This window comes from Misgurnus anguillicaudatus, chromosome 18 (assembly GCF_027580225.2).
Source record: "Misgurnus anguillicaudatus chromosome 18, ASM2758022v2, whole genome shotgun sequence".
Taxonomy (NCBI): domain Eukaryota; kingdom Metazoa; phylum Chordata; class Actinopteri; order Cypriniformes; family Cobitidae; genus Misgurnus; species Misgurnus anguillicaudatus.
In genome coordinates, this window is record NC_073354.2 from 20783246 (window position 1) to 21050529 (window position 267284).

At 38.0% G+C, this 267284-nt stretch overlaps 7 protein-coding genes and 1 long non-coding RNA gene across 19 annotated transcripts; 4 read left to right on the forward strand and 4 right to left on the reverse strand.

Annotated features, from left to right (window-relative positions):
* Positions 1–34470: 34470 nt before the first annotated feature.
* On the reverse strand, positions 34471–47416 carry asb2a.1 (ankyrin repeat and SOCS box containing 2a, tandem duplicate 1). 3 transcript variants are annotated; one of them, XM_055186117.2, is made up of 11 exons: positions 45210–47416; positions 42993–43269; positions 41930–42032; positions 40206–40375; positions 39968–40123; positions 39596–39841; positions 39283–39474; positions 39095–39145; positions 36813–37369; positions 36206–36359; positions 34471–36124 (listed from the first exon to the last, which is right to left on the reverse strand). In XM_055186117.2, the coding sequence occupies exons 2-11, from the start codon at positions 43174–43176 to the stop codon at positions 35982–35984; spliced, it is 1956 nt and encodes a 651-aa protein (XP_055042092.2). In that variant the 5' UTR covers positions 43177–43269; positions 45210–47416; the 3' UTR covers positions 34471–35981. The 3 variants fall into 3 exon arrangements, with proteins under 3 accessions (XP_055042092.2, XP_055042091.2, XP_055042090.2); XM_055186116.2 differs by having other exon boundaries at positions 36813–37374; positions 39303–39474; positions 41910–42032; XM_055186115.2 differs by having other exon boundaries at positions 41910–42032.
* Positions 47417–47558: 142 nt separating this feature from the next.
* Positions 47559–57428, reverse strand: asb2a.2 (ankyrin repeat and SOCS box containing 2a, tandem duplicate 2). Its single transcript, XM_055186118.2, has 10 exons — positions 57274–57428; positions 55327–55596; positions 55105–55227; positions 54831–55000; positions 54584–54739; positions 51753–51998; positions 50177–50348; positions 49515–50085; positions 49282–49435; positions 47559–49194 (listed from the first exon to the last, which is right to left on the reverse strand). The coding sequence occupies exons 2-10, from the start codon at positions 55587–55589 to the stop codon at positions 49040–49042; spliced, it is 2010 nt and encodes a 669-aa protein (XP_055042093.1). The 5' UTR covers positions 55590–55596; positions 57274–57428; the 3' UTR covers positions 47559–49039.
* Positions 57429–59901: 2473 nt separating this feature from the next.
* On the forward strand, positions 59902–93899 carry ppp4r4 (protein phosphatase 4, regulatory subunit 4). The gene is made up of 25 exons (XM_073856057.1): positions 59902–60420; positions 61856–61929; positions 73182–73284; positions 73401–73548; positions 74115–74188; positions 74302–74408; positions 76140–76247; positions 76800–76921; positions 77343–77465; positions 77570–77733; positions 79795–79914; positions 80448–80525; positions 86621–86704; positions 87896–88078; positions 88172–88277; positions 88355–88502; positions 89779–89920; positions 90012–90050; positions 90146–90217; positions 90372–90435; positions 91056–91136; positions 91360–91450; positions 91574–91635; positions 91725–91881; positions 93370–93899. Exons 1-25 carry the CDS (start codon positions 60316–60318, stop codon positions 93413–93415), a joined length of 2601 nt encoding a protein of 866 aa, XP_073712158.1. The 5' UTR covers positions 59902–60315; the 3' UTR covers positions 93416–93899.
* A 606-nt stretch (positions 93900–94505) lies between these two features.
* On the reverse strand, positions 94506–99758 carry serpina10a (serpin peptidase inhibitor, clade A (alpha-1 antiproteinase, antitrypsin), member 10a). Its single transcript, XM_055186008.2, has 5 exons — positions 99579–99758; positions 98284–98864; positions 97689–97962; positions 95500–95647; positions 94506–94970 (listed from the first exon to the last, which is right to left on the reverse strand). Exons 2-5 carry the CDS (start codon positions 98840–98842, stop codon positions 94782–94784), a joined length of 1170 nt encoding a protein of 389 aa, XP_055041983.2. The 5' UTR covers positions 98843–98864; positions 99579–99758; the 3' UTR covers positions 94506–94781.
* A 1554-nt stretch (positions 99759–101312) lies between these two features.
* Positions 101313–105015, reverse strand: prph2lb (peripherin 2-like b). 2 transcript variants are annotated; one of them, XM_055187262.2, is made up of 4 exons: positions 104884–105015; positions 103508–104285; positions 101958–102204; positions 101313–101854 (listed from the first exon to the last, which is right to left on the reverse strand). In XM_055187262.2, the coding sequence occupies exons 2-4, from the start codon at positions 104083–104085 to the stop codon at positions 101600–101602; spliced, it is 1080 nt and encodes a 359-aa protein (XP_055043237.2). In that variant the 5' UTR covers positions 104086–104285; positions 104884–105015; the 3' UTR covers positions 101313–101599. The 2 variants fall into 2 exon arrangements, with proteins under 2 accessions (XP_055043237.2, XP_073712156.1); XM_073856055.1 differs by lacking the exon at positions 104884–105015 and having other exon boundaries at positions 103508–104408.
* Positions 105016–106669: 1654 nt separating this feature from the next.
* Positions 106670–108405, forward strand: tmem179aa (transmembrane protein 179a, genome duplicate A). Its single transcript, XM_055186269.2, has 4 exons — positions 106670–107020; positions 107414–107551; positions 107630–107708; positions 107883–108405. The coding sequence occupies exons 1-4, from the start codon at positions 106719–106721 to the stop codon at positions 108057–108059; spliced, it is 696 nt and encodes a 231-aa protein (XP_055042244.2). The 5' UTR covers positions 106670–106718; the 3' UTR covers positions 108060–108405.
* A 6465-nt stretch (positions 108406–114870) lies between these two features.
* On the forward strand, positions 114871–213396 carry kif26aa (kinesin family member 26Aa). 3 transcript variants are annotated; one of them, XM_055186346.2, is made up of 15 exons: positions 114871–115246; positions 117613–117867; positions 142716–143195; positions 158270–158427; positions 181530–181719; positions 189420–189611; positions 192246–192339; positions 196092–196354; positions 197918–198101; positions 199959–200118; positions 200698–200860; positions 201485–204494; positions 205093–205283; positions 207951–208101; positions 211844–213396. In XM_055186346.2, exons 1-15 carry the CDS (start codon positions 115112–115114, stop codon positions 212023–212025), a joined length of 5808 nt encoding a protein of 1935 aa, XP_055042321.2. In that variant the 5' UTR covers positions 114871–115111; the 3' UTR covers positions 212026–213396. The 3 variants fall into 3 exon arrangements, with proteins under 3 accessions (XP_055042321.2, XP_055042324.2, XP_055042325.2); XM_055186349.2 differs by lacking the exon at positions 114871–115246 and adding an exon at positions 116657–116909; XM_055186350.2 differs by lacking the exons at positions 114871–115246; positions 117613–117867; positions 142716–143195; positions 158270–158427 and adding an exon at positions 176090–176898.
* Positions 213397–242686: 29290 nt separating this feature from the next.
* LOC141350331 (uncharacterized) lies at positions 242687–244815 on the forward strand. Of its 7 annotated transcripts, none has more exons than XR_012358428.1 (6): positions 242687–243245; positions 243505–243595; positions 243762–243885; positions 244039–244195; positions 244347–244401; positions 244491–244815. It is a non-coding gene; the product is annotated as an uncharacterized lncRNA (long non-coding RNA). The 7 variants fall into 7 exon arrangements; XR_012358430.1 differs by having other exon boundaries at positions 242701–242799; positions 243713–243885; XR_012358431.1 differs by having other exon boundaries at positions 242702–242799; positions 243780–243885.
* Positions 244816–267284: the final 22469 nt, after the last annotated feature.

Here is a 267284-nt window from a genome sequence, read left to right on the forward strand (position 1 = left end):
TGTGCTCACTTAATCATATGTGTAATCAGAGCGTCACGCACGTATTTTGAAATGACACGCGATGCACATAGGTTCCCATGACGCATATTTTGTTTTTGCACCGGCCGCCACTGCCGGAACTAATTGTTTTTATCATTAAAATTAACGCATATTTTGACATGACAAGCCACATACGATAATTTGTTTTTTTTCGAAGTGGCACCGCGGCCACCACTGCTGGAACTAATCGTTTTTATTATTGAGATCAAATAATTGATATATCTGGTTTGAATCTGAAATAAAACTTGATTCTGTCCAAAGAGATATTACATAATCAGGGGTTTTATGTGTGATGCCCTGTACGTTATCATTTCACTTCAGAACCAAGACAACCTCTGCTCAAAACACCAAATGAAAATCTAATCATAGAAGGTGGATACTGTATATGTTAATTTGCCTGTCAAGGGCTGAAAACTAGCGATGCACATGGCATCACTAATGTGCATATTTATTTGTTTATTTGACAAATTACTGCTAGTGTCTTATTTGTCAAGTGGAATATGATTGATGGTTTAGTCTTCTACCAAAGTGCAGTGTATGGTGACAGCTTACAGTTTGCACTGAAACCCCCTCCTTCCTCAGATTTAATTAGACCAAGGCACCCCCTGATGTAATCATCCTAAATGAGGTTGCTCCACTAAATCACCAAAGCAATAAATTCTACCCAGAATAAATTGAATCTTAATTTATAGGTCTTGTTTTATGTACTAAGACAGAGCGTGCCAACAGCCAGACACTGTGTCTCCAATGTGTTGCTTGTGTGATCATTCAATCACAGTCATAGTTCATTAACTCTTAAAATAAACTGGCAGATATTTTGATTTATTCACTTGTACAACACCCAGTTAATTTTATTTTTGCGTAACCGGAGTTGAAACACAAATGTTATGAAATAATCTAAGATGCAGTTTCAATTAAAAGTATTATTTAGTTTAATTGACTAAACATTTGATAATATTACCATATCTCCTGGGTATATTTAAAAGTGATACACCAAAATCTGTGGAACACTATGAGAGCACCGTGCATACATTCTGAGTGCCGGACAAATGTAGTCAATATGAATCAAAGTGAGTGCTTGGTTTTAGTGATAGGCTGTAGTCCAAGTTAATGCCATTTCATTAGTACAGACATGGCGTGCTGCAGAGTAGATTAGAAATAGGATGAAGGGCAGCAAAAAAGGGAGGGGTATATTCAGACAATAGCTGATCCCACCGCTTGATGCCAGGAAGTCCTGCTTGGTCTGCAGCAGAGCTCTCCCCTGCCTGCTGACCAACCCTAAAGGGTGCTGTAATCTAGTTAAAAAAGAGATTGATGGCTCTGTGTACATTAAGGTAGATCTGTGTGATTGTTCATCCAATTGAGCCCGGGCCATTAGCCTCGCGTTCAATCAAGATGAGCTCACACTGCTTCTTTTCCTTCCTCTTTGTCTTTTTGATTTCTGTCCCTTATCTCCCTTGCCTTGAATTCTTTATTTATGCTTCCTCACTGATGGAGACCCTCTATCTGTTCGGGGATTTTTCTACTCAAGATGGAAGTGAATGTTATATCAAACTGACCCCAGTAGGCATTCTCTCTGACAGATTTAATATGGTTTCTGAGAACTTTACACCCTAAGGCCTTTGCAACCCCATACTGTAGGTCCGTCTCGGGTTGGCGCCAGCTTTATAGCAATAAAGAAGTTGCAGACCACCTGAAAGGTCTCTGTAGACAATACTGTATGTCAGTGTCTTGTAATAGAGATTAAAAACACTTCTGGGGGTTAAAAGTCAGGATATTTTATATTGTTTCAGGTGTACTTGAGAAAGATAATAACAGATAAACTTGGCTTAATCATTTGTCCTTTTTAGAAATCTCAATCACCCAGAAATGCGACCCAAAGTGAGCAAAGCATCATGTATTTAGTCCAGACTGATCTAATGGAAAGTCGTGTTATAGTCACGCAAAATTTGATTCATTTTTTTTTTTATAGAATTTTTTTCATGCCTTGAGCACAAATGTCTTTTTCTTGTTGTGTCACCCGCACAAATTTCTATAAATAGTTTTTTGTGTCCATTGCACGACTTTCTTTTTCGTTTCATTTTGTGTATTATTTTCTCATTGTTTTTCCTATTTACTTACCATGGTCGCTTGGGGTTGGGGTTAGAATCACTTTCTGTTATATTTTTAGACATCCTAACCCAAACCAACTCTAAGCCCAACTCCAGGCGAGATTAGTTTTAAAAGCGGATAAAAAACATGCAGAAACCAATACATAAAAGTACATCCTAACCCCAACCCCAAATCTAACCCCAACCCCAAGCGACAATGATTTAAAAATAGAAAAAGAAAAAACAATACATTTGTGCTCAAGGCACGAAAACACGCTGAATTTCGTGCCATGGACACGTAGCCCGGCTAACACCAGGCCAGTCTCATAGAGAATGAGTTGTGGTCTGGTAACTACATGCTAATTTTCTCATATTTGAGGCGTGGTTTACGAATGCCCAGAGCCGTTTATTGGGCACTATATACGTCTATCAAATGCGTCTGTAGGTAGCTCATAGCCAATCGTTTAAATTATACCAGATGATGTATGTAGAGCGACATAAATTTAAACGTAAACAACTTTTATGGGGTACGTGTGCACACAGCTGAAAGCTATGCAAATAAACCGGTAGCTGTATATTGATATTGAAAAGCAACACAACTTAGTGGTACTGTGACAACCACAATATATTAATAAATACCACTTACCATTTAGAAGCTAATTGTACTACGTTGATGCCGAATGCAGATGCCTAGCAGGTTGGTCCTATAAAACTCTGTGACTATCATGTCTTGCCATATCCAAACATCCTTCTTGGATACAGTATGAACTTGTTTAATGCCAAAAGTTGCTCTTTTTTTAAATAAACTTGCGTTCAAAAGTACTTCGAACACTATCTAAGGCTGCATTGAAAAGTAACTTTGTGTCTGCTGCCATGTTGGATAAACAAAACTGCTTCAGTGTGTCGCATAGAAGTTTGTCATTGTCTTGCTGCCCCCTCCCCGTTCTGGGATTGGTTCCCTATTTTAGGGGCAAAATTGGTCCATAGTTTCCATGCTAGACTTGCAGCATGAATAAATTTGCGTGCAAGGCAGCATGGGGAAACCCAGGCTAATGGACACGAATAAATTAATCTAATTTTGCATCACTATGACACAACTTTACACAAGATCATGTTGATTCGGTCAAATGCTCAGATTTTTATGGCATATACAGAACAAGTAGTTGTGTCAATATCTTAACATGCTTCATTTGTTTCTGTTTGTTTAATGGTCTGACTGGTGGCTAAAATGAACTCTGGAACAAATACCTCATTAAAAATAACTAATGTTTTGGTTTCCTAAATATAAGGGGAGACAGCGATCATGGATCACCCTTATGTGAAGGGAGGTTTGGGAGCCGGTTTGTAGTTAACATTGTACACATTATTTTACACAGCAACGTTAGCTCAGTGTCGTTTTTTTATACGCTTTAGCTATGAAACTACGATAATCTACTTTGTTGTTTATTTTGCTTGTTATCAGAAATAAACTACTCAAAAACAACTTTGTTGTTATTGATTCTTAGCGAAGTTTACCGGAAGTTACGTTTGTTCCACGAAAGCCTTTGTTTATGTTGTTACTGCTGAAACCGTCTATAAATAAATCACATTTTATAGAGGAAGGGCTTTTGCAATAAAAGTGATAAAGAGTTAAAGCCTTTATTTGTCAAAGAGAGACAAATGTTGCCTTACACCTTTAATTTCTAAGAAAAGATAACTTATTTTCTGAAAAGTAATTAAAATGACGACCATCTTGCAAAATATAGTCATTCATAATAAGTACATTTGCAATTATCTTCATTTCTTAATTGAATCGGTCACTCATGCGGAAATACTACATGCATTCTTATGACTTCCTTCAGTGAGAAATTAAGCAATTCAATGTGTGCTTAAAAACCCTGTAGATGATAAGCGTGCATGGTGATGTTCCTTCATCACTCATGCTGTGTGAATTTTAACATCATTTCTGCTCAGAATGGTATGAAAAGTCATCATGTTAGGAATAACTGGCTTTGTATGTCACAAATGATTTGCTGTAATTTCCTGTTTTGTATTCAGTATATCACCTCAATATACTTTTCCCGTGCAACTGTACACTAAATGAAATGCTGGCTTTGTCAACACATGATTGGGTCAATTGTGTAGGTTAATTTAACACAACGGTTGGGTTGGTTCATATATTACCCAAATAGAATTAATCTAATATATTTATATTGACAAGAACAGCTTGGGTTTCTATTTTCATGCAGTACCATTACCCAATCAATACAACAAATATAAGAATACTTAGCTTGGTTTACAACAAATCTTAACACATAATATCTCTTTTCCTTATCTTTAGGATAAGAATTCCCCTCCACTACATTCCGCAGTGTCAGCTTTAATAACATGTTTCAAAATATTTGTGCTTGCACAGTCACTCACCAGTCCATGATGTAATGCTCTATCAAAGCCTGCGGAGACCACATGGATGTAATGCAGACGAAGCGCAGTCCCCAACCTTGCTCGGTGGGGATGGGAGGCTGGACACGGATAGAGATTGAGGGAGCCGTAGTGATAGATGATGTTGTGACAGCCGTTCGTTTCTTGCTGAGTTTTTTCCGCCTCAGGTCAAGGAGTGGAGTCAGCACAGCTATGGGGCTGTGATTTAAGGCCTGCACCTCAACAGTAAATCGATCTGGAGAGTAGAAGTAGTATAGTGGCCAGTAGCAGATAAGCACATCCAGCAAGGTATCCCTACGCACCCGGGGAGCACGTTGCACAGTGTAACTGGATGGGCCTGAAGCTGGCAAAAACGTGCAAGTTTATTCAATCCCAGAGTTAAATCCGTGAAGAGCATGCTTACCCATAATTCTGTGCACTGAAACCAATTGTTTGCTTTTCTGCACTTGCAAAATTGTTGTTTTCTGCTCATGGTTGATTTATCTAACATGTATTTGAGATAAGTGACGCTTATGAGATCGAAATGTTTGGCACAAAGCACTACGAAAGCTTTTGACATTGAAGCTGCACTGTGGTGACAAGCCTCCCCGCACATCTAATGATCTGTAACGTGTTAATCCGAGTGCATTAGGAATTACAGTAGTTCTGCTTTTCACATTGGAGATGTATCAACCTTGTCAGACTAAGATGTATGACCTAAAATAATACTAAAACAATTAATAATAATTAATTTTCATATTTGGGTGAACGTTGTAAAAATAAAATGAACATGTATTCCGTATATAATTTAATGTAAATTCATCTCTCATTGACAAAAGACAGATACAATGCAGTTATGTTATGCATACAGTACCGTTTAAATCGAGGTTGAAAACAGCATTAAGTACCGTCGCTGAAGCACGCTTCACCCACTACAGCAAAAAAGAACTGATGGCACTTTACAGATAACAGGACAAAAGATCTGTGAGGGCTTTTAGCATTATCATAAAAACGTGTTGCGTTATTTTTACCACCTCTCTACCTTTAACTCTTCAATGGCATATGTTTCATTAAAGAGCCACACAGATCCAAAATTGAAACTGACCTGTATTGCAGTGTGTCATGTAGCTGTCTATCAATGTAAACAATGTGCAAAGTAGTTGAACCAAAAAGTGCGTGATTAATAAAGTTATTGGTTTTTAAAGTAGGGAGTCGACTCTGAATCGCTGAAACGAGTCGTTATATGGATTGGATCTCCTGCCTGACTTTTTCCACGTCACACAAACACTTCCACGTCACATGAGATACTAATCTCCGCCTACCGCCTTGCCCGCGGGAGAAACAAAAACTATGACCTGCCCACAGCTAGTTAGTGTGTAAACATCATATCACGCTGTGTTTTCAGTTTGTGTTGTTTTCACTATCAAAGGAGACTTTTTCAAGGAGTGATATACTAAATATTTGGCTGTGAAGAATCAGTGGTTAAAATGTATTTTTAATGGAGGGATTTACTAGACGTGGTTCAGTACCCACTTTATTTGGAACAACATGCGTCTCCTAACCACATCCTGTAAGTATGATTATAGCTACATACTTGCTTAACTGAGTTTAAAATGTCTATCGTCGTTTTTATTGCTTGGATTAAAGCAACACCAAAGAGGTTTTTTTACCTTAAAATAACGTTTCCAAAAAAGTTTCAGTGGTTCATCCACACAAAACAGGGTGAATGGCACTTTCACATTCGCTTTGCAGCCCTCTATCGGCCAAAACCGCACTAAAGAAGTTTCCAACCGTCGGGTAGCGGTCCTGTAGTTCGAGTGAAAACTACAAAAACTTGCTTTACGGCAGACCTACAATCCAATCAGAGCCAGCTATGCTGCAGTATTTACGACAGTGGTAATGAACAATTACGCTTCTAACCTGTAGGGGGAGCAAAGAGCCAGAGTTCTTTAGTGTTGCTTTAATGATGAATGATGTCGTTGTTTAAACTCTTAATTTACTGTCAGAGAGTCACGTTAGCAATCGGTTAACGCATGCTCACTTACGGTTTTGCTATGACCTGGTTAGTTTTCATAAATGCTTAAATGAGTGTAAAATGTTAGTTTCTATCGTTGTTTTACTGCTTGGATTAATGATGAATGATGTTGTTGTTTAAACTCTTAATATACTGTCAGCGAGTCACGTTAGCAAGCGGCTAGCACATGCTCACTTACGGTTTTTCTATGAACCAGTTAGCTTACATAAATGCTTAAATGAGTGTAAAATGTTAGTTTCTATCGTTGTTTTTATTGCTTGGTTTAATGATGAATGATGTGTATTGATGTCAATAATCTCTTCTCAGTAAATCATGTTAGCACTAGGTCAATACATGTTGCACTATTGTTGGTCTGTACCACTGATCTGTGGTCTGTGCAGAGACTCATTTTTTTTATTTCAAAATGTCCTTAATGTTATGTTCTTCACATTAAAACAGATGTGACAGCTCAGAATACCTTACACCCCATACCTTACACTCAGAATACCTTACACGTAAGGGATAATGTAGAGGCAGCCGGTAGTTATCGGGAAATAAGCCCCGACAGTGTGATCAGGACCCGACGCGAAGCGGAGGGTCTTGTATCACACTGAAGAGGCTTATTTACCCGATAACTACCGGCTGCCTTAACATTATCCCGCTTATTACACGGCTACTTGCCACATAAGAAAAAAACTGGACATGAATATTGATTTGAAACATTTTATTGGCATATTTGTTTTAAATTAACATTTTTATCCTTCCGCTAAACTTTGCACAGATGCATAAAATGATCGTAATACCTTATTAAGATCCTCTGCTTCATACTTGTCTGTCTCCATTTTTTTCTCTTTTAGCCAGTCTTTGAGAAGTTTTAATGCCCATTCTGTATTTTTTGTGTGTTGGCTACGTAGCTGTCATGCTCTATTTTGTAAAGTTCAGTCAGCTCTTTCCATTCTTAATTGTGGTTGTCCAGTGTTTGTCAGAAGATGGCGCCAAACAGTAATCTTTGTTGGCGCGGAGGGATTTAAAACATGCAAGTAGCACCGGCTATGCGTTATTATTTTGGAGCGGTTATTATTCGAAAAGAACGAACCTGCAAATGTCTCAACTGACCAATCAGAATCAAGCATTCCAGAGAGCCGTGTAATAAGCGAGGGGCAACCTTCCGATCTCTCTAATGAAGCCAACACGGAAGTGACTTAAACTGCAATTCATCGACTGGCCGCTTGAGGCTGGCTCCAAAAGGGAGTCAATTCCCATAGACTCCCATGTTAAAAATGGCCAACTTTACAGTAGAAAATAATATGTTTACAGCCTGGTACAAAAATTGTTTTTGGTTTATATAGCAAATTTTGCCCTTCGTGACAACTGTGAGGGGGGTGAAATTTGTTGTAACTCATCCGTTTAAATTATATTAAGCCTTAAACTTCTGCATAATTAAGGGCGTGGCCGCTTGAGTATCGGTTTAACAGCCACTGCTGTCACTAGACTCGCGCTAGGCGGGCGTGGTTTCACCTCAGCTTCACCCATGTCCCGCCTCTTTACCCATTTTCGGTTAATTTCGGAGTAATTCGCAGGGACGCGCGGCCAAGATGGCGACGGCAGGCAACGCCTACTTTAAGCTTCATTAGCGATCTTCACAAACCAATGGGTGACGTCACGGACACTACGTCCATATTTTTTTACGGTCTATGGTAATAAGCTATAATAACACCAATATACTACTGACTATTTATGGCTCACTGTCTGCCAAATCAAATTGTTACATAAAAAAATTATAAAGGTATTGGTATGGATATGCCTTTTAAAGAAATACTGTATCTGTCATATGTATTCTAAAAATGAAATGAAAATACACTTATTAGGAGATAGCATTTTTCTTCATTTATATCTTGTTTTGTTTTGTTCTATCCTGGACAATAGATATGCTGGAGTCTGGTCTGATGAATTGCTGATCTGACCTTTGTCCTTGCCATTCTGATGTATCATCGTCTGACTCGCCAGAGAACAAATGGAAAGAATAGATGGGTGTAAGGACGGGTGAGTTGTTAATAAAATGCAAGCGCAATACGTAATACAGTAAAATCACCAGTGTTAAATGTACAATGCCGGTGTATATATAGGTTTCATCAGGTCTGGTGGTACTTATATACTGTAAACATCAGCCGTGTATTTTTAACACCTGTGATTTTGCTGTGTATATGTCATAATTTACTAAGTTGGCATATTTGGTTTACACAATGCATTTTAAACTGTACAAACTATATATTCTATTTCCCTAACCTACCCCAGTCCCTAACCCAAACTCTCACAAAAAAACCTGTTGGCAGTCTTTAATCGATGAAAAAGTATAATTTAGTATGTTTTTTTAAGCCGTTCAGTTTATGGGGACACTTTCTGTAGACCATGTTTACAGCATAATAAACATGTCATTATACACTATTCATTCAATTATATTTATATAGCGTTTTTTACAATTGTTTAATTGTTTCAAAGCAGTTTTACATTAAAAGATGCAGGAAGAAACACCAGGGTTTCCACGGGTCCTTGAAATCCTTGAAAGGATTCAAGGCCCTGGGAAGTTTTTGAAAATGTACATACGTAGATACAGGTCATTGAAAGTGCTTGAATCTATTTTACGCAAGAAGTTTTCTGGAAAAAACTCCATATTATTTCCTGTGTAGTGTAGGATAATAATATCATAAAAATTCTAGACTTTTAAAGCACACGTGCTAAACGGTTTGCTTTAAATGCTAAAATATCTTCTGTATGCGAAAGTTGATTCAGACTAAAAATGCCTTTTTGCATAGTTGTGTTTGACACATGACTGTTGTTCCCTAAAAAGGGAACGAGATGCTGCGTCTCCCTTGCCATACTTCCTGTGTCCCTGTAACGCCGTCTTTGGTAATATTTCAGATAGCGATGTACTTCCTGGCTCCTGTGTCACCCTGTCTTTGTGTCGTTAAGCCCTTACCATTAGTTGAATTTGATATACACATTCGCACTTACCACTGGAAGCGTCCACAAAGTGTTAACGCAGTGACGCAGCACGAGTTCCCTCGAAAGGGAACTGTAACAATGTATCTTAAAAGGTAACACGATGTAACCTTGCTCTCACTTGAAATGTGTCCCCACTAGGGATGCACCGATATGGAAATTTTGGCTGATACTGCTAACCGATAACTCTTTATATTATGGGGCTGATAACCGATATATATATATATATATATATATATATATATATATATATATATATATATATATATATATATATATATATATATATATATATATATATATATATATAGGCCGATAAATATTCATATTAATTTCACAACGAAAAACTCCCAGACCGCAGACATCTTGTCTTTGCGCTAGACTAGCATACTCTTCTTAAGCCCGCAACATGTGTCATCTTCGTGCTATGTCACAGAAATCACCAATCAAAACTCCAAATGGCCAGCAATGAGCAAGTGAAGTGGTTCAACAAACCAAAATAATCCATCAGTTATCGGCTTTCATTTATCGGCCTAATTTTCCTATCAGACCGATAACCGATAATATTAATAATAAGCAGTTATCGGCCGATAACGATATGTCGGACTCGGCCGATATATCGTGCATCCCTAGTCCCCACACTTAGTCCTTGAACTTGGGTATTGGACCTGGAAAGTCCTTGAAAGATCCTTGAATTTGAAGTTAACCAAGGTGTGGGAACCCTGAAACACAAAAAAATTGATGGACAACATAAATTAAAATGTCCTAGCGAGCGTAGTAATTAATTAACGTATAGGGTGCTAAGTTAAGCCAATGTCAGCTGACTCCTTAGGGGTTGAAAAAACCCTATAGGAGAAAAAACCTCACAGTTTTTTTAGTCAGGAGGGAAAAAACTTGAGAGAGAGACAGACATAGCTGATCCTATAGAGGATATGGTATATTATAACATTTTATGGGAATTAAAACATTTAAAATAATATATATCTATCTATATCTATACATGAATAAGTAGATTAAATGGGGGCAGCCGGTGGTTGGTTCATGTCCCGTAAACCACATATACCAACCAACACATACTAACCTCATTTTTTTTCTTTTTTTACATCTGGCTTTTCCATTTAATACCACCAGGTCCTATGAAGTTAAAGATGCATATCGAAAAAAATATAACAATTCTTTAAACTTAGTCAAAGTTTTCAACTTTAAAAACCAATAATGTCACAGTATTAACGTCATGTCTAATGCTTCAAGACAGCTTTAGTCTAAATACTGTCCAGATGTGTGCGGTGCATGCTGCAGATAGGAGATGTAATTATTGTCTGTTCATCAGACATCAATAGCAGAAAATAAACATGATGTAATTTTCTGTGTTAATGTATGTTTTTGATGCATCAATTAGGGGCTGAGATATCATTTATTTGAGCTTTTGTTTTGTTTCATGGATTACAGGTAGGAGCTTTTGAAAAGATAGATGTATTGTCACATCAACCATTATTAACGCCTAGGCTCCAGCTTGGCCTGGAAGATGAAAGAGATCAAATTGAATGTAATGCTAATGGACATAGATTCACAGCTGTGAAACTGATGGACCGCTCTTTGTACCCGAGCTTCTATTTCAGTCGGAATTATTGAACTTCGATAGCCAAGAGCACCTTGGGTCACCTTTGTCTGATATTAGCAATGTTTTTGATCAGACTGGATGTGAAATTAAATTGCGTTTCAAGTTAAATTCCCCCACAAAAAGAAGTTCCAGCTTTTCAGAATAATCATTTTGTGAAAGACAATCTGAAATGAATGGCGTAGGCCTATTTGAACGGAAAAGGTTGAAACCTGAAATGATTCCCTGCTTTATATGTTATATATTCTACTGCACTGCAATAGAAAATCATACTGTAGTATACAGACATATCAAAAAGTACATTGAGGGTACATAATGTTATGAAAATATAATATTACTAATACTGTGTAATATTAGTTTCTTTAAGGATCAATACAATTAATTTTATTCCATACTACATGTAGAGCACACATTGTATATTACATATTGCAATAGCATAGTATTTCCCTTGAAATTGGTAAAGCATTATATGCTAGGGATATTGAAGGCACCATCTTAAAGCTGAAAAGTCACCTCGCACCCCACAGGATCATAGATTGTGGATCAGTGCCATTCATATTCACTGGAATAACTGTGTGAAAGAAGAGCCTTTGTTGGCTTTAGCATGCAGTAGAATGAAGGAGAAATCCTTTTATGAAGGTGTCTGCCAGAGTCAAAAGTAAAAAAAAATATGTCAAGAATCTGATCGCCATGTCTCCAGATACAGTGCAGTCTTTCTTCAATATGTCTGTGATATTTTTTCACACGTTTTCTAAGACCCATTGTGAAAAGTAAATGCTTTTCTCCGGGATGTGAGTTTCATGCATGCCAAAGTTTAATATTTAGTATGGTCAAGAGTTTTTGAAGTCATCTTCATGGCAGTGACCGCACTATAATCAGTTAGCAACAATTCTAATGTATGCTTCTTGACAGGAACTGCACAATCCCATTTAAAAAAAAAAAGATCAATATATTCAGACATTATGTGAGTTGCTCAGTAAGGACAGAAGGGGATAGTGATTATAGTATAAACAGCGGTCAGCGAGTGGGTTTCTACTGCCAGGTGCGTCTGGCAGGGTGAATGAAGTGACTGATTTATCTCATCAGAGCGGCACAGTTGGTCGTGCATTACTGGGTGTGAATCATGTTGAGATCTTCTGAGGGGGTTGCCACTTTGCTCGTGAACTTCCGTTCTTTGCATCCTCCTCTTGCAACAGCCTGGGGTCTTTTTGCATCTGCCTTTCCATGAAATGTCCCGTGCAAGTCTATTTAATCCATATACCATATGTGCAAGGGTAGTATACATAAACCTCTGGCTATTTTAAAGACCCTTAAAATGTGGAAAAATCAATACTGTACATTAAAAATTAACAGTGTAGATGAAACATTACAAAGGTCATATCTGGTGTGGTTATATTTCATCTATGCTGGTGTTCTATATGCTTGCAAGCTGTACACTTTATAATTAAATTAAAACATGCATTAAATAAGAGTACATTTGGGATTTATTCAATTGCAATTAAATAAACAAAATAAGTAATTATGTAAAAAAAATTTGCAGTGTCCATGCATTGGTCTTGGCTTTGTGAAGAAAAAAGCAGCATCTTTTCAAGTGACAGAGACTACACACAGAGTCAGTGAGTAGTGCAGATACCTGGCAGATATCACTGTAGATCTTTTCCTCTACTTTGTGCATGTTACAACAATGTATAGTAAATGTGTGTATGTGAGAAAAAGAGACCAAGACATAAAAAGTATTAAATCCCTTTATGTAATGTACAAATGAGGAGTTCTGACTTTCTTTCACTGCAAAACCCTCTAAGTGCATGCAAGCTTTTTTGGCAAATACATTCACTTTTAAGGGGTTAATGTGATGTCTTTGGAGTGTTAGAAGCTGTTTGTGCATATACTGTAGATTATCCATTAAGTCACTAAGTCTCAAAACTAAAGAGTTATTCTTTCTAAAAGTGAAGGCTTGCCTTCCTAAATGCCTCATTCAAACACGTCCCCACATATCTATTTCACTGTGTGGGAAGATTTGCATAACAGTGCCCGAATGTATATGCAAAGAAAGAAGGCATAACTTTTATTCTCACTGTTATATTGTTGCCATGTAGTGGAGACGCTGTACTGTGGGAGCTAATATTCCCAATATGGTAAGGGGCGTGGCATTTCAGGCACACTTAAAGTTGCAATCATATTCAGTAAAAAATGAACAAAAATCTGTAATTGAATGTAGGAAAAAAACTGTTTAAAATGATATCCTTACCTTGCCCCAATTCACAATGGTAAGCTTATAGCCTAATAATGATTTATAATTTGAGCAGTCGGGTCGGTTTCCCGGGAAAAAGTTTGAAAAACGTCATTCACGACGGTAATCAAAGAAGAGAAGGCGGAAGCTTTATTGCATGTGCTCCGGATGGGAGTGTGTAGCTTAAACGTGTCATCTAGATGGTGGGGTTTAAACTGTAAAGTTTCAAAAGACAATCATCTGGGGAAAGGCATGTACATTAAATATGTCAGTTTATTATGTTCTTACATCTATGGCATCATCTATAAAAACGGTGAAAGCTTAAACTGCGAGCTCGTGCTAAAACAAGAGCTAATATCAGCTGGGCTTTTCAACATCTGAAGGGATTTAATACTGGAGACACCTTCATCTCAAAGGGTAAGGCATCTGTTTAAACACTTGCGTTATCATTTAGTCAGAACAAACGCGACAGATATATTACTTCACTTCAATGTTTCCCACAGGCTTGCGGCACATCCGCTGGGTAGATGGGTAAAAATACACTGTAAAAAAAATCAGTAGAAATGGCAGCTGGGTTGCCGGTAATATACCGCAGATGAACATTTAACATTTAAAAGTCTTTGTCTTTACAGAGTAAAACTAAAAAAACAGTATCAATCAAAACATTCTGGGAAACAAAATCTGAAGAAAAAAACAGAAAAAGGTTGATGATGATTTCTGGTTCCCAGAATGCTTTGCATGAGGCTGTTATTGTATAGTTTTATTCTGTTAAGAGAAAGACTTGTTAATATTTAAAATTGATTTAAATTTGAACAAACTCTTGCAAGTAAATAACATAAATTTAAATCTACGGTAAATTACCGGCAACCCAGTAAACCCAGTTATCAATAACTGCATTAACATTGTAATTTCTACGGAAATTTTTTACAGTGTAAATAACTGTTTAGATTGGTCGGATGCAGATGTACTATGTACTTCAGTCATCATGTGTATGTATAATAACAGATCTGCTCTGATGCGGTGATCCACCCGCTTCGAATGTTATCACATCAAAGACATCAGAGCGGGGTAAAGTACAACGCACGCAGAGAACATTACTCTGCAAATAATTGCAATGTTATATTTTTATAGAGGCCAGAGTTACGAACTGCAGCTTTAAGGTATTTGGCCAATCACAGCGCACTAGATTGCTGGCAAATCAGAGCACACCACATTTTTCAGAGCGATGAGCTTTGTAAAAATCGAGGCGTTTCAGAAAGGCGGGGCATAGAGGAGCCACAATATTGTATGGTACGTGAAAAATAACATTTTTTGAACCCTAAACCTTAAATACACCCAAAAAATCTTTTATTTTTTACAAATGTCATTTAAAATCTTTAAAAACATCCACTTCTGTCTGAGCCGATGGTGTAGTGGACACCCGAGTTCGAATCTCGGCTCGAGGTCGTTTGCCGATCCCATACCTCTCTCCTCCCTCTACTTTCCTGTCGTCTCTCAAACTACTGTCTATCAATAAAAGGCAAAAATGGCCCAAAAAATTATTTAAAAAACATCCACTTCTTTGGACAAGGCATATTAAACAGTTGGAAAATCTAGAAGACTAGAAACATAGCAAAGAATGTAAAAATGAAGAAACTAAAACCAAAAATTAGGGGGTGCTTTGATCCATGTGACTGCCACATTCGGGTTCAGGTACAACCCTTACGAAAATTAACCATGGCTTTACTACAGTTAGCACCAAAAAACATGGTTACTGTAGTAAACCCATGGTTTTCAAAAACCATAGTTAAACCATGGTTAGTGTAGTAAAACCATGGTTTTGATGATAGTAATCAATACACAAAAAAAAACCATGGTTACTACACTTTTACCACAATAAAACGATGGTTAATTTTTGTAAGGAAAGTACTCAAATTGAACCCAAGTTTGAATGCGATTCCTCTAGGGAAAGACACATACAGTATATTAATTAAAAATTTAAACAGACACAGTGTAGGAAGTTAATGTTCCTGCGCTAAATCTGGCACTCAATTACAAGTTAATAAACAGTAGCTGTTTAAAATCTGAGCTTGTGTTAATGGGATGCTGCTAAGCCGAAAATCTTTACAACGGGATAATTAAACAAATCCTTGGATTATTCGTTTAATTACAAAACTGATCAGCTTTATAAATAAGTAAACATGCTGGTAAGCCACAATTTAATGCTGGCTTAATAAAATATTCTTGTAAATCTGTGTAATCTGACTCAAAGCCTAATTGAATCAGTTTCAAATCATAATGGTAGCAATCAGTTTGTCTATCTGAGCCTGCATGGCATATACATTAAAGAGCACTCTGACCTAGTACAGTAGTCATGTTTTTGTCCTGGTCTTACTCGTCCCCAGCTATCTCATTACATTACTGATCATCTACAGTTTACAGTCATCAATAGACGTTGCACACAAATGAGGTTGAAGGACGATATATTATACATAAGGTACATAAAATGTTATAAAGTGTAAATCATGTAGATTTTTATAGACATATTGTACATGTAATCCATGTGCAAAGTGCTATGAATTACAGCTTTTAACATACATTAAATAAATGCTCTTCTGTATTTTATATGCAGTATGTGTGACCCTGCCTGTGAAAACCCAGCTAAAATATTTTTTTGTAAATGACTGTTTTCTAAATAAATTCATCCTACATAATGAAAAGAACATTCTGTGAAATCATACCCTTGATATTTTTAATATTGAGTAAAATCAATAAGTGGAATCAAACTTTGATGCTCCTAATCTCATAAATAAATTATGAGACTTTAGCCTGGTTTTAACAGGCAAGGTCACATACCCTTTTCTATGTATAGAAAAGCCTTAAAGTCCATTTTCTTAATAAATAAATCCAGATAATTTACTCACCACCATGTCATCCAAAATGTTGATGTCTTTCTTTGTTCAGTCGAGAAGAAATTATGTTTTTTGAGGAAAACATTCCAGGATTTTTCTAATTTTAATGGACTTTAATGGACCCCAACACGTTACAGATTTAATTCAGTTTAAAATTGCCGTTTCAACAGCAGTTTCAAAGGACTCTAAAAAATCCCAAACAAGGCACAAGGGTCTTATCTAGCAAAGCGACTGTCACTCTTGACACGAAAAACCAAAAATATGCACCTTTAAACCACAACTTCCCGTCTATCTCCGCTCCTGTGTTGCGCCACCGCGACCTCACACATGCGGATGACGTTTGCAAAACTACGCCCCAGTGTTTACAAGTGTGGAGAAAGAGGACCGTTCTGTGACGTCGCTGTTGTATGTCGAATGATATTAATTAATGTCTTTGTGTCAGTTTATTGTTTAAAATGGACCGCAAATGTGTGTTTCATAACACGTGACCTTTCCACGGCATTACGTAATTACGTGAGGTACACAGGATCGGAGATAGACGAGAAGTTGTGGTGCAAAAGTGCACACTGTTTTTTATTTTTCCTGTCAAAAATGACAATCGTTTCACTAGGCAAGACCCTTATGCTTCGTTTGGAATCGTTTAGAGTCCTTTGAACTCTGCTGAAACTGCAATTTTGACTGCATTAAAACTGTTAGGCCTTGGGGTCCATTAAAGTCCACCAAAATGAGAAAAATCCTGGAATGCTTTCCCCAAAAAACACAACCTCCTCCCAACCGAACAAAGAAAGACACCAACACCCTGGGCGACATGGTGGTGAGCAAACCACCCGGATTTTTTTTAAGAAAATTGACTAATCCTTTAATAACCAAAATATCCACCTTCACTATAGACTATAGGTTTCATCGGACACACGTGCGCTGACGCGATACACGTCTGGATCCGAACTTTACTTCCGCTTTCAGTTTTTTAATGGTCTGACTAGTTGCTAAACTGAACTCTTGAACAAACGCCTCGTCGAAAATAACAAATGTTTTGGTTTTCTAGGTAATCTATGTGTTGTTTTTTTGCTTGTTATACAAATAAATTACGTTTAAAGAACTTTGTTGTTATTTACTTTTAGCGGAGTTTACCGGAAGTTACGTGCGGACCACGACAGCCGCTTGTTTATGTTGTTACTGCTGAAACCGTCTATATATATTTTTAGAGTGAGAGTAGCTTTTCTGTCATTCCAGTATATACAGGCTGTACACTTTGAAATGAAACAATGTTTTTCCTGGACCTATGTGCTATAGGACAACACAAGACACATACACACATAAAAATAAGAGTGATTCACGATGCCAGAACAACAATTTTTTTTTAGAAAGAAAAGGTTCTTTAAGAAAATATTACAAAAGGGTATGAGAAAGAAATCGTTCTGAATGGTTCTTGGTTACTGTAAAAAAATTGCTGTAATTATGCAGCTGGTTGCCAGTAACTTACTGTAGAAGATAAAGACTGAAAATCTTTTATGTTCATTTAACTTTGAACAAACTGTTGCCAGTAAATACCATAAATGTAAAATCTACAGTAAGTTACTGGCAGCTAGTTGCCAGTTATACCCACACTGTAAAAAATCCAATTAATGAAATGTTGGAAGGGCAAAAATATATAAGTTAAACCAATTTTCTTGTTTGGGCTTAGTTGAGTAGACATATTATTTTAAGTCTAGATAAATCTGTGTTTAAAACATTAAGTAAATGGTTATTTTCAAATTCAGTCAACATTCAGAATGGCTATGTTGACTGAACTAATTAAGACAAATCTGGTCAATATGTGGACTTATGACAGCTATGTTTCCTGACAACAAAATGCTCATAATATTACTGTTATTTGGTAACAAAATGTAATTTTAAGAGTTGTTCAGGCGTGAATGTATGTGCTTTAAGTTTAAATATGCGGTCGGTTAATATAGATAGCGTCTATTTAAAAATGTGCTCGGACACTTTCGGACGGAGATGAGCTCCAGAAGAGCTCCAGAAAATCACAGACACTTAAGCGCTCACACCCCGCCCAGCGCAGCCTCGCCTCGGCAAGCCCATCAGAAATCGACTGCTGGCTCTGATATCTCTGTGGCGTTTAAACATGCGATTTAATTCATTTTAATTTCTTATACTTAATAATAAAAGGTTTACCGGTATGTTTTAAATCATATTTTAGGATTGCACTTAAATGATATCGCTGTTGAATGATATTTCATATCTTTCACATTTGTTATAACTGGGCTGCGTACTGCCTGCGAATTTGAACTTCAGAGCTGAAGGTGCGAGTGGAGAAATAGTCCCAATATCATAACAATCTTAAATAAAACTTCTAAATATACCCGTGTGTGTAGTACCCGTGTGCGTGCGTGTGTGCGCGCGCGCGTCCTCGCGCGTGTGCATGTATGTATGTATGCATGGGCGTGCGTCTGTGTATTTTGAATTTAAAATGTTTTAACTCGGAAGGATCTGGATCACAGGTCATTTCATCTGAGATCAATCCGCACGCAACAGCTGGAATCACTTACTGGTTCACACAAGGAAGGACACAAGTCACCCGTTTCCTCAAGTTCACGTCAGGTAAGTGTTTGTAATTAAATGTTAATTTTAGAATATATTAATTGGCAAAGACGCAAATACTCGACGTTTTTGTAATTATATTTTTGTAAAGATATATTAGAAGTGTGTTATGTTATGTGACCGAAGTAAAGTGGAGCTATTTTAGTTAGGATAAAAAGCCTGGATATAGGGTTGGTTTACCGGACAGAGTTTAGAACTCGGTCTTTATTATAATTGGGACATTTTTACAAACAAACCTTATATAATACAATACTGGCGTGCATTTTGAGACAAAACAATAGCACTCATATGTTAAGAGATGTCAGTAAGTTATTTTAGTCAGTGAAAAGCCCTGTCCGAGAAAAGCGCCCAATAGTGTTTAATTACTGTATGTGTGATGTCTGGGGAAAATTTGGCCTAACATTAACGTTATTTAGGGAATAAAGTCTTTCACCGTCAAGCTTTATTATATTAAACATGTATTTATGTATGTTTGTGTGTTTATATTCCTCAGAGGGATACATGGCGAGACAGTCTCCGCTTGGACTGGCTGAGGAAAGTCTCCTAAATGGCCCTGGAGATGTTCTGACTGACTTTGGAGGCTTTTTGGACTGTTTTATGCCCTCTATTTAAAGACTTAATTCTGTATGTTCAGTCTGTATGATAAGTGAATAAGTGAATAAAAAGCTTTTGTTTTTATGTGACTGAAGTTAATTATTTTGTTTACAACACCAGCATAAATTATTTGATAAATAATTTAAAAATGTTATTAAAAAAATCCCAAATAATAAATATTAATTGAAGTAACACATAAAACATTGAGTGAATACTTAAATTTTAATTGACAGAGTCTTTGCTGTAAGTTTTTAAAGATTCAACTGATTAAAACATTTTAGTTGAATGAACTATAAAGCTAATTGAGCCAACATACTTTTTTATATTTGAGTCAAATTTGGGCCAACTAAAAAACATCAATCCAGGAAACACTTTGGAGACAGAAATTGAGTGAACGTAAAATTTCTGTGGAACTAGTTACTAAAAAGTAATTCATTGAGCCAACAATTTATTTTTTACAGTGCAGTAATACTGTAATTTCTACAGAATTTTTTTACAGTGTATGGCATTTCTCTGAAAAACCTTACAAGCACCTTATTTTTAAGAGTGTACCTGAATAACACAACACAAGACATAATTAAATTATCTTCAGTACACTAAAAAAGTAAATAAATAAAGTTGAATAGGAAATACAATGGGAATTAAGTATTAAACAAAGACTACACAAGACTGCATAAAGTTCAAACCTATCACAAGCTATTTCATGTTCCCAATACAATGTGAACAAAATGCATTAAATGCACCTCAAGCCACAAACCCCTGGAATATGTTAGGAATATAAATATGACTAAAATGTCAGATGATCCAACATGACAAGAAGATCCTGTCATCCTCTAATAAAACTGCACAATAACAAAGCCACAACCCCAGTTTCACCTATTCAGTCTCTCCTCATTTACTTATGCATGCAGAAATCTGACATTTCCAAACAGTAAAGAAACTGCGAATGCAGAAAATCCCCAGCTGTCTTTGATCTAATTAAGCTGAGTTTTTATTTCCTGTTTGTCATTTTGATAGCACCGCAGCCAGGCGCAGACATTGATTGAGCTGAGCCTTGAAATCCAAACATGACTGCACATATGTGAAAGCTGTGAGAACATATGCCCATCAGCAACACTGCATTATCATACCCTCTCGACTGTGGAGTATTCAGCCCTGCGTGAAAATTCTCTCAGGGCACCTAAACATTCGATAAGTGCTTTTGGCATTCTGTTTGCAACCACAAGAGGAATACAATAAAGGTAATGTTTCAAAATAGGATCGGCTTTTTATTTTAATAGGTTTTAATATCATTGCGCTGCGTTTAATAAAACCGCAGAGTCACACTCTGCAGTCTTGAATGTCTGGGGGGAGCAGTCAGCTCTGTAGTGTCAGAATATGATTGAGAGCCCTACAATGCTCCTGCCTCTTCTGCCAGCACTTTTATGAAAAATTTCTGGTCACTCAAGAGTTTGCACAAAACAAATAGCAATGCACCCTCATCCCCAAGGTCCTTCTGACAGTGAGGGGTATAATCAGTGTTCTCTGTTGACCTTTCTAAGGCCATTCATCTGCATAAATGTTACAATGGAAAAGCGATGGAGAAAAACAAAGACTGAAAGTCGTGATCACAAATTTGACTGATAGTGGACAATAGCAAAAAAAGGGAGGTTTCTGAGAAGGGAAAAGAGACAGAAAAATGTCCAGCAATCAGAATTAGAGGAATATAGAGAATACATCTGTATATACAGTACAAACAACCAGTGTTTCATAATTTAATGTTTAATTTTTAAACTTATATTTTGATCATTAACAAGAATCTTTACAAAGGTGTGTTTCTGCTATGAATGGGTTATGAACAAAAATTGCTTTTTATATAGACACTCTTGGTTTCTGATTTTATTAGCTATAGAGTTGCATTGCCACCCTGTGGTTATTTTATAAAATGTGACCTATTCTGTGACAACCTAAACTGTTAAAAAATTAAATCAAATCAACATATATTTTTATGTTACTTTAACTTATTAAAGTTGAACAATTTTAACTTGTTTTTATAAGTTATGTTAACTTATTACATGTCAAAACTTAAAATATAGGTTGAATTGACATAATTAAGTTGTTTTAAAGCAACACTATGTAGTTTTTTACCTTTAAATAATATCTTTAAAATTATTTCAGTGATAGAACAACTTTTAACTGGACAAATTGTACTCTTGCTGCAACCTGAGCAGCCTCCTAGCTGCTACAAGCACACACTGAAAGTGGCGGTGGAGGGTAGAGCACACAGCCCCGCTCCTCCCCCTGCCTGCAGAAGAGTGTCTGATACCAGGCACTGTTGCGCTTTTCAACCACATGGGGGAGCTGTAAGTCATTTTTACATGGAAACTACACAGTGTTGCTTTAACAACATGTTGCATTTGTTGTGTACAGTATACCCTGTAAAATAAAAAGTAAAATATATGTATATATTTTTTTATCAACTTGGATTTACAATTTATTTCAACTGTATTGACTAGTGAGTTGCTGTAACTAATAAAGTTGACATAACTAAAGCAAATTCAAATTGATTTAATAAGTTACAGCAACTCATCACTTGTCAAGACTTGTAAATCCAAGTGGATTTAACTTAAAAATAGCCTTAAAAATAGATTTTGTTTACTATTTTCAACATAAAACCACATAATGCAAAGAACATTATGTGAAAATATATCCTTGATACCTTTAATATTGACTGAGTAAGGCAATGGCAAAGATTGAAATCAATATAAAAATTAATGAATAAAAGCTAAATTTAATTTACATTATGAAACCAGGGTCATACAGTGCCGGCCCAAGGCATAAGCGAACTAAGCGGCTGCTTGGGGCCCTTGTGTGCTTTGACAATTTGCTTCGGCGAGCAACTGCGCGTCACTGTAATAATTGATAAGCCATGTCACAAAAAAGTATGTATCCATCTGGTGCTGAAAAGAGAAAGGAGGAGGAGAAAAAAAGAGCAAGATAAAGGTATGTTTGCATGATTATTTACAGTATGCTTAAGTTGTGCAGCAGGAGCTAGTGGTGTGACAGATCGCAGGTGATCCGTGATCGACCCACGGTTCGGCTGGCATGTGATTCGCGGATTAACATGCAAATTTAAATACTGAAAGTTTATCATTTGCACATGTTTCAAAGGCTTGCAAAGTGATTTTAAACAATTTAACCCGCAAAAAGGCGCTAAAGTAAGCAGCTTTCTGGACGCAGATGCGGTTAAATGTGTCTGGTCCAGCTCCAGTCAGACGTTATCCTCACTATGCCCTTCAGAGATCAGAACACCTGATGTTTAAACTTTAGAGAGAGTTACGCTACTGTGTGTCATACTGTAGTTCATTAACATACATTTGAGGAATAGAGCACTGAAAAACAACGTAACGTTATTATGTTTCACCGTTTGTAATTCGTCCTCTGTCTGTGTGTGTGTGCCCGTTTAAGTGCACTCAGTAGTGCACACATGGAGAGACGCGTTTCAGAAAGCAAGCGAACATAAAATCTTTCTGTTCTTGACAGGGCACATACAAACAAAATGATCTCCACAGTACTCTTTTTCCAATAAAAACATTTGTTTATGTCTTAGGTTTATGTATAGATTAGGCAGAAACCAGGTCCGTGCTTCTCTTAAAGAGACAGTAACCTCAATTTACCTACTTAAGTCTGTGTCATTAAAGTTAATCAAACAATCCAAGACAAAGAGGAAATCACGTCTGTAGCTCTATAAAATAATTATTATATTTAATTCAAACAATAAAAATAGTGTTATGATTAATTTGATTAGACCTTACTTAATGTGCAACTTTCTTCTTTTTATAAATGTTTGTAATTTCCTTATTTTTTAATTTAAAAAAATTGGTGGGAGGGGGTCCCCAAACAAATTCTGCTTAGGGCCCCCAAGAGGCTCGGGCGCACTGGGGTCACATATTATAGGGTCACAAGTGGGTCCTAAAAGAATAAGATTTTAGCAATATGCTAGCACAAATGAAATGTCATTTCTTATTTAGTGAAAAGATTGATGACTCAGACACCTTAATGAAGTTTCCTCTTGTCTGGTTTATGTATTTGTATCCGGTTACATTTGGTCTGAACACTTAGCAAGCCTCAAACAAAATATGTGGTTTATAGCTTAATGCAAGGCACAGTGCCCTAATGAAATGCAAATACATATGACACAAATAACGTCTCGGTTACGGATGTAACCCTCGTTCCCTGAAGGAGGGAACGGAGACGTCACGTCGTGACCGACGAATTGGGAACTCGCTTAGAGAGACCAATCTGCTTCGAATACTACAAAAAACGCCAATGAACTTGGCATTGAGATATTTGCATAATGCTGGCGCAGCCCCGCCAGGTGCGTATATAAGGCGCACGTGCAAATAAGGAAATCAGCTTCTGTTCGCTGAGAAAGCCGGAAGGTGACCGGCCTAAACAGCAGGTGGCAGCACCTGTGGCGACGGGACGTGACGTCTCCGTTCCCTCCTTCAGGGAACGAGGGTTACATCCGTAACCGAGACGTTCCCTTTCAGTCGGTCACTACGACGTCACGTCGTGACCGACGAATTGGGAATCCCTACCAAAACGCCACTAGGGGCTGACCTCTTCCAGTGTCTGCGTAAAGCCCTCCGGTTCCACTTAAGGATAAGGAGAATTAGGTTTTAAGGCAGAAGGCCGGGCACTAGATGTTCCTTTAACCCACAGTAGTGCCAGCGACTGGGAAGCGCCCTATCTGAGCGGTATAGGGACGCTGCGGAAGCCACCGCCCCGTTAAGGGCTATTGGTGGGCGAAAGTCAACCGTAGTTGAGGTCTAAATGACAGCCGTGGCTGTGTAAGCAAAGCAGTGCTCTGCTAAGGGAAACGTGGGCTAGTAGGATTAACCCCACGGAATAATACTCACAAAGGAACCCGTTGGGACGCAATGTGGGGCCCTGGCCAAACACGTAGGTTCGTAAGAATACAACTAGTGAAAGGCTGACAGCCAATGCTCCGCGACAAAGGCTGTCAAGGCAGTGGAGGGAGCAAATCAAACCATTACGCATTTTTGCTCTGTTAGCCTTCCATACTGAAAACTCAATTTGGAGCCTCAGTCGGAGGCTGCAAGCCGACTTGCGAGTCTGCTCTCCGTGCCCTCCCTGGTGAGGAAAGAACACGAGAGGATACAGGCTCGATACGAACATTGTAAAATCTAATGAACGTATTAGGTGTCGCCCAACCAGCAGCTCTACAGATGTCTGTTAGCGAGGAACCACGAGCTAAAGCCCAAGATGAGGCAACACTCCGTGTGGAATGCGCTCTCAAATTAAAGGGCAAGGAATGCCCTGCAAATTGTAAGCTAGGGCGATAGTATGAACTATCCAATGAGACATCCTCTGCTTAGTGACAGCTTTCCCTTTCTGCTGGCCACCATAACAAACAAAGAGCTGGTCTGAGGTCCTGAAGCTTTGCGTGCGGACCACGTAGAATCGCAGTGCGCGTACGGGGCACAACAAAGCCTCGGTTGGGTTTGCCTGCTCCAAAGGCAACGCTTGCAAGCTCACCACCTTATCTCTGAAGGGAGTGGTGGGAACTTTGGGCACGTAGCCTGGTCTGGGTCTTCAGTGAGACAGCAGGACCAAACTAAAGGCACGAATCGTCAACAGAGAATGCATGTAAATCTCCTACTCTCTTCATGGAGGCCAATGCTAGCAGGGTCAGAGTTTTCATTGATAAAAACTTCAGACTCGCAAACTGCAAAGGCTAAATCGGAGACCTGAAGGCATCAGCACCATGGACAGGTCTCAGGAAAAAAGATGGAGGGCGCGAGGGGTTTAGCCTGCGAGCGCCTCTTTAAAATGTAATAATTAAATCATGCTGGCCAACTGATCTGCCGTAGATAAGTGAGTGATGAGCAGAAATAGCGGCGATATCAACTTTAATGGCGGAGGGACAGCCTACCATCTAACCCATGTTAAAGATATAAAAGCATAATGTTAAAGGGCATTCTCTGGGTCCTCGCGTTGCGAAGAGCACCGGGTGACGAAAAGGTTTCATTAAGCGCGTAAGCCCGTCCTGTGGACGGTGCTCGAACCGCGTCGATGGTGTTAGATACCGCTTGCGATAAATCACCTAAACCTTGCGCGCGCTCAACGACCGTACATGGATATCCACAGGTCGGGGCGCGAGTGCCAAATGTGCCCCTTCCTAAGAAAGAAAGTCCTTTCTCAGGGGAATCCGCCAGGGAGGGCTGTCGCGAGGAGCATTAACTATGAAAACCAATTCTTGGTCGTCCAGTACGGACGATTAATAAAAGGCTCTCCTCGTCCTGCCTGACTTTGCACAGTGTCTGCGCAATAAAGCTCACTGGAAGGAATGCGTATTTACGCACCCCCCGCGGCCAGCTGTGTGCCAACGCATCCACGCAGAGGCTGCCCTCGTTAGTGAATAAAATAGGCGACAGTGGGTATCATCCGGCGACGCAAACAGATCTATCTACGCACAACCGAACTTCTTCCAAATTAGCTGGACCGTCTGGGGATGGAGTCGCCATTCGCCGGGGGCGCAGCTCGGGAAGCGCGTACCGCTGTATTGAGCGATCCCGGGATGTAAATGGCACGAAGGGACCTCAGATGCTTCTGACTCCAAAGGAGGAGATGACGAGCGAGATGTGACAGGTGACGAGAGCGCAAAACCGCCTTAACGGTAAATAACGCAACAGTCGCAAAGTTATCGGTGTCGACAAATACATCCTTCCCTCGCATCTCCATAGCGGAGCGTACAAGTCCCAGATATACAGCGCACCGCTCGCGGCAGTTGGGGTGCTATGCACACCCCAGACTGCAAGCCCGTCATACGTGGCTGAACATCCCGTGCTTAGGGCATCGTATGCTACAGAATGCCAGGAGACCCCTCAGAGGCATATCTTGCTATCAGAAATGCTGGGTCTACTACGGGGAAATATAAATGACACGCAGGTGCAGTGTTTACACAATGCATGCCGGTGCGCCACGCTCTCCTCGAGACTCGATCGTAAAGCCAACGCTGAAGCGGTCTCATATGACGCAGCTCGAGCAGCGTCACAGCTGCAGCATGCTGTCATATGTCCAGGGCTTCTGAAATTGTTTCAGAGGGACCGCGTACTTCCCTCGAATTAAACCGAGGCAAGACAGAACTGACTAGTTGCGCGCTCTTGTAAAACACGCCAATTAGTTGATCGAGTCTAATTCCATACTGAGAAAAAGGATCCTCTGCACGGGGCAAAGTTGCTCTTACCCAGTCGACCTGATGACTTAAACGAGCGAGATGCCGAAGCATTAACTCTCTGTGTTCGCGCACGTCTGCCAAGAACGGACTATTATAAGTCAACGTAAATAAAAGCAGAATGCAAACAACGCTCTCTCTCTGATATTTTAATGTCGTGACTAGCACTTTCATGGAGACACGGAGAGAGAGAGACAGCTCGAATGATGTACTTAATATTAATATGCCCACCCCACGACGCAGAGCGAAAAACGGTCTAAGGCGAGGGAGATGGACACAAAAAGTACACGTCTTACAGGTCTAAGGCTGCAAACCGATATGAATATTGAAATACGAGCCTCGGCGTTATCATCCAAAAAAGACCACCTTTGTGGAGCCGGTGCGTAAATCAAATCGATCGTAACCCACCGCGTATTTTGGGTACTATGAGATGAAGGCTGGAAAAACCCTATCATCATATCATCATCTCGGTAAGAGGGATCGGCTCGATAATCCTTCGCCAGCAGGACATCGACTTATGCACGCAGTACATGTGCATCGGACACTTTCACTATAGTGAAAACGAAAGCCCGAGAATTTTGGGGTTGGGCCGGTAATTGTACTTCGTAACCGAGGCGGATCGTGCGTAAAACCCAACGAACGGGCTGGGAACTGAAGCCAAGCACCCAGGCACCGTACGAGGAGAATTAACGACACTACCGAAGTACCCGCGGTGGGGCAGCGAAGCGAGACAGGTGAGACTGCCGGTGCGTCTGCTGTGACAGCATAAGCATCTACAGTATGTGTGTGTGTGTGTGTGACACACTGACCTGAGCCCGCTGAAGGTGACGGTCGTCTGGTCTCCTCTGCGGAGAGCACAGACTCCGATGAGGGTGATGGTTGTCCGGTCTCTTCAGTGGAGGGCTCGGACTCCTCAGAACACCCGCTGGCGATAGAGGAGAGGTAGGGTGAGCTGGTGTGTGCCCGCTCACGGCTCTCTCGATCCTCTGGAGACCTGGAGAGGGAAGAGGAATGCACTCTATGTGTGGTTAAGTGGGTACCGGCTAAACAGCCGGTGGAACATATGCAAACCAAGAATTTTCCACCCGACCCTCTATCGGGGGAAGGAGCGAATCACCGTCTCCTGAAGAGTGATCCTCTGCCAATCCGGGTCGCGCGCTTACTGGCCACTTAAACTCCCGATTTCACGGGAAGCGGCTAAGCGGGCGGGGCGAGCTGCTGACGACCGGTTCCACCGCGCTGCCGAGATGGGGTCCGAGGAGGGGACGAAGGTGGTCGCCGCAGCACGCCGACGGCGAGTGGCAGACTGAGGAGCCGGCGTGGTGGTTTTTACCAAGGGCAGCTCGCCGGGGCATGACCTAAGAGATCGCCTCAGTCTGCGCAGTGGAGCTGTACGACTCCACGGCCTCGCCGAAGAGGCCGGTCTGTGAGACAGGAGCATTCAAGAAGTTGTTCTCGCCTGCGTCCGTCAGCCAGACACAGCCAAAGGTGGCGATCTTGAACCACTGTGGTGAACATCGCACGACTGAAGGTCGCGGCTTCCCTCGTAAATCCTTGGTGAACCTGTAGCAACGTTATTGCGTGCAGGGCTGAAGCCGCCTCTCCGCATGCCTGACAGACAGCGCCCGTAACCGGACGACTGTCTACAAACACGGGAGGGAAGGGTTGGGTGGTCCCTCCAGGAACGCAGCTGCATCGCAACCCCCCGCTCCACTGAAGGGGTCCCCGCCCTTAGCGGCTCCCCTGGTGAGGGAGATGAGGGGTGAAAGCTGAAGCTGAACGACCGGATGGCCGCAAATCACGTCAGCTCTTCGTGCCGTCGGGAAGAAAGGCACAGGAGCAGAGGACTGAGAGGCCCGAGCAGCTCCGAAATACCAATCACGTGGGCAGTACGGTTCGGGCGGAGAGGGGTTAACCTCTCCAACTCTACCGTTTCCGCCGCTCGAGCGGGTACGGCCGCCATCTCCGGAACGACTCCACTTCGGAGGAAATTGGACACCCCTCTGATGCTGCAGAAGTGAACGGGACCAGAAGGAGGTCCAATGGATCGGCAGAAATCGTAGAACACGACTCTGCCGTCTCCACCGGAGCCTCAACCGGCTGAGGATGAAAGGCCGGTAGGTGGAGGACGTATCCTCCGTCCTACTCAGCGTAGTGATGCGAAGAGCGTCATGCGAGCGCTTGACAGCCGCACCATGGCGGTGTCAGCACTGCAAAGGCGCGGACAGCATTCCCGTAGAAACGTCAGTCGTCTCCGCAATCCAAGAGGGTTATGCTCTCACAGAAAGAACAAAAACTCCCCACGAGCGCAGCCTCAGAGTGCTTGATGCCCAAGCATGAAGACAGCGCTCGTGACCGAAACTGGAACCCTTATACCTCTCACATCCAAGATCGCACGGACGAAAAGCAATCCTGAAAAGGACGCCGATCTCCGAATATACGAGAGAGTGGCTGTCTTTAAAAAGACACAGAGCTCTCACGTATCACTCTTTAGGGAAATCACTCTTTAGGTGCTCAGCTGATGATGCGCACAGGGAAAGGCAACGCACACACTAAACTCAAAACAAAAAATATGCAGAGCAGTGGAATACTGCGAGCGTCCGCTGTGTTAGTACTGCTTGTCAATCAACTTCAGCAACCGTTCCCAGAAGAGCAGAGAGTAGCTTCTCAGTCAGATAAAGCCGGCTTTCGAAGCGAAAAAAGCTGATTTCCTTATTTGCACGTGCGCCTTATATACGCACCTGGCGGGGCGGCGCCAGCATTATGCAAATATCTCAATGCCAAGTTCATTGGCGTTTTTTGTAGTATTCGAAGCAGATTGGTCTCTCTAAGCGAGTTCCCAATTCGTCGGTCACGACGTGACGTCGTAGTGACCGACTGAAAGGGAACATCTATTGCCACATTTGCCTGAGGACGAAAACATGAGCTAGAACAAACAACATGAAAGAAGTCCCACAGAGCTTGTTTTTTCCAATACTACCCTCTTCTGGTGAAAACGCAGGCACACAACAGGCTATTAGAGTGAAGGTCCTTTCCTTACCAGCTGTTCATTGATGTGAATGTATTGTTCTCCAAAAGAAATCCTATAACCTGCTGAGCCGGGACATCCTCCAGGACTGCAAAATAAATGTGACCTTCTAAGCAACAGGGACAGGGCCTGGAAGAACTCCATGAAATGGAGAACAGTTTAGAGTGGCCTATTGTGAAAGACAGGATTACATTTACATTATGCATTTGATCCAAAGCAGGGGCGTCGATTTGGGAACACCGAATTGTTCCTAGCAATAATTTCATCCAAACAATTGGTCTTTATTTATAACAACTGATGCCCGATTCTTGTGTTTTTTAAATTATTTTATTTAACATTAATTTATTAAGGAATCATTGAAATTAGATTAGAACTTTTTTTACAATCGCGTTCTGAAAAAATTAATGTGGTACAGAGATATCGTTCTCTGCGACGAGTCCCGCCTCCATAACTTAAATCACTAATATGATTGGCTTTGCCTTTCTTGAGTCCCGCCTCTCTAACCTATATCGCTTTATGATTGGTTTTGTCTTTACTTGCTAAACGTGTGATGTTGTGCTAGGCTGAAGCGCCAAAACTCAGCGTGAACGAGACTCGAGGTACATGACAAGGTACAGGCAAGCTACCGGTGAGTGAGGACAGCATTCTTATATTAATTTTTATGCACAAAATACGGAACACGTTTTTCACATAATGATTCAGGGACACTAATTGTTTTCCACGACAATTCCATATTAACCTGAGGAGTTGCAAACTTATAACAGTGTATGGGCGCAGTCACACTAAAAGCGCTTTAAACGCTTGCAAACGCAAGGCGCGACGCACTGCCTTTTTTAAAAAAATAGCAGTGCGGCGCGGCTTTTCATGTTGCTAAGCAACCACCGAGTCAGCTGTCTTGTCAATCAAATATTGAAGCGTGAGCGCTCTTTTGCTGTTAACTGTCATATTAGCAGAAACTTTAAAAAGAGGACGCTTGCTCTGACCTTGTTTGAGGGTGAGAGATGCATAAACACGCAGGAGAGAGTGAGCGAGTGGAGTCCGGTTCTTCAAAGCAACTGTAAACTTCACTGACCACAACGTAAGGCCCGCCTCTCCCCTCATTCGATTGGACAATGGAAGACGCGAATGACGTCAGGCGCTTTCTCCGCTCTCAGCGCTCCTTCAACAACGCGTGCGCGACAGGCGGCAGAAAACCGCAAGGCGCTCGGCGCGCATAAACAGCGCGCAAACGCGCCCTGCCCATAGAATATCATTCAAAAAAGGCGCCTGCAACTGCCATAAACGCTTTTGGTGTGACTGCAGCCTATGCCGTTTAAACAGAACGCGAGAACGCTCAGAAAATAAAAAAGCACAAACAATAAAATATTTGCCAACTACAGTAGTTTTTTTTTGTGATGGCTGTTGAAAAAGTATAATGTGTTATATTTTTTCTGCTTTAACAGATTTGAAGGAAATCTGACAGTTCAGTATTTTACCTTTTTTCACTGACATCACAAAAAAAGTTAAACATGAAATACAAATAAAATGGGCCTATTTTATATCTGTTGTTTTTGACACGTGTAACCTTAATAAATGGGTCATTCTTCAGTTGGGGTGGCAAATGTGAGGCACAATTTGTAAAAGCCTTTTTGTTGGCTTTTTAATAAAATTTATTGGTATGCATTTCAAAATCGTTTAATATGCTATATTCATTAAAATTGAAGATTAATAAAAATTTTCATTTTAAATAACAAAAAATAAAAACACGTGTAAATCTTATAACATCATCACATACACTAATAAAGTGCAACACATGAAATTGTCAAAATTTTAGCTAACTGTAAGATAATTAATACGAAAGAAAGAATGCACTCACCATGCACCCCTCAGATCAACCAGCACCTGCAATGACCTTTACACACAGGATTTAATAAATAGATTTTAAATAGATTTAATAAAATTGTACATAATAAAGGGGACATATCATGAAAATCTGACTTTTTTCATGTTTAAGTGCTATAATTGGGTCCCCAGTGCTTCTATCAACCAAAATATGAAAAATAACAACCCAGTAACTTAGTTTTGGTAAACCATTCTCTGCAAGCATGTGAAAAAATAGGTCATTGAAATTTGGCTCCCCTTCTGATGTCAGAAGGGGATAATACCGCCCCTTAATCTGCACTATCCAACCACGGCACTGCCATTTAGTGCAGAGATCAACTCATTTGCATTTTAAAGGACACGTACACCTTTTTTTGCTCACACCTATAAGTGGCAATTTTAACATGCATTCTGAAAATATATTATCTGTGGGGTATTTTGAGCTAAAACTTCACATATGTACTTTAGGGACACCAAAGATGTATTTAACATTTTAAAAAAGACTTGTGAAATGTCTCCTTTAAATAAAATCTTAATTTGTGTTCAAATATGATATGTTGCAATTACAATCCATGATACCTCTCTGAGGTATGGCGGGAACATGCATATTTTGTTACAAAAGCAATCTCTCAATCTCGATTAAATATGTATATTAAAACAAAAAATGTAATTGCTAATAGTGCACGAATTGTGTTTATCTTACAGAGTACAAACATGGAAACATTTAATAATTTATTGGTATTTAAAGTTTATTTCAACTGTTGTAAAGTAGAGGGACACCACTTGCCACCACAAATAAAGAATGATCCTAATATGACACCTAAGATTAAAGGTGCAGTGTGTAAATTTTTGTGGCATCTAGTGGTGAGGTTGCGCATTGCAACCAACGGCTTAGTTCACTGCTCACCCCTTGCTTTTGAAACACATAGAGAAGCTACGTTAGCTGCCACCAGACAAACATGTCATCATCGGAGCAACTTAGTAAAAAAGTTTGTCTGTTAAGGGCTTCTGTAGAAACATGGCGGCACAAAATGGCGACTTCCATGTAAGGAGACCCTCGGTGTATGTAGATAAAAACATCTCATTCTAAGGTAATGAAAACATAACAGTTCATAAAGAAAGGTCTTTATACACCCTTGATCATATAGTTTTGTATATTATTTTGCATTTCTGTCAAGAGATCCTTTTTAAAATTACACACTGCACCTTTAATATAATGACATTACTTACGTCGCCGAAATCAAAACTACGCCCTTGATCAAAGGTGACTTAATGGGCATTCAACTATATTGTGTGTTCACTGGGAATCAAACCCATAACCTTGCACTGCCAACACAATGCTTAACTCTTCCGCTGAGCTACAGGAACAGTTCATGCCTGGTTAGCATTTCCATTTCAGTAACATGGTTATGTAAAAAAATGTCAAAACATAAGTGTCTTATGAGTCAAAGTTATGTGTTTTACTACAGTATCCCCTAGTAGATTAATGTATATATAACTTTTTGCCACAGACACATTTTTCTGTGTACAGTTATGTCGCTTTCATACATAAATCAGCAACTGACATTACAGCCATTGTCAGTGAGATCCATGAGGGAGGCACTGAAAGCAAAGTATGCCATTGGCTGGGAGATGAGTAGACATAGTGGGAATCTATGCAATGCCATCACATCAGCGTGCAAGCAGTCAGGCCATCTGGTCAGAGATATGTCTGGCTGCCACCTCCAGTGTGGAAGAACAGCAGACATTAACCTTAATATTGAATTTTGAGGTTAATGTTCCTTATTCTCAATATGCCTTAATATGGACTACTGGCTAAAATACAATACATTACAATACAATACAATACAATGCAATAATATGTCTCTTATTGTCTGATTATTCAGTCTTCCATTTAGAAACACCAGGTGGCGACAAACGAAAACAAATTGGTATTATTGAATGTTTATTTTGGATTAACACAATTTCACTATAAAACTATTATACTTTGTATGAATCTCATTCATACATTTCAGTACGATCTGCTTAATACGTCCAGTTTTTGTTTTAGTCGCTTCGTGCAAATTCATATCAGTTTAAAAAAAACCTGAAGCCTACTTGCTGCTGAACTTTTAAGTTGATTATGTTGTAATTGTTAAGCCAGACGTGCAAAAGAACAAGCTTGTGCGTGTGGCTACCTGTATATAAAATTTACAACGGACTTTAGGGCCTTGCTTATACTTACGTTTATCAGATCAATAATGAAATTTAAAATCTTCCTGTTTTTTCACAATCCACGTTTAAAGGGACTCTCCACCTTTTTTGAAAACATACTCATTTTAGTAGACTATTCCTTTAAAATGAGATATCTTTAAAGCATTAAAGTATGCCAGCTTTGCAGGTGATAATAAGACCACATCGGAAATAGTCTACTAAAAGGAAAAATTCTCTAAAAACTTTGGCTGGTGGGAACTTTTTACAGTATGTAATTTTATACATTGTGGATACTACCCAACTTGAAGACTTGAAGAATTTTGGTTGTATAATGCTTCAAAAGATTCATAAAAAGGTTGAACCACTTTGGGATTTTCGTCATTTTCAGAATAGTTGAGTTAATTTTCTTATTTTTTTTCATATTGTTGCTATATGAAAAAAGCAGTATACAGAAGGTTTGGATGAATGAAATATAATATATTTTTCATTTAGTGTAAATAATCGTATTCACATGTAGATGCAGCATTACTTAAAGTAAACAAAGGGGACCATAAACTATACAGATATTATTTAATTATTGTCACAAACGAATGATAAATGAGTGATAATCTGTTCTTGTGACAAATCTAAACCCACATATTGACTAAAGAATTATAAATGAAACTCAAGTACTTACAGTAGTTAACACTTTATTGGCAAATGTACAAGTCTTATTGGTGGGAAATGTAACATAAAGACTGTGTTTGTTTTCGATAAAGCCCTGACAAATTTAAGTGCTAATTAAATATTACACACAGATATCATTTTACAGTTCAATAATTTGATGTATTTGCTGAGTGTTGGCTTTTGTTGCTTCTAAATATTAAATAATGAATTAAAGGAACAGTATGTAGCATTGTGGCCAAAACTGATATTGCAATCACAAAACTTGTGGCTAAAACTGGTACTGCAATCACACAACTGGTGGCCAATACACAAAATGACAACATAAACATCAGTTGAGGGCTGCAACTCCACTTTTTAAATGACAATATCTTGGCCATAACACTGTTGTGAGTGATATTTGAAATGAAAATGATTTCTTAATGTCTAGTGACATATAAGGACCATTTTATGATTAATTGATATAAATTTCTTACATACTGTTCCTTTAAGCAAAATGAAATCTGATCAAACAAAACTGTACAAACACCTATTTAGTCATATCTATTACAAAATAAACAAGAAATAAATACATTTTACTAAATTACAAAAAGTTAAAACTACTTTTTGAAATGAATGCACATGAATGTCATTGAATAAATGTCACCACTTAAAAAACATACATACAGAAAAATACTATAATAAAGTGCTATGTAGCTACCCACTAAATATTAACATCTGTTACCCAAATTCAGATTATTGGTTAACATGAACTGACAATGAAAAATACTTCTACAGCATTTATTAAGGTTTCAGGTATAATTCATGTTAATTTCAGCATTTATTAATACATTTTTAAAAGCAAATGTGGTAAATGATAACATTAATTAATGCACAATGAATTAACTTAATTATGCTGGTATTAAATAACATTAGTAAATGCTGAAAAAGTAGTTAGCTAACACATTTACTAATGCATTCTGACTTATTTATACTGATAAAGAGTTGGATTCTTAGGCTAGCAAAGTTTAAAAAACTTTTTTTGCTGAATACTCTTCGTCAGGGTTCGTACAAGTTTTTTCGAGTGTTACATCACAATTCGCAGAAGTACAGAGAAAGTTCTTACAGTATATGGGCACTTCTCACCAAAAAGTGTAAAGTAAAACTGCATTAAATGTTTGTGTTTTGTTGGCAATCAGTGCATAAGAGCATATAATGTAAACAATACGAAAGTATTCATTAAAAGTTATCCAGAGATAATGCAATGATGTATTGCCCGTGACTATTTAAAATGAGTACAGCTTTTATAAATTTGACTACTAACTAAAGAATCTTTGGAGATATTAAGGATGCAATACTGCTCTATAGGTACCCAAGATTAACATGAGATGAATCTGTGTGTGTTATGTGACCTTTAACAAAATTCAACATTATTGTAAAGTGTTTACCAATTTTTATCCATTGTGTAACCAATTTTTCTTATATTTGTGCCATTTGAACCATACATTTAGCAAACAAATCAATGGTTTTCTTACATTTTTCTAATCTTGCTCTCGTTCTTGATGATTCAGGAATTTTATTAGCCTTGGAGCAACTGGAAGCTTGTGGATTTTCTTCAGTCTCTTAATCCCAAGCAGTTGCCGAATTTTCAGCCTGCAGAGCTGCAGCAGCGGTCGTGGAGGCACTGCAATCAGAACCAGCAAATCAGTACACACTTTACTGAAGTCAATACATTAGGTAAGGTGAACTGTTTGGGTACACATACTAGCTTTCTCTCTGATGCAGTTCCAGTCAGGATAACTGTCCAGATGATCCCTGAGCCTCGCACATAGTTTCACGTGTCCGACGTAGTCAAGAAGCACGTCTATGACTGGCCCAGCCCATCGGGAGTAGTTATCAGCGGAGATCACCTCACAGAACTAACAATGGAAATTGGTAAAATATAACTTGGTTCTATAGACGGTTTCATCGGACGCATCCGCATTGCTATGGATACTCGCCTGGCCCAAAGTTAACTTTCGGTCTGTGCTTGTTCACTGGTCTGGCTAGTGACTAAACTGACATAATAAAAAATAAAAACGTTTTGTCTCCAAAAAACACAGCTGTGCAGATTTGGTAGCCAGGCAAGAATTTAAGGATGTGTAGTTAACATTGTATACATTTATTTTACACAGTAACGTTAGCTCAGTGAAATGGTTTACATGCCTTATCTATGATTTAAACTAAGCTTGTTATACTTTTTATTAGAAATAATCTACTCTACAGAATTAGAAATAATCTACTCTGTTGTTTTTGATTTTATGTCGAAGTCTACCGGAAGTGAGGTTTGGGCCACAAAAGCCATTTGTTTATGTATGCTTCACACCACCCACCTGAACACAGGTCGGTTGCCTATCTTCATCATAGTCATCCACCCGATCACGTCTTGTCTTTATCGGTGGATGAGGATTGTTGCCGTAGACGCAATTAAAACACGACGTGGCGTCACAGCCGTGATCCATCAGATACTTCAGTAAAGTCAGGTACTTCATGCAGAACATAACAGTGGCTGGAAACGTTGTCGGATGGGTGGGTATGTAAGCGTTCACGTTAGCACCGTGTTCTACCAGCAGAGTCACCGTCTGTACGCAGCCCTGTCTCAAGGCTACCAAGAGCGGGTTGAACGTGTCCAGGTTTGGATTGGCACCAGCCTCCAGAAGCATAGTGGTGGCATCGATGTTGTTGTTGATGACGGAGAAATATAGAGCGGTGCTGCGTCGATCTTCGTACATTTTCATGCGATCCTCGGACAGCATGGCGTTGACGTCGAATCCGGCCTCGATCAGCAATTCGAGAACATCGTCTCTGTTGCGCTCCGCTGCTAAATGGAGGGGGCTGATACCGGACCGTCTCACTCTGGCTTTACTTGTGGCTGGGATCAGCATAGATACTATACTGAAAATGAGAGGTTTGTGAGTGATATCTGAAAATCTATTGTATGTTGGGTTATTTTCAACCCATTGTTGGGTCAAATTATGAACATTTAATTACTGTTTGCATGTGTTTCAAAGGCTTGCAAATGTTAACATTCAAGTGATTTTAAACCATTGAACCACAAAAAGGCGCTAAGTGAGCATCTTTCTGTACGCACAGACGCACATGCGGTTGAATGTGTTGGGTAACTCCAGTCAGACGTGAACTATGCCCTTCAAAGATCAGAACTCTAGATGTGTAAACTTTAGAAAGAGTTGCGCTACAGTGTCTCATACTGTGTAGTCGATTAAATACATTTGGAGAATAGAACAATGAAAAACAACGTAACGTTTTTATGTGGAGCGACGCGTTTAAGTGCACTTAAGAGTGCACCCACACACGGAGAGACGCTTTTCAAAAAGCAAGCGAAAAGAAAATCTTTCTGTTCCATACAAACAAAATTATCTTCACAGTATTCTTTTTTCAATAAAAACATTTGTTTATGTCTTAAGTGTATGTGCAGATTAAAGTCAGAAACCAGTCTGTGCTTATTTGGTCTTAAAGAGAAAGTAACCTCAATTAACCTACTTTATGTAATTAATGTTAATCAAACAACCCAAGACAAAAAGAAAATCACTTCTGTAGCTCTAAAAAATAATAATTCAATTTAATTTATACAATAAAACAGTGTTATTATTCATTGGATTCGATTTCTGTAGCTAATGCTAATTTTAGACCTTAACTCTTTCCCCGCCAGGGTTTTTAAAAAAAGTTGCCAGCCAGCGCCAGCATTTTTCATGATTTTCACAAAAGTTTAATGCCTTCCAGAAAATGTTCTTCTTTAAATATATAAACAAACAATATATCAATTGAAAGAACAGACCCTCTGCTTTCAAACAAAAAAAAACAGTTTCATCCTACCTTCATTAGTCCTCTCAAATATGGGTAGGTTTTTTCAAAAACACAAATTTTTGAGCAAAAAGCTGAGATAATTCCATTTTTGTGAAGGACTTTTGATAGAGATCAGATGCAGAGCGATCTTTAAAATATACACAGAGTTCTTTCTCTTTCACGTGAGGTGCTACTTCCGGGTTGTATAAGTTGCGGAATATCAATATCAATGGCGGCGAAAGAGTTAATGTGCAATTTTATTCTTTTTTATAAATGTTTGTAATTTCTTTATTTGTTATTAGATTTTTCCCACCCCTTTTTTTTGCTGATTCGAAAAATGATCCGATCCGTGCCTCAAAAATCGTAATGTGATCCGAACCGTGAGTTTTGTGATCCGTCACACCCCTAGTTTATGATAAAAGAGACGCTCATTTGCCAGATACTCGCTTAATCTCATGTGTTATCAGAGTTTACTGTTAAGGGAGTGTCTTGCGAGTATTTTGTGAACATGAGCGTCTCTTTTATCAAAAACCCTTTCGACGGATGTGCAGCAGGCACATACCTTGACAAGACGCATAATGCACACAGGTTCACATGACGCAACAAACACATATTTTAAATTCACGCCACTCTGAAGGGAAGTCACTGGCCACCACTGTGTATGTCAGAACAAATAAAATAGACACATCTGAAATAAATCAAACTGTTATTTGCTTCTTTTTAGATAACTGCAAAGTCAAGCTTGAGTTAAGGTTACAGGTTAGCACATTCTTGCCACAGCACAGTTTTAAAGCAGCCATTTGAGACTTACTTAGTTGCACTGACATGTTTGCGGGTACACCCATAAGTGAGGAGGTCTTTGCTGAAAATAATTGCAAAATCATAAAAGTATAAATGTATTAATCCTAAACTATCAATGGCCTCTGTAAATTAACTAATTTAGATTAACTTTGACCTGGGAGCATTGCTCCCAAAGTATATTTACTGTACTTTACTTACACATTAAGAAATTTGCATACCCGTCACTGCCGCGCTGGGCAGCGATATGAATTGGCAGCAGTCCTGTTTTGCCAGGCTTGTTAGCGTCTGCGTTTTGAGATAGAAGAAACTCAACGATCTCCTCATGACCATTCTTACAAGCTTCGTAGAGTGCCGTGGCTCCATCTGACGCCTGACTGTTGATATCGGCACCTGATAAAGCCATGAAACGTTTTTTTTTTTTTTTAGAAGGAGCCAGTAGATATTTGAATAGTTTGGAAAATGTCAAATCAAACGTCAAAGATGACCAAATGCTACGAAAATGAATAATTACCATTTTTTAGAAGGAACCGAAGTGTATCCACCTTTCCGCTTTGGGCTGCCACAAAGATAGGAGTAATTCCATACATGTTGGCTTTGCCGACCTTGGCTCCAGCTTTCACAAGCATCTCGCAGATTTCCACATTGTTCCTGCACACAGCCTCATGAAGAGCCGTCCAGCCTTGAATGCAGCTTTTATTCACTGACGCACTGTGATTCAGTAGCATGGCAACCATTGCTGGGTTCTCCTTTTCACAAGCTGCCGATGTATAGATTTCAGAGGATTATACTTAAGACAAATCGCTTTTCTTTGGTTTTGAAAAAAGCGTCTTTTAAATGCATAAATGACAGATGCTAGTTTATGTGAATGATAATACCATATTACCTTTGTACAGTGGAGTCTCCCTGTCATTATTGACAATATCTGGGTCAGCCCCTTTCTCGAGAAGATACTCTGCACATGCAAGATGATCCCTGGACACAGCTAACATCAAAGCAGTCTGATCCTTTAGAGTGCGCTGGTTAACCATCCCAGGTTGAGCTTTCAGGATCGTAAAGTAAAACCAATTGGTTAAAGCTGCACTAAAGTGCTAAGCCTTAAATGAATGGGAATAGCGCGCTACCTTTCAGGAGAATTTTTATGCATTCAGCTTGTCCATAATATGCCGCCTCATGCAGAGGAATCCATCCGTGTTTGTTTGCTGTAAGAAGGTTGCACCCAGATGTCTTAACCAATAGCCTTACTGTCCCAACATCACCTTCCCCAATGGCCTTTACAATAGGATCCATCTCCCTACAGAAGAAACCATGTAATTATAATACATCACTTGTTGCAGTTTAAAAGATGGTATGGTACACGTATCGAAAAGCGACACTAGCTTTTGCCAGATACTCGCATAATCTCATGCGTAATCAGAGTTTACTGTTAAGGGAGTGTCTTGCGTGTATTATGTGAACGTGAGCGTCTCTTTTATCATAAACGTTTTTGACGCGTGTGCAGCAGGCACTTATTTTGACAAAACACGTGATGCACATGGTTCACGTGACACAACAAACACATATTTTGAATTTGGGCCCCTCAGATGAGCCGCCACTGTTAGTCAACCAGGTTTATACGAAACACCATACTGGTTGATAAACATTTTAAGCTGATGAGCAGCTGCACTCTTCAAAATAAGGTTCCTATAAAGTTCTGTACACTGTTAGAAATATGGTCAAAATATGTACCCCAGCTGTCACTGGGCAGTACCTGTTCAAAAGGTCCTTTTAGGTACCATTCGGTGTAAATATGTATACATTTATACATCTGAGGTACTATCATGAACTCTTTAGGTAAAAAGGAGCACTTTTTAAAAAGGTGCTGCCCCAGTAACGCTAGGGTACATATTTTTTTGACAATTTTCACAGAAGGTTTCGGTTGCACAAAATATACTTTGTAGTGGAAAACTGTCTAGAGACATGTGTGTTTTAAGAACCTTTTAAAGAACAAGTTCGGCATTCCACATCCAAAGCACCGCCCTCAGATTGTTCAAGACGAAACAGAACGGCCCTGACTGAAATTTCGACATATGCGGCTGCCCCGAGAATTTTCGGGTGTTTTTTGTATCACCTCCCACCTCTATAATGGCTATATAGGTGCACTGGAACAATCCTTCCTAAAATGCATTAAACTTTCATTTACAAAGACGTGAAACTCACAGAGTGGTCAGGGGTGTTCACTAACACGCCCACCCAAAAATCGCTGCAAAAGATGCCCTCCAACAGCTGTTCTATCGTAGTTTTGTACAACTCCATTGACTTGTATTAGATGTGCTGTGAGGTACGGAATTACTCCGTGCCGTGAACTTTGTTTGTATTCTTGCAATTGGCAAAGGTGAATTATCGCCACCACCTGGGCTGGAGTGTCTATTATTCAAGCTCTCAACGGAAGAATATACGGGTGTGAGGCGTTTGGAAAAATAGGTCCACAAGTTTACAACGAATGCTAAAACACCTGTTGGAAAACATCCTTTGCAGCGATTCCCGTGCGAGCACATCAGTGAACACCCCCGACCATGTCGAAATTTCAGTCAAAACCATTCCACCTCATCACAAACAATCCGAAAACAGGGCTTTAAGTGTAAAATACCAAACTTGTCCTTTAAGGTTCTTTCAGGAACCAAAATTGTTGCTGTGAAGAAACCATCCTTGATAAAAGTGTGTGCCGGTCTACCATAAACTAGAAATTCACTAGAAGTAAACTGGAAAGTCATGCTTGTCTTTTCATCAGGAATGTAAATCATATAAAAAAGAGACTTTTATGTTAAATAAATTGGGGAATTACTAACTCTTCATGCTCTGGAATGACCTGAATAGAGCCGTCGTATCTTCGGTAGGCCACCATCCGCTTGCCATAACCGGTGGTAAAGTGGCTGATCGACAACACGGTATCTGGGTTTGTTTGTTCTCTTCTGAAGAAAAAAGAGTTGTGTTTAGGTTAGAAAGTCACTTTATTTGTGCTCAAAGAAGTCTGCACCATAAATGAAGTCACTGCTCCACCAAGAAATTTTATTGACACACAACCTATTGTTAAAACTGACATTTTTAAATAAACATTTAAATAAACATTAAACAAGCTTTATCCTTCTAAGACCCGAGCTTTTGGTTTGTCTATTTTGGGGTTAGGAAGAATCAATAAATATAATAACCAAATATTTTTCATTAAACATGAAGTAGTGTAATTTTCCATGTTTGTGTACAAAGGGTTCCAGTTACACATAATTAAGTTTTGTGGTGCAAACATGTGAACATCCAGGTCTTAGGAGGTTAAAGTATTTTTTTTTTACAAAAATGTTTCAATAAAGTTGCCATCAAACAATGCACGCAGCTATAAAAAAATAAATCGAGTAATCAAACTAACATTTAACTTTCAAATAAAACCAAAATAAAATCTTTCAATGACGGGTCCATCACATCACAGGAAAAAAGAGACATATCCAATGTCAGATTAAAGGGGAAAAGTGCACCATAGGGCACAGCAAAGGATAGCATCTCTATTTTTAACCATTATGGCATGTTTGATGTGGGCTGTTGCAATCGTGTGAAGAGAGATAGGTGTAAAGCAGCTGTAACAGCCATCAGACGGGAAGGCATCTGTAAGTGATATTTTGACCTTCGCTGTGACTGGATCTACAAAGCATGACTAGAAAATTCGAATGGCAAAACATTTAAAAACATGTTGTGATCCTCTTGTTTACAAATAGTAAAGCACTTCTCAGTATTCTAGATTAACTTGTGTTTATATGGGTTCTGTATACAATGAATAAAAACGTTGTTGCTGGAATAAACAATGGTATTTTATTTGACTTTAATATTAATATTTTGTAATTGAACCTCATTTTCAATTGAATGAAGCACATCAAATTTTGTACCTAGGTGGATTGGCAGGGCATGCAGGTGGTTCAGGCTGTTGCTGGGCAGGTCTTGATGGGGCAACTGGGCGTGATGATGCAGGTCTGTTTCGAGCAGTAGTGGTCTTTGTGCTGTCAGTCCCTGACCCGGAGCTATGAGCATCAGTGAGGCTGCGTTCAATTGCCAGCTGTAAGAGCTGATCATCAGACAGGTTACTATAGAGACTGTAGTCCGCAAAATCCATGGTGGTGACAGTGGAGCCTGACATGGACACACTGGCTGCTGCCATGATGGATGCTGAAAGAATCAAAACAATTCATTGTAAATAAAATACATCTGTTGCAGGGCAACATGATCTTACAAATTTTCATGGTATAGTCATGGAATACTTTGCTCATTTATCCGTGTCATTGTCACGGATTTCCGCATTTTTCTTCACTTTCTTTTACGTTTTAGTTTCATGCATTGGTTGCTCAAAACTGTAGCTTTTCCTATTTTTAAACCATTTTTGCCTGGGTTTGGGGTTACATTTGGGTTATTTGGGTATTTTGGGGATTTAGGATGTCACTTTAACTTTTGGTTTATACAATTCCGGACTTTTAAACAATTGTCACCTGACGTTAGGGTTAGAGTTGGGTTCGGATTAGGATGTCACTTTAACTATTGGTTTATGCAATTTTTTTCTGGACTTTTAAACAATTGTCACCTGACGTTAGGGTTAGAGTTGGGTTTGGGTTAGGATGTCACTTAACTATTGGTTTATACTACTTTTTTTGCGGACTTTTAAACAATTGTCGCTTGACGTTAGGGTTAGAGTTGGGTTTGGGTTAGGATGTCACTTTAACTATTGGTTTATACAAAAATTTTCCGGACTTTTAAACAATTGTTACCTGATGTTGTTAGAGTTGGGTTTGGGTTAGGATGTCACTTTAACTTTTGGTTTATACTATTTTTTTCCGGACTTTTAAACAATTGTCGCCTGACATTATGGTTAGAGTTGGGTTTGGATGTCACTTTAACTATTGGTTTATAAAAAAAAATTCAGGACTTTTAAACAATTCTCGCCTGACGTTAGGGTTAGAGTTGGGTTTGGGTTAGGATGTCACATTAACTATTGGTTTATACTATTTTTTTCCGGACTTTTAAACAATTCTCGCCTGACGTTAGGGTTAGAGTTAGGTTAGGGTTAGGATGTCACTTACAGAAAGTCTTTCTAACCCCAAACCCACGCGAAAATGGTAAGAAAATAGGAAAAACAATTGAGTGACCAATACGTGAAACTGACACGGAAAAGAAAGTCTGTGTTACAGACACGGAAAAATGCAGAGATCCCTGACAATGACACGGATAAATGAGCAAAATATTCTGTGACTACCTGTATAACACGGAAAAGTGTGAGATCAGGTTATGCAGCTTTACAACTGGGTTGTTTTAAGCCATGCTTGGGTATAATATGGACAAACCCAACTGTTGGTTTAAATTATGAAAATATCCACATTTAACCTAACCATTGGTTGAAACAACACAGCATTGTGTTAATGTTTTATTTGACTCCAAAGTGGGTTAAAACCATTCCAGTATAGCTTAAATTACAACAAAACAAGTTGGGTTTGTCCCTTTTTGACCCAGTGCTGGGTTAAAAATAACCTAGTATTTTTAGTGTACACTTCAAGATACTCCTTTAACAAGATACTTAGTTTTACAGCAAGTAAATCTAAACATAGTTAAAAAATTTATATTTTTGTCTTCCTTTGTCAATTTTTGTTTAATGCATTATGCCTACACTGTAAAAAAGAAATGCATGAATGAAACTAAACTTGGTTATGCAAGTCAATTCCACCTACTATTTTAAGTTTTGACTTGTGATAAGTTGACATACAGAACAAGTTGGAATTGTTTAACGTACTTTGTTAAGTTACACTACAATGTATGTACAACAGCATGTGATGCACTTTTAATAGTTATATAAATCTAATATATTTCTAAAAGCAAATTTCTTGCATTTAAACATTTTTGTTGTGGCTTACAAGATACATGTAAACAAATTTGATTAGTGTTTTGTATGGCTACATATCCATTGTTTAATTAAAAACACCTCACAGTTACAGTATATATCAATTAATGCCTAATGTCTATGTTTTAGTATAGAGAAATATTACTTAACATACACACAGTATACACAGTCCCACTAATATATTCTGCTGTACACTCCAACCAAACAAAAACTTGGTACTTACCCTCTTCACAATGTTTTTCTTTGTTTCTGAATTTTGTGATGTTTCCAAGCAAATAAAGTTAAAAGTTGTATCTCTTAAATGTCTTGTGTTGTATACTTGACACCTGCCTGCACTGAAATCTTTTTTTTAGCAGCCTGGAAGGAGAGGCCTTTAACTGTCACCCCACACCCGACTGCTAGAGTTTGTTTCTGGACCATACACGTGATATGCAGGGTGCAAAATATTTTAACCTCTTAGCGTGGTTGCTCTTGAAGTAGTAGACACAAGTTAAGGTCTGGGGAACAGAGCAGTAATGTAACGACCAACAGTCCTTCTGAGTATATATGCTTGTGGAAATGGCTTAATATTGTAGACTTTAAATATTGAATATTATAAACAAGTATTAAGCAAACACATTTTGAAATGCTGCTATCAGTAAATGGTTGGACTTCCCTTCCTACATGTAGTTTTGCTAAGTTTGTAATTAGGTTAAATAGTCAGCCTGTATTTGTTGTGTCAGGTTACAGATGTGCCAAGGCTACGAGACAAACAAGACATTGTGTGAATACCTGTTCTTTATTTATAGTCAAAGCTGTTATGTTTAGTTCAAGTGGTTGCACAATGAAGGTTATCAACTTTCATGCTTTCTGATTTGGCGGATATAAAAACTTGTTTTCACATGTCATTTCACAATAATTGATGAATAATAAAAAAATAAAAACATTATTTAATGAACAGGGTTGTTTTTAAGGTGTGAGATGAGAGACACCTTTTGCACAGACGCTGTAAACAAACTTGACTGACCTAAATTGTTTTGCTTGCATTAGCTGTTTTAAAAGTAATTCTTTATGTTTCTATTTAATGCTTTCATGAAAGACAGAAGTTCACATCAAAACAAAACAACAACATGGTGGCACAGGTTATATTTTCAGTGTATATTTATATGTCTTGTGAAAGCATTTAAATGATGGCCGGCTAATTATAGAGCTTACCACAGTTATAAACATGGGTAAGTAATGTGATCTTTAAAACTCAAATGATTTAAGTTCTCGTGAATGACAGTGTTTTCTTTTGCAAAAAGAATCAAAAAACCACAATATATACAGGAAAAATTTACAGTAATATTGACAAATCTCGGAGCTTAAAGCTGATTCATACACAAAGCTGTACAACAATTCTCTATTTACTGTACATTATAAATTTTATTCATCCTGCAGCCATCGTTGACTCCAAACTGAGGCTGTGTGGAATGGACGTCCAGAGTGTGCGCTTCAAACCTTGTTTTGTATCAGGATGCAGGCCACTCAGCCATCAAAACACAGAAAATACATCATTTTACAAATTTCCACAGGACAATGAACCTTCAGAAATCATAAATTGTTAAAATTACAAGGGACACTACCCGATTTAAGATGATAATAGTCTGTTGTGTACATAATATCTGTTTTGGATATTAGCCTGTTGGCCAATGCTAATTTCACATGTTGTAATACACCAATATAGTGCAACAATACAATATTTTACACTGTAAAAAAAATCTGTAGAAATTACAGTATTACTGGCAGCTGGTAACTTACTGTAGATTTTACATTTATGTTATTTACTGGCAACAGTTTGTTCAAAGTTAAATGAACATGAAACATTTACAGTCTTTATCTTTTACAGTAAGTTACTGGCAACAGCTGCATAATTACAGCTAATTTTTTTTACAGTGTATGAAAACAACTAAGAGTATGTCCCATGTATTTTCTCCGTTATGTTTTTTCAGCACATGAACATTGACTTAATAGCGTGTGATTGACTTGATAACAAGCTACACTGTAAAAAAATTCCCTAGAAATGACAGTGTTACTGGCAGCTGGTTGTCAGCCACTGTATTGTAAATTTAAATGTATGTTATTCACTGGCAAGAGTTTGGTCAAAGTTAAATAAACATTAAATATTTAACAAGTCTTTATCTTTACAGAATAAAACCATACAACAACAGCCTTATGCAGAGCATTCTGGGAACTAGAAACCATCATCAACCTTTTTCAGTTTTTTGCTTCAGATTTTGTTTCCCAGAATGCTTTGCTTGATGCTGTTATTTTAGTTTTACTCTGTAAAGACAAAGACGACTTAATGTGAAATGTTGATTTAACTTTTAACAAAATGTTGCCAGCAAATAACATACATTCAAATCCACGGCAAGCCACCGGCAACCAGCTGCAAGCAACACTGCAATTTCTACTAGAAATTAATCCTGTGGTTCTGGTCAATGTGCTTAAAAAACTTACCGAAGAAAAGTTTTTAACGTATTCATGCCTTGCGGTTTTTGTAATCTGTACAATTGGAGTTATGTACTTAGTTATAAGACTAGTGTTTTTAAAAAAAAGTAAGCATGCTTACAACATTAGAAATTAGTGATTAGGCAACAGGCTAATAACAAAACCATTGGCGGCCGGCGACTTCTTTATTCGAGGGTGCTTGATGCGAAGTTCGTCACAACATGTATGTGTGTGGCATATTTCAAAATATGTGTTCTGCCCATCGAGCGATACCATGTGCATCATAAGTGCCTGCTGCAGACCCGTCCAAAGGGTTTATGACAAAAGAGACGCTCGCGTTTGCCAGATACTTGCATAATCTCATGCGTAATCAGAGTTTACTGTTAAGGGAGTCTCTTACTTTTTTTTTTACGTGAGCGTCTCTTTTATCATAAACGGTTTTGACGTGTGTGCAGCAGGCACTTATTTTGACAAAACACATGATGCACATGGTTCACACGATGCAACAAACACATATTTTGAAAACACGACCAACACACATGACACTCCGAACACTTATTTTGAATTTGCTCCCCTCGTATAAGCAGTCACGGGCCGCCACTGAACAAAACGCTACTCCCATCTCAAAATCAGGTCATATGTCACTTCTTATTTTAACAATGCATTATTTCTGTGGAAATTTGTTAAATGATGCTGTAAAAAAGTAAAAAAATGCAGCTGTTTGGCAATTACTTACTATAGATTTAAATATATGTAATTTACTGGCAACACTTGGTTCCAAGTCAAACGAACACCAAACATCAACAAGTCTTTATCCTCACAGAACAAAACCATAAAATAACGGCCTCATGCAGAGCATTCTGGAAAACAGAAATCCTCATCAACCTTTTTCATTTTTGCCCCTTTAAATTTTGACTCCCAGAATGCTCTGCATAAGACCGCCACTTCAGTTTTATTCTGTAAAGATAAAGACTTTAATGTTTAATGTTTATTTAACTTTGAACAAACTGTTGCCAGTAAATAATTTAAATCTACAGTAAGTTACTAGCAAACAGCTGCCAGTAAATTTGTACAGAAATTTGTAACAGTGTGTATTTTCTGTGTTTTGATGGCCGAACGACCAGCATCCCAGTAGAAACAATACATTCAAAGCTCTGGACGTCCATTCCTCACAGCCCAGCCCCGGAACCAACATGACGGCAGGCTGAACAAAGCGTATTTAATGACTAATTTACATTAACATCACTCTGTACATCTTGATCATATTCAAGCAATCATTAAAGGGATGGTTCACCCAAAAATGAAAATTCATTTTTTGCTCACCCTCAAGTTCCAAACCTGTATACATTTATTTGTTTTGATGAACACAAGGAAGATATTAGTAATCAAGTAGGAAACAGGAGCACCATTGACTTGTATAGTAGGATAGTCAAATCCTATGGAAGTCAATGGTGCTCAAAAATGCTTTGGTTACAAACATTGCTCAAAATATCTTCCTTTGTGTTCAGCAGTACACAGAGCTCATACAGGTTTTGAACAACATGATCATTTTTGGGTGAACTATCCCTTTAAGAATGTAAACATTCAATACATGGCACCCTCAAATGATTCTCGTTCATAGATCAAAAACTTGATTATTCTCCTGGGGAGAGGAAGAGCCGGTATACGCCTCAGTCTGTGTACTCCCACTTGTTGCCGAATCTTCAGTCTGCTCAGGTGCATCAAGGTGCAAGGAGAAACTGAAATAGAGAACATGTAAACCTACGTACCTCAATAATCAAGCAAATCTTGCAAATTAACCAATAACAAATAAACAGTATTCTTACCAGTTTTATCTTTAATAAGTGCCCAATCTCTGTTGCTGTCTAGATGTTCAGCCACTCTAGAGCAAAGTTTTACATGGCCCACATAGTCAAGCAACATGTCAATGATGGGTCCTACGCAGTGGCTGATCAATGGAGCAGAAAGGATCTCACAAAACTGTTAATAAAATAAATAAAAATTAATTAATTCAAAAGTATAGGAAAATGGATTTAAATATGATAAAAAAATCCTCTACCTGTAAACAGTCATCAGATGGCTCATCATATAAATAATACAATGTTTCTCTTGTGTTTCGTCTTGTTTTTATTGGAGGATGAGGATTATTTCCATACTGACAACTAAAACATGCCACTGCATCACAGCCATTGTCCAGGACGTACTTCATCATTGCCAAATAGTTCACGCAAAAAACTAACACTGCCGGGAAGGTAGTGGGATGAGTTGGTAGTAAGGCGTTGACATTTGCACCATACTTAATCAGCAACATCACCATTTCTATGCATGCTTTCCTCGCTGCCACTAGAAGAGGATTGAAGATGTCCAGGTTTGGGTCAGCGCCCGCTTCTAACAGCATGCTGGCTGCCTCTAGGTTTCTGTTCACCACAGCCGAGTACAGAGCGGTGCTGCGGCGATCTTCATACATCTTCGACCAACTATCTGACAGTGTTGCGTTGACATCATACCCAGCTTCGATTAAAGTTTCTAGAACATCATCTCTGTTACGTTCTGCTGCAAAGTGGAGGGGACTAATGCCACACCATCCTACTTTGGCTCTACTGGTTTCAGGGATTAGCATGGCAACAATTCTGGGACAGAAGAGAAGTTGAGACAAATCAATCCATGGATATTTTAAGCCATAAAAGCTCAGGAACATGCCATAGGTATTATAGTACAAACCTGTTATGACCATTTTTTGCTGCGACATGAATAGGAAGCAATCCAGTCTTGTTGGCTTTGTTAACGTCAGCATTTTTCGACAAAAGGACCTTAACAATTTCAGTATGGCCATTCTTAGAAGCTTCAAACAGTGCAGTTGCACCATCATTCGCCTGGGTATTGACATTTTCATCTAAAGAACAAAAAAGTTAATGTTAGGCACAATATGTAATTTTTGCCACTAAAGGTCACTAAAATGATGAAGAAGTGAAAATGCTTGGAATGATGGGTGTCGTAGTCGTCGCTCTCACTGTTGACAGGAATCAATCCAACCGGACTCACAAATAATGTTCATGGATGACATAATAATGATGATAATGCATAGTACAACAATATATGAACAATCTATAAAACAATATATGAGGAGCTCAGATGCAAAAGCCGCTAAACGCCACCTCCGTCAAAATTAGAAAATGATGTTGACCAAATGTTCTTGGCATGTATTAAATATTCATCAAATACCTTCGCTTCAAATCCGCTTAATCCAGTTCAGAAATACTGTGTTGTTGTCCGCTAAACGTCACGTCGATTCGTTGTCAGAATCCGCTAAATGCCACGTCGGCTTTGTGCACTTGTCCCTAAGTCCACAAAAGATGAATTTGTTGAATGTTGACATGCAAAACGACCACGGATCACATTTAAACTTGAGTTTCTTGTGAGTACTTCCTGAATACAACCCGTCACGTGGACCACAACTCCCCTAATGTGTGGTTCAGTTTCTTAATTTGTACAATCTGACTTTCATCATTTGCAGTGTTTTTAGTTGCATCTTTGATTTTGACGAATCTTTACCAATAAGTTTTGCATGTGCTTAGAGGGTTTTGCAGCTAAAGACAGTCAAATTTGTTAATAAAAGTAATACTCCAGCGAATAAAGAAAATTACCCCATGATTTACTCACCCTCAAGCCATCCTCGATGTACATGATTATCTTTTTTTCTCAGATGAACACAATTAGAGTTATATACAAAAAATGTCCTTGATCCTCCAAGCTTTAAAACCGTAGTAAACAGGGACCAGGGTCTAACATCTGACTTTGAAGCCTGAAAAAGTGCATCCATCCTTCCCAGACGTGATCCACATGGCTCCAGGGGTTTAATAAAGGCATTCTGAGGTTAATCGATGCGATTTTGTAAGAAAAAAAATTCTAAAATATTTAGAAAGTATAATAGCTTCCGTTGGCGGCCAATGCACATGCCCAGAGTTTTAGCACAGGACGCAGCGTACGATGCGTAGTGGCGAACGCGCAGACACAGGGGAGATACCAAAGCAACGCCAGTCACGAATAAGAAGTCTAAAGGATTTAAAGAAAATAGCAAAGGATTTCAATATAAAGTGTATTGAGTAATCCCTCGCTGTAGCTAAAACAACTCGCAATGCACGGTTCTCGCGAGAGTCTGTTCTCAATGGATCTTACGCATTGTACGCTACGCATTGGCCGCTACCGGAAGCTAGTTATTATAGTTATTATAACTCCTCATATATAACACTGTGCTAGTGTTATTTTTAAAAAAAATATGTACAACAGTGATTCTTACCTTTTGAAAGTAGAAGGTTAAGCACATCGACAGCACCACACTGAGCGGCCGTAAACACAGAATCAATGCCATAAATATTTTTGGCTTTTGGATTTGCCCCTGCTTGTAGCAACATCTTACAAATCTCTAAGTTTATGTGCCCCACTGCTTCATGTAGTGGAGTTCCACCTTGAACACAGGCTTTGTTCGGTGAGGCTCCAAACTTCAAAAGAACCCTCACTATTGCTTCATTCCCTTTCTCACATGCTATAAGAAATCAGTTACACAGTTATTGATACATTAGCAATCCGTAACAGTTTTTTGAGTTCAATACAAACAAAAATCAGTTATTGAGTAAGGAGAAAAAATCTGCGTATTTTCTTACCTTACCACAATGGTAACCTTATAATAATGATTTATAATTTGAGTGGCCAGGTGGGTTTTCACTGGAAAAAGTTTGCAAAAGTCCTTAAAGGCTCAACCTGTAATGAGTCTCTAGTTGAAAATGGGAATGTGACGGAGCTCATGCTTAAAAAAGAGTTAATAGAGTGCTGCAGGGATGACGTATATTTGAAAAGTTTCGTTGCAAAATGAAATAACTAAGTTCAGAAATCAAATTTTTTGGTTGTGCATTCCAATTAATATCAATTTAACTGCAGGTGGATTGTTTTGATTTAAACCTTCATAACTTAAAAAATACAGCTAAGTAGCACCATAAAACAAAATAATAACATGATAACATAATAATAAACATGTTTTGACAAAAATGTTAAAAATGGATTTATCTCGTTTTGCAACGAAACTCTTCATTTGTAGGCCAATCCCAGGAATTCAGCGGGACACTGGTTCCCCTGCCAAAATCCCATTCATTTTTCTCTTAGACTTTTGGATTATCACAACAAATAAGCTCTGTGTTTAACAAAAGTTTATGACGTTCTTTTGTCTTCACAGACGAGACGAATACAAATTTTATTCATTTTAAAGTGTAAATGTGTTTACTAGAAATATAAAAAGCCAAATTTTGACTTCAAAATGTATAAAAGTTTTGTTCATCTGTAAACACTAACTTGTTGGACAAAACGTGTAAGTGTCATAAACTTTTGTTGAACTTTTTGTGATAGGAAAAATGAATAGGCTTTTTTGCCAGGGAACCAGTGTCCCACCAACGTCCGGGTTAGCCCACAAAAATACGTAATCCTCTATAACAGCAGGACTTTTTCTATAATCTGAAGTTAGAGATGTCTTTTTCCTCTAAACAGGGAAGGAATGTATGTTGAAAAATGTATTCCAAAACATTGACTTTGTCATTTAGTCAGAACAAATAGTCAAAAAATATATTACTTATTTAGATGACATTTTGGTAACACTTTCTTTGAAGGAACTTTAATAAGACACCTTTATAATCATGACATGACACGTGCCTTGAACGTGAAGGAGATTTTATTTACGTTTATGACAACTGTCATTAAGTGTCATTCATTCAATTATGTCATTTTTAATGCAAAGATGACATTGTTAGAAATGTCTTTGTTATGACAACTTAACCAATACATCATAACTTGTCATTACCAAGACAACATAACTGACCACTTTTTACCAGTGATACAAATTGAATTTGTCATTAAAATGTCATTAAGTGTTATATAGTTTTATAACAGCATCATTAATATTTTTCTTGACCTCAAGTACAGTGGTACAAATATAATTTGTCATTAAAATGTCATTAAGTGTTAATACTCTGTCAAATAGTTTTATAACAACGTCATGAATATTCTTCTATGTGTTTTCTATAATTCCTCTATGTGTTTAACAAATAAAATCAGTCATTCAATAATAATAATAATAACAAAATTAAAATAATAATTAAAATTGATAACATTTTATTTTATTGCATTTGAAGACCGATTCACCTAAAATTAAATGAAAATTGTACAATAATGGGTTAAGCCATGCAGGGTTGTGTCCATATTGCTGGAAAAACATAGCCTGGGTTTCCCCATGCTGCCTTGCGCGCAAATTTATTCACGCTGCAAGTCTAGCATGGAAACCATGGAACTATTTTTCCCCTGAAATAGGGAACCAATCACAGAACGGGGAGGGGGCAGCAAGATGATGATGACGACTATGCGACACCCCGAAGCAGTTTTGTTTATCCAACACGGCAGCAGATGCAAAGTTACTTTTCAATGCAGCCTTAGATAGTGTTCGAAGTAGTTTTGAACGCAAGTTTATTTAAAAAAAATTGTCATTATGCCTGTAGTCTACCTACTGTGGTTGTCACAGTGCCACTAAGTTGTGTTGCTTTTCAATATCAATATACAGCTACCAGTTTAGTTGCATAGCTTTCAGCTGTGTGCACACGTACCGATAAAAGTTGTTGACGCTTGAATTGATGTCGCTATACATACGTCATCTGGTATAATTGAAACGATTGGCTATAAGCTACGTACAGATGCATTTGATAGACATTCGTAGCGCCCAATAAACGGCTCTGGGCATTCGAAAACCATGCCTCATGGTGACATAAAAATGACATAATGAACAAATGACACTTAATGACAGTTGTCACAAATGGGCACAAAATCTTTCAAGTAAAGTGTCCAGATATATGACGTTTCGAATGTTTTTCTAACTGTCATGCGGATGTATAATGACAGATCAGCTTAAATCCGGTGACCACAAACATCAGATTCATAGTAGCAGGGCAAAACCCAACACACAAATAGAAAATGACACTGCAAGTAACTGCAATTTTATAGTTTAAACAGAGATGGCGATAGAGAGGCCAAAACTATGGATTGCAGCTTTAAGCTTGTCAGCGAAACACTAACTTTACAACTCAAAATATTTACCTTTAATCAGTGGTGTCTCCCACTGGCTATTTGCAAGGTTGGGATCGGCACCTTGTCTCAGGAGATAGTCGACACAAGAAAAATGTTTGCGACTCACAGCCACATAAAGCGCTGTCTGATTCTTATTCATTCGTTTGTTGATTGTATCCGGCCTGGCTGTAAAATTAATGTAGAACAAAAGCAACACTGTGATATTTGGGACTGATTTTTGAGCATCAAACAAATACTGAGTTGATTTATTTCTCACCATCAAGTAAAATCTTAAGACATTCAACATGACCATAGAATGCACATTCATGAAGTGGAATCGACCCTTCCTTATTGGGTTCATCAAGAATGTGAAGTCTTGAAGGAATCATCTCTTCTAAAGCCTTTGCATTACCTTTCCAAATCGCTGAGAGAAAAGGGTCTAAATCACTGAAAGTAAGCAAATATGTAATCAAGTTTTTAGATCTTGTTTATCATTCATTCATTACAGTTGGATTCCTGGCAATTAAATGATGAATTGAATCGACACTTACTCCACAGGCTCCACTGTTACCCGCAGGTGTCCATTGTACCTAGTCCAAGCAATCACCTTGTCTTCAGTCGTATTAAAGATATGATTTGAACTATCTCTGCTAATTTTTTGACAATGATTCTGACTGAAAGGAAGACATTTAACAAAGTTCCATTTTCCACGTTTTAATGAGACCTAGTGATCATTTTATTTAAATTATGTGGTAGTGCATGACAACAAAGACCTGGGAGGGTTAGCAGAGGCGGTCACATGGAGACTGCATGGGTTAGGGTTTCTTGGGGTCCTTTGCGTTGCCGAAGAAGTACTTGGCATCACGTGGGAATGAATTTGTTGATTCTGACGTGGGGTGAAGTTGCTATCCGCTAGACTTCGTTCAATAGCCAACTGCAACAGCTCTTCATCAGACATGTTCGCATAAGCACTGTAGTCGTCCTCATTTTCATTTCTTGTTCTTGAAGCAGCCATTGGCATTCGTGCTACAGCCATTTTGCACCTGCAATAGTAAAGTTGCAGAGATTAATGAAAAGGCCTATACAAGCCACTTGTCAGCAGTGCCTGTGGAGGAGACTTGGAGAGATAATAATGACTAGAAACTTTAATTACAATAATACAAAGAAGAATTTTCGATTAAAGTGACTTCAGGGGCCAAGGCAGTGCAGTTCACACCAGAAGCCAAGGTGGTGCAGTCCGCACTGGGAGCCACAGAAGTGCTGGGAGTTCAGGGAGCCAGAGAGGTTGCAGCCCAGACCCAGAGGATACTGACGGCTGCCGTGGCAATGCCAGGGAATCCCCTACCACAAAGTTTTTTTTTTTTGGGAGAGATTCCGGAAGTGTATGCTGCTCAAACACATCCGAATGCCAGTACCATTAAGGCCGGCACAACAAACTCTGGAGGCACCGCTGAAACTGACCACAAAGATGAGAGTGGGCTCGTGGGTGAGTTTGGGAAGAAGAGTGGGCTCGTGGCTGAGTTAAAGAGAGAGTGAGCACCTCGGGGAGTACAGGAGAGTCAAAGTGTACCTCACAGAGTTCAGGAGAGTTTTGGAATGAACTCTGGGGAGGAAGAAAAAGCCGGAGTTGGCAGAAGTTCCGCGCCACAGGTGGGATCAGTGCTGACGATCGCTGGTGCCAGGAGGAATGGGAATTAGAGTAAGGAATAGAGTCAGCGTTGTTATCTTCTTCAGACACTATGAAGAGTGAGCCACACAACCACAGCACAGTGTCCAGATTTTGAGCAAGGAAAAATGTGGTAGAACTCGTTGGTACCTTAGTCGTGTTTCATGGCACCAGCGGGCTTAACTTGAACACTCTAAATAGCACTAAAAGCTCATAATCATATAGGAACCATTTTTAGTGCTATATAGTAGATATGAAGCACTTATAAAGAACCATCCAGGGGTGATATGGCACCACTATAGCACCAGATATGGTTCTTTGTAGCACAATATGGTTCTATGCAGGTGCTATATGGCACTTAAAATGGTTCCCCTCGGATTACGAGCCAGTGAAGCACTTTTAGTGCTATTAAGCACCGTTTGTTTTTAGAGTGTACCACATACTTAGATGACTAAGAACTGACAGCAAAGAGAGAAACAAGAGCTTAAATAAAGTGGAGATGATGTTGCTGATCACTGGCATGTGAGGACTGAAGGATTGTAGACATGAAACAGGTGGGGGAGTGTAGGGGATTATGGGAAACGGACTCCAGAGGGAGGCAAACGGTGAATAAAAGGGGAACAGAACAGGAGGAGAGACAGGGAATAGGACACCACTGAGGCAACATTTGCTTTATAATTGATTCAAACATCAAGCAGTTTTCTTATTTAGGCAAAAGAGATTTTATGGTATTGAAAATAAATAAACAGCAGTTAGGTCTTAGCTTATTAAATTGCATAAAAGTACAACAAATTACAAAAAAATAATGTTAATTTAAAATCAAATAATGAAGGAGAATGTTTTTAAACTGCACTTTATTTTATTAGTTTATATTACTGAATAAAGTATATTACATTTAGGCATTTAGCAGACGCTTTTATCCAAAGCAACTTACAAAAGTGAGGATAAAGAGAAGTATTACTATATAATGTTTTGTAAATCCTAATATAATTTGTTTCCAACTAATTCAGCATCTTTTTTTTGCTTCATTTTTAGTAGTATGAAGAAGTCCTACCTTTATAAAGAATATCAGTAATGACAAGGTCACGAGGAGCATCTGTATTAATGTTGTCCTTTCAGATGTCCTATCTCTCTGCTGCAGTTTGACTTCTGTGGGGTGCTTTTATGAAGAGCCTTTTAAAGGTCTTGATTTCATGTGATGATGTAAACAAACTGGTTATATTATTAATATCTGCTTGGCTTGCATCTACCTCGTGAGTGCATGTCTGGTTTAAATGTGGCCAGATTTTCTTTACTTTGTTTTACTTAGTTTAGATTGTGTGACAAGATTTTTTCTTTAACTGTGTTACTCTGGAAAACAACACATATCCTTTAGTTTTCATAAATAAAATATAAATAACATAAAAAATCTTGCAGCACTAAAATCTATTCGATGATTAAATATGCAATATCAATATTATTTTAATGAAATTTGCAATCTAAAGTACAACAACTGTGATTCATGTGTGACACGTGATTAACATGCAAGTTTAATAACTTTTATTGCACATTGCATGCATATTTGTAAAACAAGACCTGTTTTTTTGCTTGAATGGAGCCTTATGCATTGTATAATACAAAGTGATACATTATATAAACTTATATAGTTTCCTACCCTGTCCTATAGTAATCATTATATCGTGGTACACAATGTGTTGCACAATACCATCCTTTATTTTCAAATTTGCATGTTACTTTTTTGACTATCCATACTCATAAGTCATTAGGTTGTGCAATGTTTGAGTGACCTTTTTAGGGTCAGCAGAACTGAACTTAACTGAACCATGTTCTAGAAACCTCTCTTTGACACTGTAAACATCTGACACAGAAGCTCCGATTCTCTTGACCCACTAAATATCACGACCTACTAAATTACTTAAGTATTTTCGTCTGTATCCCCTTGTGTTATGTTATGCAACATGTTACATGTCATGTTTGCATAACATGTGCAATAATTTTGTTTTTTCGTGCTTTGTGTTGCAACCTATACTCTTTATTCAAGAGTCATTTTTTTCTATTGTTAATTGCACACTGTATATTAATCTATATATGTCTATCTATCTGAAGATTTGGAGCTTTATAACTGTGCAGTTTAATGAAGTAGTGAATCTGTAGACGGATTAGCAAACATTTTTGATCATTTGTAAAAAAAAAATAAATTGCATTGATATGACCAAGATATAAACTGCATGTGTGAAGTCAGGATTTTTCTTTTGGAGCTACATTTGGGGTGAATTAATAATGATAATATTACATGTGAAATATCTTATTAGTCCTGCATGCAGGAAACATAGTACATTGGCGCCCTCATGTGTTGTAAAGTGGAGAGAGAGAAAATATCTGGAGTCCGGACATGTAGTTTCTGGATTTGAGTTATCTTTGATATGGTGTAGACACAGTATGTATTAGCTTTAAGGACTGTTGGGCAAATGTATTGCAATCTGGACAGTACTAGTTTACAACTAGTACAGTGTTGCTCTATAATAAAGGTTACATTCTGGTTCTTAACAAACCTGACTTAGTATCTATTTTTATGGATCAGTTTCATTGATATGGATTACGGATATGGATAAAACTGTAAAATTTTACTCACTTTCAATGGTCGAAAATAAGGCTTTGCATACTGCTGACACTGACAGATATTGAAGAGAAAAACAAACTGTCAAAACTATAAAAATAACTTTATTTACCGAAAACAGTAATGTCAATATATTGATTTTTTTATAGTAAAAAATATAGCTATTAAGAATAAGAAAAAATATGTTTGTTTAGGTGGTGCTATACTTTAATTTTGGATTTGGATTTCATTATTTAAAAAAATCAATACAATAAAAAAATAGGATTATTATTCAGGATTTGGTTTATTTATTTGACATTAAATACCTAAGCCTATTACAATTACACAAACATTAAAAACTGTAGAATTATTCATCTTTCTTACATATAGGCAAAAGCTTCGGTGATTGGTCTATTGATGAACCCCCTGGGCCTATAGCATTTTTCAAACGTCTAAATTTAAACTTTCTGTCTTTTCTTATCTATTTTATATTCTGTATTGTGTACTTAAATGCCTTAACTTGGATATATTGGTTTAGGTGTTTACACAATGAGCAAATAAACAGAGTTTATTTTGAGAAGCAGGTTTCCCGGAATTAACCATATTTAGATGTTTGTGCAAGTACATTCGCTCGCGTTGCGTTTCATGAGCTGACGAACTGACGCTCTGACGTTGCCGCCGCGCTCAACTGCTGTGGCATGCTGTCTCCATGGAAACCAGTTTAGTTGGTGCAGTGCGTTTGCGTGGTTTGTATATTCCTTGCTAGCACATACACACGGGGCTTTAAAATATCAAAGACGTAGGCTTGTGCGACGATCCGTTCGCCATTTGCGTTCGATTTACAGGTGTTTGCTTGACATAAGCATTAAATGGGCAAAATGCACGGCTCTGTCGAGAGGTGTCTTTTCGACAGTCCATTTTTTTCAACTTTGTTGTCGTGTTATTAGCGAGCTAACGCCAGACCAAGACAGGTGGACAGGTATGTGTGGCCAGGTTACAAATAGATGTTTAGCTAGCTTTACATCTTACATTTAACGGCCATCGGGAATATCTTGAAAGGGTGATCCAGCCAGCCATAACGTTTTACAGCGTGAAATAAACGAAGCAAGGATTTTTTGCACACCAACGTGCGCTGACCAAAAGCACTCGACAGCTACAGCTGCTCCAGTTGGAAACATACATTTAATTCGTATTTTCTTGGAAAGTTAAGAGCAGTTTCATCGCAGGATTCCCTTACTACGTGCTGCGTGGTTCGCAGCCGCCAGCGCATGCACGCATCTTCCCTGGACGCGTGTGTAGAACCCGCACAAACAACTGAATATCCACCATGCGAGTAAATTAGTGACAGATCAAACATCGCAACCGGTGGGACGCGTTTATCGTAGGAGGACTGTCCTCTTTCCTCATCAACGAAATCACACCAGTCATTCACTGTCAACGAGCCGCAATAATGACAGGACTTTGACTCTCGCGACAAAATTGAGACGAAACTTAGGACAGATGTTTGTCAGGAAAATGACGCCGAGTCAGTCCAGTTTGTATGGAGAGATTGATGATCTGCAAGACCTTACTTTTATCGAGAGACCTATACGCAGGAGTCTGAAGGTATGTATTAAGATGTATTTGATTATTTTCTTCCTATACATCATCATTATTGTGTTGATGAGACATTATTATGGTACAAAACTTATTATGGCTTTATTATTCATTTTGACAATGCGGATGATTGTGTAGGAAACGCTATTGACTAAAATGTAAAACATGAATATGCTTTGGCATTTCCTTTTATGTTGCTCTACATTATAGTTAAGATGGTGGTGTATTGTTTTTACATTAAGTAGTAGACCTAATAAAATCCTTTGGGAAGAACGGGGGTTACCCACTTCAGTCTGCTGAGTGACGCAGTTTTTGTCAGCTGTCCGCATCACCGCTTCGCCTCCTCGTTTTCGCGCCACACCACTGCGGAACAGAGGATTTCCAATTACAACCATATAATGTTTTAACAATAACCAATACTTCATTCCTCAACTACACTCCCAGCATTCACACACACATGTGTGATTCGTGTTCAGGAATCCTGTACACCTGTCAACGGTGAAGTTAAGCAAGGATGCTCTCATCCTTTATGAGTCTTATCACGTACGCGGGGGATAAAGCGACGCCTTCAGAGGGGGCGGGTGTTTTCTGTTCCTAATCTTTTTTTAATAGGGAGCTTCCAAAGAAAATCATCGTGGGTCTGACAGCCTTAAAGTAATAGACCAGGCACCCACATGACTCCCGTACCCCACGCCATCTCTTCCCACGCAGTCCCTCTTGCCTCGCATCCTGCCTCCTTTGCAGCCTCCTCACATATTTGGCTGAGTCATCTGTAAAGGAATCTTGCCACAAATTTTGTGAATTTAAGTCATTATTTTCTATAGGGATGCTAAACATTAAGGCAAATGGGTTTTATTGTAATAAAGCACTGTGGGCACCTCCAAAGTGCAGATAGCCTAGTGTTGGTTTTTACCGTTTACTCTTTACAAAAGGTGCTAGAAATGGTAAAAGAATCCCTTCTAACTTCCCAAATAACCTTTCAGTCTTACTTTTTTTTGTCTGTAACAGTGGTTCTCAAACTTTTTCTGCATGCGGCCCCCCTAGTGTAAGGTGCATCCTTTTGTGGCCCCCCATAAATTGACAAAGCATTCTTAAACAAAACTTAAAATTTGAATTAAACAAAACATATTAAATTATACAATGTAGTGCTGTTGGTTAGTAGCCCTATTTTTCCAAAGTTTAAATACACAAAATTTTGGATAAATTAATGTAATTTATAAAATTTCATAATACTGGGGCCCCCCTGGCACAATCACGCCCCACGCCCCCCAGTTTGAGAACCAATGGTCTATAAAACCAACCCTTTCCACTACAATGAACCTTTTGTACAACAATGATGATAAAGGATATTTATGGAACCATAAAGGCTGACAAAGAACCTTTAAGGACCCTTTATTTTAAAAGATGATGCCCCTCAAAATGTCTTTGTTGCCACCATTTGCAGAGTGCAGAAGAAATTGATAAGCTTACGGTGGATGAAGATCTGAATGACATAGAGCGAGCAGTCTACCTTCTCAGGTAAAAAAAAACCTTATTTGTACAGTCATAGTGCTGTAGGTATCATAAAGTTACAAGAATTTGCAAGTACCAAATTTTTGCTCGTCTTTGTGTTGAGAAAAGTTTGATTGATACCTTTACTGAAATGCTTTTGCCTTGTGGGGAATTTGTTTTGCACTCAAGGGGGCCAAACTGAAATCCAACAACATTGTAGACAGAAGATACAGAAAAGACAAAACATGAACAACAACAAACACAGCAATGGTGGTGACATACAATCACCAGTCCAATATCTAAGATGAATCCATAAATAATAAAAAAAATCTACGTGCCTGTGTCTGATCTATTCAGTAACTGAATTGTCCTCGGGACAAATGATGTAATGGCACGTTTAGTTTTTGTTGGGGGGATTCAAAGTCTACATCCAGATGAAAGGACGGAAACGTGGGTCATCCAGTATCCTCAGTGCCAGATTGAGGGTATACTAATCTGTGAGATTGGAGATGCTTTTGACATTTGTTAGTGTTAAAATTCCTACAATATGTGTTAGTTTAATCTCACTGAGTATGTTGTGTATGTGTAAATCAGTTTTTCTCAGTTGCTTCTTTGCACTTGTTTAAGAACATTGCTGGCTGTAGCTGTTTACCCAAATGTGTATCCGGAGTAAGCTGGCTACACAAAACTTCTCAAAGCTTGCCCACAACATTCAGCTCAGTGGGTCAAGGCAGGCTGTGTTGTCGCCGCTGTACGAGCCTGATGATCAATGTATCATTTAATGGTCTCTCATTGATATTTAGGCAGAACTATGTCTTGAAGGACCTTAGGGAGTCATCATTCTTAGGTTTCCATGTTGCTGTCATTCATTTAAAAGGATATAAAGTGATACAGCGCTATCTGATCATTAAAGTTGAATGGATCTGGTTCTGATTACTAAGTTAAAATTTCATTAGATTTTCTTAAAATCTACATGTATCATGAATTAATACATGTGTCCTCTGTGCTCTTTATTAGGATTTGAAGAAAGAATAAAGGGGCAAATTAAATCTTAGCTGAAGTTTAGTGGGAAAATACATACCGTAAAACTTCAAATAATAGCCCGGGCTTTTATTTTCCCAAACCTATCATCACATCAGGCGTCTAAAAGAAACAGGCGTCTATAAGAGACAGGCTTTTACTTTAATTGTTCCAGCATGACAGCAGGAGGTTACCACATATTACGTTTTATTTTTAATTTGAATGTGTTTAACAAATTAGTTCGTGTAATAACAACAGTCTTAAATTATTGGCAGTATAAATAAAGCAAACAATGATATGTTTTTTTATTGGTTGTTGCGTGAAATCTTACCCAGATACAACAGTGCTATTTTCTGATTGGCTATTGTGTAGCCTCTTTCTTTTTTTTGTATTGGCTCGCTCGACTAGAACTCTAGGGAAGACGTGCTTGATAGAGAGAGAGAGCAGTGCGGCCAGATACATTTTAGGCGCTGCAGCATATTAAATATGATAAATAGTGTTTCCGCGTGAGAAATACAATGTGTGGCGGGAGTGCATGCATGACAAAAGACTGAAAGCCCGGCTATTATCAGCGGCCCCAAAACACTACCGGCCCACCGGGAAAAGTCCTGACTCTCCCGATTGCCACTTCGCTACTGTCATCATCACCTCAATCCTGGCGACGAAGCTTGTTGTGTTGTCATAGTGATGAGTAAAGGAGCGACTGCGTCTGTCACGTGACATCTACCGGTAAGCAAAACAAACTTTAGCGTGTTCAATCTGCACCATAGAACTGTCTTAAACAGACTATCTGACGGGTTTTAGAAGATTAAATACAACCCGAAACTAAAAAACAGACCAGGCCTTTATTTGAGACAGGCGTTTATTTACCCAAACCTGTCGTCACACCAGGCGTCTAAAAGAGACAGGCGTCTATTAGGGACTCGGCTATTATTTGAAGTTTTACGGTATGTTCGGATTAGGGCTGTGAAAATAACGCATTAATTCGATTAATTAATCTGAGAAAAAATAACGCATTAAAAAAAATAACGCAGATTAATCCATTCCGTATTGAACCTGAATACATTCTAGCCACCATTTGACTGTAAAATAAAGGAGGTAGACGAGAATGCTCTGGCGGTGACTGGATCATTGACTGGAACATTTACTTATAAAAAACGGCCTGATGGAAGTGATAATAAAAATAAAGTATGCAACGTCTGCAGCAAAGAATTTGCATATCATAGAGTTCGTCCACTCTAAAGTACCACATCATACAAAGCACATGGATTAAAGTTCTCCGTCGTTACACGGATTTCCGTCAATTGCAAAATTATTAAATTAACTTTTCATAAATACGACGTGTATTCAGCTTTTTAAGTGGGATGTGATCAAAGCCTGGAGTGGAGCAAAATCACGTTCCTCTCTCCACTGTAAACTTTCTGTAATCACTACGCACCGGATCCACTCCGGGTTTTCTGGCTGTAGCGCGTAAGATGAGGTAAAACTTTATTTCAGCTAGCATGGACATACTTATAATGCCGGAAGGCTCCGAAGTTTTGGAGATCGATAAAGGTGTAAAAGACCAATGGAGATTGAATTGGCTTAGCGGAATGATGAAGATTGGGATCAGAAAACCAAATATAGCACAGTATAGGTGTCCTGTATTTTGTGTGTAAACGATTTCTCTCATACGTGATTACTCGCGTCCCGTTTTTGACTGCTACGTTGAACTAACCAGTGGCTGATAAAACGGGTTTGTTAAACTAGTGAGTACACTTTATGTGGCGCCACAAGAACCACTGCTTCCTAAATGCTCTCGCGGTACTTTGATGTCATCCCCGTGTCGGGTTCTTTATTTAAGGTTTATGTTCAATTGCACAAAAAAGCCCTGCAATTGATATTGCACTGTTAAACTTTTGGTAAATAATCTTCCTGAAGCACTTTATTTCCTTAGCATATTACTTTAGGTTATTTTTGTTGATTGTTATGGCCATTATTTGAACAGTGAAAATACTGCAATAATAAAAGAGTTTTTGAGCTTCATTGTCACTAATGCTGATTATTCACTGATTTATTTAAAAAGAAATATTTAATACTTTCACAGCAAAAATTATGTAGGCGAATAATTTAGATTAATTAATCACAGAGTATGTAATTAATTAGATTAAAAATTTTAATCGATTCACAGCCCTAGTTCGGATGCTTCCTATAGTCTACTTGGAGCACCATTGATTTTGACAGCATTTATGAAGTCAACTGAAAGTTTAAAGTCCATTTGTCTTTGTTTAGTCACGATAGCTTTCTTGTTACTAGAACAAGAGAGCAGCATTTCAATATAGCATACTAGAGTTTGTGCTTCTAAAATATGCAGAAATGGAAACACATACAGATAACTTCCTTATTTTGATGTTTTTTGACCCATTACCTGAGTACTTTAGACGTGGTTTTGTCCTTCTTTAACCTATAAAACTCTAAAACGCTCCTTGCCTGTGCTAATTAAGTGCCAGACTAAGTCCGAGGCCCGACTCCCTCGGGTGGCAAACTAGTTCCGAGAACAATTTAATTGCCCCTGTTCACTGTCATTTGGCACGTAAAAGCAGGCTGCCAGAGCATCTGTAAGATGATAGAAAAAAGTGTTAAGAAAGAGGTGAAATGAATAGAATGGTTAGAGACGGGTACTCCTAATGTGCAGACATAATTTGATTATGGTTAAGCAAATGTAATGCCTTTTAACATTTGCACACTTTTAAGAATATTCATTTATTCTGTTAAACAATATACATTGACATTTAGCCATATAGCAGATGCTTTTATCTAAAAATGAGGATAAACAATGGAGCGGTTCTTCTTAAGGAAAAAATATTTAGTGCTACAGACGGTTTCAATGGACGCACGTGATACACGTCTGGATCCGAACCTTACTTCCGGTTTCGTTTTTTTAATGGTCTAACTAGTTGCTAAACTGATCTCTTGAACAAATGCCTCGTCAAAAATAACAAATGTTTTGGTTTCCTATGTAATCTATGTGTTGTTGTTTTGCTTGTGTATATAAATAAACTACGTTTAAAGTACTTTGTTGCTATTTATTATTAGCGGAGTTTACCGGAAGTTACTGCGGGCCGCGACAGCCGCTTGTTTATGTTGTTACTGCTGAAACCGTCTATAGACCGTTTCATCGTATGCACATGTGGTGACGCGATACGCGTCTGATCCGACCATTACTTCCGGTTTCAGTTTTTTAATGGTCTGACTATTTGCTGAACTAAACTCTTGAACAAGTACCTCGTCGAAAATAACAAATGTTTTGGTTTCCTAGGTAACCTACGTGTTGTTGTTTTTGCTTGTTATATAAATAAACTATGTTTAAAGTACTTGTATTTATTCTTTTCGGAGTTTACAGGAAGTTACGTGTAGACCACGGACGCTGCTTGTTTATGTTGTTACTGCTGAAACCGTCTATACAAAGTAACTTTCAGTTTAGAGATATACTGAACATTATCTGTTTATCTTACATTAAAGTTGAAATTAAACATTAGTGTCAGCAAAGCAGTGTTGTTAAACCATGTTGAAGTTGTGTCGAGTTGTGTATGTTTCGTGGCAGTTTGTATGTTTTTAAATCCAAAGCTACAATGATCTTCACTTTGATACATTATTACTTTGTTCACACTCTCAGTTCATATCCGATTCTGGTGCATATGCAATTTGCCAGACTCACTGTCTATATTGTGTATCACAACTGTTCAGATCCGATCTGTGCCTCCTGTAGCGTTCTGCCATGTTCTGGATTATCTGAACTGTTTCTATGGCAACAACGTCGCGCTGGCATGACAATCTGCCTCAACGTCTGACGTTGTAGACTTTCCCAAACACCCCTATAATTTAGTCAAAATTGGACTGTTCAAAAGTTCACCCTGGGGTTGCATTTTTGTGACCAAAAAGCATCAGAACGGTCAGACTGAAATGGATTTACGGAAATGCGTTTCGAAACTGATTACAAACCACCTCTGGATGTAGCCTGAAACGGATTAGGAAAATTGGATTTCATGCGTTTACACGTTCTAAATATGATTGGAATCCAATCGGATATGCACCAAAATCGGATTTGGACTGACAGTGTGAACATGGTCTTATATCTTCATTCATCAGTAAATTACAAAAAAAAGACTTTAGCTGGGTTTTCACAGTCTGGGTCACATTTCCTTTTGTTAATTTTACAAAGTGAAGGCTAGTCTCAAATTACATTAGGGAAATGTTGCTACTGTTAAACAGAAGCATCAAAACATGTAATCTGCTGAGCTTGATGTTTTTTTTTTTTTCGAAATACCCAAATTAAATTTCCACCTCTGTCTTCTAATCTAATAGTCTAAGTAGTTGAAGTTTGTTTGAAGTCAAGTGAAAGGTTATATACTGTAGACACTACAGATCAATTAGTATAATCTGCAAATAAACACTTTCTGTCTCTAATAGAGAAATCAAGACTTGAAAAGTAGTTGTAAGTGCCCGACCAGGTTTATAGCACAGTTTAGTGTTTAGCTGAGGCTCAGTAATAGAGATTTGTTTCATCCTGTAGTGCAGATGTTAGGTGCAGCATTGGATGCGTCACTGATTTTGCTGCGAGTCATGCTAATGACGCTGCCGAGTTTTGAGAGATGCTTTTTGTGCTAACTGTATACAAAATTGTAGGTCCTTCTGTCATTTACCTGAGATTCGTGGCAGACCAAATTCCCCTGAGCTTTAACTGTTCTTGGGTACAAGCTAGGACAGGATTAGGACAGGAGGCCATGACATTGAATTGTAGTGTCATTTGGAGATTCATTGTCTACTATAAAGATATTTCCCATTTTGCTCTTAGACATTATTAGGAAGATTATTAGGTAGGTCTTTATCGATTTCTCTTCAAGAACATCATGGTGTGAAGCATGCACACAATTGAAAAAAAGCGTGTCACTTTGGAAAGTTTGAGAATGAACTGTCTGTTCACAGACAGACTGTAACAGCCTGTGCTCTTCACTTTCTCCTCAGCATTTGTGCCCATTGGGGATGGAGCGATTACAGAAGCTGCCAAATGAAAACTAATTGCTAAGTGGGCTTTGTTTAGGTTTCATTACAGTCTTGCTGGCTCAACAAACCAAATGCTGACCCACTTCCTTTAATGTTGGAGAAAGCAAACAGCATGTCACTTTTTCTTGACACTGTACATTGTCTTTCCTAACTGTTCCAACTTGGATGTTTAGACAGACTTACTGAGCACAGCTAAGCTCAGCAAGATGAGAAGTCTTAATATTGTACAAGTAGATTTGGGGCCCTATCTTGCACCCAGCGCAATTGACTTTGTCAGTGACGCATGTATCATTTCGTATTTTACACTGGCGCACAGCGGGTTTTTCCCTCCACAGACGCACGTCGGCAAACTAGGGAATGAACTTGCGCTCCCTGGGCGGTTCAGCGCAAAAAAGGAGGCGTGCTCCGGCGCAAACCATCTCTTATGCTATTTTGCAGTTTCAAAAAACAATTGCGCTACTAACCAAAAAAAACTAGTCTAAAGTCAGTGGCGCGTTGCGCGTGGTTCATTGTGCTATTTTAAGGGCGCATGCTTGACCATAATGTATAGCGTGCACAACGCACATTGCTTATCTAATCTACACAGATGCAACAGTTATTTTTGCAAATCATAAATTGTTACAATAAAAAATATAAGATAAGGGAAATCATTAAATCATAAATTGTTACAATAAAAAATATTAATACATGAGATAAGGGAATTCATTGTGGTGAGCATTGTGGTGATAGTTTTTATGTATTGTGTGGCAGCGTTAAACAATTATCATGCAAATAACGATTAAAATATTTTCATAAGTTTGTTGTGTGGCTGTATTACGTTTATTTTATCTAAATAATAATTAAAATGTTTTCATAAGAAACCTTCATGTATGTGAACTTGATTTGTAAGTGTACTTTGGGGTTGGACCTTGCTTGCGTTTCTTGTGTCCGATTTCAAAGCCCCCAAACCCTTTCAGCAGTGAGGGTGGACGCAGCGATGTCCTCCTGTGTGCCCGGCGTGCCCGATTTATGCTGGCAAGCTTGGGATCCCCCCGTCTCCTGACATCATTGTAGTGCTTGGCGCAGCTGATGAGACAGTTGCGGCTATTTCCTCTCACGCCTGTTGAACCGACGCTGATTTGGGCGGGTTTCTCCCATCCCCATACAAAACAACTTCTCTGTCTTTGACTGCTCTTACAAGAACGTGGGTCTCCTCGGCTGTGAACCGCTCCTGGCGTGCGCCTGTCAAATCCGTCATAATAATAGCAACCCGCCATGGAACTTGCGCCCTTGCGTTTAAAGGGAATGTTGGATAGTGTTCTGATTGGTTTATTTGACGTTACGCCCAAACCACACCTATGAATAATGAACCTACTTCAGACCAACCCCTTATTGATTTGCTCCCGGCGCAAGACTTATTTCTCCCGCCGGGAAAATAGCAACAGCCACAAAGTCACTTGCGCTTTGCTATTTTAACGTTTCAGATCGTTAAAATAGGGCCCTTGATGTGAACTCGTTATTTTTTCAGTTTCTATGCTAAATTCAATGTTAAATGTTTTGGTCTTTAATGAACATCTTGTCTTGTTGTGTAACCTTTTAATAACTTACTGATTTACCTAGTAAACAGTGGTATTAAATGGAGAGAAAGCTTACATTTTTTAGATGCTATGGACGTTGAAACCATTGTATTTGGGTGGGACAAGGCGTAACTACTTTTTAAGACCAATGATTTTGGTCCCATTCACTTTTACCATCTTTAATTTCGCGCATATCCCTGTTCACTTTGTCAGAGCATCGTCACTAATATCCATTCCACTAAGGAATGTCCTAATAAATTATAGTCTTTTCCATGTTTTAGCTACAGCTGCGACTTTCACATTGCTGCCTCCTTAAATTTATTCCATTTGGCTCATTTTGTGTCCATATAATGAAACTCCATTTTGTGTTTTCACTACTTTCGCGTCCTGCATTCCTGCAACACAGCAAGAGTAAACAAAGCTTTTAGGCTATAATTAAGGCACCACAATACAAGAAAATTTTCATTTTTCATGATTTTCAAAAAAGTTTAATGCCTTGCAGAAAATTTTCTACCAGAAAAATATTGGTAGGTTTCTTTTAAAACACCAAATTTTGAGCAAAAAGCTGAGATAATTCCATTTTTGTGAAGGACTTTTGTTAGAGATCAGATTCAAAGTGATCCTTAAAACATACACAGACATGCAGCTGCTTGCTCTAAGGCGATACTTCCGGGTTTTATAAGTTGCAGAATAATAGCGTTATTGCGGAAAGCTGGAAATACTCGTCATTGGCAGAAAACATTTTCTCTTAATTGATGAGATAACTCGTCAATGGCAGCAAAAGAGTTAAAATGTAATAACTTCATTATATATTTAAACATATTTAAATACTTTGATTCAGGAGCTCCAGTGAATACATTTAAAAAAGTCTGTTTTTGTGTTTTCGCCTAAATGTAAGAAACTTCAAGTTGGTAGAAACTAAACAAGAGGTCGACTATCTAGGGCAACTTTTATCTGGCCCGCAAAACAGTTTATAATTATATTAAACAGTGTTAAACAGTCCAGAATGACTGATTTAATGTAATACCATCAACGTCCAAAAGATGTTGCCGAAGGCGGCTGACTTGTTGATCGCTGCCTCATAAGGCAATGACTTCGGTGGCATGAAGGCAGCTCTGGGAAATGTCTTCAGACAGCCTTTATAGGCAGCGTTATGAAATTCTGTTTGAAATATAAACAGAGAGCCCCTTGGTGATAACTATTCCAATATTTTTAAACTGTCTGCAATACTAATTTCTTGCTAGAAATGCAATCAAAAGGTGTGAAAAGTAAAAAATATTACCTTATTTACACTAAATTTGTGATCCAGCCACTTTCTTGGCTGCCATTTTATTTTTTCGACCTCAATCACATCCTCGCAAACACATACGCAGAGAATTGTAGGACAATGAAGGTATCTCAGGAGTCTGGAAGTAAACCAAACAGTGAATTCGGAGGTGCCTTGATGGCTTTCTGCCTTGGAATGCCGCCTCCGAAGCCAGCATTTTAGAGCTTTCGGACGCAGCCAATGAATGTTGCATGTTTAAAACAGAATAGACAGCAAAATACCAAAATCAGACGAAAGCCGGTATGTGTTATTTGCCATGAAGTATTGCCATTTTTAAAGGGGACATTTCAAATGTGAAATAAATCTTTGGTGTCCCCAGAGTACGTATGTGAAGTTCTAGTTAAAAATACCATATAGATTATTTATTATAAATGTTTAAAATTGCCACTTTGTCAGTGTGAGCAAAAATTTGCAGTTTTTGGGTGTGTCATTTTAAATGCAAATGAGCTGATCTCTGCACTAAATGGCATGCAGTGCCGTGGTTGGATAGTGCAGATTGAGTGGTGTATTATCCCCTTCTGACATCACAGGGGGAGCCAAATTTCAATGAGCTATTTTTTACATGCTTGCAGAAGTTTACCAAAACTAAGTTACTGGGTTGATCTTTTTCACAATTTCCAGGTTTATAGAGGCACGGGTGACCCAGTTATAGCACTTAAACATGGAAAAAGTCAGATGTTCATGATTTGTTCCCTTTAAAGATCAAAATCAGCTTACCTCTGTTTTTAACATCTTGGTGATGTAATAGTTGTCTAGCAATGCACATGAAATGATTTGCCCCATTAAGCATTTTTTTGTTGCAACCACAAATTTACTACAGTATGGTCTCACACATGGTATTTTATTTGTAGTAAAACTGTGGTTATACAGCTAGCTATTAATCTGCTAAAAACATGGTTACTACACTAATAAAACCATGAATAATCTTTCTTATGATCATAACTTTTTTTTGAAAGTAGTAAAAACTGTTCATAAAAATAGGGTGAAGATGAACGTCTATTGTACAACACTGTATAGTATATTAACAATAAAAAAAACTAAGTTTTCGTTCATAGATGTGGCCCTTCATCTTTATTTTAAAACCTGATGTGGTAGTCTCGACTAAGAAAAGTTTGCCCATCCCCTGAATTAAACGTAACTGAAAATTAAATGTCTCTTGAGCTATAAAAAAGCAACCTCAAAGCATTAAAATGTTCTTTAGAGCTCAGCTCATTTCGTATCCCTTACTTATCAGCGAAATCTAATAACCAATGCAAGCGTAGCTCTTTTTACTTTCTGACCACATTCCAACTAAGACCTGGCTGTGGAAAACAGACACTTGAGGCTGACGCGAGTGGGATTGTGTTACCAAAACCCTTCAGCACCTGGTCTTTAGCTTATTATATCTTTCGTCTCTCTGTACCTGTAGATGCCAGCTGCTTTTCTCTTTGCATGGTACCTCTGTCATTTAGTGCACTAACACGGGCATTGCTAAGGTGCTGCACTTTGTTGACCATATTCAAAAAGTGCACAAAGCATGACCACATTACTTTCTTCTTAGACAAACTTGGCAGCATGTGAAGCGGTCTCTTGGTTATTAAATAACCATTTGCCAACAAAGAACACAGGAGGACATCCAGTCCCTGAAAAAGTAATGAATACCTGTTTATAGTTCATTATTTAGTACGACAGCACATCACATGAGAGACTGACAGACATAAGACTGTTGCAGAGAGATAAGGAAGCTGGTAGGTTCAACATCAAGTTCTTTAAGGCTGTAAACACAGCTGCAGTACTATGATCAAATAATTAAACTCTCTCTTTAAGGACATTTACAGACTATTTGTGTTTTTTTTTAAATAACTAAATGTTTATGCATTTGGCAGACACTTATCCAATGCAACCTATACAGTGCTACCCTTCGAGCTATATACTTTATTAGTATATACGTTTCCTGGGATACAAACCTATAAACTTGGCACACAGCTGACCTAATGCTATACCAACTGAGCTGCAGGAACACTGTAGGTGTTTGCTCCTAGGTGTTTCTTTTAACATTTTTCGTTTCATTTATGTGCCTTAATTGTTTAAAAGAGAATTAAGGTGCAATAAGAAATGCAATCTATACAGAAACCTAGTGCAAAAAAAAGCAACACAGAGGCCTGTATTAAACAGTTTAACATGCAGTTATTCAGTGCAAAACCCTGCTGATTCTTATTCAGTTAGCACCAGCAATTTATGCTATTTGATCTCAGCATTTCTCTCTTGTATGCTAGATTGTGGTAGTCTGCTCACATTGTTTTTTTTTTAAATCAAAAACTCACATCATGCTATTTATATAATCATACTTTCAGTTCTGGTGAGGATATTCAGCGAGCCAGTGTGATTATAAACCTGCCAAATCTGGTGCGTCAAAATCCAGCAGAGACCTTTCGCAGGGTGGTGCCAAAAGTCAGGGTAAGCCAAAAGATACTTCATTTATTTGCTTTTACGTTGGTGCAGAAATTACTTTGACTTCTTAATGCGAACTGGTTGTGAATGACTATGCAGGGTTCCTTTTTTGCCCCCAACAGGAGGTTCTCCACGTAGCTGGTGCCGATATGCAGCTTGCTGCAGCCGGATCTTTCATGACCATCCTCCAAGATGATATTGTCCTCATCCAAACACACACCCACTCAATCTTGCATATAGTTCTTCAAAATCTCGACCACAGGGACACAGGTTGCCACTGTTTGAAAAACCTACCAACATCCTATAGCAATGTGCATATGTTAAATTTACTTAAATTTTGAAATGAGTTGTACTTAAACCCTACAGTATGCTTTGTTTTTCACAAGATTGCAACCAGTTATCAGGGCAGATTATATCCTGCCAATCAACAGGGGCGGAAAAATGCATTACAACTCATACTGTGTGATTATTTTGAATTGGGTCACAATGATAACAAAATTGCAGTTTGTGCTCTCCTTACTTCTAGAATTTCATGACATAATTTGAAGCAAGGAGGAGTAAAAAGCAAAACTATCGGTAGATAGTGCAGTCAATTACAGGCGCATGCGCAGACAGAAACAATCCACAAGCTTACAAAAAAACTGGGGTTTTGAATTTGGCCTGACTACAGATTTTTTCCTACACCCTGTTACATTCAGTCTGGCTGCAGAATGAATCCTAATAATTTGCAGTCTTGTGATTGAAAGGCATAATATTTTGTGTCAGAATGAAATGCACGTTTTTGTCAAGGACACAATCTGCAACAGATGCTTTGCTCCTCTTACATATTTTAACAGTGGTCAGCAATGCTTGGTTGGAGACACTGATCTCAGCAATTGATGCTTTACCAAAAGAAACAATCAGGCAAGAGGTAACAACATCTGCAGTATGTTTTATGGCTATCATTTCACACAGTGTATGCCATAGGAATCAATTGTAGGTGTAAATTCAAAGTCGTTTTGCTGTGGTTGGTTATTTGTGCAGATTCTTAGCCCTCTGTTATCCAAACATCAGCTGTCTCAGTCTATCCCAGCACGTTTGGCCAGCTGTCGCATCCTGGGAAAGGTTGTTGGCAAATTTGAGTCATCGACGTAAGTTTGTTGGCACATTAAAAATAATATGTGACCCAGTTTGTGAAAACTTTTGATTTACTGTTTTCTATATAAAATCCTGCATAATGTAAAGAACATTCCGTGACAATATTAAGTGAACATTTCTAAGAAAATTAAGTGAAAATTTCTAAGTGGGCTATTGAAACAAAATTTCCACCAGATGTAGCCGTCAAGCCAAACATCAAAATCACACAAAGAAATCAGAACATTCAAGTACACAAGTTGAGTCATAATAAATAAAGTGAAATGACACAGGGAATAAGTATTGAACACACTTTATTGAAAGCTTTGTAGAAAAGCCTTTGTTGGTGATATCAGCTTCTAGGCGCCTCTTGTATGGAGAAACCAGTCGTCTGCATTGCTCATGAGTGATTCTGACCCATTCTTCCACACAAATGGTCTTTAAATCTTTAAGGTTCATTGGGCCTCTTTTATCAACTTTGATTTTCAGTTCACTCCATAGATTTTCTATGGGATTTAGCTCAGGTGATTGACTGGGCCATTCAAGCAACTTGATTTTCTTTCTTTGAAACAACTTCTTTGTTTCCTTGGCCTTGTGTTTGGGATCATTGTCTTGCTGAAATGTCCACCTTCTTTTCATTTTTGGCTTTCTGGTAGATGGCAGCAGATTTTTATCTAGAATATTCTGGTACATTTCTCCATTCATCCTGCCTTCAGTAATATGAAGTCTGCCAGTACCCCTTGCTGAAAAGCAGCCCCAAACCATGATGCTTCCACCCCCAAACTTAACTGTTGGTATGGTGTTCTGGGGGTGGTGAGCAGTGCCATTTCTTCTCCAAACATGGTGTGTAGAATGACTGCCAAAAAGTTCAATTTTGCTTTCATCTGACCATACTATAGTCTCCCAATAATCCACAGGCTTCTCCAAATGCTCTTTCGCAAACTTTTACCGAACCTCAACATGCTTTTTGTTCAGCAATGTATTGAGCGTGCATGTATGCCATGGCGGTTCAGTGCATTGTTTTTCTTGAAACAACAGTACCTGCTGATGCAAGTTCTTCCTGAAGTTCTGCTCGATAGTTCTTGGCTCTTGGAGAACTCTCCTAATGATTCTTTGGACTCCTCAGACAGGGATCTTACGTGGAGCCCCTGATTGTGGCTGGTTTATGGTGAAGTGATGCTCTTTCCATTTCTGGATAATGGCCCTCACAGTGCTCACAGGAACATTCAGCATTCGGGGAAATGCGCCTATAACCATTTCCATCATAATGCTTTTCAACGATAATATTACAAAGATCTTGAGAGAGTTCTTTGCTTTTACCCATCATGAAGTCTTTCCTGTGTGCCTTCTGAGTAATGAGAAGCCTTTATAGGCCATCAATTAGGACTAAAGCAGCTGATATCAATTAGTACTGATAGGGGACAGGTTTTCTCTCTCAATACTGACAGATTTCAGGTGATCTACTGGCTTTCTATGCCATTTTGCAACTTGTTCTCTTCATGTGTCCAATGCTTGTTCCCTGTCATTTCACTTTGTTTATTGTGACTCAGCCTGTGTACTTGGATGTTCTGATTTCTTTGAATGAGTTCGGTGTTTGCCTTCATGGCTGCATCTGGTGGAAATTGTGTGTCAATAGCCCACTTGGAAATCCCCTTACTGATAAAAATGCTGATGTGTCAAATACTTATTATCCCCGCTGTTAATAATATAAAATATGTGACATTGTCCATCACATCTTCTCTGTGCAGAGTAAAGAAGGATCTTCTTCCCATGGTCAGGTCATTGTGCCAGGACGTAGAGTATGAGGTGCGCGCCTGCATGTGCCGCCAGCTGGAGAACATCACCAGGGGAATTGGGTAAAAAGCTAAATATCAACGAGACATCTAAAATATATAAATATCTAATACTGTTCATGGTGATAAATCTAAATGGCTTACTGCGGTATAGAATAGTCCTAACCTTAAATTAAACAATTAATATAACTAATTAATATAAGCAATGCTAATTCTTCGTTTTCATTTCCAACAATGTCGAATAACATTTTGAGAAAAATTCTCTCTGAGAAAGAGACGGTCTCCATTAAGCTGCAGCTGAAGTCATATTACTCTTATGTAACAGATAAAAGGAAGATTTCCCTCATGGTGACTTTCACCAGGCAGACATTTTCTACTCTTCTATCTTGCAATGAAATGTATAGCTTTTTTAATCTCATTACTACTATGCGTAGGGTATAGCATAAACATTCATAATGTGACAGATTAATGTTTAAATTAGAAAATAATTACAAAGAGCTTACAAGGTAAGGTAGTACTATGCAAGCCACTAAGTCGTCACTATAAAGACTATTTGTTATGCTTGTTTTGTCAAATGTACAGTATCGCCATGTTTATCTGTGATCTTTATCTTAGGGTGGACCACACTAAGGTTGAAGTACTGCCTGAACTGGTTGAGCTGGCCCAAGATGAAGCCAGTACAGTGAGACTGGCAGCCTTTTACACCAACATCAACCTCTTAGAGATCTTTGACAGTGGTAAGCAATATCTCTGTGCTGTGCATCATACTGTAACATAAATTAGCTACAACAAAACTATTTTCAAGGGTAGATGTAAGATAACATTTGCCTATTTACTTTTTCTCAAATACAGAGAAAGTCAAAAGTGTCAGAAATGAGAGGAACTATTTGCACTTCCTGTTGTTTTCTTTATTACACCACAGAGTGCTGCATCAAACACATGCTGTGTACCTTATCATATAAACATAGACATCTTCTCTTTGTTCTCATATGTGACGTTTTTTAATGTACAGTAGACTGAAATGACAGATTTAGATGTTGGCAAGTTGCTGTTTGTGAAGAGATGCTTGCTGTGATTTGAAACTATTTTGAAAGCTTGCAACTCACTTTCCCTGTCAATTTCTCACCCTCATTTCCTTCCTGTCACCATCTTTTATAGATGACAGAAGCTGTGTGATTTTTCCCTTGGTAAAGGCATTCTGTGAAAAGTGTTTTAAAGGTGATGAGGCAGTGCTGGCTTCTCTGTCATTTCAGTATGGAAAGCTTTGTCACGGCCTCTCAGGTCAGCGTGTTTTCTTTTAACACCTAAAACATTTTCAATATGATTTTAAGATTGCACAATTATAATGTCATAAGTTTATCAGAGCTGTTTATTTGTTAAAACAGAGTCTTTTACTGATGAGCAGCACCTCTGGTTTCTGGAGTTTTATAAGAAGCTATGTTGCCTGGGTTTGCAGCATGAAAACGGGCATTGCGAGAGCCAGCCCTACCCACTTGAGCTGGAGAACAAATACGCCCTGGTGCGCAGGAACTGCGCCTACAATTTTCCTGTGAGTTTACATTTCAAAACACTTTATGTGTAAGATCTACTAAAGTAAATTGTGTGTTTGCAATGTTACTTTCTCCATATCCCAAAAAGTGTGCCAAGCTATTGGTCATTCGTGCTGGCAGACAGAATGGGCAAGTTTCAAAAATGATTAATGAAATTGTATTTGAACATTCTCTATTAAAAAAACCTTCAAAACTATTTATGAATTGTTGAAATCTGACAAAAAATGACAGATCTACACCTGTTTGATGTTGAAAGAGTCAGCAAAGTCAATTTAGAGAAAAATAGAGTTAACAATTTTTGAATGATTAAAAACAAAATCACTCCATCTATACCTTACAATTAACTTGTCAAAAACAATATCTATAGGAAAAATATTGTTCAACTTTTTTCTTTCTTTTATTGTTTGATTGACATTGAGACAAACAGCTTTAAGATCTACTGAAATGCAAGGATCTAATATAATGTTACACATCAGATATTTTTCCCCCAACATTAAGACATAACAGTGAATTCTTGTCAAAACAGATATTTTTAAAACTGTAATCCTGTGTATATGTGTATATATCTGGGTCGCAGGCTCGCGCATATGTGTGCATGCTTCAGATCTGTCAGTCAGCGCAAGGAAGATTGTTTAAGAGTCTTGTCGTTCTTAATAGTTTTTTTAACATCTAATTTCAAAGTCCTGCATGTTTTAAAGGGGACATTTTACAACACTTCTTAAAAATGTAAAATAAATATTTGGTCCCCAGAGCACATATGTAAAGTTCTAGTTTAAATACCCCATAATTTATTATAGCATGTTAAAATTCCCACTTTGTAGGTGTGAGCAAAAATGTGCCGTTTTGGGTGTGTCCTTTAATATGCAAATGAGCTGATCTCAGCTCTAAATGGCAGTATCGTGGTTGGATAGTGCAGATTAAGGGGCGGTATTATCTCCTTCTGACATCACGAAGGAGCCAAATTTCAATGAGCCATTTTTCACATGCTTGCAGAGAGTGGTTTACCAAAACTAAGTTACTGGGTTAATCTTTTTCACATTTTCTAGTTTGATAGAAGCACTGGGGACACAATTATAGCACTTAAACATGGAAAAAGTCCCCTTTAAGACGTGGATGCACAAATCTTTGTATTAGATTAAGCATTTAGGATAGTACACCTCTCAGAGAATGTACAAATAAAGATCATTTTAGATGTTTTATGACTATTTAGAGCATTGAGATCGCTAGACGAGGGATTAATGTACTTATTTTTACCTCGATTTCGACCAAAATCAATATTTTTATACTTTCTTTCGCCTGTAGCTCAAAATTAGACAGTGCACATTCCAAATCATTTTGCCAGCAGTGGGCACATTTTTATGAGGCAACATAAATAAACTGAAATATTATACAACATACTGTACTGCATTGTAAACAATGTTGGTTTAACATATGTAACATGAAAGTTTTACCTTCTTCATCTTTTTTTTTTTTTTTTTTTAGAATCAAACACACTATGCATGCACACTTTACCTTTAAAGTCCTTGCAACAGGAAAAATTCTAAAACATATCCAAAACCTAAAGATAATTAATTCTTAATTAATGCTTTTGTTTGTTTAAAAGGTTTCATGACACTTGCTTGTCTAAAGGTTTCAATTGCCTTTAGAGGATACTTTTATGACTAGAAGACATTTGAGCCAACCAGTAATTTAAATCAGACGTATCTATTTTTAACATTTGTCGGTGGAGACAAAGACTTCCAGAATAGCTCAACAGCTCATTTGAGGAAATTAGACCTCTGACTGCTCCATCATCAACCACTCAAGCTTTCCTTGTTGTTAGTCTGGCTATTTATAATGATAGTCACTCAAAATGCAGTTGGTTTTTGCAATGAACAGAACCATGATGAAGGTAATTGAAAGGCATGTTTTGACTAAAGTACATTCAAAGAGTTTGTAGAAGTTACTTTCTTGAATAATACATTATCATTTTGCTGTGTGACTGAAGTGGCTGTTTTTACCTTTTTTTTAAATGTCTATCTGGAATATTTATTTGATTTGTTCTGTATGTGTATTTGCAGGCCATAGTGTTTTTTGCCGATCCGAACCACTTCCTGTCTGAATTATACCGCACCTTCTCAAGCCTATGTCACGACCCTGAGATTTCAGTACGGAGGACGGCAGCCGGGGGTTTCCATGAGGTACAAACATCTATAAAAATACTATTAAACTATCAAGACTATAAAGAATAGATTTATTAAATACATGGTACATAGAAACAAGCCGAGTAAATGGATTTAGGAGCGCTAATTAAATGTAATTGACACACTTTAACATACTGGTAGTGCACAAAATGAGAATGTTATGCAACTTGGTAGACACGCATTTTATTTTAATTGATTACTTTTTGCTATTTCTAACTTGCACTGTGTCTTAACTAGGTAAATAGTCAATTAAAGTAATAAATGTTAACCTGAGATGATGTACTAATTAGGCGTGATCACTGTGACATCACTTTGAATAGCCCCACCCACTTTGAAATCTCATTGGTTTTCCTCCACTGTACATTAAAAATGATATATGGTTTGACTCTTCGTAAAGTAGTTTTACATTTAGTGTGGATTGACTAAATACCCGCGGCTGGAAACTTTATCGTGCCTTCTTACAACACTGTGGGAGTGAAGAAGCCTGTTTAGAACGCAACTAACAATCTTCTCTAATCCCTATGCATTAGGTGGTCAAATTACTGGGCCCAAATGTGCATTATGTACACAAAGAGCTAATCACTTTGCTGCAGGATGATTCATTAGAGGTAAGACCTGAAAGAAAAGGTTTGTGTGTGTGTTTGTTTATAGAAAAGCTTTCAGTTTTCTGTGGCAGCTTCAGTCAGCACAGTCATCTCCTTGACACACTGTGTTGTGTGAGACATGACAACTTTCTTCACAGAAAGCTGCCACCACTCTAAAGACCTTGTCCACATTCAGTGTCCATCTACGTATTCCTGAATTTGCATGGAGAAATTGTTGGCTGACCATTTAAACCCTCCTCTTCCTAGATTAAAGGAATGGTCTACTCATTTTCAATATTAAAATATGTTATTACCTTAACTAAGAATTGTTGATACATCCCTCTATCATCTGTGTGCGTGCATGTAAGCGCTGGAGCGCGCTCCGACGCTTCGATAGCATTTAGCTTAGCCCCATTCATTCAATGGTATCATTTGGAGATGGAGTTGGAGGTGGCCAGGCACATCAACGTTTTTCCTGTTTGGGACGAGTAGTTGTGCGAGCAAGTTTGGTGGTACAGGGTGAAGCGTGGCGCTTTTCTGGGCGGATTTGGAGGAGGAGCTACGTTTTGTGGCGTGGTAGCACTTTTGGGAGTACTTCGACTCGCCTGAAAAGTCCGCTCCCCTTCTCACTCTCATAATGGGAGAGGGAGGGTGTTACTGCGCCGAGTCGAAGTACTCCCAAAAGTGCTATTACGCCATAAAATGTAGCTCCTCTTTTAAATCCGCTTAGAAAAGCGCTACGTTTTATTTTGTACCACCAAACTTGCTCGTATAACTACTCGTCTTAAATAGGAAAAACGTTGATGTGTTTGGTCACTTCTAACTTTATCTCTAAATGATACCATTGAATGAATGGGGCCAAGCTAAATGCTATCGAAGCGTCGGAGCGCACTCCAGCGCTTAAGTGCACGCACACAGATGATAGAGGGATGTATCAACAATTCTTAATTAAGGTAATAACATATTTTAATATTGAAAATGAGTAGACTATTCCTTTAACCTGATTTTGACATAGTTTGTTGACCCTAAAGCAACATTTCTGTAGAAAAGACCTAAAGCTACCCCAAACCCTAACCATAACTTATCCCTGTGTAAACTTCACATAAACTGCAAACTTGATTGATTGTTTGGATTGTTGTCTCAGGAATGTTGAAACATCTCTAACTTGGCAAAATCAGAAAAAGTATCCACTTCCTATGGGCCACGGCCAACAAATCTTATGTAACCTTCATGTTTGGTTGGATGCCTACAAGAAACTCTCTTCTGGAGTGTTTGAAACAGAGTAAAAGTGACATTTATGTGTATTTTTGTTTTGTAACGAGTGCATCATCCAGGTACTTAAAGCTCACGTGACGTAACACGCTGTTTATGCATTTTTGATGTACCTGGAGTACCTATAGAGTAGTATGACATCCTTTATATCTCTGAAGAGTCTTTAGTTTAATCAGATTTATAAAAGAAAGTTTAACTTTACAGAATCTTTCCGATAACGTACGAAAAAATGAAGAAGGAGGAGTTACTACCCCGGGTGGAGCGAGTACGAGTCATGCAACACTATACAACTCTTATAACTTATGATTCACTACATGTTCGTGTCATTTATATAATATGCACGCGCCTATTTCCAACATAAGACAGAAGTCTTTCTGCATGACCCGGTTGGGAAAATCCAGTACATCAAACATACACGCAAAACTCCGCTGCTACCCCGGAAAATAAACTATATCCATTGTTTTCATAAGGCTGGCTTTCATCTCCTTACATCCAAAAACACATTTCTTTCGTGCCATTGTTGAGTTTTGAAATTAAACAAAGCTGTATGGCGTGATAAGATGTTTGCAGCGTCTTCCGCTGATTGGCGGTTTTCCAGGGGAGGTGCCCATATAAAGAAGTGATACGTATAGAAAACCCCTGAAACGTCAGTTGGACCTGTAATCGGAACAAACTTTCCGAAACTTGTACGAACCCTGGCGAAGTGCATTCGGCTTTGATACTTTGCCTACGTTTAGCATGAGGAAACAACTGTATAACCTTGTTAATAAGTCAGAATGCTTGAAATACCATTGAACCCCCCCTTTAAAGTCCACTTTCTTTTTTTTAATTTCCAACGTTAGCACACCTCTTACATTATTTATACTAGAAAGTTGCATAGAATAGTGCATAAGCATGGGATTTGGATTGCACCTCTTGTCTGCGATTGGTCAGCAAACATACAGACTATTGGTCAAACCAAGCGTGCCACAAAGCCCTGAAAAGTGAAGCCAAAATGGCTCGATCGCCCCCAAGTGACTGGTCCTAGTATAGGTCATAAACCCGCCTCCTCCATGTTATTCAATGGGACTTGAGACCAACTAAACAATTTAATTACACTTCAATTATTTTTTTTCCGAAGCTGATTTCTGTCATTTACTGTAGTTTTTATCACGCTGATGTAAATTCAAGTGTTTGTTTTTAAAATAAGTTTGTTTGTAGTTAGTTATTTAATGCTATAAAAACGTGTGACGTCATGATTGACAGCTGTGATATGCGCATTCTGCGAGGGCGGGGCCTTGATTTTGGCGGCTTTACTTCCTGCTCACTACTGCGCAGGACTGGTCCCGAAATCGCTACTGCGCAGACACAAGACCCAAGATGTCAGCGCCGTATCGGGACACTGGCGGCTTCACTTCTCACCAATGGAATAGAGCGAATGGGCGTCGTCAATTTTTTTTTCAGTCTATGGGTCAAACAAATAGCTCTTTCACACAGAGATTACGGAAAATACATGGAATATGCGTTCCAGGATCATTTGATTTTTGGTTGATTCACATTGCCAATGATTTTCTGGAATCTGTGCATTCACACAAATAAGATGCCGTAAAGACATAATTTTTCCAAAGTGTCTGAAGTTTGCTGATTATCTATAATTTCTCTCTCGAGAAATCACGTGCATGCATTTTAGACAAGATCATAAGGAGCGTGCGATGCGCTGTTCTATCATGCTGTTGAATGATCTCATCTTCAATGCGGATAGTGACAAGCTTCCTGATCTCTGCTTCAGTCCAGTTTGCCGACATTTCTTGACGTGAATGTAGTCTGTGTTTAAATCCCTGTGTCAGATAGCTGAACCATAACTTTTGGTTGCAATGACACGCACAACGTCACTATGGCATGCCCCTTACGGCATTGTTTCTGCGTCTTGTTCACACAAAATGCTTTCCGTATATATTATGGCAATGTTACTAGGTCCTCTTTACGGCAGGGCTCCAGACTAACTCTTTTCACTAGGAGCACAGTGGCCCCCAACTGAAAATTTTAGGGGCGCAACCAGAAAATTTAGGGGCACATACCGTAAATCAACATGCTAACCAAATATTCACATTTCTACCAGTGGCGGCTCGTGACTGCTCATCCGAGGAGGCGCTAATTCAAAATATGTGTCCTGCGTGTCGAGAGATCCTGTGTGCATCACTTGTTTTGTCAAAATAAGTGCCTGCTGCACACGCGTCAAACCGTTTATGATAAAAGAGACGCTCACGTTCCCAAAATACACGCTAGACACTTCCTTAACAGTAAACTCTGATTACACATGAGATTATGCGAGTATCTGGCAAACGCGGGCGTCTCTTTTATCATAATTCCTTTGGACGCGTCTGCGGCGGGCACTTGTTTTGACATGACACGTGGTGCACACACGATCTCTCAGGGTGCAGAACACATATTTTGAAATTACGAACCACAAACATAACAAGCTATACATGTTGTGATGATGCATCGTGCGCCCTCAAAAAAAAGGTCACCATCCGCCACTGCTTTCTACTGAATGTAAAATTCAGTGGCACAGTCTCAAATTTTGGTGGCAGTCTGGAGCCCTGCTTTACGGGAGTGATCCCGGAACATTTACCGGATCGTTTGTGTTCACACAGAAGCCTGTATGCCAATTTCACGTAAATTTTCTGGGACCAAATTGCTTGTGTGAATGGGGTTGAACAGGAAAACATTGTGAAAGCAGCACAGATCCACCTGGAATCAGTCTATGATGGTTTACTAGTAGCTGTCTGTGCACATTAAGCTGGGATGGGAGAATGTATTTTAATATAGAAAAAATTGCACACTTCACCTTTAACACAAAACTACCAAGCATTCATTATAGGTGCCAGACATGCCATGTCTACACTTGTGTGTGTTGGGGTGTGTGTGCGCAAGCATGCTAGCTTTGCGGAGGTTGCATGCAGGCTGCGTGGGATGAATGAATACAATGCTTCTCTCTTGCTGAGACTGAGAATGGTATTGTTTTTTTTCTGTCATGATCTCCTGAGAGGTGTTAGTCACATACTGCATTAGCATCCACTACAGTGATACGCAAAACTCCATGAACACCACTGGCACTCAAACCAAAAATCTGTTATAGTTACCACTATAGGACCTTGTGACGAAGATGTAATTTTACAGCATGTCTTTTGGAAGACCAGGGCCCATATTCATAAAGATTCCTCTCAGAAAACTCTTAATTTAGCTTAAAAACTTTTACGTAGGAGTCTTAGCTTAAGAGCTATTCGGGACTGATCTGAGAGCAACTCTGAGTAAGGAAAAGACAAAAACTTTTATCTTAGTGAGGAGGCGGGGTTGACCCCGTTGCTACGTGTGACACAATCTTTTGAAGACTGTGATTGGTTGGTTGTCCAAGAAGGAAGAAAAAGAGTGCTTTAAGTATAGGATCAAGACGATTTTTTGGAAAAATCTGCAGAATGATTTTAAATGTTTTTAGAAGATATTAGAGAATTAAAGCTATAAACATTACAAAATTGCATCTAAAATAATTACTTTTTAAAGGCTTACAATGAAAATGAATACACCAAACCAATGAGTTCTCTGAATTAAACTGGACCAACATGAACCAGATAATGTGCATGCCAAGATAGAATGATAGTTTGTATATAAAATGACATATTAAAGGCGGAGTCCACGATGTTTGAAAAACGCTTTGGAAAAGGAGACGGGCCGACTACCAAAACACACTTATAGCCAATCAGCAGTAAGGAGCGTGTCTACTAACCGACATCCTTGCCGGGTTTGCGTATGTGTGGGGTGGGTCTATCAACAGAAGGTCCAGATTCTATTGGGGTAGGGGCGTGTTTGTTTAGGTGATTTCAAATATCAACATTGGCTTTCAAACATCGTGGACTCCGCCTTTAATGTTTATAGTGTTATATTGCAGAATAAAATAGTTTGTGTTAATACACTCTCATTATGAATTAAGCACACATTTTTACAACCCAATGTAAACTTTATATTAAAAGAGCATTCGTCTTGTAAACGGATTTGAAATGATGAGTGCTGACTGTCGCGTCATAGACAAGAGACAAGATCTGCTTAACTCAAACTGTAAGTTTGTCAATCACGGCCATAAAATCCGCAGAATTCCACAGAGTTCTCCGCGGAAATCTGAAGGCGCGGATTCCGTTTAGCCCTGACCATCAATTTGAGTATATAGTATTAATATATATTTTTATGTACATGCTGTTAATTTCATACTTATTTGATAGGAAATAAACAGCGACACAATGATTCTGTACGTTTGTGTGATTACTTTGCTTATAGACGTCTGTAACAGACCTAAATCATCTCAGCTGCAAAGTTGCGTTTTTTCTAGTTACCGAATCTGTTACTGTAGTTAATGCAGTGATTACTTTTATTTCTGGCGTTATATTATATTATTATATCTCTAATAAGATCGGTCACAAACATGATTCCTGCACGATCTAATGTGTTGCATGTTATTAACTTACTGTCATGGATTGTGTGCAACATTTTTTGTCTCCCTCTTTGTGTTTTGTTCACTTTCCCAGTTGCTAAAAAAAACTCTTAAGCCTCTTAAAAGTCCTCGTCTGTGCTCCTAACAATTTTGACATTAAGACCTCTTTTAAGGGTTAAGATGCTTACTGAATTACTTTTTTCTTTACTAGGATTTTTTCTTTAATTTTAAGAGTAAACGCCCACATTTCTAAGAATTTTCTTAGAATTGCGTCACTAGGAGCTACTTTGCATTAAGATTCTTTATGAATACGGGCCCTGACCTTTTTTTGGACGGTCAATGTTCTTTTAAAACTTTTGATGAGAAATGTGTGTTGATTCTGCAGGTACTGGATGCTTTGTTGAACAATCTTCAGGAGACTTTAGAGCTGGCCACATCCAGAGGAGACGGAGCAGGACCCGAGAGCAAGGTAACAGCCAAACTTTACTTTTTTGACTGTTGGTTAATATATTGGCCTTTTGGTTGAGATATATAAGGACAACGACAACCTGAGAAATTTGAAAGGATTAGTCCATTTTCTTAAAAAAAATCCAGATAATTTACTCACCACCATGTCATCCAAAAAGTTGATGTCTTTCTTTGTTTATTCGAGAAGAAATTATGTTTTTTGAGGAAAACATTCCGACGTCATTACGCAATTACGTGAGGTCACGCTGGCGTGTCACAGGACCGGAGGAAGAAGAGAAGTTGTGGTTTAAAAGTGCATATTTTTTTTTTCTTGCCAAAAATGACAATCGTTTTGCTAGATAAGACTCTTATGCCTCGTTTGGGATCGTTTAGAGTCCTTTGAAACTGCAATTTTAAACTGCATTAAAACTGTTAAGTGTTGGGGTCAATTATGTTTTCCTCAAAAAACATAATTTCTTTTCTACTGAACAAAAAAAGAGGTCAACATTTTGGATGACATGGTGATGGGTCAATTTTCTGGATTTCTTTTAAGAAAATGGACTAATACTTTAAGGACCTATAATCACCCCATCAACACTCATTAATATTAAGTAGGTGACCTAGTTTGCCATTGCTGAAGCTGTGTTGTTTTGCATATTCATAATACCTCCAGGATTCAAAGAATGGCATAATATTTTACATATTGGTGATCTAAGCCATAAAACATTTCTATGTAATTTTGTACAGAAATAAGCCCTGACAGTGTGATTGACTTGTATCTTATTTCACAATAACAACCGACTGCCTATACATTATCCCGCTTATTACATGCTATTTACCTCATAAGTAAGGTAAGGAAAATTAAATATTGATTTGAAATATTTTATTAGCTCATTTTTAACAAATGCCGACCTTCTGCGACAAAAACCTGTTTATTTACATATCATTTTTATTTTTTGTAAATATAATGTCATATATGTTATTGAAAGCCATATTTAGATTTAATATCGTGTAGTATTAAACTGTACCTGTCAAAATGGTTTGCAAGAATCTGCGTTACCTTGTGTTTAGAGTTTTGATTGGTTGTTATCTGGCAGTAACAAACCTGCAAATGTTGCACTAGCCAATCAGAATCAAGCATTCCACTGCCGTGTTATAAAGCAAAATAACAAATAAGCCTTATAAAACAAGCATCTGTCATTCACTCTTGCAGCAGGTCAACGTTCCAGATCTAGTTTCTGCTTTGGTGACAGCAGAACAGAAAGCAGCGTCTTCACTACACTGGAGAGTTCACGAGAAGCTCCTGCAGTGCTACTCCTGTTTGCCTCGCGTCATCTCTGGAGACCAGATCTATTTCCGCTTCCTTCAGAGGATGTTCAGCATCATCACCAACAATGTAACATGCTCATTGCTTACACACATACAGTACACACTCATGCAGATCAAGTCTCAATTACGAACCATGTCTGTTCTCCTTATTCTGTTCTAGAACGTTCTGCCAGTCCAGCGGGAAGCCGTAAGAACGTTATGTGTGTTTTTACGATATAACCGCAAACAGGAACAGCGGCAAGAGATCATTAATAAAATAAAACAAGGTAAAAAGGAAGAATAGACTATTTTCATTTTTTTTGAGAGATATAGTTGTTCAAAACTGTTCTCTTCTGAATTTAAGAGCTTGCTCAAGGTAGAAGCTACTGGAACAGGCTGCGCTATCTGGACCTGTGCGACATCACAATAGACCTCTTCTCCAAATCATATTTTTGCAAGCATTTCCTTACTATGGCACTCGAGTTGGTCAGCGACCCCGTGGCCAACGTCAGGTGACAGCTTATGGTTCATTGTGTCCATAACCATGCACGTGATTCCAGACAAGCAATACTTGTGTTCAGATGTTTCTCATCTACAGTCTCCTCATTTACGTTTGATGTTTAATTCACATTAAGAGTGGGATCTTGGTTCAGTGAGTTTTCAATGTGGGCGGCAACCCTGTGCGACATGGCATAAATAGAAACAATATGACTGTCAAAATTAAGTGTTGCCTGTTGTCACTTAATGTGGAAAAGACAGCTTTTATTATCTGATGTGCTTAGCCTGGATATTAATAGTTTTTTCTTCAATCAGCTAAACTTTTAGCATAAATTAACTCTTTCCCTCCCAGCGCTTTTTAAAAAAGTTGCCAGCCAGCGCCAGCTTTTTTTATGATTTTCACAAAAATGTAATGCCTTCCAGAAAATGTTCTTCTTTAAATATATAAACATACAATATATCAAATGAAAGAACAGACCCTCTGCTTTCAAAAAAAGTTTCATTTTACCTTTGATTTTACTTTTTTATTCCCTCTCAAATATGGGTAGGTTTCTTCGAAAATACCAAATTTTGAACAAAAAGCTGAGATAATTGGATTTTTGTGAAGGACTTTTTATAGAGATCAGATTCAGAGCGATGATCAAAACATACACAGAGTTCTCACGGTACATTCACATGGGGCGTAATCGTTAAAGCTTGGCGGAAGGCTTGTGTAAAGCGTGGCCGACAGCCAATCACAGTGGCCGGTACACATGCTCCGGTCTTCCATAAACATAATTGGCTGGCTCTGCCTAGGTTATTTGCATAAGGCGATCTGATTTGCTGACGCACGCGTTGCCGCTTTAAAAGTTGAGAATTTCTGCAGCGAGCAACGACACTGACACGGCACCGACGGATCCACAATTCAGTTCGGCAACCCATGACATCATCCATTAAAAGTGAATGGGAAGCGTCACTCTTACGCCCCGTGTGAATGTACAGTTACTGTTTACCCTAATGGGTTGCTTCCGGGTTTTATAAGTTGGGTAAGAGCGCCATCTGGTGAATAAAAGGAAATACGGAATGCCGGAAAAACTCATCATTGGCGGGGAGGCGTTTCCTCTGTATTGACGAGGTGGCTCGTCGGTGGCGGGGAAAGAGTTAATAGAAGTTTATTTTAACTTAAGTATATTAATTAAAACATTTTTATTAACAGGGTGTGATTTTAAATAGATTTATACAAAATGCATTAATTTCAGAAGCCAATTTTGCTTCACTTTAACGTCATACAGTATTCTGTCATCCTGGCAGGTATAAGCTTTGTTATATGCTACCCAAACTGAGATCCACCATCAGACCGTCGGACAAACATCTGCTTCAACAGCTGGAGTTTTGTGTGCGAAAATTGTTGTGCCGTGAAAAGGACAAAGATGTAGTGGGTACTCTGCGCAAAGTGAGGCTCTCCATTAAACTTTAAAAGGATTTAAAATATAAAGCGGTGATATAACAATAAAAATGCTCAAATTGTTAAAATTTTTTCTCAGACAGTTTTGGAGCTGGACAAACTGGACATTACAGAGCCGGTATAAAAGATGTGTGACTTTTTTTACATACCTGAAGCTGAATACTGTGTAAGCTACTTGACTGTTAATATTAAAAGAACTGTTCACATTTACAGTATCATAAGAGGCATGAAAGAGAGCTCTTGGATCAGAAGAAAGAGAAGGAAGAGGCTCTTTTACTTGAAATGGTGAGAAATGTACTGTTTGGTTCACATTTACATGAATGAAAGTGGGGAATAGATACTGTATAATATGGTTGATCAAGTGATTTCAGAACCAGAAACCATCTTTATTTGTTTAAATAGCTGCTCCTTATATTGTGTTTGTGTTTTGGTTACATAGGAACTGTTGGAACGACAGCAAAGCGAAGCCAAACTAGGTGGAGAGAAACAAGCTGATAAGAAACGTGAGTCAGGTTTTTCTTTATCAAGCATAACCCTACAAACAATTTTGTGTTTAAAATACATCTAATAGCAGTCCGAACACGTCTAGGCTAAAACAAGCTGTAAGTGAAAATTTAATAGATGTCTAATCATAGCCAAAATGTTGCCTTGGCTTGCATGATGCAATATCATACATCTCACAAGGTTTTTTGGCAAAAACAACATCCAGGGTTACTTTGGCTAGAAGTGTGTTACTCATAGCCAGACTTTTTGAATTTATAGTTAACCTAGAAGGTGAAATGACAGCTGTTGCATGCTGGGAAGGTATTTCTATAACTTAAAAATGAAGAGTTTCATTGCAAAACGAGATAACCACCGTTTTTTTAATTGTTCAGAAATCTCGTTTTTTGGTTGTGCATTCCAATTAATATCAATTCAACTGCAGTTGGTTTGTTTTGATTTAAACCTTCATAACTTAAAAAATACAACTAAGTAGCGCCATAAACAAAATAATAACATGATAACATAATAATAAACATGTTTTGACAAAAATGTAAAAAAATGGATTTATCTCGTTTTGCAACGAAACTCTTCAAATATAAATGTATTCATTTTTTGGCTTTGTAATGTTATTGTTTGGCAGAGAGAGAAAGCAAGTCAAGCCTGTCTGGTAGTAAAGGAATGTCAGGATCCACATCAGGAGCATCATCAGCCAGTTCTACTGGTGAGCATCTGTTCCTGATGAATATAAATCTTCACTGATTTATGACAAAGTAAAAACAAAAGCTCGAAATAGAACATTTAATCAAATCACCATGGCAGGAAATATATTTTTCCAGTTATGAATACAGTATAAAGACATAATAAAATGGGATACAGTAAAGTCTAAAAGTTTACAATTAGTAGATACTGAAAAAAACGTTTCAATAGAGGCTTCAATGTTTTAGGGAAGGAGATGCGAAGAGCCAAACTAGCCCGAAGTCGTTCGCTCAGTGGCCATCCCACAACACCCAAGATGACCAGCTCAGACAAAACCTTGTAAGTTACAGACTCACTTTATTTCACTTGTGTTGCATTGCCGAGTCAGTAAAGCGTATGTTTGTCTTTGAATTGGTTGTCATGAGTTTCCTTTACTCTGTCATCTCAATTTTTTTCATTCAGAAAAGTAAAGGATTCAGGAAGTTGCCCTGGATCAGGAAAGAGCGCTATGCTACCAATAAATGGTAACTATTAGAATTTCAACTATTCGAATTTCAAGTTGACCTTGCCTCAAACATTTTACGGTTTCACACACTTGTATTTTATTTTTTAGACGATAACTTGCGACCCCACCACTTTAATGTCAGCTCTTCAATCTCCTCCACGCCATCCACATCGTCCATGCCTGTACTGATCCGCAGCAACACAAGCAGCTCTGTGGATCACCGGAGTAATGGGAATAAAGACACACAATCCAGAAAGCTCTCTGTGTATGTCTATCTGGATTAAAGTCTTGGATAGAGCACAAAAGTGGCCAAACATCTTTTAAGCGTCCCTTAAGTTCCTATTTATTTTCTCCATAAGAATTTCCAAATATCTAAACCATTAACCAAAACCAAACAGTTCCAAGATTATAAAACTTGAACGAATTATGTTGTCAAATATGAATTTATTGACTTTTTATGGGTACTTTTTTTTAACTGGAAAAGTTATTTCTTTAAAAGGTGCAAAGTGGGTTTTTTAGTGGCATCTAGTGGTGACACTGTGAATTGCAACCCCAGGGCTCAGTCCACAGCTAACCCCTCTTTTTCGAGACAAATGTACGCCTAGAGAAGCCACACCAGCCACCACAGGACAAACATCCCACCGTCCGAGAAAACGTAGTAAGAAAATGCACTCTGAAGAAGAGTTTGTCTGTTTTGGGCTACTGTAGAAACATGATGGCGACTTCCATGTAAGGGGACCCTTTGGTGTAAAAAATACGGCTCATTCGTAGGTAACAAAAACAATACTGTTCACCATGTAAGGCCCCCACACACCACTGATAATATATTGCATATTATACTGAATTTCTCTTAAAGGTACAGTGTGTAATTTTTAGAAGGATCTTTTGACAGAAATGCAAAATAATATACAAAACTATATTATCAGGGGAGTATAAAGACCTTACATAATGAACCGTTATGTGTTTATTACCTTAGATTGAGACCTTTTTATCTACATACACCCAGGGTCCCCCTAAATGGAAGCCGCCATTTTGTGCTGCCGTTTTTCCACAGAAGCCCTTAAAGGACAATTTTTTTACTAAGCTGTCCCCGACGACGACATGCCCGTCCAGTGGCGGCTACCGTAGCTTCTCTATGTGTTTCAAAAGCAAGGGGTGAGCCGTGGACTTAAGCCGTTGGTTGCAATTCGCAACCTCACCACCAGATGCCGGCAAAATTTACACACTGCACCTTTAAGAGATCCTCGAAAAGTCCCATATTGCACCTTTAATAAATTTGAGACTGATTTTTTTGTTTCTAAACTACATTAATGCATATGCTATTGCTCATAGGGGCGGTTTCCCGGACAGGGATTAGACTAGTCCTAGACTAAAACATTTTTAAGAGCTGTCCAAACTGACAACAACTTTCACTGACATATTTTTAATTACATCAGGGCTCTTCGTTTTACCTCAAAATGCACACAGGTAATGTTTTTAGTAAGGCATGTTTGTTAAAGCTAGTTATATTTCCTAATTAAACTAAGGCCTAGTCGTGGATTAAGCTAATCCCTGTCCAGGAAACCGCCCCTTAGAGTTAATCTGTATTAATCCAAAAAAAGATATATTTACTTGTGGAGAAAATGAAAAAGGTTTTTACTTCTGGAATCTAGCAGTTTTATACTGTTTATTAAAAATTTGGATACTTATGAACTGGAAGTTTTAGCCAGAGTGTTCGTAACTATCGGTCTGTTTTTCTGTTTTTGTCCAACAGACAACGGAAGTCAAATTCCTTTGGAATGCAGTCTGGGAGAGAGTGATAAAAACTTTGCCTTCTGACTTGTGAAACCTCTTTCTGAAAGACTTAGCATTCTGCAGCAGCAGTATCGGCCATTTCGATGTGTCCATTCCTCTCTCCTCTATACCAGAAACGGCTTAAGATGTACTGGGACATCAAAAATGGCCTGCATCGATCCATCTTTGCCTTATTTCACACAAAAACTCACATCAATTGTCATTAAATGAAACATTGAAAGAGTTGAGGAGTAATTGAATGTATTTAATTTACTGCCTCATTATTTTATTTCTTGTATTATAGCATGCTTTGCAAATTCTCTGTTTTATATTTTTGAAGTGGTTAAGAGAAAAAAAGAAGCACTATGTATTTTTATGATTGACCCGACTCCTTGAGGAGTTTCGAAACTCTCCATTCTATCCCACCAATGAGATTGTGCCTGGTGTTGTCTAGCACCTGACTGATTAACGCCAACATCCTAGTACCCAATGAATAAACGTTATGTTGAATATGATGTTTTTAATGAATTTAAGTTGAACGCCATGTTTAAGTGGTGATACTTACAGTACAAGACGACATATTTCTATAGGCAGCACAAAACAAACTAACATGTAACATTATACGGTGTAGGTAACACTCTCAATCACAACTAATAAACTTTAAATCAACAGTAAACATACATGTAGTTGTCCTAGCAGACAATTGCAAACAAAATGATTCTGCAAAATAATACATATTGTGTTGTGACTATATTATATTCTTAAAATTAATTCCACTGTTTGTGCAGATAAACATTACATTCAATTTAATCTGGTTATCCAAGCAAATGGTGAGGAATGGACATAGATCAGTGTTTCCCAACCAATCCAACACCAAACCAGAAATGTGCTTTCCTTAAAAACATACCATAAAATAAAAAATCTGGTAGTTACCCTTGTGTACTTTTAAACCATTATTACTTTCTTTCATAGAACACTAAGGGTTAATTTTTTTAGTAATGTTGACAGTTTTAGTTTTTCTATACAAAGAAAGTGAATGATGATTGAGACTGACTCACATAACACTCTGCCAAGTAACTCATTTTGTGTTTGACATATTATCATTGAGAATTATCATTAATTTTATTAAAATGAGCATGCTTAAAAGTTTTTTTTAAATAAATAACATTTAATACTGTTGATGAAAAGACTCTTTATGTAATAAGACACCTACTGTAAGCTTGTTGCTATTTGGGGTTTCAACAGTTCTGGGATCACAGAGAAGCTTTTGAATTAAATATTTTAGTTTTATATTTTTTTCCCCAAGTACCGCACTCTCCTAGTTGGGAACCACTGACATGAATAATTGTATAGATATAAATAAACATGCACAATTGGTTTCTATACACGTAGTTAGTTCTTTGTTGGGTCGACGACACGTCCCATGTAGAGAATGCATTTCGTGGCTTCATGGTAGACGACAAAAAGGAATGGTCGGTTGAATGTAAGCCTTGGAGGAAGAGGGTTCATGAAGGGATTATTGGAGGCATCGCTCACTGAGCCTCCTGTTTCATCCACCTCAAATGCAACACTCTGCACTACCTGAAAGCAATGTGGCATTGGTCAAAGTGTGCTAATATCAACATAATGTACTGTATATTTGCTCATCATGCAGAATAATTTAATGCGTAATGATATTTACATTTCACCTCATGATTATATATATATATATATATATATATAAAATGGACATATATCACACAAACTGATATATTTTAAATGTTTATTTCTTTTAATTTTGATGATTATAACTGACAACTAAGGAAAATCCCATGATATTCTAAATTATATGACCAGCACCTGTATATATATGTATGTGTGTGTGTGTGTACACATTACAGATTTTAAATTCATTTTCGCGAACTGTATATCTCTTAGCATAAAAACAACTCTAATCCATCAATGGCATCAGGCCATGCTCTCAATGACAATGCTTCAATTCAGTTGTGTAGTCAGGGGTAGACATGAAATACACATTAAGAATGACATGTAATGAAATATTCACATGCATATTCATTCAACACAGTGTACATTAGGTATCATAAACATCTCAGGGTTAAAGGTCTCATACCTCTGACAGTTTCAGGCCTGCTGCACTGCTTATTCCAGACAGATCTGCACTGCTCTCAAAGATCTCTTTAATGCCCAGGCTAGACAGACTCATCTTTAGTGAGGAAGACTGCTTCAATGAAAATCTGGGCAGCTGAACCTCCAACCTCCTAAAGAAAGACAAACATTGTTTGCAGACAACAAATACATGTGTTTTAAGGCAAAAATACAACATTCAGGTTGTTCCCTTTCAAGTTTTAAAGGAGTAGTTTCACGAGTTCACACTTACAAATAAGTTGGATAGATTAGTAAACGTATTTGGCGTGCTGTCCGGGGACAGGGCTCTGAGCTCGGAACTGGGCCCGAACGCAGAGTATCCCCCGGTTTAGGAATTTACCTGGTGAGTGAGAGGAGACGGGATGGTGAAGGGATTCTAAAGACTGCAGAGGATTTTAGGAGAGTTAAACTGTGACTTATATATGGCTTGCCTTTGTGCTGATTGGGTATATATGATGATTACTGATTGAGGACAGTGGTGGTACTAGAGTATTTGTTGATTACTGATTATAGACAGCTGGAAGTACTTAAGTGGTTTAATTGACGTGCTCCTCCCAAACTACGTTAATAAAACATCATTAAAGGAATAGTCCATTTTCTTAAAAGAAAAATCCAGATAATTTACTCACCACCATGTCATCCAAAATGTTGATGTCTTTCTTTGTTCAGTCGAGAAGAAATTATGTTTTTTGAGGAAAACATTGCAGGATTTTTCTCATTTTAATGGACTTTAATAGACACCAACAATTAATACTTAACATGTAACAGTTTTTTTCAACGGCGTTTCAAAGGACTATAAACAATCCCAAACGAGGCATAAGTGTCTAGCAAAACGATTGTCATTTTTGACAATAAAATAACAAATATCCACTTTTAAACCACAACTTCTCGTCCAGATCCGGTCCTGAAAGCGTCAGCGCGACCTCACACAATACTTCATGACGTCAAGAGGTCACAGAGGACGAGCGCGAAACTCCGCCCCAGTGTTTACAAGTGTGTTGAAAGAGGACCGTTCCGACGTTGTTGTATGTGGAATGATACTAATTAATGTCTTTGTGTCAGTATATTGTTTACAATGGTCCGCAAATGTGCGTTTTATATATGTAACACGTGACCTACCTACGTCACTACGCATTTACGTGAGGTCGTGCTGGACCAGATCTAGACAAGAAATTGTGGTTTAAAAGTGTATATTCGTTATTTTCATTGTCAAAAATGACAATCGTTTTGCTAGATAAGACCCTTATGCCTCGTTTGGGATTGTTTATAGTCCTTTGAAACTCCGTTGAAAAAAACTGTTATGTGTTGAGTTAAATGTTAATTGTTGGCGTCTATTAAAGTCCATTAAAATGAGAAAAATCCTGCAACGTTTTCCTCAAAAAACATAATTTCTTCTCGACTGAACAAAGAAAGACATCAACATTTTGGATGACATGTGGTGAGTAAATTATCTGGATTTTTTTTTAAGAAAATGGACTATTCCTTTAACCTTAAAATGAAATGCATTTTATTACAGTACTGTATATGATGTCATGGTGTTTGATGGTATTCTGCCATATTTGAGGATTAGAAGTAAATACTGACCTCAGTTTCTCTCGTATGGGTATAACATTTTTAGAATATAATGAATAACTTTTATGTACTATTTTAAAGGTGACTGTGTAACTTTTAGAAGGATCTTTTGACAGAAATGCAATATAATATACATAACGATCATATTAGTGGTGTTTAAAGAGCTTACATTCTACAGTAGCCCTTAATGGACACATCTAAAGAGTGCTTTTTGTCCCTTTGTTATCTCAGACGATGCCATGTTTGTTCTGTGGCAGCTACCTGGCTTCTCATTGCGTTTCAAAAATAAGGATGATTGCAATTCGCAATCTCACTGCTAGATGCCACTAAAATACTCATCCTGTACCTTTAGTGGTTTCAATGTTGTTTTGTTACTAAAACAACAATAAACACAGATTTGGAACAACATGAGGGTGAGTAAATAGACAACGAAACAGAAAAATAAATTTGGGGTGAACTATTCACTTTAAATTACTTCTTGATTCAACAGGCTATGTAACTATCTGACTTTGGTTTGATGCAGATATTTTGTTATTCAAAAAATAACATACCAAAAAAGGTAAAAGGCAGATAAAGACTTACGTCTTTTTCAGCTTTGTGACCCATCCGCGAAATACGTGACCAGATATGGCTTCTTCAATGTGGGTGTAATCCACATCTTCATCTGGAAGCAGGACAAGCATGGCGATGCCCTCTTCACAAGGCAGTCTCAGAATGCCAACCTTAAGTGTGGGATCGTAGGCCAGGTAATATTTGTCTGAGCGAAACATCATGGGCACTTGCACAATACTATACTTGTTGACATAGAAACGCTCCTCTTGGGTGTTGCTAACGTTGAAGGGTTGCTGCCACCGGCCTGTTAAAAGATCAAGAGAAGAAGTCATTTTTTGTGATTTCCTGCTACATCATCCTACATAATGTAAGGACATTAGGAGAAAATATAACCGTGATATCTTTAAGATTGACTGAGTAGGGTCATCAAAGTCAAAGATTGAAATTAAAGTGAAATCAAACTTTGATGCTACTTCATAAAAAGATTATGAGACAGACAGGGTCACATACTGTGGTCAAAGCATATATAGTGTAAGCTCATGTTTGAATCTCAATGGGTTATTTTCCAATATAGCAGTAACATCAACTTCAATGTGAAATAATATAAAGATCAAATGTATCTCACCTGTGAAGTAAGAAGCACTTATAAGCATGGCCATGGTTTGGGGGTCGACTGTCTTCACCATCTCACTGATTTTTGCCCCCGTTTTGCCTCTTACATAATCATTGATGCTTCCTTTGGCCATTTGCACATCAGCATAATTCACCTTTTGAACATCTGCATTATAAAACTTCTTAACCTGGCTGGTGAAGCTGGAATCTGCCTCAACTTGCTGGCTAGTGAAAAGGCCGGTGGCCTGGATCTGAGAGGTGGTCTCTCTAAGATTCTGGAGTAAGGTTTGAATCCTTTCTGGCTCTCCATCTTTCTCCATTGAGGCCACACCTATGCCCTGAAGCAGCTCATTGCGAGAGGTCCCACCAGCCCCTGCTGCTAATGTGGCTAAACCTAAAGTAGCCCCTAAAGTTGAAATCACTACATTGTCATCACTTGTACTGGATATCGTGCTGTACAGCCGAGTAGCAAAGTCTGCATTCTTGTTGGCAAGCTCTTCAATGTCTGCAGTTTGGCCGAAAACACACAGAGCAAGGATGGGTGCACAGATCAGGAGTTCGATGATACCCATCTTCACAGTTTCAATGGTGCTTCTGTGCATTCAGGAAAAATATTTAGACATCATGAGTATATAATATAGAAAAACACAGGATATTCCATCAATGTCTATCTTGCCATTGGATTGTAAAGACTGATATAATTTGATATAATTTTGTTTATCAATTCTACTGTCATATAAGCCTAAATAATCAAAGGTTTACTACAGTAACCAATAGTTTAGCTATGGTTACTGCTATGGTTACATAGTAACCATACATTTAAATTTAAAAATATGGTATCACTACAGTAACCATACGCCTTTAACTACGGCATACGCTAATACAAATGGTAATAAATCTACCAAAAACACATACTATACCTATAACAAAACATTGGTTATTTCTGAAAGGGCGTAGGTTAAGTAATCATTCTTCAGACAGCTAAATAGCAACAGAAAGTATTATAACACGTATATTACAAGGATTTGCATAAGATATAACAATTTATTGATTACAATGCAAGACACATTTTAAAGCCTGCGTTGACTGCGCATGTAAACATACAGACTGCGCCTGCTAAGAACATCAACATAATCATCGCATATGTTAATAACCATTATTGAAATAAAAATGAATTCGTCAATGTGGTAAAATTTACAACTGCATGCATGAAATATTATTAGTAAATATCTAGTATCTATTATAAAATACTCTCCCTATAATGCGAACAATGGCAGAACATTCTGGAGGCCGACTAACGTTACTTACAAATGTCTTCTTGGACGTCACAGCCCGATTCTCTGATATATGGATAAAGATCTGTTTTAAATCGTCCACTACAATATAACAGAATAATAATTATAACGGAGAAATCAGTTCACATGACGCCAACAATAACAAACCCTCCGCACGAAGATTACGCAACATCCGCACTTGTGCATTCTTGAACATTTACGTAGTTTACGTATATCGACATTGCTTCGATCTGAACTGTTAAATGACGTTAGGGAGAATTTTCGTGAAGGTTGTTACATAAATTACAATTCAGTACGAAATGAATAACCCAACATCATTAACACTATTTTTTTTAAATAAAATTGTTAACGGGGTAACTTAACGAACAACCACATATGTCACCCGGGTGTAATTTTACAATATTTAATGCGTTTGACGTAAACTAAACTAAATTATTCAACGTGTTACATATTCGGTTACCGATACGGCATGAAGTAATACTAAAAGTCCAAATAAACCGAGAAGCAGAATTAGTTTACAAACGCAGGAGATGGGTGGCTTTAACAGTCACATGGTGACAGACGAAAGTGCAAGAGAACGAAAACTGACTTCAATGCAACACATGCAGGTTTAATTACTTTGTTTATTGACTGTTCACTTTCTTTTTAATCCAAAATAAAGAGTACGCTTTCAATTGAATGCTTGGTCCAGTAATAGATTGCATGATAATTAGAGAGCCATCTCTTTAGGTCAGTGGTTTTCAAACTGGGGGCCGCGAGATGGTGCCAGGGGAGCCCCAGTTTTATGACATTTTATGAAATACATGAATTTATCATGAATTCTGTGTAATTAAACCTAAAAAAATAAGGCTACTAACCAAAAGCACGATTTTTTGTAATTTAATGTTTTTTTTTATTAAAATGTTGAGTTTTAGAACAGTTTTTTGTCACAAATTTTCTTTGGGGGGCCGCGAAGGAATGCACCGTACACAAGGAGGGCGGCATGCTGAAAAAGTTTGGGAACCACTGCTTTAGGTCATGGGATTTGGTTTAGAGCGCTGCTTGTGCACGAAAGATTGTCTCGCTTTGAAGGGCTCAAGAAACATAACAGGAACAACCTAGTTATGCAGTCTAGACACCAAGGCAATTTAGTCGAAATTTATCATTTTTATCACAGGCATTCTCACATTTTTATGTAAACACTTCTAAAAGGCTCATGACCACAGCTTTTAACACATGCTGGTAAACAAAGCAGGGGAAAAAAATCTGAGGTAACACCTTACATGTAGCCTTTGTATTTACTGAGACCAGTAAAGCAGGATGCATTATGGTTCAACAAGGCCTCGGGCTACCAGCCTTTAATGGAGCCACACACCTTTTTATGCCAGAGAGTTTTTGTAAGAGAGACATCTTGTAATTGCAACTTCAGATTTATCGGCTTTACACTTGCAATGCTTTATTTTTAGCAGGCAAATGCAAGCCTCTCAGCTCAAGGCCCTTGGAGGTCCGGAGACCACATTGTCCTGTTGTCCAGAAAATCTTTAAAGCAAACAAGATCCTTTACTAGAGGTAAAACTACAGATCTACAATGTTACAAAGTAAGTGAGTGTTTAGGTGAAAAGACCAAAAGATCCTTGATGGACCTCAAAAGGTATTAAAATACAGTACCAGTAATGAAACAAAGGCCTGTTGTTTAAACCCTTCTCGCATTAACTAAAAAATGTGTTTGCCATTAAATTATTAGGATGCACAAAATAATCTTATAATCTTCATTACAGTGTAGAGGCACAGATAAGTATATATTCCATTACTGTATCTTTGTTCACTCTTGTTACCATCATGTTTACCATCATGTAATCATCTGCCCAAACATGCTTTTCTCTTTCTAAGAAGCATTTCTTTCATTTTTCTTTTGTATGGCACAGGAATCACAGTGCAGTAAAGTTCCAGTGCAGTTCCAGTGTACATATTTTTCTTTCTCTGTTTGTTAAGTACGAGTCAGATTTGTTGAGCTTGATCTGTCTCTCCAAGGCAGTGTCCAAAGTGTCTCTTGCACTACCTGACCACAGGTAATTGACTGGCAGGCACATTCTCTTGTGGTCGTTGACTGGTGCTTGGTACATCAATGTTGGGGTCATCATCCACCTGATAGCACTTGCCCAAGTTCTTGATGATATTGAAGTTATAACGGGCTGTGTCGGCTATGCTGTTCTCCAGAATCCAGCCATCAGACTCTGAGTCGGGATCTCCTAACCTCAGCACATTTTCCATGGCCGTCTGAAGGTAACGCACTCCGGTCAACACAGACACCTGGAGGAAAGAGGAAGAAAAACTGATGAGGCTGTTGAGGTGTGACTGCCACTTCAATAAACAATATTTTGGAAATATCTAGTGACAAAACAATCTTAGTTACCTCAAAGAGCCAAATGGTGAGAACAATCAAACCAATGGACTGCATTATGTTTGTGTAGTGATCTAGCAGAGCCTGTCTGCAACCCTTTTGGTTCAGGTTCAACTCCTCCTTCTGGTAATCGTAGTTATAATGCGCTGAATTGTTGGTGATTTGATGCTGGATGCAGGGTCGAGAGGAATGCACATTACAGCAGCTGAAGGGCACCCCATCTATCAAATATTTCCCCTCTACGTTACTCTGTAGTCGACTGAAGTAGAAAAGAAAGATGTATTACAAGATCAGAGACAGTGGAAGAAGAAAAGGAGTTAAGACATAACTGGCAACCATCCACTTGTGTTGTGTGGAGTGGACCAACATTCAACAGGCCACAACCTGATCAAATTTATGCGAAGGAGATATGTTGCACTGCGTGATGCAAATGGCGGTCACACCAAATAGGTGTTTCTCAATGTCAGGGAAGGATCCTCGGAAACCAGAATTTCGAGGATGCTACGTCATTGACATCCATCGAAGGACTGTTCCAATGTTGAGGATCCTCGGAATTTCAACCAAGAGTCCTGTGTTCGAAAAATATCCCATATACAGGAAAGGATGCATATGTTTAGCCTACGCACTCTGAAATCACCCACAATCCTATGCGCGCTGCGCCGAAAGCACACATTTTCATTGACGCAAAGACATGCACTTGCTAACCTGTTCCATTTATGTTTTCTCTGATGCTAAAGAGGAGCCTCACCTAGCCTCTGAAGTGACTTGGAAGGACCAGTCCTGCCAAGGAAGTATCCTTGACATTGAGAAACACCTACTGACTGGTTTTCGTATCCCCCCACTACAGTAAAACTGCACATTTTAGAGTGGCCTACCATTGTGGCCAGCCTAAGGCACACCTGTGCAATAATCATGCTGTATAATTAGCATCTTGATATGCCACACCTGTGAGGTGGATGGATTATTCTTGCAAATGAGAAGTGCTCACTAATACAGATTTAGACAGATTTGTGAACAATATTTAAGAGAAATATGCCTTTTGTGTACATCTAAAAAGTCTTAGATCTTTGAGTTCAGCTCATGAAAAATTGGGGCGAAAACAAAATTGTTGCATTTACTGTATAATAATTTTGTTCAGTGTATTTATTTTTTGTGACCATAAAGGTCTGACACACATATATAGTGTAGTATACTTTAAAATATACTGTTATACAGTGAACTGTAGTAATATTCCTAGATACTATGTGTTTTTGAACCATAGTAAATAAAAGATAAAGTATTTACTACAGTTTACATTACAGTATACATTACCAAAGTGTAGTAGGCCTAATAACTGTAATGGTATATACTACAGTATACTACAATTTACAACACTAAATACTAAAGTATACTACAGTATATTTTTATATGAGAATGACGACGAATTACTGTGTACATTATGTACGGTAGGCTACATTAATACAACCCCACTCACAAAAATCGTAGCTTTTCTTTATATTAATAATTTATGAATATCCAACCACTTGTGAAAGTGCATTTTGTTGGTATAAAAATCGACTTACTCAACCACTTCACTGTTGGTCATATCCAGATGTCGTTTACTGATCCACTGTATGTGAAACCAGTCCCGATACCCTCCATTGCCACAGCATTGAAACTGCATCTGCAACATGTCCATTGTGCGCTTAATGTAACAGCGGCCTGGCATGTCAGTGTCTTTATAGTAGCGCATGGCATCACGCAAGCCCAGGAACAGTGACTCTTCCAGGTCATTGCGCATGCTATAACACATGAGGGCCCCCACAAGGATACAGAAGGTAAAGAAGAATGTGCATATGATGTAAGGCAGCATCAGCAGCTTCCATCGCAGGAATTTGGTGGTGTCCACGCAGTCGTAACAGATCGTGCCCCCCAAAAAGTTAATTGCACAGGCAGTCAAGCCAACAGAGATGAGCATGTTTGGCACCGAGTCGATCTCCTTTGACATCACCTCACGGCGCTTCTCGATCTCCACTTTAAGGAACAGGCCCAGACTGAATAGCGTTACCCCTGTGACTACAGACACCCAGTTCAGCACCCATAAAACCTGGGCCAATTTGTCTCGATTCGTCTTCGTGAATGTTACTTTTAAGACTGCCATCGTAAATGGGAAGGTCTGTTACTTTTACTGTCTAAGCAGTAAATGTTTAAATCCAGGTGTAAATTTTATTTCAGAGTGATAAAACATGCTGGCAAATGGGGAGGATGGTAAAAATGCTGCACAGTGAGTACTGGAAGAGACAGACAATAGGGACTCATAAGCAGCTTACATGGGGTATTTTTACACTCCTGGATGATGGCCTGCACAACAAAACAGACAAGTTAAATCAAGATAGGGAAGATGTAAAGAAGGCACAGATATTTAACATTGTATATATAAACTCATATATAGTATATGCATTAATAATGCAACATGATAGCTAACAACTACACTGTAAAAAATACTTTGCTGCCCCAAATCTTTTTGCCGAATCAACCCGGACCCACAAGGCATTTCAACTTATTATTTATCTTGACTAGAGATGAGTTGTTATAACTACAGGTGAGTTGTTATAACTTTAAAATTAAGTTGACTTTTCTCAACTATATTTTATAAGTTGTGACAACTCATCTCTGTTGTCATGACTTGTAAATCTGAGTCGATTCAACAAAAAATTCAAGGCAGCAAAGTATTTTTTACAGTGTATGTGCATATTCAACATAAGTTTAATTTATACATTGAAGTATGCATTTTGTATTTAGGTATTGAATCAAGTATGAGGTATATACCACATACACACTTTGAAAGTGTTCAAGTGGTCACAGGACATTTTTTGTAGTAAAATAAAAATAGTACTGTTTCTAATCATTTATTTGTTGTGTTGTCAACCAAAACACCAATTTAAAGCACATGACCTACCTGCTGAGTTCCCGTATATTCTGATATGGGTGTATAATCCATATATTTAGGTTGTAGGTACTTTCTTGTTTCTTTTGTGCATGTTTTAGGTTAGAGACCGGTGATGAGTGGAGAAGCAGGTTTAAAGTGACTTCCCTTCGGCCTCATTTTGACCTCCGCCTAATCCATTTATCCTCTGGATTTAATGGAACGCCTCCAAGCCATCTGCAAATCCAACAGCTATAGCCATTGTGATTTTTTAACTATTTATTTGTATGATACAGCTTCAAATAAGTATTTGAACACCTGAGAAAGTCAATGTTAATATTTGGTACAGAAGCCTTTGTTTGCAATTACAGAGGTCAAACGTTTGCTGTAGTTTTTCACCAGGTTTGCACACACTGCAGGAGGGATTTTGGCCCACAATGGACTTTGAGCTCCCTCCAAAGATTCTCTATTGGGTTCAGGTCTCTGGAGACTGGCTAGGCCACCCCAGAACCTTGATATGCTTGTCACATGACTCCTCTGGATCATCCAAATGGTCATTGGCAAACTTAAGACGGGCCTGGACATGTGCAGGTTTAAGCAGGGGAACTTTCCGTGCCATGCATGATTTCAAACCATGACGTCTTTGTGTATTACCAACAGTAACCTTGGAAACGGTGGTCCCAGTTCTTTTTAGGTCATTGACCAGCTCCTCCTGTGTAGTTCTGGGCTGATTTCTCACCTTTCTTAGGATCATTGAGACCCCACAAGGTGAGATCTTGCATGGAGCCCCAGTTCGAGGGAGATTGACAGACATGTTTAGCTTCTTCCATTTTCTAATAATTTCTCCAACAGTGGACCTTTTTTCACCAAGCTGCTTAATTGGCAATTTCCCCGTAGCCCTTTTCAGCCTTGTGGAGGTGTACAATTTTGTCTCTAATGTCTTTGGACAGCTCTTTGGTCTTGGCCATGTTAGTAGTTGGATTCTTACGGATTGTATGGGGTGGACAGGTGTCTTTATGTAGCTTACGTGCTCAAACAGGTGCATCTAATTTAGGATAATAAATAGAGTGAAGGTGGACATTTTAAAGGCAGACTAACAGGTCTTTGAGGGTCAGAATTCTAGCTGATAGACAGTTGTTCAAATACTTATTTGCAGCTGTATCATACAAATAAATAGTTATATCATATATTGTGATTTCTGGATTTTTTTTAGATTATGTTTCTCACAGTGGACATGCACCTACGATGACAATTTCAGACCCCTCCATGATTTCTAAATGGGAGAACTTGCAAAATAGGCGGGTGTTCAAATACTTATTTTCCTTATTGTATATACACACAGTATACATACAAGTCTGTTGTTCTTTAATAATGGGAGCTGTTTTACCCCCGAACATGACACCTACCCATATGCATCTTTAGACCCCTAACCTTTATTATTATAATTATTGCATAATTAAATGTAACAAACGTGAACAGACAGGGGATACATTCATAGCTCAAATATGATGTAATGGCAATGAAATAAACCCACATAAAATTACTGTAGTATTCTCCATAAATCGTAGCACATTTTAATTGTACATTATATTGCTACCACGCTTTGTTAATGTATACTACAGTGTTCTGTAGTGTTTTTATCAGGCTAAATGAAACAAACAGATTTACGTAATAAACTTTTATGCAACAAATATCTGGCATTTTTATTAATATTATTATTTATCTGAGAGATGAAATTACAGATTTAAATAAATAAATAATAGATGATATAGTAAAGATTTTACACACACACACACGCACACAAAAATGCAGACACAGTTCAACATAGAGCTGGGCATGCGCAGTAGCGGAATGCAGTCGCTGGGAGGATGGCCGTCGATAATTTTCTCTTTGGCCAGTGCATCCTTTATTTTTTAGCATTTATTTTCGGTTTCATCGCCGTTGTGCCCCTCTCTGAAAACGGGGATGATTTCCAGGGAAGATGTCTGCTGTTCACGGAGGGAATGTGGCAGAATGAGAACATGACGATGGGGAAGCAGCGCTTTATTGTTGAGGAATGGGGACCAGAGTCATCCTGTCGCTTTATCACATTCGTGGGCATCGTGTCGCTCATCCTCTCTGCTGTACAGGCCTGGCGGACGCTTTTCTTCATGTGTAAAGCGCATGACGAGTAGGTGACCTCTTATGCATCCCAAAACCCTGCCAAGAAAATTACATTCTAATAGTTTCTAATAGACCATCATTCCAAGTACAATCATAAACCATCAGCTTATTATTAAAACTATTACAAAATTCCTTAATGTATTATGTTTTGTGCTCATTCCACGTTGAGTTTAATGGTGTTCTATTGGTTCACATGTGCTAAATAACAACACCAAGCCAGCACATTAGAGACCAGTATGGTTTCCATTAAAACCATTATAATTTCTTCTTATTGATTAGATTTCTCAGCAGGGACGTGAGATAACCAAGATTTTCTAGATTATCAATCAAACAATCAAAGTAAAACTATTTTATAAAATACTTTTTTCCTTATAATAACTTTTTTTGTATCCCTTTGTAGCTCTCCTCTCCATGCCTTCCTAAATTTGCTCTTGTCCCTGCTGGTGGTTTTTGTGGTGTTTGTGGCGGGCACCATTTCCAGTGTTGGCTTCAATTCCTGGTGTGATGCTATCACTGAAAATGGGGCAATGCCAAGCAGGTAAGATGTTTTAACCATTTTGACCAAATCTGATTATAATAATTCAATTATTTACATTAGTTAATTTTTCTTTGGCAGTTGTGAGGACCTGCAAGACACTAATTTAGAGCTTGGAGTTGACAACTCATCCTTTTATGACCAATTTGCCATTGCACAGGTAAACATCCAGGAAGTAAATTCTTAAAAATTAAAGTTCCTACAACTTGTTTGTCAGGCTGTATGGGTTCTTAAAGAACCCTTTTTTCTTTCATTCTTTGACTCAAAGGCTTCTTTGGAGAACCAAAAATGTGATATTACTGTATAAAACTGAATTCTCCCTGTTTCTGGACAGTTTGGCTTGTGGTCAGCTTGGTTATGCTGGCTGGGTCTAACGGTGCTGGCCTTCCTGAAGGTTTATCATATCCACAGGCAACAGGAGCTGCTGGAAAGTCTAATTCAGGAGAAGGAGCTTCTGCTGGGTCATCCTTTACAGAATACTTATGTGTATAACAGGAATGCCATGATGTAAACAGACATTTTTTCACATAATCCCTTTAGACTGCATGCACTGTATACCAGTCCTGCTGCAACTAGTTCCTGAGCCCTGGATTAAAAAGTATTTTTTATAAAAACTTATGTTAAGCATTTAACCTGAGCCTTGTTTTTCATGTTTAAATGAACTATAACGGCACATGTCATGTTGAGATATTTAAAGGATTTTCAGTAATGTTCAGTAGACATCATACTGGTTGAATCCACATCAAGTATTTGGGTTGTATCACATCATACTTATTTTTACAGTTATGCAAATGTGTTATCATCAGGGTATTTCTTCTTTCAGAAATTGAGATGAAATAAAATTATTACAGTATAAATGTGCAGTTGCTGGTTTTATTTTGTTTTATTAATTATAAATGCAAATATAACATATACAATTTATATTACATATAAATGTGTTTCCATGCTATACACATTGTGTGATGCTGCCAAAATGTTTGGTTCTCCATTATTATTAAAACTTAACAAATAATTCCCCTTTCACATTATGTGTACAGTTAATAACAAAACACATTTTTCGCAACTGTGTTACTGCAGTTAGTGATGGGGGAAACGAAGCTTCGAATCAATTGAACCAATTGCTTCGCAAATTGATTCAGTTTTTCGAAGCGTTCGAACACCATACACGCTGGCGACACCTGCTGGTCAAAATAGTGTAAAAGCAGCAAGATCTGACTCCAAACACTTTTCACTTTTTACAAAATAACAGTTTTTGAATAGATTGTTCTAAAATTTGTTTTTAAGAAAAATAAATTATTTTATTTAATTAAGACATAATTAAAAGTGTATTCTGTGTTTTTAGTTTTATATATGGCAAACAAATCATTAAAACGAACTACCTTTTTTGTCATTAAATCTGTCTATAAACCAAAAGTAGACAAAATGGTAGTGTTATTAATCAGAAGGATGAATGATTTATGAACTTTTTTAATAAATCTGCCTCGAGTTCACCTACACTGGTCATTTGTGATCAACTCCCCCTAGTGATGAATCTTCGGATTTTTGAAACGTTTCGAAACAGTAATGACGTATTGAAGCCTCGTTTGTTAAAATCACGTGAGTTTGGCCAGTTTGAAACAAGCTCCGAACCAATGATTCGAAAGAAAAGATTCGAAATGTTTCGAAGCCTCATGAAGCGTGCTTTCGAAATCGCCAATCACTAACTGCAGTTCCTCTGATTGTCAGTAAGTGGCACTGTTGCTCTGTTTCTGTTCATAGGCTGACGTTGGTCCAGCATCATACTAAACTTAGATGGTTACTCTGAAATACATCTACTAAACTAAAGGATTGTAAAAGTTAAAATAAAAAAACCCTCACATATTATGCCGTTTGTTCCAATGGTGATTTTACTTTCTGGGATAGCACGTCTCTAATGTGATGACGTTTCATTGTCTCTGTCACCATCTAGTGGCTGAAAGGAAGAGCTATAGAATATACTGTAAATTCAACTAAAGGGAATTTGATTTATTTGTCTCCTTGTATTAATTAGTGATAGCTGGTTAGACAAGAAACATACCACAGATGATTACGAATGTTATGAATTCCTGAGGTTTTGCATTTTTTTTACAAAAAAAAAAAAAAAGAACAATATAGCCTACCTTCATAATCTTTGGCAATGACAAATATATAAAGTCTTATTCATAAATACTTTAAACTATACTAAACTATACTAACTGAAATTATATAAATAAAATAAAGACTGAAATAACTGTGTTTTTAAAACCTATTGTACAGTATTTACCCACAATAGGCTACATAACGTACAGTATGTCATAGCTATTGTTCGTGTGCTGTAGGTTAATAGTGTCTATTTAACATGGAGTTATGATCTGTGATTGTCTTGTAACAAGAGTCATGTGTTAGTCACAATGAGTTTTTTTCTTTTCTGGGAGGGGAACAAGGACCAGCATGAACGGCATTGATCAAAAGTCTGTTGAACAGTATACAGTCAGCTACATAAGTTCAGATAGGGTCCAATGAATTATGACAAAAAACATCTCTCTTGCAACACAATGAAAGCTTTTTATAACACTAACCTGTAAAAAAACTCTCAACAGGTATTGTTTCGGAATTGTAAAAACTAGTAACTTGGTATAAGCACTTCTTGTATTATTGCCCCCATATGACAAATTGCGTCATTGTTTCATAATCTTTGTAAGTCGCTTTGGATAAAAGCATCTCCTAAATGCTTAATGTAAATGTAAACAATGTATTATTTTAAATAAAGTATTTCATACTGTACTTTTGGAAAACAAACAAACAAATCTTTAAATAAATAATGTAAGAAAGAAGTGATAAAATGTAGTTTAACTAACCCTTAAAGGTTCATTTTGTACCATTATGGGTATACATCACATTGAAATGTTGTACCTTTTGGGGCACAATATTGTACCCTATGTACAATAAATGTACCCAAAAAGATACAACGTTGTATGTTTAGTATACCTGTACAAAACGGAACCACCCCAGCGATAGAAAAGAATGCATCTTTTGTACCTTTTTTCGGACAGTGTAGTCCATTTACTATATTTTTGTATGTTACAAGAATGCCGAACTGAAACTATACAAAAAGTAAGAAGATATTACAATGCATATGTAATGTTACCAGTTTGCAAGAATAGGTGTTCAGTTTAACAGAAACTTGCATTGAACATCTTATGATGTTATATCATTCTTATGATGTTGTATCTTTCTTCCTGTCTCTATACTGCCTTGTGTTAAATTGTATTCACATTGCGCAAAGTGTTATAGAAATAAAATGTTATTGAATTTCTTTAAATAAACACTGAATATAAAACTGGACACTGCATAAATTTACACAGTTAAAGCTGATTTCTTACAGATCCGTCACAAAAGCAAAAAAATGTCACAGAGCCTCTCTCAGAAGAAGAATGTGGTGGAGCCATTGTTTAGTTCAGTACAAACAGCATTCCATCTTTCTCCCTCCCATTTCTCTAATGGCCTACAGATGACTTCATAGATATAGCATGTGTTATTTGTGATCTGTTTTAAACAGTATGCTATTTCCAGCTATTTTATTGTGCTCCCACTCAACAGGTAGAGCATTGCATTAGCAGTGCAAAGGTTGTGGGTTTGACACCCAGAGATACTAAAAAAAATGTATATTCTTATTGCACTGTACTGTGGATAAAAGCATCTAGCTAATGCATAAATGTAGTGTTATAAAAATGTTGACTTCTTTCATATTTTGCGATGGTCACAATCCACATACTTATAATTCCTCATGACACCAGTTAGATTTCCGCACTTACCAGACCAGCAGAACCTTCTTGGGAACCTACAGGCAACAATAAATCCAACAACCCTCATAATAAATCATAGGCTTTAAGGCAGTTTAAATGTAATTTAAAGTTCATAAATAGTGTATGCATTTATCTTTAAGAGGTCTAACATCTGCTGAAAACTGGTTGCATTTGTTTCACCATATGAATAGCTATGTTTGTAAATCATTCGGTTTCACTTGGTCATGTGTGTGCAATATAATCTTGTTTTAGGCACAGCATTTACTTTATGATCTGTATAGGGACCAATGATTTGTATTTTTATTTACCAATCAAACACTTATTATGCAAATTTGAAACATGAGTCAACTTACATGCAGTCCATTGATGGGTTGGTAGAGGCATCATAAGATTCAGTGTAATGTATTGACTGTACTATGACCTTATATGGAATTGAAGTGCCACACAATACAAAGAATAGGAAAATTCTGTCTGGCCTGCAGATGCTTTTCTTATGTTAATATTTAAAATATTACATTATTAAAATAACATTCTCCAAAAATCTAATGCATATGATGCACTCTTATTAGGATATTTGTCAAGTTAATCTTGTGCTGATACTTATCATTTTATGCATCATCCTCCATCACTATTCTTTAAAAGGGGAGGAATGTTAGCAGTTGGGATAGTTTCACTGTGACCTCAAAGAACAGGTCTGCCGTGTACAACAGCTTCCGGTTGGACTTTTCCAGTCATAGGATGGCATCTTTACAAGTATATCCTGTACATTGGCATTCATGCTTATTTTTGAATGAGGAGTAAAATATGCATTTCTTGAAAATGATCAGAGACTTAACATGCCATTTGAGCAGGGTGTGATTAGATGACGTGACTTAAACTTCTGATGTTTTATAAGTAGACTGCTTATTTGTCTCAATAAAAATGTGCTCTCATTATTTTTTTCTCTTTTTGCACTGCAGTGTAACATAATGCGTCTGTTTTATTGAATCACTGTGTGCTTCAATATAAGGATTATTGCTATATTTAATAATTCTAGCAATAATTCTGATAAACATTAACATTCTGCTATCCTAAGTTTTGAAAGTATGCTGAACCAAAGATTAATTAATTTTTTTGTATGCAATAATTAACTGTCTAATTAATTCTTGCAAACAAAAAATAAATTAATATTTGAGATAATACACTGAAAAAAATGATTCATTGAATTAAATTTTTTTTTTAAAGTTAAGCAGTTGCAATCAATTTATTTAAGCTACATTTAAACAAAAAATAATAATTAGTAAAATAAAATAATATTAAAAACTTTTTTTTAAATGTAGCTTAAATAATTTGATTGCAACCACTTACCTTAAAAATTTATTAAATTCAATGAATCATTTTTTTCAGTGTAATACAGAATAGTTTGGCATATATAACACATTATTGTATCTTACTGTAATTCTATAATAGTGCTCTACCTTATTATCAATCTTAGACACATATAAACTTTCCATATAAACTACATTATTATTAAGTAAAATCAGAATGTTATTTAAGATGTTATTATTATAAAACTTTCATCAAGTGTATTTATGCATAAAATATCTAAACTCATTTGAAAAGCTTCTCTCTGCTTAACTTATCTGCTAAGATTCATACACTGTCAGAACCCCTCCAAAAGCTACCCATTTGCACTCATATTAGTACATTAGAGGTACTTGTTGGTTCCAAAGAGTGCCTTAAAATACATATTGCTATCAAATATACATATCTGTACCTAAATGATACATATAGGACCTTTTAAAAGAGTAGGATACTGCCCCAGTGACAGCTAGGGACCATTTATGGCCATATTGTCTGACAGAGTAATATAAAAGTGATTTAAAAATAATTTAATATGAATTAATTTATGTGACACTGAAATTAGTAAATTGGTTTGATCAATCATTAAAGTAAAGACGAAACACTGTGAATCCAAGCAGGGGTTTCTACTGAAAAAGGTGTGTTCATCTTCATACAACCAGTTTATCAAGTAGGTTTAGGGTGAGTGAACTTCATCTAAAGTGCCCACGCATGCAAGAACCTCTCTGACAGGTCAAACCGGCACGATCCTCATTCCACACCAACCTGTATGAGACCCTGTGCGTTTTCTCTCTATATAAGCTCCATGTGTTGGAAACGAACCGCACACAGTAGGTGGTGTGTCTAGAAAGACCTCTCAAGATTGATCCGGGCTTGCAGTGTGTTTGGTTTTTTTTTCGAGCAGATGGTCAAGGATATACGGCATTTACTCTGCATTTGGGTTCTTCTCTTCGGGCACCTGTGGCTTCCTCTTTGGTCGAGTGGTTCTCAACAGTTCAACAGTTCCTATCAAAATTGTGAAATGTTCAGGACCACTTGATCAGATTAAGGACAATATCAACAGGTCTGGTACTTTGGCAGGTTTGTTGAATTCACAGAATGATGACTGCTTGTTTATAGTTTGCTTGTATATACTTTCTTTCTCTTGCTTGTCTCTCTGTCTTTCTCCCTCTCCATTGAAATTCTTAAAAAGGCATTCTTTTTATTTGTATTACTTGTATTTTTATTATGTAACTGCATGATTTTACAGATGTTATTTGAGTGTATTCATGCATTTTGTACAAAACAATAAATATGTAAAATAATTCAATGTATTGCTTTATTCTTTCACTTTGGATTTATTTTTAACAAAACTTTTTGGAAGTTTTGGAATGCATACCAATGCATTTCAAACGTTCTCAATGTGTTAAAAAATTAAAAGCATTTAACAGTAGCCTATATAAAGTCTATTTAGAATATCTTTATCTGTATAAGCAATGTTGAGCCAAGTCTTTAAGACGTTTAGAAACAACATGAGTCTTAAGGTGATATACTTTCAAATCAACAGTGAAGAAAAGTGGAATTCGTGAATGAATTTCTGAGTTTCTTATCCTTAATGGGAATTTGTCCAGATTACACGGGGTTGAAAACAGCTGAGGAATTCCCACAGGACCCGGTCTTTAGGATTCAAGTCAGGTCTAGTGTGACTCCAGGGACCACTAGTCATGTTACAAATCATTTCAAATGGATTGTGAAGATCAGACCACAGTAATTCTAGGCAATGTAAATGTTCCCCATCAAAATCGTGTGAGCAGCAGCCAAAAGACGTTATGTGCTTATTACCAATGCAACATGCTTTCTGTATGCAGGCTAAAGTTGACTAAATCTCTCTGTATGAATTATATTTAGGCACATTATTTTGCAAACGTATTTATTTGATTACAATTACAAAATGATGCCTTTTTGTTTCTTTTTTAAAAACATTTTTTAAACAAGAACATAAGGTAAGGAATGTGTGAAATTTTCAGGATAAATGGGCGGTAAATGTTATAATAATTTGGTACAGAGAGAGAGAGAGAGAGAGAGAGAGAGAGAGAGAGAGAGAGAGAGAGAGAGAGAGAGAGAGAGAGAGAGAGGCGGAGACATCAGCAGAGCCTTTGAATTGATCCGCATGGTATCGCTATAGTTTCGGTTCAACCAGGTACGCTCGCGCATCTGTGCTGAGGAGCACGTGAACATGATGGAAATAGATTGACGTAATGCTACACTGAAGCTGTTGACAAATGTCATTTTTAAATGCACATGTGGTTGAGTCTTTACTTAAACAACTTTATTTGCTCTTATACTCTGACTCCTTCCACATGGCTTTATTAAGCAGCATTGTTGGGCAATAATTTAAACACCCAAATGAAAGAAGGGCACGAGAAAGCAAAGGTTTCACATGGCTTTACATGACTCACATCAAGACTCAGGAAATGTACAGCAATTGGGGACACCTGTGGAGCTTGACACTTTACTTTTGGACACTGATGTCGTATTTGGATTGTCAAGTCATTATCTGAAGCGAAAACAAAAGGTAAAACCTCATTATTAGTTTGAACTGTCGTTTTGTTAACCTTAAACTTTAAAATATAGAAATTATAAGCTTAAAATTTAGGGTTACTTATACATCTTATGAAGAAGAACAATTCATTTCAGCACCAAGAACAGCTCCTTTAAACGTACTTGACATGTTTCTGACTTCTACTGTAGCCTACGTCTTGTCGTAAACCAGTATTTTCCGTCATGTTATATGTATATTTAAAATTATTTTACCACGTATAGACGTGTATCTGTGATCTACGGTGATCACATTTACTCGCAATATAAAATAAATGTCTTTCATTTTCTTGACGTGTAGTCGAAAAAAATAGTTAGTAGGCTATATGTATTTAAATAGGCTTTTTTATATGCAAAATGTAATGCAACGCCTGGGTACACAACTCATCAATGAATAAACTTCAAAATATTTTTATTGATATAGAAGAAAGAGGATTATGGCCGCATGGTGTCGCTAGAGTATTTGAGATTTCACATGACAACGGGATCACGTAGTTGCGCTCTCTCTCTCTTTCTCTCTCTCTCTTTCTCTCTGACAAGTTGATCCACATTGTCTCGGAGCACAAAGTATGACAAACAAAGTGAGGAATACAAATAGACGGAATAGAAAGACAGATAGAAAGTGTCGTGATTGTCAGGTATGGTAGCCCACATCTGCATTTAACTCATCATCCCAGTGTAGTGAACGCGCACACACGTGCACACACACGCGGAGCAGTGGACAGCGGCAGCTATCATCCCCAGGCAGGCAGGGAGGAACTGTAAAAACTGCCATGCTCAATTTCTATAGCTTGTTGATATTCATCGACTCGCAGTGCTGCTAACTTTACGAAGACTTTGTTTTTAATACGCATCGGATGTGTGCAAGGTTTGTGTGCGTGACGAATTTGTACGATAACAAAACGAATACGAAAAAAACGCATACGAAAATGCAGTGTGTAAAAATCTTCCTACATATGTATATTGAATATATTGATATACTGCATATTATGTTGGATATGTTATACTCGGTTTAAATCGTAAACTTAACAATTTAAACAAATTTAAACTGTACATGTATACAAAATATGGATAGCCTAATATTTGTATGCCAATGCACTGCAATATAAATTATATTCTAACACATAACAAAGAATTTGTACCGTATGAAGTCCATGGTCAATGTCACCGTATTTTTAAGGTTCACATTTTTCCTTTAAAACTTTGCATCAGATGGATTAAAAGAGAACAAGACGCGTAATCTGAGTTCATCTGAATCAACGTCGAGGTTGAGTTGAGTAAACGTCGATTTAGCTCCGCCCATTAGTGACTCAATCTGATTACCGTAACTTTGAGACCCAACTTCAATAAATATGTGCCAGTGTGGGACTGGAAAACGTGAAAACTTGCAGGACTTTCTCTCATACATTTCTGGAGGGTTTTCTATCATGCCTAAATATTTACAAGATGGGAGAGCCTAACTTGTGAAGGTGACGTGGAGTTATGGAAATCCACGAATTTTGCATCATTAAAAAATCTGGAAGTGAATTAGACCAAATCAGACTCTGTGGTGCGAACACGTGGCGACATTTAAAAGAAACATGCGCTCCAATTATTGGGTACCAAGTGAAGCGCACATGCAAGATTTCAGGAGGTTCACGGTGAGATTTACATTCACATTTATGTATTTGGCATGCGCTTTTATGCACAGTGACGTAGTACAGTGCATTGACATACAATTTTATTCGTATGGGCATTTTGTATGGGACAGAAAAACAACATCTAAACAATGTTATAATTTTGTTAACTTGTTGGGTTTTTTTTTACATTTCATTTCATTGTAATCATTAAATTAGGGGACATTCTATATAAGGTTGCTTTCGACACTTTAATCTATTTTCTATTTACTTTTCTAAATGCTGCTTTGTTTCAACCCCATGGATAATGGACAAAATGTTTTTGCATTAACCTTAAAAGGATCAAAATTTCATTCAGTCACAACCCAGCATGTTGGGTTGAAAAACTAATAGATTAATATAAACTCAGGCTTGATTTGTCCATATTTTTGTGAATTTGAATTACATAAAACATTTAAATGATATAGTGCAGTGCTGTTGGTTAGTATCCTTATTTTTCTGTGGTTTAATTACACAGAATTCAAGATAAATTCATGTTTTCTTAGGATCATCTTGTGCCCCCCAATGGGGGCCCATGCCCAGTTTAAGAACCACTGGGTTAAATTATGAGAGACCTAAAGCCAAAGTTGAGTGTTGTTTCAGTAGCAGTCTACATAAATGTCCATCATCTTGACATTTATCTATTAATTTAAATATTTTTTATAATTTTGCTCTTTTCTCACGTTAGGTGGTTGAGACATCAGCAAGTGTTCAGTCAGTGCACAGTCAAGCATTTAATCCAAGGAAAAGGCTTCATTCGGCAGAGGAAGTGCAATGCGGCAGCCGGCCAAACCCGGAGGGTGCCGGTGGCTCTGTGTCTGTAACGGAGTTAAGGCAATCCGAGCACAAGCATGGGCGAGAAAACCTGTGTCAGCGATGTCAAACCATCGCAAACGATCTGAACAGGCAGGCGCTGGAGCTGGCTGAGCCGGGAACACTGAAGGTTTGTGCATTGAACGAAACCATTAAAGCAATTCATCTCAGTGCCTGTTGCACCATAAAGAGAGTGACAGTGGTGAAAAAGTTGTCTTTGTATTGTTTGCAGTCTACACTGTAATTGGTAACAGTAAAAGACCTAACAATGTATATGTAGAATTTAAGAGATTTGATAGACCCTAAGAATAGAAGTCTGTTGCATAATAGAGTCTTAAAGGACAAGTTCGGTATTTTACACTTAAAGCCCTGTTTTCAGATTGTTTATAATGAAATAGAACAGGTTTTACTGAAATTTGGACATATGATGCTGGCCCGAGAACTTTTGGGCTGCATAGGTGCACTGGAACAATCCTTCCTAAAATGCATTAAACTTTCGTTTACAAAGACGTGAAACTCATCGAGTGGTCAGAGGTGTTCACTAATATGCTCACACAAAAATCGCTGCAAAAGATGCTTTCCAACAGGTGTTTTACCATTCGTTGTAAACTTGTGGACCTATTTTCCAAACGCCTCACACCCGTATATTCTTCCGCTGAGAGCTTGAATAAAAGACACTCCAGCCCAGTTGGTGGCGATAATCTGCCTTTGCAAATTGCAAGAATACAAACAACGTTACCGACGCGGAGTAATACCGTACCTCACAGCACATCTAATACAAGTCAATGGAGTTGGACAAAAACTACGACAAAACCTGTTGGAAAGCATCTTTTGCAGCGATTTTTTTGTGTGAGCATATCAGTGAACACCCCTGACCACTCGGTGAGTTTCACGTCTTTTTGAACGAAAGTTTAATGCATTTAAGGAAGGATTGTTCGAGTGCACATATGCAGCCATTGTAGAGGTGGGGGTTGATACAACAAACACCCGAAAATTCTCGGGCCAGCATCATATGTCCAAATTTCAGTGAAATCTGAAAACAGGGCTTTAAGTGTAAAATACCGAACTTGTCCTTTAATAATTTTTAACTTAAATGCCCTCAAATGTCCACAACAATATTTCAAGGCCACCCCACTCACAGTTTCCACTCAATAACACATTAGAGCTTGACATAACAACAATTTTGTATATACCAAACATAAAGAAACATATAGATTTTGCTTATTTTACTGCTTGTTTTGTCTTATTGTAAGTAGTAAGACAAAATGTCCTCTTGGAAGTTTGTTGAGGTCTCCTAGTGGGTCCCGCTCTCCCGATTTAGAACACTGTAACATTTGCATCCTTCTGTAGTGCTGACATGCAAAAAAGTTAATTACAACAACAGATATGTCAGATAACCAAAAAATGCATCCTCATTCTGCATGGCAGAAACTCTATTCTGAGTAGTTCAGCTTCCCTCTCTCCTCAGCCCACAATGCATGTTAAAATCTGCAGATACTGTAAATGTCACATGTGCTGATGTGCAGCATGCATCTCTGTTTGACATGATTTCATATGATGGTTCAAAATACAGCGTATCTCAGGTAAAACACACATATAAATAACTACAGTAAAGCAAATGTCCAACTCAGCAGGTCCTATTAATCATGATTGATGGGACACTCTGAGTGATATATTTAATAAAAGAAATGCTGATATAAATGTAAGCAGTCATGCCTGTCATTGGTGATGATGAGCATACTGATGATATTAGCTGGTATGTTACTACATAAAGAAAAGGTTGGCACAAACCTCTGTGTAACTGAAGTAAAATGAGCAAAGACTTGTAGCCAATGCAATTAACATGATTTGAAGTCATTACATTGGCATCATTGGCCTAAAACTCTACCAGTTAAGCTACAAGAACACAAAGTCAGCATCTCCACGCTTATATTTTAAATGTACACTGAAAAATGTTGGGTTATTTTTAAGCCAACGTTGGATCAAAAAGGGACTACCCAGCTGCTGGGTTAAATTAACCCTGAAAATGTTTATATTTGACCCAACAATGGGTTAAAAAAACCTAGCATTTTGGGGTTGAAACGGGTTCATTTCTAAACTAACAATGATCTGTTTCTTAGTGTCTGGTAAACGGACAAAGAAAACATTTTAAAGGCATTTTAGCCTCAGACTGATTAACAGTATCAAGAGATTAATCATTCTCTGACCTAATTTGAGTTTTGACCCACCTGTTTCCTCTGTTGTTGCTCCTATTTATATGCATTGACGTCATAGTTTGAAAGTGTGAATATAAACTTGTTTCCATGTTTGTCTGGCCGTGCTAATATACACCCCGACTTGGGGTTATTGTTTTAAAGAACAATGTGTGTACGGTGATGTGTAGAGATGATAACATCTTAATAGGAAGTCAAAGCTACCTTACTTTCACTGCTCAATGAAAGTGTGATCCTGTTGGCTTGGTAATGTATTTCCTCAAACAGCCAGATGCGGTGCATTCCCTCACGTTGAACGAGTACAGTATATTAAGGAGTACTGTCTATGATGTCCTGTTTTTTAAGTATTGACCCAATGTGACCTATCCAAAAGGATGTGTATGTTGTTCTTAAAATGCAGTGTGCATTTTACTTTAATTCACCCTTGTTGATACTTTGTGCTGAACTGGTTGATTTATGTGCTGCTTTTAATGGTGGGATAATCTTCGTCATAGACAGTGTTTGCTTTTGTTAACAATATAGGCCAATGACATAAATGCAGCAGTGTACAACTGATGGGCAAGTATGTTCAAGGTTTGTTTTAGAGAAAGTCACAGATTTCATTGACTTGTTTTGGGAAACTCCTGCTCTTTGTGGCTTGCTCACAAAATTTGGGTTTTCAGTCCTTCCCACACCCACGCTTCAAAACATAACAGTACCATCTCAATACTGCACATAATATAATCTTACAAATAAAGATACTTACAAGGTTCTTCACAGTGATGCCATAGAAGTACAATTTCTTTCATACCCTTTTATAATATGAAGAACCTTTTTTGCCACAAAGGAACATTTTTTAAGATGTTAAACGCTATATATTGAACCATTTAGACAAAAATGTTCTTCTATGGCATTTGTAAAGCATGTTTTTTATTTCGGTAAATGCAGGCCTACATGTGAAATATGGCCATATTAATTAGATAAATTGAATTCAGATCCCTAAAAAGTGATATGATGTCGTTATATAAAAATAAGACTATGACTTACTTTATCCATTGTCTTTTTCTTCATCAGCTGTAGGATTGGTAGATAGCACAGAATGGCGAAAGCTTTTTTGCTTTCCCAAAAGCACAGAGGGGATAAATTGTTGTTTTCTTAGACTCCAATTACAAGTCTGAAGATAAGATGAAATTTGGTGCAGGAGTAAAGCAATTTCTTATTTGCTATTATAGACAGAATTAAATTGCTTGTCAGCTCAGACTATCAGGTTTGGGTCCAGGCGTCCAGATTAAGCTGTAAGATATCCTGTAATGACAGCGTGTTGACAAAAGCAAGATGAAAGAATCTCAGGGCACTCTTACCACACAATGATTCGTGCTTTCAATACTAGACCCCATAGATGTGTGAGTCGTAGCCCTCAGAGAGGGTTTATATTAAAACGTGTTGTGGTGGTTTAACTATTTTATTTAAAAGAATTGAACATTTATCTCAAATTCAAATCATTATGAACACATCACTATGGGTTCAGTAAATTAAAGAATGTATTTAAATGTATTAGATCTGGAAAATTAAGATAAATTATTTTAAGAATTCTGTTTTGGCATGATTAGACATGATATTTAAAGGCTGTTTACACAACAACATTTTCAACTAAAATCTGAAAACTTTTCATACGTTTTAGCCATTCGTACATCAACCATGTTTTGAAAGTGCACTTTTTTGAAAACGTTTTTAAAAATGCACATTTTTCAAAATTTTATTGTATCATCTTCATGTAAACTACAAAAACACAAATTTATGAAAGGATGACATCATAAGTATGCATATTACATGTTCAGACCATAGACTGTATAAATAATGAATGTAGTGTCCGTGACGTCCCCTGTAGGTTTCTGAAGAGAAAAAAGTTTTCCCCTGTTTTTGAAGACTGGCGGAGCCATCTTGGCAGAGCGTCACCACTAGAGGTCTACACGGGTCCAAAAATTCCTACCCGAACCCGAATAGATGTAAATGTGCTAGACTGAACCGACCCGGACCCGTCTATTATTTAAAAGCTGGACCCGAACCCGTCCGGGAAGACACAGACCTGACCGGCAAATATACTTTAGCTAAATGTTATTAATAAGTCAATAAACAAGTAGGGAAAATTTTAGTTTTTGTCTTACCCACAGAAGTTAGCATTCTCCCTCGTATCCTTGTACCTGACAAGAAAGTTCCATTCATGTTATTCCTCTCTTGACGATTGAAATGCTTAATGCTTAATTACAGATATAAAAGTCCACTTTACAGTCACGTTGATGAATAACGCAGTTCAACATTTGTTGTTTATCGGGTCAACTTTCATAATAATTTATACTGTTTGCCCATTTGGATTATAATAACGATTGCTCGTTCAGTGTCATGGCTGCTTTCGTTAGCTTTACTTCTTTGCTATCATCTCTGTGCTCTTTGAGCAGAGTCGCGAAAACTTTAGATATAACAGCAAGACGGCCAATTTATAATATTATTATAAAAATAAGAGAAGTCAGTGCAAAACGCACTGTATGGCGGAATAAGTCCCGCCTTCTAAATAAAAGAGCCAATTGTCAAACGTAAAGTCATTGCGTCTCACTGCAGAAGCTCCTGACTGGTAGCCAGAGAAACATTACAAGAGCACATGCGCATTAGCTGCCTGGTTGAAGCAACCAAATATAAACTTTTTAACGCAGTTTGAGCATCATAGAGCATCATAGAGCATCATTTTGAAATATTTTATTTAAATGTGAGTGTGTGTTCTCAGAGTCTGATCGACTCGGGTATTACCCACAATGTTAAACAGACCCGGGACCCGAAGTAATAGACCCGACCCGGCTGATCATTTTAAATATAGACCCGAACCCGTATGGCTCTCGGGTCGGGTCCCGGGTCCTCGGGTCTCAGGTCTTCCATGTAGACCTCTAGTCACCACCAAAGACTGTAAAAAAATATGGACGTAGTGTCTGTGACGTCACCCATAGGTCTGTGAAGAGCTTTTATGAAGCTTAAAGTTTGCGTTGTCTGCCGTCGCCATCTTGGCCGCGCGTCACAGCGCATCATTTGCTGATAACCGAAAATGGGTATAGAGGCGGGACATGGGTAAAGCTGAGGTGGCTGGTTGCTGAAACCACACCTGGCTAGCTCGACTCTAGTGACAGCAGTAGCAGTTCACCCCTCACTCAAGTGCCCATGCCCTTAATTATGCAGAACTTTAAAGCTTAATATAGTTTAAATGGATAATTTACAAAACAATTATCCCCCCTCACAGTTGTCATGAAGGGCAAAATTAGCTATATAGAAAAACACTTTTTGACGCATTTACCCCCACACTGTTTACGGACGCTTCCACGCACATGCTGCTTAAAGTCCAGCAAACCTGAAGTTAACATCCATATTTCTTCACCAAAGTTGTTGTAAACAGCTTACCATCTATTTGCCGAATTGCCCATGTCCTTAACACACCGTCTGTGAAGCTTAATGTGTTTGAAGTCACCTAATGCAATGTTGTTTGGTCATGAGCAACTGCGCGACTGTCAGCGTTTGCCACCAAAGTGAAAACAACAAAATACGGACAAAGTCATCACCCACCACTATTAACGAATAAACACTGAGCTGATGTGTCAATGATATCTCACTGGTAAAAAGACGGATTGTCACTGTGTGTGTGAATGGCACATTTTTGTATTTACTGGTGAATTCATTCTAGTAAATTCATGATAATCTACCAAAATTACTGTGTGAAAGAGGCTATTAAGTAGCTGTATTGGTTTTTCCTTACTTTACCATCATTGCCGAATATTTTTTGTCCATGATCCTGAGACCAGTCTGGCAATAATAATAATAATAATAATAATAACAATAATAATTAATAAATAATAATAATAATGTTTTATTTCTATAGTGCCTTTCCCATGCTCAAGGACACTTAACAAAGACAGTATACACTTAATATACTTAATACAGCAAACAGTATACACTTAAAGGTGCAGTGTGTACATTTTTGCAGAATCTAGTGGTGAGGTTGCGAATTGCAACCAATGGCTCAGTTCATCCCTCGATTTTAAAAAGAATAGAGAAGCTACGGTAGCCTCCACTGGACAAACATGTCATCGTCGGAGACAACTTAGTAAAAAAGTTTGTCCGTTAAGGGATCTGTAGAAACATGGCGGCACAAAATGGCGACTTCCATGTAAGGGGACCCTCGGTATGTAGATAAAAACGTCTCATTCTAAGCTAATAATAACATAACGGTTCATTATTAAAGGTCTTTATACACCCCTGACAATATAGTTTTGTATATTATTTTGCATTTCTGTCAAGAGATTCTTCTAAAAATTACACACTGCACCTTTAAAGAGAACATAGAAATAGATAGTAGTCATTTGCTACAGTCCAAAACATAAGCGGTTGCAGTTGCACTTCGCACGAGTTCAGGTATTTATAAAAACACAGAAATCTGAGGAATTAGAAGACATACATTATGCTGTCCCTTCTCGTGTCCTCTAAAATGCCAGAACAGAGAACTCTAGGGATGAATGCTTTCAACCTATTTCAGTTTTTACAGCTATACTGAGAAAAAACACCCTAAACATTTTCCTAGCTGTGAGCTTAGATGACAAAGTAAATGTCCGACTGCCCCCCTGTGTTCAGCACCAGTGTGTGTGAATAGATCTATGTCAGTACATACCGAAGGCATTGAAAAGGCTACTGACCACCCAGTGCATTCTAGGTAAAAGTGATGATTACTACAATCACCCAAGACCTTACACTGAAAATCAACTCACCATAAATTCACTGGGCAAGTCTATCTCAATAAAGACCGCACACTGGTCTCACTGGAGGAGGTGAAGCAATCTCAAAGAAATAAACTGGGATGGAATGATGTGCTGGTCCATGTGATGATGAGAATTTAAACCTGTTCGTATCCCTGCTGCCTCAGCAGCCAGCCTGCCAGGCATGACCGTAGTTTATAGGTGAAGCAAGTGGGGTATTTTCCCAAGGGGATTATGGGTTCTTTTTTTTAAAGGCTCGTACTTTTACCAAGGACCCTTTTATTCCCTCTGTGAGATTATTCTTCCAATCACTTTGTCCTTGGCTTGGTAGCAGATGACCTTTTGGCCCTGCATGTGAACGTTTCTCTTTTTTTAGTTTTTCAGTTGAGAAACGGTACGAAGGGCAAAAGTCTAAGACTGATCGCATTGATGCATGCTGGCTGTAAACAATCTTCTTGCTTACTATCTAAAACAAAAGAGTGATGGCTTTAACATCTTAGCATTTGTCACTGAAGTGTTATTTTCTTTTTTCCATTTGCTGCAAATTTAAACATGGAAAGGTTCTGATTCACTCTTGTGAATAGGTCTTCTTCAGTTTAGACCAGATGACATGTTATAAACACGCTCTTCTCCTTCATCTCCTCCTTCAACATGCTCTATCCAAAGTCTCCATCTTGAGCTGATTATGTCATGCCCTGAGGGGTCACAACCTGTCCATCATAGATCAATCCATCACTATGATGGGATGTGGTTGTCATGGCAACCAGTTTGAAGGAAGGAATAAGAATCACATATTTGAATAGTCTTAGCATATTTTCTTAATGCGAGGTAATCCATCCATCCAAGAAAATTTTCCAATACATTTTCATTATTTCAACATTATATCAAATGGACAATAATCACTATATACACTACTGGTCAAAAGTGATTCCAGGGGGAATTGAACAATTTAATTACAGGTTAGATTAAACCATCAACAAAATTATATGGTACAAAATTGACAAGACGTTACATTTATTTTTTAAGGGCATTATTTTGTGTATTTTGGTATAATATAATGTGTTAGCGTGGTTTATGGTTCAAAAACACATTATTTTCCATATACCGTACATTTTTGAAGCTCCAGATTTCACTCTCTGAAAACTCATCAATTTGAAAAGCGCTGTGTCCCTGATTGGCCAGCTAATCTGTACGCTGTGATTGGCCTGAATACTTCTGACGTCAGCCAGAAATGTGAGGCTCCTTACCATGTTTAAAAGATTCGGTCATAATGCAATGCTAACAGGAGTTAACTTACAGGCTGTGAGTCTGAAGTGGGAGGAATTATGATAATGTCGGTCTTTACTACATCACCAATCCCAGGAAGTAAACTGTTGCCTACAATCCGTGTGTTTGTTGTAGTCCAAGAAAAGAGATTTATCTTGGAGACGATAACTCGCGTCATCGTTTACTTTGGGGTGTGTAGCTTTTGTATATCATTAACATGTATTAATACTTACACACAAAAGGAAATATAAAATTGCGAATCGGATCATAGGTGCCCTTTAAAGTATTTTTTGAACAAAATAGTTTGGCAAAAAGGCAAACCGCAGCGAATTAGGAAATCTGGGTTTTGTATGAAAATACAAAAACTGAAAATACAAACCCTACAGGTAATAAAGGGTACAGCAATCTTTATCTGTAATTAATAGCTGATGATCCTTATTCAGGGTTTCCCGCAGAAAATGTGTAAGTTAAGGAGGTAGGGTTGGGGGGTGGCCGGTCCAGGGCCGAGGGTGTGGCAATCAAAGGGGCAGTGTGTAAGCATTATGATGAAAATGTTAATGTTTATTTAAAACACTCAAATAAAACTTAATTTTGAAAAAACTATGACAGAAAATAAACACATAGATTATTAATGAATTAAATGTTTTTACCTCTAATGGTAATAGCAGCGATGAAGTGAAACTAATTAACACAGGGTTAATAAACACAAACTAAAGCAGATGTTGTAAAACGTCTGGCAAACGATGATAGATAGCGCGAAAATTGTAAAAACTGATTATTTCCCCCTATTAATTACATTATCTTAAAGGAGTGTAACTACTGTAGCATGTAAATAAGGCACATAAATAACATGAGCAAGAGCGCTCAACAATTATATCGAATCAACAGGCACGTGAAACCTAAGTAGCAGGTTGCTCAAACAACAAAATCACCAGCTAACTTACTTTAAATTTGCAAGAACTATAGACTTATAGACGGTTTCATTGGAAGCACGTGATACACGTCTGGATCCGAACCTTACTTCCGGTTTTGTTTTTTTAATGGTCTGACTAGTTGCTAAACTGATCTCTTGAACAAATGCTTCGTCGAAAATAACAAATGTTTTGGTTTCCTAGGTAATCTATGTGTTGTTTTTTTGCTTGTTATATAAATAAACTACGTTTAAAGTACTTTGTTGTTATTTATTCTTAGCGGAGTTTACCGGAAGCTACGTGCAGCCGCTTGTTTATGTTGTTATTGCTGAAACAGTCTATACAATAACAGGCTTAAATAAACCCAAAACATAAGTCCACTTACAGTTCTCACGGACACGCGTTTTATCAACTGGCTAACCTCCAGACATGACGGACTACGTCTTTATCTCATTTCGGCAATGTGGCGCGCATGCACGCTCGCGGTGTGAAGGGTGTCCGCGCTATTCTCCAAGATGTTTTATCAGTGGGCTAGTTATTCTCCAGACAGTGCAGTTCGGACCACGTCTTTCTCATTTCGGCTGTGTGGCGCGCGTCCCCGCTCTAGGTGTGAAGAGCGTCCACGCTATTCTCTGAGATGCACTTGATGGCCTTTTTTGCAGGGAATTAATTTTTTTTGAACAAACTAGCGGACTCTGCTTATTTGTGGTTATATTTTTTAATATTGTCCCGGGCTATGTATGAATTTATACATGTGCTGTGTGTTTTTGCCAAGCCGAGCTTCAGTTTATACTCAACACACACACACACACACAATTTTTCATGCATCTTTTTTTAAATAAAGGCCAAAAACATCACTTTTGCCCATTGCTGTGTAAGCTTTACCTGGCCATCATGCAGTTTCTCTATGCTTATCTGGCCAATGTAGAGTTTTGTCTCTAGTGTGCCCAAACTAATGAGAATGACCTTTGGTTCGCAATGGAGTCACAGAGGCTGGGTGAGCAGTTCTGCAGGTGAAAACCAGGGAGACTACTACAGCTGAGCTCAGGGCTGAGATCGATGCAAAATTTGCATTAATCATCCAGAGAGCTCATTCACAGCTAATGCATGATGACTGATGAATGTGTGAGTGGGAACACGTGTGAAGAGTGTGTTATAAAGTGCCCTGACTGTGGAACAGAGCCAGAAGCTAATCAGAGTATTTCCGAGACCCTACAAATCACCATCTGAGTGAGAGACACACACCAAATTAGAGGGTTTTTATATTGAAGGATTGGTTTAGCCAAAAATTCTGTCACTATCTACTCCCCCTCTGGTTTTTCCGTAACTTTCTTGTCCCCGTTTTACACAACAGAGGACATTTTAAAAAATAATATACTTGGTCTTTAGAGGCAACAAACATGTGGTCAAAGAGATTTGGTATGGAACTATCCCATTAAAGATTCATAGCTTTTCCTCAGTCATGAAGAGATAGGATGTCATGTCTGTGAAGACTACACTGGATATGAGTGATCATGACAGAGACGCAAAAAATAACAAGAGTCTGAAGATGAGAAGGTCCAATACAAACTCAAAATAATTACTGCTAGAGAAAAAAGGAGCAAATACAACAAAAGAAGGAAAAGTGAGGGAAGAGATATTAGGGTTTGTCATTGCATCCCTCAAAGCTGTCAATATCCTGAGGCAATAAAGGTTTGACTTAGCAGCAGGGTGGATCAGCTAGACTATATGGGACAGATAAGCTGATAGAACCTTACTGGAATAGATTGAATAACAGGTTAAGTGAGCTGTGAAACAGATCAATGCAGTGGTTTGGCAGCTGTAATTCACTTCTGTCCCTTAGCTTGCACCTCAATCAACCTCCAGAGCCTGGCACTGAGATAAGTCCATCATTGGAAGACCACAAGTCACAAAAATAACTGTATTGGGCTTCTCTCCATTGACAAATATTGCAACATCCTAGCACAAAGCAGGCAGACACCTTAAATTGTTTCACAGTTTATCACATCTGGGTGTACCATAACTATGCACCACAGTTTCTCCAAAATGGCCTCACATGGCTTATTAAGCAGGAATATTTAAGATCACACCGGCTTTACAACCCTCACCACACTCTCTTTCAATTGTCACAGGAGTAGTAAAGTTGTTGGCTCTGTATTCTAGATACAGTCAGTACAGAGAAGCAGACACTATGCAAGTTTTTTTAACTTCTTTGAACTTACTCTATACAGTACAAGTTTGATGAATTCCCTTTGATTTAGTCACTTCTATCATTTGTCCTTGCTCACACTTGCGAGCAGGTCTACGTCTTACTTTCAACCCTCTTATCTCCTTTCAGGCACAGCCTGCCTGGCGGTCACACTGTCAGATTAGTTGTCATTAAGTGATGGCTTAAAATTGGAATGTGAGATGCTGATGTTTTGAAGAGCGAATCGCAGGGCAGGTGCGTTTTGGAGATAGCATGTTTCTCACACCCAGACTTAGTTTAAGTTTAGAGTACTGTAAAGTCAAGGAAACTGACTTAATTAAAAACTTAAAGATATTTTGGTAACACTTTAGTTGAAGGGGTGTTCATAAGACTGACATGACACCATAATCGTGACACAACACGTGTCATGAACATTAAGGAGATTTTATGCACATTTATGACAACTGTCATTAAGTGTCATTTGTTCGATAATGCAAAGATGACATTGTTTGAAATACATAAACCAATACAACATAACTTGTCATAAATCTGTCATAAACATATTATGATCAAACTTAAGAAATTACCTAGCTTTATGGGTTAAGATTACATTAAACTGTCATTTAAATGTCATTAAGTGTTAATACTATGTCAAATAATTTTAAATACTTTAACAAAATGCACAGACATGTCACAAGATTATACTTAGCTTTATGTATGTGCACAATACATAAAAAACTGACACACAGAGGGTTCTACAATTTTCTGACATAAGAAAAAACGTTAGTTAATTTAATGTAATGTAACTGTTTTTGCAGTGATATGGACCCAAACACTGCATTGCTTAACTTATTATTGTAATGTTTTCATTTCATTTTAGGTGAATCGATCTCCAAATGCAAAAAAAATCAATTTTAATTATTATTATTATTGAATAATTGATTTTATTTGTTAAACACACGGAGGAAACTTTATTTTTGAACATTATGAACTGAAGAGTATTCATGATGTTCAGAGGCGTCATGCCCATTGAAACTAAGGGGGCAGCTGCCCCCTTGGATTTTTGAGCCAAATGGATTTTGCAAGCAACCTCAAAAATAAAAAAGCGTCCATTAATCTTTTAATCTGTTTAAAATGCCCAAATTGTCAATTTTGTGCTGCATCCGTGTCACTTTTCAGAGTTTTGATAGTGTTTTGATCGTGTACATTACTTTATTCTGGCGGCAGGTGCTGCAGTAGGCGCAGCCGCAAACGTCAGCGTCTGCGCGCGCCCACGAGCTTAGCTGTTGCTGCTGGCTGCATTTGGGAATTAAAACGTGTAAGACACGCTCACAACATTTCCAAATCCCCAGTACGGTAATGTGTTGTTAACCTCCTCTGTGTAGAAATTGTATGGTTTAAAATGTGACCGTCTCGACCTTATATTAGTAGCAGGGGCGGCGTTTGCGTATGGCAGGGTATGGCAGTTGCCATACCCTAGCATTTAGACAAAACTCCAGAAATCAACAGGCTATAATGATGCTCATTCAAGATAATTTAAAATATTTTGAGTAGAACATATCTAAACATTGGTACATCACTAATAAGGATCATTTACACGTGTGTTCGACTTCATGCTATAACACTGGAACCGACAAGCGGATGACATCAACGTGCCGCAAAAGCGGTTTGAAATCAAACTCTTCAGATGATTCCTCGACTCACCCTCGCGGTACTTCGACGTCATCAGGCTGTCGAACACAATCTATAGTGGGTTTCGCGCTGCAGGAGGTCTCATGATGACCGCTGCTTTTATAATCTGTATTTTCGCAAGTAATTCCTTTTTTTTGTTTTAACATTTAAACAAACTCATGGTTCTCCCCCACACTCGCGCTTTGCATATTGCATATTCCAGAAGTAATATGATTTGCTCTGTGGATAAATAAACATGTTCTCTTCCACTGAGAATTGTTGCGCGCATTTTTGAATGTCCACTTGTGGAATAAAAACTGCACGACGACAAAAGGTAAGACTTGTTTTTGCATTTAGCTCTGTTATACTAAGAGTTTGATTTAGTGTTTTAGTTGGATATGTGTGCTCTATCACATCATTAAAAGTCTTTATTGTGTGTTTAGTGGTTTTGGCGGTTGTCGTGACAAGATTTGTTAAGGGATGTCATAGTATGTTTTGTTTTGATATTATCTTGTTTTACTTTATGTGTTGCTGGAGTTGTACTTAGTTAAGAATTATTTGAAAAGCATTTTAAATAACCATGATTTCTATTGTTCTATTGTTGTTGTTTTTCATTTGCATTGCTTCCGTATTGTTGTCAGTAAGTGTAAGTTACATCCGTGCAATCGTAGTATGATTTTGTACAGGTTGGTGGAGTTTGTACACATATGTGGTTATAGATTCGTTATTTGAGAATGGCCTTCTTGTACGAAGAATTTTTGCCAGTTGTTGTGAAAAATGCATTAATGACAGAATTAAAGTCATTAAACAAAACGTAAATAGGACACATGCCGTTTCAGATGTAAATATGATGCCAATATGTCATTAATCCGATTGAATAGTATTTGATATGAAAGTTAGTCAACACTTTTATTTTGGAGGTTTTTGCACTATGGCAGGGGCGTTTAGAATGTTAGAAATGTAAGTGCCATGGAAAAGACTGAAAGCTCTATAATATAATTCGTTTGATGTATGTGTATGCACAAATTTCTGTGAGCTTTGCACACTGTGCCCCCTTAAAAAAAAATGGTGCATGACGCCCCTGAATGATGTTGCTATAAAACTATTTGACACAATATTAACACTTAACGACATTTAAATGACATTATATTTGTACCACTGTAGTTGAGGTCAAGAAAAATATTAATGACGCTGTTATAAAACTATATAACAGATTATTAACACTTAATGACATTTTAATGACAAATTCAATTTGTATCACTGGGAAAAAGTGGTCAGTTAGTCTCTTTCAATGAAGTCATTAGGAGGCATATCTAATTCTGGTTGTACTAGAAACCACTATGATGAAATGAGTGACTATTAGTAAATGACGAAGGACGGATGACGTGAACTCCACTACCCTCATTGGTTATTGCTTCTGAAAGTTGCTCGTCATTTGCATAAAGTTAAACTTTTCTCAACTTTGTCGCATAACTGGACATGAACACTTCCTGTCAATAACGGTCCCTGTCGCTCGTGTCGCCGGAAGGCGCAGAGCTTCCATTGAAATGATTGAGATTGCTTCGCTGCATTGTTGCTAGTTTACACAACACTGATGTAGTAAAAAACTGAAAAGTTTTTGCATTGCATTATTGTAAAATTGCGTTTGCGAAAGATCTGGGTTTACACAAATCTACGAAAACTCAATAATATTATGTGTGTCAGGCAAGTAGATGCCGATGTTACTTTGTAGAAAAACATACATGTCCGCATTCTCTAAGAGTGATAAATACAAACAATCAAAATAGCAAAGCATTAAGCAGTTTTGTTTTGATGAACGATTGGCTAGTTTTTTTTTTTTTATTACAAGTGACCCTGTATAAAGTGGCAAAAAAAAAATCATTTTTGTTGGAGAAGTGTCAATAAAAATTCATTCATTGTTGTTTTGGTTATACACGCTTATGCATGTAAATGTTCACGTTTTCGTAGTTTACACAGAGACAAGAAGGCATTGTTCTCAAAAACTTGCACTTTAAAACCCGACCCAAATTTGCAGCTGTCATGTAAACGAACAGGCAAACCATTAAAACGTTACTGTTTTCGGCTAAAAACGTTGACATGTAAATGGCTCCTAAATGGTGACATACCTAAACACTTTTTTTTAATCTAATTTTGTTATCTAAGTCTGGTGCTAGTTTATTTTTTTAAGATTTAGGTAACTGCACTAGAAACAGGTGCCAGTCTCACACAATTACCTTTAAATTTAAGCAGAACAGACCGCAGCTATATTTGACCTCAACTTTAATTTTAACTTTAAAGTTAGTGGCTCACAAAAATGTATTGTTAATATTACAAACAAAACAAAACAAAACAAAACAAAATAATAAAATAAAATAAAATTATAGTAGAATAATAGAATGTGTGTGTAGCTGTCATACATTGTAGAGACATTCCTCAAGGTTTCACAATGACATTTAAGTTAATAAGCTCATAAACCAAAATTTTGGGTGTATTATTGGATGTGACCCTGTGTACACCATCACTTGGGATCCTGGTGTTAATAACAAAGGGCTCCCCCCAACTGTTGCTCCTTTAATGTTGAGTCTCAGGACGTCCTGTGAGAAGGTGAACTGTTCATTCTTAAACTGGGGCATGTAGAGGTCAATGCCACTTTCAGTGTTTAATCCTTACCACTGCTGGATTTATCCTTACCACTTGTATGAACATCAGTTAACATAAGACATCATTTTTTGTCTGGGCTTTCATTTATTGGACTGACATTTACATTCATTAAATGAAATAATGAAATACTTTAAGATTTTATCTTACTGACATTTTTAAATGGTACTCTAAATGCTCTTTGCAGTTTCGTACCTCATTTATTTATTTTTGTGTTGCATAAACAGACTTTGAAGTCTTTGTTTTTAAACTGCAGTGTTTAATGATTTATGTTGTGAGTCTATTGCCTTGCTGGTTATGTAGCAAAGACATGCATGAGGTACTTTTTAATACATCAAATAAAAAATTGCGAAAACCAGGTTATGTGTTCGTGAGAGCCGTAAGGGGGAAACTCAGCTGGAAACCTGTTGAAAAACACAAACAATGACTGAGAGGACAGCAGAGAAACGAAAAGGAAAAAAAGTGTCTTTATCCAGGGCTGTTTTGTTTTAAAGGAGGTGCCATCACTGTTCATGCCCTGTCAAAACAGGAAATTACAGACGGACACAGGGAGGAGTGGAACAGTGCATTTGATCTCTGTTGACTGTAGGTCTGGCATGTTCAGTTTTGACCTTTGGGGCTCAAAAACAAGTTCATAAAAGCCGAAAACCTGCGGTGTGGTACCTAAAATAGCAACTTTGACTGCCTGGTTGACATGGAATCATATCCCCTACTGCTTTGGGATACTCAAAGGTTTCCCATCTTGTTTTTGGCATGACGCAAAGCAGATATGGATTTTGGGAGCAACCTGATGGTCCCTGTGTGGCAGACCTATATAGTGTCTTTCTGATGAAAAGTAGATTTAGATTTTTACGAAGTAGCTTGTGTCTTTAAATAATAGTTATTTAAACTCAAGGCAAGACCATGTTGAAAACAAAAAACGCCATTAGGTGCACTTCAGCGACAGAAGTGATTTGACCATGGTCTTAAGATGACCTTGGAAAAATACAATAAACTAACTGACAGTATACTAATTGAAAAGCATTTCACTATCTTTGTGGCTATAGATTCTGAGAGTAAACCGGGCTAGAATGAAAATTGAAAATTCTGTCATCATTTACTTAATTTCATGTGGTTACAAAAAGATATTTTGAGGAATATTTGTAACTAAACCGATCAGAAGCCCCATTGACTCTCATAGTAGGATAAATTAACACTATGATAGTTAATGGGGCTTGGGGTTTGGTTACAAACATTCCTCAAAATATCCTACTTTTGTGTAAAAAATTATACAGAATTGTGGCAACATGACAGCGAGTAAATTTTGGTGAACTATCAGTATATAAAAACTTTGTAAGAATTCATCCGCCTTCTCTTTTAAACTGCTGTTGAGTTTAGTTAAAGCAACACCAAAACGTTTTTTTTTTACCTTAAAATAACGTTTCCAAAAAAGTTTCAGTCGTTTATCCATTCGAAACAGGGTGAACGGCACTTTCACATTCGCTTTGCGGCTCTCTATTGGCCAAAACCGCACAAAAGAAGTTTCCAACCGTCGGGTCGCGGTCCTGTAGTTCGAGTGAAAAATACTAAAACTTGCTTTACGGCAGACCTACAATCCAATCAGAGCCAGCTATGCTGCAGTAGGCTAAATTATTTACGACAGTGGTAATGGACAATTCCACTTCCAACCTGTAGGGGGAGCAAAGAGTAGGAACTCTTTAGTGTTGCTTTAATGGCGGGGTGCACAATCTCTGAAAGCCAGTGTTGACATTTGAAATCATCTAAACAAACACGCCCCTACCCCTATAGCATCTGCACCTTCTTTTGACAGACCCGCCCCACATAAGCAACCCAGGCAACTGCTGATTGGCTACAAGTGTGTTTTGGTACTCGGCCCGACTCCCTTTTCCAAAGCGTTTCTCAAAAATCATGCACCCCGGCTTTAAAATATGCATTTTTTTTGCACTTAGATTACTGATTAGGGTTGTGCCGATAGACGATAGTATCGTGCATCGACGATCGTCTGACATATTGCCAATAGCAGGCTGATAGTTGCAGATGGTTATTATTATTATCATCATAGTTTCACATTAAAGTCCGATTTATAGTCGTGCGTAAGCTCTACGCCGTAGCTATGCCGTAGGTTAACCGTAGCCTCTGCGTAGCCTGACGTGCACCTCACAAAAATTTGAACAGCGCATCAGTTCTACGCAGACAGCAAGCGCTGTGATTGGTCCAAAAAGTCACTGTTTATTTACTTCCATCACTGCTGGTCATCTCAAATCAAGTTGCTATTTCTTCTTCGTTTGTGGGTTAACTTGCCAAGCTTCTTCTTCATTGACGGTATCGCTGCTACTGTGGTTACACGAGTGGATACTGCCTACCAGCGGTCGCTTGTGTGTTTGCACGTTGACGCGGATGACGACGCAAAGGTATAAATGAAAACCGTAGGACCTACGCACAACTATAAAGAGCCCTTAACATGCGCATTGCGTGCTTTTCCTTGCATGAGAGGGTTTGTGGGCTTCACTTTGGGCAATAGAGCTTGTAACACGCGCAGATTCCTTCTTGTACGCACCTGGACTTTGACTTTGATTAATGGCATCAGTTTTAAGAAGGTTGCGTTCATGACAGTATTGCCCTTGCTTCTTTTTTTGTCCACCGAATCAAGTGACTTGTCATAATGAGTCAAAAATTAACAAATAAATAAATGTGTAAACTACTGCCCCACCCCCCTATACTATTGTGTATCGGCGATCTCACAACACTATTACTGATACGATTGATAGTTTACCCATATTTTTATTGTTAAACTGCTTCTGCTTGTGTCTTATAATGTTTTAAAACAGGCATAGAAATAAAATAATATTGATGTTCGAATTGTGAAAATATTTAAGCACCAAGTGAAAAAAAATCATTAATTGAATTTATTTACTATGACTCATTCGGCTGAATTATTGTATTAATCATCTGGCTAATTGGCTTGGCTGAAATGCATCAATGGGACACTAATGATTCTTATGAGAGTGCTATATTTTTCAATATGAATTGATATTGTTGCTCTATAATCATTACTGATACACACAGTGTACTGTTAGTTAAGCCTTTTAATTTTTTTCATGTGACTAATGAGGAAAAACATCCATGTAAACTGATTCTGAATAAAATAATAGTACTGTTTATGGTACATCCTACATGTATTTACAGTACTGTACAGTGTAAGTACAATGCTGTACAGCTGTAATGTAACTTAAATCTGTGTATCCTGTTTTTGTCTATTAAAGGAAACATAGATGGCACAAAGATGCAGAAATGGCTCTTATTTTTATTGTAGACACAAACGCAGGACTTTTATTACAGTACCTGAAAAAAGTGTATATGCAAAAACCTACACAGAGACAGCAGCACATTACTCTGAAAGCATCAGTGATGTATGTATATGTCATCTTCTTGGTTACATAACTGTTTTATTACATTGACGGGAACTCCGCTTTGGGATGGATGACTTGAAATGCAAGAGAACGGCAGGATAAGCAAGCCTTATAATTCACAGTGGTGGGACATTGGCTGTTTTTCCCCATGTTACCTTTGCAGAGCTAAATTTTACTCTTGTGGTATTCAGTCTAACTGTTGCATACACAACAAATACTGTACAAAATATCTGGGGGATGTACGGTAAAACATTACTATAAATTTGTCCAATACAAATTTGCAATGATATTTTTTCCTATGAAGCTTTATACATAAGCAAACTTTTGAAAGCTTTTCTAATATTTTCAGGAAAACGTTTGTAACAATATAACACTTATTAAAAATATTTTTGACATGAAGTCTACCTACCAGGGAGACTATAAATACATCCAAGTTGCTTAAGTAGTCTTCTGTGATTCATCTCAGTCATAACGTGTTTGTTTATGAAACTCTATGAAAATTACTCTTCTTCGTGTAAATTACACAAACGCGGATGGTAAAATTGTTTTGGGAGTCAGTTAAATCATAAAAGAGAACGTTTCTATAGACGGTCACTTGAATGTGTAATATAGACCTACTTGCATGTAATCAAATGTTGTCATCATCTCTGCGCTTACGCATGATAATGGGAGCTTATTGGGTGAAATGTTATCATAATGGAGCATAATTGCTCTATTAAGTGCCATCATCGCAAGTCCTCTGTGCATCTCATAGTCGATTATGGATGTGCCGTTAACGCCATTATCCTTGGAATCATTGGTGCCACATGACCAATCAGAGACTGATGACTGACAGGGATAAAGGCATTTTTTTTAAAAGACAAAGGGATGGTACTCTGAAGACATGAATAAAGTGCCATTAATGGAAATCAGCATTTAGACATGCACAAGCTTACATAAGTTATTTCTAAGACATATGTACGTGTAAAAATGTCCAACAGGAGTTACATGTACATTTGCAGAAAAGTGTGTATAGATGAGAAGACTGCTGCTAGCAGCATGAATGAGCAAAGAGTAAATTCAATTGAATCTGAGGTAGAGTTGTCTTATGCTGCGTTTGTACCAACCGCGTTTGAGGCGTCACAATTGCTTCTACCTTGAATAGTTTGAGCACGCATTTGACGTGTGTCAGAGGCAAAAATCCGCTTCTTGTGGGAGGAGCAAGTGTTATGTGGTTGTCTGTTTGCAAGATGACTGATGTTGATTGTGCATTTATCGAGAGAGTTACCGGTTTGTATTTGGTAACCTTACTATAGGGGGAAAATAAACGGCGCGGGTCGATAAACGTCACGTGACTCAAAAGTGAAATGTGTATTTACAACTTACCAGGTTGCCCAATGTCCTCACTGACACTCTTCTAAGCGAGGTCCTTATTCCTTTCTCTATAGAAGTAAGAACTTATGTCGTATAGCTCCGGGTGACTGCTTTGGACAATATCAAGCGTTCCTCCATGTTAAATGAGTGACTCCGGGCAGGGCTGCCGCCACAGCAACAACCAGGCTCGTGATTGGTTAATGCGGCACGAAATTCCGCCAAAGTTCAAATTTTTCAACTCGGGCGTCAGACGCAAATTTGCGTCAAATGCAAAATGCACAAAAAGCAGCATTCGCGTGTACTGCGCCAGACGCTCAATTGCAGTACGCGTCTTCACATTGACTTAACATTGAAATCACTCGCGCTTGACACCTCTACCGCGGCTGGTGTAAACGCAGCATTAGAGAGACATGTAAAAAGCAAATTAGGCAGATTCACTTTTAAAACTCAACACAACTGAATGGTTTTCTAGTTTATGTCGGCTGTGTTTCCGACGTAAATAAATAGAATTGCATTATACTATAGCTTCATATTATTATTGAGTCCAGTGGTTTGTGGGAATGACACCCCTCTGATCTATTAAGATTTATATTTTGTAATATTTGTCTTTTTTGTAATGTTATAATTGCCTCATTGTGTATTGGTTTGTTTAGAAATTGATGACATTTATGCCCTCACCCTTTTATTTTTGTGCTTGTAGTATATTAAAAATGTGTTGTTTAACATCAAGGCTTGTTGTAATATTTACATCTAAGGCAAAATTCAACCTGTTTCTAATAGCAGAGCATACGGTCTACCCACTGACCTCCAACATATAAAGCGCTCCGTCTGTTGCTGCGGATAAATTTCAATTGTTTGTGTGAAGTGATTTACAGCACTGGTTTGCCAGTAAGTAGAAACTTTTCTCCAAGATCAGTCAGTTGTGGTTTGACTGCAGACCAGACTAGACGGATGATAAGTTGAACTACTGAAGTGACTATAAGTTTTATCAACTGGTTTTACCTTCACTCGAGTGGACTACTGAAGATATATGAGGTACTGTAATACAATATTTTTGATCATTTATAATCTGTAGATTTTGCTCTGATTGACATTCCATAAAATGTTGTCAGTTTAAGTTTTAGACTTTTTAGACAATTTAGATGTTAAAACGGGAGGCATGCTCTGGTAGATTACTTCACCAAACATTGTGATAATGTGATATAAATCCAATCACTTATTATCTTAAATGTGATTATTTAGTCTATGTTTACATTTGGCAGGTTGAATGTAAATGTTGACAGGTGCCCTAAACGTACTGCAAATTGCGATGTTAAAATGCATAACAATAAACCATGGTTAATTTTCATAAGGTTTGTGTACTACATAAATATTCATGTGTTCAGGATGTGCAGGTATGAAGATATGTGTTTATCTTTTTGTTTAAAACTTCATCAGCTTTCCGTGAACTGTTGTTGTATCATTATAGTAGGTCCTGATCTCTTTCTCAGTGTTTTTTCCTCAACACAATTTCACTCAGCCTTCATGACAGTTCCTACTTATTCCTTGTCTGTCTTCCTTACATTTCCTGCTCCTGAGCTCCTTTTGTCCTCTCTTTCCTCCATCGTCTGTCTGTTATCTAACAGAACAGAAAATTGCAATTCACCAGCAATTTTCCCCTCTGTGGAGCATGGACCTCCGAAGGAACGCCAAGGTTTTTCTTCATATCTCGCATTACATCGTGATCAGCAGAGTCTTTGTAGTACCATCTTGTATCTGTCGTTCTCACACGTCCTTTTGTTTTTTAGCTACTATCCATTTTATTTTGTGGTACTTTCTGAGTGGTCATCATTGGTAATACTGGCTAATGTTTCAGATCACCAATATCAAAGCTCCTCCATCGCTTCTATCTATTGCAGGTGCAGTAGTATATCAATATGTTCATTCATTCATCTCCCCATTGTGCCATATTGGAGATCAAAAGAAAGTCACAGGTGGTTGATGGGTACAAGTCTGTCGGGAGGTTATAGCTTTGAAATGCTACCATTCTGTCCTAAAGAATATCCTAAAGTGTGCCTGGTCACTCTCGTCCCTTTGTCTTGTCCATAAGAATGCCGTGGCCCATCTGAGCACATGTGGGGCGGGACTCAGAGGGCACCGGCTCATAGAAAGGCATTGACTCGTGAATAAAACACTTCTAACCTTTACATGTTTGTCTAGGAGGGCACCCGAATCTAACAGACACAATAAAGGATGCAGACAGCAGCCTGGCTTTAAATCTCTACAAGGAAAGGCTTTCCCCAGCAGCGAGCACTTAACAAGTAGCGCTTGTGTCTGTTGAGTGGGTGGATGGGCTAACACGGTCTGTGTTTGTGCTCGCATTTTGGACGTCTGGTCATTTTGTATTCTCCAGCTGTCATTTTGCATTTTTACGATTCAAAGTGCTTGAACGTACACGCGTAACGGATTGTAAAGACACATGCTGACAGAGCTTCTTTAAAGCCGCCCAAATAAAAATGCAGTATTTCGAACTCGCTCTCTTGTTTTCAAAAGTGAATTGTGATGGAGGCTGGCATTCCCTAATTTTATGAATTTTGGTTTGAAACTCATTTTCGTTTCAGTTGTTTCAGCCCATGGATAAAACATGGACAAACCCAAGGGTTTGGTTTTAAATTAACCTGGGTTGTTTTATTTCAAAATGTCCTTCCAAACTCGTAAAACCTCCGTTCATCTTCGAAACACAGTTTAAGGTGTTTTATATTTAGTCAGAGAGCTTGTTGACCCTCCATTGAAAGTCTATGTACGATATAACTGTCCATGTCCAGAAAGGTAATAAAAACATCATCAAAGTAGTCCATGTGACATCAGTGGGTCATTTAGAATGTGTTGAAGCATCGGAAATAAGAAAAATTACGACTTTATTCAGCATTGTCTTTTCTTATGCGTCTGTTGTGACTAAAGTCACGTGACGGCAGTGACGCGGCTGATGTGTTATCGTCAGACATGTTTGTGAAGTTTTTTTTTAAAAAAACTTACAGCATGCGTCTCCCTCAGACTGTAAACGAAGCTGGGGCGCACAGAAATAGCTGGGGCGCACCAGATAACACGTCAGTGGCGTCATACGTCAGCCGCGTCACTGCAGTCACGTGACTTCAGTCACGTGCACGCAGTTCACAACAGAACCATAAGAGAAGACAATGCCTAAATAAAGTCGTCATTTTTGTTATTTTTGGATCAAAATGTACTTTTGGTGCTTCAACACATTCTAACTGATGTCACATGGACTACTTTGATGATGTTTTTATTACCTTTCTGGACATGGACAATATACCGTACATAGATTTTCAATGAAGGGTCAACAAGCTCTCGGACTTAATATAAAACATCTTAAACTGTGATCTGAAGATGAACGGAGGTATTCTGAGTCATTAATGATATAATTTTCATTTTTGGGTGAACTACCCCTTTTTGGCTTGACCTTTACTAAGATTCCTCTGGAATTACAAACATCCAATTATTCATTTTTTAACAACTTTGCAGAGTACGATTTGTAAGAGTCATTTTCCGAACTCAGTCATACAGTACAATTCAAAAATCTTACCTAGCCTCACATACTTGGGTAATATTCTGTATGCCCGCAGGCAGCTCTAACAGGTTGAGGGGAACACATGCATGTGGACTAGGGCAGATTGCAGGCATCTGGCATGCCTGTGTTGTACAGATTCCCCCACAGTGAGCAGACCCTCATAGTAGTCCTCCACCCCAGACAAAAGCACTCAATCATGGTTTAGAGATGTGCTGAGGTCAGGACTTTTGTCCCTTGACCTCCATTTCACTCCGGCAAACATGCACGGGTGCTGGCAATGGCAATATGAAAAACACAGCATGGTGTGTAGCTACGGCTGAGAAAGCAGGGAAAGTGGAGTTTATTACAATCCTTAAATCAAGCTATGCACAGTCTTATAATGCACGAAGAGGGAATGCATTGATTTTATCGTTTTTATAAAGAGCAGTTGGTAGAAATGACCCAAGTTCACCAGAAGTTTGCAACAAAGGAATTTATAGACTTGATATTTTTAATATATTTTAATTTATATATTGACCTGAGGAAACAAATGTTTCTTCTATACCAAGAAAGTGACAAGATGAAAACCACTATTTTCTGTTACAAGCGTTTACATAGCATCTTTAGATTAAAATAACGTTAAAAATTCAAATCCATTATTTGGTTTTCAAAGACTTATAAAAACTGATAATTTTCTGCACAATGTAATAAATCAAGTTTTTTCAAAATGATATAAATCTATTGAATCAATATATAAATGTGCATTCATCTTTGCCATTTTATGTTCATTTAGTTTACTAGTGGTAGACACTGATTAAAAATGACTGACGTTGTTACTGCTTCATATGACTGATATAAAAAGTCCTGATTTTGCTATTTTATTAGACAATATTTAAGCAATGGGGTTTAAAGCAGATTAAACCGCAGCAAGTTTTTAGTGCTTGAATTGTCTGTTATGTAATACCTTGACATTAACATATCACAAACCTTTCTTTTAGGACCCAAGCTTTGCGGCCTTCATCCACGACAAGCTCCAGACTCTAGAATGGCCTCTCAGAGGATTTGGTGCCCAGATCATCTGTGAAGTGTGCGGAACGTCTCTTCACCACCTCAGACGCCTGGCACTCCACTCAGCCCTGGGACTGGCATTGAACGACATGCCTGACCTGCAGCCCGGTCCTCTGTCTGGCCTGCTGCCACCACGTGCGGCATCCCACAGTGCCATCTCATCCCATGCTTCCTGGGACTGGCCCACACATGGTTCTCTAACTGCAAGCAGTCAACCCCTCACTGAGCACTTCTGTGGTCCGCTAAATAGGGAGAAGCAACAGAAAACAGGCTGGAACCAAGATGGAGCATCTCGAGTAGGTGGCAAACGCTCCTGCTTAGCCACTGTCACTCCACTTCCGGTCCATCCACAAAATTATCTGGAGGGAGTATGGCGTGTGACAAGAGCTTCAGACCATATTCGCTCATTGGTAAGAGTATGAATGTCTATTAGGACGATTTTTTTCTGATTTACTGTTTTTAGAATTCTGTGAAAATATAACCTTGATATTTTTTATGTTTACTGAGTAAGGCCATGACAAAGATTTAAATTATGTGAAATCAAATATTGAAATATTGAAACTTCAATGATCCTAATCCCCGAATTAGATCGAGACCTTAACCTGGATTTCCTGTACCGGGTCACATTATTTGGTTGTTGGCATACAGTATATATTAACCTCTTAACTGTCTTAAGACCCGAATTTTGGTTTGTGTTTTTTTTTTCAGATTTCTACCAGCTATTTTGGGGTTAGGAAGAACCAATAAATATAATAACCAAATATTTTTCTTTGAACATAAAGCAGTGTTTGTGTACAACAGGTTCCAGTTACACAGAATTAAGTATTATGGTGCACACAACAAAAAAATGTGATGTCCACATATCCAGGTCTTATGCTGCGTTCAGACCAGCGGCTTTAGAGGCCTGAAGTGCAAATTATTTCAATATTAAGTCAATGTGAAGACGCGTAGACGTGGTCTGGAGACGCGTTAACCAATCAGGACCTTGCTCTAGTAGTGACGTGATTCCCATGACGCGAATTTCCTCATGAATGTCCCGATGACTACAATTTCACGCGCGGCTTTCACGTGCGAATGAAGCAAGTAAACTCAAAATGTTCAAGCGGCAAACTAGATGCGGTAGACGCGAATTTGACGCCTCAAACGCGGCTGGTGTGAACCCACGGTTATGCTGCGTTCAGACCAGCCGCGGTAGAGGCGTGAAGCGTGAGTGATTTCAATGTTAAGTCATTGTGAATACGCATTGATGGGTGTCTGGAGGTCTCGCGGCGTGAATGAGGCGTTTAGCGTGGGACGTTAGACGCGATTCCGCCTCATTCGCGCGAAAGGCGCGAATTGAGCGTTGCCGTGGGAAACGCGCGAGTTAAAAAATGTGAACTTTGGCGGAAAACGCACCGAGTTAACCAATCAGGAGCTTGCTCTAGTAGTGACGTGATTACAGGAAGCGAGCGGAGTCGCAGAAGCCCCTCCCATGACGCGAATTTCGTTGTGAATGTCTTGATGACTAGAATTTCACGCGCCGCTTTCACGCACGAATGAAGCGAGTAAACTCAAAATGTTCAAGCGGCAAACTAAATGCGGTAGACGCGAATTTAACGCCTCAAACGCGGCTGGTGTGAACCCACAGTTATGCTGCATTCAGACCAGCCGCGGTAGAGGCGTGAAGCGCGAGTGATTTCAATGTTAAGTCAATGTGAAGACGCATTGACACGTGTCTGGAGGTCTCGCGGCGTGATTGAGGCATTTAGTGCGGGGCGTTAGACGCGATTCCGCCCCATTCTTTTCGCGCAAATTGAGCGTTGCCATGGGAAACACTCGAGTTAAAAAATTTTAACTTTGGCGGAAAACGCACCGAGTTAACCAATCAGGAGCTTGCTCTAGTAGTGACGTGATTACAGAAAGCGAGTGGAGTTGCAGAAGCCCCTCCCATGACGCGAATTTCCTCGTGAATGTCTTGATGACTAGAATTTCACGCGCGGCTTTCCCGTGCGAATGACGCAAGTGAACTCAAAATGTTCAAGCGGCAAACTAGACGCGGTAGATGCCTCAAATGCGGCTGATGTGAACCCACGGTTAGGAGGATAAGGAAGGGATAATATATAGGCAGCCGGTTGTTATTTCTGTTTATAAGCTTATTTTGCTATAACAACGGCTGCAAATGTCGCGACTGGCCAATCAGAATAAAAAATGTTTATACAGTAGTAGTTCTCAGATCACTTTCATATCATTTAATGTCTTTGCAGATGTGTATTGATAACTTAGTCTGAGAGATATATTTAAAAGACTATGTATTATGCATACTGTATGAGATAAATAGATCAGTAAAATCTGAGAAAATGCTAAAAAAAAGTCTGCACAGCAAAATCACCAGTTTTAAAAGTAATGTCAACAGTAACAACTAGCTTCTTAAAAAGTAAAACTTTTTCAGAAAGTTTTCTCTGCTGGTCCTGCAAGGAATACGTCATGGTTAACTTTGTCCTTATGTAATTTCCTTGTCATTCCTCATTCATAAAAAAGTCCCTCATCGCAGGGTTTATGTGCCTATATTTATACCATCATGGAGCACTAGACCAGTTCAGGGCTGGGGATCAAAAATTAAGTGCTTGTCAAAACGCGCCTCTGACTTCAGATGAGAAAGATGCCAGTCAGATGTTAGTGTTCTGGCGTAATGTGACAGAAAGGTTTAATTATAAGTCATTATGTCAAAGATGTGTCTGTGACTTTGTGCAAGTTGGACATCTTAATTGATTTTGTATGGTGTTAAAATATCAAGTGCAACATTTTTTATACTGTTTATATATGGGTTGTTACATTAACTTGCATGATTACTTCTATAACTTGTTAAAAATCGTAATAAACGCATACAATTCAAGGGAACACACATCACCAATACCACTGTCTTTGCTCTAATTAATACAAACACAGTTGGTATGTTGGTTTTTTTGAGTGACTTGAACATAAGCCAGACATCATTATCAGGTAGATTAGATGCTGCATGTCTCGTATTTGCCTTTTCGGGTCTGCTTGACCTTCCACGCAGGAGATTGAGCATTAAGTCATCTTGATATGGAATTCAATTTGATGGGCATTTGGATGGCTCGCTGTGACCTCATTGTCACAGATGAGCCATTTGTCACGGACGATGCTTGCAGAGATGATTAAGATTAAGAAACTCAAGGGGTGACTTGCATACACACTGCTTGTTTAGTACACTTTGTGAAGGACGGAGAATCGTCTAAGCGTTATTTTGAAAAGGATGCATGGGTGTTTCCATGGAAATGCTTTATTTGGACCTGGAGATGACCGTGACCTTGTCTGGAGGCACAGAGTTGGACCAGTTCATTACACAATGTTTAATTAGTTATGACTAGTTAAGCAAGGAAATATGTTTGATATTTGTGATCGTATGGTAATATTAGACAGATCTACATTATAGCCTACATACTGTGATGAACTATATAGCGTGGGGAAATACCCATAATCCCTTGTGGCTGTGTAATTAGCATATAACATTATGTGTTGAGCATTCGGATTTATGTAATTAAGTTGTTCTGGCGATTACAGATAATTATGCTTAAACCTATTACTACATGACCTCAAATAAATACATAAGTTAAACAACACTAAACAGAGTTTAAGGAAGACACATAGTGATAAAAATTGACAGTAATGCACTGCAAATTGCTTTTGATTAAAGCGTCTGTCAAATTCATAAATGTATTTAGAAACCGGTATGATTGTGGTTGTGAGAATTACCCAGTAAATCAAATGCATTTATTCATATTTTAAATGAAATATGGACGCATATACACTCACCTAAAGGATTATTAGGAACACCTGTTCAATTTCTCATTAATGCAATCATCTAATTAACTCTTTCCCCGCCATTGACGAGATATCTCGTCAATTAAGAGAAAACGCTTCCCCGCCAATGACGAGATTTTCCGTCTTTCCGCAATACCGCTTTTATCCACCAGGTGGCGCACTTCCGCAACTTATACAACCCGGAAGTATTGCCCTCTGACAAGCTGCTGCATGTCCGTGTCTGTTTTAAAGATCGCTCTGAATGGGAACTCTATGAAAAGTCCGTCACAAACATGGAATTATCTCTGCTTTTTGCTCAAAATGTGGTGTTTTTGCAGAAACCTACCCATATTTAAAAGCTGATTACAAAAGAACTGCTAAAGGTAGGATGAAACGGTTTTTTTGTTTGAAAGCAGAGGGTCTGTTCTTTCATTTGGTATATTGTATGTTTATATATCTGAAGAAGAACATTTTCTGGAAGGCATTAAACTTTGGTGAAAATCATGAAAAACGCTGGCGCTGGCTGGCAACTTTTTTAAAAAATGCTGGCGGTGAAAGAGTTAACCAATCACATGGCAGTTGCTTCAATGCATTTAGGGGTGTGGTCCTGGTCAAGACAATCTCCTGTACTCCAAACTGAATGTCAGAATGGGAAAATAAGGTGATTTAAGCAATTTTGAGCGTGGCATGGTTGTTGGCGACAGACGGCCGGTCTGAATATTTCACAATCTGCTCAGTTACTGGGATTTTCACACACAACCATTTCTAGGGTTTACAAAGAATGGTGTGAAAAAAATCCAGTATGCGGCAGTCCTGTGGGCGAAAATGCCTTGTTGATGCTAGAGGTCAGAGGAGAATGGGCAGACTGATTTAAGCTGATAGAAGAGCAACTTTGACTGAAATAACCACTCGATACAACCGAGGTATGCAGCAAAGCATTTGTGAAGCTACAACATGCACAACCTTGAGGCAGATGGGCTACAACAGCAGAAGACCCCACCGTGTACCACTCATCTCCACTACAAATAGGAAAAAGAGGCTACAATTTGCACAAACTCACCAAAATTGGACATTTGAAGACTGGAAAAATGTTGCCTGGTCTGATGAGTCTCGATTTCTGTTGAAACATTCAGATGGTAGAGTCAGAATTTGGCATAAACAGAATGAGAACATGGATCCATCATGCCTTGTAATCACTGTGCAGGCTGGTGGTGGTGGTGTAATGGTTTTCTTGGCACACTTTAGGCCCCTTAGTGCCAATTGAGCATCGTTTAAATGCCACAGCCTACCTGAGCATTGTTTCTGACCATGTCCATCCCTTTATGAACACATGTACCCATCCTCTGATGACTACTTCCAGCAGGATAATGCACCATGTCACAAAGCTCGAATCCTTTCAAATTGGTTTCTTGAACATGACAATGAGTTCACTGTACAAAAAATGGCCCCCACAGTCACCAGATCTCAACCCAATAGAGCATCTTTGGGATGTGGTGGAACGGGAGCTTCGTGCCCTGGGTGTGCATCCCACAAATGTCCATCAAATGCAAGATGCTATCCTATCAATATGGGCCTAGTTTGCGCGAATGACGCGAATTGAGCGTTTCCGCAGGAAACGCGCAAGTTGAAAAATCTGAACTTTGGCGGAAAAAAGTGCCATGTTCAGGAGCTTGCTCCAGTAGTGATGTGATTACAGGAACCGAGCGGAGTCGCAGAAGCCCCTCCCATGATGTGATTTTCCGCGTGAATGTCTCGAATGACTAAAATTTTGCGCGCGGCTTTTTACGTGCATATGAAGCGAGTAATCTCAAAATGTTAAAGCCTCCAACTACGTGCGAATAGTGCGTTTTTGCCGCCTCTGGTGTGAACCCACGGTTAAGTTAGAAGTATAGTTCTGTTTTTACACATACCAAGGGTCCGCGTACAGTGAGCATGATGCAAAATTCGTCATCAGGATAGTATACGCGCACAGTACGTCCGCTGCCTGATTTTTGTTACCATGCATACTTGTACAGTACGCGTAGGTCATGCATGCACGTGTATGTAGCCCAGAAGATTTCGCAATGCGCATGCATCGAGCATCTGTGTACACATACAAGTCAAATAAACTGCTTTGCTAGGCTGTGTGTTCGACCGTGAGGGTACGTTTGCGTACGCATAAAAACAGACTATACTCCGGGCTTCACATGCAGTCTTCCTGCCATTATGTTTGTTTGAAAGAACTGTTTGTATGTGTTGGAGGTATCAACTCCCGCTCATCTCACAGGGTATGAAAAGGAAATAGACCTTGAAAGTCACAGCACATCCAAACTATACGGAAACACAAGGCTGTTGGTACCCTGGAGATCATTTCCACCCTGGAAGACAAAGGCGTTGCGCTGTGAATTTTAATGGAGCCATCTTTGGCAATGTGTTTTGTTCTCACTTATTGTTGTGGATATTCGTTTGCACGTTTTTTCTTGTATGTTGAATACAGCGAATTTGTCAGATAATTCACAAAACAAAGCCAAGCAAAGTAATGCAGCCATAGCGAAGCTGTGCCAGGAAGCAGGTATTGCATTCAAAGTTATATCTTTCATTCATATCATCCTACTCAATATCAGCTTGGAGGCAGCCAGAGGCATCCAGACCTTGTGTTTCTGTAGTGAAGGACAGGGCTGGTCAGATTGTCCCTGGCCTAAGTGCCACCCGCAGGCCACTAATGGGCCTCCTCTGGCAGACTGGCTCTTTAAAAGCCCAGTACGAGCTTTATTTGAATGTGTGGAGAGAGCCAAAAGTGCGAATTGTCAACAGATGGGACCACAATCTCACCTGGGGAGAAAAATGGCACCTGACGTCCATCTGGGATCGCTGTCTGCTAGACTGCGCACACACAGGCAGCACATGCTGGCCTCGCTTTTACTTGGCAGTGGTTGGGTCCTGTGAAGGACATTAACGGGTCTCCTCAGATGCATTCGAACACAGCCGCACAGAAACAGTAGTATGAATTTAACCATTTACTTTACAGTCCTGTCCTACTGACTCCCACATTCCTTATCACTTTTAGCAGGCAGATGCTTTTTTACTTTTTAAAATTGGATCAGTACTTTTCAAAAGGCTGTGATTTTTTAATTTTGTTAAGTTATGAAAAGTGCATAAATCCAATCTATGAAAACCCACCTGAAGTCATTTTTTGTGATTTTAACTCATTCCCCGTTGCCCACCAGCATTTGTGTTTGTTTAACAAAATGCCTTCCAGGAAAATTTTCTTCTAAAAATATATAAACTTACAAATATATCAAATAAAAGAACAGACCCTCTTCTTTCAAACAAACAAACAAAATGGGGGGAAAAAAACGTTTCATCCTATCTATAATTTTTTTCTCTGCTTATAAACTCTTAAATATGGGCGTTTTTCTTTAGAAATACAAATCTTTTAGCAAAAAGCTAAACAAGGAATTTTGTTAGAGATCAGATTCAGAATGATTAAACATACACAGAGTTTAAAATTAGTAAATAACATTTTGGCTTCAGTTTTTTCATAAATTGGGTAATTTTTTATCCAAATGTTTTCTCTAAATTGATGAGATAACTTGCCAATGGCGGGAAAGAGATAATGTTTTCACTCAAAAAAATAAAATAAAAAATGCTGGGTTATTTTAGTCCAGTCAAAAAGGGACGAGTGTTGTAATTTAACCTATGCTAGGTTCTTGCAACCCAAAATGCTGAGTTGTTTTAACATTGTTGGGTCAAATATAACAATTTTCTGGGTTAATTTGAACCCAACAGCTAGGCCGGTCCTCTTTTGATCCAATGAAAACAACCCAGCATTTTTTAGATTGTATAAAACATAACTTTGATATCTTTAAAGGAACAGTATGTAGGAGTGTGACCAAAACTGATATTGCAATCACAGAACTTGTGGCTAAAACTGGTACTGCAATCACACAACTGGTGGCCAATACACAACATGACAACATAAACATCAGTTGAGGACTGCAACTCCACTTTTTAAATGACAATATCCTATCCAGACCACTGTTGTCAGTGATATAAGTATTTGAAATGAAAATTATTTCTTAATGTCTAGTGACATATCAGGACAATTTTATGATTAATTGATATACATTTCTTACATACTGTTCCTTTAATATTGACTGAGTAAGGTCATGTCAAAGATTGAAATCAGATTTGAAAAAAAATTATGCTTTTACTCAAAAACAATGTTTTTATGTAAACTAAATGTAAACATATTAAATAAATGTAAATCTAAACAATTATTGAAACTTACAAATGTTAATTTCATGCAACAACAAATACAATATGGTAATATGCAACTTGGGAGAAGGTTTATTAATTCTTTTGGAGATGCCAGCAGATTGCTGTCGTCTGACAACATTTAATATATCCTGATAATTAATAGGGTTTTAAAGGGGCCGATCTCTGCTGTCACCACTTGTGCTTGTGAATGCTCTATAAATGTCAAAGTTAAAGTCCAATGTGACCTCTTAGCTGTCAGTGAGCTCCATCTGCTGCTGGGTTTTATTGGAACACAGCTGTGCCCATCTAACACACTCCTGTGAGTTTGTGGCTTTGTTTGTGCATGTGGGAGACAGAAAGCAATGGTGCACGTATACTCTGATAAAATCAAAAGCTCTGGATTGTAATGTTGAAGGTCGTTATTCAATTTACCTTAATTTGACAGATTGAAATGGATTTTCATGGCCGTTGTACAGCAATCAGCAATTTGTTTGATGGATGAACACTTTCCAACATCCACCCTGTTTTATCAGTAAAATGGGAATCCTAAAATGATCTCTTTGGTGCCTCAGTTGTTGATCCTAAACAGCAATGAGATTAGATAGAAAGAAAGAAAGAATTTTTACTTAAAGGGACATTCCACTTTTTTTGAAAACATGGTCATTTTCCAGCTCCTCTAGAGTTAAACATTTGATTTTTACCATTTTGGAATCCATTCAGCTAAAACACTTTTAGCATAGCTCAGCACAATCCATTGAATCTGACCAGACCACCAGCATTGCGCAAAAAAATAACCAAAGAGTTTCGGTAGTTTTCCTATTTAAAACTTGACTCTGCTGTAGTTAAATTGTGTACTAAGTCCGACAGAAAATTAAAAGTTGTGATTTTCTAGCAGATATGGTTAGGACTATACTCTCAAACTGGCGTAATAATCAAGGACTTTGCTGATGTAACATGGCTGCAGCAGGCGTAGTGATATTACACACTGCCTGAAAATAGTCCCCTGCTATTGAAAGTAACCAAGAGGACTATTTTCGAGCAGTGCGTAATCTCTGGAAAAGTTCTCTCAGGATAAAAAAACGTGTGTACGTAGAGTAGTTACTTTAGAGAATTCAATACGAAATTTAGCTACTGTATGTAGGTATGATGACAAAATTTTCAAAAACCCCAAAACTCTAAATTTATCACATGACTAGACAGAGCAGACATTCCCATTTGCAAAGAAACAAGGATTGTAAAAATCTGTCGAGTATTGAGAAAGTTATGATATTTTTAATATTAGAAATCAGGGGTAAAAGTTATATATGGATGTCTATGGAATGTGTGTGACCGAAATGCTGCTTATTCACAAGTTTTTGCTTGTAACTTTCTCATTTTATCAGATATTTGCATGAAATTTTAACAGAAGGTAGAATTTTGTTAGTACTTTCAAAATAAATTATAAAAATTTACTGTTTTAGTTGGAATGGGCATCAAACTTTAGTTGGAATGTGCATCAGACCCATGGTAACCATGGTTTTTTGAACGATACCTGCAGTGGACGTTCTGACAGAGCGTTCATTGTAGTCTATTAATAGATACGCGACTAAGAAATTTCCGCGGTTTATTTAAATACCTTCTCCACCATAGACTCAGAGTACAATGTTTCAGGACCAAGATAAAAGATATTTATTTGGGTCCATCTACCTTTCATTAGAGACCAGAGCTTAGTGGAAGCACACCGCCCGGTTGAAAGTGACACAAATGTTTAAACAGTTGCTGTGAATTAAAAACACCTCCGAGTTGAAAGTTAAAAATATCAAACGCTTCCGGTGGTCGGACTTGACCTATTTATTGTCGTATTTAGTAAAAACATACTACAACCTTGCGGCGAGAAGTGGATCTTGCATGACACACATTTAAAAGTACTGCGTGGGCTGGAACAGATTCTTCGACCCAGAAATTCGACGCGCGTGCCCGCGATGTCAGCATTGCTACTGTATGCTGTTCAAATCAGTTTTATATCTCTATACTTTCCCTGTGTGCCATCAAAATATTTGGTAAATTTATGATTAATTACATTTCTCTAATAAGAAACATCTGATATACCCGTCTCCCAAACTTTAAAAAGCAGTCTCTTAGCAACTTTTCTAGTTACACATCCTCTTTCCAGACTAGCAGTGCCTTTAATAGTGAAGCCTGTTCATTCTGAACTCAAAATGTCCATCTTTCCTCTTTATTCTTGGCTCTAATTGTGGACACTGGCATAAGGGTGTAATTTCCACTGGAGTGAAACAGGAAGTAGATTAGCACACATAGCCATGGTTGGTGTTCTCTGTGGAGCAGAAGACCCAGCTCACGTGCGAGTGAGATTCTTCTCTGCTCATTATTTCTACATCAGACTGTCAGGAGATCACAGCTACAGAATTGGTTTTACCTACTCATGTCTTTCCATTTCCTCTGTTTTTGCTTTTGTCCATGTGTGCCTAAGTATATCTGTACTGTATGTGAGCCTGTGTACATGTGTCTAAGTGTGTGTTCTGCCTCATGTTTCTTATATATTTTGGCTATAAAATTGTAATATTATAGAAACGTAGGGTAAATCCATTTGATTGTCAGATGCAAAAGCCGCTTAAAGCCACCTCCTTCTTAAATGAGATAATGATATGCTCTTGCCATGTATTATATGTTTAAATCCGCCTAATCCTGGCCTCAGGCCATTCAGAAATACAGGTTTGTTGGCATAATCCGTTAAACGGCACACGTTTTTCAGCAAAGTTCTCTAAGTGCACAGAAGAAAAATTGGATGACTGAAAGCACGCGTACGTCAAGGTTAAAAGAGAATATATCTATTTTTATCTTTGTGCTTTTTACCTTTATTCAGAAAGGACAGTGAAGGCTGACTTGAGACTTTTAGAAACTGATATATTTGCATGTACCTAACAGGGTTTGCGTGTCAATAAAGTGACATTTGTAAAGAATTGACTAATAACCTTTTCATTGCCATTAAAGTGAAATTATTGAACCTAAACATAAGAGCGTGATAAAAATGCTTATATACAAGAAAACATATCAGATGAACTCACATTATCCAAACCAAACCATGCCCCAGTGCGATTGTCCCTCTCCCTACTCCCCCAGAAGCACGCACTCACACTGTACTTTTATTGATCCGAGCTCGAGAGCATTTTTGTCATTAGGATGCAATTGTTTTAAACAAAGCATGAAGTAAAGCGCTCTCTTAACATTGGAACCCATCGTAATGTTAAGTCTGTGTTTTTTATTCAAAGTCGTATAGTGCACGATGACACACAGCTCTCTCACATGCCATCATATTGCTTAGTTGGTCTGTCACGAGCAGTGGTGTCAAAAGTACTCATATTCATTACTCAAGTAAAAGTATAGATACTAGAGTTTAAAAAGACTTTTGTAGAAGTTGAAGTATCAACTCAAGCTATTTACTCAAGTAAAAGTGAAAAAGTACTGGTTTCAAAACTACTTAAAGTATAAAAGTAAAAGTAATGTAAGGAAAAAAATGTCATTACGGAAAAAAGCCTAGGCCGCGTCACAGGGGCCTTTTGGGCACTTCCCTATCTCCTCTAAAACATGTTTCTAAAGGCCATAATAACTATAGTGTTATATTAAAATGTTAATGTTAAAAAATGTGGGATGCACTAGGGCCAGGGGTATGCAATGTCAGTCCTGGAGTGCCGATGTCCTGCAAATTCCAGCCCCAACCCTCACAAAACCCTGGCCACCTGTAGTTTCAGGTGACTTTTTCAGGGGCTTTTGATTAGACCTGGAGCTAAACTCTGCAGGACATCGGAACTCCATGTTGCCCACCCCTGCACTAGGCTATCTGTTTCAACCAAATACGGTATATGCCCATTAAAAATGAACGCATTTTAGTACAATGCAAACAAGTACATTAAAGCAGTGGTTCTCAAACTGGGGGCCGCGAGATGGTGCCAGGGGCCCCAGTTTTATAATATTTCATGAAATACATTACTTTATTATAAATTCTGTGTAATTAAACCTCAGAACAATAAGGCTACTAAACAAAATCAATACATTTGTATAATTTAACATGTTTTGTTTAACTCAAAATTTATGTTTTAGAATGATTTATGTCATAAATTTTTTTGGGGGGGGGGCTGTGAAGGAATCCACTGTACACAAGGGAAGCCGCAAAAAAAAAATTGTTTCATAACCACTGCATTAAAGAACCTTATATGTGTACTACTGAGCATTATATATAAATATTCAAATATTATAATGGTGCAAAAAGTCAAAATTCAGAGCAGGGCCGCTGCTGGCCAAACTTTTACAGTGGTGCCCTCTCTAGTTAAAAAAACAACAAACTATAGTATGTGTGAGCATAGAAATATGCTATTGTTATCATTTATAATTGTATTTTGACAGCAATACAATCTACAATAACACACATATGCAATTATATATTAAAGCCTATATTTCTGCATCTGTACCAGTGTAGCTAATGGACTTCAGCTTAATCTAATGTGACAAAGCTGATCTTACATGTCAGTGTAAATCCAAGTAATTTTGAAGACTGTCTTTCTTGTAAGTAAACTAAAAGTCAGGTTTAAGGAAACAGCTGATGTCTATTAACAAAAGCAAAAGTTGGTATGCATGGTTATGTGTTTGATTGATTTAACACTCAAGCATTCAGCTAAGTAGGTTTTGTTAATGCAAATAAAATTTAGGGCAGTTATTACAAAACAACAGATGTCTTTAGCATAGATTTCTTTGCCATGCTTCAAAACGCAACGCAGCACAATGTCATTTAAGTTGAACAACTGAAGTTACATGATTTAAATTGGTACATCGTTATACTATTTAAATCACACAGATGCGGTGGTGTCAGCAGCCAGCTATACATTTACACAGGCTTGTGAATGTGAACTGACCTGAAAGTGATCCGCGAGTTTTATTTCGTCCTTTTCCATTTGAAGGCAGAATGCCGCGTTCTGTTACTGTACAAACGGATGGCGGATGATATCAAAGCATCGCGAGAGCAAACTGCTCCAACTGCTTCGCATGCTTTCTAATCGCTCTCGCGGTTCTTTTAAGTTTATCTTTGCAGCGCTATCGAACAAACTTTTGATCATCTGCAGTCAGCTGGGGGGGCGGGGATTGCGTACGGCGGGGATTGCGTACAAACCAATAGAGTGTCGGAATGGTGTATGTTTATACTTCTCATCCAACCACATTCGCATTCATCCGGATGATGCAATTTATCAAGATAGGTTTTGGTTTTTTTTAACGATGACAAGCCGGAATGTAAAAAAAGAAAACAAGCCGAAATTAAAAGAAGTAACGAAGCGATTTTTAAAATGTAAGGAGTAGAAAGTACAGATAATTGCGTGAAAATGTAAGGAGTAGAAGTAAAAAGTCGTCTGAAAAATAATTACTCAAGTAAAGTATAGATACCCAAAACATCCACCCAAGTATTGCAACGAAGTATTTGCACTTCGCCACTTGACACCTCTGGTCACGAGTACAGCTCGGACATTCACGTAACCCTCCTGCGCGCATTAAAAAGGTTTTTTAAGAAGGCAGACGAAGGTGAGTGGTCACGCAACAGGGTTTCCCTGGCGAACAATGATAGATAGCGCAAAGATTGTAAAAACTGATTATTTCCCACTATTAATTACATTATCTTAAAGGAGTATAACTACTGTAGCATGTAAATAATGCACATAAATAACGTGAGCAAGAGCGCTCAACAATTATATCGAATTAACAGGCACGTGCAACCTATCTAGCTAGTTGCTCAAACAACAAAATCACCAGCTAACTTACTTTAAATTTGCAACAACTATAGACTAATACAATAAAAGGCTTAAATAAACTCAAAACATAAGTCCACTTACAGTTCTCACAGACATGCGTTTTATAAATTGGCTATCCTCCAGACAGTAACGGACCATTTCTGCCGTGTGGCGCGTGCGTGTGAAGCGCGTCCGCGTTACTCTCCGAGATGTTTTATCAACTGGCTAGTTATCCTCCAGACAGTGATGGACCACGTATTTCTCTCATTTCTGCCGTGTGGCACGCGTGCCCGCTCGCGGTGTGAAGCGCGTCCGCGCTATTCTCCGAGATGCACTTGACAGTCTTTTGTGCAGAGAAAGTTGGACGACCTAGTTAAGGCGGTAGGGTTTCCCAGCTTAGGCGGGCCGCCCGAACTGCAAAGTGCTGCAGGAAACAACTGACGTCTCTCATTTTGAATTGCGCTCAGGCGTGATTGCGCTCACACTACAGCCTTCCGCGTCTGAGCCCAAGTGAACGGCGCTCCAGCCCACCTCTGCAAGCCAGCAAGGGCAATCACACTAGTCAAACGAACCAGGCTTTGATTGTCAAACGCGCCCGAGCACGGTTTGGTTTGGTTAGTGTGAGTGCGCCCTTAGAGGGTTTGGCATCTGAGTTATCATATACAAACTGAGAATGCAAAGTTTGTGACATTATTTTGTAGTAGTTGGCTGATATACTGATTGTATGTTGGTCTCAGGTGCACCTGTTTTTTGGAAGGGGCAGTGACCTTCCTGGCTTCCTTGGGGCTTTAAATGTATTGTAAGATGAGGCATAGAGAAAAAGAAGAAAAAACAAAATCCATCATGTGTGTAAGCTATTTTTAACAGTTTTTGAATCTTGGAGGCTGAAATCCTGACCTACTATGTATTTAATTTTTTTAATAAACTAAGTTGCACCAGACCTCGACAGGCAGTGATCACTATGTATTTACATTGTATGGAAGAAAGCAACTTTGACATTTTGATAATAACTGTGCTTCAAGTCATAAGACTTTTGAGTGACATGAAAGTGGGCTGAAAATGACAAAATTTTCACTTAAATGCAAATTATCTGTGAAAGGTGCGGCTTAATTGGATGGGCCTAATTTAGACTTGTGAATTCCTAAACGTTGTGGCAGAAATCACCCAGACAACTACAGTAATTGTGTAACTTATTTATTTATTTTTGGAGTATCATTAAAAAATCAATTTGTTGGTTCTCATATGTGACCCTGCCTATGAAAATCAGCTTAACAAAACAAAATTGAGATGGATATAAAACATCTCTAAAAATCTTAGGATGAGATTCGATCTACAGTGCGTAAGTTACTTGGAGAAATGTTTGCAAATCTGTGGAAACACGGTTGAAAAATCAAATAACTGTTTGCAAATATATACAGGATTTCCCACCTGACCATTCAATTTCACTAGGAAACACATTTACACTGCTCATGTATCCCACTCACCTCATGCCCTTTTCCAAAAATCTCCTTAGATCAAGCGATGGTTCAAGTCAAATTGATTACCATTTCTTATGCTCAAACTGAGGTTGTGTATGTTTTTTACTTTAGTCTTTATACTCAAACTTAAGCACTTATTATTTACTACACAGTATTTTTCTAATTTTTTAATTGTCTTTTATTTCCGAACAGGGTCATTCTGTAAACAGTTTGGCAGCTGACTCCTCCAAGTCCAGTCAGGCGAGTGCCCTATCCACAGTTTCTTCATCTGGAAATAAACCTTCCCACCACGACAAACCAGCGATCCCTGTTGCACCCCAAACTAGCTCAGCAGCCTCATTCCTTCTCAGGTAAGCCTTAATCTTTATTGGGGGCATCCCCAGGATGGCGCACAGCCATCAATCCATTCGATCGTGCTCTGAGACTCCTGATCCCATACTGTATTTCCCTAGCACATGCTCAGCCCCAGAACCTAAATCCTCAGTTGCCTCTGGCAATCGCCACAGTGCTTTTTCAGTGCCCGTAGAGACTGCAGCGATGTTGAAGGCAGTTCAGCCTAATGTGTTGAAATGTCATCGATCAATGCTTGGGCTTAGCAGTCTCAGAGTGCAAAATCCAAATGGCAGAGGTCTGCGCTCAGCTGAACTGAGCTTGTGTCCTGAGGGATAATGGTTAATCTTAATGTACCAGACAAATTGTTTGTGAAAATTGTTCCTGAGGAGTGATGATTTAGTGTAACATTTAGATTACAATGACACGCTGTTAGTTTTCGAGGAAAAATGGGTGTCAGCAAAGGCCAGTTTATTTTGTTTTGTTTCATAATTCTCTCATAATTCCTCTGATGTTCAATGTTTTTACAAGAATTTATGGTTACTTTATTCAGCACCAAATAAAAAACACAAAAGTTTCAGCAGTCCTTTTGCACCGGCAGCAACATAAAAGCCAAAGCATTATAGAAAAAAGGACTGAATTTTATCTCTTTATTTTTTATCATTATTTGGGTTACCATAAAAAGACAAAAGAACAAGTGACAGCCGATCACATAATAAACACAGGCAGGAATTTGTGTGCATGACCGAATGTCTGAGAATAGAAAGAGATGCTTAGAGGTGCGAGACACTAATTGCTGTGTGACATTGCATACAATTAGCCTATTGACAAGATTGCTTCTCATGTCTGTAGCTCCTCTGCTTCAGTACCACCCTCTGTAAATGATTGACAGACATCACCCCGGGGGTCTTTTCCTTGGCCATTACGTTCTCCAGAAAAGAAGTAATGAAGGCAGTGGGTCAGTCATGCAATTGATTTTAGACACCAGTCTCCGCATGAACTGTGCTTTTCAGCGCATCATTAAGTATTATCACTAATCCTTTTCCATTTGAGTTGACTTGGATGTAGTAAATTAGTATGCACATTAGGTTGCATGGTCTGCATTTGTCTTTTTGATGCCAAGCGCACACACAGTGGTTGATAAATATGGGGCACAGGGTGAAAATATATATATATATTTTTAATCACTGTACATTCACTCATTCAAAGATCTTCAAAACATAAGCATGTGCCATTATTTAAATGAGCAATGACTGACTAAAAGACAATTTGAATATTGCTTAGACTGCCTTTGGCAAGATATGCATATTCATCACAAAATGTTTCCAAACTCCTTTCAATTATAAGAGTCAGAGGAGCTCAGATGCCGGGCAAAGTGTTTATCCTCTCTCTGGCCTTGACAGCCACCTGGTAAACACATACTTTACACAGATCCTTCAGAAACAAGTTGCCATGGTTGCACAGTTGTGAAAGAAAAAGAGGCAGAAATAATAATTATAGAGAAAATGAAAACATGGAAGGTAAACCATGGTATATAATTTACTCTCTGTTGTTTCCCCAAATAAAATATTTGAATACAGTAGTTTAAGTATTTATATATTTCTTTTAATAGAGCTGTAATGAAGTAAGATATTAAGCAAAAGCAGGAGCACCACTGACTTCCATAGTAGAAAAAAAATTGTAAACTATCCCTTTAAAGGGACACTCCACTTTTTGGAAAATATGCTCATTTTCCAGCTCATCTGGAGTTAAACGTTTGATTTTTGCCATTTTGGAGTCCATTCGGCTGATCTCCGGGTCTGTTGGTGCTACTTTAGCAAAGCTTAGCATAATTCATTGAAACTGATTATACCATTAGCATCATGCACAAAAATAACCAAAGTTAGATATTTTTTAATTGACTCTTCTGATATTTCAGCAGTGCCCGAAAATAGTCCACTGCTATTGAAAGTTACCAAGGGGACTACTTTCAGGCAGTGCGTAATATCATTGCGCCTGCAGCCATGGTAGCATGAGAGCAATAGTCCTTGATTATTACGACAGAATGAGAGTATAGTTCCTAGCCATATCGGCCTTGAAAATCGCAACTTTTCATTTTCCGTCAGTCTTAGTACACGATGTAACTACAGAAGAGTCAAGTTTTAATTAGGAAAAATATTGAAACTCTTTGGTTATTTTTGAGCACGATGCTAATGGTCTAATCAGATTCAATGGATTATGCTAAGCTATGCTAAAAGTGGTACCGCCAGACCGGAGATCGGCTGAATGGATTCCAAAACGCTAAAAACCAAATGTTTAACTCTAGGGGAGCTTGAAAATGAGCATATTTTCAAAAAAAGTGGAGTCCCTCTAAAGCAGGGGTTCTCAAAGTTTACATTCAAAGGTCCAAATCTGAATTCTCATCATTTTCATAGGTCCGGAAAAACTGGTTATTACAAAAATTGTCAAGCATGGTAATAACTTTATGTAAATCACTTGTTTATATAACAAATTAACACAAATAGTTTGGGAGAAACATAACAAGTGTATTTTGCATTTAAAGTAAAAACATTTTTTAAACATAAACACAAAAAATATGCCAAAAGTAACCAGGTGCAAAATACAGAGCAACCTAATTAGAGAAATGTAACAGTTTGTTTTCCATCAGATGCATAAACCATGGCAAAAAAGTGTGGTTGGTTGACGGAGACACTGACCAAAATTAGGGGTGCACCTATAAATTGGCTGGTGATGCTTGCTATGCTTCTCTATGAATTACAGTGAAATGCCGTTACATCCAAAAGCCAGGGGGCGCACTCGTGCAAAAACTCAATATGCGCTGCAGACGAAGAACCAGACACACGCAGCTCCAGGAAATGTCTTAAGGATATATTTATATTGCTGTTCTTCAAACCTTTTCAGGTATTTTCATGATAATAAAGAATAATAGGTATAAAGATTATGTTTGACGAGTGTTGCTTTTTCAAATGCATGTTATAAACGAATCAAACCAACAGTGATTTCAGATCGATAAGGACTTACTGATCAAAAGTCGTAGTACATGAAGTAGCTGTGCATAATATCTGGGTGTGATGGCTACAGCGTCACACAGGACATTTTTAAATATCTTGTTTTATTTTCGGACCAGGAATACTCTTAAATCTAAACGAATGGTTTACAAGTTTAACATGGATTTGTAAAGTAGCAAATGCACACATTTAATCATTCACATAGAAATGAATGCACTTTTAATATGAAGTGGACACGGGTCCGGATCAAGTTCCCGTCGGGTCCGGATCCGGACCGGAGTCCGGACTTTGAGAACCCCTGCTCTAAAGGAACCTGCATATTTATGTTTAAAAAATAGAGATGGCGATAGAGAGGCAACAATAAGGATTGCAGATTGCTTATAAATAAGTAAAACTGATTAGTGGCATTTTTTGGGGATTGTCTTAGACTTTGTGTCTGTAGTGCCGTGAAAACCTTTATTTGCACAGAGTCCACTCAAGTAGCACGCTGCAGCTTCAATGACCTTTAACCCCAGTGATCTTCCTGGAAGACAGATCAATGTTTCAAGCAAGAATGGCTGTTTTGACAGATCCCTTTCCTCTTATCTGTTAGAAAGTGTCAGTTTGGTAAACAAGCCAGAGGGAGTGGAAGATCACATACAACCACACACACACACACAAACGCTCACAGATACAAACACAAAGTGTCAGGCACGGTTTCTCTTTGGAAGTATCAGGTATATGTTTTTATTTTATAGTAGAAACACATTAGATGAGCACTCAGCTTTACTGTCTATTCTAAATCATAGATGTGATGAAGGATATTTACAGTTATCTTCCACAGCCCTGTGACCTTTAGGATAGTAGATCAGTAATATGTGACACATATACATGCTATATATATATTCTTGTGACTTGTATTGTGCTTGATATACTTCACATCAAGTAGGCTGTTGGCTTGGCACAATGCAGAAATCTGCAAAGGTGTGCAGAAAGCAAGTGCAGAGAGCAAGTGGGTTTTTACGAGTGAAGGCCAGCTGTAATCTCGTCTTTAAAGATTTACAGATGAAAGCAGAGAGGGTTCTTATGACTGTAGTAGGGACCGTCTCACCCTGGCTTTGATGTTGTTCTGTGGCTGAGAGGCTCTCGGTGATTTTTTCAATAGGCTTTCATCGACATTCTGAGTGTGTGTTATCTACTGGAGTCATCATGTGCCGTAATATTGTCCTGCATAGTGCCGCGCTAAAATGCATAATCAACTGGGACCAGCAAAGCAGGCACCTGTTTCGGTCGAGTGAAATTGCTCGTAGTCAATGCAGGTTGCACAAAGGATCGGAACGCGACATCCAACTGATGCGCTTTTTGCTTTTAACACATTTCCTTAAATGCTTTTATGTTCAACAGTATCCTCTCTTTCTCTGCGTGTGACAGTATAGACACGTTAAACTGTTTATCGTTGCTAAAGGAAAGTTACAACCCTGCACAACTTCCTAGAAGCAAAAAGCTTAAATTGGAAATTCTTACTGGCAGCATGTTGAAGCTTCTGTTCACATTCACAATGCAACAAGGTTGACTGCAACACACAGTAATGTAAATGTAAGGTTTTTGTTGTGTGAACTGACATTATTTATGATTGGCCTTCCTTCACACTCGCTTCTCTCTGTTTCGTTTAGCACTTCACGTTATGTTTAACTGACATTGGAAATGCAAACAGTGGCAACCACTTTCCATTTCAAAGGATTTCTATTGTGTTACATAGACCCAATAAGTATGAACTGTAAACAATATGGGAAATAAAAATTGGTTAAATTATTACCGTGAACACACAATACATCATCACAGTGGCCTTTATATTGCATTTCAGTTGTGTGATGTGTCTTCGTTATGAGCCAGTACAAAGACACCTGTTGTCATCACAGAGATTCTTAACTAGTTTTTCCTGAAGGATTCTGATATATTTTAATAGACATCAAGTGGTGACCTAATGCATCACCTAAATTATGTATCGTACAAAGTAGACCAGAATGTTCTTAAAATAAGTTGTTTATTAAAGTCTGTGAAAAGTCAATCCATTATAAATGTTAGAAATGTATTTCTGAAACGCGTTGTAAAGGCACCATTTCTGAGTTCAAGATGTTTTGGACAGGCCTGAAATCATGGCTTGATGATGCACTGGAGCCTCCAAGGGTAGCCAACGCTATCTTATGGCAATTTGTACGTATTTTATGAGATGGCTAATTCGTATTAACTCATATGATCACATTCATACATTTTTGAATGATTTGCCTTGACCCCTGTGACGTTGGTGTTATGAGTGCGTTTTCTTTATTGTTTTTTATGATAATCGTACGTTTTTGAACAATTAACTTAGTATAAATTCATAGAAATTAGCCAACTTGTAAAATATGTACAAATTCTCGTTGCCACTAAAATAAAAATGGTACAATAGCATCAGTGGTTTGTTCACTCAATCCCGAGAGAGATGACAGATTTCCCCCGAGTAGGCGTGGTTTCAGCAGACACGCCCCCAGCATTTGAGAGCAGAAGATCTTGATAACTTTTTATTAACTTCGCATTTTTATTATTTTTCAAATTTCAAAAGTGGTTAACAACACTTTTTTTTGTGAAAAACTCAGAACAAGTATTTAACTCTTTTCCCACCATTGACGAGTTATCTCGTCAATTAAGAGAAAACATAAAAGCATAAAAAGTGTTCCTGATGAGGTTTTATGTTAATCTGTAATACCGCGATTATCCACTAGATGACTTATAAAAAAACTGAAGCAAATTTTTTTACTAATTTTAAACTCTGTGCATTTTTTGATAATCGTTCTGAATCTGATCTCTAATAAAATTCCTTCACAAAAATGCAATTATTTCAGCTTTTTGCTAAAAAAATATTTTTAAAGAAAAATACCCATATTTAAGAGTTTATAAGCAGAGAAAAAATATAGATAAACTTTTTTTCCTGTTTTGTTTGTTTGTTTATTGTTTGTTTGTTTAAAAGCAGAGGGTCTGTTCTTTCATTTGATATATTTGTATGTTTATATATTTTAGAAGAAATGCAGAATGCATTTTGTTAACCTTTTGTGAAAATTACAAAAAAAAAAAAAATGCTGGCGGGCAACTTTAAAAAAAACTGTTTTGCGTTACACCGACTGTAATATCATGAACTGCATAGACAATTGTTAGCCTGAAATGTAACATTTTTATAGTTTTTTTTTTCTGCAGTTTATAACTGTGTCTATATGAGCACCTGCCTTATTTAGATAGTCAAATGACTTTGATGAATGACAGATAAATTTGTCCAAAATAATATAACACAGCCATTTAAAATCTAAATTTAAAGGCATCGGATTTATTTTCTCTATCTTACCTGTGTAGTATTATTTTTAATTTCCCTTGATTATGCATATTTTGCATTGTTTTGTTGCCTGTTGTCCATGACCCCAATCATAACACATCAAGGACCTATTTTTGTGTCACAACTCATCAGCTGAGAATCTACTGCTACAGAGAATCTGCATATCTTATCTGCTGACTATAAGAGACTGCCTGGATCTTTATATATTATGCAGTTTCTTCTTAGAATTGAATCTGTACACTTTGAGTTCAAAGCTCTTATAGTTTCTCCTATTTCCATTTACCGTCATATTTCTAATAAAGACATATCTTTCTACCCGTCAGTTTGCATTAAAAGTGTCATTTCTCAGGTTGCTTTGTTGTTGTCTGGTATAGAGCCATGTTTTCAGTCTTTTTCACTTTGTACTAGAATACATCAACACTGACTGTTGAATAATCTGGGCCAAATTTTTCAGCCCGCCCTCCAGATTGATTTCAGAGAGACAGACTGAAAAGTTTAAAGGTTTGATAAGGAAACACTCTGATTCCCATTATTTTGTCCCTTTGTTTTTTCTATCACTCTATTTTGGTTTCTGATTCTGTCTGTTCTCTTCTCAACAATCTTGTTTCTTCAACCTTGTTTTGTCTCGCCGTCTCACTCCTCTCTCAACCATTGTTCTGTTGAAGTACAAGTCTGTTTAAAATGCTATTTACAAGCCAAAGAGAAAATTCTCAGGTGCTTTGTGCCGCAAGACTGACTGTCAGGGCTGCACAAACACAGATGTGTCTGTGTATATTTCTTTGTATTAACAGGTACTGTACAGTATGTGTAAGAAGTAATTATGAGGGATAGAGTAATTAAACTATAGTCTATGCAGAGAAGGGCTGTGACTGTGTGGAAACGTGACAGTCAATAATGGCAACAACTTTACAAAAATCTATTGTAAGAAATGCATATAAAAGTATTTGGATATATTTGTAACACAAATTAAGTCACATCTTAAATTAACAGTTCAATAAGAACTTAATTTTGTTGATTAAATAATAATTTTTAATTTTTAGTATTTACTACTGTAGATCCCTTACAACATATTTTATAGTAACATAAAATGCAAGTAGTCAATATGACATGCATTCCAACAACCAAGAAATTTATAGTCATAATTACTGATAACCTCCAGATCCAATATCTGGTCCACCCTAAAAGCAATGTTGATTTTCAGTAAATAGTATATTATTAATATTAAGACACATGTTTTTAGTCATGCTTTTAATGTATAAACTTATGTATTTGTTTTATTCTTTTTACTGTAATGCTTTATTGTTTGATTATTTTGTATGTATGTTGTAGCGCTTTGAGTTTGAGAAAGGCGCATTATAAATAAAATGCATTATTATTAATATTATTAATATTATATCGAGTAGCGTTGTTTATCTTTGGTAGAGCCTGACAGCTGCCAGTCGATGTCAGCATTGCATGGAAGAAATATTTGAAGATTCTTTAAACATTTTTTTGTGTTCATTGACCACAATTGAGAAATAATATCCATTATGCATCTCTGAATTTCCATTCAAGCTGTAACTTCATGTTTAAGTATGTGTGGCCACTGTTCAGTGGTCTGACCAAATGTCCAGTCTTTTCATCAAAATTTAGCACCACACCTGTTTATGAGCTTTCGGGACTGTCACCATCTCCTTCCCCCAATGCGCACAATCTGTGCCTCAGATTCTCATTCTTATGTGTCACATTTGATAAACTTGCCATTTAAAGTTGAATCATCTCATGTGTTTTCTGTGTACTGAAGGCCATCAATCGCACATCGCCTCTGTATAAATGTCAGTAATTTAATTGGCACTTTCTTGTAAAATGGAAATTATGTTGAATCAGGTTTAAAAAGTACCCACATTTTTGCCCTTAAATATACTACTGTACTATGTCTGTTTAGTCTTAAGCTCAGGGCTGTAACATAATGGGCCTTATCATACACCCGGCGCAATTATCATTTTCACGTTTAGCGCCATTTGTTTAAAGGCACTCTATGCATTTTCCGTTTTTGTCAAACAGCGACCCCTAGAGGGGAATGTGTCACAATTTCACACAAATATTAGGCTACTGCATAGTCTAATAAATTACTGATGATGGTAATAGGATAATAAGAAGTTTATTCCAAGTGTAGAGTAGGCCTATAATAATAAAGAAGCCTACCGCGTTTGCTGGCTTATAACGTTTTTACATTATTGCAGCTAAATCACAAGTAAACAGTCTTATTTATATCCTAAAACAGGCTTATTTATGTCCTGATAATTATGTGAGATATTGACAACTGTTGTCATGATAATCACATGACATACTACAAGCAAGCGCAACAACATACAACATAGACCGCAAACAAGTTTACAAATAAGAGATTTACTTACTAGCCTATCAACAAGATCGCCAGATCAGCATCCCTGTTGCATCCAGTGCTGTCTTTAAGCTCACGCCAATGAGTAAAAGCCTGACCGAGTGGTACTCTTGTCTGGATCCTAACCCGGTCAGATTCTCTTTTCCTAATCTCTTCCGAACGCGCTTCTTAACTTTTTCATCGTTGAGCATCACGTCTCAAATTTGAGCGTGCAGTTGTTGTTTATAGGCTTGTTCGAATTCATGCGGCGCTGCAAGAACCGACAGCTGGATGACGTCAAAGTACAACGAGAATGATCAGAGAAATCATACGAAGTGCAATTTCGTCTCACTCTCGCGGCACTTTGACGTCATCCATCTGTGAGTTCTAGCGGCACCGCACAAAGTCGAACAAGCCTAACGTGTGTGACGTCATTGCCGTAAAGCAAGTCGTGATTCTCGCGAGATTTGTCAGGGGCGGTTCTCTCAAGCTTACATTGCTGGTTTTTCTAGCGGTGTCCTCCCTGAGCTTCAACAGGAGGATGATTTGCCCTACTATGACTTTGTTTACCACCAAAATAACTTTGAAGCTGTTATATTAAAGGGGGGGTTTAATGGTATTTCAAGCATTCTGACTTATTAACACAGTTATAGAGTTGTTTCCTCATGCTAAACGTAGGCAAAGTATCAAAACAGCAGTTGGACGTGTTACAGAGTATTTCTGTGCCGAGCGCACTTCGCCAGGGTTCGTACAAGTTTCGGCAAGTTTTTTTCGATTACAGTTCTAACTGATGTTTCAGGGGTTTTCGATACGTATCACTTCTTTATATGGGCTTCCACCGGAAAACTTCTCCCGGAAAACCCCGCCCACCCGTCAATCAGCGGGAGACCTTAGAGCTGCTAACAGCTTATCACGCCACTCAGCTTTGTATAATTTCAAAAGTCAGCAATGGCACGAAAGAAGAAGTGTGTTTTTGGATGTAAGGAGAAGACATCCAGCCTTATGGAAACAATGGATATAGTTTATTATACAACAGTTCTTTCTGGTTCTCGAATCTGATTGGCTAAGAGCTATACGATATTGTACTGATAACGGCACTGTAACCGCTTCACCTTTCGTATTATTCCGCCACCTAGTGAATGGAGGTCCTAAGCAGGCTCATCTCTGAATGGAAAAACACAGACGCGCTGTTTGAATCACTCTCCGTGCGTCTCATTAGTTTACTAGCTCATAAATCAGTCTGTGAATCCCCAATCGGAAGTTATTATTCCTTCAAAGATCAGCGCTCTTGTATGTTACGTTAAAGTTAATGGGAGAAATGTCTTGTCACATCGTGTGGACGATTAACACTTGGAAAGAGGAATATAAACACTCGTTTTTTTCTGGAGCTATATCTTTTATCAGAACGCGAAAACACCGTGGAACTGCAGGTAAGCCCCGCAGCTTTTAAATGTGGACATTGATAATTTACTGTATCGTGACGTGACTATTAAAACATGTTATGAGATATCGCCACTGGTATATTTATAAACAGCATGCAAAAACATCTCTCTGACACTTATAAAAAACTGTTTTATATAGTACTGACAAGAACTAAGTTTAATAATAATAATCGAGTGCTCGTATCGCGTTAAGAATAAATGAGAAAGCAATAGTAACGTTACACAAGTATAGTTTTATTAACTTTAACCTCGCGCCAAAACAATAACAAACACAAAAGACACTAAATATGAATAAAAAACAAGTACTAGTTTGATCATGACACCAAATACTGCTGATTTGATCTCATTTTAACTATCATAAACAAACAAGGCCAACATGAGAGCCGGGGAATCCCTTTCAGAGATGTAGCCCAGAGAGGGCGGTGGTCAGCGGGGCGAGTGAACACTGACGTCCGCTCATGCTTTGGTTCTCATTCGTACCGAATCTCACTAAGCAAACGTTCAAACAGGCGCTATCTTTACTAATCGACTGCAGATTTAAATATAATACAGATACATTCTCGACTGAACTAATCTTAAAACTACACTTTGTGACCAAGAAACGGTAATATAAAGAAACGGCTTTTCCGTCCATTTAGTTGTTATGAGCTTCAAAGCAGCCGAAAGTTTTACCTGTCATTCTGGCCGCCCTCAAATCCGTGGCGGAAGAAGTAGTTCTCAAACAAAGAGGCTTTTAAAATAACTCCGTTGTTGTTTTCTAGTTTTCGTTTTTCAAACGTGTGCCGTCGAACTGTTGTATAAAAGCAATATCGCTCTCGGAGTCGTGTGATATAGCTCTATATCATCACGGCTGTGATTGCCTCCGGCACTCGGCCTGCGGCCTCGTGCCTCTGGCCTAATCACAGCCGTGATGATATAGAGCTATATCACACTCCTACTCGAGCGATATTGCTTAATTATCCGGGGTAGCAGCGGAGTTTTGCGTGTGTGTTTGATGCAGTGGATTTTCCCAACCGGGTCATGACGAGTTGCACGCGGTAAGTAAGACTTCTGTCTTATGTTGGAAATAGTCGCATGCATATTATATAAGTGACACGAACATGTAGTGAATCATCAGATAAAACGGTGTTGTATAGTGTTGCATGACTCGTACTCGCTCCTCCCATGGTAGTTACTCCTCCTTCTTCATTTTTTCGTACGTTATCGGAAAGATTCGGTAAAGCTAATCTTTCTTTTATAAATCTGATTAAACTAAAGACTCTTCAGAGATATAAAGGATGTCATACTACTCTATAGGTACTCCAGATTAACATCAGACATGCAGAAACAGCGTGTGTTACTGTAGGTGAGCTTTAAGGTAAAATAACTGCATAGTGTGTCTTTAAATAGCAAATGCATTTGCGCCAATTTTGCGCCCCTTTCTGGTCTGAAAATGAGGTGTGTTCAGTCGCATTGTTATAGCGTGTTTGCATTTTGAGGCAACTAAAATAGACTATGCTATTGACCAACTAAAACCTGGTCTAAAGTCAATGGCGCAATATTGTTTTTGTTATTTAAAAAGCGCGTTATTAATATGCGTCTATAAACGGGATGACAATGTGTGTTTGCTTATCACACATGGATGCGCAGCAGCACATAAACATTTTTAAATATGAAAAATTAAAGAATTAAAATGTAAAAGATTATTATCGAGTCTCTTGAACATAAATGAGGAGCGATTACGATATGTTAAAGGCGTAAAGAGCTGCTTCACCTGTAGCCTGGTAAGTACAGTAATTAAATGTTTTGCTTTTTATCTATTTTTAAATGCTTTTTTAAATGCTACCTTACAAATTAATTGTACATGATGACTTTGTACCTGTGGATATGATGAGATGAGAACCTTTTTTTAAGTAATGCTTTTAAAAAACCCTCACGGCACTGTCTGAGTGCTGAAACGTTTTGGCTCTGCACACGTTTGTAAATTCTTCATCTCTTGTTTGTTACAAATAAAGTATTTTTAGAGTACAAACCTTTTCTTGCATATTTGTAATTTTTTTAGATTCCACTGATCATGCAGGCTATCCATGTACAGCAATAAAAGCCTGCTATTTTTTCTTCAATAGTCCCTTTCACACATACAGTCTTTACTGGTAATTTACTGGTAAATTGCAGTTAACAGATCATGTGTGAACAGAACCTATCCAGTAAATCAGTGCTCCCAATTTACCAGCAAGACAGGTTGTATGATTACCAGTAATTTACCGGTAAGCGCTATGTGTGAACGAAAAATATAGGATTACCGGCATTTAGAACGAACGACGTCAGACCGCGCTGACACCTTCGAGCCAATCATAACGTTTTAATACAGGTGACACGTTTACCCCCGCACTGTTTTACGGACGTTTCCACACACACGCTGCTTGAAAGTCAAGCACATCTGAAGTTTACGTCCACATCTCTTCACCAAAGTTGTTTAAAACAGCTTACCACCTACTTGACGAATTGCCGACATCCTTAGCACGCCCTCTGTGAAGCCTAAAGTGCAAACAGTACTGTTGTTTAAAGCGCATTTTTGGTTTGACGTCGCCTCATGCAATGCAATGTTGTTTGGTCATGAGCAACTTCACCACTGTCAGAGTTTACCACAAACGTGAAAACAACAAAATACGGACCGTGGATATAAACAACGTGGATTGTTTGCAAATACAACACTGAGCTTGCCGCGCGCCACATGTACTTCCGCTTTCTCAAAGAATTTACCGGTATTTTGATACTGATGTGTGAATGATGTCTTACTGGTAAAAAGACGGAATGTCACTGCGTGTGTGAACAGCACATTTTTGTATTTACTGGTAAATTCTTTCTGGTAAATTCATGGTAATTTACCAGAATTACTGTGTGAATCTTAAAGTGAGGGTCTTCTTCCTACGTTTAGTTTTTCATCTAAATATGGAATCGGCATGGCGTGAACACAACTGGCTTTTAAAGGGGATGAGAGCTGAGACTATCATTGGTTTATGGCACGTTACGCCCAAAACACACCCATTACTCATTACGAGAATAGGAACAGCCCTTTTAAGCTTTGTGCTTGGTGCACAAACCATTTTCCCGTTGTTAAATTAGCAAAAGTGGATTCGGACACGCCTGTGTAGACTGTGCGCCGTGCACTTTAAACAATGCTCTTATAGGGCCCAAATGTGGTTCAACCCAACTAGTTTGAGTTCTGAAATATTTTTTCTTTTTAAATTGATTCACTTTTTTGATTTTATTATTATAACTCTCTTTCTCTATCCCTTGGTTACTTTTTATCTGCTTACTCTCCTTTCATGCCCTCTTGTCCTGCTTTTGAGGTGTCTCCTGCCTTTCTCATTTCACACCCTGTGTCATTATACATTAGATAAGATGACTAGAGATCACCTGCTTTTCATTTTAACCCCCAACCACCTTTTTAAGAGATGAGAGGGAAGAAAACCAGGTACAGTAGGCAGTTAAAACAATAGCAGGCAGATATTGACAGAGCCCATCATTGAGTCTCCGGGCAGGATATTATTTGATGTTTTCCAGTAGGCCAGTGTTCCTTTGAAAATGAAGGGGGGTTGTGGCTCTATCCCACTGTCTAGACCCCCTTTCTCCTGTATGTTTTATGAAGGGGGAGATACTGGGTTCGATCAGTAGAGCTGCTTTGTCCTTGAAGCAGCTGAGTCTTAACAGTTTCCGCTCAACTTGTTGTTGGCAGCGATATTGAATGTAAATGTTTGATTGGAATCAGCCTAGCTTTTTATTGTCGCCCTCCACCAGCAGCAGAATCAGACTTCGTTCTGCCAGGCTGAATCAGAACAAGTGCACGCTAGTTGCTAACAAACTCAAACATGCTAGCATGCTGTTCAGAGAGCATTCGTAATAATGGCCCCCTGGCACTACACGACAAAGGCCCTCGGGTCCCTCTGGGCAGGGCCCCAATACACAAAGTACAAAACAGAAGTCAATAATGACAGGAGCTTAAAGCACCTGCCATACAATATTTGGACAAAGAGCTGAGCGAGGGAGAACATGGCCGCCCAGCAGGTCGGGCAGGTGTCAGAAAGCACTAGAAGGTGTTGAGTGATTTCATGGCGGTTTAGGTGCTCCATTTAGATTTCACAGCAATTATTGAGGCCCAGTGGCCTTTAAGCGGATCTTTTTCTAGCCATAGGCATTGTAACCTCTCAATAGAGTCTCATGTATGAATCAGTGGCTTCATGCTGTTTCTAACTGACAGAATATGGTTCAAATAAAAGAGATCCTGCAAGCTGTGGCTGTGAAGAAAGACTGTGTTTTCATAATTTAAAAGCTCAACTCGAATACAGTAGGTTCACTGAAATCGAAAGGAAAGAAACGGCATAACGGATTAGCCGTGTTCAGTCTCGTTGCTGTTGAGGGAATACAGAACGATGTACGGTACCAATTATCTGAGGGAATGTTTTATTTTGAATAAAAACATCAGCAGTGTGCATTTGTTTACTGCAAGACATAAGGACAAAGGGGAATTTTGCATGAGTGAATTGCGTCATTTTTTGGGATGCAAACCAATTTATAATGCTGTTTTTCATGATCATCCTCAAGATGTAACTCACATGGTCTGTGGCACAAATCTTGGACTCTTCTTTTCAAATCTAGAACTGCTTCTAAAACACCCTTGTGCACTTACGTATTGTTACGTATGGGGGTTATGTGGTTATGCACGGTAACTGTATATATGACAATGAACTGCATTTTAATTGTTTTTTATGTTTCATTTTGTAGACCTTTCATTTTTCACAGCTAGATGCATTTATGATAAAGTCTAAGCCTGACAACACCCTGTCACTTGTTTCTATCTATAGGCTTCAGTGCTGGATTTTGTTATACTGTATACAGTACTTTAAAATATCTAATAAGTAGAACTGGGCTGTTTTAAAGGAGCTTTATCGTTTCATTTGTCTTGTCCAGAACTTCCAGTAAAATGATTTATATGGGTCATGCAAATTGCAGAATTCAAAGAATACTCTTAAACTAGGCCAAAGTTGGACCTACACTACATACAGTACAGTATGTTGAGCATGTAATTTATGTTAAAATTTATTATATTCCTGTTTAAGGATCTAGAGAGTCAACATTGTTTAAAGCCCGTAGTATATGATGTTTTTATGTGTATGTGAACGTATGCGCACAATCGAACACAAAGCATAGTTTATTTGACTCGTACACATGTGTATGCAGACGTTCAACACATGCACATTGCGACAAAATGCAACGCATCCCCGGCGATACATACTACATTCTCCTGTACGCGCGTCCGTGACCTACTGTATGTGTACAAATCCAGTTGTGTGAATAGAGTACACACACTCTTCTGATGACGAAAATGGCATTTTCCCTTGTTTACGCATAAAAAATGGACCATACTTTGCACTTAAAGAGGACATATCATGAAAATCTGAATTTTTCCAAGTTAAAGTGCTCTAATGGGGGCCCAAGTAACTTAGTTTTGGTAAAACATTCTTCACAAGCATTTGAAAATATAGGTAATTGAAATTGGCTCTCCTTGTGATGTCAGAAGGGGATAATACCACCCCTTAATCTGCACTATCCAACCACAGGACTGCCATTTTGTGCAGAGAACAGCTCATTTGCATGTTAAAGGACACACCCAAAACGGCACATTTTTGCTCACACCTACAAAGTGGCAGTTTTAACATGTTATAATAAATTATCCGTGCGTTATTTTTAGTTAGAACTTCACATAAGTACTCTGGGGACACCAAAGATTTATTTGACATCTTAAAAAAGTCTTGTGATATGTCCCCTTTAAGTCAAAGCGAGAACAATGTTCTTTCATTTCAGCTGCAAAAACTGAATGCTTAGTACATGTACAGATCTCTCATCACTTATTTTCCAATGGTCAGCTGGACAGAATAGGTAGTTCATCTACGTCTATGGATTAGCCATTTTTCTGATGGTTGACAGATCCAAAGAAACCAAAGAATACAGAATAAGGAGAATACAGCAAATATAATAGGCTCCCAGTCTAAAGCTGCTTTGTGATTATAGAGGTCGGTGACAAATTGTTTTTCAGTAACCTAAAGGCTGTCCCTGCTAATGACCATAGGGATGGAAGGATGACTCTTGGTATCTGACATGCATTGACATATCTTCTGTGGGCAACCTTTTGTTTAAACCACCTTTGTTGCTTCACTTATTGATATGAATGAAATTAAAGCTACATTTCATAGCATTTCAAAATCTCTTAGGAAGAATATTTGGAATATGTTTTTTTTGAAGTTTGGAGAGAAACTAAATCAGACTCTCATCCATCTGTAAGGGCACAGACCTATCTGACCTTCTTGCACTGTCAGCTTGACCAATGACTGCATTTCGTATTTCTAAGAGAATGGTGATTCAGAGCATGTGCCTAGTATTGAACAAAGCTATCGGACTGAGTCAGCCAACGGTACTGCAAAGCTATATGTCATACTTTCTGCAACAACAGAACATCTTTCTTCTTTCATTTAATCTCTTACACCAATTTATCCTCTAAAACACTCACAAGCCTGATCTTACAAGAATTTGTAACTGAATTTATACAATGTAAGTCCTACAAATGTCTGAATATTAGAGAAAAGCTATTATAAAGCCCCACCCCGAACCCAACGTCACTAGAGTCAAAGTAGATTGGATAAAATGTACAAACAAGACAAATTCAAACGAATTGAAATATTTTGCACACACATAAAAAGTACATTTAAATGACCACTTTCCCTAAACAACAAGAAGCTAAATCTAAATGGTTAATAGTTAACTGCATTGTTGCCTATTAGTGGAAGCAGTGGAGGTCTGCAGCTTTGCTCGAGGGCTAATGTCCTCATTAACATCTTGCACCTCACCTGTTCCTTCAGCTCACATGCAAGCATTGTTTGTTTTATCTCCGTCTATTGATTTATCCATCAGTGCTGCCATCCATCCCTCTGTAATAATCCCTCCATCCATCTAAAGGGCCCTTATTTGTATTCTGCTAATCACACGCCCCCATCCTCGTTAATTTGTCAGTCTATTCTTACAGTGTCCCGTGTTATCTGTAAGTTCATCTTAACGGTTTGGTCGTTTATTGTTGTTTGCTAATGATAAGGAAATAAATCGAACGTATATGTAAACAGACAGGCAGGAAGGCAGTAGTTATAAGCATACGACTGTGTTTCCTTGTTTCGTGAACACGCACACGCACACACGCACACTTACTCAGTCTCTTTGAAGTCCGGCAGAATGAAAAAGTGGGCTCCGATGCACTCATGAAGTATTAATGCCATGTGATTTCAGTGTGTGAAAGTGCATGCTTTGCACGTCAGTGAAGTGTGTTGGTGTGATTGAAACACAGTGTGTGTGTGTGTGCGCGCACACAGGCAAGCGTGTGGAGCACGCTGCCTATCAGTGGCACTTTGCACAGCAGCTGTGTACTGACACAGTGTTTGGGAGGAGTATGCAAAGGGGCCGGGCTGAGGAGAGAGAGAGTGAGTGCATCAGAGCGAGAGAGAGAAGGTGAGAGCGACTCACCAGATTGAGAGAGAAAGAGACGTGGCTGAGGATAGAGAGGGGACCGTTGGACTTCTGCCAGGGTTTCCCAGCAACAGCAGAAACAGGAATTGACTCTTTTTCCTCCTCCCAAGGGATTTGCTTTTTCCACAGCCTTCATTGGAAGATCTGACATCCCTCTGCTAGTGGCAGAGTGAAATACGAAGAACAGAGGGAAAGCGGAGCAGCGGAGAGGAAAGACGTGCCCCCGCCCATCCTCAATGCAGAGGTAAAGTGTGCGATGTCTTGAAAGAGAAGTGGAAAGATGGATCAAAAGTTGATCGGAGGAGAGCGGTCCGTTTGAAGTCGTTCCAGAGTCCGACAGGTGATTTCCGGGATTGCAGGTCAACTTCTTTTCAGGTGACTCTGGGGAAGGATAACGGAGCAGAAAATGTTTCGGTGCGGGAGAGCTGCGCACACAGACGCACAGCAGAAAACTTTTCGGGGATGTCACGAGTGCTTCTGACACCTGCTTGTCATCCACTTACCTTTAATATCCTTGCACCCGTTTCCACTTCCGCTTGGAATTTGCATGAATGGACCCCTGATGACAGTGACGGGAATCACATCATCCCAGCCTCCAAAAGACACCTTTAGCCCTCTGCTACCCACCCATTCCCACCCTCCACACCAGCCCCGCCTCGCTCTCACACGTGCTGGAAGCCGCAGAGTGCCGTTACCGGGATTTGGAATGAATGAGTTAAAAATCTGCTTTTCTCACCCCTTTATTGGTGTGACCTCTGAACTGAGATAATGGACTGGAGAGAACTGTAAGTATATGGTTTTACCTTTACCTACACGTTTTTTTCGATGTGTTGCTGTATCGTTAAACAATTCACTGAACATCATTAAGTGCTTTAGAGACCACAGTGACCACTAGTGACTCAGGTTTGCCCTTAAATGCATTACTGTCTGTTATGCACAAGCCTAAAGCCTCACCTGCAGTAAAGCTAAGTAACATCTTCTCCACGATATCAAATCCAGAGGGAGTTCTGCTCTCTGCAGAAAGGGAGATTTAACAGGTGGGTGCTTTTGGGTAAAGCCCAGCCTTGCGTGTCAGAGCTCACTCTACCATGCTGCTTTTCACCCAGTGTGGTCACCCACCTCCAGTCGCACCCCAGCTGATATCTCAATCTTTTGTGTGTGTGTATGTGCTGTGTATTATAAAAAGCTTGTAAAGCATGTGTCGGGCTGCCAGACGTACTGAATGCGGCTCACTGCCCTATGTGTGGGTGTGGGTCTCCTCTATGTCTTTATGCTGTATGCTTGTGTGTAATTGTGTGTGTGTGTGTGTGCAGATTTCACTATACCTGCGAGCGGCAATTTATTTTTAAATGCCAATGCAAATATAGGGAAACATCAAAATAATATTTGAAGTTGTATTAAATATTAAACAGGACCCAGTTTTGCTTTGAATATAATGATGTCCACAGGTATGGGTGAGGGATTGAGGATAAAAAATATCAATAACTTGAAACGTCAATAACTTGATATGTTCAATATAAGTATATGAGATGTTTTCAATAGTCACATTTTTTTTTTTCTATCTGTCTATCTCTGTATCTACCTATCATAGAATCAACACAGTGTGGGCAAGATCTAAGCATAAATTGGCTATGAGGGTAAATAAAATGTTATGTTACTTGCCAGTTAGCTAGTAACTTCTTAAGAACTTTGTCAAATGACATAGTTGAATTTTAAGTATGACAATGTGACACTCATGCAAAATGCAGTTGAATTTTAAGTATGATAATGTGAAAAAAAACGCCGCCTTAAAAACATCTGTCGTGACTGATGTGTCTTTTGATGAAGCTCATCTGCTGTTTGATGCCTAAAAGTTTTCTTGTTAACACAAATGTGGCTTGCATTTAATTACCCCATAAAATACTGTTTTATGGGTGTTAAGCAACGTGCAAACTGCCACTGTGTTTGGCGCCCTGTCTTTTAATGTGGTAGTTTTACCCCCATTGGTAGTTGCTCCCTAAAGTCGCTTATCATTTGCATAAAGTGGAACTTTTCTCAACTTTGCCACATAGCTGGACACGCCCACTTCCGGTCTCCAATGGTGTTTGTCGCTCATGTCGCCGGAAGTAGCCAAGCTTCTATTGAAATTAGGCATTGCGTCATTCTGCTGTTGCTAGTTGTTGGTGGGATGCATGTGTAATGGAGTCCAGCTAGTGTGTGAAAGCTGTTCGGTAAAGCCCGGAGTATAGTAATTTTTTCACATGTGCGCAAACGTACGTCCACAGTCGAACCACAGCACAGTTTATTTGACTCGTACGTGTACGCAGTCGTTCGATGCATGCACTTTGTGACAAAATGCAACACATCTGGGCTACATACTACATTGTCCTGTATGCGCATGCGCGACCTACACGTACAATCTATGCAGGGTTTCAAAAATCCGGTGGTGTTTACAGTACACGTGTTTTCTTCTGATGACGAAAATTGCGTTGTGCGCATTGTACGTGGACCCAAGTGTATACCTAAAAAATAGACTTATACTTCGGCTTTGAAGTCCAATTTAAATTTGTGTAAGGTCTACCCCGTAGGTTATTCGTAGCCTCTGCATAGCCTTACATGCTCCTCACCAAATTTTTAACAGCGCGTCAGTATTACGCGGACCGATAGAGATGTTATCGGTCCACTATAACCCCTCCCGTCAGTTAAAAAACTGCGTCATAGCTATTTCTGTTTGTGTGAGAACAAAGATGGACCAAGTTGAGGAGTGATTTAACTCAAACTGCAACATTAGTCGCTGTTTATTTATGTCCATCACTGCTGGTCATCTCAAAACATACACAACAAGTTGCTGTTTCTTCTTCATTTGTGGGTAAACTTGCAAAGCTGCTTCTTAATTGAGGGTCGTGCTGCTATTGTGGTAACACGCGTGGATACTGCCTACCAGCAGTCTGCATTTGTGCTTGCACGTCTACGCGGACGACAACACAAAAGTATAAATGAAAACCGACGCGTAACCTACAATGGCTGATTTTATGGTTATTTAAGAAAAGGAAGTACCAACGTGCATTTCGAACGATCGAAATAATCCCTTAGAGAAAGTTATGCACATTTATTAGGAGAATAGCAGTTTGATCATTACTCAATCCAAAGTGTTTTTCAAAAAATTATTTTGAGGCTTTATATATGCTGTACTTTACAGTGTGTTTTTTTGCGACGTTTCATTGTACAGAAATCCGCCATCTGTTGCGTGCGTTGATTTGTTTACGCCGTGAAGTTTTGTAACTATAGCAACCGCTTCTCCATTGTCGTGTTTTGACAGAGATTACCATAAAATACTTAGTATTATACCACGGGTCTGTAAAATGCTGTATTCTGATTGGCTGAGAAATGTTCCGTGGGTATGCATTAATTTCTGATTACCGCACAACTTACTTGTCAGATGTCTTAAAAATAGGCACCAGATCAATGTTTGTGGTAACCGAGGTATAAGAGGAATAATTGACTCCGGTCCTTTGAATTATTTGAAAATAATGCACACCCACGGTGTAACGGCACTCCGCGAGGGTGTGCATTCTTTTCTTATAATTCAATGGCCGTCGTCAATTATTCCTTACTAAACACTTGGGTAAGGGTGACCGTTAAGACGTTTGTTGCAACGCTCTTAAAAAAAATCCCTTCCCTCAGGGATTTTTTTCTCCCTTAGGGAAACTCTCACTTAAGGATTTTCATGCAACTGGGCATTGGCCTTTTGCCTTCTTGTTAGAGCGCCCGACTCCCATGCCATACAGGTCGCGGTTTGAATCCGGCTCTGGGCAGGTTTGAGTAGGACCAGTTACACACACAGCTTTAAGATATTTTCCATCCATCAGATTAATTTACACATTAGTTGGCTGGTGAGGCAGTAACTTAATTTTAGACCTTGTTTTTGCCTTTGATGAAAAATGAATTTTGGAAGGCAGGGAGAATAGAAGAAAGCGTGCCTTAATAGTGCTATTTCCCAGTTTAAATATTCACATGATGATAGTGATGATATTCAGGGTTCATTTGCTTTGTAGTCTGTGCATGTCTGTTTGCACACACATCCACTCACACCATTTAATGCAGAGCACATACAGATTTCCAGTGGGGGTCTCCCCTTGTGTCCTTTATAGAGACTGTAATTACATAGTGTTCTGTGTGATTCTTCATCCCTGAAGAGACTGAAGGAGTTGAACTCAGAAAGGGATGGGGATGGGGTGAGGAAGAGAGTGAAACGATGTGAGGAAGAGTGAGACATTTAATGAGCTCAAGCTTTTCTCTTCAAACCCTTCACCCTCATGTTAACATAGGGCGTACAATGTGAACTGGAAACACTTAATTTAAGTAATCTGCATCTGCATCACAAACTCATTGACCTGGCTGCACCATATGGTCAAATGTGTATGTGCACACCAGAACATCTCACACTTATTGTTGAATAATTCATTTCAAATCATTTCAAGTGGGTTTTGTTGGAGTAATTGCAACCTGGATGTATGGATCTGCTCCTATTTAGACATGAGAATTAGTTAGGTCAGACACTCATTCTTTGTTGGATGGGTACCTACAATAAATGATGGGTACATGAGTGTTCTTTAGGTGCAAGTATAGATCTCATGCACATCCAGATTTTAATTTTTTGTGAAAAAAAAGATGTTAGTATCATACTATATTTTGTCTTTTATGGTATTTCTAAATGTTAAATTCTTTCTGCATCACATTCATTTAGCCACATCAGTGTCAACCTATCTAGTGTTTGTCACATCTCTAAGTTCAGATCACTTTTTCATGTCTTTCTAATAGGTACAGTGTCTTTATAAAGCTGTATTTTTATAGTGTGTATTACCCCAAATTGAATAATAGGTATCCAGTAATGGCTGAGTCTCAGTTTAAGTTGAAAAGAAGAAAGACTAAAAGCGTGCAGGTTGTTTATTTGGTCACTCGCAGATGAAGAGGACAGATGTGAACTACAGGGCTATTGTCATCTTAGTTTTTTTTTTTTTTTTTTTTTTTGAGCAGCAAATGCTTTTTTAGGGATGTTTCGGTATAAGCAGTGTTGCCAGATCTGTAAAACAAAACCCAATTGCCATTTAAAATTAATCCAAAAACATCCCAATTATTTACAACCCAAATACTAACAAATAATGAACCAAATACTTCCATCTCTAACCAGCAGAAAAACATCAACCTGCTGAAACCGTTTTAAGCCCAATTCAGAATTCCACGGAAAGACTGCAGACCTGGCAACGCAGTTTCTAAGTTTTCTCAGCTGCTGGATTCTAATTGTATCACTTACTTGTCTTTTAAAATATGTTGATCTTATTATTTTTGGTGGAAAAAATGAAATGCCATTGAAAAATAACTTCCTAGTATTGATTCCTTGACCTGCCTCACCATTTTGTTTTCTGCTCCCTTGCAGGGCTGCCCAAAAGCTGAACCTCTCCAAACGGAAAAAGCCTCAACCTCTGCCCCCATCACCACCCGATCCAGAAGAGCCATTCTTTTACACTGATGGCTTCAGTGCTGCCCTACAGCTCTCACCCCCACCTGTACCCCCATGTCTCCTTAGGGCGGGGTCAAAAGTCAAGGACAGCCCTGGGATGGGAAAGGTAAAGTTTCTCTACTAAAGTAATTTTTTAATGTCATAAACAGTCATAGAGGGAAAACTGGTATCCAGTTGATTCTCTTACCTGTCTGTTGATGTCCATTGTTTAGTACCTGCACTAAATTATAAAAAAAAACAGTCGATCTTAGACTCTTAGGGGTTGTGCACACCAAAACTTTTAAACGCGGCTGAAGTGCCAGCTGTTTTTCAGCTGAGTGCCAGCTTTCTTCAGCTAAGGGCTTTGGTAGCTCTGATAAGTCAGCTGTGAGACGGTTGGTTGCTGTGATACTTGTCCCGCCCCTCCTTCACTGTGATTGGATGGCCGCGTGAGAACTGACATTGACGAGCGCCGAAAAAACGCTGGGCGCCGGTTTTCAGCGCGGAAGAAAACTGCTAGCTGCAAGCTTCTTTTTTAAAAACGCAGAGCTTCCATTGGAAACAATTGAAAACATGCGCCGGCTGCGGGCGTAAAAGCTTTGGTGTGCCCCTTAGAAATGGTTTACAGGGATTTGTTTGAAAACTGAATAGAGATATCATGAAGTCATTTTATGACAGCGTACTGTACAAAATGAATTGAAGAGATAACATAAATAAATGACATCATGTAAAAACCTTTGGCTACCCTCTGCTCAGGAATGCCGTAGGTTTATCGATTTGGCTAGATCTCCAGTTACAGTCAAAGCAGACAGTGTGTGATAGCATGGGTTGGCCCAGTTGTCCTGATTCCCAGGCTGCTGGTATTCCAAGAAGCTTCTTCGGAATGCCAGACAGCATTCCTCTTTCTGAGTGACTTGCAGGTTGTGGGAGTGGGAAAAGCAATGTATGAAAACAGAAGGGTCAGGAAATGACATCAGGGGACACTTTGATGAAAGGCATATTTCTCTCCTAGAATACAGCTATTTATTTGTACTGGACAGTCTGTGTGTGGATTTGCCGAGGGGCATCAGTTTTTTACGGTAGCCCAATGACCTGACAAGGCAGTTCTGCGTGGGGAGTGAAATAGATAGCAGTCAAGTTTTCTAGTTTTGTCTGGATAATTTTAACATAGGAGTTTATGAGCATTGGTTTGGTTTGAATAGGTTTTTAAGCATATCAGATTGAGACTTTTACCAATTGAGAAGTTATGTTTAATTATTTAAATATTTTAAATTATATTTTATAGACATAATGTCATTTATTTTAAAATAAGTGAATCTAAACAATCTGTAATAAGTTAAGCACACATATCTCCCCAGTCAATACTGGTTGTGTATCAGAGTTTAGTAAAGTTTGGTGAAAATCAAACGATTATAAAGTGATGTTGATTGAATTTAGCCTGAATAGTTTTATGGTAGCATCTTTATCAGTTTCCACCTCGACCTTTATTTTCACCATTCAGTAATATGTGTATTTTCTCTACAATAACACAGAGACTGGAAAATTACTGGGATCTGAAGGACCACTGTACCCAAGTCCCAGGTTTTTCCAGTGGGAGTACTGATAGTGTGCTATAACTGGCTTTGTATGAATAGTATCTGCCTACAAACTGGCTAACCATAATGAGATAAGGTCATGGCTTTTTACCATCTTATCTGATACATTAACAGTATACAGATAGTGGAGATACAGTGACAAGGAGTTCCATATATAGTCTCTCATGGGAACCACTAGAACATCATTAGCATCTCAGCACCTCTATTTTGGGTAACAGACTCATTCCTTTCCATGAGACCCACTGGAGGTCAGAAAGCCATTGAAGATCTGTCTGACCCAAGTTGTGACCCTCCACCAGCACAGGTGATGCTCTCTAAATAAACTCAAAGAGATTTCACTCATTAGTGTCTGGTTAAGGAAACATTTCTGTAGGAGAAAAAATATTTTTTTAGATTAGTTAGTTAGATTCTGGCTAAATAATTAAATAAAACAATAATTATTAATCTTATGATGACTCAAACACTGCAGGTCTCTTATAGTGTCATGTCTGCAGGGAAATGATTCACTCATTAAAGACAATGATATCATCCGTCTCCAGGGGCATTAAAGGGCGTGTTGCAGGTTAAATTTTTTAATGAATTTGTGCAATTTGTTTGTTGATAATTAACATTTAAACCATTATCCATTGCATTTCATGTTGTTGGGTATCACAAAACGGAATATAATACGAAAAAGTACAGCGGTTTGCAATGATTCTCCTTTCCCCCACAACGCACTGTATGACGTCACGTTGGGGAGAGAATTCACCAAAGCCGCCTTGAGAGCATTGAGAGTGACTAAAGAGACTGTGTATAAATTGCTATATCAATATGAAACCGTTTTTATAAAATACTATATTTCAGATTATTGTTCAATTTTAACATCTGGTGTGTCTAAAACAGATTGCATTTTAACGAGATCAATTTGTTTTTTGAAATAACTTTAAACGTTTGAGCATTTAGCAAAAAATTGTAAAAGCTGCTTTTGCAATTTGCAGATTATTGTTACTTTAATGAAAACATCTTTAATCTCTTCATTTCATTAGTCAGTTACAGAAACCTTTTTACAATAACCCCCAAATTTCAAGACTTTGACTGTTTAAATATGTAACAATTATGCCCAATACTAACTTAAAGCTGAATTGTTTAATCTCTGTGCCTCTGGCACTACCAGGTGGACTTACGAAACAAAATGTCTTTTAAGGCGGGGGCCAAGATCTCTGAAAGCCAATGTTGACATTTGAATCATCTAAACAAACACGCCCCTACCCCAATAGAATCTGGACCTTCTTTTAAAAGACCTGCCCTACACATACGCAACCCAGGCTATGATGTCGCTTAGTAGACACGCACCTTACTGCTGATTGACTACAAGTGTTCTTTGGTAGTCGGCCCGAATCCCTTTTCAAAAGTACTTTTCCATGTTAAAATAAATGTTTCCAATAGGTTTCCTCAAACATTGCCCCTGTCCATTGACCCATTGGTTGGTCAGTCAGGGAGTTTCAACTCAAATTCTTGGCATTGGCATCTAGCCAGTGCTGTTGTGTTTGAGTCCTCAAGCAAACAGAGAATTGTTTTTAAATGTTTTTGGATGAAATTGAAACATTGAAAGCATTATATCCTGTACCTTAAGGAATTATCTTTATGTACCTTTAATACCACAGCTTTACTCCTCAAAAGAGCTCAGGGGGTTTCCAACATCTGAGCAGACGTCCGTTCATTGCATCATAATGACCATTTCAGATGAAGGGCTATATAAATAAAGCATTTTCCTTCCCTTAATTGTGCACCTAATTGTGTTGATACATTACACTTGTACCAACACAGCACCGGAAAATGTGCACAATAGACATTAAAAGTTTCCTAAAGTCACGCCAAAGGTAGGCAGCTGCAGGTTTTTAATGAGTTTTATCAAGAAAGAGACAGAAAAGGAAGCCATTGCTAATGAGTCTCACTGTGTTAAAGTGTGGTACCTGCTGATTTTAAGCTACTTGTGAAAGAGGTGGATATGAATGCTCCCATTTACTGCATTAAGGGAGGGAAGAAATGTGCTTCATTGATGAGATTCTTTGATGGCTCAAGAGATTTAATTGAATCCTCACTTTTGTTTCATGTAAGTTCAAACCTTGTCTCAGATGTTTACCTAAAATTCCTTGTAAATTAGATATTAAATATGTTCTGACTATGTCACACCACAGAAAATGTGTTATTAACCACCCAACCAAATATTAATGATGGAAAAAATGGCAAGTAAATAAAGTAAGTTATCTTAAAGGTACAGCGGAAGATTTTCCCGAATTATTTAAAAGAACCGCCCTCCATATTTTTAAAAAAATGCACACCCAACACTCTCCCTCCTCCCGAGAGGGAACACCTGTTAAACGCGTGCACAAGACAGAGAAAGAGCATGCAGGAGCCTAGTTCTTCTCTTCGCTCTGTTTACAAGTTACTGTCGGCATGTTTACCATGTCTGTGCGGTTCTTGACTTGTGCCAGGGCTAGCATCGCTAATCATAGCTTACATCAACTTTTACTAGCAGTGATTTTAAATGGATTTCTCCAAATAGCATGACAAAATGTACCTTTCCAGTAGAAACTTTGCGTGGGAAGCCCAACCTGTCCTATTACCTCACGCCAGCGGCCAGCGTGTGAAATAGTCTCCCATAAACACTCTGGTCTTGTTTCTTTCTTTATAGTCCTTTCTCTTCTTGTCATACAATTCGTAGACACTTTTTCTCTTGCGACCCTCAGACATTTTGAAAAAAAAAACAGCAAGAACGCGAGCTTCAATGAATGGTTGAAACCGTAGCACAACACACATACACGTGAAAGTGCGCATGTGCAGAAAGCGAACCTAGAGGCGAGCACGTACGACAGTTATACGTCATCATATAATCAGAATGATTGACATCTGGGGTGACCAATAACAGAGGTGATCAACCCGGAAAATGAAAATCTTCCGCTATACCTTTAAGAGAAGCTGCCGCCTGTCAACTTTCAAATACTGCTACAACTTAAATGGATGTTCGCGATTGTGTTAGGGGCGGGGCTATGCAGGGTGACTCATGTGCATCATCGAGAAACTGTTTTAGGCCCAGAAATGGTAATAAACTGTTTAATCTAATACATAGTTTACAGTCTATGGCATAAATTACATTTCTAACATTTATAATGTGTTTAGAAACAATTTTTAAGATTAATTAAGGTAGACAAAAAATATTATAGTGCTACATTTGGGGTTAGCAGTGCAAAAGTCACGGGTTCAATCCTGAGGAACACATACTGTATTTATAAAACAGTGTTATAGCTTGAGGACAACAACACACAAAACAACCCTGCTTATTTATCCATTTTCAAATGGAAAGCACTGTAATCTTTAGGGCCAAACATTGTTTACTCTAGTGTCAGTAATTCAACAAGGATGATTTTTTTAAATAGGGGTGCGCGGGGCAAAAACTTGTAACACGACCTGTTTACATTGTTGCAGTTGCACAATAGCCTCTTTCACACAGTAATTCTGGTAAATTACCATGAATTTACCAGAATTAATTTACCAGTAAATACAAAAATGTGCTGTTCACACACGCAGTGGCGTTCCGTTATTTTACCAGTAAGACATCATTCACACATCAGTATCAAAATACCGGTAAATTTGTTGAGAAATCGGAAGTACCTGTAGCACGCGGCGAGCTCAGTGTTGTATTTGTAAACAATCCACGTCGTTCATAACCACGGTCCGTATTTTGTTGTTTTCACGTCTGTGGTAAACAGTCGCGAAGTTGCTGATGACCAAACAACATTGAATGAGACGACGTCAAACCGAAAATGCGTTTTTAACAACAGTACTGTTTGCACTTTAGGCTTCACAGAGGGCGTGCTAAGGACGTCGGCAATTCGGTGGTAAGCTGTTCTAAACAACTTTGGTGAAGAAATGTGGACGTAAACTTCAGGTGTGCTCAACTTTCAAGCAGCATGTGTGTGGAAACGTCAGTAAACACTGCGGGGGTAAACGCGTCATCTGTATTAAAACGCTATGATTGGCCCGAAGCTGTCAGCACGGTCTGACGTTGTCCGTTCTAAATGTCGGTAATCCTATAATTTTCGTTCACACACAGCGCTTACCGGTAAATTACTGGTAATCTTACAACCTGTCTTACTGGTAAATTGGGAGCACTGACTATTGTTGAGCGTTTTGTTTTTCTTGTATTTTTTCATGCTGCCAAAAGACGATCTCCCAAAAATTATTGGAAATGTATAATGTTTTTCCAGAAAGTTATGGATGAATGAGTGTTTTGGTGCATGTTAGGAAATATTTTCAGCATATGTTTTTTTTTTTTTTGGTTTCTGAGTTGGGTGTGTAAGAAACCAAATCCAATGTTATGTCATCTTAATCAGTGTTTTGTTGACAAAAACATGGCATCGTTTTGAAATATGTCTGCAGCTCTTAGCAACTTTTTTGGTGGGCTTGAAAATATTTTGACCCAACGGGGTTAATTGTAACGATGTCTTACAACTAACCCCTCAGCACTTACGATATGAAAATTGCTAACTTTAACGTAATTCTTGCCGTTGTTTTATATAGGCTACACACGAAATGATTGCTGACTGCCAACAATATAAATGTCCATGTCTTATCAAAAATCATGTGTCAAATTTATTTTTGTTCATATCTTTAATATTTATTGAATAAGGTCACGTCAAAGACTTTGATGCTCATTATCTCAGAATTTGATTTTGAAACTGTAGTATGTTTTTTACAGACTGGGTCACATATAAAAATTGCTTTGTCATAATTGTGCTGCTTTTTCTCACATATTTAGACATTTGTATCCATTTATAATTGAACAATTGTTAGAAAAGGGCTGGATGAATGAATACAGTGTGGATAACTGTCTATTATACACTGTAAAAAAAGTCCGTAGAAATTACAATGTTATTGCAGCTGGGTTGCCGGTTATTTACCGTAGATTTACATTTATGTTATTTACTGGCAAGAGTTTATTCAAAGTTAAATAAATGTAAAATATTAACAAGTCTTTGTCTTTACAGAATAAAACTATACAATAACAGCCTCATGCAAAGCATTCTGGGAACCAGAAATCATCATCAACCTTTTTTCTGTTTTTTGCTCCAGATTTTGTTTTCCAGAATGTTTTGCTTGATGCTGTTTTTTTAGTTTTACTCTGTAAAGATAAAGACTTATAAATGTTTAATGCTCATTTAACTTTGAACAAAATGTTGCCAGTAAAAAAACATAAATGTAAATCTACGGTAAATTACCGGCAACCCAGCTGCAATTTCTACGGAATTTTTTTACAGTGTAGACAGATATATAAACAATATCCACTTCAAGTATATAGACAAAATAGTATTGAAATGTTTGCCTGCAAACTTAATTTTTAGCAAGTGTGACAACTAACCCCCTGCCTGTTACAATTAACCCACCTATGGGGTAAGTTGTAACGTTTGCACTTCTGTCAAATTTGGTGTAATTGTCCAAGAATGGTAAGTAATAGAAACAAACTTTAAATGTTCATTTGTAGCAGAGATGTGTGTGTTGCTTGTGTAAATATATAATTAATTAAACTCAAAAACTTTTGAATGATTGAGCCAAAACCAAAAAGCGTTATATTGTGCCCCGCTCTCCTTTACTGAAAATACATGTGCCCTGCTATATTAACATACTTAGTAAGTCTGATCGTTATTGCCGCCAATTGAATTCTTTATCTCATTGGAGGACTGTAAACATCAGGGGCCGTTTGTTGCTGTCTACTATCAAAGTGTCCCTAGTGGCTGGGCTATAAAACAAGGCGTTAAACACAGGCAGTTGGAGTACATTACTGCCCTATTGAGAAAGGGTAATAATGAACTGCTCTGCCTCAGTCATGCGAGATGTTTCTGTAGTCTCCTGTAGTCTTTATGAGTTTAAATAAGAAATAAAGTTTCATGCTTGTTCCTGTAACACTCCCACTTAATGTATGATCTTTCAGAAAGACACAGTTGTGAAGGTTTATCCATGTCCAAATGCTTTTTCTCATGACACAAAGAAGAGGCCAGCTCAGCATACATATTGTATTCATATTCATGCTTTCCAAGTGCTTCCAATATGAGGGAATCCTTGGCATTTAATTTCTTAAACTCAGTGATTGTGAGGATTTGTAGGTTGTAAGGTGCATTTAAAACCATATGTTTAGAACTTAACCACAGTTTTAATCTATTTCGCCAATGAGCCTAATGAATATAATTTTTTGCAGGTTAAAGTAATGGTGCGGATATGTCCTGCCAAAGGATCCCGAGACACCTCCGAATCCATGTCCTTTCTGAAGGTAGACGCCCATAAGAAGCAGCTGACCTTCTGTGAGCCGCCCGCTAGCACTCGCTTGGCTGCTGCCAATGCACCAAAGATGTTTAGCTTTGATGCTGTTTTTGCCCAAGATGCTTCACAGGTACAGTCAGTGTGTTATTACTTATACATTATACATTTGGTATAGCTACTTATATCTCCTTTATATACAGCAGGGGTGTCTAGACTTTTTTGTGTGGTGATCTACTTTTAAATTGATAAAGCCGACAAGATCTACCTGCTAAAAAAATAGTTAATTTTTTTAATAACATTTTAAATGTGTGTTAGGACTATACTGCACATATCTCTACGTTGAATTTAGGGCTGTCACCATTACTCCATTCTTTTGAGGAGTTTAAAAAAATCATTCAGTACATGCCGAGTACTCCTTAAAATAGCGGAAATGCGTTTTTCTTTGGATGAAACTAACTAGAAAATGACAACAATATCAGAAGCATGTCGGTCGCTCGCGCGCGCAGCCGCACACATGCACCGTGCGTGTGGATCAGCTCGTGCATGAAGGCAAGAATGTGCATCCAAATTTCGGAAGTTAGACGACTCAGCTGCAGCGGGAAGGCATAAGATTTATAAAAACACACTTGAGAAATGCGCAGCAACTCAAAAAGACTTGTTTCTAAGACCATAATGCCAATTTCGCGCTTTGTTTTCCCGAAGCTCATGGACGCGTGGAGCAGCATACACAGTTATTAACTTTTGTGCGATCTACTGGCATTGCCTTTGCGATCGACTGGTTGGACACCCGTTATATACAGTATATATACTTTAAGGCAGTGGTTTTCAATCTTGTCCAAGGGTCCCACAGCTCTGCGTATTTTGTATGTCTCCCTTAACTGACACACCCAGTTCTGTTCATGGATTTCTCCCTTAATGAGCTGATGATCTGAATCAGGTGTGTTAGATAAGGGAGACATGCAAAATGTGCAGGGCAGTGGGTCCCCTAGGACAAGATTGAAAACCACTGCTTTAAGGTGTGGTTTCCCGGACAGGTTTTACCCTAGTCCCAGATTAAAATGCATGTTTGAGCCACCTTAATTTATAAACACCTTGCACTGACATTTCTTAACATATATTATCGTAACCCAGTCTCACGAAATTACGTACCTATAGTCAAGTCAATTTTTGATTATTTTTTAAAACGTCACAAATTTTCGGGTTTTTGTCATGTATTGGTTTGCTCAACTGCTTTTTCCTATTTTCAAACCATTTTCGCCTCGGTTTAGGGTTAGATTTGGTGTTTGCATTAGGATGTCACCTTAAGTATTGGTTTATACTATTTTGTCTGATTTATTTTTTTATATTTTCTGTTTTTTAACCATTGTCGCCTGACGTTAGGGTTAGAGTTGGGTTTGGGTAAGGATGTCATTTTATGTAAATCTAACCCTAAACCGAAGAGACACTGGTAAGAAAATCGGAGAAAGCAGTTGAGTAACCAATGTGTGGCAATGACAAATAAACAGAAATTCGTGATAAGAAAAAATGCGGAAATTCATGACAGTATTACGAAAAAGAATAAAAAATGTACATGACTATAGGTACGTTATTTTGTGAGACTAGGCAGATTAGTGATTAGATTACTCTTTCCCCGCCATTGACGAGTTATCTCGTCAATCCGCAATACTGCTATTATCTTCCGCAACTTATAAAACCCGGAAGTATCGCCCTAGGGCATAGGGCAAGTTTTGAAGATAGCTCTGCATCTGATCTCTATCAAAAGTCCTTTACAAAAATGAAATTATCTCAGTTTTTGAAGAAACCTCCCATATTTGAGAGGTGATAAAAAGAGAACTAATAAAGGTAGGATGAAACTTTTTTTTTTTTTGAAAGCAGAGGGTCTGGTCTTTCATTTACTATATTGTATGTTTATATATTTAAAGAAGAGCATTTTCTGGGAGGCATTAAACTTTTGTGAAAATGCTGGCGGGGAAAGAGTTAAATGTCCTAATATAACTAAGGCCTAGTCCTGGATTAATCTTAACCCTGTCTGTGAAACTGCCCCGAAATGACATATACATATTTTGTACCAAAGATATGCTCCCATTTCCTGTCTGTACATCTAATTTCACAAATCTGCATACAACTGATGTCAAACAGGCAGGACATCCTTCCTGAGATCAAAGAAGTTTATAAGAAGTTTATACAGTTACACGTGGTGTGTGAGGGAGATAAAAGGTTTGGGTTGGTGAGTCGAGTTTATCCTCTGGGCCTAAAGGAATCTCAGCGGGAAAGATAAGAGATTTTTTTTCTGCGCTTGCTCGTGAACTCTTTGGGAGCTTGGGAGACTTTGGGTTTCCTGTCCCAGAAACATCAGGTCTGATGATCAATGACTCTCCTGAAAAGAAACAGGCTTTGAGCAAGCGCACGTCATGGTTAAGTTTTAACAACACTGTCAAAACTATCCTCAAACTGCCAAATTCACACGCTCGCATAATTCCTGGTTTTGAAATCTTTATCTGTGAGTCTTTGCTGTATTGTGTATCGCTCAGGGATGATATGAAATATAGCTGTATAAGAAATATGTAACATTCAGATCTAATATACAGACCACCTTATTAACAAATCTGACCTCTTATAGAAACAAGTTAACAAAATCAGTGTCATAATTGTTATTTATTTAGTGACTGGAAATGTATATAAATTAATACTGTCTGCTTGTATGCGAAGCAGGTATTTTTGTATAAGTTTGGTTTGTTTGCTTAATGTCAGTCTCTCTCCTCAGGCAGAGGTGTGCTCGGGGACAGTAGCAGAGGTTATCCAGTCTGTGGTCAATGGCGCAGATGGCTGCATCTTCTGTTTCGGTCAAGCCAACCTGGGTTTGTAAACATCTTTATTCCTCAGTCTAGTAATACAGTGAATGATAGTCTGAATGATTATCTTTTCAAATTAAAACATTTCCTATTCGCAATTCTCCATGTTGATGTTCAAAATCCATGTAAAATAGATTTTTTTCCCACATAATTCAAAGAGAAGTGATGCAGACTGCACTAATGTTTTTGGCTCCTAACTAGGACTCATGCAGGAGAAACGCAGACAGGGCATATGGGTCTGAGCAGCAGCGCGATTTGCTGAACACAAAGTGCCCTCGTTTTACACTTCATGTTTGAAAAGCGCTCAGTTTCTCTCTCCCCTCATCTCATCCTCTCATGTTATTCAGCCCCTCACTGTGAGAGTCTGTGTGCCTCCCACCGTGCTGTTTCAATCCCCCATAGTTAGCTTGGCTGCTCATTTTCTCTGCTTAGCATGGCATATTCTCTTGTGACTAATGTCCTTGTGGGCTAATTTTATTACCTCAGGGGCTGTTTACATTCATAGTGCTATTATTAACGCAAATGTTATTACAGGCATACTCTTATAGCATTAAAGTCGATTAACAGAAAGTGATTTTTATAAAGCGTCCTGTGTTGACAAATGCCACTTACTTATTTCATTACGCCTTTTAAGGCCCGTTCACACCATGAACAATAACTAAAGATAATGTAGTGCTAATTATATTGACATCAACACCAGGGAATGATAACGTTTAAATGGATTTTGATTGGCTGTCAAAGTTTTATTATTCATCAGCTGGAAAAAGTGCATGGAAAGTGATAACAACACAATTTGTTTTCTACTTACTTTTTATTTTGACTAGTGAGGAGTGGCTGTTACTTACAAATAAAGTTGAAATAAGTTGTAACTTTATTTGTAACACAACTCCTCACTAGTCAAGATACAAGTTAAATGGCTTTTAAATCCAAGTTGAATATACTTTAAAAATTAAGGCAACCAGTATTTTTTTTTTTACAGTGAATGGTATTGCTCCTCTTCAGTGTTATAGTGATGTGGATGCTGCTATTCATTTATATTTATAATGATTTATTTTGTAGTTACAATTATTATCCTTGCTGCAAACAGGCCTACAGTATATAAGAATATGTAATGATAAAGCACCACACAGTTCAGTTTTTTAAAGGAAAACACCAAAGTTTTTGACATTTTACTATGTTCTTATTTCAACTTAGACGAATTAATACATCCCTTCTTTTTTTAAATGCGTGCACTTAATCTTTGTACAGCGTGTCGTGAATGAGTTAGCATTTAGCCTAGCCCCATTCATTCCTTAGGATCCAAACAGGGATGAATTTAGAAGCCACCAAACACTTCCATGTTTTCCCTATTTAAAGACATGAGACATGAGTAGTTACACGAGTAAGTATGGTGACACAAAATAAAACATGCTGTTTTTTTTAAGCTGATAAAATGAGAACTATATTGTATGGTGGAAGAGCACTTTGTTTGCAGCACTTCGACCTTGGCGCAGTAATATTGACGGAAGTTTGAGAGAGAGGGGAAGTAGTCAGGGGTGATGATGTGCTGCAAACTAAGTGCTCTTCCGCCATACAATATAGTTTTCATTTTTTATTTGCTTAAAAAATTGCCACCTTTTATTTTGTGCCACCTCGTGTAGCTCCTCATGTAACAGTCTTTAAATATTGAAAACATGGAAGTGTTTGGTGGCTTCTAAATTTATCCCTGTTTGGATCTTAAGGAATGAATGGGGCTAGGCTAAATGCTAACACATTCATGACGCGCTGTACAAAGATTAAGTGCACACATTGAAAAAAGATGGGTATGTATTAATTTGTCTAATTTTAGGTAAGAACATAGTAAAATATTGAAAAACTGTGTTTTTTCCCTTTAAAGCATTAAATAATCAGGAGGGGGTTGCCAGTAACCAGAATATATAGTAAAGCTAAATACATAAAAAGCAAGCATGTTCGTGCTAAAAAAGAGTGACAATATCTGTAGTGCCGTTTAAGTGCATTTGTAGGTGGTAAATGAATACAATGTAGGTTTTTGCACTAAAATACAACTTTTCCAAAAACTCCATAAACAATTAACACCTTAAGTGACAATTACTGTCTTTATTACTACTTATGCCTGGCTCACACCACGGGATAATCGGGCCGAATTTACCCCGATTTTCCCCTCCCGAGAATCCAAGGGAAAATCGGGCAATGGACCTTGATCGGCTCCGAAGTTCGGCCCAGATTATCCTGTAATGTGAGACGTTTAAAAGTCTAAACTTACATCTTCCGATATGCTCTCAAGCAAATCGGGGCCGCCCTGATCCTATCCTACATGTTTGATATTTAGGATTTTAAATCCGCATAATTACGCCAGTACTTTCACAATAATCATTGAGAGACGGAGATGATTGACAGCTTTCGGGACCGCGAGACAAGCTGCAGTACGGGTAGACAGCGCAGCCGGAGAAATAGTTTGTGGAAGTTAATGTTTCATTCTACTTTCATTCCGCCACAACTGCAGCTCGTTGGGGCAGACAGGCGATTTAAAATATCGAAATGAATTCCTTGCTTGATTCACGTTGTTCACTCTTTTATAAACATTATCTAAAATATCTTAAAAACAACAGAACATCATGATGGTCAGTCACCTCACGCACCTTCAGCTATTCTGTGTATAGAGGAAATTTAATAAAATAAATAGGCATACACGAAAATATTGCACTTAAATATTAATTAGCATATTAACAAAACGAATTTAAATTGATATGACGATTTTCAGTTCTTTTTTGTGAAGTGCTCCACAAACGCACACAAACTGATTGCTGAAACAACGCACACTTGATAATCTGATGCGCCTCATATCCAGACTTACAACGTTTCACATTAAATTATATTTGTCCAAAACCATTGGTAATGTAAATACTGAATTTAACACTAGACACTACTGCAAGATAGAATAGATTAGAATAAAATAGAAACTTTACTGTCATAAAACTATAATGAAATTTGTTTAAAAGCTCTCAAAGACCAGCAGCCTCAGAAAAATAAACAACAAAAAATAAAATTTAAATAATGCAAACAACAGTGCAAAATAAAGTTTAACCAAGCATCAGTCATTTAGCAGCAATGTTTATAAACCTACAATAATATTCCGGTTAGGAAGAAACAGGAAAACAAAGCATTGATAGAAATAGCCTACATCACTTAATAGTAACTCATAAATGTGCAAAAAAAGTGGTATATAGGCTAGCCAATTATATTTAAAATATGTTTTAAAATAGATGTATTTAAATTTAAATAAATATTGCATAATGATTAGGCTTGAGTTGGTGCTAGATTGTGCACACAGCTACAGTATGCATTCAAACACTGCCTGCATAACACATCCTTAAAACATATCATAATCGTTGCCGCATAAACAAGAGCTGAGGAGGAGAAATTGCCTAGGTTTCAAAAAGAAAGCTGCTACTTTGTAAATATTTAAAAAGAAATCATAATAAATGTGTCATAATCTTCATTCCTTTATATACTCTTCTCCTGAGGTGACGTGAAGTGCTTGCTCTGGCAAGATAATCTTAATAATATCCTGTAGTGTGTGATGCACTAGGAGTTTAAATTCCTGTAGTGTGAGCATGTTTAGGATTTGAGCAAAGAATATCTGACAAGATTCTCCTTATGTGTGTGCTGCAACCAGATTTCATAATCTGCCAGGATTTTAAAAATCCTGTAGTGTGAGCCAGGCATTATTCTAACAATAGTAATTCTTTACCTTACAGGGAAAACCTTTACTATGATTGGCAAAGACAGTTCTACACAGAGCTTGGGCGTGGCCCCGTGTGCCATCTCTTGGCTCTTCAAGCTCATTGAGGAAAGGAAAGAGAAGGCCGCTACCCGATTCTCGGTCCGAGTGTCTGCTGTGGAAATCTGTGGCAGGGAGGAGGTGTTAAGGGACCTGTTGGCTGACTTCTCCACAGGGACGTCCCAGGACAGTCAGGGTGCAGGAGTTTCCCTGCGAGAGGACCCGGTCTGTGGATCTCAGGTAGGAAAGATCTCATAAACTGTTGGCTTATGTTTTAGTATGTATAGAGTGAGATTCAAAAATCATCACTGTACTGAAAATAAACAAAAATAGGTGTAGGACTATCATTATTTCCACTGTAATACATTATATATATATATTAGGGACATATTTTTTATTAGATTTATTATATATATAATCAGAAATATCTTTTTAGTGATTAACTTTTTTCTATTTTGTAATATTTGGTGAGGCAATAGCCTCTTTCACACAGTAATTCTGGTAAATTACCATGAATTTACCAGAATGAATTTTCCAGTAAATACAAAAATTTACTGTTCACACATGCAGTGAGGTTCCGTCTTTTTACCAGTAAGACATCATTCACACATCAGTATCAAAATACCGGTAAACTCGGAGAGGGAGAGGAAGCGGAAGTTACCTGTGGCGCGCGGCCGGCGAGCTCCGTGTCGTATTTGTAAACAACGGCGGATTATGACTTAATATCCACGGTCTGTATTTTGTTGTTTTCACATCTGTGGCAAACGGTCGCGAAGTTGCTCGTGACCAAACAAATTGCGTGAGGTGGCGTCAACCTGCGTTTGCACATTAGGCTTCACATCACAGATGGTGTGCTAAGGACGTCGGCAATATGGCAAATAGGCGGTAAGCTGTTTTAAACAACTTTGGTGAAGAAATGTGGATGTTAACTTCAGGTGTGCTCGACTTTTAAGCAGCATGTGTGTGGAAACGTCCGTAAACAGTTCGGGGGTAAATGCGTCACCTGTATAAAAACTTTCTGATTGGCCCGATCTGTCAGCGCGGTCTGACGTCGTCCGTTCTAAATGCCGGTAATCCTAGAATTTTCGTTCACACATAGCTTTTACCGGCAAATTACTGGTAATCTTACAACCTGTCTTACTGGTAAATTGGGAGCACTGATTTACCGGAAAGGTTCTGTTCACACATGACATGTTAACTGCAAATTACCTGTAAATTACCAGTACAGACTGTATGTGTGAAAGGGACTAATGTCAAAGATTGGTGAATAGTGAAATATGTGATTGAAATTAAACTTTGATGCTCATAATTTTAAAATTAGAATGTATTAAGATAGGAATTTAGCCTGGAATTCACAGGCAGTGTCACATATATTAAGGATTTTGTACTTATTTCACAAATAAGCTAATTCAGACTCGAAAGTATGAAAGGTCAAATGTTTTTGCTTCTTTGGAACAGGTTATGCGGGAATACCGTGGGTCATGTTTTATACAAATCGTTCAAGTACATGCCGTCTTTACAGCAAAAGAGGGACATGCATTCCCAAACTACTCAGAAAATGTCATGTTTAACTCCAGTTTTCACTCAATTTGTTAATAATATTCTATAGGCGAATGTTAAAAACCTCAAACGACCAGACATTTAAACCCCATTGTAAATATGGTGGTGGTATAGAATGTCTTTTCTTGACTACTGCATATTAATGAAATCTTTATTTATTTTATGGCTTAGTCCTACTTGCTTTCAGTCCAATAATCTAAATGTCTCTCTCTTTATCTTTAATTTACTCATACACTCTTACAGCTGCAAAACCAGAGTGAATTGCGGGCATACTCCGCAGAGAGAGCAGCGTTTCTACTGGACACAGCTCTGGCAGCACGCAGCACAAACAGATCTGACTGTAGGGAAGAGGACCGTCGCAATTCCCACATGCTCTTCACACTGCACATTTCTCAGTGCCGCATGGAGAAAAGCAGCAAAGCAGGAAGTATGAGTACTTGAGGTTTTTATTTATATATGTGGGTAAAAATTTGAATTAATATTTAAACCTACATTTAAAGTTAACATTAGTAGCCTATACTACATTAGCTAAAATGTAAAATCAATAAATAAACTTGTTTGATGTGACATTGAGGTCAGTAAATAATGAAAAACATATTCAGGCTTTAATGTCCTTTCACTCCACCTCCACCAAACAAATAAAGTTGTGCCCACGTTATCACTATCCAAGAATATATTTCAGATACATTTGTTGCATCATTAGGTTTATAAAAGTCTATTAGAGATGTTGCCCAGTACCTGGCTTTTTCCATTATCATGCTCTCCGTTTTCACTTGGTGTCTCAGATAACTCGGTGTAGTCTTGCTGATAACAGCTATTCACTAACAAGAAGGGTTAACACATTTTCATTACTGGGCGTTGCTACCCTGTCAAGTCAGCATGTCAACGTTAGCAAGATCATTAGTATTTCACTCTTGTTCCTGCAGGCTGGGTTCTGGCCATTGGTATCAGGCAGAATAGATTTTAATATGTAATGAGGCTGTAGCCTTCTCTGCAGAACTGAGCCCAGCATGTAATGAGAACCTCGTTTGCATTCTCACTTCACAGAGTACTGTTGCAAGCAGTGGCTTTCCCAATGTTGCTGATGTGGGGTTAATGGCGTCCTTGTCCATATCAAACTTTTAATGAAATTTGGTGTGGTTACCTACATGGAACTGTAGTCTAACTAGCTGTACCTACTATTATTGCTTGCTGTCTGATGGAGAACCAAGAATATTGAATCGCCTTTTCCATTGCATAGTACCCCGCAGTTTGATTTGGGTCAGCTTTCTTTTGGGGGCTGTTACACTGGGTGCAGTGCATAGTTCCTGATACTTTTTTAGTACCACCTCGGTCAGGGTTTCAAGCTGATACCAAAACGCAAAGTGAAAACACTGTAGATCACTGATTGGTCTGAGAAAATCATTACTACCAGAGTCATCGCTATAATGTCAAATATTAGCTTTACCTTCATGCTAGCTTGCGCTGTCTCGAACAAACATGTTGTCATCTGTGCTCTGCTATAAGTTCCCAAACTCTCTTTTAGTGATGAAAACATCCACAGGTTGAGAATCAGGAACACCATAACAATTTTTTTCAGACTTGCAGTTTGTGGCGGCACATTCGTGACGCGCACGTTCGCATATATGCTTAAATGCAACTTAAGTGAGGCTCAGCGGAGCGTGTAGACTGACGCCACAGGTGTTTGTACGGAAACTGTCATGTGAGACAGAGGTAGTGATAAACGCGATGTGTATTTGTGGTGGCCAATTTTAATTTTGTGGCAGACTGAGAAATAAATAGATGTATGGGAATGTACAATGACGCTCTCACTGGTATGATGTCACAGCAGTAGGCAGCGCAAATATAACAACACGCCTATAATCCCTCTCACTCTGAAGTGTTACTAAACTCGATGGAAAAGCTAACAAAGCCAAAGTGAGGTGAGCTGACCCGACCTGACCCAAACCAATCCGTGGGGTACTATGCAATGGAAAAGCGCCATAATAAGGTCACCTACAACACAGTGTTTTTGTGACATGGAAAAGTTGCATAGGCATGAAATAACAAAAAATACAAGCCTGAAGTGCTGCGTGCATTTTTTCAATGTAATGTACTAATGCTTCTATAAAGTACATTTAAACTCAGATTTGGTTGTTGACATAAATCTATAGTAGATGACGTCCAACTTTGTACAATTGACATCTTTGCACTTTATTTAAATATTTTATTAATGACGCATTTATTGTTTGTATTCTATAGAAGTCAAGTTCTGTTTTAACGATCTGTTTATCTTTCTCTGTAGTGTCTGGGGGTCGGAGTCGCCTTCACCTCTTGGACTTGGGTAGTTGTGAGTCTGACCCGAGTCAGTCACGAGATGGGGGGAAAGGCCAATGTCTGTCATTGAGTGCACTCGGAAATGTCATTCTGGCATTAGCCAATGGAGCCAAGCATGTGCCATACAGGTATGTCTTTTGGGGGCAGTTTCCCAGCCAGGACTAGGCCTAATATTAGGACATTTTAGTTATTACTGGTGTGCATCTTAAGACAAAATAAGGGCACTGATATATTTTTAGATATGATAGTGACCACTCAAACAAGCATTGGACTAGACTTAAGCCCTATTTGGAAAACCACCCCTTGATGTTAAGTTAGTAATCAAGTAACTTCTTGATCTGCATGTGCAAATATTTTGTTCTCACCCACATCAGATCAATTAATCCAGCTTTGCTAGTGAGGTGGTATATATTGTATTGCAAATTTAGAAAGACTCGTTGGTAATTAGTGTAATAAATACAGCAAAGGGAAACTTTTTACACATAATAATGTGCTTTGCACCACCTTTAAGTATTCCAAATCAGGTCATTTGAAAATAGGCATCCAAAGGAGAGGTTTCTTGTAGTCAGGAGAGCCAATTTCCTTTGGTTGTCTTTTTCTGAAGTATGATTCAGGTTTAAAGGCAACCTCTCAATGTTCTTAGATGGAAAGAGGCAAAACGTGTTTCCTTTCTGGCTAACGAGAGGATTTTTTGATGTATAATTCAGAGACAGCAAGCTTACCATGCTACTGATGGAATCGCTGGGCAACATCAACTGCAGAACCACCATGATCGCCCACATTTCTGACTCGCCAGCCAATTATGCTGAATCTCTCACGACTGTGCAGCTTGCCTCCCGAATTCATCGAATGAGGAAGAAAAAATCTAAGGTACCATTCAAATTAATACTATATATTGATCATACATACAGTATTGTGAAAGGACTGTGGTTTGCTTTGTTTGAGAGTACTGCATTTATTACAGAAGCTACAGTAGTTATGACTTTTCAAGTGAAGGAGAAAGCTATCACCATTTTGTCCACATAGATCACAATTTCATACTTCTTTAAACTATATTAAGATTTACTTGTGCAACTTTTTCTAAATGACTTATTTTGTTGATCATAGCCATTACCATGTAATTATTTGTCAGAGAAACAAATGCAAATACAAAATTTCTCAATGACCTGTGTTTTATCAATGCATTTGCTTCAGAGGAGAGCCATATGACACTTCCCCCATTACTGAGGCAATTTAAACCGTAATTAAACCAATTTTACAAAATACATTAATGTTTTATAGATCAGGGAAAATCCTTAGCATGCATAACTTATAAGCTAGTGAATTGTATTGACAACTATTTTAGTCTCCCCTTTGCTGTGCACTTTTAACCTTTGTTGATATTGACATGCAGTTTGTAATGAGGGGATGTATCTCAGAATTGATTTTACACTGCGAAACAGCTAAACGTCGCAAAGGTATATTGATATCAGTGTGGTATGTTATTTTATGCAGTATGCATCAAGCTCCTCTGGAGGGGAGAGCTCCTGTGAAGAAGAACGCATCAGACGAAGACCATTCCACCCTCGGACTGTGGCTCTCGACCCGGATCATCCTGCGATGTTTTCCAGTGACCCTGATTACTCCTCCAGCAGTGAGCACTCGTGTGATACAGTAATTTATGTGGGGCCTGGTGGGGCACCTATTTCTGATCGTGAACTCAGCGACAATGAAGGCCCCCCAGCATTTGTTCCTATCATTCCCTCTCTGAACAAGAAGCGTGTTAAAGAGGGACCAAAGTCTGATGGGGACCACCTCAAATGCAACACCTTTGCAGAATTACAAGAACGGCTTGATTGTATTGATGGCAGTGAGAGCTCATATGTTTCCACCAGTGAGGGAAAAGGCCAACAGACAGCTTCTAAAAGTGGAATAGATAATGTGTCAGAGGTGACATCTGTATCCATCAGGACAGCCAAGTCTTCTATTCAAAAGCCCGGACACCTGCAACCTGCAACATCTGATGACAACAAGACTTTAAGGCAAGATTCTGAGCCTGTTGTAAGAGAGAAGGTTCAACTCAGCAAAGAGCCTTTACAAAAATCCAATGCCACTTCCTCCATGCAGAACATCTTAAGGTCAAATACAGAGTCTGGCTTAGCCACACGCACACCTCCAGTGGGTATGAGCCAACAAGCCCTAAGACAAGGAGAACAAAGTGACTCCCCAATTCTTGACAAAGCCCATCACTCTAGTAGAAGTCCTATGGAGGTGAGCCATCTACGCTCTGCTTTGAGGAACAGGTGCTATGATAGAGATGTTTTAAGGACTACAATCACACTGCAGCAGCCTGTGGAGCTTAATGGAGAAGATGAGCTGGTGTTTACTGTGGTTGAGGAGCTGCCTGTGGGTTTGGTTCCAGACAATGGGCGACCTTCTAGTATCATTAGTTTTAACAGTGAATGTTCTCTGCAGGCTCTAGCTTCTGGCTCACGGCCGGTTAGCATTATCAGCAGCATCAATGATGAGTTTGATGCCTATACATCTCAGATCAGCAGGTCCCAGCTTAACCAAGCTGCTGCTTCAAAGTCACAAGAAGAACTTACAGCTGGGCACACCACTACACAGTCTTCAATCAGCTCCTGGTCTTGCAAGACAAATATTGGTGCACCAAGTAGAGTTCAGACAATTTCTGAAAAAGGCATTTCATCAAAAGGTTTACGCAGGGGACAAGAAAGCAGCTCCATGTTCGATTTACCTGGTAGTTTACATGGCGTGTCTTACAACCAACAAAGAACGAACAGTTCATTAGGTGACAGTGGAATATTTTTTTCAGAACTAGACTATGATTCTGACAAATCGTCCAAGTGCCCTCTAACTCATGACAGTACCAAAGCATCCCTGAGTGGTCCAAAGTCAATGAGATATAATAGACCCATCACTTCGCAGTCTACCCAAATCTCATTTTCTCACTCTACACTCCCCAGAAAGAACACACAAATGTCACCTTCTAGCAGTAGCTATGGCCATGAGCTCCAACGCCAAGAAAGTAGAATAGAAGAACAGCGGAGCCATCACACCAGAAATACTGAATTTATCTCTGCCAGCAAACCACCCAGAAATGGCATGAGTGGAATTCCATCTAGAAAGGCAAGTGGGAATAGCAGCAGTATACCTCGTCCTCCCAAAATTCCTGTGTCATCCACATCTCAAAGGATTGTAGATGGTTGTGAAAAATCCAGTGTTAGGAAAGGGGATCTGAGCAAGATGCCTCAGCTCAAACGAGGAGCCACCACTCTTGGCATGGTCTCAGTACCCCAAAGCTCCCCTGAGATGAAATGGGGCAATGATGCCTCACAAACAAGTAGCAGCCTGAAATTCTCATCACTTGGAAAGAGAGTTAATGGACAAAAGAGTAGTATGCTCCCTAGGTCTGGAAGCATGTCACCCCCTGCTCCACCTGTTCGAAAGTCTAGTCTGGACCAGAGGACACGAGTTTTGTTGTCTCCTAGTGCCTTAAAATCTGGGGGTAACGATGGAACAAGATCCTCTTCTTCTAAAGTATCAGTGTCTGAGGAGGACTTTAATCTTCAAGCTAGGGTAGAATCCTTCAGTTATAAATCATCAAGCCTGAAGTCAGCTTCTAGTCTCAGATCACACAGTGGTAAAGGAGAAAATGGAAGGCATTTTGGTAGTCTCATGTCCCTTGAAAGGTGTGACAGTTTAATCTCAATGGGTTCAAGACCAGGAACCTTGAGAGAGAACAGTAATGTCAGTATTAGCAGCACTGGCAGATCTGGTAAAATAGTGCCAAAACCTGCAACTTCCATATCTACACCTACTTTCACTTCCCCTCCATCTACTAGTGGAATTTCTAAGCTTGGACAGATAAAAGCCAGTATAACTCCTAGGGCCATTATTGGGAATGGCAACAAGGGAAGAACATTGTCAAGCAGTGCTTCAAAGTCTCTTAGCTCCTCAGCTAAGTTTCTTGCTGCCTCAGCAACAAGGAACGCCAATCTACCTCCAACTGGAAAGCCCACAACTCGCTCAGTCACAGGCTCCAATGGTAAACCAGGGAGGGGAACTATTATGGGCACAAAGCAAGCAATCCGTGCAGCCAACAGTCGTGTCAGTGAATTAGCTGTTGGAAGCTCCAAGAAACATCTTAGAGGCTCTGATCCAGCAGATGGCAACAGTGATACCAGATCAACCTCCAGTGAGACACCACCAACTGCTCCTCTGCCCTCTCCATACAGCAAGATCACTGCCCCTCGGCGCCCTCAACGCTACAGTAGTGGTCATGGTAGTGACAACAGCAGTGTACTAAGTGGCGAACTGCCCCCAGCCATGGGGCGCACTGCACTTTTCTATCACAGTGGAGGCAGCAGTGGCTATGAAAGCATGATAAGAGACAGTGAAACTACAGGTAGCGCATCATCTGCCCATGATTCCATGAGTGAGAGTGGAGTTTCCACGTCCAGCCGAACAAAGGCCTCAAAATCGCCAAAAAAGAGAGCCAATGGTAGGTTTTGCTGTGGAGCCACTCAGTGCATTATTCATTCACTGGTGACCATTTCAAGAGATTATTCCGCTCATAGATTTCAGGAGTAATGTGATTGCTGTGTTCTTGCAATAACACCATCTAGTAAATTAATGATAATGTTATAATGAAGAAAAGGTCTACTAATCTCAGTGTAAATGCCTTTATGTAGATGATCTATAGTAAGTTGCAGGACATTATCTAGCCATTTGATTCCAAGGACCATAGATGTTGCTTAGTGTTTTCTAAACGTTTAGAGTTTCTCACTGTTTAATGTTTCTTTTAAATCTGAAAACAAAGCAATATACAATAATATATATACCCTCTTGCCAGAGTAGTTGTTTAGTCTGTTCAGATTTATACACCCCAGGTAATTAAGTATGTTTAGTGCTGGCACAAATAATTCTGTCTTGCTCCTAATGCATATGTAATCACCCTGTGCCTGAGCTGCAGCTTCCCAGAAATCACTGTAAATGCTGTAACCACTGTCAGGCCTCATACATATTTAAAAGCATGCCGACAAACTCTGCTGTTCGTCTTCGGCCCACATGAAGAGCATTGCCATGTGTGACCCCTCCAGGCCTGCAGCGACGCCGGCTGATTCCTGCTCCCCTGCCCGACACCTCTTCCCTGGGCAGGAAAGTTGGTGCAGCAGGCCAGTGGGTGGATCTACCACCACTCGGGGGTACCATGAAGGAGCCCTTTGAGATTAAAGTGTATGAGATTGATGATGTGGAGCGACTACAGAGAGGCAAAGAAGGAATAGCAGAGGTAAGATGATTGTCATAGAAAGCTTGGCATTGGGGGTGGGTTTTGGTCACTATGCAACTTTGCAAATAGCTATGTGTAGGCTACAAAAATTGTGTGTTGTTCTGCTATCTTGTCATTTCTCCTGAAATATGGCTCATTCTGGTCTAGAAAATGACGATAGGTAAATAACAGAATGTGTTCGGGTCATTTATGTGTCAGGCAGTGCAGAGGCAGTCGATAATAAAATTATTAAAAGCATGACTTGAGGCTAGTAGATGAAATAAAGGTATTGCTACCCATTCATGTAATTTATATTTATTTTTTATAAATCAATTCTTATTATGGTATATGTGTAAGCCCACATGAAAATTTTATTTGTGAAGAGGTTGCATTTTTTATGCTCAAGAGATTTAATAGAGATCTCAGTAATTTAATTTATATGTTAACTTATTCTGGGATGTTAAAGTTCACTGATGTCTCAGTATTTTTATTTTCTTTGCGAATCTAGGCATAGTTTGAGATATTGTTGAAGTCTCTTTTGAAACTGAAGTGGAGATAAGTAAGATTATTGGAGATTTTTTATGCAGAAGTCTGAATTTACTCTTGATATATTATTTATTTGTTTTATTAATATTTTAGTTTTTACTATTTATTTATTTCTTAATGTCTATTTGGCAACATGTAGAAACTTCCTTTCAGGGGCAATAAAGTATACCTTACCTTACCCTACCCTACCCTACCCTACCTTACCCTAACCTAACCCAACCCTACCCTACCTTACCTTACCCTACATTGCCTTGCCTTGCCTTACCTTACCTTACCTTACCCGCCCCTACCCTACCCTACCCTACCCTACCTTACCCTAACCTAACCCAACCCTACCCTACCCTACCTTACCTTACCCTACATTGCCTTGCCCTGCCTACCCTACCTTACCCTACCCTACCTTACCTTATGGTACCTTGCCTTGGCCTACCCTGCCCTGCCTCTCCATATAATTTATTTGATGTCTCGGAAAAACAACTGAGATCTAATATGTGATTTTCTTATATGAGAGCATAAAATTGATCATGTGACCCTACATGTGTTTCATCAACATGCTGGAGTAAAAAGGCAAAGAAAATGACACTAAAATGATAAAGCATAATTTCTCTGACATCCTGTTGTGTGTAATTGTCAGGACTAAAGCTTATCTCTAGGACAATTACTTAAGTTGGCTAATTGACTTTGGATTGGACTGATAGCATTAGTTAAGGATGACTGGCGATGTAGGACAGTGAGAAGTGAAAAAAGATTACTGGAAAAGGGAGAGAGAAGCGGGGAGGGGTCAGAGGAGCCCATGATGAATGAGGTGTGGCTTCACAATCTGGGTCCCGCCTGATCAGTCTTTATGGCCTTTTCCACACAGTGCGTCTATGGATCATTAACTGCTTCCCTGTGAGTTTCCAACCCTGATCACACAGTCAATTGTGTGGGAAAGACATTAACCCAGTCGAATGGTGCCCTGATTTATTTTCAATTACGGAAAATAATCTCCATTTGTGTATTTGTGTCTGGCAGTTTGCTCATGAAGTATTAGGCTGTTCACTCTATTGTTTTATGTGAATCTGTATACAGTATACATACTGTACATACTGTATGTGTGGTGATTGTATAACTGCTATGGAATATTTATATATAATGGGGCATATACTGTACATTGTGGAATAACTTCCTGTTTGCAGAGGGAATACTGTAACAACAGCTTGAATAAGTTTTTTATTATCTGCACAGCTCAACATTAAGAATGGTTTATAGCCCCGGGGCCATTGCGAGAGTTTTAGGCCTGTTGACAGAACAGTTACTTGTGCTATAGGGACGTTGCTGCAATGTTACTACATTGTACATTCATTAATCATGTATATGTGTTTTTCTGCCTTGCAAATGTAAACATTTGCTTTTCTGTGTTGCATTGGGTATTGTTGCAAATTTGTCACCAATGCGACATCATGTAGCTGGCTAGCATACAGGTTCTGTTGAAATTGCAAGAATGGCTTATGATACACTTGAATGTTTTAATGTAGACATTATTAAATACTGGCACTCACCATGAATATAGCCATAGAAGCTGGCATGGCATTCAAAAGGAAAAAATAAATATTTAATAATACATTTTTGTTTGATTGTTGCCAATCCATAGATAAAATGTGTAATTGTTTTGTCAGTAGTAAGTACATACTGTATCTGAACTAATGATCTGTTTCAGCTTGAAATGTATGAATGTGGTTTGTATGAATGAATATAAATTAGCCACTTAGTAAAATATGTATGATTCGCCATGATATAGTGTTGTCTGTTCAATAGTTCTCAACTTACAGATGTGTGTGGTGGTTGGAGAAAAGTTAAGAGTGTGTGATGGAAGTGGATTAAAACATTGATTTTATCTGAAAATCACACATGATAGGTAAGATAATCCTGTAATTCAAACATTCAGTATCCTGAACTTGATCTCTCTTTTTAATCACCTGAGCAAACATGACACTAGGAAGAGACCAAAATTAAATCTCAATGAATTAATCCAACCAAACTTAAATCCTTGAATCAATTAGTCCACCTGCCACGGACAATGGCCACATGGAGTGTAGCAGGTAACCCGTTCAGGTCTGGGATCACCTCACTCATCATTGTGATTCTGCCCTACATTTGCAGGGTTTGCAGTACTTCAATGCCCGCCTTAGAATGCTGGAGAAGAGACAGCAGCAGATCAAGGATTTACGGGTCAAGCACGAAAAGCTGAAAAGGGAGCTTGAGGATGCAAAGACCCATCTTATGCTGGACCCCAGCAAGTGGGTGGGAGAATGTAAGTGCATTATTATTTAAAAACAAGACAATTATAAGGAATAATTGACGACGGGCCATTGAATTATAAGAAAATAATGCACACCAAGGTGGTAATCCGGCACGACGCGAAGCGGAGTTACACCGCAGGTGTGCATTATTTTCAAATAATTCAAAGGACCGGAGTCAATTATTCCGCTTATACCACGGTTACCCCAAATATTGCTCTGGTGCCTATTTCTAAGACATTTGACAAGTTAGGTGTGCAGTTTACAGAAAAATAATCAACACCCATAGAACATTTCTCAGCCAATCAGAATGCAGCATTCAACAGACCCGTGGTATAAATATATATAGTATAGTATGTAAACATAACTAGTTTTATAAACCTATAGAGGAATGCAGTGTTACTACCCTTACGAAACAAAAATATATTGCAGTATATTGGAAAATATCATGTAATATATTAGGCAACATATTCCCATATATGGGATTTAATATTTATATTTTCCAATATATTGAAATATATGCATGAAACATACATGTATATATGATACAAAATATATTGCAATCAAGAATAAAAAGGGCACTATATTTTTTACATGTAATAGTTTGTCTTTATATGCTTTGATATATTGCAATGTATGCATAGACCATACATGTATATATGAGACAAAATATATTGCATTCAAGAACAAAAAGGGCACTATATTTTTTACATGTAATAGTTTGTCTTTATATGCTTTGATGTATTGCAATATATGCATAGACCATACATGTATATATTAGACAAAATATATTGCAATCAAGAACAGAAAGGGCACTGTATTTTTTACATGTAATAGTTTGTCTTTATATGCTTTGATATATTGCAATATATGCATGAAACATACATTTATATATGATACAAAATATATTGCAATCAAGAACAAAAAGGGCACTGTATTTTTTTTACATGTAATAGATTGTCTTTATATGGTTTGATATATTGCAATATGCATATACCATATATATATATATATATATATATATATATATATATATATATATATATATATATATATATTGTATGTAAACATAACTAGTTTTATAAACCTATAGAGGAATGCAGTGTTACTAGTACACATTTCAAATACTTTTAGCTAGTTGCATTTCATATGGCATTGTAATGTGATGGTTTACCATGCATCAAGGACAGGAGCGATCATTTTTACCATACGTCTTGCACAGCGTAGGCTTCCCGGTAATATAAACTAATGGCTCGATTTACGAGTTTAATTGAAGCGTTTGAACTTTGTGCCATTTTAATGCTGAGGTAATGGAAACACGTACAGACGAAAAATTGCCTACTTTGAGCAACTCTTGAGAGAGAAAGTCTAAACAGCGCATTATAATAATAGATGACTTTGGCTTAACAGAATATATTTCATACTGTAAACCTAAACTGTGAAAGATTTATCGGGGTGTTTGAAGTTGTAATCCTCTTTTACCATTCAAGTGATGTCAACTAAGCCTCCGTTGCCTTCTTCGAGACCTCTAAGCCGCACTAAGAGGCAGAACTGAGGACATTGGCTTTACAATGCTTAACCTTTGGGTTAACAATAACCTTAAGTGACTTCACGGGACACTATTCAGCAGGTGATTTAGCATTTTTTGTCTGAATTTTCTTAATACAAAGACCCTCAAAATCAGACAAATATGTAAAGTATATCATGCTTAATAAATTAAACAAAAAAATAATGTAAAGTTTGCTCAGTTGGACATGCAACTGCATGTTTTATTTTCTGAAATGGAGATTGAAAAGTAGCGGTCGCTTCTTTGATAGAATTGCTTTTCTAAACTCTATGTGGGAAAGAAATGTGGGCATATTGGAAGGTACATAGAGGAAGGCAGTCTGACTCTGTGTGTGTCTGTGTTTGTATGCGTGTCTAAGAAGTGTCTGTGTTCTTGAATCGATACGGTATTATTTTTCTCTTTGCAATAACTACCTGCCCACTGGCCAGGAGATGTTTACCATTCATCTGTGACTGCTGTCTAGGGTAAAGCGATGATTGGGCCTGTCATGCCGTATAAATCAGACCCCTCTTCAAAGCCTTGTAAAGTGAACATGGTGTTTGTAAAGCTTTCTTTCATCACCTACGTGCTACGTGATAAATGATAACAATTGCTTGCCTATCAATCTAGATGTGAGGGTTAAACATCAGGAGGCATTTTGGCATAACGCTCCAAGTCACTTTATTATTGTTTAGTAGAATAATGTGGCTTCACTTTAGTGTTTATTTGTATTTGTCCTGTTTTGCATTTAAATATAAACAGGATAGTTGCAATAGAAAATTGCAAAGGATATTAAGATACTACATTTTAGGAAATGGATCTACAGTGTACTTATACTATCTCAAGACCAAATTGGCAAATAATATATGACCTTGCCCGTGAAAACCCAGCTAAGATTTCTTTTTACTGTTTTCTACATAAAATCATTGTATATTATGTAAACATAACCTTGATATTAGTGTTGCACTATATGCTCCATAGTGAGATCGTCCTATCGTCAGCCTGTGAGATCACCGATACATTAATAGTATCGGGGGCGCATAGCAATAGTTTACTCCATTTATTTGTTAATTTCTTACTAATTTATAAAATGCTACTGGATTGGTGAACAAAAAAGAAGCAGGCAACACTGTCATGACCGCAACCTTCTTAATTGATGCCAGGGAGTGGGAACAACTCATTGATGCCAGGTAGCAGGAACAACTCGTTCATGGTTGTAAACCCCTACGTGCCTAACTGTGCATTCACACTAACACCTACTAGAGCGTCAAAGTGGCCGAAAGTCATTCATTTACAATGAGAGCTGGCAGCAAGCTCCGGCAAGGCGCGTCATGGACAGTGTGAGCGTCAAGGAGAGTTGAAATCAGCTCAACTTTATGGTAATGAGCTATGACGCAGTTTGGCGGTCACCAATCGGAAGGCAAAAAGCATACAATGCACATGTTATGTGAAACTATGATGATGATACAAATAATTTTAAACTATAATGGACATATAGTACATGCCATCTGTTGTCATCAGTGTTGGGGGTAATGCATTACAAGTAAGGTGCATTACGTAATAATATCACTTTTCTGAAGTAACGAGTAAAGTTACTTTTTAAATGTACACGTTAATATTTGAGTTACTTTTTCAAAAAAGTTAACTAATTTAATAAAAAAATGTACTGAATTAAACTAAACGTAGTCACATTATGCACTCTATGCGTACATGCCTGTGTGGGAACAGTTTGAGTCAGAAACTGTGGTGGCAGGCCAGAGCTTGACATTTTTGTGATGAAATATGCAATTTCTAAATGCAGAACTTTTCAGTCATAAAAACACCTGCAAGGCCTGAAAGAGATCAAGCCTCAGCCAAGAAAAAGTAACGCAAAAGTAACTAAAAAGTAACGTAAGCATTACTTTCCATGAAAAGTAACTAAGTACAGAATTTAGTTACTTTTTTGGTTTGTAACTAAATATTGTTCTGCATTACTTTTATAAGTAACTTTCCGCAACACGGATCATCATGAAGGCCCGCTATCAAGCATATGTCTGACTATCTTTAATATTTACTGACCATGTCAAAGATTGAAATCATTGGGAAATTAATAGCAGAAATCAAACTTTGACACCTCTAATCTCAAAATACAACACTTTAGCCTGGTTTTCACAGGCAGGGTCACATTATGTGTACACATATATACCAAAACATCCATTTATTTTTAATAGTTGATGTGGACCCAGATCTGGACCAGGAATCGCAGGACTACCTAGAGGCTCTGGCTCAGGCCACAGGAGAGCTGGAGTTTTGTGTCAACCTATGCAAGTCTCGCGTTATGATGGAGACCTGCTTCGACATTGCAGTGCCCACGATCCCAGGACCGAGCACACAACAGGAGATGGAGGTCTGAGAGAGAACAAAGACAAAACAAGGTGTGGTTTATGACGACAGAAGGGGATAACAAGCAAGCTGTTGTACAAGCCTGTATGGAAAACAGTAGGACTTTTCAGAAGTTTGATATATTTTTTCATGGCAAGAACATGCAATATATGGACAAAAGTTTTAGGACGCCCACTTCTAATAAACGGATTTGAAATTGCCCTTCCCTCAGTGTGTATAGATCAATGAGTGTATAGTTTTTTGGACTGTGGAAGGAAAGCACAGTACCCAAAGTAAACCCATGCTTACATAAGAAGGACATGTAAACTCCACACAGAAAGACCTCCTGACCCAGCCAAGCCTTGAACCGGGGACCTTCTTGTTGTAAGACAAGAGGGCTCTGTTTGGGGTGGCCGCTGTGCCATCCCAAACATCTTTATTAGAAGGGGTGTCCCAATAAGTTTGTCTATATACTGTAGTGTATATTGTGTGACATTGATACTGGCTTGTTTTGATAAATGCAACAAATTAAGGTATTAAAACGGTCAGCCAGGTTAGAAACTCACAGATAAATAAGAGAAAACAGTATCTTGAGATTTCATCAACGTTAATAGGAAGTGCCTTAAACCGATAAATCCCAAGAAGTATCTTTGTTTGGTGCTAGTATTCAGACCAACTTTCCCAAATAAACTCTGTTATCATTTATTGTGTATTTTCATTTGAGAAACAAAGTATTTTGCATTGTAATGCAGTGTATAGTGTATTTATATGAGCTAAAAGTGTGTACAAATATAGTTTTAAGTATCAAACACAAAAAAACGTTAAGAAATCAGACTACTTCTCGATTTGTCAGACTATATTTTCCAAATAACCACTGCAAGAAAAGTTCTTCTTGAAAATGCAATGTTTGTTCAGCATCATGCTCACATGTCCATCTCTCCTTTTAAAACTATGCTTGTCCCTGGATGATTTGCTGTTACACTGTTGTCTATCTTGTTTAGTTACAGTCGTTCCTCTGCACACAACCATGACTGGCTTTTAGTAAGCCCATGCAGATCTGCTTGGTTGGTTGTTTTGGTTGGTTGGTGCAGCTGGTTGCAGACCATAAATTCGATCTTCAAACACTTCTCCGGACATTTAACTGAAGTGTGTTTACCAGTGAGTTTCAGTGTGTCTGTGTGTTTCTATCCAAATAAAACATCCAGCGTTTAGCTGCATACATCCACAATATCTGCCTGTACTTAAAAAGAGTTTGCCTTCATTGAACTTCACAAATGTTGAGATATTTGGCTATCACCTGTTAACAACACAGAACCTTTTGATACATTGTCCAGAGATTTTGATGTTTAATGAGTTTGTCATGTTAATGAAAAGTGTGACATTTCTCTAAAAGAAACAAAGAGAAGAACCTCCTTGTAATTGATTGCTTTATTTAAAAAAAAGTTCAATTAAAATGTCTCAGGCACTTTTCTTTTTTATTTTCAAATTACTGCATGATATTTTTATTTGTTCTGTATTTATTTAATTTTCACTTTGTTTTTTTATATCTCCTGTTATTTCTACTAATAATTTGCATTTAACAGATTTGCCAAGCATTTTAAACTTTTACAATATTCTTAGTGTTTTAGCTTTGTATTGTACAGTTTTTTATTCCTTTTTTAAAAAACCATGTACAGACTCTTCAGTTTGCATTAACATGAGTTTATGAATAAAAATAATGTTTCCATATAATTCATAGTGGAAGTTGCATTTCATTTTTGTACTGATGTATTTACACTCTATCAAATTACTCATTGTAATTATGATTTTCAAAAATAAAAAAAAGGTGAAATAGACAAACTTATCAAAGCATTGACAGAAGAACTTATGGATCACACTTCTGTCTGATCATTTAAGGGGGTCGCACACCGGCCGCGCAGCTCATTGTCGCGTTGAGTCGCGTCTAGGACAACTCGGAGGTATCGTAAACCGGAAGTCTCAAGGGTTTTTCTCCTCCTAGGAGTTTTCCCATATGGCTTTTCTCCTAGGGTTTTTTCATCCCCTGGAGAGTCAGCTTAACTTAGCACTTTACTGTATACTAGGGGTGGAACAATACATGTATTCGTTTCGAACCGAATCGGTACGGGGGTCACGGTTTGGTGCATGAATTTAAACGGAGAATACACGGTATGAAAATAAAAAAACTTGCGTGCAAAATAATTAATGTAATGCGGAACTACTGTTAGATACGCTGGTTCTTTATGGACAGCTAATCTGTTGCCCCGCTTTTAGCTCTAAAGCTCTGATTGGCGCCGATGCATCCGAGCTCCGCCTATGTATGCGCTCTATCAGAGCCCGTCTACATTCTGGCACTCTGCAGTTTTTTGTCACGTCGACGCCGGTCCAGTCAGTTAGTAAGCAGAGATAGCGAGGATGGCAAGTGGTGTTCCACAAGAGTAGATGCTCCGCCAGCCATCGCAAGTTTGGCAAAACTTCAGTTTTCCAGTCGGTTACAATAGTACAGGCAAGAGAGTGGTGGAAAAGACGAGGACTTTGCATTGGCGTTGTTCAGCAATTGTTAGGTATGTTAGCGGAAATATATCTAATCAGGGCTCTCAAGTCTCACGCATTCACCTTGACAAACACGCATTTCAGTCAGTTCAATCGCCACACTTTGTATTTCTCACGCTGTCGAGTTCAGCTGCTTTCAGTTTTTTTAAGTGTGCTAAACTTTACGCAGCGCCATCAGCGTCAGAGTACCGCGAGAAATCTTGCGGAGGAGGCTGATTTCAAATCGCTCTCGCGTTACTCTGACGTCATCCACTTGTCGTTTCTTGCAGCGCCTCGTGAAGTCGTACACACCTCTTAATTCATCCTACACTGCAAAATCCCGGGAGTCAAACCAACACCGCTCAGCGCCTACACAGGTCCACTCCCCAGAGTGTCAAAAAAGCAACACCGGAGAGAGCCAAAAGCTACAATCTGTGACTTTATTCTCTCTATCACCATTTCTGTTTGAAAACTGGAATTGCATTTTAGTTCTTACTTGTAGAGTTATTTTCTTATTTTAGGATTTGATGTTGGCTGTTTCATTTAAAGTCACCATTATTGTGATCAGTGGTTGTTTTAGTTGGACTCTTGAGTCTTAGCCTCAGCTTTTCAGCTTTTTTGGCTGTTATAATTGCATGTGTTTAAAACATGTTTGTTGTGCCCAAAGGGGAAGCACTAGTGCATTTCTATGATTATAATGGTTGTTAGGATATACTTTCAAATAACACTCTTAGAAAATAATTTATTTAGTGATTTTTTACTGGAAGTATTTATTTCTGTTAATAATATGATACTGTAGTATGATAGCCAGCCATCACATAAGAGTTTTTCAATCTGAACCATTTTTAAACACTGACGCTTACAGATTAACTGTAGTCTAATGTAGACACTTAAACATCAAGAATCAGAGTATGAATCACAATGATGGTGACAATAAAATGAAAAGCTTCATGCTGCAATGCATGCTGGGTATCAACAAATTACAAATCTCATTCAGAACTCCCAGAATGCACTGCGGCATGAATAAATAATGAACTTTTTTACCATATTCTTTGTCACCATTGTTGAGATTCATACTCCGAATCTTGATGTCTTTGTATCTACATTGTACAGCAGTTAATGTTTTTGTGCACACTATCAAAATCCTTTAGAATGACAAACTGCTATGAGAGTTCTGGACCTTGAACTGTAGTATATTGTTATTAATAGAAAATGATGCTTCTGATGAGGGAGGAAAAACTATATTAATAAATCTGTTCATTAAATGATTATGTTTGACATTTCATTTTAACTATCAATATTCAATCACACAATAACCTTTTCTTTGCTATAACCACGTGTTTTAACACACTAAGATATAGCAGCTAGAAAACACTAACAAGCTAATGGTCAAGAGTCAAGTCCAACTAAAACAACCACTGATCACAATAATTGTGACTTAAAATGAAACAGCAAACATCTAACCCTAAGTTAAGAAAATGACTCTACAAGTAAGATGTAAAATGCAATTTTAGGTTGTAAACAGAGATGGTGATAGAGAGGATAAAGTCGCAGATTGCAGCTTTTAACTCTCTCCGGTGTTACTTTTTTAACACTCTGGGGAGTGGACCTATATAAACACTGAGCAGTGTTAATTTAACTCCCGGGATTTTGCTGTGTAAGAGCCTTTTTTTGTTCTTTAGTACATTAATATGAAATAAGGCCAAAATGTAATTTTAAAATGTATTTAGGTAACACTTGTAATACAATTGAACCCATATTTGTATGAAAGATGAGTACAAGATTACTTAAAGTGGTATACATTTTTGAAATACGAGATAGTATGTTAAATGCATTTCAGTTCATATTCATGACATCTGAAAATAACACTGATAAGGACACCTATGTTTTTAAGATTAGCTTAAGTACTAAAAAAATGCCTTCTTCATTTTTGTTTTGCTTTTCCCTCCTTTGTACCGAAAGTGAATCGAACCGTGGCGCCTGAACCGAGGTACGAACCGAACCGGGACTTCTGTGTACCGTTCCACCCCTACTGTATATGTTACATTATTACTACGCTCGCTTGTACGGTTTATTCTGTATTCTGCTTATTATATTATCTATTCATTATTCTGTTTCCCCCTTCATCTATTCATGTAAAGCTGCTTTGAAACAATTAACAATTGTGAAAAGCGCTATATAAATAAAATTGAATTGAATTGAATTAAATAGCGTCTACTTCAAAATGCCAATGTTACAATGTTAATTTGGGACAAAAATGATGTTATTTAATGTTAAACTATGTGAGTGGCACAACAGGGATTTTAGCAACTTCCTGAGTCGTAGCTGGGTGGTGCCGGTGTACGTGTATACTCATAGATAGCAATGTGTTCAAGTTTTTTAGAACGGCACGGCGCTGAGCTGCGCGTCCTGTGTGCGACCCCCTTTACAGTACACTGTCAGAAAAATGGTCCCAAGCTGTCACTAGGGCAGTACCCTTTAAAAATGTCCTAAAATATACCATTTAGGTACAGATATGAATGCATTTGGTATACCTTTGAGATACTAAAATACACTTTTTGGTACCAAGTAACACTGCAAAGGTTCTAATATGAACGCTTTAGGTCAATTTTTTTGCATCGACAGCTAGGGACCATTTTTTAAGCATTCAATTTTTGACAGTGTATGCAAAGTGTAATGACAGCTTGACAGGCCGGGTGCATGATCTCTGAAAGCGAATGTTGATATTTGAAATCACCTAAACAAACATGCCCCTAACCCAATAGAATCTGGATTTTCTTTTGATAGACCCGCCCAGGCAACAATGTTGGATACTAGACACGCCCCATACTGCTGATTGGCTACAAGTGTGTTTTGCTACTCAGCCCGACTCCCTTTTCCAGGTGTTTTTCAAAAATCATGCACCCCGCCTTAAAAGTAATTGTTTATGGGGAGTTGTTACTGTACTCAGGAGGGCTGGTACAGAGATGGTCTTCCACAAGAGGTTTGAGTCTAAACAGTGAGAATTTAATCACCCAAAATTCATGCTTGTTAGGAGGATTGCAGGTCTAGGTATTCCAGGTTTAGTGAATCATTTAGGCTCTTGGGTATCGTGAGTAGGGAATAGCATCAGTTGCGCAGAAGAGGCCTTAGAGATTTGAAGGATAACAGGATAAAGTTTATGAGTGATTCTGTTCCACCTGCTCTCTCGCTCTCTTATCTTTCTTACTCTCTGCTTAACAGATGGTCTCATCAAAAGGATGGAGCTTTTTTAATCAGTCTACCTTAAAACATCTAGTTATTTATGTCATGGTGTACTGTTGAGTGGCCATGCCGAATATCCAGCCTAATAAAGCATGCATCAGGAATATAGACATAAAAAATAAAGTAATATTTACATGATGGAGACTCTTCATCATCTGGTCATCCTTTATTTAAAAGGTTTCTTGTAAGAGTCTACAACAGAAAAGCTATATTTTTTGCATCTCTCTCTCTCTCACTTTCTTTCTCTCTAGTATATGCCTTCTGTTCATTCATAATATGTATGGATGGGGGAGGGCAGGTTCAAAAGGAGACAGTCCAACCCTCAGGCTGTGAATGTGATTGAGTTCTCTCTCATCCTGTGAATATGTGCAACCAAAATTGTCAGAACGGAGGAGGAGTCCAATTTCATCCTCCCATTTACACTGAAAACGACTATAAATGTGAAAAATGCTTTGAAATGCATGAACAACCCTGTAAAAAAATCTTTTCTGCAGACTACAGCGCTATTCATTTTATTGCATAGAGGAGAAATTTAGTGTGTGACCGTATATGTGTAATACAGTAATTGGTATTATGCATTGGATCCTGAAAAACCTCACAGATTGACTGGATTTATAGTGAACCTTAAGAATATATAGCGTGTGCCATGAACACATGATACAAAGAATAAAATGTTGCATTTCAGTATCCATTAGCTACTGTATAGAAACACATAAACTCTGTATTAACCTTGGTTTCTTATTATGTTAATGCTGCTTATTTTATCCTGAGTTATACAATAACTGTACTGATCGTGAAGAAGATACATGCTTTAATTTTTTTGCTCTATAATAATGTGTGCCATACAATGAACATATAATGATGGAGGTTGCCGTGACTTCTTGATTCAGGAGCTGAAGCGGTAATGCAGGCAATGGAAAGTCAATTGCTGAACAAGACTCATTTTCTGGATTTTCTTGGATTGACAGTCCAAACTCTATTGGTGAATGCAGCAAAGACTACGCTGTGATTGGCACATGCTGGTGACAGGATGAGATATCTTTCTTTTACTGGCATGGTGAAGCGTAAAGGTGAAAAATAACAGGGTTAATTGCTCCTTGTTTGAAGAGCCAACATGCCGCCTGTCACGCCTGCTGCATTAATCCCATCAGAGGCAACATGTGCCCATCATATGCATGGCAACCGTTGCTGTGGCTCTCTCTGTTTGCCAGCACAACGACCTTATCTAGCTTGCTAAAACAGTGTGAATTATTAAAAAAATAGATGGAGTGTACTTTGGATGTATTCCCTTTTTGTTCATACAATACATGAAGTCATTTTTGGCTGTCTTTGGAGATTCGGAGCATCTTGTTATAAAACAATATTGCACAGAAATTGAAGCAGGAAATAAATTATGCTTTTTATCTAGACATTTTCAGCCCACACTTTCTTTAATTTTATATCAGTGATGTGGCTTGCCAGCTCGGATGAAAAGAAGTTTATTGACTCATTTGAGAGCAAATTAGCCCGTGCTCAGAAGACAGCCTGGAGCGATCTATTTTGCTCTGCCTCCCTCAAACTGAATGTTTACACAGATTCACTCCATCTTAATTGAACTTTATCGTCTGACCATTTCCAGAGAAACAGTTTGTGTCAATTAACCGTCATCTGCTTCAGTTCATTCAGGTCTAATAAGATATGAAGGACGCAAATCTGTCTGCACGTTGCAATGAGAGCTTGTGTTCCCATTATGCTCTGTAAATACAAAGATCAAGCAAGCAATCCTTCAATGTTGTAAGATAATTAAAGTTCTTCCTCTAGTTTTAGAAGGAAATCTAAATTCTTTCTCAGAAAAACACATTCGCAAAGTGCAGAAGCTTAACAAGACATAATGCACATGCACTGAAAAAAGACACATGCATAATAAACCACTGTATAGCCCCAACCTGAGACCACTTATTCTCTTATCTCCTGTCAGTTTTGCTAATCTACATCCAATTCCCTTGCCAGCTGATCCCTGACCTTTTTGTGTACTTTGGAGGCCTGTCGAATGCTGTATTTGTGCCATTTCCATGGCAAACAATGGAGATATAATTCTCCTCCTCAGCGCTCTTCACAGCTCTTTCTATTAATATGGATGTCGTTCAGGTCAGCCTGTGTCGTTAATGTGTCAGGTGTGCATGTAAATCACAACGCAGCACTCGGATAAGCATTGCGCACAGCACCAGGAGCAGTTTAATTAAAACGCTTGAAAAGAAAATCTTTTTAACAAAATAATGCAACTTGTTGTTGTTGTAAAGCAGCATGGCCTGTTTATTACTCTTTTCTGTGTGATTGGGTGCATAATATTGGTGTAATTTAACTTGGTAATTATTATTTGATTTGGATTAAAATGAGCTGGTAGTCAATTATGTTCTCTTTACCTAAGTGAAGGTCTGCTGATTGCCTTCATTATGTTAGTTGTAATGTGTAATATCAATTAGAAGATATTTTTTTCCTGAAGAGTATTTTATAAGAGTTCCCCTATTCTTGGTTTTATAAATTGTTTAATTAAAAAGTAAAATGCGTTTTTAAATTTTTATCTTTTGATTAAATCACTAGCTGTTTGGAAACCACACTCTAAAAACAAACGGTGCTATATAGCACCAAAAGTGGTTCTTTGGTCGTAATCATAGAAGAACCATTTTAGTGCCATATAGCACCGGTGAAGCACCTGTATAGCACCTGTGTAGAACCATATAGGGGCCATATAGCACCCCATATGGTTCTACATAGCACTATATGGTTCTACACAGGTGCTATACAGGTGCTTCACCGGTGCTATATGGCACTAAAAATGGTTCTTCTATAATTACGACCAAAGAACCACTTTTGGTGCTATATAGCACCGTTTGTTATTAGAGTGCATGGAGTTACACCTAAAAGTCTCTTCTTTACATGAAAGCCAAGTACTAAATAATACATGTGTGCTTGCATTGATTTTCTTTATCCTTTCTTGGTGAAATGGGGGTAGGCTTTTGAGTTTGCAGTTTTAAATCAGTAGACATTCCCACATTGAGCCATTTCATGTTCCAGTCCATTTACCATGATAATGTCTTTCGTATTGGAATGGAAAAAGCTGCTCTCACGTTGAAGCCCACCGGGGTCCCGAGGAAATAAACATGCTTGGACAGACAGAGGGAGAAAATCCTTCAAATGGCTCCTGGGATCCTTAGAGGTGGAAGGATGTGTCTGGGAAAACAAGGTCAAATACGAATGCTGAATTCCTGTCTTTCTCATCTCATTAATGCTAATTTTGTTTTTTCATCTTTATTGCTTTCGCTTCTTTTTATCCCATCCACTCCACACAAAGTTAACTAACTACTACTGATTTTAAAATTAAATAGATTACTACTCCGTATATACACTATTTATAGTTTAATTTCAAAGAGTTTTACAAGGGACAACATTGATATTTTTAAAATTATTATTTTGTCAATTAAACATTTGCTCCTGTAGATCTCACTCTAAAAATGATTAGTTGACTTTACTTAAAAAATTTAGGAAACCCTTTTCCATACTTTCCATACTTATTTACTTATACTCTGGTAAACGTATGCAACAACATTCATCAAAACAACCTTATGTTCCCAGAGGATATGTAACAATATGGAAATTGCTTATTCCATTTGCTAAATGCAAGGGGTTTCTTCAATTTTTTCAAGTAAAGTCAACTAATTTTTACAGCGCTTATGTAGATCAATTGGTAGAGTATTGCTTACCAATATAAGGGTCATGGGTTTGATCCCAAGATAAATAAAATGTATCACCAGTTTAATGTTAAATATTTATTATATATAATGTTCAGAAAACGGAATCTTCAGAATTTAGGTAATGCAAGTTAATATAACCACCAAGCTTTCGGCATCTGTTAAAAAAACGGCAGTAGCTGATGACTTTTGTCCGTGCTGAGTCACGGCTCTTTGCATTTTTTCCACACTAATCGCTGAGCTCTAAAAGGGGCCGTGTACACCAAAGCTTTTTGGTCCGGCATTTGTATTTAATTGTTTCCAATGGAAGCTCTGCGTTTTTCAAAAAAGCCAGCAGCTATAGTTTTTTTCCGCGCTGAGTGCCGAGAGTTGAAAAATATCCAACTTTGGGTGAAAATCTTAGCTTGTCAATGTCAGTTCTCACACAGCCGTCCAATCACAGTAGAAGAGGAGCGGGACAAATATCACCAACAACCAACCGGCGCATCGTACAACGACTGACAAGCAAAGCAGAAGTATCACAGCAACCAAAGCACTCAGCTGAAGAAAGATCGTGCTCAGCTGAATAAACTGCTGTCATTTGCCGTCCTCCAGACATTTTCAGCCGCGTTTAAAAGCTTTGGTGTGCACACCACCTCAACGCTGAGGACGGAAGAACCGTTGAGCGCCGGCTTTCAGCGCGAAAAAAAATACCACACTGCATCGTACACCGTTTAATAAACAAAACAGAAGTATCATTGCAACTAAAGCGCTCAGCTAAAAAAATGCCATGCTGCTCCATGGTCGGCATTCGCCTGCTGTTTTCAGCTGCGTTTAAACGCTTTGGTGAACACAAGGGCCTAAATGCACTGTAAGTTTAGATAAGTGTCTATAAAATGCATAAATTTCATTAAGTAAGTTTTTGTTGGTTTATTACTTATCCCAGTGTATTGCATCAGTTTTCTACAAGCTTACTACCTGCCTAATAGCACTATTTGCTGGGACCTCAAAATGTTGGCCGCCATTTTGATGCGTTAGTGCACCATTTGTCGAAACTACTATATTTCTTTACTATAATTGTTTTTCTAATGAGTAAATGGACTGCATTTATATAGCGCTTTTAACAGACCTATGGCCATCCAAAGCGCGTTACATTTTTGCCTAACATTCACCAATTCATACACCAACGGCGGTGTCAGCCATGCAAGGCGCCAGCCAGCCCGTCAGGAGCAGCTGAGGTTAGGTGTCTTGCTCAAGGACACCTCGACACTTTGGGGATTGAACCACCAACCTTCCAGTTTGTAGACAACCTACATGAACCACTGAGCCACTGCTGCCCCAGCAGAAGATGAGTGTAAATTTAACATATGGATTCTGATCATAAGAGAACAATACAGCAGTAATACAGTTTAATATGAACTGGAATCAAGATGGTCTTCTGCCTTAAACATCAAATAGACCCATGGATCTAAAGACCTGGCAGGATCTTCCACCGTACTGAAGTCTATAGAGCATCACAGGCTCCAAACCTCAGGTATGAGTTTAAAAGAAATACAGCTTTTATGCTTTTAAGAAGAAGATGTTTCCAAAGTCCTGTTTTGACAGGAGGTCTGTGGAGAAGATTCTGCTGTTAACAGAGGACTTTGTTTTGAATGTCCTTGAAAAAATGTATGGAAATAGGAGCTAATATAGTGTGATATAACCATTTGAGAATGAATGTAAAGAGTGACGATGTCATGTGCTTTTTCCTTCACAGTGCTTTTTCTGTTGCTGGCCTTCGTGGCAACAACATGACCTCTATTACTAATTGAAGTGCATCATTGACATTCTCTGTCTCTCGCTCATGCTTAGAAAAATGGCTTCTAGTTCAATAAGTATTCAGATTCAATGCAATTAATGCATTGCATTTAACATGAATGTTGAACAGAAATATTTGGGTGATAAATTTGTAAGATCCGTTTGTTATCTAATGCATTAGAAGACATTTGTAAAATCTGTTTAGTAAAATCAGTCAAACATCTTAAAATAAAGGCTACACTGTAAAAAATTAGCTGTAATTATGCAGCTTGCCAGTAACTTACTGTAGAAGATTAGGGGCTCTATCATACACCCGGCGAAATGCAGCGCAATGCGCGACGCAAGGTATTTTGCTAGTTTCAACCCAGCGCAATTATCATTTTTACATTAAGCGCCACGTTATTTAAATAGCAAATGCATTTGCGGCCAATTTTGCGCACATGGGCATTCTGGTCTGAAAATGAGGTGTGTTCAGACACATTGTTGGCGCGTTGCTATTTTGAGGCAACTAAAATAGACTACGCCATTAACCAGCAAAAACCTAGTCTAAAGTCAATGGCGCAATATTCTTTTTGTTATTTAAAGAGCTTGTTAGTAATATGTGCCTTTAAACCGGACGACAACGCGGGTTTGCTTATCACACACATGGATGCGGAGCAGCACAAAAACGCTTTTACATATGAAAGATTAAAATGTAAAAGATTATCATTGAGTCTCTTGGACATAAATAAGGACCAAATATGAAACATTAAAAAACATAAAGAGCAGCTTCACCTGTAGCCTGGTAAGTAAATAAATACTTAAACAAATGCATCTATTTTTAAATGCTACCCCACGGATTTATTGTATATGATGACTCTGTACCTGTGGATATGGCTAGATGAGAAACATTTTTAAGTAATGCTTTTAAAAAAACATGGCGCTGTCCAAGTGCTGAAATGGCTCTCCGCACATTTGTCAATTCTTTATCTCTTGTTTGTTACAAATAAAGTATTTTTAGAGTACAAGCCTGTTCTTGCATAGTTGCAATTTATTTAATGAAATTACAATGATTATGTAGGATATCATCAATACATTTACCGCAATTAAAAACCTGCTATTTTCACTTCTATGACTGAAAGAAAAAGGCTTTTAAAAGTTTTAATCCAAAAAATATCAATTTCAATACAAATGAAAACAACACAATTTTTTAACATTATTCTTAACTGGTGGTGGTCTTCTTCCTCCGCTTAGTTTTTCAGTTTACAAATGAAGAGTTTCGTTGCAAAACGAGATAAACACCATTTTTATAATTGTTCAGAAATCTTGTTTTTTGGTTGTGCATTCCAATTAATTTCAATTCAGCTGCAGTTGGTTTGTTTTGATTTAAACCTTCATAACTTAAAAATACAGCTAAGTAGCACCATAAAACAAAATAATAACATGATAACATAATAATAAACATGTTTTGACAAAAATGTTAAAAAATGGATTTATCTCATTTTGCAATGAAACTCTTCAAATTCTGCTTTCTAAATAGGGATTAGGCATGGCGCAAGGCGCAACTGGCTTTTAAAGGGAATGACAGATAAGACTCTCATTGGTTTATTGCACGTTATGCACCCATTACTCATTACAAGAATAGGAACAACCCTTTTAGGTCATGCGCTTGGCGCATAAACCATTTTTCCCGTCATTAAATTAGCAAAAGTGGAATCGGACACGCCTGTTTAGACCGTGGGATTTGCGCTTTAGACCATGCGCTTAGATCGTTAAAATAGGGCCTAAATAGACTGAAAATGTTTCATGTTCATTAAACTTTAAACAAACTGTTGCCTGTAAATAATATAAATGTAAAAAGTTACTGGCAGCTAGTCGCCAGTAATACTGTAATTTCTACAGAAATGTTTTACAGTGTATCAGAAAGAATATTTTACTAGTACTGTATCACTAATATTTGTGACAACAACATTTTTTGATTTCCTTTGATTCAGATTTTGCAATAAGTGATTAAAGGGGCATATTCTTACATGTTGTAGGAATTACAACACCTTTTAAATCTTGCCCCACTTCCTATTTCAGAGCACTGTAATATTTAGAAGGTGTATTTACAGATGTGTTAAAATTACTTGGGTGTATGGTTCATTACTTTGCTTTGTTTTACAGGTTTTAGCTTTCAGTATAATCTCATTTAGGCTTCTGTGGAGTTTGTGCTAAAGTTTGCTTGCTGAGGCAAGTAAGATTCAAACTTTAGAAAAATTATACAAAAAATACACTGCCACCCATGTTGGGTATCACTGCAATAACAAGATCACCGGACAGCTCACAGCTCTGTAGGTAAGATCCTGTATCATCAACAATCTTTAATAAAACACTGCAATATCTGGGAAATTACTGGATTGACAGCAGTCCTGCTACCCTCAGGCACAATGAGTAAATCAATAAAGACTTGCTGCTCTGAATCACAAGAAAAAAATGGATTGCAAACTACTGTTGAAGGGTCAGGTATGCCCAGAGATGACAGCTTTAAGAATCAACTGTGGGTTGTATGTGCTAAGTCCCCTTCACGCTTGGGCTGTCTCGATACTGTATTGATTTGGTGACTCTTCTTAAGTCATCATTATCCACAGTAAGTGCCTCACTAGGTGTGTCTTGCAAAAAAAAAAGATCCAAATGTGATATACGACATTGCCAAACAATTAGACTTAGTAAACTTTATAACATTTCTGTTACTAATCTTCTTGATTTTCTGCTTTCAAAGCATATATTTAATCTTTATTTAGTGATTTCAGGCATCTTGACAATAACAAAGAGAAAATTGTTATGGACATATTACTGCCAAAGTGTCCAAAATGAACACTCACCAAGCATAAAAGTTGGGTAATAATTGGATTAATTGCCATTTGGTCAGTTAAAAGAAACAGCACCTTACAACAAAAAAATAATTTATAGTAAAAATAATGCAAAAAAATAAAATAAATAATGGCTTCTTTCAGGTGTAGCAAAAAGTAGCATTTGAGCCCTGCCTCTGCATAGTTCTCTGTTTTGCTTCAGATGATGGTCCAGGAGGTGTGACTGAGAAAATAAAAGAACCATTACGCACTACATTGCACTGAGGCTTTTGCATTCAAGACACGGTCACCCATCCAAGCATCCTGATGTTGAGCTGAAATAGATTCCCCCCGTCTCCATTCCCCTGCACCTCAATTACCCACTGTGAGGGTGAATGAAGCGGATGAAAAGAAAGAGGAGAGTTTTGATTCGCACTATCCCTGTAAGATTCAACTGCCTTGAGCTCGGATCAGTCCTGGCTGCTCGCCACATCTCTCAGACAGCATGTTCTCGCACAGGGCAGGCCTGTCAATTGCCAGGACAGCTTTAGCAAGTCATGCATGTGCTGTCCAACTGTAGCATGAACAAACTGTTTGATGATCAAAGGGGAAAAACTTCACGAAACAGCAAAAATATGGTTGTTAAACTGAAGCAATACAAGCTGATAGAAGAGCAACTTTGACTGAAATAACCACTCGTTACAACTGAGGTATGCAGCAAAGCATTTGTGAAGCCACAACACGCACAACCTTGAGGCGGATGGGCTACAACAGCAGAAGACCCCACCGGGTACCACTCATCTCCACTACAAATAGGAAAAAGAGGCTACAATTTGCATGAGCTCACCAAAATTGGACAGTTGAAGACTGGAAAAATGTTGCCTGGTCTGATGAGTCTCGATTTCTGTTGATACATTCAGATGGTAGAGTCAGAATTTGACGTAAACAGAATGAGAACATGGATCCATCATGCCTTGTTTCCTGTGCAGGCTGGTGGTGTTGGTGTAATGGTATGGGGGATGTTTTCTTGGCACACTTTAGGCCCCTTAGTGCCAATTGGGTGTCGTTTAAATGCCACGGCCTACCTGAGCATTGTTTCTGACCATGTCCATCCCTTTATGACCACCATGTTCCCATCCTCTGGTGGCTACTTCCAGCAGGATAATGCACCATGTCACAAAGCTCAAATCATTTCAAATTGGTTTCTTGAACATGACAATGAATTCACTGTACTAAAATGGGCCCCATAGTCACCAGATCTCAACCCAATAGAGCATCTTTGGGATGTGGTGGAAGGGGAGCTTCGTGCCCTGGATGTGCATCCAACAGATCTCCATTAACTGCAAGATGCTATCCTATCAATATGGGCCAACATTTCTAAAGAATGCTTTCAGCACTTGAATCAATGCCACGTAGAATTAAGGCAGTTTTGAAGGCGAAAGGGGGTCAAACACAGTATTAGTATGGTGTTCCTAATAACCCTTTAGGTGAGTGTATATACCTGATGTTGGTTATTTAGGATACAGTAGAGATCATGTCTGGATTAGACAAGCTTAAAAAGAAATCAAACTAGTGACTGTGAACTTGTGACTGTCACCATGGTTACAGCAATTTACCACTATTGCAATAAAAGAATCACGCAGTTATTCATTCAACTAATTCATCCAGTAATTGATCCACTTACACAGATTTACAGTTATTACACTATGTGAGTGCTAGAGTCTGAATAACTTTAACAGAGAATAATCTGTTGGATATTACTGTATATAGAAACATGAATGAAGTGAATGTAAATATTTTTTTTTGTATTTTGTATCATAGGATGTTCCTTAAAAAGTATTTTTAGGAACATCCTATGACACAAAATACATTCTAACATGCTTTAATTCAGATTTTTGTTCGGAAGGTTTGTTGTTCAAGCGTGTGGTCTTAAAGCAGATGTCACGCCCATAGAGGCACTTGTCTCATAGCTCTTGTACTGGACAGTAAAATGCATAGTGCATGTGAGAAGAACCCGGCAATAAGAGCTCACATAGTTTCAATCGTCTTCCTTCAATTCCTATGAGGAAGAGCAGCTTTTGATGCAGTTCATGAGAGCTTGAATTATGTATGACACATATATATGTATATGCCCAAGAGTATGAGGATTGATCTTACTTTTTCTCGCATCTAAGGATAAGAACGTCTGCAACAGAGTTTGAGATGAATTCGCAATCCTGAAACATTCTTTACGTGATATATTGAAAACAAGGTGGAAGTGTAAACAAGATGTCAGATTTGGTGTATTACAGCGGTTTGCAATGAAAATGATGTAATCATTTTGTATGAATTTGTACCTAGAAAATGATGGCCTTGTAAAACATATGGTAGGCACATTTCCTCTTACATGGTGCACCCCACTATTAAATTTATCACCACTGTGGTCCAGGATTGGATTGTTTGACTAAATTTTCTTGTTCTGTAGTAATTACATTCTGTATAAATACCTGTTATCAGGACGTGCATTTTCATTATTCAGGGTTGAGTGACTTTAATTCCTTCAGTCTTGGGCATTATGGATTGGTCCAATTCTTTTGTAGGGAGACTTGGTCAATATGACACTGGTCATTTAGCTGCGATAGTGAGTTAAATTGAGGTGACACACTGACTCTGTGTAGAGAGGAATAGGTTAATGCAACGCGATGGGGGCTGTACGTTACTGCCACTCTCTATTATTACAACACTTTTAATTATGTCTTTTAATTCCACACAATATGAAATTTGATGATAACAGTGTTCCTGTAGCTCATCTGGTAAAGCATTGGATTAGCAACTGAAAGGTCATAGGTTCCATCCTAGACAACATACTTATATATTATTATGTATTTTTGCCTTTATTTGAACAGAATAGTGGAAACTGTTGGGTGGAGGATCGACAAAGGTGTTATATGTCGGCACAATAACCACAGGCAACACACATAGTGGAGAGTGGGGGCGATAGTAACATTTTTCAGAAAAATGTAATTTTAAAAGATAATGTTATAGACAGAGATATATGTTTGCTGTTTTTAGTAACTCACAAGTGTGGTCTATCAATGCCAGGTGGATTTGTGTAAAAAGGTAAAATGACTTATTACAGTATAATTTCACTTAAAACATAGGTAGTAAATTGTTACTTTCAACTCTACCGGCATGCAGGGACGAAAGTAACACACAGGTGGATCAAAAGTAACACAACAAAACAAGATAGGTAGTTTTTATCAAATATACATGACTATGACCTCGTTAATATGTAACTGCAAACATATTTTGTCATTTATCATTGTATAAGATAATGAAATTACATTTTCATTTTAAATTTCAGTTTTATCAAATGTTTCAAAAGCAACCAACCGTACAAACTTGAATTGCTGAGAATAAAACATTTTTCAACAGTTTGAACACTATGAAAATGAAATGAAATTAAATTAGAATAATATAAATTTCAACTTATACAACAGTATTACCAGTACTTTAACACACGAAACAAAAAACACAACGCGTTATAAGAAAAAAAGGCCGCTTTTGGAATTTCCTTATCATGGTGGAAAACGCGCGAGTAAATAACGCGATATTTGTCAGGTCTGTCAAGGGTTTGTGTGCTAAAAATGTCGTCATAGTTTGGGATTGCCCCGGTTCTCCCCTACTCATAAATGAAATGTAAAGCTTGAATGTAAGTTGTCTTGGATAAAATCATCTCCCAAATAGATGTAAATGAAAAGAGTAAAATGATCATTAAAATAGGATTGTGTTTTTACGGCACTAGACAGGGTTCCACAAACTGTGATTGGTCAACCCCTGGTGGTTTACAGAGGAATTTCAGAGGGTTTCTATGTAACTAATTAATTGTAATTAAAACATAAAACTTAGTAAAACATATAGATAAAACATCAATTATGTTTTGGTTATTTGAAAATGAAATTATTTGTATGGCAACCTTTGTTGAGAAGGCATGGACATTAAGGGCCCTATTTTACTGATCTAAGCGCATTGTCTAAAGCGCACAGCGCAACGTCTAAATGGGCGTGTCCGAATCCACTTTTGCTAATTTAACTATGGGAAAAATGGTTTTTGCGCCCAGCGCATTTTCAAAAAGGGTTGGTCCTATTTTTTAATGAGTAATGGGAGTATTAAAAAAAGATGCATTTGTTTAAAGCAAAGCATTTATTTACTTACCAACGTCTCATAATCAGTCCTCATTTATGTCCAAGAGACTCAATAATAATCTTTTACATTCAATCCTTTAATCTTTCACATTTAAAAACGTTTTTGTGCTGCTGCGCATTCATGTGTGTGATAAGCAAACCCGCGTTGTTGTCCCGTTTATAGGCGCATATTACTAATGCGCTCTTTAAATAACATAAAAACATATTGCTGCATTGATTTTAGACTTTAGACCAGGTTTTTGTTGGTTAATGGCATAGTCTATTTTAGTTGCCTCAAAATAGCAACGCGCCAACAATGCGCCTGAACACACCTCATTTTTAGACCAGAACGCCCATGGGCGCAAAAGGGGGCGCAAATGCACTTGCTATTTAAACAATGTGGCGCTAAACATGAAAATGATAATTGCGCAGGGTGGAAAATAGCAAAAGACACTTGCGTCGCGCATTGCGCTGAATTGCGCTGGGTGTAAGATAGAGCCCTAAAACAAAAGACGTTGTATCCTGAGATGAGGTAATTTAGTTGTGATTATGTCAGGATGTTGTGCCTTATTTTATCGTTTATTTTCTTTTTCTTTTTTGACGGACATCTTTCCTAATGACTAGATAGTGTCATATAATGCGGCTGGGCAACATGAGTGAATGACACTTAAATTAAAATATCCATATTGTCTTAAATCCAGATTTAAATAAATCCTCAATAATCATCTAGAATCAAATATGTAACTTCATGGATGTTATTTGCAAACAACTTCTTGATGCAGCTTTCTCAGACTGTCTTGAATAAAAACAGACACACCAAAATTTAAACATGCTCCAATTTGCTTTCAATAAAACACATTTTGTGAAGTTGTTTGGGGAAGATACGGTGTTTTGACAGTTCATATGAAAGCTTAATTCATACTAATAGAAGGGACTTGAGTGCAGAAGAGGCTGATGTAATGATAATGACGTGGGGAGTAATTGGCCAGCAGAATCCAATCAAGGCTCTTTTTAATACACTTGCAGTCTGTATATGAAAAAAAGTTTGACCCCTGGGTTAAACAGAAACGCCAATATCTATTCCCAAGCAAACCTCTTCAAAGCCAGTCATTGGAAATATGATTTACCTCTGATTAATCCCGTATAATGGTGTTACGGGATAATCAGCATCTGTCTAGGAACCAGCATGTTTAATTATTTTGCTCCCTTGGTTCTTCCTTCTAACTTGGTCGCTGAACGGGAAAGGATGAGTATTTTTTGCCTGTCAATATCAATTCCCACTCCTGGATGCAATATAATATTTTCAAAGGCTGATATTCATTTAAATTTATATTGAACATTCTTTCTGTTCTCATAGTGAACTTTTCTTGTATGCCAGGCAGGTTAATTAGATGTAATGAATTCAGCCTTTAGTGAAACAGATCATGTGGTCTACAGACAGTAATGAGGTTATGTACTGCTCATTGGTGGTGGATGCAGCAGTATGCTAATTGCATTGCACCATCCGGCTGTGTTTTTCTGTCTCCGCTGCCTGTGTACTGAATATATCATTATCACTATATATTACTGTAAAGGTCTGACTGTTTACAGAATTAGTTTAATGTTATCCTTGCTGCAGAGGTACTATAAAAATTGTACTGTTAATGAATGAAATAAAGGATTTTTGGATTTAGTTTAATCCATAAAGACCCTCAACCTTTCCCTTTTACAAGCTGAAAATGCAATAAGACTCAACAAGTCTTTTTTGTTTAAAGAAAGATGCTAATAATGAATTGAAATGACATAAATGTCATACATGGTATATCAAGACAATTCAAAACATTACACACATGCATGCATGCATCAATGTATGGATGTCAAAGTGCCTCTAACTCTGCAAACAACAAACACAACCTGTTTAAGATTCAAAATAAAGACCTACATTGACTCCTGTTTTATATTGAAATGTCACATTATTGTTTTGTTTCTGGTATTCTGTTGCCATTTATGGATGCCTTTGATGGTCATTTATCTTTTCAGCACACAAAGGCAGTAAACAGCCATGCTGCTCAAACAAACAGAATAAATGAATAATAAAAGAATATTGTCAGGAAGTCGTGGTAAATGTGATTTGAGGAGGAAATGATTGCTGAATGCTTGTTTGAGGAAATTTTTTGCAATAACATGCTGTACGCAATTCTAATGAGCCTGTATATCCCTTCTGTTTACTGTCATAGAGATGCTTTTAGATTTCATATATTTCAAATCTGCAAAATCACACTTCTGCCACGTAAATTTAAGTGTTTTCTTTTCTAGTGTTAGAAACTATTTTGCTTTATTGCGGTCTACCTTTACTCATCTGTTCAGACTTAAACTGTTCACAATACAATTATTTATACACAAAATTGCAGAAATTGGCCTTATTAGTATCTGGCAATGATGTGTTTAATCCAAGATGTTTATGTTTATTCATTAAGATATTTAGAATATATACAATATTATAAATCCTGTTCATATAAACAGCATAAAGATTTAATTAAAGGATTAGTCCATTTGCATCCAGATAATTTACTCACCACCAGGTCATCCAAAATGTTGATGTCTTTCTTTGTTCAGTCGAAAAGAAATTATGTTTTTTGAGGAAAACATTCCAGGATTTTTCTCATTTTAATGGACTTTAATGGACCCGTAACACGTAAGAGTTTTAATGCAATTTAAAATTGCAGTTTCAACAGAGTTTCAAAGGACTCTAAACAATTCCAAATGAGGCATAAGGGTCTTATATAGCGAAACGATTGTCATTTTTGACAAGACAAATAAAAAATATGCACTTTTAAACCACAACTTCTCGTATATCTCTGGTCATGTGACGTGCCACGCAATACGTCATCACGTCAAGAGGTCACGGAGGACGTATGCGAAACTACGCCGCAGTGTTTACAAGTGTGAAGAAAGAGGACCGTTCAGATGTTGTTGTATGTCAGATGATCATAATTAATGTATTTGTGTCAGTTTATTGTTTAAAATGGTCCGTAAATGTGAATTTCATATATGTTACACGTGACCTTTCCACGGCATTACGCAATTATGTGAGGTGCGGTGGCACGTCACAGGACCGGAGGAAGATGAGAATTTGTGATTTAAAAGTGCATATTATTTCTTTTTCTTGTCACAAATGACAATCGTTTCGCTAGAAAAGACCCTTATGCCTCGTTTGAGATTGTTTAGAGTCCTTTGAAACTGCAATTTTAACCTACATTAAAACTGTTACATGTTGGTGTCCATTAAAGTCCATTAAAATGAGAAAAACCTGGAATGTTTTCCTCAAAAAACATTATTTCTTCTCGACTGAACAAAGAAAGACATCAACATTTTGGATGACGTGGTGGAGTTAATTATCTGGATTTTTTTTAAGAAAATGGACTAATCCTTTAAAGCTTTGATTAAAATCAACTGTTATGGACATTAACTTGCACTGGAAAAACATATTACAATGCAATTGACTTGAAATACAGAAAGCAGTGACACAGTGTGACTCATACTGCTTAACATTTTCTATAATCTGGATTGATTGCTGAACACCTATCTGACACTGGCTGTGGTTTTCATGCTGTAAATTCACAGCAAGCTGGACAATGTTGTATTTAGATTGTAGCATCACTGATTTTATAGCAACACTTCAAATGGAAGTGTAAAATAGCCAGCAATAGCACTCTTGAGAGAGATATTACATTGCCTTTATAGCTCAGAGTGTATTTGGAAAAGTACATTTAGCGCCTGCTGACATTCACTTGGTGTATAAACCTGTCGTGTACAGCTGTTTCTGAGCTGCCTGGAATAGTGAATTTATACTGTATGTTAAACTAATGGAGTTTTCATAGGACTATAGAAATATTTCTCTTATAGCACCAACTGATTTACATTCATTTATTGAGGATACTCTTTTAAAGCTATTCATGAATCGGGACGTACAATGTATTTGTTTTAAAGGGTACAGAAACATGAGATGTGCTCATCTAAGGAAAGTGTACAAATAACTTAAAAATTCTATAAAATTACTGTATACAATGTATAGAGATGTGATGCAAAGAAACAAAATTACATTTTAAAGGTATTATTGTAGTCATAAGATCTCCTATTCTGAATGTTGCTAACCCACAGTAATGCAAACTGATGCTGGTGTCTTGTAAAAGTACTGAATGAGTAATAGCGTGTGCAATGTTCCTGTGCTGCAGTAAAAGAAAATGGCAATCCAATTCCTCTCTAAACGGTGTCCTACCTTATACTGCAATTACATCAAGCTTAATTAGATATTGGCAAATGAAATGGACTGAGAAAATTCACAGATCACTTTCAACCACACAAAGCTCAGACCCTAAAAAGTTTGTAATTAGGATAGACTCTACTAGGCTGTGTGTGGCTGTCTGTTAGGTTACTGGATGCATTAGCAGAACAGAAAAGTACATTGGCATCGTTCATTCAACATCAGACAAATGCGAATCCAATACTGTCTAAACTCAAACCTCCTCTCTAACATGTGATCAATGCCCGAGCTCACTCTCAAAATTCAATTGACCTTGAATTGAGAATCTGAGAGAAAATCAGGTCCAGCACCTCGACTGATGATGATGTTCAGCTGAGATTATCATGTAATGTGAAACCTGATCTCACAAATTTTCATGAAATAGTCACACATTATTTTGCTCAGTTTTGCGTGAAATTGTCACGTATTTCCACCATTTTATGTGCCCGTACCACGACTTTCTTTTCCGTATCAGTTTCACATATTGGTTACTCAATTGTTTTTCCTATTTTTACACAATTGTCGCTTTGGTTTGGGGTTAGATTTGCTGTTTGCGTTAGGATGTCACTTTAACAATCCTGATGTGTGATCCCAGCCTTATAGTATCCAACTGTCACTTAATTGTAATCATTTAATAGTATCAAAATTAAATAACTTTACCAGCATATCAAAACCCATGTCAGACTGACATCAAAACCTGAACCTAATGTCGGGTTGACGTCAATTTTAGGCAGTTGGGTTTTGACATCAATGGGTTGTGATGTCAGGCTGACGTTGGGTTTTAACATCAGGCCGACAATGTGTTTTGATGTCAAGCCGACAGTCAAATTGACATCAGAACCCAACGTCAGATTGACGTCAAAACCCAACGTGGGGCTGACGCCAGAACCCAATGTGGGATTGACGTTAGAACCCATCGTAGGGCTGACGTTAGAAACAGACGTCGGATTGACCCAACGTCGGATTGACGTCAGAACCCAACATCGGATTGACGTCAGAACCCAACGTCGGATTGACGTCAGAACCCAACCTCGGATTGATTTCAAAACCCAATGTAGGGCTGGCGTCAGAATCCAACGTCGGATTGATGTCAGAACCCAACGTCGTACTGACGTCCAAACCGAATGTCAGGCTGACGTCAGAACCCAACGTAGGACCGATGTCAGAACCCAACGTCAAGATGACGTCAGAACTCAACATAGGGATGACGTCAGAACCCAATGTCAGATTGATGTCAGAACCCATCGTAGGGCTTATGTTAGAAACCGACGTCGGATTGACCCAACGTCGGATTGATGTCAGAACCCAACGTCGGATTGACGTCAGAACCCAACTTAGGATTGATGTCAGAACCCAACATCAAGATGACGTCAGAACTCAACGTAGGGCTGACATCAGAACCCAATGTCAAACTGACGTCACAACCCAACGTCGGACTGACGTCAGAACCCAACGTCAGGCTGACGTCAGAACCCAACGTAGGATTGACGTCAGAACTCAACGTCTGATGGATGTCAGAACCCAACGTTGGACGAACGTCAGAATCCAACGTTGGACGAACGTCAGAACCCAATGTCGGACTGGTGTCAGAACCCAACACAGGGTAGGATCATGAAAATGGGCCCCAATGGTAGCACTGTTATTAGTTTTCAGTAAATTGCCATGTGTGAATTACTCAAAACTCTAATATTAAATCTTTGTGGGGCAGGGCTCAGTGGAAAGGGTAATTCTGCTGGCCTGGTTTACTTGCCCTGCCAAAATTTTTACTGGCTGCACCACAAAAAGTCAAAATAATAAACAAATAAACTATAGCCTAACTAAATCAAATGTAAAATACCACTGTCTTTTTGATAAACACTTTTGATCAGTGGTAAAGTCATAATTTTCCATTATTATCCCCTTCATACAGCCTGTCTCGAGAAAGTGTAAGTGACCACAGAAGCGAGGACACATCAAATTTCAGTCATAACACTATTTGTTCAGTTCAACAGCTCCCTGCTGGGACTGCAGATTCCCCACTGCTTACAAGTTTTCGCCACATATAACACATCCAAAATGTGTCCCACAGACACAATGACAAAGTAAGACACAGATACACACTTCTGCTTATGAACTGTTTTTCACATCTAGCGGGGAGATTTTTTTCCATACCCCCGTCTCAAGAGTCCTTTACTCTACTGGTTACATAGAGTTGGATCACATGACCATTCCTCACCGGCTTATGGAGAAGGAAGGCGATGCAGGCATTCAGAGTTGCAATTTTCACGCCCAATTATGCTAATGTGTTGTGCTGGTGTCTCTGTGAACAAGGGTTGATGGAGCTATGTCCTTGAAGTAGGGTACTGGAACACACGGTGGGCTAGGACAGACGTGACGCACTATGCATACTTTACCCAAGGGAGTACAACCTCCTGCTTCAGACAATCTGTAAACATGAGGTTTTTCTCGAGCAGAAGCTAGCAGGGAGTCTGACAAGATTTGGATGAAAATCGCAAGAAAATATATTTCCTGAATCTGCCGTAATGCCGAGGCTCCGGGCTGTTCTAGGGCAAAGGTCTATTGTACTTTGAGCTCGCTCACAAGTGTCGTTTCACTGACACATGTATGGGCTACTGAAAATGCACAATATGAATAAGAAGTAGAAAAAGGGGACCTTAAAAGGGGACATTTCACAAGACTTTTTTAAGATGTCAAATAAATCTTTGGTGTCCCCAGAGTACATATGTGAAGTTTTAGCTCAAAATACACCACAGATAATTTATTATAACATGTTAAAGGGACACACTTTCGGAAAATAGTCCCCTTAGTATCTTTTAATAGCAGGGGACTATTTTCGGCTGCTGCGTAATATCATTGCGCCTCCTTGATTATTACGCCAGAATGAGAATATAGTTCTTAGCCATATTTGCCTAGAAAATCACAACTTTTAATTTTTTGTTGGTCTTAGTACATGATGTAACTACAGAAGAGTCAAGTTTTAAATAGGAAAAATATCCAAACTCTTTGGTTATTTTTTAGGCGTGATGCTAATAGATTAATCAGATTCTATGGATTGTGCTAAGCTATGCTAAAAGTGCTAGCGCCAGACTCGGAGATCAGCTGAATGGATTCCAAAACGATGAGAATTAAATGTTTAACTCTAGGGGAGCTGGAAAATGAGCATAATTAAAAAAAAGTAGAGTGTCCCTTTAAAATTGCCACTTTATAGGTGTGAGCAAAAATGTGCTATTTTTGGGTGTGTCCGTAAAAATGCGAATGAGCTGATCTCTGCACTATATGGCAGTGCCGTGGTTGAATAGAGCAGATTAAGGGGCGGTATTATTATAATAAAATCCCCTTCTGACATCACAAGGGGATCTTATTTTAACCTATGCTTAATAGTTTTAACCCATTGTTGTGTCAAATATAAACATTTTCTGTGTACCGGGGTTTATCCTGTTTTTGGAAAGAAAATAGCCCACCATTATCTTTTTATTTACAGTATTTGAATGTGTGTGCATGCATGCATGCACAATGCTCTATTTGTGACCAGAGACATCCATTAATAATTCACTGCTAAAGCATCATTTACAGTAGCTGAGATGTCAGAAAGCTCACATCCAGATCTTACCAATCAGTTCACTTCAAGACTCTCAAAACGTTACCACTGACAGTTATAATGTGGAGAGTACAATCCTGAATCATGAGAGTCAAATGTCTTTGAGGCTTTTAACATTTACAGATACTTAAAAAGCAACAATAGCCGTAAACGGCTATGCCGGATCGTAAATGATCTGAGTGGTGGGGAAGAATTATGAGGAATTTTAAGCAGGCAGTATACCAGTGTGCCCTATTTTTAAATGCATGTTCACATGTTCCTGTTTTTTTATCTACTTTATATACATAATGTAGAATACAATACAATTGTATGCATCAGAATCGCACACGTAGATACCAGTTTCTTTATATCAAAGCCCTGCAACCCTCACATAGCACAACGGCGTTAGAAAGGAATATAAAATGAGCACATGTCAATCACATGAGCTGAAAGGCCAAGTAACCTTCACAAGAGGGCAACCTAAAGCTATTTTATCACTGAGAAACTTTGTCTCCATTTCAAACCTAGACCAGACATAAACTTTCACATTTCTATTACACTTTAAAAATGCTGAGTTTGTTTTAACCCATTTTGGGGTAAAATATGAAGCGAAAATAATTAATTTGACATGGAAAATGTCTTTATTTAACCCAACCATGAGCTGAATCAACCCAGCATTATAGGCATTATAGTAGGGCTGACGTCAGAAACCAACTTCGGATTGACATTAGAACCCAACGTCGGATTGACGTCACAGAACCCAACGTCAGATTGACGTCAAAACCCAACGTAGGGCTGACGTCAGAAACCAACGTCGGATTGACATCAGAACCCAACGTCGGATTGACGTCACAGAACCCAACGTCAGATTGACGTCAGAACCCAATGTCGTACTGACGTCAGAACCCAACGTAGGATTGACGTCAGAACCCAACGTAGGGCTGACGTCCGAAACCTTCATCTTTCTGAAGCATGCAAGGGATGTTAATGTACAGCAGAAACATGTAATTTACAGTAGGTCATTTAAAAAAGTCACACTTTTACATTTCATTTCCACTTCATTTACTCAAGATCAAATCAAACTTTCATGACATAGGAATACAGGAAATTGTCTGCAGAGCAAAACAGTAGATAGCAAGGATGGATGAGTTATGACAAAAGTCCGCAGGCCAGTGGAGATCGATGGTCGTGGTGTGGACACTGCTTACATCAGCAGGCAGGACATATCCCAGTTGCTCCGACCCTTCAGATATCATTCCCATTGATTGATTTGCAGGGTCTGTTGCTACACAAAGAACTCTGTTATGAGTTTATTTATTCTTTATTTAATGAGATGTCGCCATGAAAGATTTTCTCATGTTTGCGGGCAATGAAATAGATGATGGCTTTGTCCATATGGAGGGAGAAAAATGATTAACATGATTAACAATTTAATAGGAGGTTGTTTTATGTCCAGTTGAGCATGTTATACTTTAATAGAAACCTATGTTTCTATTGTGCCTTTAATCTTTTTTTTCATAGTTTAATTGTTTGGGTATGTTAAACTGTTGCTTTGAATAAAATTGTCTGCTAAATAATAACGTAAATACTATATTCTTAAAAGCAGTGCAGAATAGCTCATACAGTAATTTATCACCGACGTAAAACACACACTTAATGTCCATTTATGTCCATTATTACATTTGCATGTACATCTAGGCACAATAAAGTGTTCTGCAGTAAATATATCTCAAGTTTTATAGCTAGTTATGTGTCTGTAACTGCTGAGCTACATCCAAACAGCCACAGGCATTAACCCACCAGTCTGTTATTTTAATGCACCCACTTCAAACCCATCTTTACTTTCACTCAGAGTTGTTAGTATATTAAATCCACAAATTGAGTCATGGGGGCTCGCAGAGGTCAGACCCTTGAGTCAAACTGTGATTTCCGGGAAATGGTTCTGGAAATCAACCTTTTGTGGCATTTGGTTAATCACTTGGGTTCTCTCCTTTTATATGTATCTACTGTATCTGCAAGTAATTAATTCTTTACATGCAATTACAGTAATGCAGTAATGCAATTCCTTTAGAGCAGTGGTTCTCCAGGGGGGCCGCGAGATGGTGCCAGGGGGGCCCCAGTTTTATGACATTTTATAAAATAAATTAATTTATCATGAATTCTGTGCAATTAAACCTAAAAAAATAAGACTACTAACCAACAACACTACTTTGTGTCATTTAATATGTTTTGTTTAATCAAAAGTTGAGTTTTAAAACAGTTTCTTGTCATAAATTTTCTTTGGGAGGGGGCCGCAAAGGAATCCGCCATACAAAAGGGGGGCCGCACGCAGAAAAAGTTTGAGAACCACTGCTTTAGAGCACATCGGTAGCAATGCAAAGGTCATACTGTAAGTGTTTGATTCCAAGAGAAGACTGATGAAATGTATAACTTAAAATGCCCTGTACATTTATTTGGGATAACCATTTCTTAAGTGCATGAATGTAAATTAGTTTAACTCTATCATGCTACTGTATGTCTTTAATTTATCTGTTGTTTCTACAGTATACAACACATCTATGTTTCGTGTTTGTTAGTTTCTTAACAAGCATTTATCAGGCAGTCAAATCTTATGCCAGGATTCTGTCAGAATTTGAATCATTCAAAATGCTCCCACACAACATCTTTACTCAAATGATAACCAGTTTGCATTATTTATGTTGCAAGCAGTAAGTGCCTAGATACAAAGAACCTTACAACTGCAATAAAGTTGATAGGTCTATTGTGGATGTTTACACATTACTCACCTACCTCAATGGTAACCAAGGGGCCTATTTCTGCATGTGATCGTAGACATAAGACAATAGTTAACAACACATACAGTATTTACATACTGATTTATTTCTTTTTACATTCATCCATAACTATTTATCCAAAATAAAAATGAAGAATTACGCTCAACTTTTTAGAATGCAAAACATGTTAAAAAAGTAGTTTTGTTTTTCCATATTTATAACATTGACTATTTAATATCATGCTAAATGACTTTTCATCCATAACTTTCCAAAGACTGCTTCCCAGGTCATGACAATAATACAATTGTAGTTGCATTTTAAGTTCATTTCCATCTCCAATGGTTTTTGTTTATATACTGTAGATTTACCTCTGTATTCGTGTTAATAATACTGTTCATGCATTCTTGTAAGTGTTCTTTTATGTCTTTTATTTTTAAAGGTGCACTGTGTAATTTTTAGAAGAATCTCTTGACAAAAATGCTAAATAATATACAAAACTATATTATCAGTGGTGTATAAAGACCTTTTTATAATGAACTGTTATGTTTTTATTACCTTAGAATGAGACGTTTTTATCTACATATCAGAGGGTCCCCTTACGTGGAGGTCGCCATTTTGTGCCTCCATGTTTCTACAGAGGCCTTTAACGGACAAACTTATTTACTAAGTTGTCTCTGACGATGACATGTTTTACCGGTGGCGGCTACTGTAGCTTCTCTATGCGTTTCAAAAGCAAGGGGTGAGCAGTGGATTGAACCGTTGGTTGCAATTCGCAACCTCACCACTAGATGCTGCTAAAATTTACACACTGCACCTTTAAGGTGTTTTGTCTTTTTTGTAATCCTTGTGTCATGGTCATAGTAGTTTTTTGTAGTCAATTGTTTTCAGGTGTTGACTGTATATATATATTATGTATGTATATATATATATATATATATATATATATATATATCCCAGTGTCTTCCCTGTCCCTGGTTAGTTTTTGTACAGTATGTGTTGTTTCTAGTTGGTCTAGTTTGTGGGTTTCTTCATGGTTTGTGTTTATGGATTTATTATCTGCACATAAATCCTGTCTTGGCTTCAGGTTTGGACAATACATAAATAATTATCCCAATATCTTTAATATTAAGTGAGTAAGGCCATGTCTACACTCTTAAAATTGATGTGTTAAAATTTTACACAAAATATGTGTAAAAGGATTCCAACACATTTTTGTGTTAGAACTGACACATAATGTGTAAATATTATGCTTAACTGCTTACACAATGAATGTGTAAAACATGTTTACCAGTAATTTAATGATGATTTATATTTAAACGAAGTAACAAAATAAAATATATCTACTGTTAACCAAAATATATCTACTGTTAACCACTACTACCACATAACAGCCAGCGGGGATTTTCATAAGGACTTGCCGAGATCAAGCTGCGTTGGGCGGGGTACATTAGCGCTGAGTATCCGATGGTTGTCTGGATCAGAACTCCGAAAGAGTCGGAGCAGATTTTTTAATAAACGCTATCTTTATAAACCGACCGCACATTTGATCTTTTTATACATACATTCTCGCCTAAATAGCTTTTGAATATACATTTTGTGACACAATAAGAGTAATATTTCAAACATTATGCAGGCGTTCTCTTCCATTGGTGGCTGTTGTAAGTTCACACGAGTCAGCTGATGACGTTTCACTTGGACAGACAACCACGCATTGTTGTATATTTTTTTGCGTGTGTTAATATTATTTTATTATTATGAAACTCGTGAACATTATTATTGAGCCTTGGCAGTCTATTTAGTATTTGTTTTATTGAGGAGAAAAAATACAGACAAGAACGCATATTGTGTTGCGCCTGCGCTGTGACGTTCTTTTTTCAACCGCATTTCCAGTCGAGAGGTCAAGAATGCTCCTGTCTGCATCAGGTAAGAATTTAAATAAAAAATTACCGTTATAATATGATATCTATTTTTCATTTAGTGTAATAAACTTTAGCATTAATTGTGCAGGAGACTGTTCATTTAAACTTTATTGTGGTAACGTTAAATGCTCGCTCGTTTTGCAAAGTTACGTTTGGAGATTCATGTTAACAGTCATTGTTTAATGAAAGGCACATTGGACTACGGGTTAGTATGTGTGACACTTGCAGCACTTTAACGTAAATCTTTAACACCGTGTCATAAATAGACGTGACACGCGGTAACGGGGTTCTTTTCAGTTTATGTCCTGACGTTAATAGGACGGGATATTATAAATTATGCCTTTCGATTATCGCGACGCCTCGTCGCGTTTGGTTAAGCACATGGTGGATCAGTATGCACGTCACTGTACCTACTGTACACCTGTGAGCGGCATGACGAGACAAAAGACGGTAAAACTCATTATTATTCGGTGATGCTGTAACATACTGGATGCACCACCACATTTTATAATAATGTTTTTTATTTTCGTGTCGCGCCCTCGCGTTCAACCAAACGTAGTGGTCTAAATGTAAGGAGTCAAACTTTACGAACCTTTCACTGCTTGCAGTAAGGCTGAAGTGCTAGGTAGTGAATAAAATGGGTGTAGTCTTGTGCTACTAGATGTAAATCACAATTCTTGTGTCAATGTTTGTTTGTAATCTTTTTCAGCTATCCATCTGAAAAAGAAAAGCTGGCACTCGCAAAGGAGATTGTGTTGTTGGATTATGGTCTCATTTGGTCAAAATGAGGGACATGTACTGTAAGGATGCTTTGTTTTACATACTTCATTAATGTGTATGAAATTACTTACTTGACAATGTGTATAAAAACTGTACTTGACTCTAACTTAGTGCTATTTTTGCATTGATCATGATAGGAGCATTTTTCTATATTTTTTCTTTTTTTTTTGATGGGCCATCACACAGTGGATTTATAAAAATGAGACTACAGAACATCAGACGGAAGCTTCAATGGAGTTGACGTGAGAGGACATCATCAACAAAGAATGCCATTGACCAAACCTTCAGTCATCAACGGAGATGGATACGGGTAATGACAAAATCACCAACTGTTGGTGAAATCTTTAAGGAATATCCCCAATGTCTGGACATGCCAGTCTTTGTAATATACTTAACTGCAGATAACTTTAAACAAAGTGTTTCATCATTTCAATATTAATATTTCTTATTAAATTTACTGAAGGTGGACATCAAGTTTTCCAGACTTACCGATAGGAAAGAAGACATGTTTATCAGGAAATGGGAGGTGACAATTATTGAGAAACTCAGGGAAATAGCATCTTTAGAGAAGAAAATGGACATCAGACATTCATTGAAGAAAGCTGACAGTCAACATAATGGTATGATTTCCTGTCTCTGTTCCAAATTTTTTATTTGGAAAATGACATTTAAAATGTAACATTTAATGTAAGATATAAAAGTAATCCTTTTTAAATAATTTTTTCTCATAATTTATATTTTGCATGTGACCTGCATGTTTACCACACCCAGATCTTCTGCTGTGTGAATTCTGTGTGAAGTCTCAGACCTGTGGGACTTGGTGGCGGTAAGCTTTGTGACTAAAAACTTTATATAAAATAAGTAATTTTCATGCAACAACATTTTCTAATGATGTATATTGTTTCATTTCTGTAGGCTGGTACCAGCGTGACCTCTTTGCTTACTAAATGATGAAAAGGTGTCTAAAATCAGCTCAGCCACAGTTGGTTTCCAGCGGTTCTTCAGGACATAGAGGCCACTATGTAATTGTCGCAAAGAATGATTCTCTTGCCTTTCCACTTGATGTTTACAATCTGACCTGTGCGGTAGAAAGACTTTTCAAATTTACTAGCTAAGTAACCTTAAGTATCCCTGCCAACTGTCTTCAGGTTTTTTTTTTGTATGAATATGATCTACCCTTGTCCCAGTCCTCTTGCAAACGATCCAAGCCAATGGAGTTTCAAAATGGACCGAAAATTGCAGTCTGTTTTTAACCAATGCATGCACTTTGGGGCAGTTTCCCGGAGAGGGATTAGACTAGTCCTAGACTAAAACATTTTTAAGAGCTGTCCAAACTGAAAACAACTTATAATGACATCTTAAAATACATCAATGCCCTTTGTTTTGCCTCAAAATGCACACAGGTAATGTTTTTAGTAAGGCATGTTTGTTAAAACCAGATATATTTCCTAATTAATCTAAGGCCTAGTCCTGGATTAAGATAATCCCTGTCCGGGAAACCGCCCCTAAATATTTTGTGATGGAAATTTCTTTGAATACACTTGTCAAGTTCATTTGAAGTATTTTTCTTAATGTAAAATAACGTGTTAATGTTTCAGGACAAGGTAAGAATTTTTGATAACTTGTATGTTGAAAACGATTTCAGACATTGTTTCAACATGTTTAACACATGTGCTTTTAAATTCAATGAATTATTTTATAAATGGTGTTTTTTTATGTATTAATGTAATGTATGTTTGAAGTGATTATACTTGCACTTAAATTTATTTAAATTAGCATACATCTAGCAACATACAGTACTAGCATATTTTCATGCTAGCATTAATTGTCAAATATTTATTATTTTACAAATAAATCGTTTGTGAACAATATTTAATAGTTGTCTGCTTGATTTCATTATTTAAAGTTTACAAATCGTATGTTTTTTTTTCTCTTTTATATTAAAACTAAACAATTACTGGGTAACACACAGTTGTGTTAAATTAATAGAAAGTTACACATTAATGTGTTTACTGAAGCAACACATTTTTTGTGTTGCATTTTATAACACATATTCTGTGTTAAATTTAACTCAACATGTGTTGTCCCTGCGCACACTCAGAACATGTGTAAAAAATAACACATGTTGTGTTGTTTTTAACACATTTGTTTTAAGAGTGTACGATTAAAATTAAAGTAAAACCACTGCCTGAAATCAAATTGGATTTCACAGGCAGGGTCACATAGTAAACTAGTAAGTTAATTCACATATTCTGCATGCACAGTCTATAACATTTAGTCATTTTAAGTGGCATGAAACAAAATAACTTTTAAAGGTTTAACTTTTCAATTCAATTACATGCTGCATTATAAGTAACTCCAGGTCAGCACTTTCCTGATTCAGAGTTTATTACACAATCAAAATAACAGCAATAATACTACTGCAGTACATTTATGGATAAGTATTAACCTAATTCAGCTGCAGGGAATGCAGAAACACATCTATCACCTATTCAAGCAGAACACTCTCTGTTGCATTTCACCACCCACTTGATTGTGTTTTTATCAGCCGTTTGCTAAATCAATATGTACAAAATTACTTTAGGATTATCATTACATCATATTACACACAGTCACTAACTCATTCATCCAGCACATTGCTTCTGTTTCGGTCACTTCTTTAATGCACATACGTTTCCTTCCCATTTGTATATAGAAATTTGTATAGATAAAGATTTGTATATAAATATAATAAATGAGGTGAATATCAATTAAAATGTTAAATACACGGTGAAAATGGGCAATTATACTGACATTTGTAACAAAAAAGTGTATCACCAAAGTCCCTGGTTCGAGCCTCGGCTAAGGGCTGTCTGTGAGGAGTTTGCATGTACAAAGAAACTTTATAGTGTGTACATAATGAAAAATTAAAACAGGAAAATAAATATAGGATGTGTTTAAGATATCTAATATAAAATGTGTTCATTTTAAATCATTTGCCCCAGTGCCATCAGTGACCATTTGAAGTAAATGGTGCGAAGAAGGAAATAAAGAATATGATGACCAAAAAAGAAGCTGTATTATGTGTCGCTTATTGCGTTCTTCTTAAGTGACCTCACAAATATAGCCAATGTCTCAAAAACTATTTCTGTTTTCAGTAAGTTATTCAAGCCAAGAATCATATGCACTTTGTGCACTTGAACATGCTTTACAATCTGTATCTTTTCAGTGTTATTTCTGCAATCCTTTCATGGCCACTAAAGCTGTCCGGCAATTCCAGCAGTCTGCATTAAAGAGCCAGAGAGTCATTGTGAGAATATAAGAAGTGGCAGACAGGGTTTAAGGATATTGAGGTGTCGTGCTCTTCAGGGATGAGACACTAGAATGAGAGGCGCTATCTTACTTCTGCATGCAATTTAAAAAACGAGAAGAGCTTGAAAAGAGAAATGCAATGGAGGATGGTTGACATGTACAGCTATTCAAGAACCAGTGAAAGATTATGCATGAAGTCAGTGGAAATCAGAAATTTTTATTCATGAAAGAGTGTAGTGGAAACAAACAGGAGCGTTTTATTGATATAGACAGTTTGCTAAGAGGCTCAAGCACTAGGCTGTTGTCCCAGGAGTGGCAGCAAGGCTTCAATAGATAATGGAGCCTGATCCCCTTTGCTTTATGTTGGTGTTTGGCTATGCATACTTTAAGTATATTTCTCAAAGCTGAGATGACTGCTGAATTATAATACAAAGGTACAGTATTACTGTGAAGTAGCATCATTCTTTCATTAATTTATAAATATAAAGTTGAATTAACTCCTCATTAGTCAAGAAAGTTGAAATTAATAGTAAATTCAAGTTGATTCAACTGAAAAATAAGTGCAACAAGGAATTTTTACGATTAACAGCCTGCATTTAAATTTGCCTCCATGAAAGTATATGGTTTTGTGGTCTTTTATTACACATGGCTATAAGGTCCATAAAAGCAAAGCACACCGTACCCCTTTAGATGAAGTGTCGCACTTTTGCCCGCAGCCTGGATGAGCACCAAGCGTTAAGTGCACACAGTTATTAACTCTTTTCTTATGACTCTATTATGATAGTCTCTGCAGCAAAAGGTCTGTAATATCTGGAGAAAGCAAACCATTAGCCGTCCCATTAAGTTCAATGGCTGTTGGATGTTACAGGTGAAGTATGTCAACTTTTTGGGCCAATCAGCTGAGCTTTAAATGTCATGTGACTAATTAGGAAGCTGATAAAACAGATGGGACAAAATCTAGAGGGGATACAGCTACGGCCAAATCTTGTGAGGTGTTGGGTTTAGGGTTAGGTTTGGGGGTAGGATTAAGATGATAAACAGCAGTTCTTGCTAGATAGGATACAGCTGCGGCTTAATCCCGTGAAATGTTGAGTTTAGGGTTAGGTTTGCTGTTAGGATTAGAATGAAAAACAGCAGTTCTGGCAAGATAGGATATGCTGTGGCTTAATCCCATGAAAGTTGGGTTTAGGGTTAGGTCTTGGTAGGACTAGGATGAAAACAGTGCTCTTCCAGCAAGATATCACAAGATTTTGGCAGTAGTTGTATCCCTTCTAGCCACATAACCCGCTAATGTCTGATCTTTACAAAATGTGTACTTCAAGTTAATTTTAATAAAGTACACATTCGACAAACATGGATTACCGCTATATAAAGGGAGGTTTGGCAACCGATCTGTACACTGAAAAAAATATTTGTTCAATTTACTCAATTTTTTAAGGTAAGTGGTCGCATTCCATTTATTTAAGCTACATTAAAAAAAAATAGAAATACAAAACAAAACAAAAAACTTTTGTTTAAATGTAGCTTAAAAAATGTATTGCGACCACTTACCTTAAAAAATAATTAAATTGAATGAATTTTTTTTCAGTGTAGTTCAGACTGCATACATTATATAGGCTACTGTAGTAAACATTTTGCACAGTAACGTTAGCTCAATGTAGTTTTTGATACACTTTAGCTATGATTTAAACTAAGGTAATCTACTTGCTTTTAATTTGCTTGTTATCAGAAATAAACTACTCTAAAAATGACATTTTTGTTATTGATTCTTTGCGGAGTTTACCAGAAGTTACGTTTGATCCACTAAAACCGTTTGTTTATGTTGTTACTGCTGAAACCGCTTTTGTCAGGAAGAATTAAGAAAAAATTTATTTAAGTAAGAAAAAAGTTTAACAGATAAGTACATTAAATGAAGTCTGAAAGTATACTTTCTTACTAATAGCACACTTGAAAATACTTATTTGTAAGGGGATAAAAGGCCACTTGAAGTATCAGCTATAGATGTATGCTGCTTGCAAAAAAATACACGCCTAATTTTGAATAGATGTCAATTTAAAAAGATGCTTTTAAGATCCAGATGGAGTAGATGGCAACGAGAAAAAGCAGAAGGACTGTAAACATAAAATTAAACTGTTGCAGTTTAATACAAAGCATACATATTGTAAACCTGTGATGGGGGAGATGTTAGCTCCTCATTCAGTGATTTAAAAGAGTGATTATTCGTTTGAGCCAGGTGCTTTAGAGTAAAATGTTATTTCTGGCTTTCCAGAGATAGCTTTAATCAATTTGAGATTGAGTCCGGGGTATTTAATTCAATTTTGTGTTGCTATGGAACGGGGCCATGGGTTTAAGTGTGTATGTGTGTCTGAGTGCGAGGCTATGATAGAGACAAAGAGGGATTTAATCGCACATCACACAAAGCCAGAGAGACAGAATGGAAGGCTCTCTATCTCAACTGTCCTTTGCCAAATCATTCTTCTCTTTTGTAGGGTCCCAAAGCGACAGACTTTTGCCCAAAAACAGAAGATTATTGACAGCCCTTAATTTTTTTAATACAGTTTAAACGATCAGAATTTTATACCATATTTTGGGCAAAGTAACATTACAGCCAAATACACTAACTAAAATTGCATTCATGCATTTGGAAGACACTTTTATCCAATGCAGCTTATTTAAGCTGTACCAGTATGTGTGTGCCCTGGGAATTTGAGCCCATGACCTTTGTGCTGCTAACACAATGCTTTACCAATTGAGCTACAGGAAGTCCGTATAATATTAATATAGGCCTACTACTCCATAGCCTAAGCAGCTTTTGGGCTGCCCATACCAATTTACTGTACTAATATGTGACCTTGCTATACAGTCTCACGGAGGTTTGTGATATAGTCACGTAAATTTTTGATTATTTTTTTGTGCTTTTTCGTGATCGTATAACAAATTTCTGTTTTTGTGTGATTATCATGTATTGGTTACTCAGCTGCTTTTTCCTATTTTCAAACCATTGTCGCTTCGGTTTAGGGTTAGATTTGGTGCTTGCATTAGAATGTCACTTTGTGTAGAGGTTTATACTATTTTTTGATTTTTTTTATATGTCGCCTGACATTGGGTTTAGAGTTGGGTTTGGGTAAGAATGTCATTTTATATAAATCTAACCCTAAACCAAAGTGACAATGGTAAGAAAATAGAACAAAACAGTTGAGTAACCAATACATGATAATCACACAAAAACAGAAATTTGTTATACGATTATGTAAAAACGAGGAAATTCGTTATAATATCACGAAAAAAGAATCAAACATTTATGTGACTATATAAAGAAATTGTGTAAGACTGGGTTGGACCTTGCCTGTAACAACAGGTCCTACATAATCAAAGAATATTCTGAGATTCACCGACAGCTTTAAATATTACACTAATAATATTTTAAAGAGCAACTATCCTCCGAATCACGCTTTTACATTTCCTTTGGTGTGTAAGTGTGTATTATTAACGATATGCAAAAGAAAAGAGATTTTGTCTCCAACGTAAATCTCTTTTTTTGGACTACAACAAACACAAGGATTGTAGGCAACAGTTTACTTCCTGGGATTGGTGATGTAGACAAGGCCGAAATTATCATAATTCCTCCCACTTGGACTCACAGCCTGTAAGTTAACTCTTGTTAGCATTGCAATGTGACTGAATCTTTAAAATATGGTAAGCAGCGTCACATTTCTGGCTGACGTCAGAGGTATTCAGGCCAATCACAACGTACAGATTAGCTGGCCAATCAGGGACACAGAGCTTTTTAAATCCGTGCGTTTCAGGAAGAGAGTGAAATCTGAAGCTATAAAAATGTAGGGTATTTGAAAAAAAAAATTTAACCATAAACCACGCAAACACATTGTTTTATACCGAATACACAAATAACGTTGTTTTTAGCAATAAAATAGGTGGGTGATTCTCACGAAACCATTGAAACACCACGGCACTAATGATTTTAGCTTTAAAATGTGTAATATAGTAACATTAAAAAGCATCAGAATTAACACAATACTGTGTTCTACCTTGCACAATGTGTGATTTCAACATAAGAACTTATAATTGTAAATTTTATCTAATTTTCTGCTGAAATTCTCATTACCGCAATGTGTCCGGCTATGTTTGAACATGTGTTATATTGTAATTTAATCATATTAACACAAAAATATTTAAAAAATAAATAAATGGATGTTTTGCTAGACTACTTTAGATGACAGAAAAAATATTTACTGAATATTCATGTATAATAATAATGAAGAAAAAATTAGGGAAATGATGTGTCCATGCCTGATGTTCTCATCCTCCGCAACACTTTTTGAGAACAGTTTAAGCACACATACAGAATTTTAATAAAGTTTGATTTTGAGTGACCAAGCACATGGACCAGTTACTTCAAGATGGCTACCAGGTAAGATCATTTTTTTTACAGTTAATTTGAAATATTGTCTTGTCAGAATGCTTACACGGCATTTTGATTATCATTACCGCAACAGATGCTTATTAAATGTTAATTTAATTAATAGAAGCATAATACTTTGATTTTAAATGCATGTGCAGAATCTCCAAATTATGTTCTTTCAGGTTTGTCATGTCATTTTGAAAATATGTCAGTGTTGATGTTTTCTGACTGTTGCGGTAATGAGATTTTTTATGACTAATTTTTTAAATTATGTTACAAAAAGTGTTAAATGATAAGTAAAAGATTTAAATTAATGTTCCCATTTACTCCAGACTTTGTTTTTCAATGTCTGGTGGGAAAAAAGTAAATTTAAGCAATATTTACATTTTCATCCTTGACATTAGTTTTCGTGAGAATCACCCAGGTGCACTTTAAGAGGTAAACAAATCACAAACTGTGGGACACTTTTTCATTTGTCTGGAAAGCGTGATGTTCCATCTGCCCTTCAAAACTACACAGTAGCCCCAGTTTTAATTGCAGTGTCACTGGTTTCTGATTCATCAAATGCTGATTCAAAGGGCTGTAGGCTGATTAATGTGGAACAGTAAACAGAATGTCGGCTCAACACAGCATGAATCACCATATGCTTGATCAATCTAGCTAATCATTTTGCACAAACCTTGATAAATAGCACCAACAAATGTGAATTGACTGGACCCGGGTGATTACAATAAATCAGTTGTAGGCAACTGTTTTATGGAATCACAGAAAGAAGTTTAAAATATTGTTATGGATACAAAATGCTTGCTTTTCTGAGAATATCTCTTCATTAACTATTCATTGTATTCTTTATGCAACTACATCATGAAGACTTCACGTTACAAAGCCTAATAATTATCACTGAAGGGAAAATGGAGGGAGAGCATCTAATGTACTTGTGATTAAAGCAGATGCAGATTTAATGGTCAGAGATCTCATTAGCACAAATCTCCTTCTGCTTTAAAACATCATAATTACTCATGGCTTCAGGATTTTTAAGACACCTTTGGCTATGACGAGAGAATTATTCCACTTCATTACTGTATGGGTCACTTGGGTTATAAAGAATTTTTCACTTTCAATTTGTCAGACTAAAGTTTAACTGAGTCAGTCATGATGACCTTAGAAACCAGGTCACATCTATTCCCCAGTTTCCAATCTATCCACACTGTCAACAGAGTTCTTAGAAAAGGAGGAACACAGGATGAAGAAATAGTGAGAGTGTGTCTGGAATCAACTCCTCGGTCAACCTGCTTTACGGATTCCAAAAATCTTCGGGCTTGCATGCATATTCCGTGAATTAAATGTGAAGCATATACAGAAAGGTACGTAAGAAAAAATTGACGACGGGCTGATGAATTATTCGGAAATAATGCACACACGTAATGTGGCACGACGCGAAGCGGAGTCAATTATTCCTCAAATACCACGGTTACCACAAACATTGCTCTGGTGCTTATTTTTTTAAAAAACTATTCTCCAACCCATACGATTGCTTTGGTCATTTGTCCATTTCACCAAATACGACCAATAGATGCATTTACTAAATTAGCGCCTCTACCGGCTACAGGTGAATCTTTATATATTAGGGTATAAAATGATATTTTGGGGTATCATTTTGCTATGATGACATGTACTGGGATACGATTTTCGATTTAAACCGCCAGGATTAATTGTTATTACACTATTCAGGCATTTAGGGCAAATAACATACCCATTTTTATTATATGATATAAACGCAGTATACAAAACAGTCACAACTTTTAAAAATGTACTTAAAATATTCCAAGTGTACCGAGGTCAAATTAATGATTTATTTGAAGAAAAGATGCAAAAGTGATGACAATCCGCTGTAAATATCAGATCTGGTCTACATTGATTCAAAAACTGCCACAAGAAGAAGCGATGAAACGTCATCTATGATTGTGAAAAGCATTAGCTTCCGTGTGTTTCGTGACTGATTGCATCATTACATAAGCTAAGAATGTGAAGCGCTATTGGCTCTTGTGACCGACTACATCATGCTGGTTTATGTCTGAATGAGATCTGACTGTCCGTTTTGATCACAGAGTTGTTCATATAAAGTCTCACAGCGAATCAAATGCGGATAACCGGAAATGGGTAAAGAGGTGGGACATGGGTGAAGCTGAGATGGCTGGTTGCTGAAACCACGCCAGCCTAGCTCGATTCTAGTGACAGCAGTGGCCGTTTACACCTCACTCAAGTGGCCACGCCCTTAATTATGCAGAACTTTAAAGCTTAATCTAATTTAAACGGATGAGTTACAAAAAAAATTCACCCCCCCCACAGTTGTCATGAAGGGCAAAATTAGCTATACAGACCAAAAACACATTTTGTACCAGGCTGTAAACATATTATTTTCTACTGTAAAGTTGGACATTTTTAACATGGAGGTCTATGGGAATTGACTCACTTTTGGAGCCAGCCTCAAGCGGCCAGTTGATGAATTGCAGTTTAAGTCACTTCCGTATGGCTTCATCAGAGAGATCAGAAGGTTGCCCCCCGGTATAAAACTGAACTATACCTCTAGCTTAAGTGAGGTTGCAACGTATATAAACACTATTGCCAATCAGAATCAAGGACTGAAACTAACCATTTTATAAATGATAGCAGCAACCTGTCTTCTCTACAAGTATGAGACAAAAAATGCTTTATCCCTCAAATGTGACACTTTCTAATAAAATCTAGTCATTGCTGCAAGCATCGATTACAATCAGCATTCGTTTGTGTGACTACAAAAGCTCTTCCATCCCGACCCTCCATTCTGTCCGCCTGTTCAAAATTAGCCCCAAACAAATATGACAAAGCCACTGAGATTAATGGCAAGTATTGATAAAGTCACACCACCCCTCAGCTCTGTCAGTAATGAGCGGCTTGGTGCTTTTGGAGCTCAGCAGGTCAAAAAAGATGTTAATGATAGCTTTAACCCCCCCCCCCCCACCACCACCACCACCACCACCACCACCACCTTCTTTAATTTTGGTGTCACTGTGCTTTATAGATGACACTCATAATTGCCACCTGTTTTGCATTCTCAGACACATGAATCAATAGAGATATTGATCTGCTGGGCCTGCCAGCGATTTGGCCCTTATCTATTGTTGACACTCCTTCAACAATTTGCAATGCTGATTGCCCGCGGGTACAATAACACATCCTTGGCCCTGCTGTAAGTAGAGTCTGGTTCTGACTTTCCTATTTACTAGAATGATTGTGCGCATGTATATATGCATGGGCAGCTGTTTATGGGCATTGTGATTGTCAGGATGGTGATGTGTTGCTTTAAGGTAATGAATAATGAGAATGGCCAACGATTATTTTTTTCATACGCCAACAAGCTAACGCGTGATTAAAGCTGACTTGCATTGAAAAGAAGGGAATAAGTAACTCTCCAGGGGTTTGCTAGACTAAATGTATGCAGTCCAAAAAGTGCATTCATTAGGATTAGTGTGGTACATCCTCCAAAATTACATTTATTCTTTTGCCATTTGAGAGAGTTAATGTGATTATCCGAGGGACCATTGAGGCCGCATTGGGGAAAAATAATTGTTTTGAAGTCGGATTTTGACGGCAGTAGATTTATTGCGTGTTGGTAAGCAGAGCTTGACTCATCATAATGCTAGTCAGGTTAACCCCGCCACAGCACAAATGCCAAATGACAGCATGGCATTAATCTCCCGCACTTCCAAGATGAAAGCGAGCAAACGCGCAGGAGAACATATGTTTCCTCCTTACTCATCAAGGTGTAATGATAATAATAGCACCATTTTCCCTAATTGCCGAGTGCAGCACCCTATTGAAAACAAATGAGAGGGTGATGATAAAGTGAAATGTCAGAAAGGCAAAGAAGGGTGCATTACATGACTGAAGTGTGCAAATCTCACTTGTCACTCTGTTTTTCTGTGAAAATGAATCTTTGAATTTAAACAGCTCACCTGTATGAATCATCTCTAAATTTATAAGACAAAGCAGATTGAGCAGGCAATACAGTCATAAAAACAAAAACTAGGTAAAAAAAAGAAATAGGGAAACAAAATTAATAAAGGGAAACCTTTATTTTTAAGAGCGTGTGTCTGTTTTCTAATGAATAAGATTTAATATTGAAATAACTCATACAGAGCTGATTATCCTAAATTGCGTTCATCATCACTAATTACATATTTGCATTTCTCATTAAATCCTCAAAGCCTTAATCGAATAAACATGTTGAAAATTTCTTCTTTCAAGCCAGCTCCTACTGGGGTGTTTTCAACAAAGAAAGCAGTTATTGGAAAGTGGCTCCTCCCACTTGCTAATATACTCATTAAAATTAATCAGAGGTTCAGCTATTCCCCCAGCTACTATACACAGGCTGACCCTGCCTCCTGTGAGTCCCGTATAATAATGACATGTCCCCAAAGGGCGGGACCTCATCTCTGCACGGCCTTAATGTCTGTTGTGTCAATCAATTTACAGCAGCATCTTCGGAGCAGTGACACTGTAATTGACTGGCTTGGGATGTCCAGGCGTGTCCAACTGCATCTTTACACTAGAGAAGGTGGACTGACAGGAATCAGTGACATATTGTAAAGAAAATATGCAAAGTATGTTCGCTCCTGCATTAGATGTGCATGACATGACATTGTTGCTGTTGCTCAACCGATAGATCATTGCATTAGCAGCTGTATGTAGATGTATAAACCAGGGGCGTAGCCAGTATTTTATTTTTGGGGGGTCCTATCCTAAAATAGATGAATAAAATGAGGGGGCAACTAATATATATATAAATGAGGTAGATGGCACACCGAATATTAATGAACTCTCATGTGAAGATGACAGCGTAAATTCCGCTGTACAACGCGTGACATGAGCTAATCCAATCAAGTTTGAAAATAGCTGCATTTAACCGCGCAGCATTTTGATTGGTCAATCTATCAATCAGACTAAGAAATCAACATTTTCTTATCTTATTTTAAGCAATTGGAAATCTGAGGGGGCCGGACCCTCATGGCTACGCCCCTGGTATAAACAAGACACACAAACCTCACACACTGGGTTTCAGATCAGGACATTTTCTAGGTTAACTCAAAAGTTGGGTTCGTCCTTATTTTACCCAGCCATGGGTTGAAACAACCCAGCATTTAGAGTGAATTATTTCCTGAAAATAAATTTACTGTTTGTGGCACATACGAAAGATAAAAGGCCCTGTCTGAGCCTTAAAAGGTCCTGCTATCAAATATTGATAAGAATAGCCAAGAGCTGAGATGGTCTTGACGTGGTTTTTGGTTTACTCAAAGTCTTAAAAACACTAGTTGTGTGTTTAAAAGTCTGTTAAATTAACTATACTGTCTGTTAAATACATTTCAGGCTGTATATCAGTCTGGAAAAACCCTGTTATTCATGACAAGTGATAGATCTGACTCTTTATGGTCAATACAGAAGAACAATAATCTATTTGACAGTCAGCTCTTATCACAATTCAAATGCTTGGTGGGATTTTTCTCACTGCTGTTTTTAGATTTACGGCTCTGGATGTCTGCGGTCTATAAATATAGCTTTAAATGTATCTGTCATGAGAACCTGCAATCATTAGGGACTACGTGCTTCTCAGATAAGTGAAGATGGGTAGGTGAAAGTGCCATCGTTGCCTTGATTTTAAATGTTTATCAGCCTTGACAGTGTAACAGAGTTTGAGAGACAAAATAAACTGCATGCTATATGCGAGTAGCCTCAGGCCGTCGAAATGTTACATTCGGGAGTTGATATAGAAGCCATTAGTCTACAACAATTGTATTTGTGCAATTTGATTTTTCCAATAATAAGTTTTCAGTGTTGCCAGGGATTCTTAACCTAAACAGAGGTTTTATGCCGGTTCTGTAAAATTGTAGCTATGAGGTCATGAAATGAACACAGTGACATCACACCATTTTTATACTGTGATACTCATAGTGTGAGTAATATGCAAGTTCAGTGTGCATTCAAAATGTGAGTGCATGGTATGAGCACACACCCAGTATGTGTGCGTGACCTCACATTGTGACCGTGGGGTGAGATCATACGCTGATCACAGTGACATCAAACCATTCTTAAACTGTGATTCTCAAAATGTGAGTAATATGCAAGGTAATTGTAAATTAAAAATGTTGACTTCATGAGTGCACAGTGAGTATGCCGTGACCTCACATCATGAGTCATGACCACATCATGAGCATCCTAGGATCTCATGGTGAGATCACAGTGAGATCAAATTGTTGAAAGGCCATGTAATCAGGCACTGTTTAAAAAATTATTTTAATTAATAGAAAAGATACTATATATTTTGTTGTTGACATCAAATTAAATTCCACTGTATCTTTTTGCATATTAAGTTGTCACTTGGTAGATGCAAGTAAATTCATTAGCTCATACCAGCCGACCCATCCGCAAAACACATTAAGTATGCATGATAAAAAACAATGCCACGATGTTCAATTTAAAGGGTTAAACCAGTTGAAAACTCCTACTTTATGCTTTATTTATGCTTAATATGTCTATACACAGATTTTCCCCATTGTTTTACTCTGCGCAGAAGGAATCGTCCGTGGAGCCAGAGGCGGAGCCGCGGTATCAAACTTCCGCCCAAACGCTCGTGCGACCAATTCAACCACACCAGTCATAACGACACAACCGTTTCTATACGATCAAATTACTAGCTACAATAAAACTTATCACAAAAATGAACACTCAAACATATATCAGCGTGATAACAACTACTTGAAAGGACCAAAGCCATCTTTCGGAAACTTTTATTGGAAGATCAAAGAGCCAGCAGCTTCACTTTTCAAGACTTATGAGGCACACCTGGTTTTACCGTTTTGGAATCCATTCAGCTGATCTCCGGGTCTGGCGATAACACTTTTTGCATAGCTTAGCACAATCCATTGAATCTGATTAGACCATTGAATCTAACTAAAGAGTTTCGATATTTTTCCTATTTTAAACTTGACTCTTCTGTAGTTACATCGTGTACTAAGACTGACGGAAAATTAAAAGTAGCAATTTTCTTGAACGATGTGGCTAGGAACTATACTCTCATTCTGGTGTAATAATCAAGGACTTTGTTGCCGTACCATGGGTGCAGCAGATGCAATGATATAACGCAGTGCCCGAAAATAGTCCCCAGCTACTGAAAGTTACCAAGCAGGGGGTTATTTTCGGGTGCTGCGTAATATCATTGCGCCTGCTGCACCCATGGTACGGCAGTCAAGTTTAAATAGCAAAAATTTAGAAACTCTTTGGTTATTTTTAAAGCGATGCTAATGGTCTTATCAGATTCAATGAAAGCTATGCTAAATGTGGTACCGCCAGAACTGGAGATCTGCTGAATGGATTTTAAAGTGGTCCAACTCAGATGTAGATGGTTTCAGCAGTAACAACATAAACAAACAGCTATCGTGGAAAACACGTAACTTCTGGTAAACTCCGCTAAGAATCAATAACAACAAAGTCCTTTTAGTTTATTTATATATCAACTCATATTGTTATTTTCGACAAGGTATTTGTTCAGGAGTTCAGTTTAGCAACTAGTCAGACCATTAAACAAACAAAGGCCATAATTAAAGTTCTGACCAAATGCGTAATCGCGTCACTGCGCGTGCGTCTGATGAATCCGTCTAAAGGGGAGCTGGAAAATGAGCCTATTTTCAAAAAAGTGCAGTGTTCCTTTACGGATCTGATGCTAGCAAATGGATGTGTTGATGAATCTTCTATTGATTTGTCTGCCAGGTCAGTAGCATCATTCACTCCTATAGTATTATAGAAGTCAATAGTGACAACTGATCTGTTTGGTTACAAACATTCTTAAAAATATCCTCCTTTGTGTTCAGCAGAACAAAGCTTTATACAGAACAAAGTTTATACAGGTTTGGAACAACTTGAGGGTGAGTAAATGATGAGTAAAAACTATCCTTTTAGGAAAGCAACATGTGAACTGAATCTGAAGAGCAACAGAACACCAAAGTATCATACTCAGAGTTTCACAAAGACTGTACATGATAAATGTACATGAAAACCTTGTGTCTGCGTGTGGAAAGGGCCATTTCAAAATCACTGAAAACTAAACTGCTTTGATTGCTGGCACTTTTCAAAGCAATTTTCTACCAAATAGCCACAGTCTGCCACAAATGGAGGACATAGTATGGAGATAGAGCAAGTATTTCGGTTAATCTTCATCCAGGGTAAGTCAGTGTAAAATGATGTGAGACGAAAACGAGTTGCAAAAACAAACACTGCCATGTGTTTGGTCCACATGTGTACTGTTTAAAACCACAAAAGTACCTACATTATTCAGTGGGTGGTATAATGCAAAGAAATTGGCAGCTTGAGGTAAATAAATAAAGTGATTTAGACACCATGTGTGGTAATAGACTGAGAATATTAAGTGCTCAGTGATGGCAAGAGTATTGCGTGGTCTTACTCTTGACTCCAGTCCGGTTCCAATGGGAACCTTCATGAATTCTTTATAAGGTGCAGAAATCTGAGGATGGGGGTTTATGGACTCTCTTACCTGCCTGACACACAGGAGCAGGTACAGTTATTTCACTTTGAGTAATCCTTCACAAATGACCACTTTGTCTTATTCCTTCAGTTTGGCAGACAAATGAATATGCTCAGGCTGAAATAAATTAAAACCTTCATTCTTAATTGTGAAGAATGATACTGAAACTGCTGTGTAACAGGGTACATTCATATCTAAGAGAGATTGCCAGTAGATTCAAACCTAACTTGATAGATTTTGTGCTGTGCCAGTATGTGTCTTTCCTGGGAATCAAACGCATGATCCATGATAAAGACCCATGGGGCTTTATCGCTTTATCACCTGTTTCATAATTCTTTGGTTTATTTCTTTCCATTCTTTTAACCTCTAGGGACCTGCCATGCAATATTGACGAAATCCTTTTACCATTCTGCTCCCAAGCTCACCTATTTGACCAGAACCATATTAACAATTCATATCCAATTAAATGCGAGAAGACTTTTTAATGCTTCAGGAAAGCCTACACTGACACTGGTATTGCACATTTAATGCTCCTGGTTACGGATACTCTCTATTCTTTATTCTTGAATTTTGTAGTACACAAACTCAAGGGAAAACCCATTATTGGGTCTCAAGCTCACATTGTCTCTCTGCTCTTAGGTCATAAGTAAAAAACAATCCTTGCATTTAAAGCAGTTTTGCTACTTGACTAGAATCGTTTATTATTCAGAGCTAAACTGCTAAAATAAACCTGTCCTTGAATAAAAATTGCTTGAGAAGAAGCAAATTTTCAGAGTATTAATACTCTTTTTGTGTATTGATATATAAGCATCAAATATTCATTGAATTTTTGAATGCAAAATAGGCATTTTATTGCCTGTTGATTCCTGCATAATGCATTGAAAATCATTATGAAACACGTCCAATTTTAGGCAATCACCTTTGCCATCACAGCTGTAGATGAGGATACTGGGGTGAAGCCTGAATAATGACAATTGCATAGATGTCAGATTTTCATGCATTTGTTAGTAGACTCTAGGATATTTGGTTATTTTATGAGTTATTTTGTTTCGGTCATGAGCAAAAATAGCTGTTTATGCGGTAGCATTTTACATTTTTCACGTAAAATCTTACTGTTAAATAGTTTTGACATGAGAAGATGACCACATCACCATGCATTTGGAGGTAAAAATCAGCTATAGCTTTTCTATACATGTATGTCTCTTCTTCACATACATTGTAAAAGTAAATGCATGAGGACCTTTACATTTTACATTACTACATTTTCTACATATCCTTTGTAAGTCTCACTAAATTCTCCTCAGTGAGTTGTTTATTTGGCGAAAGCTGTAGGTGCTGAAAATGCTGTTATTTTCAACCTAGCGTTTAATCAAAAAGGGATGAGCCCAGCATGCTGAGTTGAAATTAAACCAGAAAATGTTTATATTTGACCCAATGATGAGTTAAAAAACAACCCAGCATTTTTAGAGGCAAATCTCACTAAAGATCTTTAACTTAAATGGGACATTCCATGAAATTAGACTTTTTCCATGTTTAAGTGCTATAATCGGGTCCCCAGTGCTTCTAACCCAGAAAACATGAAAAATAGCAACCCTGTAACTTGTTTTGGTAAGGCTCTCTCATCAAGCATGTGAATATATAGGTCATACGGATTTCGCTCCCCCCATGACGTAGTAAGGGGATCTTATTATAATGATACCGCCCTTATATCTGCGCTGTCCAACCATGACACGGCCTCACGAGTGCGAGAGACAGAGAGAAAGAATGACTGACAGCACAACGCGTTTGTATTCCCTCAAACACAAACAGGAGCCTACAATCGTATAACTTGTCGTTTTAATGGTCTTTCTAAAGGTTGAAGACGAGGATTAACTTTACCTTAGTGCAAGAGAGAGAGACCGAGTGAGCGAACGAACGAGAGAGAGAGAGAGAGCAAGCAACGGTTCACTTTCATCAATACAAGTATGTTGTATGTTTCTCTGAAGTTTATATGAATGAACTCGAGAATTAATGCACTGCACGAGACAGAGTGAGAGAACAACGCATATTCACTATCATACTCAATAAGCATAAATATGTTGTTTAATGTTTCTCTGAAGTTTCAAATGAATACGAGGAGTTACAAGATAGAGAGTGAGAGACTGGCAGAAATGCCAATGTGTTCAATCACAATAAGCATAAACATGTAATTTGATCTGTTTCTCTAAAGTTTAAGCATTAAACGTGTTGTTTTATTACAGATCTTTAAATGTGCTCATGTGGTTTGGTGAAAAAGTAAACTTCTGAGTGTTTGTGGACGTGTATTTTATTTGTAACATGCTGAAAATCATTGTGCCTGTTTAAAACACTGGCAGCATGAGACCTAAAAGTCTTTATTTTTATTCCACAATGTTCCCCATCTGCTGATAAACATGTATTTAGTATGCTTAAAACAGATGATTGACTTTTTAAACTTGTTCAAATATATAATGCTAAACATCCCTTACTAACTTCTTTCGTGAGAGAATTTCCCTCTTGATGCTCTGTCTTGTTTAGAGCCTGAGCGCTTGAGACTCCGCGCACCTGAGTAGCTCATTTGGATTTAAAGGGATACATACAAAAACTGTGCATTTTTGCTCCGACCCATAAAGTGCCTATTTTAACATGCCACAATAAATCACCTATAAGGTATTTTGAACTAAAGCTTCACATATGCACTCTGGGGAAATCAAAGATTTATTTCAATATCTTAAAAACGTCTTGTGGAATGTCCCCTTTAAAAATTAGTTTTGTCTCCCAAATGTGCTTACCTGTTTATTTGTCGCAACAGAACATTTTGTCTCTCTTTTTTGTACTATTACCATAACAGGCTTCTGGCTAGCCCTGACTTTCATCTGACCCACATATCTGATGCTGTTTTGCTTGGCTACACACAGTCGATCCTCCATACAAGTGTTTCTAAGCAAAAATGAAAAAGCAGCAGTGCTGATTAAACTCAGGATTGGTCTCGCTTCACTCAATATGATCAGTACACTAAGTCTTTTTTCTCAGATTGTCGATTAATTCATTCTCTCTGCTAAAGGACCACCCCTGTGACCCTTTTCTCTTCAAAGCTCTTCTGCATCAAGGGATTATCAAGTAAAATATGTCATTAAGGAAAAAAGCATATTACACTAAGAATAAAAGAGAATAATAGAGAGAAAGAGAAAGCGAGAGGTACATAAGTGTCCTAAATTTATTCAGGGATTTTATCCCACTCCTCACAAACTGAAGCTCTCATTAAAAACAGAAAGGAGACTTATAAGATTTAAAAGTGCAACAGCTTGAAATGTGCATTGGCCAGCTCTTTCGGGTTTTCATTTGGTTAGTCCATGTCCCCAATGCCCTCAACTCTAACCTTTCAATAAGCCTTTGATAAGTTTGAAGAAAATGAAAAAAATATAAAGGTTTTCAGAAGGTTAATAAGAGAATTGAAACTGTTTCTAATATAGAAGATTCTGTAACGTGATTCTAGAATGATTTTATAAAGGAAAACACCACAGTTTTTCAATATTTTACTATGTTCTTACCTCAGCTTAGACAAATTAATACATACCTATCTTTTTTCAATGCATGCACTTCATCTTTGCACAGCACATCGTGAATGTATTAGCATTTAGCCTAGCCCCATTCATTCATTAGGATCCAAGCAGGGATGATTTTAAAACCCACCAAACACCAAACGAGTAAGTAGGATGGCACAAAATAAAACGTGGCGATATTTTAAGTGGATAAAAAATGAGAACTATATTGTAACATCATCACTCCTGTGAACTCTCCCATCTCGCTCTTACTCAGTAAGAGGGGGAGTGATGATGTTACTGCGCCAGAGGTCGAAGTGCTGCAAACTAAGTACTCTTCCGCCATACAATATAGTTCTCATTTTTTATCTGCTTAAAAATCGGCACGTTTTATTTTGTGCACCACCATACTTACTCGTGTAACTACCCATGAAACAGTCCCCAAATAGGGAAAACATGGAAGTGTCTGGTGGTTTATAAATGTTTGGATCCTAAGGAATGAATGGGGCTAGGCTAAATGCTAACACATTTACGAAGCACTGTACAAAGATTAAAGTGCACGCATTAAAAATGTGTATGTATTACTTTGTCTAAGTTGAGGTAAGAACATAGTAAAATATAAAAAAATGGTGGTGTTTTCCTTTAAAGACTCAGTGAGACTTCAATACTATCTCCAATTTTAATGCAGTCTCTCTATTATGGAGCTTTTCCATTGCATAGTATCCCACGGTTTGGTTTGGGTCGGGTCGGCTTACTTTTGAGAGCTTTTCCATTTGGTGCAGTACATAGTACCTGATACTTTTTTAGTACCACCTCGGTCTGGGTTCCAAGTGACCCGAGCTGATACCAAACTTGACGCGAAAACACCGTAGGTCACTGATTGGTCTGAGAGAATCGTCACTACCAGTGTCATCGTTATAATGTAGGGTGACCATACGTGCCATTCTTTCTGGATGCGTCCTGGCCAGGATTTCGGGTGCGTCTTCAGGAAGTCGTATTTGTCGACCGCATACGTCATAGAGGATTACTATTATTATTACAGAAAGCAACCGTTACATTTTAAGGTAAAAATAAAACTACAATTGTATGTCTTATGTTTTTAACTGAATTGCATATGCGATCAACAAATACGACTTTCAGAAGATGCACCGAAATCCTGGCCAGGACGTGTCTAGGAAGAATGGAACGTATGGTCACCCTATTATAATGTAAAAGATTAGCTTTACCCTCATGCTAGCTTGCGCTGTCTCGAGTAAACCTGTTGTAATCTATGCTTTGCTGTAAATTTCCAAACTCCCTTTTTGTGATGAAAAGCATCCACAAGTTGTGAATCAGAAACATCATAACAGTTTTATTCCAGACTTGGAGCTTGTGGCGGCACATTCGCAATGTGCACATCCACATATATGCTACTTAAATGCATCGACTGACGCCACCGGTGTTTGTACAGAAATTCTTCAATAGCCTACAACTTATCCCCTTATTTCCCTTTTTTAAAGACTTTGAAAATTGTTGATAAAATGGAAAATGTAAATTCAAATTCAGTTTTTCAATTTGTCTTGTCCCTTTAAATTGTTTAATTTTTGGCATGTCCTGGAGTTTTACTGCATCTCAGCACTACTGCAGTGTTTACTGCCATCTGCTGGACACGCAATTTACTTAATGCATCAGATCAACCCCACAGGTATCAAGGCTAGCAGCCAGGATAAAAAGCAATAAAAAGATTGATTTAAGCTCACAAAATCCTAATAGTTGTTGGATCTAACAATTACTCTTTGCACATAAGGCATATAGAAGTTGAACCTAAGCTACTTTCGGTAATCTTTACCTCAGATTAAGTTTTCATCCTGCAAACATTTGACATTGTTCACTGCCACAACTCAATGGCACATTTAGGGCTGGTGCCATCCTACCTTTACATCTGTTACAAGGGAAATGAGCCCCAGCTGGCATCCAAGGAGAACAGAAACAACTTATGCCCCTTAGCCACCACGTCTCTTCATTTTTGCCAGGGATTACTACTTCTGATGTATTGTGTCGTATAAGAAAGTCATTTTCACTGCTCCCGAAACAGCCACAAAATAAATTTGCTTTCATTCCACCAGGTTCAGAAATGAGAAACTCAGGGCCGAACTGATCTGTCCATGGCGAATTAAAATGTATGAGCGGAGCTCAAACCGAGCGCTCTGTGATTTCCAATCTATTACTTTAGAGAAAAAAGAAATGAAACCCTTAGAAAGGGTCAAAAGATCTTGGACAAGAAGAGATAATTGGATCATCTTTGCATATCTGAGTGCATATGTGCATGTCTGTGTTACTGATTACATTAGTTTAAGCCAGCTCATGTTTCGCAAGGGAGTGTATTCCCTTTAACAAGGATATAATTTTCATATAGGTCAATCTGCTTAACAACCAGGCCGCATACACCTGTATAACTCTACTAACTAGTACAGGCATGTCATGTGCAAGTTTTATCTTGTACTCATAGGTGTGTGACAGGGAGCGAACAGGCTCTTGAGAAGGAGGTGAAGCGTCACTAAACAGTGACAGTACAATCGTCACAGTTGTGAAAGAAACCCCCTTTGTGAATCAAGAAAAAACGTTGATCATCTTCAGGATGATTGCATCCGATTGCATCAGGAAGACAAGACTTTCTTTAGCAGGACATGTGGTTTTTGAAACATTTAATAGATTACTAGTCAATAGATGCTGAGTATTAAAAATTATTTTTGTTAATGGTCAGAAAAATACAGCATGCATAAAAGATGTTGTGCAATGAAGAGTGACTGAACTGTAGAGATTAACCAATAAATAGGAGAAACAAAAACAAGATATGTGTGATAGTAGATTTAAGTATAGGGTAGTCTGTTTTGCAGGATATGAAGACAAATAAGGACTACAAAATCAATAGAAATCATTTCAAAGAATGTTCTAATAGCAGCGGGTATAGTCAATGCAAAAGCATTAGAAATGGTTCGCCACTTCTGTCCTGAGAACAACGTGCATTGTGTGCTTTGCATTAAATTATATTACTCAAGTTATCAAATTTTCACAGTGTTTGGTCGTCTATTAGGTATTCATACTTGGGCCAGTGAACTTTCTGTTATTCACATTGCATGATGTAATAGACCTAGTTCTGGCAATGTGTATAAATGTCAAATGTTCTTCTCAGCAGCAGAAGGAAGCAGGCTTATATCATTTGGGTAACAAGATCAGCCAGACCAGAGCAAATACACACTAATGTCCCTTCAACAGGAAATAATCTTAATGATTTTAATGCTTATAGGACATAATGGTGTTCTGGAGAGCATTGTGAACCTGTATAGTGAATGGATCTGTTAGGTTTTTTATTGCATGAGTTTTTAAAGATTATAAAAATGTCTGTTTTTCTTGGTCAATCGCTGTGTTCAGTTAAAATTACTTCAAGCAAAAATCTGAACCTAATAACTATGTATTAAAAATGCAGTGTATTGATAACTGAATGTAATTACTCACCAGCTCTATCAACTAGTATAAGCTTAATCACTTGTGGGTGTTTATATTGTATTACACAGTTGGGTGCACACTGCACAATATTGCCCCACAAAATACAATTATACACATTTTGACCTAATGCTAAGCTAAAATGCAACCCTCTGACAACATTACCCACTTATTTTAGAAACACACCAAGTTAAGGATTTGTATTTAGAAATAAATTGGTGAATCATTCTTATGAAATTATCTGTATTTATATAGTGCTGCATCATCTAATAGGCTACATGTTGTTTTAAGTTGATTGACCTTAAACTTTTTTTAAATCACATTATACGTTTGGTTATAACAATATGTTTTGTGGTAGCCTATAGGGATGTGTAGCATAAATGTTGGACACTTTATGCACT

Bases quoted from the DNA above. Each gene is read 5' to 3' on its own strand.
- kif26aa (XM_055186346.2), top strand. From the start codon at position 115,112: ATGGCTTTACATGACTCACATCAAGACTCAGGAAATGTACAGCAATTG. The intron at 115,247-117,612 runs GTAAAACCTCAT...TTCTCACGTTAG, and splicing joins ATCTGAAGCGAAAACAAAAG to GTGGTTGAGACATCAGCAAG. The intron at 117,868-142,715 runs GTTTGTGCATTG...CCTTTCTTTTAG, and splicing joins CTGAGCCGGGAACACTGAAG to GACCCAAGCTTTGCGGCCTT.
- serpina10a (XM_055186008.2), bottom strand. From the start codon at position 98,842: ATGGGTATCATCGAACTCCTGATCTGTGCACCCATCCTTGCTCTGTGT. The intron at 97,963-98,283 runs GTGAGATACATT...ATCTTTTAACAG, and splicing joins AAGTGCTTCTTACTTCACAG to GCCGGTGGCAGCAACCCTTC. The intron at 94,971-95,499 runs GTATGAGACCTT...CATTGCTTTCAG, and splicing joins CAGGCCTGAAACTGTCAGAG to GTAGTGCAGAGTGTTGCATT.
- asb2a.2 (XM_055186118.2), bottom strand. From the start codon at position 55,589: ATGGCTGTAGCACGAATGCCAATGGCTGCTTCAAGAACAAGAAATGAA. The intron at 54,740-54,830 runs GTGAGAAATAAA...TTAATTTTACAG, and splicing joins TCTTAAGATTTTACTTGATG to CCAGGCCGGATACAATCAAC. The intron at 50,086-50,176 runs GTTTGTACTATA...CTTCTGTCCCAG, and splicing joins GCAAAAAATGGTCATAACAG to AATTGTTGCCATGCTAATCC.
- ppp4r4 (XM_073856057.1), top strand. From the start codon at position 60,316: ATGTTTGTCAGGAAAATGACGCCGAGTCAGTCCAGTTTGTATGGAGAG. The intron at 74,409-76,139 runs GTAAGTTTGTTG...TTCTCTGTGCAG, and splicing joins GGCAAATTTGAGTCATCGAC to AGTAAAGAAGGATCTTCTTC. The intron at 80,526-86,620 runs GTAAGACCTGAA...TTGATTCTGCAG, and splicing joins TGCAGGATGATTCATTAGAG to GTACTGGATGCTTTGTTGAA.
- asb2a.1 (XM_055186115.2), bottom strand. From the start codon at position 43,261: ATGGCAGCAGCCAGTGTGTCCATGTCAGGCTCCACTGTCACCACCATG. The intron at 40,376-41,909 runs GTTAGTAATTCC...TTTCTTCTGTAG, and splicing joins GTCATTCCAGAGCATGAAGA to GGAGATGGATCCTATTGTAA. The intron at 39,842-39,967 runs GTAATATGGTAT...ATACATCGGCAG, and splicing joins GGAGACTCCACTGTACAAAG to CTTGTGAAAAGGAGAACCCA.
- tmem179aa (XM_055186269.2), top strand. From the start codon at position 106,719: ATGGCCGTCGATAATTTTCTCTTTGGCCAGTGCATCCTTTATTTTTTA. The intron at 107,552-107,629 runs GTAAGATGTTTT...TTTCTTTGGCAG, and splicing joins AATGGGGCAATGCCAAGCAG to TTGTGAGGACCTGCAAGACA. The intron at 107,709-107,882 runs GTAAACATCCAG...GTTTCTGGACAG, and splicing joins ACCAATTTGCCATTGCACAG to TTTGGCTTGTGGTCAGCTTG.
- prph2lb (XM_055187262.2), bottom strand. From the start codon at position 104,085: ATGGCAGTCTTAAAAGTAACATTCACGAAGACGAATCGAGACAAATTG. The intron at 102,205-103,507 runs GTAAGTCGATTT...TTTCTACTTCAG, and splicing joins ACCAACAGTGAAGTGGTTGA to TCGACTACAGAGTAACGTAG. The intron at 101,855-101,957 runs GTAACTAAGATT...TCTTTCCTCCAG, and splicing joins TCACCATTTGGCTCTTTGAG to GTGTCTGTGTTGACCGGAGT.